Source organism: Leucopleurus acutus (genome assembly GCF_964270905.1).
Source record: "Leucopleurus acutus genome assembly, chromosome: 14".
NCBI lineage: Eukaryota > Metazoa > Chordata > Mammalia > Artiodactyla > Delphinidae > Leucopleurus > Leucopleurus acutus.
Genome location: NC_139156.1, coordinates 13,850,994 through 14,136,080, shown reverse-complemented (window position 1 = coordinate 14,136,080; position 285,087 = coordinate 13,850,994). Strand labels below are relative to the sequence as shown.

General features: G+C 46.8%; 6 protein-coding genes across 8 annotated transcripts in view; 3 read left to right on the top strand and 3 right to left on the bottom strand.

Annotated features, from left to right (window-relative positions):
* Window positions 1-8,340: 8,340 nt before the first annotated feature.
* Window positions 8,341-22,627, top strand: LOC309971531 (inactive pancreatic lipase-related protein 1; the record flags this gene model as incomplete). The annotated part of the gene is made up of 12 exons (XM_082854616.1): window positions 8,341-8,389; window positions 8,931-9,085; window positions 9,564-9,689; window positions 11,341-11,475; window positions 12,287-12,395; window positions 13,896-14,015; window positions 14,123-14,242; window positions 15,781-15,899; window positions 16,818-16,947; window positions 18,851-18,959; window positions 19,671-19,838; window positions 22,564-22,627. The coding sequence occupies 12 exons, from the start codon at window positions 8,341-8,343 to the stop codon at window positions 22,625-22,627; spliced, it is 1,404 nt and encodes a 467-aa protein (XP_082710742.1).
* A 10,174-nt stretch (window positions 22,628-32,801) lies between these two features.
* On the top strand, window positions 32,802-49,854 carry LOC309971530 (pancreatic lipase-related protein 2; the record flags this gene model as incomplete). The annotated part of the gene is made up of 12 exons (XM_082854615.1): window positions 32,802-32,850; window positions 35,391-35,545; window positions 36,910-37,035; window positions 38,825-38,959; window positions 39,696-39,807; window positions 41,246-41,365; window positions 42,698-42,817; window positions 44,817-44,935; window positions 45,377-45,506; window positions 47,719-47,830; window positions 48,715-48,882; window positions 49,791-49,854. The coding sequence occupies 12 exons, from the start codon at window positions 32,802-32,804 to the stop codon at window positions 49,852-49,854; spliced, it is 1,410 nt and encodes a 469-aa protein (XP_082710741.1).
* A 1,323-nt stretch (window positions 49,855-51,177) lies between these two features.
* SPMIP5 (sperm microtubule inner protein 5) lies at window positions 51,178-66,555 on the bottom strand (the record flags this gene model as incomplete). Its single annotated transcript, XM_082854443.1, is given in 6 exon segments — window positions 51,178-51,192; window positions 62,352-62,528; window positions 62,530-62,561; window positions 63,988-64,071; window positions 64,074-64,205; window positions 66,501-66,555. Coding segments are annotated over 6 exon segments (495 nt in total).
* A 6,396-nt stretch (window positions 66,556-72,951) lies between these two features.
* Window positions 72,952-214,691, bottom strand: HSPA12A (heat shock protein family A (Hsp70) member 12A; the record flags this gene model as incomplete). Of its 2 annotated transcripts, none has more annotated exons than XM_082854171.1 (12): window positions 72,952-73,589; window positions 74,514-74,617; window positions 75,311-75,569; window positions 76,499-76,603; window positions 77,195-77,281; window positions 80,885-81,056; window positions 88,875-88,991; window positions 94,760-94,864; window positions 97,036-97,222; window positions 100,794-100,921; window positions 102,491-102,576; window positions 214,604-214,691. In XM_082854171.1, the coding sequence occupies 12 exons, from the start codon at window positions 214,689-214,691 to the stop codon at window positions 72,952-72,954; spliced, it is 2,076 nt and encodes a 691-aa protein (XP_082710297.1). The 2 variants fall into 2 exon arrangements, with proteins under 2 accessions (XP_082710297.1, XP_082710298.1); XM_082854172.1 differs by lacking the exon at window positions 214,604-214,691 and adding an exon at window positions 137,206-137,248.
* Window positions 214,692-228,474: 13,783 nt separating this feature from the next.
* On the top strand, window positions 228,475-256,096 carry ENO4 (enolase 4; the record flags this gene model as incomplete). The annotated part of the gene is made up of 14 exons (XM_082854307.1): window positions 228,475-228,639; window positions 232,067-232,195; window positions 232,897-233,087; window positions 235,069-235,218; window positions 236,902-237,067; window positions 237,163-237,294; window positions 238,648-238,701; window positions 240,469-240,525; window positions 242,713-242,880; window positions 250,196-250,321; window positions 251,674-251,869; window positions 253,386-253,453; window positions 253,966-254,083; window positions 255,845-256,096. 14 exons carry the CDS (start codon window positions 228,475-228,477, stop codon window positions 255,973-255,975), a joined length of 1,851 nt encoding a protein of 616 aa, XP_082710433.1. The 3' UTR covers window positions 255,976-256,096.
* Window positions 256,097-258,481: 2,385 nt separating this feature from the next.
* Window positions 258,482-285,087, bottom strand: part of SHTN1 (shootin 1) — a 100,660-nt gene continuing 74,054 nt past the window's right edge. The window contains exons 14-17 of one of the 2 annotated variants that reach the window (XM_082854652.1): window positions 284,537-284,590; window positions 279,283-279,403; window positions 274,755-274,947; window positions 258,482-260,190 (exon numbers count right to left, since the gene is read on the bottom strand). In XM_082854652.1, the coding sequence (XP_082710778.1) occupies window positions 259,968-260,190; window positions 274,755-274,947; window positions 279,283-279,403; window positions 284,537-284,590 (591 nt within the window). In that variant the 3' untranslated portion in view covers window positions 258,482-259,967. Of the gene's footprint in view, window positions 260,191-274,754; window positions 274,948-279,282; window positions 279,404-281,417; window positions 282,184-284,536; window positions 284,591-285,087 lie in introns of those variants that run through there. The other variant, XM_082854653.1, reaches the window with a different exon arrangement.

The window sequence follows — 285,087 nt, the reverse complement described above, 5'->3', positions numbered from 1 at the left end:
TGGTGGTGGGCACACATGATAAGTACCCACCTTTGCCACTTTTTCCATCGTCTTTAATCGACATCTCAGGAGGACTGACACATAGGGAGTCTCCAGTTCTAATCTGAACTTTTCTCTTTCAAATCCTTGGCCATGTCTATTTCTGTGTCTGTGTCAGTTGGGCCCTCTGAGAATCAGACGCCAGGGAAATGTCTGTGATGGATGAAAGAGGAGAGAGCAGGAGTAGGCAGGAGAAACTTCAGACCTCAGTGCAGGTCTAACACCCATGAGAGGGGAAAGGAAGGAAAGATTGGGTGGGAAGAGCCCCAGCCCTCAGCAAATGTCTGAGAAAGTCTTGGCCAGGTCGATGGGGAGTCCCCAAGGGAAGGTGACCCTTGGCAGGAATCCTACTTCAGGCAGGAGTAGACGGGCTCTTGTACCCATGCCTTGCTCAGCCATGGGTTGAGGCAGCCGGCAGCAGCGTGGCCTCTGTGTGAGTGCCCCGCGGATCCAAGGGGCGGCAGCTGGGCTGCCAGTCATCTCTGGTCCTGCAGCAGGTTTTCCTGAAGGGATCTGAGCGGCACACGTCTGTGGCCACCACAGTGTCCCACCTTGTTCCTTTTTGGATTTCTCTGGAAATGACACCAGCTTGGTCATTTCCTCATTGGAATTGAATTAAATACATTACTTAATTCAACAAACATTTATGGAGCCCCCATTACTATATTCCAGACACTGCTGTTGGCACGAAGTATGTAAAATAAATAAAATACATTTCTCACCCTCCAGGAGATTGTAGTCTGATGAGGGAGCTGGACAAGGAAACAGTCATGAAACAGTGTCAGGAAGTATGAGTTACTATCCTGGGAGGAAAGAAGCGTGGGCATTTGATTTGGGGAGAGAGGTTGAGAGCAGGGGTAGGATGGAGAAAGGCTATATAAAGTAAGTAAAGGGAAAGAAAAGGGGGTTAAGCCTCCCAAAGGAGTGTAGGGGGCCAAGGGTAGGGTAGCCTGTGCCCCAGGTACCCATCCTATGAACAATTCTGACACTTTCTCTCTGTGGTTCAGATTGCGCAGCAGAGTCAATCCCCAGTAACACTTTTCCTCCTACTCTCCACTCCTCTTACTCGTGCTTCCTAGAGTCACTTCCCAGATAAACTCTCTGCACCCAAGCCCTTATCTCAGACTCTGTATTCAGGGGAGCCTAAAATAAGACCAGGGGTGAGCATTCCAATAGACGGGACAGTTTGTCCAAAAGTATAGTACCTGAGCATGGAGTGTTTGGCAAACTGCAGTGTGTTACATCTTGTAGACCATGTTCAGAGAGGGGAGTCATAGGAGATGGGACCAGATTGGGCTTGATTGACCATTTATTCCTCTGACAAGCACATGTTGAGCACCTAATGTGTGTAAGGCACTCTGCTAGGCACGAAGAACACACTGTGAGCAAAAGGGGGACCCAGTGCCTGCTTCTGAAGGTCCATGACCATCAGATGATGGAAGATTTTCTAAGTGATGAACAGAGACCCCCAAAGGGCTTTGAGAAGGGCAGTGACTTGACCCATGTTTGGGGTTTAAATCAATCCAACTGGTACTTGCATGGAATGCAAGTTCTGAACCATTTCTTGATCTAAATCCTCCTCTATTTGGCCCAGAACTTTCAGGTACTCTGGGATCCTGAAAGCTGGGGCTGTTCTGGAAATTCCCAGGCCCCCCTATAGAGGGTGCAGACTTTTGGGCCTAATTCTCCCCAGCTGGCACCAGGGTCTGTCTGCCCTGAGACTTTCACTTGTTAGCCAGCCCACAAGAGCGGGTGGAATCTACCAACGGCCCTCAAGGACTTTGGGAAGTCTGAGCTACACTCAGAACCTGAATTCACATCCCACAGACAGGGCATCTCTGATGAAAGAAAAAGAAAGAAGTCAATGGTTGACTGATGATAAGGCAAAGTTTTGCACCCCCCACTTCTGTTACTACAAACACAGGGAGACATTCAACCAGTTCAAGGGATATTTAGAGCTGTGGTTCAAACGAATGCAGGTGAGTGTCCAGGCTGTGAGAAAGACTTAGAAAACAGCTTTTTCAGGGCAAACACTTCTTTGGAATTAAGGGGCTGCTAGAACCCAGCTTGAGCCAACCTACTCCTCCCCTCAAATTTACAAGATCGTTCTCTTACAAGATGACAAGGTATCTATACATTGTGAACTTGAAATTGAAGGAGAAAACAAAGACAGAGCTGACTGGCTAGAGGAAGGCAGCTACTCGGCTCCATCTGGATGTGTGGACATGGCAGATAATGGCTGGCAACCTCATTCTTCACCTTTGTGACTTTCAAGGCGTCATACATCTTGAAGACAGGAGAGCTGTCTGGTGGAAATGAAGTCGCATTTTCAGAAGAGATCCACAGATTTGCAGGCACATGAGTCCTGCCTTAATTCCCTGAATCTGACCAGGATATAAGTTCATTCAACATATTTCAGTTGTTATTCTTATTTAAAAGCCTTGCCCAGGAATCTTTCCATCTAGTGTGGAGTGAATGAACTGGTCTAAGAGGATTTAAAGGAGAAGCAGCTCAGACCCCAGTGTTGCTAGGGGCTTTGTCCAATTAAATCCCTCAGGGCATTTAAACAAGAGCCAGTGCATTAGAGCACAGTGTATATTGACAGATGTGGGAGTTTTCTCACTGTCTTAGAAAAGAATAGACGCTCATCTGATTCTGTGTACCCAAGAATGGTGACAGTGAGTGCAACGAGAGCTGCTCTCTCTGAATCCCAGGCCTGGCTGAGCTGAGTTTCTGTATTGGTTAGCTGCTGCATAACAAATCATCACTAAACTCGGTGGCTTTAGACAGGTTTGCTCACAAATCTCCAGGTTAACTGGGTGTTTCTTCTGGTCTTGACTGGATTCACTCATGTGTCTGCAGTCAGAGTGGGTTGAATCAGAAGTGCAGCTTATCCTGTCTGGGTCTCTCACATACTTAGGGGTCGGCTGGATTTGAGCTGCTCCAAGATGTTGCTGCCATCACGTTTAATAGCCAAACCAAGTCACACAGCTAGCCCAGATTCAGGTGGTGGCGTAATAGACTCCAGTTATTGATGGAAGAAGCTGCAAGATCACATGGCAAAGGGCAGCTTCAGGAAGGGGAGGGGGTAAAGAACTGTGACCATTTTCACAATCCATCTGTCATCATCTAAACTGTTTCTCCACCCGGGGAAGCCTGGGGCTGGGGAAGGAACAGGTCAGGTGTCAGGAGGCTTTTCACAGCAAGGGGTCAACCCAGGCTCCAGACTCTGGCCTTCTTTTTTTTTTTTGTGGTACGCGGGCCTCTCACTGTTGTGGCCTCTCCCGTTGCAAAGCACAGGATCCGGACGCGCAGGCTCAGCGGCCATGGCTCACGGGCCCAGCCGCTCCGTGGCATGTGGGATCTTCCCGGACCGGGGCACGAACTCGTGTCCCCTGCAACGGCAGGCGGACTCTCAACCACCACGCCACCAGCGAAGCCCTCTGGCCTCCTTATACTGCCTTTTCCTCACTGCTGTCATCAGAAGTGAGGGTGCCCTTTTGGTTCACTTGCTTTTGATGTTTGTAGAAAACAAAGTGCTTCGATACAGCACACTTATTCTTGAACAACTAATGCTGATGAATACAGGGTTGCTTCTTCTTATCAACATAATGCAACAGTCCTGATCAGCTTTCCTGATCAGCAAATCCACTCCCCAGTGTTGCCAGTCACTCTTGATAACTCAAGAAGATCATCTCTTCATTATTTCAAATCCCCTGCCCACTGGCACTGAGCCACTAACTGTGCACTTTGGTACAAATTAAGTAGAGTCAGTTGATTTAGGATTGCTAAATTTACTACTACAGAACCATTTACTTCTTGCTGAAGGTGCCCAGCTCACAACTTCACCTCCATCTTTTGGTGCACATCCAGGCCTTCCTAATAGGACCCATATCCCATTGCTAATTAATTCAGGGACAGAGGGGCGGAGGGGATCTGAGGACGACCTGCCGAGGTCTCCAGAGTGGTTTCATTTCTTGGGTTTCCCTGGGTGTCACAGTTCAACAACTTCATGGATTCCATGAGATGCCCCAATATTCTCCCAACACATCTCTCCTTTTTTAAAAAATTTAACTATCCAGAATTGATTTCTGTTGCTTACAACAAAAGCCCCATAACCAACATACCTCTAAAAAGTTACTGTTTAAATAGTTAATCGTCTCTCCTTCACTGTTGTTTCACGGGTGGGGTGGAGAGAGCAGCCAGCATACACAAGGAGCAGAGACCACTGTCAGCACGTCCAATGTGCATATCTTCACTCCTGAAATTCCACTTGTAGGGATTTATCCTACAGACACACCATCCATCCAGAAGACAAATGTATAAGAATATGCAGGGGGCTTCCCTGGTGGCGCAGTGGTTGAGAGTCCGCCTGCTGATGCAGGGGACACGGGTTCGTGCCCCAGTCTGGAAAGATCCCACATGCCACGGAGCAGCTGGGCCCACGAGCCATGGCCGCTGAGCCTGCGCGTCCGGAGCCTGTGCTCCGCAACGGGAGAGGCCCCAACGGTGAGAGGCCCGCGTACTGCAAAAAAAAAAAAAAAAAAAAAAAAAAACAGAATATTCAGTAAGGCATCCTTTTTAATAGTAAAAGATTGGAAACAACCACATACTCATCAGTAGAGGACTGATAGTGAATATCCAAATATCAGAATACTGTGCAGCGGGTCAAAAGATTGGAACACATCTGTATGCACTGATAACAAATGGTTTTCAAGACATATAATTAATTTTCAAAATCAGTTTGCAAGTGCTTCCTTGGTGGCACAGTGGTTAAGAATCCACCTGCCAATGCAAGGGACACGGGTTCAATCCCTGGCCTGGGAAGATCCCACATGCCACGGAGCAACTAAGCCCATGTGCCACAACTACTGAGCCTGTACTCTAGAGCCCGTGAGCCACAACTACTGAGCCCACGTGCCACAACTACTGAAACCCCGTGCGCCTAGAGCCCCTGCTCCACCACAAGAGAAGTCACCTCAATGAGAAGCCCATGCACCGCAATGAAGAGTAGCCCCGCTCGTCGCAACTAGAGAAAGCCCGTGCACAGCAATGAAGACCCAACACAGCCAAAAATAAAATAATTAATTAATTTTTAAAAATCAGTTTGCAAAATAATGTATAGGATTTGTTAATCATTTATATTTTGTATGTTTTTAAATAAAATATAATATATATACTCATAGTGGATAGAATATCTTGGAAGGACACACAAGGAGCTGGTGAAGCATCATTTTTAACTTTGTATTGTATCAGATGTAGAGGGGCATATATTACCTATTTACAAACATGAGTGAAAAGAATTTTTTTTAAGAAAGAAAAACTAAGCCCTAAATGCCCATGCCTCTCCCCTTGAGTGTCTGGAGCCCACACTTGCTCTCACCACCCCACACGACTGGCTGTTGGAGATTAAACCTTCCTTTCCTGCCCAGAGGACGTCACATGAGCTCTGCTCACCTTAAGGCAGTTTCAACCATTGAACTGCTCTGCAGGGGTGAGCGTGGAACCCACAGATGAACTTGGCAGTGAGGTGAGCTGAGGGGGAAGTAGGCATGGGCGCCTGACCTTTGGGGAACCTGTGACAGATCATGTGATGATTGTTTCTCCTAAATCTAATCAGATGTTTATATTCTTGCTTCTCTGAAGAACAACATCTTTTCTCCTCCTTAGAACTGTGCCCTCTCACCACTCCCAGGACTGAAATCCACTCGGAGAATAAGGATAAAATGTCTATGAACTCTATTCATATGTACATTCTTTCTTTCATTAATTTATAACCACTTCAGTGTCAGGCAGTGTCAGTGTCAGAAGGCAGAGGGCACAGCAGTGGCCAAAGTAAATGAGGTCTGTGTCCACATGGAATTGCATTCTAGGTGGGAAAAGGAAGATTGCAAATAAATAGAAAAACAAGAGAGATAATTATAACTTGTGACAAAGTGATGAGAAGGAAACAAATAAGGTGCTAGGGATTGGGTGGGAGGCTGGCAGTGGAGGGGCTTCGAAGGTGGCCAGGGGTGGCGTCATTGAAAAGGTGACATTTAATCTAATAATTGAATGACAAGAAGGAGCCAACCCAATGGAGGTCTAAGGAAGAGAGTTTCAGGCCACCGGAATGGTAAGTGCAAAGGCCCTGAAGTAGGAAAGAACTTGGCATGTTTGATGGAGGCCTCTGTGGTCATGTGGGGAAGGTCAAGTGGACAGCAGGAAGAGAAGAGGTCCAGGAGGCAGACAGAGTCATCTGACATCTCCTATCAGCCAAATTACGTATTTTACCCACTGTTAGATTATCACAAATCTCGTCCTGCATCAGCACTGCAACATCAAAGGAAAGCATAAATGGCTTTGTCTTCTCCACGGTCTTTGTCAAGTGCTCCAGCACCTGCCTGGACCATATGAACAGACTTCCAAAGCTTGAATACCTCATCACTTAGGTCAACCAGATGGCTCAAGTCTGGAGAAGGGGGACATTTATTTTCTATTTCAACTTATTCTGTGTAAGTACTTCCCCTATTCTTCGCGGTGGATTGACACTCAACAAACCTTGTTGATAACTTGCTCAGAACAACTGATATTCAGCAGCTCCTTATTTCACTCTGGATTCAAATCCCATCTCATCACTCATTAGCTGTGTGACTTTATAGGCAACGAAAGACCTGTCCCTCTGTTTCCACATCTGTAAAGGGAGGCAAATAATGGTACCTACCTCCTGGGGTTGTTGTAAGACTTTAAATTAGGTAATACATGGAAAGTACTCTGACTGCACATACTAAGCCTCACTAACTGTTGTCTGCTCTTCCTTATGACTCTAGGGCAAGTCTTTTCCGTTTTCTTCATAGAAGGGCCCTCCAGCCTGGACCCCAGTGTCCTGATTATTCAGGAGCAGAGTGAACTTTGACACGGAGGCATATTTAACTTGGGGGCGGGGTAGGGCACCAATGGCATTTGCCACATGAAGGCTTATCTGCTTGTTGTGTGAACCAGACAAGCTGCTCACAGATGTTTGGGTCAGTGGGTAATTCATGACAGCCTCAGAGGGTAGAGTCTTGTAGGACAGGTGTGCAAACTTTGAATGGTCTGAGGAAACTCGACAGACATTACGTGGTCTGGTGACATGGGTTTTATGGGCTCCTGAACACAGCTATTCCAAATTATAGCAGGATAATATAATAATTGTTATTGTTTTAAACCCTTACATTTTGGGTTGGTTCATCCCATAGTAATAGGTAACTGGAACACTAGTTAGTGGGAGATTGTGGTCAGAGGCTATTATGGGGGCCGTTGACTCTGTCTTCAAAGCTAATGTGCTCAAGTATTACTAGACTGCCAGAGACAGAGATAGACAGACAGACAGACAAAAAGAAAGAGGAGGTTTTCTTAGACACTTCCTTTCACTATCAGCGATTTGCAAGGGCATTTCCAGCCATTCTAAGTGAGAAACACAGCCCTCCACGATTAGAGTTTGCTGCAGTGTCCTCAGCGGGACTTGTACTAGGTGATAAAATAAAAAATTGGAAAGTGGGGCCCACTCAGCTCATAGTTACAGGCACATGTACATAGGCGCAAAGTTAGAGACCTTTCACCTCCTTTTATTCAAGCATTCTTTCATCTTCCCAGACTTGTGGGAAGATTTGACCTCTATTATTAATCTTGTTTTGTGTATTTGTGCAGATTAAGCTATTAAGTGCACACAGTATGTTCTATAATCACCTGCTGTTTCCTCGAAGCAGTGTCCAATTGATAAGGCTCCCGTATAAGAAAACAGCCCGGGCACTTGATCCAGAGGGAAGGAAGGCCTAGAACATCCAACAGGGTAAGTCTCCCGCCAGCTGTGAAGGAGGGAGGTGGGGCAAAGAGCCTTGCATTCTTTTTTTTTTTTTTTTAAGATTCCTTTTTTTTTTAAAAAAAAAAAATGGTACAGTTACTTTTTAAAAATTTTGTTTATTTATTTATTTATTTACTTTTGGCTGTGTTGGGTCTTCGTTTCTGTGCGAGGGCTTTCTCTAGTTGTGGCAAGGGGGGGGGCCACTCTTCATCGCGGTGCGCGGGCCTCTCACTGTCGCGGCCTCTCCTGTTGCGGAGCACAGGCTCCAGACGCGCAGGCTCAGTAGTTGTGGCTCACGGGCCTAGCTGCTCTGTGTCATGTGGGATCCTCCCAGACCAGGGCTCGAACCCATGTCCCCTGCATTGGCAGGCAGACTCTCAACCACTGCGCCACCAGGGAAGCCCGAGCCTTGCACTCTGGAGTCTGCTCACTGCTCTGGTCATGCTTTTGGTGAGGCCAAATATCTGAATTTATTGTAGATGGTGAGCATCTGGACACTCACTCTTTTCCTGCTGGGAGCAGCCAGAGGTAGAGCACATCCCACCTGCCCTTGGGGGGGGCACAAACCCATCATCTCGGCACTGGCCGGAGAAAGCTCCAGCCATGGCAGGGCGTCCAGCGGCTGCAGACAGCTCCAAGTTTCCCCAGAGACACGGCTGGGGCTGCAGTTTGTGCGGGTCCGTCTCAGAGCATCTCCCCACCAACCTGCCTTCATGTCCAGGAGGCCTGAGGCCAGACTCTTCCAGATAAAGCATTAGACACCTGCCTGGGTTAACAAATTGACTTACCAGTGCCCATTATCACATTAGTCAAATAAAACTATCGGAAGATCTAGGCAGGGAACACAGGACTTTTAAGTTTTGACGGTGGTTCGAAGCAGAGAGGTCTCTGTGGGATTCAGTGAGACTGTTCCCTGATCAGAAGGTGGGCACGGGGGGAGGGGGGCAAGGAGAGAGTTGATGGGGCAGAGGCAAGTGTCTGCATGGTCTTCAGCCTGTCCCCAAGCAGGGGAGCAACCAGGCCAGCCTTGGGAGCTAACCCCTGAGCAGGGTCATCTTTTCTCTTCCAGGAAAGGAAGTTTGCTATGATTCCATTGGGTGCTTCTCTGACTCTGAGCCCTGGGCTGGGACCGCCATCAGGCCCCTGAAAGTTCTCCCCTGGAGCCCTGAGGACATCGGGACTCGCTTCCTGCTCTACACCAACGAGAACCCAAACAACTTTCAAGTGAGACCTCTGCCATTTTAACATTGTTGTAACTGGTGAGGGGCTGTGCCCACCGGGGGACCAGGAGTTCTTACCTCTGTACCCTCTGCCTCTACCCGATCCCGCCAGCTGCCCCCAGGCCTAGCCAGACCTGGACAGAGTAGGTCTCCGGTAAAAAAGCTGGCTTGAATGAGTGAACGGTTCACATTTGCCAGAACCTCTAGCTAGTTATGTGATTCTGGTGTTGGGCAAAGAGCTTATGGAAGAACATATGGAAGGTGTAAGACCATGAGCCACAGTCCAGACCCAGTAGAGGTAGTGATTCCTGACTTTGGAAGGTAGGGCAGGGAAAGAGAGGTCAGGGTAGGCTTCCTGAAAGAGGTGGCTTTTTGCTAAACTTTGAAAGGTTGTGCATTGGAACAGGCAGAGATGGGGAAGAAAGAGACAGGCTAAAGTGGCTGGGCTGCAAAAACACGGAACCCTTCTGTGTTTGTCACAGATTCTTATTCCCTCTGATCCATCAACGATTGAGGCATCCAATTTCCAAACAGACAGGAAGACCCGGTTCATCATCCACGGCTTCATAGGCAAGGGAGATGAGAGCTGGCTGGTGGACATGTGCAAGGTAGGGCCTGGCTCTAACCCCTGTGGCCTGCGCTGCGGGCAGCTGCCACTGCTTTCCACTAATGTCTCCACCTCCCTTTACGCAATCTCAATTAGCGAGCTCGGAACAGGAAATCCTGACGTATCGAGGTACCTTTATGCAATAAAAATGCCTCTTCACCAAAATAAAAATCCCCTTCCAAGTTTCTAGACTACATCTGTAGCCTGAAGCAATGGCATCTGCTGCGTGAACAAACACTTCTGTCCTCTCATTTCTGGTTAAACGAAGCCTAAATATTGTCTGCTTCCATTTCAGTGAGGCTACTTTGTGTTCCTATAAAAGCAGGATTATGTTCTTTTTGTTCAAGTCTTTCCCACTTCCCTGAGAGTCAGAGATGTGTGCTATGACCATTTATTTGAGATACGGAGAGCTTCGACTGACGGGGTGCCCCAAATGGCAGAATAGAAAATGCCAAACCCACTGTAACAGAGCATCTTTTGCTCAGAACGATAGACAACAGAATAACAAACACATGTTCACATACACACAAAAACACATGTGCAGAGGCACGCACACACAAATACACATGATATACCATCGTCCCTTCTTTTCTTGTGTTCACTGATTCAGTACGTTTTTCTGACACCTAAGAATTTACCCTAGCAGCCTGTCTTCCACCCTCCGACTTAAAATGTCAACAGGAAAAGTTACAAACCCTGAAAATTAAAATCATTCTGCATTTGACCTTGGTTGTACCAGCCATTTAACTCTTGGTATCGCTTCTGTCCCATCATTAATAAGTATCTTCTTGTATAAACTGTAAGATATAGTTTATATCCCAAATTCTCCAGGTTTGTAAGAGATTCCTCAGGGCTGCTTTAAAAATAAAAGTCCTGAGAAAACGGTTTTTGGTATCCGTGTGTGTGTGATCACACATATTAGCATCGTATATGTGAAAAGATTCTAGGTGGATTTTAAATTTATAGTACCATTTTAGACTCCAGCTGGTCATACGTCCTGCCCGGCAGAACTTCTAAGGATATATCAGTTCCTTTGACATCCAAGAAGAAGTTTCCCTTTCAGAATTCTTCAATATCTTTTAAATCAGTGCAGTTCTATTTTTAAAATATCTTTAGTGTGTTTCCTCCATGAAATACTGTGCTGTCCTGACTGTAAAAATAGTGACACTTCCCTCCCACCTTAAAACTTCGTAAATACCCAGCAGCCTGGGGTGAAGCAAGTCCAGCCTTTGCCAAGAGGCTGAAAGGACCCCTAGCAGTCAAATCCACAAGGTCATTTAGACCCTGGCTGCCGGAGAATGCGCTTGAGACCTTTGCTTTTTGAAATAGGATTCTTTGAATGATGCCCTGGTTTCAGCCACCTTATTGAATCAACCTGATTGAATCTGGTCGAAGAAAACCAGAGAGTGGTCAGCTTTTAATTAGTCTACGAACTAGAGAGGGAATCGATTTGCCTTTCTTGTAGCTTTTGCCCTGAGGGATAACTCCTATTGGCAACGGGATTCCTAACGAAGTCGAGTTCATCCCTGTGCCCCAGCTAGGAAGAGACAGAAGGACAGCCAGTGGTAACTCTCAGCGACCATTTCTGAGCTCTGGTTGGAAGCGGTTTCATGAGCCCCCACGATAACCCCCTGGTGTCTCTCCAACACCAGAACATGTTCAAGGTGGAGAAGGTGAACTGCATCTGCGTGGACTGGAAAAGAGGCTCCCAGACCACCTACACGCAGGCTGCCAACAACGCGCGTGTGGTGGGCGCCCAGGTGGCCCAGATGCTGGCCATGCTCAAGGTGAGTGGTGGCCGGGCTGCGAGGGGACACACGGCACCCACCGGTCTCTGCTGGGTAAAGACACAGCTGAGGGTTACATGTTTAAAGAGGAAATAGAAAGAATTGATATTTCTCTTGGAGTCTTACTTCTAAAACTCACCTCAGATCAAAACCTATGGTGTTTGTGCTCAAGGCGCTGTACACCTATAATAAATGAGTACTTCTGGGTGAACATCTCTGAGACCAACAGGTGTGAATACTTTGAATTTGTGTCATTTGTTTGTTCATCCAATATTTGGGGGCACATTGTCAGGAGCTCTGCTAGGGAATAAAGAGAAGGCCCTGGGGGAGCTTACAGGGACCACTGAGTGTGATCAGGGTTCTGATGTGGGGAGGGGGAAGGGTGGTTACAGGCTTTATAGGAGCGTGTGTGGGGGTCAGGGGGCAGCTAATCCAGTCTGGGGAGCGGGGGTCGGTGATTAAGGATGTCTCTCAGGAAGAGACGTCTAAGTTGAGAGCTAATGGCTGAGCTGTGTCGATGTGAACTGGACTGACTCGTGGTTGGGGAGACATGACAACAGGAAGAGGAGGCTAAACCAGACCCAGAGGTGAGAGACTACGACATATCTGAGGGCCCGAAAGTTCCACTAAGGGTCTAGCTAGAAAAGAGTCTAGAAAAACAGGTGTTGAGTCAGAAGAGCTCTGAGGCTTTCGTAAAGGGCTGGGCTTGATCTTACGGGCAGTGGTAGGTTTTCAGCAGAGGAGTACCGGCATTAGGTTTGCAAAAACCACAGCACAGAAATGTCCTGAAAAGACAATCTTCCCTCTCCAGTCGAGCTACAGTTACTTACCTTCCCAAGTCCACCTCATCGGCCACAGCCTGGGGGCCCACGTGGCAGGAGAGGCAGGGAGAAAGACTCCAGGCCTGGGCAGGATTACAGGTAAGACTTGAGGGCTGGGGCCCAAGGTTTGGTCCCCAGTAGCCCCAGAGCGTATACAAGACTGCAGCCTAGCTTGGAGCTGGGCCCAAAGAGTCCATCCAGATTAGAGTCTGCACAGAGCATTTTAGGAAGCCCCCCCCAGAAGCCTATCTTTGTGGCAGGGGAAGTGGTGTCTTTGTTCTCTTTACTTCCTCCGACTCTGTCCCCATCCATTTTCTGGTGATGTGGGTCTCTCAGCAGGACTGAACACCCAGGAAAATGCAGAGTAAGGCTAGCATGAACGTGAGCAAACATAATTAAGACAAGTCCATAATGTCATTCCTTTCCCCCTTCTCTGAAATCAAGGGCAGAATAGAACACAAAAATTTTGCTTCCACTGCCTTCGTTGGTAGAAGAAACCCAGACACCATCACACCAAAAGCATCCTTTTAACCCAAGCAAAGCCTTTAAATTATAACCACAAAGTATATCAATATAGTCATTATAATGCTAATATAATAATTATAGTAAGCATAGATTAAGTGCCTGCTTATCCCAAATACTGTGCAAAGTGCTTTACGTTTTCTCATTTAATCCTCAGAACTAAAGAAAAAGGCTGAGGGAAGCAAATGACTTGCCCAAGGTCACACAACTAATCAGTGGTAGGACTGACATTCAATCCCGGTTCTGCTGTCTTTTGGTTCAAGTCTCTACCTTTATAAGAACGTTCCCTTTTATTTTCAACAGACAATTATGTTCGTGCCTTTTCATCTGCTCTGATGAAAGCTTCAAAAACAATTGTTAAATCTAGGAGTCCTGTCAAGAAGGAAATATAGAGCACGTGCTTTTAATGAGAGCCCTGCATTATGAAAAGCTCATAGCTGTTCTAAACATTTCAGGCTTTGGAACGAAACAACAGAGATATAAGAGATATAATTCTAAATATTTACTTATACACCCATAATGATGTGCCAGGCACTGTGCTAAATGCTACATATATTATCTCATTTAATCTTATAGCTCTATTATTACCCCCTTTTATAAAAGGGGAAACTGAGGTGTAGAAGAAGTCAAGTGATTCATCCAAGGTCATGCAACTTGCTCAAACAATAGCCGAGTAGGGATTTGGAGCAAGGTACCCAAGTCCCAGAATTTGTTTTTTGAATTGTGATACCATACTATTTCGCCCCTTTTTCCTTCAAACTTGGGAAGAGAAAGAGAATGTTGAAGGAGAAAGATATACAAGTAAGTGGGAGAATCTGATGTGGAGAAAAACCCTTGCCTAAACAAAATCTAAATGTCTTTGCTCACCTGCCCTTCTCTATCCACTCCACTGGAATGTAATGAGCATGACTGAGATTCAATGTCTCCATATTCCATACCCCGGCCATGGCACTGCACAACTCCAGGGTATGGCATCCCTTGAGTTAGGTAGCGCACAGCCTGGGCAACTGTACAACCTCAATCCTGCTGGCACCTGTAGCCAGGCCTATTGTGTGCAACGCTGGCCATCTCTTTTAGGGTTGGATCCTGTAGAAGCAAGTTTCGAGGGTACTCCTGAAGAGGTCCGACTCGATCCCTCCGACGCTGACTTTGTTGATGTGATCCACACGGATGCAGCTCCCCTGATCCCATTCATGGGTGAGCCCCTCCACGTTCCAGCTGCAATCACGTGCGATTGTGAGAGCATGTGCTTTTAATGAGAGCCCTGCATTATGAAAAGCTCATTGCTGTTCTAAACATTTCAGGCTTTGGAACGAAACAACTGGTGGGTCACCTTGATTTCTTCCCAAACGGAGGAGAGGAAATGCCCGGATGCAAGAAGAATGCCCTGTCACAGATCGTGGACATAGATGGCATCTGGGCAGGTAAAGCCAGAGCAGAGTGGGGACATCACTTCCCTGGGGGAGCAACGCCACTCCCACAGCAAATCTTAACAACGAAAACACACTGCTCTTTGAAAATATACAACCCCCCCTTCTAGACCTTATTTCTTAAAAATATAGCCACGTATCATTTGTTATATCTCAGCTCTGCTGATTTACTTCTTTATACATTGTGTGGTGTCCTGGAGTGAACAAGCAACAAAGAATTACAAAACCATTGCTTAAAGCTGTAACTCCAACAATCAGTTGATAGCTACCTAATAAAGGAAGGAAATACCATAAAAGTAAATATCCTGAATCTAAGAGAATTTTTCTGCCAATTGTCCCTTGGGAGTCAGTGATATGGTTCAAGCTTATGTAACTGGCTTCCACTCCATAGACAACTCCATAGACAGAATTCCCAATCATGTCCACGGCAAATCCATTCACATGAGAGTCACCACTCCTCTATGTTGGGGAAAGAATAAGAAGCAATCACGGGTAAGGAAGGTTAGAGCAGAGACTGTGCTACTCAAGGTGGCCATTCTTTATCATTGATCAGCACACCTGGGATAAAGGGCATCTTTCAGATACAGCTCTGACTCTGTATCTAATAAGGTCAAAATGGCAACGAACAGGTGAGATTTTCAGCCAGACTCATCATTTGGCACCGCACACGTTTAACTCAAATAAGTGAAGACTTTTATTGAACGTGAGCGTAAAGGCTTGGCAAGTACGGACACCATCAAAGCAACTATTAAGGATGAGGACCTACCTGTGTGTCTTTCACAGCTTTAGGAGGCTTTGCACGGATAGAGTAGCCTAGACTCCCCATCAGTAACCAGTAACCAGTAACCAGTAGCCTAGACTCCCCATCAGTAACCCATCAGGCCAAGCAAGTTCAGGCCAGGTCTGGAATGCGTGCTGGGACATCTGCCCCTTGGCAGGAATTTATAGGAGTCAAGGAAGGTTCTAAGAAGGAACAAGACATGAGAGTGAAAGGCATGCTCACATAAAGCCACCTAAAGCTACTTGACCTTCCTTTTTATACACCTAAACATGGCATGACAGTGTCCTTGCCCGGGTTTGGTCATGCCTGGGACATGTCAAGTCACATCCGGTTGTGTCTTCGAGGACCTCCAGCCTGGTGCCTGGGACACAGAATGGAACAGAGGTTAGAGGCCTGGGCTCAAGCACCGGATGGGCTTGGGTTTAAATCCCAGCTCCACCACTTCCTAGCTGAAATCTGAAATCTGAGGCTGTAGCTTGTATGTCTTTCTGTAATTAGGGATGGTATGTTACCCGCCTCTGAGGAAAGGTGAAGCTTACAGGGACAATACATGTAAAGTGCTCAGAACATTGCCCGGCACACAGAAAGCAGCCTTTATATGTTAACTGTCATTTTGTGGCTGGATTTTGGACTAATCTTCAATTTCTGAAAATATGGTCCCACTTTGGAACCATCCCACTTGGAGAGAGAGGCAGAGAAGTTGTCATGGGGTCCTGACCCCCTGTGCAGACTTCCCTCTTTGCTTACCCAGGAACCCGGGACTTTGTGGCTTGCAATCACCTGAGAAGCTACAAGTATTACTCGGAGAGCATCCTCAATCCCGATGGCTTCGCTGCGTACCCCTGCGCTTCCTACAAGGACTTTGAGTCTGTAAGCTATTATGCCACCTTGAGTCCCAAGGTGGCGCTGTTGTCCTGCTGCGTTGGGATCTGCAGTACTCTCTCACCAGGGTCTGATCATCCCCTACCTGTTTTGCACCGCATGTCAGAGTTCACGGTCCTGTAGAGTGGAGGGGGAAAAAAGCCTTAGGCAGGAGGTAGCTAAAATTCTAGAAGAGTCATGTGGGAGCGGAAGATTCTGGGAAATCGGAGAGTAGAGCAGTCAATTCAATGATCTAGGAAGGCTTCCTGCAGGGGCGAAGTTAGAATCTGGCTGGAAAATCATAGAGTTTAGAAGGAGGGGAAAGTGTGCACGTTTCTGACAGGGGCGGAGCAAGTATGGAATGTGGGAGAGAAGAACCTACACGCCGGAGAGAAGGAAAGGTGGATGCTGGGGTTCTGCACGCTGGGCTGGGAGTTTGTGCCGTGTGCAGCCGGCAACAAGGAGAGAGATGCACGGAACGACACCCCAGAGCCTGCCTATGCGGGCTCACTAGAGCCGGTGTGAGCATCTATTCCCGACCCCACATTCAATGACATCGTGTTGATAGCCTGAAGTTGGCCACAGGCACAGCATATTTACACCACAGAAATCGATAAACTCTACAGGACTTTTTGTCCCAGAGTTGCCTGTTAGTCATTCACCAGCATACCACTCGATGGAAGGCATATTTGATCTAACCTGGGGCCCAGGCATCAATATTTTCTGAAGCTCCCCAAATAGTTCTCATGTGATGTGCATCAGGCTTGGGTACTACATCCTGGATGAAGTTAGTTTAGAGACCATCTATTCCAATCTCTTTCCAGTTATGAAAGAGGAAACTGAGACTATAGGAAAATTGCTCCCCAGACGTGTGGATCATAAAAAGACAAATTCACACCTTACAGCCGGATCCATCTTTCTCATTAGAACAAGTGCTTCCCCTGTCCAGACGAAGGGTGCCCGCAGATGGGCCACTATGCTGATAGATTTGCTGGCAAGACGCGTGAGGAGCAGCAGAAATTCTTCCTGAACACGGGAGATTCCAGCAAATTTGCTCGTAAGTTGCGCTGTGATTTCCCACCCAAGTAAAAGAGGTTTCCTTTCTGTTTTACATACAGGGGTGGCCTCTCACCTGAAATATTTGTGGGTACATTTCATCTTAGTAAAAGGACACATCCACCCAAACCACCCCATTTAAGACTCAACCAAGGATGTAGAAAGGGTCTGCTTTACTTTCATTTTATTTCTATGGCATGAAATGAGTGGACACAAACGGCATAATTAATGGGATAATAGCAATTTACCTGTCTCTGTGGCCATCTTCTCTGAATTTTCACCACCTCACAGTTCCTTGTCCTATGCATTTTAAAAGTTGTGTCATCCGCACCTGTTCTATCCATTCAAAATTTATTTGGTACCAACTCTTTGCTTATCTAGCCCACTTAAGAAGCCCAGTTCCAATCTCCTCAATTTCCAGCCTTCTGTCCATGTGTAGCTGCCCGTTGATGGCGGGTGCCTCTCTGGTGGAGGGTTGGAGGGGATCAGAAAGGGGTAATTCCTCTCAAAATTCTGCTGAGTGGGCTAGGACATAGGGTAGAGCCAGGCATGTTTCAGCCTCTTTGTGCCAACCTGCCTTATGACAGTTCCCTAAGATATTGTACTGTAAAAAAGAGACTGTGTTTATATAAATACATAAATATAATACAAGTCTCACATAGTTTTTTAAGTCAGGTTTATTGAGGTATAATTTATATACAGCCAAAATCACCCTTTGTAGTGTATAATTCTGAGTTTTGATAAATAAAAAGTCATGTAACCATCTCCAAAATCAAGATATAGAACATTTCCATCGCTGTTTACATATTTTTTAAAAAGGCGTTGGTTAATCAATCCTTCCTCTGAGGTAGTGATGCACAAAATACTTGCCAATATTTTAAAAGAACAAATTAAACATTCAAAACCATATATTCATTCCTCAACTAACATTTATGTATGGGCCACAGGCTATGCTAGATGTGGGGTGGTGCAGGGATGAACAAGACACCCTAGCATGAAATTTATAACCCGGCAGAGAAAACTGAAACTGAACAAGCAGCTACAGGTGTGTTGGCTCGACGGCTTGCTGCTGTGACACGGCAGGACAGCGGACCTGGCCCTGATCAGAGGAAGGGGCAGGGAAAACACCTCTGAGGATGTAAAGGACAAGTAGGGGTTAGGCAAAGGATGTGTCTGTGAGCTTACCTACATATGTGTGAATGTGTATGTGAGTATGTGGTGTGTATGTATGTGTGTGCATGTGTATATGTGTGTTTTTGTGTGTGTGTGTTTATGTGCGCATGAGTGTGTGGTCATGTGTGTATAGGTTCCTGTGTATGTGTGTGTGCTCCTGGGCGCCAAGGCAGCCCTTCAGGCGTAAATCTGGATGACCACTGTGTTGGAGACTGCCCAGGGCTCTGGAGAGGCAGAGGGAAGACACAGACCTTGCCCTTGAGGCTCCCAGGACTGCACCCCTGAACTACCTTTCCAAATGTGGGGACCAGCCCTTGTTCCTTCTCTTTCCACCTTCACTCATAGTACTGTCCTTCGAGAACAGAGCTGTCCAACAGAACTTTCTGCCATGATGGAAATGCTCTGTGTTGTCCAATGCAGTAATCAGTAGCCACATGTGGCAATTCAGCACTTAAAGGGTGGCTAGGGAAAGCGAGGAATTGATTTTTGTTTTATTTAATTTGGGTTTAAATTTAAGCAGCCACATGTGGCTAGTGACCCCTTTACTGGGCGGGCAAGTCTACAGGGGTCCACTGCCAGATACGTGTTTCTCCTTAAGGCCTAGTTTGAGTCGTAGGTTAACATGTAGAACTTCTACTTCGATGCCTCAGTGTTAGGGATGTGACAAGAACCTGAGATTTCTGTCAACTATTTTGTGCATGAATAAAAACTCTTTTCTATGTCCTGTGCAGGCTGGAGATACGGAGTTTCTATAACACTGTCTGGAAGAAGAGCCATTGGTCAAATCAAAGTCGCTTTGTTTGGAAATAAGGGAAACACTCACCAATACAATGTCTTCAAGTAAATTTCCTTTTTCGGTACCACCTCTCACTTGATACACACGGCCTTCACATCCGTGCACTGACATACTTGTCGTCTCTTTATCAATGGATTCTAAATTATTTACTTTATGTGCTGAAGTTAACTTCAGATTTTTGCTAACATGTGTTCTTTTCTCGATTATAAATCCAGGCATTTTATTCTTTCTCTCTCAATAGATCAGATTTTTTAAGATAAATCTAATGTTAGCCCAGATATCATGTTTTCTGATTAGCCTAGTCACACGTGTTTGTTGTGTTAAACTAGTGGATAACTTGTTATTGTACAAATAATTCTACCAGAAAAAAATAATATGAAGGAATTATATAGTTTTCTATAGGTAAGTTTTGAGGGTAAATTAACTTACGTTTGAGGAAATAATAGTTAAATAGTAGTTTAAGGGACTTCCCTGGTTGTCCAGTGGTTAAGACTCTGTACTTCTACTTCAGGGGGCCACGGGTTCGATCCCTGGTCAGGGAACCAAGATCCACATGCTGGATAAAAAATAAAATAAATAGTAGTTCGAGGCTGCTGGCATAGAGCTGACTTTTTCATTTCTCTAACCTTTATTTGAGAATTAATTTGGAAAAAAAATCATCTTGTTAATCTAGAGTAGAAAAGAGAGGCAGGGACTTATATGGTCATTAGAACTTGTTTCAGTGAATGGGAACGTTTCTATTTCTCTGTTTCCAGGGGGATTATCACACCAGGCTCCACCCACTCCAATGAGTTTGACGCGGATATTGACGTCGGAACAATTGAGAAAGTCAAGTTTCTTTGGAACAACAACGTGGTAAACCCAACCCTCCCCAAAGTGGGGGCAGCCAAGATCACCGTGCAGAAGGGAGAGGACAAGACGGAGTACGTGTCTTTGCGGCTTGTGCCTAAGGATGTTTGTAGAGACTTGCATTTGTCATGGAAACTCACCCCAGAAAGTCAGCTGAGGTTCAGCCGGTGTTCTCAGCACTCTCTGTGGCAGGCACAGATGATACCGCCCTGCCTTCCATGAAAACTAAGGAGGAAAAATAAGAAAGAGAAATAAGAAATAATTTCTGAAGGGTATAAAGTTATAAGTATCCGTTAGAGAGTGGCTACAAGTTAAAGAGGGGAAGATCAATGAAAGTTCAGGATAATAGAAGGAAAAGGAAATCAGTTTTAGCAAAAGATATAAAATTTGAGATGAGGCGAGAGGGCTGAGGTGGCAATACTTGCAGAATCCTCATCCTGACCCCTGGCATCCCTGGCTGTGGCATCTGCGGGGAGGTGGGGGTAATGACCAAAGCTCAGACCCCAAGTCTGGCCAGCAGGACACCCCCGTGCCGCTTGGCGAGAAGAAGATCCTGGGCTCTTGGTCACTGATTGAGGTTTGGAGGTTAGGTGGGGTCACTAAACTCAGGGCCCAGGGACTGTCACACCCCCGGGCAGGGGGCGGGCAGGGGGGTGGGTTGGCAGACCTCACAGCCATCTCATCAGCTGGATGACCCCTGTGGGGTCCACCCTGTCTCTGTGACGGGAGAACCGAGGGGCTGGCCCAGGCAGGGCGTCCGCGGAACAAGAAGGTCCTCTCACTGAAAATACAGTGTCGAGGAGGCCAGTGGGGAGCCCTATGCAGGCTGGGGGTGCAGCCGAGGCCTCCTCTCCGCCATCGGAGGACACTGGGACTCTAAGGTCAGTGGCCCAGGTCCCATTAGGAAGTGGACCTGTTTCCTGGATCCTGGGATGTGGCTAAAATCATGTCAGAAGAAGGTGGTCTCATTGGAATCTTTAAAATGAGAGGCATTCCCAAGGAGATGCCTTGTTCACAGGTGGATTCAAGAAAGGAAAAAAGTAGGAGACCAAATCACCCAGGGCGTTGCGCCCTCTAGGTGCCTCAGCTGTCACCTCAACCCTCCGCCGACCTGAGGGCAGCTTCCCTGCCCGCCGACTCTGGAGGGAATTGATCTAAGAGAAGCTAGATGGTGGACCTCAAAAATTTTAAATATAGGAAGATAGAGCGTCACAAACTATAATAGTTTGGGGAGTAAAAATACTGAATTCGTCAACTTATTCAAATATTTTGCTGTTAGGAAAACAGCTAATAAGTAACATTTAAAAAAAAAATAAGTGGGAGACTAAAGAAAATTAAGAGTTTGGTCCAACCTCCTCTCATATCCCCCTCAAATTTTTTTAGTCATCTCATTGGGGTTTCAAGTCCTACCTGCTGACAAGAATTCCTCCAGTGACATGGTATCAAAAGAAAAATGTAGTTCCGCCCCTTTATTTCTCTCTCCCCACACACCATCCTCCTTCCTTCCTCTCTGACTTTAGTAAGTACCAGGTATGCCTGGCGTACAGGAGGGGATGCAAAGACAGAGCCTGCTGAGGAGTTTACAGTATAGCTGTTGAGAAAAATGGACTTAGGGTTCATTGGAAAGGTCAAATGACAGACTAAGAACTCCCCGTGAGGGGCCCAAAGAGGGTGCTGGGGAGACGGGCAGAGGGACGGGGGGAGGTATGTGAGGGGCACAGGGAGGCCAGGCTGCTGAGGGCGGGGCTCCGGTGCAGAGGACAGGAATTCGATTGGCGGTTAGGGTTAGGGCTTCCAGGAAAGACAAATGAGGTACAAAGAGAAAGTGGGGAGGGGCCCGTGAAGGTGAGCAGAGAGGATGAAGCTTCAGAGCTCACAGGTGGTGAGAGAATCCCATGTTTCCTGGAAGAGCTGTAACCACAACCACTTACATCTGCATTGTTTTTAAATTAATTATAAAGCTTTTTTATATTTATTGTCATGAGATGCTACATTATTGGCTTGGGATTCTCACCAATCATGGGAGGGAGCTAAGCCCTCTTCTACACATAAAGGCTCCACTGCTGAGACTCGAGTAACCAGCCCCGTATCGTGGCTGGAAGGCAGCAGGGGGCAGCCCAACGGGAGAGCCAGGCCCCTGACTCCAGGTTTGGAAGACAAGGTCCAGAGAGGTTTGAAGTTGACCACAGAAAACGTAGGCCACAATGTCAGCTTGACCTGTGTTTGCATCTTGGTTCTTCTACGTATTAACTGAGAGCCCTCTGTGCCTCAGTTTCCTCTCCTGTGATGTAGGACTCTTAACGATACCTCCTCACACTTGTGTGGTGAGGACGAAGTGCGCACTGCGTGAGTGGATCAGCTAGCGTGGTTGCCGACAGCTAGCGAGAGCTCCGTCTACTGTAGCTGCTGTGTTTTCTTGAGCTGCTGTAGGCTGAATCGGGTCCCCAGAATGGCTGGGGCAAGAGTGAGCCCATCTGTAAACCCCTCTGCTGGGTTTATGGGGGGCCCGCATGGACTGTGGAGAAGGAGAGCCGTGAGAGGTCCAGTCGCTGCCCCAGGGTGCCCACAGTCCTGGCTGCCAGAGGACCCAGAGACCAGGGACCACTTCTGAGCGACCCCTGACCTTGTCCTGGGGTCCAGCCAGCCCCTCCCCCTGGAAGCCCCCAGGCAATCAGCCCTCCAGGAACTTTTTGAAGCTACCACCCTAGTGCAGCCCTCATCGTTTTGAATTGTAAATCAGCAATTACCTTTGCCAGGTAAGAACGCCCAGCACTTAAAAAGATTCCTTTCTCTCCACAGATACAGTTTCTGTAGCGAAGAAACCGTGAGAGAAGACGTCTTGCTCAGTCTCATGCCCTGTTAAACTCCGGGTGTGATGCAGCCGCCGTGTAACACTAATAAAATCCGTACATGCATCTATCTGCTCACAGCATCTGTCGCTGGTGTCAGCTGCCCCCAGTGGGACATTTGGGAATTGACTATTTTAAAATGCCCTGCCCATTTCCGTATATTGGGGTTTCCTGCCCTTGACCTACAGTTACCAACCCCGCTCCCCCCAGTTTCCCTGGTCCTCGTGCCCACTGTCTTCTCCTCACCCGAGGCGCGGCGACAGACAGCAACACTAGAGAGTGGAGCTAGGGCCCTGGCAGAGCCTTTAGCCCTGCCCCTCATCCTGCAGGTGAGGAAACAGGCGTGTGGGCTCGCTGTTGCAACACACGGAGCGGATGTGCCCCATCGGGGCTGAGGGTCAGGCCCCTGACTCTGGTTCCAGGGCCCCTCCCTGACTCTGCCATCACCTTGAGATCATGGAAGGCCGTGCTAGGATGTGGCCCCTTTGTGATGGTAAATTGTGTGGTGATGGGACCACCTGGGGGCTCTGGCCCTTGGTGAGGTTAGGGGGCTCCAGCACCCAGAGACTGTGGTGGGCACATTTGCAGAGCACAGACAGACTTCCCGCGCCCCCTGGCCCTGGGCCGGGGCTGCCTCAGAGCCCTCTCTCCACCTGCCGGGCAAGCATCATCCCAGGCAGGGCCGGGCGCTGAGCAGGGGTCCAGGGGGTGCCCAATGCAGGCCCGGCTGAGGGGGGACTTTTCTGTCTTTGGGGGGGCGGGGGGATTCAGCCAAGCCGACCTCACCGTGGCCCCGCCCACACAGGTGTTCCTACCTGGGGGTGGGGGAGTTTTCAAGGTGGCCCAGCCTGTCCTGTGATCATCCCCAGGGGGTTGTAGGGACCAGGAAGGGCCCTGCATCCCTTGAGTGTCTCCCCTCTTGGTCACCCACCCACCATGGCAGTTCCTAAGCCCCAGTGGCACGTCAAGCTATCACTGAGCTTCCAACCTGAGTGCGAGTGGGCTCCAGAGTGTTCCGTGAAAGCAGAGGGTGTGGCGAGGATTCCCCAAGCAACTGTAGTAAAGGCTTCACAGTCAAGGGCACAGGGTGGGCGCTCAGCAAACCGTGGTGATGGGGGGGCGCGGCGCACCGAGCAGGAGAGACCCAGCGCTGGCTGTGAACCTGCGCCCCGGGCAAGCAGCACATCCAATCAACGGAAGGGAGCTTCTGCAGACACTCCCAAACACCACCTCTTGTGCAGGCACTGGAATGAGAGGGAAGCCGACTTCCATTTGGCTCCCGGGAGCGTGCCCAGTGGTAGGGGGCCGGCACCTAAATAAACACCATCATGCTGCCCACTAGGGCAAAAAGCAAGGTATATGCCAGGACAGGGGGGCCCAGAAGAAGGAGGAGTAAGATGGGGAAGGCTCCGAAGAGCCGTGGGAACTAGGCCCAGGCTTGCAGGAAGACGACCCACTGAGACTGCAGGCTGGGAGGCCAGCAAGGAGGAGGAGGCCCCCACAGACATCCAGGCAAGAAGTGATGAGATGTATGAGGGTGGCGAGTGGAACCAGGTATAATGGGGGGGGGGGGGCGGGACTGGTCGGCCATGGTGAGAGGGTCCTTCCTTCTCAAGGACAGCCTGTCTCACCTGCTCCCCAGACTGACAGATACGGCCAATAACTTGGAGAAAAGGATTTTAAAACAAGGAGGAAGCTGAAAAAAGACTACAGACAGAAGAGACCAGTTGCTGAGGCTCCCCTAATCTGCTGGCCACACCATAAGCACACAGCAGAGGCTCTGCCCTGAGCCTCGGGTGACCTGGGTGACCTTGGGTTTGACAGCAGGTGCACCGGTAACCTGGGACAGGTAACCTGCTCCAGGGACAGGGAAGGCAGCTGATGGAGACCCGAGCCGGAGCAGGGCCAGACTCCTGCTGGCTCCTCCCGAGTCCCTTTCCTAGAATGGGCGTAAGTCCTTTAATCGGATATACAGCCTGAGAAAATTCCCAGGAGGGCAGAGAACAGCTGGCTCCACGATCACCACCATTGACCTCGTGTGTGTCGCAGGGGCCAGCGGTAAAGCCAGGTAAGAATCACGGGGCTGGAGATACACGAAACGTAGCCAGTGTTCAATTCATGAATCACTTGTTATTGCACACAAACAGCACACGACACAGCTTAGTCAGAGTCGGGAAAATAAGAAAGGTGGTAAATGAACACCCCAAGAAGAAGTAGGGAAGGAGGCATCTCGGCACGAGCGGAGGTCCTGGTCCTGCCACAGGCCTCCAGACAAGCATGAGTGGGAAGTCGCCCTCTGCTCTGACAGGGCCTCGGGCGCGACCACCTGCAACAGCTCAGCACCTTGGGATCCGGTCCTCCAGCAGAGAGCCTTCTAGTGGCTGGGCTCAGTGTCTCTTTTCAAGGAGTGGGTCAGGAGGTGTAACAGTTACACCCAGGGTACCTTGTCTCTATCAGTTGCTCCTTCAGTTCTAGTGACGTATGTTACCCATCAAATGTCTTACCTAAAGTACCACTCAGTGTATCACTCTAAGACACTCGCAGTCCTACAGCGGACGTTCCAAGACAGCTAATATGGAAGTTCACACTGGCCGCTGTGACTATTTTGAACTATTTATTTTGAACTATTTCAATAGCTTAAATCCTATACGTTTCACACAAGGTAAGTAGGAATCGTAGCACAGAAGAAATCACATCATAACACCCTGGCTACTTAACAGTGTGGCTGCAGAGCCTCCACTTCCTGTCCCCACACACCCTTGACTTAACGCACCGCCTGCGAGCTGGATGGGGAGATTAGGGCTCTCCGTGGTTACTCTGGAGGACACTTGCAGCGTCTATGTGGCCCCGGCAGATTGAAATCCAGATTTCAGCAGCTGCAGGGGGCCAGCTTGATTAGACTTTGTTCTTTTTTGTTTTTTAAATAACAGAGGTGGTGCATTTTTCAGAATGCATATGAATACGGCCTTTGGAGCAATGAAAATACACCCCATTCATAGTCAGTTTGTTAACATAAAGCTCAGGGGGACTTTCAGTCTGGTTGGAAGCAATAGGAAAAGGCACTGAGCCAGCAGTCAGGGCTCTAGTCAAGCCTGGTGACCTTGGGCAAGGGCTTTCCACCTCTCTGGGTCTCAGCTTTCTCATCTGTAAAATGGAACAGAAGGCTCCATCCTTAAGTCAGGGAGCTGTAAGATGAGGGAGGCTCCTTAGGGAGTATGGCCACAGTCTGACCCCAGACTCAAAGCTACCGGAAGGCAGCAGGCACGCAAAGCAGTGCTCGTTAGGATGGGCTTCAGACCCACCCAACTCAGGCCCTGCATGCTCACGCCAAGGTGCAGGAAGCTGGGCATCCAGGGGCTCACGGGACTAGTTGAGGCAGCTCCAGGAGTGCCAGGGTTGCACCAACCAGCCTGCAAACTAGAATCAACTGGGAGCTTAAAAAAAAGATGGAGTGGGGGGGCTTCCCTGGTGGCGCAGTGGTTGGGAGTCCGCCTGCTGATGCAGGAGACACGGGTTCGTGCCCCGGTCCGGGAAGATCCCACATGTCACGGAGCGGCTGGGCCCGTGAGCCATGGCCGCTGAGCCTGCGCGTCCGGAGCCTGTGCTCCGCAATGGGAGAGGCCACGATAGTGAGAGGCCCGTGTACCGCAAAAAAAAAAAAAAAAAAAAAGATGGGGGGGATCTTGTCCCAGGCCCCACCCTGACCAACTCAAGAACAATCCCATGTACAGGCCTTTTTTAAAAAGTCCTCGGGTACTTCTCCCCGTGCAGCTGGGTGAAGCTCCCTCAGGAAACAGTATTTCCTGAATCCTCTAAAGGCGAGTCTTCTCATCCCAGGCTTCCAAGTGAACTTATTCGTCATTCTCCAAGGGAATTTATTAATTTTGTGTTTTCACCTAGATGATAATCTATTTTTTTTCAGTCAGTTACAGAGACAAGGTTTTCTCTTTGTTGTGGTAATTTGCAGTAAGAGTTTTGTTTCCTAAATTGATGTGCAATGAAATGATGTTAATGGGAACGTCCGGGGGGCGGGTGAAAATTTTTAGTGAGGATGGTGTCCTTCTATTTACTCAGGTCTGAGAAACCTTGGAGAGTATGGTCTGGGACTGAAAATGTGGAAGACATGTCCAGTGTCACAGGCTTTGAGAGCAGAGAGTTGGCTTTGGGACCCGGAAAGGAAGAGCAAATGTGGCCAGAGAGGAGCAGGGAGGGGTGGGGGAGGAACGAGCCTCAGGGGTGGTAGCGGGGACCCCAGGGGGCTCCTCAGTGGGGAGATACAGCTGACATCCCTGGCAGCAGAACCCACAGGTGCAAAAGCTCAGGAGAGGAAAAGAACAGGTGTATTCCAGAACTGTGTGTCCTTCCATCTAAGCACTTGTAGGGTGGGAAGGCATCAGGGAAGAGCAGAAATGAAGCTGGGCGAGGCCACGTGGTGGCCGTGTTAATTTTCTCGGGCTGCCATAACAAAGTACCACATACGGCGTGGCTTAAACAATAGAAACTTATGATCTCACGATTTTGGAGGCTGGAGAGCCCAGGACCAAGCTGTCACAGTTCGGGTCCTTTCGGCAGCTGTGAGGGAGACCCTGTCCACGCCTCTCTCCTTTGGGTGGTTGCTGGTGATCTTTGCCATTTCTTGGCTTGTAGATATATCACCCAAATCTCTTCGTTCATGTTCACATGGCCTTCTCCCTCTGTGCATGTCTCTGTATCCAAAGTTCCCCTTTTTATCAGGATACCAGTCATACTGGATTAAGACCCACTCGAATGGCCTCATTTTACCTCTGTAGAAACCGTAACTCCGAAAGGTCATGTTCTAAAGTCCTAGGGTTTAGGACTCCATCATATCTTTTTGCAAAGAACCCAACCCAACCTATAACAGTGGCCAACCTCGCATGTCCAGCTTAGGAGCTTGGACTCCACTTAAACTGGATCCCTCTCTACCAGATACCCGCAAACTATTCTCTTTAGTTAAAGCCCAAATTACGTAGCCCTGGTACAAGCCCTCTTCAGTGTGCTGTTCCTTGTTAGCTTGTTCAATCAGTTGAAATTGTATTTCTTTTAGGCAATCAGTGTCTGTGCCCCAAGGGACCATCAGTTCCATGAGGGCAGGGCAGTAGGATACGCTGTTCCCTCCCTGTTACACCCTCAAGGCTGGAAGAGCAACCAGCACGCTCTGGCCGCATAAAAATGAACACGAAAAAGTGAACAGACACGTGAAACACGCATCTGAGGGTGTCAAGGAGCCACCCACAGGATCAGAGCTGGGAGGAAGCTCTGGGGGAGGCTGATGCGGTGCCCTAGAGAGACGTGATGCCAGCCCCTCGAGGGCGAGGGGAGGGAACAGATAAAAGAGGTGATGAAGGTAAGGAATGAACAGGTCTCAATAGGCCTCAGGGTGCAGTCGAAGGAGAACCCAAGCCACCCCCTCCCCCAGGCAGCGGCTGCGCCAGCTGGCAGGGCTCCCCAGGCTCTGACCCTGCCGCTTGCCTACATGTGGCCAGTGAATGACTTTTCCCACAGGTGCTGGCCTTCCCTTCCCTCCCAGGGCAGACAGCTGGCAGGACCTCAGAACCTCAGGCCCCCAGAGAGGAAGGAGGAACTGAGCTGCCCCTGCCACGGGCAGCCAGCTGGGAGGCGGCCTGGGGCCCTGCCTTGGGTCACCTGTCACAGAGACCAGGCAGGCTCGGGACTGCTTGAGAGCACCCAGTGGGTCTGCCCCCAGCCACTGGTGACTGTGGCAGGGGTGCCCAGCCCCGTGGGGTGAGCTTGGTGCAGGGACAGTGTTCCTAAATCCACCGAGATTCCCCCCATTTACAGGGCAGCAAACTGAGGCCTCCAGAAGGAGAGAGCAGCTGCACAGTAGGAGGTGGCGCCTCAAATCAAGGTTTCCTCCTCCATTCACCCCAACTAAGCCCCTTACTTTCAGGGCCTCTGTTGCCTTGGCTGTAGAATGGGAATAAAAAAGGCGCTCTAGGAGCTACGATTTGATGGCCGCTGTCTTCTCTCAAGACACCTTTTGAGCCAACACCACCTTTTCTCCTCTGATGTCCAGCTCTCTCACGCCCTCAGCGCCTCTTCCAGAGATTGCATCCCCGAGACGTGTGTGTTCAGCTTGTTTCTCATTATCTTAGGTATTGTCACCTCTTGGCTGACTCCTTATCCACTTTGAAAGAGGGGTTTAGATGCTGCGCTCCTTCAGGGTGACTCTTGCTTGAATTGAAAGGTGAGTCCTTTCTCTAGGTTGCAGTTTCCAAAATTTCCTGTGGGATCCCAGATTCGAAGACGACCTTAGAAGTACATCGCTTAAGTCACCCCTCATCTGATGCTTGGCTTCTGTCCATGTCTACTCAGTCACCATGTCATCCAAGTAAGGCAGGGTCATGCCCCACCAGCAATGGCCTATCCTACTTCCCAGTGATTCTAACCTTTAAAAGCTTTGCCTCATATTGAGCAAATTTGCCTCAGTGGGTCCCTTGAGGACAGGGGTGACCACGACCTGCCCTCGGCATTTAGAACAGAGCCTGGTGACCTGGAAATAACAAGAATCGCTTCTTGCCTAAATGAACTATAACCCTCCCCTTTCTTTCCAGCTCTGCCCTCCCAGGTGACTGTTGACCAGATGAAACACCACTGGCCACTCAGGTGAGAAGTTTTCCCAGATTCCTTGACCAGTCTGTAGCTGGAGCCAGGAGAGCATAGACAACGGGAACCACAGATTATCTGAAAGCGTCCTACTAAATTTTTGTCAAAAATGACAATCAGGGCTTCCCTGGTGGCGCAGTGGTTGAGAGTCCGCCTGCCGATGCAGGGGACACGGGTTCGTGCCCCGGTCTGGGAAGATCCCACATGCCGCGGAGCGGCTGGGCCCGTGAGCCACGGCCGCTGAGCCTGCGCGTCCGGAGCCTGTGCTCCGCAACAGGAGAGGCCACAGCAGTGAGAGGCCCGCGTACTGCAAAAAAAAAAAAAAAAAAAAAGACAAGTCACAGAAAGGCTTGGCTGCTATTACGATGGGTGGTGAAACCAGACAACTACACAGTCCAAACCCTTTCCTAACGAGGATGGAAATATCCTCATTAGGAACATAGAGTCAGGAAAGGGTGGTGCCCAAGGCCCAGCTAACCCACCAGATGGACCACAGGCCTCTGAACCACTGTGACCAACCTCTCTCAGGGGATGTCCAGTGGCTAGACGCACCTGCCGGGGCCCCAGTGACAAAAGATGGCCCAGTCCAAGGACTTATCCAAGGGACATTACAGAACTATGGACAGGGTTAAGGGAATCCACTAGGGGTACTAAATCACCAGGGATGTAGCAGCAGCTGGGAGCTCTAACTTCCCTGGAATCTGAAGCTTGGAGGGAGGAAGCTGTCGTGAGAGTCTGGAAGGAGCTGGGGCCAGGGGAGGAGCTGCTTGAGAGGGGCTGCAGCTGTCAGGAGAGAAGTGCAGCCATCCCGACCACAGCACAGAAGGGAGGGAGACTGGGGAAGAAATACCCCCACCTCTCCCTCCTCCCACCTCCTTCCCATTGACCCAACCCAACCAGAAAGCCGAGGGCAAGTAGTGCAGGGAGGCTGTCCATAGAGACAGCTTCCGGGGCACGGAGCAGGGAGGAGAAGGCAGCAGAGATCCGGATGTTATCCAGCTCACCATTAGCTTCCAATGCTTCATCCTTTCATCCAGCAAATGTTTAGCGATCACCTAGTACCTGTCAGGCGCTGTCCTAAGCTCTGGTGACACATAAATGATTCTATAGACCTTGACCCTGCCACCAAAGCAAGGTCTAAACAAATAATCCCTGAAATATAATTACCGGTTGGGATACATTCCGTCGAAGAAAAACTAAGGAACGTGATAAGAGATGTAAAGGTTTCTCCACGGGCACTGGAGAAGGCTTCTTTGAAGACGTCACGTTTAAGCTGAGCCCTGAGCGATAACTTCAGTTTAGGCAGGGAAAGACTGAGGGCAGTGTGTTCCAGGAAGAATAAACAGAGTATGCGAAGACTCCAAGATGGGCACTTTCAACAGACCACACACAGCCCGTGTGCCTGGAGTTCAATGAGTGAGACTCAAGGGGAGGGAGGGGAGAGAGGCATGGTCCAGGTAACGCTGCACCCTGGTGAGGAGTTTGTATGTTTTCCCAAGAGTGGTGGGCAGCCACCGGCCCCGTGTCATGGGTCCAGGGCTTCCATTCAGCCTCATACTGCCATTCCAGGCTCCTCAGTAGGGTTCTTGATAAGCATGAGTGTCAGGCCTTGGACTAACCTCCTTCCTTAGCTGCAGGACACCGCCAGGAGCTGTGGGGTGGCAACATTGGGCTTTGGGGTCATTGAGGTATAGGTGACCCCACTCAGGTTCATCATCACTTTACCAGTTCCACAAAGCTTGACTTTTCCTAAGCCCACTTGAGATAAGGAAGTTCATTCCTGGGCTTCCCTCAGCACCACCCTGCTCACCTCCAGCCTCAGAGTTCTCAGAAGGGAAGTTCACAAAAAAAAGGAGCCATTTTCTACACTTGAAACCCTCTGGAAATTGCCGGCAACCTTGTGGGATAGATTGAAGGGCAGGAGTAGAATACGGAGCAACTGGAACTCTCACCCAGCTGCCGACGGGAGTTCATGCAGGTGCAGTTGCTGTGGGAAAGTGTTTAGCAGCAGCTCCTAAAGTTAAGTAGGTTAAGTAGCCTCATTTTACCTCTGTAGAAACCGGAAATCCTACCTCTGGGGACAAACCTGAGAGAAACGAGTGCAAGTCTAACGAAAGACAGGTACTAGACTAGGAAGTTCCCAGCAGCATCGTCCATAACAGTCCCAAACTAGAAAGAACCCACGTGTCCACCAAGGCAGAATGGATACACCAACTATGATAGATTCACACAGAAATGTACCATAAAACACAGCGATAAAGAGGAACCAACTACTATACATGGAACAACATGGACGAATCTCAAAACCCTGTTGTGTGAAAGAAGCAAGACTCTAACCAGCACATACTGCATAATTCCACGTCTATGCAATCCCAGAAGAGACCAAACTAATCTATGGTGATAGAAGTCGGAGCATGGCTGTGCGGGTGGTGGTACAGGGATCATCAGAGATACTTCTGGCTGCTAGAAATGCTTTTCGATCTGGGGCGTATACACAGGAGCATACATTTGTCAAAACTCATTAAACTGTACTCAAGTTCTCAACTTAAGATGTATACACTTTGGAGCATCTAAATCATATGTCAATTTTAAAAACAGCTGGGCAGCACCTGGCTTTCACCCCTCAGCCCTGAAGGAAAGCAAACACTTCCATCTTTCTTATCCCCGGGTCATAAACTACATTGTTTCCCAACAAAGCTGTATCTGAACAGTGTTTATTTGACTCTTTTGAGTGCCTCCACCAGCAGGGTTTTTACAACTCTGTCCAGCATCTTTGGAAGGATGCTCTCCACCCACCTCACCCCCAAAGTAACCAAGGGCTGTCTTCATAAACAGATGCTTCCACTGAACGGATGCTTCGGACTGCCCACTCCTGCATGGCTCTGCCAGTGTCTGCAGGGCAATGAGATGAGTTCGGGCTTCCTGTTTCCAAGAGGGTTTTGAGTGGGTGGCACTACAGCTTGGAGTCTCCCTCTTATCACCTGGGGAACACGATCTTTTGGCAACTGTACCTGTAAATTCAGATTAACAGAGCCCTTTGCCATCCTATAAAGTCAGTTTCCCTTTCCTCAAATCTCACTTTATAAATAGCCCTGCTCCCCGGCTGAGCTGGCTTTATGTATTTATGATAACCTAGGTTCAAACCTGGCATGTACAGAGCCCTATCTATCCCCCACCCCCGTCCTTTTCTGAGGAATCCAAAGGATAAAGTCTGGTTATAAAAGGCCATGGCCAACCTGCTGGGCTGCAGGTGGAAGCTCTGGGGCCACACAGTAAGTCACAGACCCACGCGGGCAGGGAGCCGGGTAGGGGTAGGGCTGCCAGGGGGACGTGGCCCAGAACAGGGGAGCACAGCAGTGCAAAGACCCTGAGTGCAGGGTCCGAGAGAGGCGCTGCCCAACTCCCTGTGTGCAGGGAGGCCTCAGCCTCAGGGTCCCCACCTCGAGGGAGAGCCCCATGTGTGCTGAGGGCCGCCTGCCCTGTCCGCCAGCCTCGTGCCTGTGCATCTGGTGTCCGTGCGTGTCTCTGTCTTCATCCCCGAAGATGCTGCCGTCTTGGACCATCGGCCTTCTCCTGCTGGCCACAGTCAGAGGTGAGGATGCTGTCACCATCCCTTTGGTGACCGTGCCTGGGCTGGCCTTTGGGTAAGACAGACAGAGGCATCCTCATCACCTTCTCCCTAATTAATAGCATTATCATTATTGCATGAAACAGCAATCGCTACCAGTCGGGGAGTGATGACTCTGTGGTACAGACAGGGCACCGTGCTCAACAAGGATTATCCCAGCATTGTCCAGCTTGGTTCCCGTCCTCCTGCAAAGGCTCCAGTGGCTGGAGCAGGCGGCGGAGGTGGCAGGCAGCTCGGCCAGGTGGAGAGTGGGACGTTCTTGTCAGGCCCCCAATACCCTCAGTTCCTAGGCATAGACAAGTGCACGTCTGCAGACTAAAATCTTGTGGACGTGTCCCTCTGTGAACTCCCGTCCTGCCCGGCCTCCTGCCCAGAGGAGATGCAGACACCCACGTTCTACTTGTCCTGAAACCTCCCTTGTTACCAAAGCCCCCTTGAGCCCGAATCTGCTTATGCCCATCCCCCCACCTCCTCACGTGTACCTCGCAGGTGTACCTCGCAGGTGTACCTCACAGGTGCTCTCTTTCCCACACTGCCGGGTCTTCTCACCTCCTCTCCCATCAGTCAGAACCCCTCACTGCCTGGCTCGTGAGGGCCCCAAACCCTGCTGAGCACAGTCTCCCCAAGAACAGACGTGGTCTCCTCCAGTCCCTGCAAGGGTTTTCTTCTGCATCCGGACCCTTTCCCCTTGTCTCCTCAGCTTGCCCCCAGCCCCCTCTTGCCTTTCTGGAATTCCAGCCCAGCCTTGCCGCCAGACCCGGCCCCCGACAGAAGAGCCCGGGTGGGGTCTGGCTGCTCCTCAGGCCTTTCCAACCCCTCTTGGTCTCCTTCGCTGATCTGCTGCTTCCTCCTGCCCCAGACACGGGCGTTTCCAAAGGTCACTCCAGGTGCTCTCCTCATGTGTCTTTTCCTCAGGACTGCCCCCTTGTCCAGTCCCCAGCAGCACAGCCCCAGTCCTCCCAAGTTCCAGGCAGCTCCACCAGGGCCTCCCACCATGCCTCAAACTCACTTGTCCCCCACCAGGCTTGGACAGCACCCCCTCGCCCCATCTCCCCGCCTCTTCCTTAACTTCCTCTGCCATCAGGTCAGAAGGCCTCTCCCCTCTCCAGGCCCACAGCCCTGCCCCCAGGCTCCCCCACCTCTGAGCCACTTACTCTTGTCTCCCACCCCAGTCACCGGCTCAGCACCCCCAGCACCTCCCCACTACCCACCTAACACCCAGGTATCTTAACCTGGCATCGAAGCCCCTGCGCTTACCATCTGAAGTCAAGGTTGCTTTAGCCGCCTGTGGCCTTTCCTGTGGGACGGTTCCCTCTTCCCAGAATGAATTCAACGCTGTCATTATTCCTTCCCAGTTAGGTTTCCTCTCTTTCAGGGCCGGGTTTCGATCTGATTTGTCTCTATGGCTCCCCAGTTCCTACTTTTATTCCCAGTTAAGCTTCTAGGGTTCAAATCGTGGCTCCACCACTGGCTGTGGCCTTGGGTAGCTGACTTTTCGTCTCCGTGCCTTGGGCTCTTCTTCTGTCAAATAAAGGTAATATTCATTCCTTCCTCATGGGCTGTTTGGAGGCCAATACTGGTAAAACACTAGTGTGGTATCCGGCACATAGTAAACAACAAGTATTAACTATTACCAGTTTTTGAATGAATGACCAATAATTGGCTCCATCAATTGAGGAAGACTAAGAGAGAAAATCCATTGTAATCCTCTGTATTTGAAATTATGTCACCCCTGGTTATACTGGGGGTGACATAATTGTGAAAATATGTCATGGACTAGAGAAAGGACCCTCGGATTTAGATGGGGTTATTTAGGTCATCAACTGCATGTACTGAGCCCCTACTATACACAGTATGATGCAAAAATAAATTCTCCCTGTTCTTAAGACATTTACCTTTTCAAAGAACAACAGGGAAATCTGAAATGGCAGAGAATAATTTGGAAAAAACAAAGGTGCATAGAAGGATGACGTGAAGACATGTGGACTGGACAGATACCCAGGAATGCCTATTGTGTGCACGGCCTGTGCTGGATGTAAGAGAGACCTCAAGACTCATCGAATAGCATCTCTGTGCTACGACATTCGTAGACACTTGATATATACATGATGGTTGATGAGTGGATGTAAAGGGCCATCTGGGAGTTTCCTGCAAGAGGTAGTTTTAAGGCTGAAGGTTCCCAGGAATTCTCAGTGATTCCCCAACCTGCCTGATGAACAGGGGCACTTATTAAATATGCTGTTTCTCGGGCCCCACCCCAGACCCTCTGAATCAGAATCTCTGAGGGAGGGGCCTGGGAGTGTGAAGATGCTCATTCACCCTCAGCCCCCAGGTGGTTCTTATCACCACAGAAGTCTGAGGAACACTGACAGCAAAGATAAAGATGAGCATCGGCCTTCACCAGCCCTGAGCTGTACCCTGAAGAGTCCTCCCGAGTAGCTGAGATGACATTGCTCCTTCTCAGACCCTCACAAGTGTCCTGTTTGTTCCTCTTCCTGCCCCAGGAAAGGAGATCTGCTACAAACCTTTCGGCTGCTTTTCCGATGAAAAACCATGGACCAGCATCTTTCAGCGGCCTTTAAAGTTATTTCCCTGGTCTCCCAAGGACATTGACACCCACTTTCTTCTGTATACAAATGAGAATCCAAATAACTACCAAGTAAGAGGGGCATAGAATGACCGCATGGTGGGGGATTTGGGCGCCCACACTGGAGCCTTCACATGGTTGTCTGAGGAATAATTCACTGCCTTGGAACTTTTCACATGACGCTCCCTCACCAGTGTTAGACTTAGAGCCATCTTAGCTCTCGGGATCATAAATCCCTTCGAGTATCTGATGAAATCTATGGGCGCCCAACCCGGAAATGGACACATTCACACACTTGTGCACAGAACTGCAGGGCTTCCCAGGATTAGAACCCTGTTTGTGGAGGAAGGGGGTGTGAGCAGCTCTTATGGAGAAACCCAGACCTATGTATCCCTGAGAGGGTCTGGCTTCTTTCCAAACCAGGCAGTGGAGAGAGCGTAGCCCCTCAGAGGGTAGGGGTCGGGGGATGTAAATCCTTCCTCAGGAGCTAGAAGGGGAACAGGGGACATTTAATGACAAAGGAGAAACTTGGGGGCCCTTGGAGCGATCTTCAGTTCCCAGAAGGCCTGCCCGGTGGAGGCCAGCAGGCTTCCTCCAGGTGCTCAGAAGTGAACAGGAATAACTTGCTCAGAACTCAAGCAGCTCACAGCTCTGACCCCAAACCAAGTTTGAGAGAGCAGGGTGTCTGTCTGTAGGTCCCCGAGGTCACCTACTGTCGGATTCTAGGTGACAAACTACCCACCCAGAGTCCCCATTTAAAAAAATAATTTTTAAAAATAAAATATATTTTATGCAAAAAAAAAATCCTGAGAAGGGACTCATAGGCCTCCCCAGATGGCCAAAGAGGTCCTGGCACAGAAAAGCTGAGGAACCCCTGGGCCAGAAGCATCAGGCATGAGGGGAGATGCACCTCAACGGAGCAGGAAGGGTTAAATGCATAAAATAAAAAACACTGGATTAAAAAGGACACTAATTATACTGGAAAACAGTTATCAGAACATTTAAAAAGATAAATATGGGATATAGTAATATGTGTGCTGCCTTATTATCTCACTAAATAACAAGGTCTGGGGTTGGTCTAATAACGTCTGTAATTTTAAATAGTAATGCGTACAGGTGATATTTTTAAATATCTGTAACAACTGTAATATAAAATGAAAATATCTGCCACCTCTATTGGTGACAGTGTATTGCTAAGTCTGCTATGTTTGCTGCTCAATTTCACAATTAACAAAAATGCTACATTTCAGTATAGAAAAATCAATAAACCTGGACGTTCTGAATTCTATCCTCCAACCCTAAGTCAGGAACTCCTGTTCTAGCCTCATCCAACTTCGTGGGAGTTGAATCTGTCACCTTGGCTACGGGAATGGGCTCTAGTGGGTCTGTGGCTTGGAAAGGCCAACATTCAAATTCATCTTTTCTAATTTAACCAGCGGATCAATGTCACTGACCTTAGCACCATCGAGGCTTCAAACTTCCAGCTGGACCGCAAGACACGCTTCGTCATCCACGGCTTCCTAGACAAGGGGGAGGAGGACTGGATAATTGACCTGTGCAAGGTAGGCATTCACCCTCCTCACCTGGTGAGAGCAGCGCCCAGCACATGGAGGCAAACTCCGCATCCCCTGAGGCTGGGAAAGGATAACTTCCCAGGAGAGACGGGTCCATCCTAAAACCACTGAGGAAAACTCGGGTTCTCATGGGTACCCAATGTCAAGGTCTCCCAACCCACGAACCTCTAGTCAAACATCTCCTTATGAGGCTGAAAAGACCCAGAGTCCAATCAGAAAGCCCCAGAGGTGGAGACAACAGCAAATGACCTGGCGTTTGTCTCTGATGGTTTATATAAAACCCTTGTATGTCATAAAAAATACTTTACCCCCCGCAGCACTACTACCCAAAAGCATTTGCTGTGATGATGGAAATGCTCTATATCTGCACTACCTGGATCAGGAGCCACTGGCCACCTGTGCATACTGACCACTTGGCTTGTGGCCAGTGTGACCAAAGAACTGAATTTTAAATTTTATTTCATTTTAATTAACTGTAAAGAGCCACATGTGGCTCCTGGCCACAGTATTGGACAGTGCAGCGCTATAGTGATCATGAGTATTAGTAATGAATTCTTATTCATACCATCCATTTCCTGAGCACTTACTGTGAGTCTGGCATGGTGCTAATCATTCCACAGTCCTTGTCCCGTTTAACCCTCCCAGCCACGCTGTGAGGCAGGCACAGTTATGGTTCTCATTTTACAGATGAAGAAATTGAGGCAAAGAAAACTTCAGTACTTGCCCAAAGTTGAATCCAGAGGTGGAATGCGAAACGAGGTCTTCTGTCCACAAGACACAACAATCCCGTGTGTCTACAGCTTTGGCCTGTAGGAGGTGCCCATGGCACGGCTCTTAGAGGCTTAAGCTGTACTGGGATAAGACCTCGAGCAGCTTCTGCCGGAGCGCTCTTTGTTCCTCTTGGTCTGGGGTTTCACACGTGCCTCCTGAGTTCCAGAGGGAGGCTACGTGGACCTGGGTATTGGAGAGCCAAGGGTATGTGGTCCACCATGATGCCTTGACCCCCCAGCCAACCACTCCCAACTTCAAAATGCAGTCCAGGACCTCCCCAGATGAACAAAGGATATAGTGTAGCCCTTTCTGATGTTTCTTCCCTCCAGCCCCCAAGGGACCAGTATCTGTGCTTGGGTCACACTACATGATACAAAAGATGCATGTATCCGGGAGAGCTGTCTCCTACCTCGGTCTAAATTTCATCTTATTAAACTTGTCCCTCAATACTTTATATCTCCCATCAAAGCATTTTTGGGAACATAAAAGCGGCCTCTCTATCTAGTATAAGGGTCTGCAAACTTTCCTGTAGAAGAGCAGGTAATAAATATTGTAGCATTTGTGGGCCATATGGTTTCAGCTCATATGGCTTCTGTTGTAGCTATGAGGCAGAGGTGAACAATATGCAAACAAATGGGTGTGGCTGTTTGCAATAAAACTTCATAAAAGCAGTTAGCAAACTACTACCCGAGTGGATTTGGCACTCGGGTAGTAGTTTGCTAACCCCTGACCTCATAAGTCATCTTTCTGACCTGGTTGTGTCAATGACCATCTGTAAAACCTTAGACAAGTCACTCTGTTCCAGGCCTCAGTTTCCACATCTGCTAAGTGGGAGTAAGTATACCCAGTTCACAGCACTGTGGTGTGGTGTGGATCAGGACGAGTGTGAGGAATGTTAAAGTTCTGACACAAGCTAGATGCTTGACGGTTGTGAACGCCTATCTGTGGAGTGTGCAACCCGTGGCTGTTAATAATCTGGTTTCTCCCTCATGTTTGTCTTTCCCAGAAAATGTTTGAAGTGGAGAAGGTGAACTGCATGTGTGTGGACTGGAAGCGCGGGGCCAGGACAAGATACACCCAAGCTGTCCACAACACTCGGGTCGTGGGAGCGGAGATAGCTTACTTAATACAAGGGCTGTCGGTAAACCCCTGCCTGGGCCACATCCTGTGGGTAGGGGGCAGGGAGAGGGGCAGACCAGCACCCCGTGGCACCCAGGGGCAGCCTGGGGACCCATGGGTAGAGGCAGAGCCTGAAAGCCGGGAGCCCAAGAAGGGCCTTTGCTACATGAAGCTGCAAACTTCCTCCCTCCTGGGTTGTCCTGAAGATCCCTAGCTGTGGGGCCTGAGGCAGACTAACCTCTTCAGGCCTCAGTTTCCCCTTTTGAAATAAGCCTTCCTTGCAGGCTGTTCTGGGAATTGTAGAGCAGGCTGGGCTGCCCTGAAGTTCTCAGCCCAGATGAGTCTTCGCTCTCAGGGAAGGTCCCTTACGGCCTCCAGGAAGGTCGAGTCTGGAGACCCCCAGAGCCGGGCCCATTACCATGTTCTGCACTGGGCCAGCCCCTGCCGGGGACGAGGGGAGGGAGGTCCGCGGTGGGCTGCGTGTGGGAGCCGGCGGAGCACTGCCAGTCCCGGCCAGGGCGGCCTGCAGGTGATGCGCTGGCCGCTGGTCAGCACCGTTACCCCGCGCGCCAGCCGGACCCCGGGACCTGCAGACTGTGGCCAGCCAGGGGCCGGGTCGCGCTGTCCTAGGCGGCGGCCTGGAGCCGGGGGTCGTTCCTCCCGAGTTTCCAGCCTGGGTCCTGCCCCAATCCTCGCTCCCCGAGAGCCAGCGCGTCCCCACCCGGTGCTCTGGGCCCTGACGCTCCTTCCCTCCGCAGACCCAGCTGGGCTATGGCCCCGAGAACGTGCACCTCATCGGCCACAGCCTGGGCGCGCACACGGCCGCTGAGGCGGGCAGGAGGCTGGGGGGCCGCGTGGGCAGGATCACAGGTAGGGGCTCTGGGCCGGGGTTGGGGGCGGGCGCCGGCCCAGCCAGGGGAGCAGGCGGTGGAAGGAGAGACCCGCGCGCTTCCCACGGCCAAGGGAGCCCCTTCCGGTCCTCCTGGAACTGGTTTTAGGTGGTGCAGGGGACTTGAAAAATAATTGTTCATATATTTTCATGTGTACTAGAAAATACACGATTGTAAGCAAAAATACATTTATAAAAAAAGAAAAATATAACTAACACATTAAACTCATGACTTCAGGGTTATTATTGGTAGAGTATGGCAAAGTTTTTTAAAAAGTGAGCTGATTTTTGAAAAAAAATCAATTTATCAGTTCCACAAATATTTATTGAATGTCTTCCCTGTGCCGGGACAGGCAGAAAATGAAAGTGACTAGTTGAGACCTGCCATAGGAGGTGCTCAGTAAAGAATGAATGGAGGAAGGAAACACCAGGCAGAATGAATACACAGACATAGACACAGACAACCGTTTGGTGCACCACATCAGTATGTAACTTAGGCAAACTGTTCAAGTCAGCATTTAATGAATGCATCTGTTGCTCTGGGCACCAGGCTAGGCTTCGGGTGAAGGATAAAGGGTATTTTTCAGTTTGCAATGTCCTTTCTCTTAGATCTTTCCATGGGATTTTCACAGTAACCCTGCCAGGGGAGTTACTGTTGTTATCCCCACTTTCCAGGTGCAAGGAGGACAGGCTCCTGGCCTTGAGCAGCCAGCACTAGATGTAGGTCACCGAATCCTGAGTGCCCTGCTCCTTCCACCTTCTGCTTGTCTTTGAAGATGAACTGGGCACGGCTCCTGCCTCAGGAAATCCACAGTCTAGTGCAGAGACAGACAACTAAGTAGACAAATAAAAGTCAAAGCAGAATTAACGAATGCAGAAGAATCCTATGCAATGAGGAGGGAATGACCCAAGAAAGGAGAGGCTACACTTTCCATGAAGAGGTTGTGTTTGAGGGGCTCTTGGAGGGGAGAGAGATTAGGGGAGAGTGTGGGAGAGCGAGCAGCAGGCCGGGGGCCATGACCGCAGACGCGGGGGAATGGGCCGTGCAGGGCTCGGAGACTGTGGAGGAGCTGGGCCGGGCCCGGGAGCTCAGTCTTGGAGGGCCGTGGCCAAACAGAACGTGTGTGAGGGAAGAAAGGAAAAGGGAGACGAGGGGAGCAAGGGCACCATCCCCATCTTCCATGACGCCAGGCAGTGGGGATTTCTGGATGTCCTGTGACAGGCAACGACCCCACTGGCAGCCTTTCTGTCCCAGCCTCTCTCCCAAGCAGACCAGGACCTACAGACTCAATTCTCCAAACTATGACTGCTGGGGCGTGGGATCCTTTGCCCAGGAATCCCCATGGATTTTGTGCGTACAGGGTTTAGATCCTGGGTGGTCTTAGAGTGCGGCCTCCCTGTCCACCTCCCCCTTCTTAGGGCTGGACCCGGCACAGCCATGCTTCCAGGGCACGCCAGAGGAGGTTCGGCTGGACCCATCCGATGCCATGTTTGTGGATGTGATTCACACGGATTCTGCTCCCATAATCCCTTTCCTGGGTAAGTTCCTCACCCCACCTCTCAGGGACCAGGGCTGTAACTGATGAGAGCAGATCCAGGCATGTGCCCCCTGCCACCCTCCCCCACCTGCACACACATACCACAGAGTGGTATTCAAAATGGTTAACCAACCAGTCAAAACGGGTGTTTGGGCACCAACCAGTCAAAACGGGTGTCAGCCACAAACAAACAGCAAGTTCAGTGCCAGTGATGTCAGCCTGAGGCCCCACGTAGGACGAAAGGCTTCTATAACCTGTGGAAGGCTCCCTCAGTCTCCAGACTCTGCATCCTTCCCTAGTCTGTCAGTATCCAGAGTGGCATTTATTATTGATGTTCGACCTGTAATCTTTGCATTTTTTTCTTCTTTTGTCAAAGCTTTGATAAAGTTTGTTTTTTTGGAGATTAAATATAGCCCTTAATTGAATTCTTCTAAAATTAACATTCTTTTTTCAATATTTTCTTGTATAACCACTCATGAAATGTACCAATAAAAGGTATGGTTTTGATGATCCTATCACTTATGAAGTGTTTACCATGTGCTGCATTGAACATTTTGCATGCATTAGCTCATTAATCGTTGTAACAACTCTGAAAAGTGGGTATTGTTATTACCACTTCATAGCTGAGGAAACTGAGGCTCGACAAGGTAAAGTAATTGATCAAGTAATTGTCAAGATCACAGATGTGTAAGAAGAACCAGGATGTGATCACAGGTCTATGTGCTTCAAAATCCAAACCACCTAGCCATTATGCTGTGGTTCTCAATATAACAACAAAGTTTATGTGGTCTCAGTTAACACTATAATGTAGAAACCAAAATTTTAAAATGAATAAAGTAATAAAAAGTGCACCAGCCCTGCCCTGACATATGTCTTCTGGTGCATAATGGTATCAGGACACCAATGATGGTATCGTTGTTGTTCAGGGCCTCCTCCTTTCTTTCTTTTTTTTTTTTTTTTTTTTTTGTGGTACGCGGCCTCTCCCGTTGCGGAGCACAGGCTCCGGACGCGCAGGCTCAGCGGCCATGGCTCACAGGCCCAGCCGCTCCGCAGCATGTGGGATCTTCCCGGACCGGGGCACGAACCCATGTCCCCTGCATCGGCAGGCGGACTCTCAACCACTGCGCCACCAGGGAAGCCCTCTCCTCCTTTCTTGTCTTGCCAAGTGCTCATTTGAGAACTTCCGCAGAGCCAGAGACAGGGTGGCTGCACTGTGGGGAGAAGTTGCCAAGAAGGCTCTTGCTCCCATTGGAAGGAGCTGAACGCTCTTTGTGGCCAGCACCTGACTCTGGGACCACTTCCCTCCCACTCATCTCTGCTGCCAATGTTTCAGGTTTTGGAATGAGCCAAAAGGTGGGCCACCTGGATTTCTACCCAAATGGAGGAAGGGAAATGCCTGGATGTCAGAAAAATGCCTTGTCAACCATCATTGATATAAATGGAATATGGGAAGGTATGTAAATGAGGGAAGCAAGACAGCAGCTGCTCCACTTGGGGAGAAGGCAGGTGGTGTGGTCTGTGCCGGGCATTTTCACAGCAGTGACACGAGATAGTTACTCTGATTAGCCCCATTTTACAGACGAGGAAATGGGGTCAGAAAAGTGATAAAATTTGCCCAAGGCCACCTTATATTTAAGCCCAATTTCTGGCTGCAAAGCCCGACCCCATGCCCAGCCTGCGCCTTCTCCCCCTTAGCAGGATGCTGAGACATGGGCTGCACTGGCGCATCAGTTAGGACCCAGCTTTGCCTTTGGCCCCCATCCTTCCTTCAGTGCAGGCTCCTTGAAGATCTGCAGAGCATAAGCAAAGATTTGGAGGGTTTTGACTTTCTTGCCATTTGCTATTGTCGGGTGCTAGGGATGGAAAGGGACCGAGCTGGTAAGAAGACGATGGGGGGAAGGGGGAGGACGGACGTGCCCTGTGGGTTTGAGGGGCACGTGCATGGAGGCGGAGGCCTGGGGGTCTGGGGGACGAGCCTTGTACGTGTCTCCATTTATCTGAGAAAGCAGGCTCAGTACCCCTAATGTTAGGGGACCTAAAGTACCATCTCCATTAGCCGTCCCTTGTTCTGGCCCGGGGCTATTCCTGTTGCCCCTCCCCTGAGAACAGGCGTCACTCTCCTCCCTAAAAGTGGAGGCTTTGAGTCTGTGATCATCTCATCTTAGTCTTTATTTTTTCTGAGTGGGGAGTTCCCCGAGGCCAGGGGCCGTGGCCTGGGCGACCCGGACTCCTCAGGACCCTGCGCAGGGCCTGGCGCAAAGCAAGCTCTGTCCAGCTTGTTACCTTGAGCTGAGCGGCCTTCCGTGGCATTTTGATCTTGCATGTGCTTCATGTGAAAGAGCAGAGTCGATAAAACAATAGCCAACATCCCCCTCCTCTCTGCTCAGCACCGGGTAACTCGAGGGAGGGCTGCTTGGCTGGTCTGATTTCTGAAAGAACACCAGAGTCACAGCGAGGGCTGCCCCCTCTCCGATGGGACGCGCAGGGCACACATAATAGGAAGGAGCCCAGGTTTAATTAGAGAGGTGGTCGGTCGCTGGAACGTGCTCCTGTTGTGTGCGAGCCGAGTCACCCTGGCCGCTGAGGAGCAATTACATCCGCTTGCTTCTCTAACATGGAATCCCTGGTCAGCAATTTTGGATGAAAGAGACAGTTAACCTCGAAACAGGTCCTATTGTCTGGTAATGAGTGTTGGTGTGGGGTGCGCGGGACTGGGGGGCTACGGAGAGCTAATCCCCCAAGCACAAAGGGCAACATTCCTTTCCCCACGGGTGGCGGATGAAGCCCAGCAGACCCCCAAGCAGTGGTCCCCAGGTATGCCAGGGTCACTGTGGATCACTCCGTGGGAAGTTTGTACTTAGTAGCTGGAGACAGGAAAACACAATTTCCCAAACAAGAGGACTTTGGTTTAAAGAGAAAGACGGTGAAAGAGTAGCCAGAGGCCACGGTGACCTTGCTCTCCATTGCTTTTACCTTATGCCTGGAGGAGTAAGAAGGAAGAATTTCTCAGCCTGAGACCATAGACAGAAAAGCTTGGTTCACGCGCAAGGTGAAGTATGATATATCTCTAACCAACGCTCCCCGCTCCCCCAAGCCTTCGTTATTCATTTACGTTACATGCCTGGCCCCCGAGGATTAGACAGAGGTGCTTGTTAGACCTTCTCACTCCCTAACACTTGCCTAGCCCTGGGGGGGGCCACCCCAGAAAATGGACAGTGCCGGGGAGAGGAAAGTGACTCCAGCCAACCACCACTACTAAACAAGCCCCAGCTTTTCTACTTGCCCCGAAGTATGTCAAGGTCAATGACAGAAATTGTGAATTGTGACCAAGGGGTTCAGGGACACCATCACCCACCTATGAAATGCAGAGGTGATTCCTCGCTGGGTCTGAATGGTTCGGGCTTCAAAAGTGTAATGCCTCTTGTTAGCGCCCTTGGCCTTTGCCTTCTCAGGAACCCAAGACTTTGTGGCTTGCAATCACATAAGAAGCTACAAGTATTACTCAAGCAGTATCCTCAGCCCCGATGGCTTCCTAGGCTACCCTTGTGCGTCCTACAATGAGTTTCAGGAGGTAGGTCACACCAGGCGCCCAGGGAAGTTGGTGGTGATGGTGGTGTTGTCCCTTTGGCTTGGAACAGAGCAGAGATGTAACTCCACGGCTAATGAAAGGAGGCACTAGAAATGCTGAGGCTTACGGAGCCTTCCTCCCAGGAATAGGATGGGCAGGAGGGGGACAGCAGACCTGAACTGTGCTGGGCCTTCCCTAGATCCCCAACTTTTCATTCTGGAAAATTCCCAATGTGTGCAAGGATGCATGGGTAGATGGATGCGTGCCTGCATGGAGCAGTGGATGGGGGAGAAGGGGTAGAATGGATACATGAATGGAAGGAAGAATAGGTAGATGAGAAGATGGATGAGGGATGGATGGATGGATGGATAGACAGGAGGATGGAAAGGAAAATGGGTGAGTCAAAGGCCTACGACTCACAGACAGACTGTTTTCTTTCACTAGAATGGCTGTTTCCCTTGTCCTGCTGAAGGATGCCCCAAAATGGGGCACTATGCTGACCAATTTCAGGGGAAAACCAGTGCTGTGGGACAAACCTTTTTCCTGAACACAGGAAGCAGTGGTAACTTTACTCGTAAGTTTCCATTTTACTCATTTAAAAATGCTTGCAAATAATTTCAGAGTATCAGCCTTATTAGGACCCTTGGTAGCAATTGACAGAAACTCACCTCCAACCAGTTTAAGCTATAATGGAAAGGCAGTAAAATGGCATTTGTCTTGGATCTCAAGTTCACCCCTTTAACCAAAAATCCTGATCAATGGAATAAAGTACAGTGATTGGCCCAGGCTGGGTCACATGTCCACCCACCCCAGTGGCAGGAAGGATGGATCCATTAACAGAAGAGGGCAAGGCGGGGCAAAGTCCCTGTAAGTCAAGAAGTCACACACACTTGTGCACACACACAAGCACGCTGCATTTCTGTTGTTGTTTTGCCCAGCTTCTCATTAAAAGAGTACAAGATAGCGAAATGATCAAGATTCTTTTGTTAAAATTAATATCACACGGTAGCCGAATAGAAGAGCAATTATTTTTCAAGGGATTTTTACATTAAAAAAAAAATTTATATAGCACTTCACAAAACTCTTCACTTACAGTATTTCATGTGATCTTCACAATATTTATCATGAAAGATCACGGTTTGTCACTCTCTATAAAGTCTTATATGTATATTCCTTTGACCCGGTCATTCCACTTCTCAGAGTGTACCTTAGGAAAATACTTGCATGAGAAAGTGCTCAAGGGTGTTCACTGCAGCACTGTTTTTAATACCAGAAGATTGGAGAGAGAAACCTGGATACCCACCAATTGGTAAACCACCAAGTACTGTACAGAACCGCTAAAAAGAAGGCGATAGCTCTACGTGCTGAGGAGAGATCTCTAAGGCATATTTAGTGAAAAGGCAAGCGACAAAACAGCCTGCAACATGTCATGTATCAGTCAGGGTCCCAACAGGAGACAGAACTCATCCAAGTGGCTCAAATGGAGAGATTTTACTGAAGGGCCTCCTGTTAGAGGTGTGGGCAGGGTTAAAGGAACAAGCAAGATTTTCATGTTAAATTTTTACTTACCCATATTCATATTTTCCAAAATTTTATAATAAAATATTTTTCTTTGTAACAAGAAAAAAAAGGGCAAGGGTTGCCGAGGCCCCCGGAATCTGGTGGCTGTGCAGCTCTCAGAATACAGGGAAGGACGGAGTTTCTGACAGACTCATGGTTCTGGAGCGAGGTGGGGGCCAGGGAGATGACACCTGCACCTCTCTCCTCTGGCCTTCTGACCTCCTGCATACACCTCGTATTGGCTAAACCCAGCTAAAAGCCAGCAGCAAGGATCCTGGGGTGGGAGGCAAACATTCCGAAACACAGGGCAGGACGGAGAAAGGGAATCATTCTGGGGTGGGGATGGGTGGAGCGAATAGAGAATAACAGCACATACTATTTAAAGAAGGGAAAAGAAGCCCATATTCTTTTATATACACAGATGTGTGAGAGAAAGAGAAAGAGAAAGCTCTAGATCAGCCTACCTCAACCTCACACTACTGACATTTGGGGCTGGATAATTCATTGTTGTAGGCGTCTGTCCTGTGCATTGCAGTTTGTTTAACAGATCCTTGGTCTCTACCCACTAGATGCCAGTAGCTCTCCACACCCACCCCACCTCACCCCCAGTGTGACAACCAAAGAAGCCTCCAGACATTGCCAAATGTCCCCAGGGAGGCAAAATCTCCCCCTGATTGGGAACCACTGGACTTGATTAAGTATAGAGACCAAAGTGATGACATCAGGGAAGGACCTGGGATGCAGGGCAGGTAGATGGGGTGCTGATGAAGGTTCTTTCTTTTTTTAATTTATCTGGGTTGTTTTTCTATTGAGAATATGTCCGTTGCATGTGAAAACAGCAATAAACTAAAAGAGCAGTAGGTGTTTTATCCAAACATTATAGCCACAAGCATCTCCCTCTCCCTGTGGCCTTTCTGGGGATGGCCAGCGATGTGTACCCAGGGTACACAGGTGCAGTAACCAGTTGCCCTGCATTCATCAGGGCACATACATTGCTGTATCGACAAGAGATTGTGCTGAAATATAAGATTTACTTCCTCTGGAGTCCCTCACCCCCACTTAGAATCTGAATCCCAGGACCCCAAACCTCGTTTAAGGAAATCATTACTCACATTCACCCTTACCTCTCATCCGCGGGGGACGTAGAGCTTGGAACAAGGCTGCGTCCACGGGGTCATTCTTTTCAACAAGAGGAGTTATTCGAATGATTGTATTTCTTTCAACAGGTTGGAGATATAGGGTATCTGTCACATTGGCTGGAAAAAAGAAAGTGAGTGGGTACATCAGGATTGCTTTGTATGGAAGTAATGGAAACTCAAAACAATATGAAATTTTCAAGTAAGTTTGATAGTAAAGTGAAATGACCATACTTTCCATAATAGATTCTTCATACAAGATTGGGTATAAACTGCTTTATAAAGCTAGCCATCTATTATACAGAACCATTGAATCCTGGAATGTCAAACCTGGAAGGAAGGCTTAGCATCTGGTTCAATCACCCCATTTTACACATGAGAGGAGTGAGGCCCAGAGGGGGAACCGGCTATTTAAAATGAGACAAATGCTAACTCCTTTTGGATTGTCAGTCGTTGCTTCCTGACTTAGGTTTTAGGAAAATCAAATTCTCCTTAGGCCAGGCACGTTTGTATGGCAACTCCCTTCCCGGCAACACACACACAGGAAGCCTGAGGCCAGCTTCTCGTTGCTGTGGTAGCCGCAGCACCTACTTTTGCTGGACATATGAGATAGTTGGTAAATGTGTGTTGGATGAATGCATAACCGTGCTGTAAAATTAGATTCTGGATTTTGCACGAACTTTTACTTAATAATTTTCGTGTTAAGTTAAAATTCTTTGACAACATCCTGTGCTACATATGAGGGGCTAACAAATGACCTCGGCTGACCCACAGGCATCTTCTAACATAAGACGTTGCATTAATACAGTCCTGCTGTGAACTAATAGGGTTAATACACCACCCCAAATATTTAACTTCCCTCTAGGGACAAACTAAGACAGTGGAAGTCTAGAGTCTAGTATTTTTTAAGGGTCTGTTCTTCACAAATACATTTGTGTTTTAGCAGCCCCTGGATGTGCATGAAGTCATACAACCTATTTGCAGAAAACCAGAAACAGCAGCCGTTGTTTGAAGAAAAAATAAATTGCTGTCATCCTATGTATTTATATATCCAGCTGATATAACATTTTCTGTCTATGTTTTCAGAGGATCCCTCCGACCAGATGCAAGTCATATGCATGACATTGATGTGGACCTCAAAGTAGGAAAAGTCCAGAAGGTCAAGTTCCTCTGGAACAACAATGTGATAAATCTCTTCCGGCCCAAACTGGGGGCTTCCCGAATTACAGTGCAAAGTGGTGAAGACAGGGCTGAGTGAGTATCTTTCATTCCATCTAAGTTTTATTTTCTATATTTAGCTACCAATGTATTCACCAATCCATCCATGCGTCCAATCACCCACCTACCTACCCATCTAGGTATTTATCGACTCATCCATTCGTCCAGCCCTTTCTGCTCATCCACTTACCTATCCACTTATCCATCCAGCCATCTCTCCAGACCTGTCTCCTCACCCTTCTGGCTGTTCAGCCATCCATCCATTCATCTACCCAACTCTTGATCTCAACTCTCCATCTATCCACCCAATTTACTTTGAAAAATCAATCATTTTCCTTAAGCCAAATTCAACTTGACAGGAGCAAGGCCTCAGTGGTAAGGCATCGATTCAAAAACCAGGCAAATATGAAACTCTTTTACCTTAAGCAATAAGGAAGACACGTGCAGTACTTGTAGGAAATCTCTGAGTTAATTTCAGCTGGGGTGCAGGTATTAATGTAAATTGTTTTGTTTGGAGACTACGGCATGTGTTGGGATCTAGCTTATAGGGGCAGGCTCTTCTCATTCGGAGGGAATAGAATCTTACTCGGTAGGAGTTGGGAGAGTACCTAATTGTGTTTAAAATATGGAAACTCCTAACTGTGTTTAAAATATGATCCACCTTAAAAGGAGATCCTCATTGCTAAGCCCCAAACCCCCTAGACTTTGAAAATCTTTGGTCTGACCACTGATTCACTCTCAGCTCATTAAAAGCCCAAGGAGGGGAGGAGGTTCTTTGAGTGGATTTGCTGGGTGAGAGTCACTTGGACTCTGCCTGGTGTAGCAAAAAGCTTTTCAGTCAGAGAGGTCCGAATCCCAGCGAGTCGGCCAAAAGCCGTTTACTCATCTGAGGTCACGCTTCCACGAGCAAACGAGCCTCATGCTGGAAAGGTTTTCTTCCACAGGTATAATTTTTGCAGCAGCGACATGGTGCAAGAAGACGTTTTACAAACTCTGTACCCTTGTTAAAAATGTGGTGGCCTCAGAAGATCTAAATAGACATTTCTCCAAAGAAGATCTACAGACGGCCAACAAACACATGAAAGGATGCTCAACATCATAATCATTAGAGAAATGCAAATCAAAACTAAAATGAGGTATCACCACACACTGGTCAGAATGGCCATCATCAAAAAATCTACAAACAATAAATGCTGGAGAGGGTGTGGAGAAAAGGGAACCCTCTTGCACTGTTGGTGGGAATGTAAATTGATATAACCACTATGGAGAACAGTATGGAGGTTCCTTAAAAGACTAAAAATAGAACTACCATACGACCCAGCAATCCCACTACTGGGCATATACCCTGAGAAAACCATATATCAAAAAGAGTCATGTACCAAAATGTTCATTGCAACTCTATTTACAATAGCCAGGACATGGAAGCAACCTAAGTGTCCATCGACAGATGAATGGATAAAGAAGATGTGGCACATATATACAATGGAATATTACTCAGCCATAAAAAGGAACGAAACTGAGTTATTTGTAGTGAGGTGGATGGACCTAGAGACTGTCATACAGAGTGAAGTAAGTCAGAAAGAGAAAAACAAATACCGTATGCTAACACATATATATGGAATCTAAAAAAAAAGAAAAAAGAAAAAAAAATGGTTATGAAGAACCTAGGGGCAAGACGGGAATAAAGATGCAGACCTACTAGAGAATGGACTTGAGGATACGGGGAGGGGGAAGGGTAAGCTGGGACGAAGTGAGAGAGTGGCATGGACATATATACACTACCAAACGTAAAATAGATAGCCAGTGGGAAGCAGCCACATAGCACAGGGAGATCAGCTCGGTGCTTTGTGACCGCCTGGAGGGGTGGGATAAGGAGGGTGGGAGGGAAGGAGACGCAAGAGGGAAGAGATATGGGGACATATGTATATGTATAAGTGATTCGCTTTGTTATAAAGCAGAAAGTGACACACCCTTGTAAAGCAATTATACTCTAATAAAGATGTTAAAAAATAAAGGAGAAATGATAAAAAAATGTGGTGGCCTCTTTATCTTTATGATAATAAAATTTTTAATGGCCTTGTTTTGACGTTGAAGTATTAGTTTGATCTTGAGGTGTTAGTTTGACATTCTCTATGTTCTGGGGTCACATTTCAGAAAAGATTTGGGGGGCTGGAGCCACTTGGTCACAGGTAATGCCTAGAACATCCCACCGGTCCGCCTCTGCCACCATCTCTCTCAGGGCACTTGGTGTGGCCTGTCCTAATGTATTTTACATCCTTAGACAGTGAAATTCTGTCCTGTTTGAAAAGGTTGCTTCCACACGTTGCCCACTCAGCTTTCAGCATCCTGCGGGAGAGAGCAGACCCCATGTGAGAGCAGCCTGTGGCATGAGTGACAAGCTCTAAGCATTATTTAGGTGAAACCTGCCTGCGCCATGGAGGAAGGGCTTTAAAATAAGTTACTACAGGGCTTCCCCGGTGGCGCAGTGGTTGAGAGGCCGCCTGTCGACGCAGGGGACACGGGTTCGTGCCCCGGTCCGGGAAGATCCCACATGCCGCGGTGCGGCTAGGCCCGTGAGTCATGGCCGCTGAGCCTGCGCATCCGGAGCCTGTGCTCCGCAACGGGAGAGGCCACAACAGTGAGAGGCCCGCGTACCGCAAAAAAAAAAAAAAAGAAGTTACTACATGCACACGGCACAAAATGCAAACAGCGCAGAAGAGCGCTCATACACAGGGTACTTTCCTTCCAGCCTTGCCCTCGGGCCTCTCAGTTCCTCTTCCCAGAGACAACTTGAGTTTTTTCCAGAAACATTCTATGTATAAATATTCATGTACCCATCTCACACACCCCAGCCCCACCCCACCATTTTTTTTTTTCTCAAACAAATGGAAGCATACAATACGCGCCGTTCTCACCTTGCTTTTTTCACTAACAGTAATTTTGATATTATTCTCTAATGGTCCAGAAGGGGCTTCTTCATTCTTTGTGTGGCTTCACAGATTCCCCTGAGGGATGTGATGTGGTATGTTTGTCCCTGCTGATGGACATATAAAATTTTCCTCTTATGAATATTTATGCAACTACTATCCTTTTATGATATTCTAACATGAAACAAATTTGTCTAAGAAATGTTTAGGATGTTTATTTTGATCAGTATTGCCAAAGTACAGTCCAATTTACACTCCAACCAACAACGCGGGAGGTTGAATTGTAAATTCAAATTGCCGCTCTTGGGGGCCCAAAAATTCAAATATTGACAATTTCATATGGTTTGTTCTAACATGAGAGTGTTTTGCACCCTCACCAATGTGGTAAATTGTCAAACCTTTTGTCAATTAGGAGCTAAAAGTGCTTTTCCCTATGTTGTGATTTGTGTTTGTTTTGTTATGAATGAGAGTGAACGTCTTTTCAGTGTTTAATGGCCTTTTGTATTTCTTTTTCTGTGAATTGTCCAAATTGTGTGTCAATTTTAGGCATCTTTTTGATATAATTTTTACTTGAAAGAACTGTTTAATATTAAGAAAATTGCAATGTTCTGTCGTATGCAGATATTTTCCCCAACTTATCCCTCTCCCTGGGAGAAAACCAGAAAGCTAGTGGGAGGGCCTGGAGCAGGGCCTACACCCCGACCTGGGCCCCAGCTCATACAAAGATTCTGCAGATGCTGTAACCCCAGGGGCTGCCGGGAGGGCTCCACCCACCTCACCGCACACCTGGTCAGCGCTAGGTTTGGGCTTGCCTTCCTGAGCAGGATAGGGCCTGAGCCTGCGTGGTCTTCTTTCAAGGCCAATGAGCGGGTAGGAGTCTGTGCTGAGCTCTTGGGGGGCTCGGGGCCACAGCAGGCAGAGCTGCTGGGGCCTGTGCAGAGTGTGGCCCTTCCAGGCTGGCCTCCTGCCCACTCATGACCTCCCAATAGCTCCCAGCTGACCTGCTCACTCATTCCTGGGGCCCCAGTGAGTAAACAGGCTGGTGGGAAGCACAGGGAGGCACTTTCAGGGCCTAGGATGGCAGTGGAGGGCACACCTGTTGGGCAGAGTGGGAGTATCCATCCACTGCTCGATTCTGAGAATCCGGAAATGGCTTCACTGAGCAACTCTGTGAATGGCGTCATGGCCACAGGGACTGGGGCTTGCGGAGAACAGCAGGTGAGTCAGCCCCTGAGTTGCTGAGAATGAGGCCAGAAGGAGCCCACCCTTCCCTTTACAGGAATGCCTCAAATTCACAGCAGAACCAAAGTGCCTGAGCTCAATACTTCGGGGGTTTTCTTTCATTCTTCTTTTTTCTTTATGTTTTCTAAACTTTTTTTCTTGAAGCCCTATACAGCATGTAAAATCTCGACCTGGTGCAGTGAAATAGGTCCTTGTCTGAGACCTTCTAGACTTCCTAGATCTCCGTAAAACTAATATAAATTATAGAACAGAGGTTCTCGGCCTTGGCCCCAGCTGTCTCTTTCCCTGTACTACGTGGGCTGGCTTCTTCACTTCTCAACCTCAGCACACCTGGGAATAACAGTATCCCTCCCTCACAGGGCGGCTGTGATGATTAAATAAGACAAAGCATGCACAGCACTTAGTACAGTGCCAAGCACATGGTAAATAGCCGATAAAGGAGGCAGGAGGGGCAGGGAGGCCTGAGCTATTCTTTAAGAGTAACAGAGAACCAAGGACAGGACTGAAGACAAGAACAGCCTCCGAGAAGGTATTTGAAGTGGACCCAACAAAGGATTTGTATTCAGAGTGCATAAAGAAAAGGACAGCCACATAGAAAAGTGGACAAAATGATATGAGCAGGCAACACACAAAGAGACACCTGAATCATAAATGTTTGAGATTCATCTCACTAGTAATTGAGGCAATACAAATGAAATCCTGATTACCCAAAATACAACTTCATCAATGACAGAGAATGAGCGAGGGTCCATCTATATCATCATGAATAGACCTCCCAAAAGTCCTGTTGAAGAGAAAAGCAAGTGTCAGGAAGATGCCACTTAGATAGAGAGGTTACCATGTAAGTACATTTCTGTTCACAAAATACTGCTACTCACTGCAGATGTGGTACAAAATATCAAAAGAAGGACGTTTAAAATCCTCTAACAGTGGTGTTATATTTATTTTTCATTACAAAAGGATCTGGAGCAAATATGACAAAATGTTCGTCTTTGCTAATTCCAGGTGGTAGTTACAATGGTGTTGGTCAATGTTATTTCTTGGTAGTTTTGATCTTTTATCCAAATTTAGGAGAAAAAGGAGAGAGGGGGGTGGTTTACAATACCTTGGAGTTCGGGACCTGTGGTTAGTAGGAGGTGTCACTGGTGAAAGATTTCTAAGACCCCAAGATCGTCCCCATCTGTATTTGAATTCAAATCCTGATTTATCTGCCATTGTTCCCAAGACACACAGCAAGAGCCTCTCTCCTCTTACTCATGGGGACTTGTGTCTGTCACATCAAAACTCTCCATCTTCAGTCTCAGACAGTCTTGCCACTTGTCCTCAGTGTCTTGCTGTCATCCCTGTGTCAGTGGCACTACTGATGAGGACCAAACCCAGGGCCTGGCAGCATCTTGCTGCAGCCAGCCGAGACCACCCTTACGTAAACAGCTTTATTTCTTAGCATTTACCCACCCAGGCACACACCTCGTAATTCCACAGAGATCTTACTGAACCAAGATGTTAACAGCATCAAAGATGCAATACAAAGCTCTTCGTTAAGAACGGAGCATCTTCATCCTGTCTTCTCAGACTCCATAGGGGAAAAAATAATGTGAATACTTTACAAAGCTATTTCATAAAATGTTATGCTAAATGAACAACAAATTACTTTTTCTTTTACTAGCTTTTAATGCTAATAGTGCCGTTTATTCCTGACCTTCAGAAATATGAGATATTTTAAATGACAACTTATCTTGTTTGAAAACGCAAGCTACTTTAGACTGCATATTATTACTTATAAGCGTGTGCAAGCATCACTCATTTCAGCATCCCATTTGTGCCTAACTGATACATATTTCAGTTGACATTTATTGTTCCCCTGCTTAGATGTCAAATTCCTTAATGATGACTCTGACAAAGTTGTAAGCTCAGTATATATAATTTACATTTGCTACCATATAATCGGTGTTATCTATTAGAATGCTATTTGTGACAAATCACGTTCCAAATAAAAATTGAATTGATTTTTCTGTTACTTTAATAGTGTGCCGCTCACAGCAAGCCTTTGATTGAATCTTAAACACTTTAATGCTCTGTTTTTGTTTGAGGCAGATCAGAAATGGAGTCTGCCTGATTCACAAATCTAAAACGATTTGTAAAACAACAAAATCAAATTTCAAAAAGCATCTTTATTTTCAAGCCAAGGGAATAAATTTGGTAAAGCTATCATTACAGGGTACACAGCCTAACAACAAAAGCCTCACATGCACAGTTAATTTCTGTGCATCCATTTTCATCTAAATTAGATTTTAACTTTAATGCAGGGTATGAAAAGCCTCTACAGGCCTTTGTTTCTACCTTTTCTCTCAAGCAATTGCAGGCTTTCTCCCGGCTAATCTGAGCTTCGCATCACCCTGGTCACTCTCCCTCTTGGCAGTGGGTTTGAGCTACATTTTCAGTTTCCTGGGGTGCATGGGGGTTCTGTTCCCCAGATCCTCCCAAGGGGTCTCTCTCTCAAGAGGGCAATTGCTTGACCCATACTGCTTACAAAATAAATCACTTACAACTAGATCCTGGCTAGCATCAACCCCTTGGGTTAAGTTCTGGTTTAGAGCAAGGGTCAGTGACCTGGGCCCATGGGCCACCTGGATTTGTACAGACTTCCAGCTAAGAATGGTTTTCACGTTTAAATTTTTTTAAATTCAAAGAAATAATCCTTCGTGATACATGAAAATGATATGAAATTAAAATTTCAGTGTCTATAAATAAAGTTTTATTGGAATACAGCCACACATTCATTTATATATTGTCTATCACTGCTTTCCTGCTAAAACTGCAGAATTGAGTAGTTGCAACAGAGACCATATGGCCTAAAATATTGACTATCTGGGCCTTTACAGAAAAAGTGTTCAGCCCCCGGTTTAGAAGGAAGGGCTTTAGTGATTTATGTCCTGTTAAAAGGGTGAGCACCTTCAGGGTAAGAGGCTGAGGTGGCACTCAGACAAAATGCTGCATTCATGACAATAAACCTCACAGAAAGCTTTTTCAGACACTGGCTAAGAGATCCTCAAAATGTTCAAAAGTAGGTAAAATGAGGGAAAGGACAACCAAGGAAAACAAAACACCTCCAAACTTCACAAAGCTGAGGATGTGATAAATGTGCACACAAATCGTAAGTCAGAAATGTCCTTAGACAAATAGGTTTTTTGTTTTTTTTTTTTTGCGGTACGTGGGCTTCTCACTGCTGTGGCCTCTCCCGTTGCGGAGCACAGGCTCCAGACGCGCAGGCTCAGCGGCCATGGCTCACGGGCCCAGCCGCTCCGCGGCATGTGGGATCTTCCCGGACCGGGGCACGAACCCGTGTCCCCTGCATCGGCAGGCGGACTCTCAACCACTGCGCCACCAGGGAAGCCCAACAAATAGGTTTTAAAATACTTTAAGCACGCACCAAAATTGAGTTGAGTTTAAGCAAATAGGAGTGATTGGAGGTAAACCGAAGCTGGGGTCTGGGAGTGTGGAGGGCAGGGGGATGTCCCAGGCAGACAGAGAGGTCTGGGGAGAGCTGCCCTTGGTGTGACCTTCAGCAGAACACAAACCGGAAACAAGGCCTGAAGACCTTGGGGCTGAGTGGCCAGCTCCTCTGGGTCATGGAGTACCTAGTGCCTTTTCCTGATGGTTCCCTGGGCTGGTTAGGAAAGGTGGAGAACATGCTTCTTCTCGGCCTTTGGAGAAGTCAGACCCAGTTTGAGTCCAATTATTGACATGGTGCTCTTGTCGGGGATATATATGCCTTTGAAGGAGCCACCTGCATTGTTTTCTGGGAAAAATGGCCCTGAGTGAATTGTTTAACCTCTGTGTGATTCAGTTTCCTCATCTGTTAAATGAAAGTATTTATACTAAGTAATACTAATTAAATACGCTATTCCAGGTAAAGGACAGAGTCTGACATAAGCGAGCACATTAGCGGGGCTGCTGCTACAGATTTATTATTGGCCAATTACACCTGTTCTGCCTGCTTCGCAGGGTTAGGATCCCTGGAAGAAAAGTGCAGCAGTGAAAAGAACACTTCAGTAGGGGCCAGGAGCCCTGGTTCTGAACCCTTTTCTGTTGAGAACTCACTGTGTGGGCTCATCATGCTCCCACCCACAACCCATGTCAGCTCTAGCAATGTCCCCAAGACCCTTTACCCCAATGGTAATTGATAGTATTTACTGAGCACAGATTTACATGCCTAATGTCTTCTTAACTCATGAGACTGGGTTGGCTTTTCTGTTATTTCACCTTACAAAATAGAGATCTAAGGCTCAGAGAGATTAAGGAAAGTGCCCAGAGTCACACAGCCAGAAAAAAGCAGAATTGAGCTCTGAACTCAAGGAGTGTCTGACTCCTGGCCACACGTTTCACAGGTGCTCTGGAACAAGGTTAAAGCCGTAACTGAGATCCTGTTTAGAGCCACCAGTCACCACTCTGTGGGACAGGGACAGGGAACCAAGGCATCCCCTTCCATCATCCCACCTCTGGGGAAACTGTCAATTCTCCAATACAAAGAGAGAGAAGGGACCCCAAAGGAGCACTTTAACTGCCACAGAATTCAAACTATCCCCACAAAAGGCCCCATTGTCATAAGAAAACATACAAACTCACAACCTCCATTTCTTCAGCATTTCCAGATGGAGGGGATTTTTGTCTTATCAGGTAATAGAATTGTTTTTAGCAGCAAGAATGAGCTCATTACAGATGCAGCTTGTGCTAATAACGATAATTTGCTGTGCAGTAAAGTCACCTCTCTCCCTCCCCTGACAGACGACGCTCTAGAAATTACAGGTTAGGGAGAAACAGAAAGGATAAAGATTAAGGAAAAGAATTGCAATGCGGAATTGTTTCAACAAAAGGAGTTTGATATGCACATTGAACTTGATAATCTTAATCATGAAGTTATAGAAGAATTAGATACTATTAGACAATCTTTTAATTGCCTTTATTCGATTTTGTTAGTTCTGTTACTGGGTTGTTGTTTTGTGTTTTTGTTTTACCGCTCAAATCATTTTTTAAAGGTCAGTGCCAGGAATTAGCTAGTGACTTAAATATTGACAAGATTCGATCCCGCGAGTGAAATCAAGATGAAGGCAGTTGCAAGAAGTGATTTCGCTGCCAACATCCCCTAATTTCATGGGCAAAGACTTCAAAAACCCTGGGTCTAGAGCAGTAATCTGCAAACTCTGTGGGTGTGGGAGAGGGGAGCAGGCAGAACTGCTTCCTGTGTTCTTCATTTCTGAGGGGCCAGCAGAGATGCAGCAGCCTGGACCACACGGCCCTGGGCAGGTGAGGGATCTGTCTCCTGGTTTCCGTCCTGAGGCTGTGAGATCACTTTCCCAGGGTGTTAGGAAAGCTGGAAAAAATCCCACCTGTTCACTGAGCTTGGTCCTGGCCCTTTAAAGAGAATGAAGCTAACTGCTGTTGAGTCATGGCTTTGTTCTTTAAACATGCAATCTCTAAAAGAGATTTTTAATCACTTCAAATAAGGATCTTATCAATTCAAATAAGGAAAATAACATTTTTTCCCAATTATGAAAACAATACCTGTTGGCTGTGGAAAATTGAAAAAACCACAAGAAAGTAAAAAAGACCAATCGCACCATCATCTAAATAATCACTGTTAGTATTATGGGTTGGCTCCCTTTACCACTCCTCCCTTGTTTTTAAACAGAAAAACAGGATTATAGAGATGTGTGTGTGTGTCTGTGTGTGTGTGTGTGTGTGTACACATGGGTTTGCTGTTACTGTCCTGTCTCATGGTCTTGCTTTTCTCATGTACTGCATCAGAAATGTTTTTCCACAATAGCATTCCTCTATCACATTATCTTTTAATAACAGGATGCATTGTAATGCCACACCCCATTGGGTTTGGGGTGTTGTTTGGTATGACAACCACCCCTTACACACGCCTTTTGTTGTTTCCCAGGACAGGTTCCTTTCCATTTCTGTGCCCCAGACCCTCTGGCTGTCTGATGAACCTATGGACCTCTTCTCAGAACAATGTGTTTAAGGGCATAAAGTATAATACATGAGATTACAAAGGGAGCTAATTATATTGAAATACTATCAAAATACTAAAAAGAACAAATCTGTGAAATAGCCATATAAGTGTTTGCTTATACATATGTTGAAGAACAATGTTAGAGCGTAGACATAGTAGCTCCAATGACAACTGTGATTATAAAGTACTGATCAACATTAACATTATTTCAAGCTGTTTGCAACAAATGTCACATGATGTGAAAAGCTGGGATTTTTATTGGGTTAAGGTGACAGGTACAGCTGGGGTTTGTTGCCTACATTCATGAACAAAGGAAATATTATATTTCACTTGGAGGTTAGTGAAACAAACATGTAACTTCTTTTTTCTCATCCAAGATATGACTCCTGATTTCCACCCATGGAAACTTGGAGGTCCAGGGAGCCCAGGTGAAAATTCTCATCTTGGGAAAAACGCTCAGGTGTGGCTCAGTTCATCGTTCGGCCCAGCAGTTTTGAGTCTTTTGAGAACAATGGCCTCACTGCCCCAGGAGCTGCTTTTGATTTATTCTTCATGCCAGTGGCTGCAGAGTGAAGTCAGAGAGAGTGCCTGTCAGTGATAAAAGGTCAGCCAGTGTTACGCGTGGAATTGTGTCCCCCCCACTCTGACCCCGCAGAAGGATATATTGAAGGCCTAATCCCAGTACCTCAAAATGTGACTTATTTGGAACTAGGATGTTGCAGGTGTAACTGGTTAAGATGAGGTTATACTGCAGAAGGGTGAGCCCTAATCCAGTGTGACTGGTGTCCTTATTAGAAGACAGCCATGTGAAGACACAGAGACACAGCGAAGTCACATGATGACAGAGATTAGAATTATGCACCGAAGATTGCCAAGGATTGACAGCAAACTCCCAGGAGGTGGGGAAGAGGCAAGGGGTGACTCTCCCCTAAGGTTTCAGAGGGCACATGGCCCTGCTAACACCTTGAACGTGGACTTCTAGTTTCCAGAAGTATGAGACAATAAATTTCTGCTGTCTCATACCACCCAGTTTGGGGTACCATTACAGCGGCCCTAGGAAACCAGTACAGCTGGTGTGCCAGGGCTGTCCTGGGGACTGGGATTCTGAAACACCAGGGTTGGGGTGGGCATGGCCCTGTGCCAGTGTTGGGGACTGCCATGCCACAACCCAAGGTGGCTGATGGGGGCCGACTCATTAGACGGCCAGGCTAGGGCTTCAGTGAGCGCCCGATCCAGGTGTGCAATGTTACCTCAGCATCGGGAAGAGCTGGGCCCCACCCAGCAAGGTCAACATAACCTGGAAAACATCCACAGAAGCCTCAGCATGCTGAGAAGTGTATCCTCTTTACTCTCACGTGACAATAAACGGCCTCTATTGTGAATGACATGTTACCACCAACCGGTCGGGGTGCAGGTGGCAGTGAAAACGATGCTTATCTTATGAAATTTCCCTCCTGCCGGTTGGGGTGTGTGAGGGGCTCTCACGTGAGAATGGCGAGCTTCTGAGCCCCCCTTAATATGTGCCTCTCCTTGGGAGGCTCTCCACTTCTACCCTTCCACGCCCTTTACTGAAGAGAGTGGCTCTAGATAAAACCTCTCGTTGCATAAGACATTTGGCCTCTGAGCGCAGCCACACCTCACCGGAGGTCTGGGGCCCTCCATCAGGGCTCTTCCAAGGGCAGGACACCTAGCACCTGGAAGATAAACCAGCCCCACAAATTGCAGGCAGGTGGCCCAGCGAGGCAGAGGGGCTACTGCAAACATCCCAGTTCAGTGGTATTAAGTCCATTCACACTGTTGTGCAACGTCAGCACCACCCATCCCCGTTAACTCTTCTTCTCTTGTAAAACTGCACTTCTGTACCTATTAAGCAATAATCCCTGTTCTCCCCTCCCCTCAGTCCTGGCAATCACTGTTAATTTACTGTCTTTAATTTTGACTACTCTAAGTACCTCATATAAATTGAATCATATGTTATTTCTTTCTCTGTTAGACTTATTTCTCTCGGCATAATGTCCTTTAAGTTCATCTGTCTTGTAGGTTGTGTCAGAATTTCTTTTTTAAGACTGAATAATATTCCGTTGTACATATAGATGACATTTTGCTTATCCCTTCATCCTTAGATGGACACTTGGGTTACACTACTATGAATAATGCTGCTATAATTATGGGTGTACAAATATCTCTACAAGACCCTGCTTTCAATTCTTTCCAGAATATACTCAGAAGTGGAATTGCTGGGTGTATGGTCATTCTAATTTTAATTGTTTCAAGAGCCCACCATACTGTTTTCCATAGCAGCTGAACTATTGTACATTCCCATCTACAGTGTACGAGAGAATCTAAAGGCAACCCACAGAATGGGAGAAGATGTTTGCAAATTGTATATCTGATAAGGGATTAGTATCCAGAATATATAGAGAATTCCAAACACTTGACAACAAAAAAGCAAACAAACTGATTCAAAAATGAACAAAGGGCTTGAATAGACATTTATCCAAAGACATGTATAAATGGCAAATAAGCACATAAAAAGATGATCAACATCACTAATCATTAGGAAAATGCAAATCAAAATGATAAAGAGATACCACCTCACACCCATTAGAATGGCTAATATCAAAAAAAAAAAAGCAGAAAATAAAAAGCGTTAGCAAAGATGTGGAGAAATTGGAACCATCCCCTTTTTAAAACCAGCAGGAAGGAAGGAAAGTCCTCCCTTACCTGGAATAGAGAAATCCGGATACTTTGGCAGCAGCCTTTCATGCAGCAACATTTTTGGAGAAAGGGGTAGGAGGAGGTGCTGCAGGCCTAACTCAATCTATTCTAAAGTAAGAACAAAAGTCATAGAGCTATTCCTTTCATTAATAATAAAAATAAATATAATCTGTGCAGGTCCCGCATGGGCACGGCGTGTTTATTTCTGATCCTTACGATTTATCCTAAAGGATCATCATCTCCATTTTACAGAAGGGAAAACTGAGGCCACGAGAGCCCCCCGCTCCATGCAGTGCCCTACCATCTCCCTTCCTCAGCATGCTTGAGCCTTAGGTTGCTGCCTGGACAGGGGCCCCAGTTGGTTTTTACTGCCAGCCTCTCCCTGCAAACCAGCAAAGACCAGAAGCAAGGCTTCTGGAACTTGCTGGGCACAGGTTGGGAGCAGGACGTGGCTGCCTACTTGGCAAGTCCTGCAATTACAAACACAGCGCCTTCTGTAAAACAAAAGAGACACCAAAAAAAAAACCAGTCCTAGCGCTGGGCTGGGGGCATCTGGAAACCCCTGGCCTGAGATCTGCTCTTCCCCTCGTTCTTGTTACCTGAGTTACAAGCCAGACTTCCTCCTCATATGGTTTCAGGTGTGCTCTCTTGGCCTGCTCCATGACGTCCAGGAAGTCCCTGTAGCAGTTTCTGGCCATGACGGTGTACCGCGTGGCACAGCCTAATTCAGTGACCCTGGCTCTCGGCAGGTAGCCTGCCCAGCCGGGGATGGGGGCGCTCCTGAAGAGGTTTCTTTATGTATTTGCATTCTGTAAAAAAGATGCCATGCTTCCTGAGGGCTTTGAGAAGCCACACAGTGGGCGATGCTCCTAAGCTAGCTGGCATCCCAACAATCGCCCCAGGGGAAGCATTAGGCCCCTAGACGTGGTGAGGGCAGCTACCAATGGTTGGTTGATGCTGCGTGCCAGCACCTTGGTAGGGCTTTGCATAGGCTCTCATTTTATTCTCTTACAAACCATAAGAAGTCGGTGCCTTTATTACCTACACTTTGTGGAGAAGGACACTGAGACCTCAGAGAGGTTAAGAAAGTCTTGGCCAAGGTCACATAGCAAGGAAGGGATAGGGCCAGGATTCAAACCCAGGTCTCTCTGATTCCCAAGTTCTTGCTCTTAAACAGATCCCACTCTTTTCTCAGACTAAATACAAAAGAAAAAAGAAAAAAAGCTTCAGACAATGCTCTTTGACCATCTGAATAAGGGAATCAAGAGAAGCACGCAGGTCAGGAGAAAGCACAGCAGACTCGGCTCTAGCTGCCCGGCTGGCTGCCCTTTGGTAATTTCACATTTGTGAGATGTGAGACAACTGCCCTTCAGTTGCTGTAAGAATTGAATTAGGCCACTGAGTCCCAGAACCTAAAAGCTGGAAGGCACCCTAGGGAGTGTCTAGTCCATCCTTCCCTGCCTTGGATGAAGGAACTGTAGCCCAGAGAGGGGAAGCAACCTGCCCTAGGTCACATAGCAGATACTCATGGAGCTGGGCTAAATCCCAACTCTTAGGCAGATGTTCCTTGTAATGACTTGGAAATTTTTTAAAGCACGCCAAACATGTGAGTCAGCGTGTGTTCTCGAAAAGTCCCCAATTACAGTAATAATAATAAAGACAATCGGTCCATTACTTTTCTTATAGGCCTTTAGGCCTTAAAAATAGTCTAGGACAAATCATTGTTGTGATTATTCACATTATACAATCATACTGTCAGTTGTCTTTGTCACCGTCATTGTGACTGTTATTCAGTGTAAAACCCCTTCCCGCCCAGCCAGCACCTGAAGGAGCTCGGTTCAAACCAAGGTCTGACCTCAGACAAGGGACACTGCTCTAAAGTGGGAATAATAGTATCGACTTCAAAGGGTCATCGTGGGTGGTTAATGAAATAACAGTAGCCAGCACAGAGAAAGCAACTAAAAGCGGTACCTACTGAGACAACAGCGGCTCTCTGAACCTCTGTGATGATTGCCCAGGGAGCTTAGTACCTAGCATCCTCCTCCCCACCTGTCTCCCTCTCCCCCTGGAAATGTTTCTTTCCCCTTTTAAGAAACTGAGCCTCTCCATTTTGCATGGACGCCTGGGGACCTGGAACTGTGCTGGACCCAGTGCCCTCAGTGGCAGCTCAGCAAGACGGCCAGGCCCTGTGCTTGGGCCCAGGGTGAAGGGGGGCTGGTTTCTGGGAGCTGCTACCACGACTCAAGGGGCGGTACCGCCGGTAATACTGGTGCAGGGTCCACAGGGCCGTCTCCTCTGAGCAGACAGGCTTTAGTTCGGCGCAGTGGCCACTGTGCAGCGTAAGTCCTCCAGCTGGTCTTTACTCTGCTGTGTGTTCTCCTGGAAGATTTTCAGACAGTGGGACATGTTGTCCTCACTGGAGGTGCCCTGGCAGCTAAGGTAGGGCACGAAGCCTGCAAGAGCCGATCACGACCTTCAGCGAGGGATTCAGAACCTGCCCAAAGCCCCAGAATCTCAGCCCACCCCTTGCCGTTTCTTCCTTGGCCGACAACACTGCATTTTCCCAAAGGCCATTAATACAAGCCGCGCTGTTGTTTCCACTGCGGCCGGGCCCTCCCAAGGCCATGAAAAACTGACCTTAGAGCGGGGAGGGAAGGCCCTTTTCAACAAAGGCAATGACAGTAATATTCTTTGATAGCAAAGCCCCTGATGTCAGCCCAAATGGCAAACGGGGAAAGCATTTAATGGACCAAAATGTTAGTCAAAGGAGTAATTGAAATTATTCATCTTTTTAGAGAGAAAGCTTATTTTCTTTGACACTTCCCAAATGCAATTGGGGATCTTTTCTGTCAGACCACCGGGAAATTGCGGGCTTATTAAAAGCAGAGACCTATTACACAAAAAGGTAAATTCATTATCTGTTACACCCACCCCGAGCACAATTTTTCACCATTTCCCACAAAATAACATGTAATCATTACAATCAGTATGGGTAAAACACAACTATTTATTTAAACTGGATGCTGAATCCTAAGTACTATAATGCTGCCATAATAAGACCAGTTTTTAAAAGAACAAAGGGGGAAAAACTCGTTAAGACTTGGCTTTAAACTGTCAATAAATAAATAAGTAAATCCCATTATTGAAGCCCACCATTTTTGCCCTTGTCCCCAGGGCCAGAAAACCTGGCCCCAGGGTTGAGAGCAGCAACCCTCACCCTGTGCACCTGCAAGAAACCTCCTCTGGAAGAATCCAATTACTAAACTGCTCTTGACAGTGTTGGAAGTCTTCCACCCACTATCCAGTCTCCCCAGTTTTGGGACAATTAAAAGATACCCTCACATCATGGAGGAGATCGTAGACACCCAGGGGCCCTGTCACAGAGGTTTTTCTCCATCAGGGTCTACTTTGATCTGCATAGATTTTACCTGATATATGCACACACACACATAGGAATACAAGCTACCCTTACTGAGTCTTGCTAAGGGCCAAGATATTTTAAATAGGCTATGTGTGCTGGCTCCTTTAATCCTCACAACAGTCTTATGAGGAATCTATCCCTACCCCATGTAATGGGTTGAATTGATAGACCTATCCAAGTCCTAACCCCTGGTACCTGTGAATGTGAACTTATCTGGAAATAGGGTCTTTGCAGACGTAACTAAGGATTTGGAAATGAGATCATCATGGATTTAGGGTGGGCTCCAAATCCAGTGCCTGGTGTCCTCATAAGAAAAAGGAGAGGGAGATTTGAGACACACAGACACAGAGACACTGAGCAGAAGGCCACATGAAGAGCCATGTGAAGATGGGGACAGAGACCGGAGTGATGCTGCCGCAAACCAAGGACACCAGGGGCCATCAGAGAGAGCACGGCCCTGCCGACATCTTGATTTCAGACTCTGGGCCTCTGGAACTGTGAAAGAATAGACATCTGTTGTTTTACACAGCAGCCCTAGGAAACTAACACAACCATTTAATAGAACTTTCTACTTACCATAGAGAGGTAAGTAACTTACTTACAATCACATAGATAATGGCCAGGGAGAGATTGGAATCTCAGTTTATTAGAATCCAAAGCCTATTCTCTTAACCAACCAGTAGGACCAGGGTGAGGATGGGCAACCTTGGAATATTCTCCATGCCTCTCCCCACCGAGAATACCTATATGTGAGAGCAGAGGGCCTATGGGGACCACCAGGTTTGTTACCCACAGGGATGTGACTTAGTAAATTCTCGGAAGCCTGAGGAGGAAAAGCCTTTAGGTAGGGTGACCAGTTGTCCTGGTTTGCCAACAACTGAGGGGTTTCCTGGGATGCAGGACTTTTAGTGCTAAAACTGGGACCATTCCCGGCAAACCAAAAAAGTTGGTCACCATCCCTCTAGGGGACACAGGAAGAAATGGAACCATAAGGACAGCCCTAGTTCACGAGAACAGCACAACTTGGGAAGAAGGACAGAGCCTCAGCTTATGCATTGTGTCTATCCTGGTCCAAATGTATATAACAGACATTAATTAAGCGCTTCTTACATACCAGGCCATGTCCTGGGAGATCTGCCTAGATTATATCTCCCCACTTATCAGAACCCAGTTATCTGCCATCTTCAGCAATGAAACACTTTCAGCAAGTTTCTTAAAAGCTAAAGTGCCTGCACTGGTCCAATAAGCCGGTCGGACATGGACAGTGGGGCAAGGCAGGGACAGCAATCAGGACCATGGTCCCCCTGCAGGGCACATCACCACTTACCACTGTAGCCTGGTGTGATTGGAAGGTGTCTCATGAAGGTCTTAGAAGACCCCATGATTTTGCTGTCTGTTAATGAAGGGAAGTCCTTGCCTGGAGAACTCACTACGCATGTGCTAGAGCCCTTGGGCGTCAATAACCTTGCCCAGGGATTAGGACAGAGAGAAAGCACCACAATTCGCCAAGGATGCTGTTAAACATGCAATGTGCAGGACATAGCAAAGAATTAGAGTAAACTGTGGCTGGAAAGGATCAGAAGTTGCAAAGGCTGGCATGGAGTCCACGATGGGGCGGGTGGGGGGGGCGGGGGGCGGACCGAACGGGGCCAGTTTACGTGGATGCTGTCTCCCGAGCCAGACCCCTTCTCCCTTCTGGGATGGCCTGTGGTGCCCCCAAATGGACCAGGTCCTGCATCTGGCATCTGTTGATGCTTCCAAGTCCTACCCTACCCAGCCAGCTCCTCTCTCAAAAGTCATGCCCTTGTGGCCAGGACAAGTGGCCTCAGGGGTGGAGGGGAGGGCCTCAGGCAAGGTTTACTCAGCAGTGATGGAAAAATTTTAAACAGTTCAGACATTTGAAGAACACCTGCTACAACACGGCTGAAGACAGGATTGCATTCCTGTGAAACGCTAACGGCCGCCCTAAGGGTTAGTTCCTACCTGCGTCCCTATTTTACAGATGGAAAAATAAGGCACAGAGAAGTTAAGTAACTTGTCTGAAGGTCCCTGTGTCCAAGGAGGTGTGACCGAAAGACGTCTACACTCTGGGGGCAGGATTATGTTGCCCAGAAGTGTGCCGCGGGTGCGTGGCCGGCTGCGCAGCCGCAGACCCAGCCCAGAGGCCTGCCTGGAGGAGGCTGAAGGGAAGAGCGCGGAAAGGGGGTGTGCTGGGGGTGTGGCCGGGGAGCGGGTCAGAAAGCGCGCCCCGTCCTCACCTGCGCTGGCCTGGATCCTGGCCCTGCCGGACCTCCTGCCCTAGCCCGGCCTCCACCAGGGCTCCCGGCCTTTCTGAGCTCACCTCAACCGCGGGGGGGGGGGGGGGGGGGGCAGGGAGGGGATAGGGGCAGAGTCGGACCATCCCCCACCCCCCACCCCCGCCCCTCCCGGCTTCATCACCCTTTGGCCTCCTGGAGAAGTCCGGGCCCGGGAGCCAGAGGCGACTGGTGAACCCGAGTGAACTCGCTCAGCGTCGGTCTATGGGGTGAGATGCAGAGATTTGCCCGGAAAGTATTTTGCCTCCGAAGCTGTTCTCCGTTCCGAATACACGGTCTCACCCAGGCGAGGCCGCTCCGGGTTTGGAAATTGTGGGGAGGGGTACACGAAGGGATCCGGGTCAAAGCCGCCTTTTCTGCTGTAGACACTGGGGAGGCCTGCGCTGGGGGAGAGGATTGGCGGGAACAGGCCTTGGCAGGGGCGGGGGAAGCAGCCTGGGAGGGAAGCAGAGGCCTGTGTGCCAGACGGCTTCCCCTGGGCTTCTCACTCCCCTGTCCTCCTAGCCTCGTGTCTCTTACTAGGAGAATCTCCAGATGGCCAGGACAGGTAGCCGGGCAGAGAGGGACAAAGCACCAAAATGAAGGATGCTGGGAAGGTGGAGCCGTACTCCTAACCGTCCTCACTTTATGGGAGATGAGCCTTCATCCCAGTGGACTGAAACTGTCAACTACAAATTGACACTTGCCGTGGGCACTTGCCATCCACAAGGATTAATTCAGGAGCTGCTGAAGTTGCTGACTTTCAACACCCCCTGAAAGGAGTTCAGGGTGGAGAGCAGAAAAGAGGCCCTCTGTGCTCTGGGAAGAACTGGCCCAACAGGTCTTCGGAGAGTTAGATATTTTCAGGAGCCGATTTTATGAGCCTAATTCTTGCATCTCCTCGTATTTAGAAAAGCACTAAAATCCTTCATGGTGACGTCCGCTCCTCACGACTAGCAGAAACCTGCAAAAAATATGTGCCTGATTGCATGGACTCCCTCTTCACCAGAATCACATATATACTGACTCCCCCCCCGCCCCCGCACCTCTTCAGAGCAGTTTCTCAGAACTATCTGAAATGCTGTCTCCTGGGCTATAGCCCTCATTTTGTCCCAAGTGAAACTTAGCTCTCAACTCTCACATTGTGCACTTCTTTAAGTCGACAAAACCACGATGCCCACCGTGTGACCCAGATCCAGGGATTGAGTGGCCTTTACAGACAGCTAGTCCCAGCCACTCCCTACAGATGAGGAAACGGCAGCCACACTGCCTGCTGGCTCTACTTTGCAAAACACGTTTGTTTGACTGTACATCCTGGCCTTCCCGACCTCTCCTCATGGGAACTAAACTTCAGATGAAAGCTGGTGTAGCTACCCACTTAGGAAGAAGCCATTTATACCTCCCTCGAGGTCCTAGGGCCCGCCTCAGACTATCCAGAAACCTCTAGAGCCAACTCTGGAGGGTGACCCAGACATAGAGCCCGGAATAAACCCAAGGACCTAGATGCAGCGGCCAGCCAGTTGTGCCTGCTAGGACACCAGAGGACAAGGCATCAGTCCTTGGCCTTCTGCTTTTTTTTTTTTTAATGACCTTCATTTGGGTGCAGTGGAGTTGTCCGTTGTCACTGTGGCTTATCTGCCTTCTCTCTGGCAAGGCTGCTTTCTTTGGCTTCAAGGGAAAAGGGGTTCGTGGATGTCCATGGAGGCTTGGTTCCCAGTGAACAGAGGAGCCAGTCTTATTGGAATGAAAGTTAATAAAGCTTGCAACACCTAGGTAAAAGACCTGAAAATCAATTTCCATCTGAGATGGGGTAGAGGGGAAAGTCAGTAATGTATCTATAATTCCATTTACAAATTCAGAGTGCACAAAAGAAGTCTGGGCCACATGAGATCCAGAGTTTTGCTTTATTAGACATCTGTGAAGATAGTTTGCAGATACAGTCAGATTGTGAATTGCTGCCACGTTCTGTGAAGTTCGAATTTACAGTGAACAAGACCCCAGTGGCTGTTATTTCAGAATATATTTCCATATTCCAAGCCGATAAGAGATACGACGTTATGGCCAACAACTTTTATACTAGTCACCCACTTCAGCCATTTCCCAGCATAAATATGCAGCTTAATCACAGCTATTTCATCTCTACAATGTGTGATTCGATCTTCAGCTAATAATGCATTTTGACTCCTGTTTATATAGGTGCATGCGATTCTTTGCCACCCTGGCAATTAACCAGACCTGGACTCTAAAAGCTAAACTTGATCTAAATAACATTCTAGGGGTAGGGCAGGCTCTGTAATCTGGATTCATCTTAGCCATCGGTCTGCAGAAACGCTTGTATGTTTCCTCTTTCCTCTCTTGTCCATGTGACATTCTTGTCTTGACATTCAACATTTATTAATGCCTGCTGTGTACAGAAAGGCAAGTTACAAAGGAAACCCTTTGACAGTTCTGCTTCCAAGAAACTTGAACCTCAGATAATATGCCAGGGACAACTGAGTAATGCGTTAAGACAACGGGCCTTTTAGAAACTTTCTAAGATTAGAAAATGTGTCCACATGTACCTATCCAGTGTTCTTACTCTAGAATATTTCTGTGGGGGGGAAGGGGAGAAGGGGTGGATTTGAGGATTCCCTCTAAGAAGTCTGACTATCAGGGCTGCATCTCTGGAGCAGAAGAAAATCCAGTAAAATCATCACCCCCTCTCCATCATCTTTCTGCCAACATTGCAAATTTCAACCATTTCATTTAAGAGAAATAGACAAGGAGACATCCTTAATGCAAGATGGGAAAGGCCTTACATTAGCCAAGAAAAGGACTTGACTCTATTACTCACACTTACACTTAATCCAGTAGAAAAGCTGGATTTGGGTACCACCTGACTCCTCCCTTTGATGCTGGTGTCCTGAAAACATCACACTTTGCCTTCAGAGTGACTGCTTCGCCCCACAAGGAGACACTGACAACCCTGCAGGGACACAGAGTTTTCGGAGGTTTTTCTGCACAGTCACATGGCTTACAGAACCAGAACGTTCAGCTCTCAAAGACAGTTCAGGAGAATCGATACATTATTATGCACCTTTAAATATAAACTGTGAACCTTTGGGAAGGATGTGTGTGTAGAAAGGTCTGATGGAGCTGTCAATCCAGCCGGTCTATTTCATAGAGGATTCTGACCCTAGGCACCTCTGTCTGTTGCTCAGTCTGCGCACACAGTCCATTGCTTAGCATCAGTACAAATCAATGTCTAGTAAGCACAATTAAGAAATGAAACCATGGAAACTTAAAGGCAGCAATGTCATCAACAAAATTCAAAGAGCATTTTCCCCTTTTTTTTTTAACAAGAGCACATTGTAGAAATCAAGATTCTGTACAATTTTCTAATATTATATGTACATAAAATTATATTACTTATAACTGAATGGAAAAGTCTTGTTTGTAGAGTATGGCTGGCAACACCAAAGAAAGACCCATAACATTTAGCTTTTGAAGCCGAGCAGGCAGCAAGAGAACCCTAGAGCCACAGTTGTGTCTCGATGCGAAACCCCGCTGCTAAGTATGTGACTAGCATCCTCTAGTTCTGGGTTTGTTAGTGTTTCACGTTCTAGTAGGGAATTCTGCAGCAAGCGATGGGAAAAAGAAGACACTTAGCATGAAGTTGGAAATGCTACTTAAAATCTGCATATGATAATGGGTTTGTGAATCCAAGTTGCATTCAGAGTTAGTGGCTGAGTCATCCACCCTCCCCTCATTCATTATGCATGCCTCTGGTGATTTAAAATCGAGTTAACTCCAGCAGGTGGAAAAGACAGCTTTGAACAGATCACATGGGCTGAGTCAGGTTCTTGATGCTTTTCCTCAGTTGGCTCCTGAGTGTTGAAGACTGGCTTTGCAAGTGGGGAAGGATGGAGAGCGGACACACACACCAGTTGGTTCCTCAGCCCCATTCTTAGGCTGCCTTTCTTCCAATCTTTTTCCTCCCCAGGCCCTTCCTGTGAAGGTTAAAAGCGCCCTCCCCAAGCCAGCTGGAGCTCCAGCCCCACTCACAAGAGGGCAACGTGTGGGATTGTGGTTCTTCACTTGTGGACTCACTCCCTAAGGGAACCCAACTGGAAGCTGCAGGCTCTGGTCTGGGCCCCAGCTTTCCAAAACCCTAAAGTTAGGAGTTTTCAAATTCCAACTGAACCACAGCCCCCTGTGGCATTTACTAAAAATTGCAGATTCTGTTTCCCCTCTCCAAGACTTGAGTTCATAAAAGGGACAGAATCCAGGAACCTGTATTTCAGAAGCACCCAGGCAGTTCTTGCGCGGGAGAGCCACAGATCTGCTTTGAAAAAACCCAGCTTCATTCACTAAGTACAGATCTCTGAATGCCTTTAGATAGAATCTTCAGTTCTAGTTTTAAAACTGAAGATTTTAAATGACACATTTCGTTAAACAGATTCTCTGCCCAGGTATCACCAATGTATTCTTTTCAAAATGTGGAAATAAATGGCCAAATCTCTTAGGGAGATGAGGGCAAGCAGGGAGGAGGGAGTTAGTTTAAGATACGTGTGCCTGTCAAGGGGAGGGGCTGTTCCGGACTCCCGGGCTTGGTGATGTGAACAAGGCAACCTGCAACTTCATTTTCTCACACAGAATCCTACGAAGGTTAACGCAGATTACTTATGAATTCAGAAATCAGGATTTGGCCTTTGGGGAGTTCTATCACAGCATATAATTTGGGATATGTCACTAGCTCAATATCCATTTCCCTCCAAGCAAATTTTTACCTGCTGAAAAGTCGAGGTGTCAGCTCTCCCACTCACAAATCCTAGTGGATTAGCTGAAGCTACAGTTATTCTTCACTAACCCTTTCTGGAATTTAAATTATGAGAACCTAAAATAGCGCCCAGTGTAGGCAGTCTTCTCCCACCAGCTAAAAACCCTCCAAGTTCCCAGTGAATCATCACTTTTAATCACACCATGATGAAAAGAAATTAACTGCAGATGGATGGCATTTTATAAGCGACTGCCATCCAAAACATGTAAAAAAGAAAAGTCTCAAGAGAGATGAAGAATCTCCTCCTGGCTCAAAGATCTTATTTCAAATCTGGAAGGATCGCGACAGGGCATCCTAAGTTCTCCATAAGGGAGATCTCTTCGACCCAAGCCCAATCACTGCTGCAGAAATGTACTGATTCCCTTGTGGGGCGGCGGGGGGTGGGGGTGGGGGTTTCACCACTTCGTACCTATGAACACTAGCTGCTTTTCTGGGATCCTCAAATTCCTTATTTCCCCACCTCCATCTTCACTGCCAACAGTTTTTCTGACTCCAGTGTGCCCTCAAAAATCCCTAATTATTTCTAGCCCTGGCTGTTCTCCTCTTCCCTGCTGAAATTCAGACGGGTGATGGCTAGGGTCAAGGGCAGGGAAAGAACAGTCAGGGTTGAGGTCAGCAGATGCAGGTGAGCTGAGCCCAAGGGGACAGGCGGAGGGGAGGGCCAGTTAGTAATTTAAGAAGTCGATCCCAACCTTGACGCTCTTGGAGGTGGCTACATCCACGGCCGTGGCCTTGATCTCAGTGTCCCCGAACTGCATGAGCGTCTGGATCTCCCTGCGGGTGGGCACGGCAGTGCCGCTGGCCCCCGTGAGATCGAGGCGCAGCGTGCCGCACTTCTTCACCCCGGGGTCGGTGATGAAGCTCACGTTGTCGAGCTCAGAGCTATAGATGTTGATGACAATGACCAGCTGGGAGGGCTTGGCCGGGGTGTAGCTGCGCTTGACCAGCTCGCCCAGGGCCACGGACTGGTCAGCGGAGATGAACTTGTCGAAGACGTCAGTGCACCAGCGAGTGCCGTCCTTCACCAGCAGCTTCTCGGGCGGGTGCTTGCCCTCCACGTAGCGGTTCAGCACCCCAACCCCGTAGGTGAGCGGGGACCGGCGCACCTTGATGACAGTGGGGTCCAGGCCGAAGAGGACGGCGCCCTTGAGGATGGTGAGGCCCACGTCCTGGGGGATGATGATACGGCACTGGTCGCCGAAGGCAGCCTGCACCGCCTGCTGCAGGAGGGGCGCCTCGGCGAAGCCGCCCACCAGGAAGAGGAACTTGACCGTGGACACTTCCGGCTTCTGAAACAGGTCCCCTGAAAGGGAAGAGTAATGGACAGAGACCTGTCACCAAAAGCCAGGGGGGGATTGGGCGGCCTGAGAATGGACAAAGCCGCTTGGGCCAGCTGGAGGACAGGCTTAGTCTGACCTTGTTGAACGGAATGTTTTTGTAGAGCCAATCTTTTAAAGAAAGGAGGGGTTTGTACATCAATATGTTCAGGAATAAAAACCAAAGCTACTGCTAAGTAGAAACCTATTTTAACAGCTAGACAGTGATAAGTTTACGTAGTTCTTTGTTACACATAAATGAATACCCCTTGCCCTCTCCAAACCTGCGGTTCTGTTAAGCCAGGCTGTTATCAATATTATTCTTTGGTTTTCATAAAATTCCCATCCCACCCCTAGGAGTTCTGACTGTGTAGGTGCAGGGTGCGAAGTGTGTGGAGGGCCTGGACACTGAAAGAGGCCCCTGGTGAGCCTACTGTGTGTCCCTGGGCGAGGGCCCCTGAGGGAGCAGGTTAAGTGCACGGCCAGATTCCGTTTGCTCTCTTGTGGGAGACCTTTCTTTGGTTTACACAACAGTTCCTCCTCCCTAGCAGAGGTTGTGATTTCTAATTTGTTATGATACAGCAAAGACCGTCCATTCCCTAAGGCCTGTCACTCGATGATAATATTGCTTTAGATCTCCCGCCTCTCTGACTTTTGAAGCCAAATGGAAGCCCAAGTGAGAACAGGCTCTGGGCTGCTTTGCAGTACCTGAGGTGAGGGATCCACAGCCAGTGCCCAGCAATCGCCCTCATGCATGCCCAGGCCCTGCCCACTCCTGCCGGGGCCCTGGCCTGCGGCTCCAAGACCCAGACCCCCTGCCATCCTGACTTCACATACACTGGTTGGTGACATTGGAAACATCAGTCCCCATCCTTGGCCACTGAGTGGCCGAGCCCTGGCTGATCACTTACGGAGATGCTCAATGATGCTATCGATGGTCGGCTTAAAAAGGGCATTCATGGCATCTGGACTCATCCTCAGCATCCCCTGCGAGGACCACTTCACAAAGTCCACACTGTGGAGGCACGGCAGAGAGAGAACGAGCGGTGAGTGTATAAAGGATACCCGGGCTAACCTGCATAGTCACGGGCCCTGGTAGAATGGTTGTCACATCCGAGGGGGCTGAAGGGGGCTTGAAAGTCCAAAGAACCCTTAGAAATACACTAAACCACCAGGACCTAGACTCTTAGAAACTTCAAAGCTAAGGCATAACCTCTTTTGTTTCTCTTTGCTTTTGCCTGTGGCCAACATTCCCCCGAGACAGTGGAAGCCAAAGTCTAGTGCAGAAGGCAGGGTGATAAATAATTCAACAAATATTTACCGAGCACCTACTACCTATGCATCAGGTTCTGTTGTAGACACTGGGGATAAAGCAGGGCCCCAAACAGACAAACTTCCCTGATTTCATACAGCTTATCTTTTTAGCGTGTAATCATAGCTGACACAGAGGTAGTATTTTCCAGGTCTCAGGCATTCTGCTAAGCATATATGAATACATTTCATCCTCACAACAACCCTTTGAGGTAAGTGGAATTATCATGCCCATTTTCCAGGTGAAAAAACCAAGGAACAAAAAAGTTGAGTCACTTGCCCAAGGTCACACAGCAAGTGTGTCGGATTGGAACTCAGAGTCCACACCACCTTCCTCCTCCCCGTGAACACATTCTACCCCCCAGACTGTCCCGAGCCAAACATGAGCCCAGCTCACTTGCTCTTCCTCAAGGCGTGCTCCACGCTGTGCCCACGGAACTTCTTGTAGTAGTCAATGAAGGAGAAGGGCAGGGTGATATTCAGAGGGTTAGTTCGGTCCGGGGCAGCTGCCCTTTTGCGAGACTCAAATGCAATCATTAAGTCAACCCAGGCCGCAGGACGCTTGATTTTGAATTGCTCGATAAAATCCTCTCCGAATATTTTACACAAAAGCTTTTCAAATTCATAATCTACTCCTAAAGATCCGTAGGGTCCACCTGAGTCAAGGACACAAAGGGTGACCACTGTTAAAGACGGCCAGAAATGGAAGCCGGCGTCTGAGAAGCAGCTGCCCTGGGTTCCGGGCTCTGCTCAACGACAGCAGCACAGCCTTGGACCCACTTAGCCAGCAGACCGCAGCTATGCGTTTTTACTTACACTTTAAAACCCTTAGGTTCTTCTCATTCCACGTGGAGAAACTTTCCTACAGAAATCACTCGTCAACAATCTGTTTAAAATCAATTACATTTTAAATAAAATCAATACATTTAACTAACTAGGGGCATCATGGTCTTCCCACCCAAGAAATCCAAGGACAGTGTCTGGAAAACCAGCAGACCTCACTCAGTCCCTGTGATCTACTAATTACTCATCCCCACCCCACCAAGAAGAAGAGAATGTTCTTTGGTTTGATGATCTTGAATCAAGACCAGGCATCGTGGGACCTCCCTAGAAAGCTTAACCAAATCACAGGTGACGATCGTGGCCAGGACCTGAAACAGGCTCACTTTATGCCCAAACCCAAGTTATGGTGGTTTGTGTTTTAAAGGCCATTTAACTGCAATTTTTTTTTTTTTTTTTTTTGCAGTACACGGGCCTCTCACTGTTGTGGCCTCTCCCGCCGCACGCACAGGCTCAGCGGCCATGGCTCACGGGCCCAGCCGCTCCGCGGCATGTGGGATCCTCCCGGACCGGGGCACGAACCCGTGTCCCCTGCCTCGGCAGGCGGACTCTCAACCACCGCACCACCAGGGAAGCCCCATTTAACTGCATTTTGCTCTCTGGTCTCATGCATCCGTATCCTCTACTGCCTGTAATTCCACATGCTGATGGCACTGAAAGAATGAGATACTGAGAGAAATCTGAAATGGGTAAAACAGCTCAGGTATGAGAAAATTAGCCATTTTTCTCATTTTCTCAGGCTTACCTGTTGCTTTGTACAGTTCTTTAAGGTGTCCCTCCGGTAACCGTATCTGGTGGACTGTCAGATCTACGGTGCCACCGCCACTGTCCACTACCACATACTTGTCACCTGGTACAAAAACAGCCAACCTTTATACAGACCACTTGTCCATCACGTCCTGGAACAAGCTGGCAGGATGACTTGGTGCACCCAGCTAAGCACCATCAACACTCATTAGTACAATAGTTTTGCTAATTAGCCACACAGTGAGTTATTCATGACTAAAGAGATGAGATAGTGTCTGCCCAGAAGTGCCGGTTAGCATGGATGATGAACCCAGATGAGTGAACCTTTAGGACTAAAGCATTCAGGTCATGCGCTGCTGCATACCTGACACGTGTGGACCACTTCCTGCCAAGTTAATAGCACCATCAAATGACCTGCTGTTTAGCACAAGACTCACTCTGGAACTGGTGAGTTCCAATTCCTACTTTTCTTCTGAAGAACCTATATGGTTTTAGAACATGCAAAATTACAGCTCCAAAAAGAGCTGTCCCTGGGTGAGTGGTCTGTAAAACCAACTGATCTGGAACATTTTCCAAAAGTACAAAAGGAACAAATAGAAATGCATTTTTGCCAGCAGCCCCCGCCCCGCCACCCCCCCCCCCCCCCACACACACACACAATCCAGCAGAGGCAAAGGACGTTTAAGGATGCTACCTTCCTCCAGCTCGGACCAGATTTCTCCTATGACATTCTCCACCAAAAAGGTTCGACTCTGCCGATTACGTCGTGTGTGTTCCTTAGCTAGTGGCCAACAGAAAGAAAATAACGACGGGTAAGAAAACATGAAAAAGCTGGCAGTCAGTGGAGGTAAAAGAGCCTGGGAGGTTTAGGAACAGAACATTTGGCGATACTTGATCAAAACGATTACATAAATGCAACACAGGGAATGACAGAGTCAGCTCTTCCAGAGCAAGGAGCTATTTCCACCAGCCTTCATCTATTCATCTGCCTGGCAGCTCTGGCCAATGCCCTGCTGAAAAGCTCACCCTGATGAGATTCCCTTCCTCCAGGGACACTTTCAGGGGAATGCGCATAAAATAGGCCAATTTCCTGGCTTTGCTGCCCCAGTGAGGAGGCTGTCTGCCAAGCAGCCTTCAGTGCGCTTGGTTAAATAATTTCACATCAAGCAGCTTTGTCTGATACAAGGAATGCGGGGTATGTTTTCCTAATCTGGATCCTGGATAAACGGCCAGGAGCCCTTTCCAGACCCCGTTGAAGTCGACATGCTCTTCAGCCACAAGGTGGCGCTTCAGCCGCAAGGTGGCACGGCTGAACCTAGAAAAGTCGGCGCTGCCTTCTTCCTGCACACCGCGGAACAACCTGGGGGTGGCTCGGGGTACTCAGTGGCTGTGACTCGCATGGGTATTTCTTGCTCCGCAGGCCTCCTGATAGCCCCGTGAGGCGGACAGGCACAAATCATATCGCCCTGTGTTCAGACGAGGAAACCAGGTCAGGGAGGTCAAGGGACTTGCAGTTCCCACGACTCTGTCTTGCAGCCTGAAATTAACCCTCAGGCCACGGACCCTCTCTGCCTTTGAGATTTAACAATTCAGAGTGAAGTCTGAAAGAGCAGAATATGAATGTTAGAGGTGAGAAAGGTGCTGGGAGAGGGAGCCTGGGAAGCAGCAGCGCACAGGCACGATGGGAATCTGGGCAAATCACTTAACGTCTCTCACAGGCAGAGCAGGGACCAGCCGTCTGATTTATCCTCAGCACCCACTGTGACACCAGGCACACAGCAAGTGATAAGGAAGGCAAAGCACCAAGTGTGAGACTGGGAACCCAACAAATGATCACTACAATGAACAGTTTAGAGCAATCCTGGCTTTACAGACGAAGGCTCTGTCCACCACTCTGCTGTCCCATCCCACAAGTGTCCTCCCGACCAATTTTTTTAGTCTCTAAGCCCTACAAATCCATCTGTTGCTGGTTATCCAATAAAGAACCCTTGACCCTCCAGCCTCCTTCAGCAAGGAGCACAGTGTTTGCAAAACATCTTCTCTGGGGATTAGAATGGCAAACATCGGGCCAGCCTTAAGTTCCTCAGGTTCTGGTTTACAGCAGAGAGGCCGCCACCCCCCCACACCCCCCACCACCCCCACCCCCCCCCCACCCCCCCGATTAAAGAGTTCCCGCGGGCCTGGGAGGGATCTCCAAACTCAGGGCTTCTCTGCTGTTCCCAACACCGGCTCCAGATGAACTTATATTGCACACCTTGTAGTGGGCACTGGTTTTCTAAAACAATCTAGATGACTAAGGAAATGGCATTCATAATAAACGGCCTAGTGAGGCTAATAAAACATGTTCTAAGCTTCAAAAAATTATCTCATTTTTCGGGCAAATTAAGCCCAAGATTGAGAAAAATGTAGCCTTTTCTAATCTCGTTAAGTCTTTTTGGAGTAAAATAATACCGACAGCAAACCCTGCAGTGCTGGAGGCAGAGTGCCAGCTCTGGTCTCCTCAGTGCTGACCACTGGGAGTCCATCAGGGAGGAGCATCGGAGGGCAGAAAACAGCCAGGGGGTCTCAGGGTATTAATGCCACCCTGGGTATCCCGGATTAAGTGCTCTGCCGGGCCTCGGCACATAGCAAGCACCCCGTCCTTCTGGGAGACAGGTTCCCACCGTAAAGCAACGCTGACATAGAACCCCTGTCTCACTGCCCCTCTGAGGGATGGTGGCCAACAATTTGAGGATTTCAAAAACCAAAGACAGCCCTCTGAGCACAGGAAACAACAGTAAATCCCACAAGGCACAGGACACAGACACAGCAGTGTGAAGGTAGGTAGGATATGGTAAAGAAAGGGAACCAAAAACTGCGCTCTTGGGGAAGGCAAGCGTTCAAAACAATCCCCCCCTCAAATGTGAACGTTATACTTAAGAAGCGTCAATGCCGTGTTGAATTAGCTAATTCTGACATGAGCTGCTGTTTGTGAACAATTGCGAAAGAACCAGCATATGAAATATAGAGCCCAGTCAGTCACTCCTCTTTTTTCCAGTTACAACAATGAAGAAGGAAATGTAAATAACGAGATCATCCTGAGTATTTGAAACAGGAATGCACTGGATTTAGTTAGCGGTGAGGCCAGCCTTGGCACGATGGGGAGGCCAAGCATTGTGAGAAAAAGGCAAATCAAGCCCTCACACTGAGGGGAAGCCCGTGTCCATTCATTCTGGGTGAATCAGGTCCAGGGTGTGAACACGCGGCCCAGCAGGCTGAGGCAGCAGCCTGGGGACAAGCGAACTTCCTGCCACTGTCTCGGGGCTGAGGCTCACAGACGCCTCCACCCTGGGTTCAAAATGAAGAGCAGCGGCTGCCGGGGCAGAGTCACCCTGTGAAGAGGAAGAGAGGCCTGCCTGGGCAGGAATGTGTGCCTGCGAAGCGTGAGCCTGGGCCCCAGCACCCTGGGCAGCGCAGAGACAGGCGTTAGGAAGAGGACCAAGAGAAGCTTGGGACCAACTGGTGACCGTCCTCACTGATGGCATCCCTCTCCTCCTGGGCCTGGGCCTTGCAGGGCAGGATGGAGACGGGCTTGGGCGATGGGGGGTTTTCTGTCCTCGGAGCCCTCACCCGGGCACAGAGCTCAGAGCCGGGGCGCACAGCGCCACCTCCCCAGCTCCCATCAGCTTCCATGCTCACTCACGTGGCTGTGAGTGATCCAGGGTGTCTGCAGACTCCGTGGTCCTGGACAGACCGACGGAACCCTGCATTCCAGGGAAAACAGTCCTGAGGCACAAGATTGTGAGCAACTTGCATACAGTAAACATTAGAGAGAAGAAGGCCCTTAAAATGCCCATCCCGGGTCTCCATGGGCGATGCTCCTTCCCACAGCTAAACGAGCATCAGCCCCTCAGGACACGCCCGCCCTTTCCATCTCTAGCTTCAACTCTCGCCAGGTTTATAGTTAAGACACATAATGAGCTCATCACACACGAAGCGCCCCAATGAGTGAGTCAGCAATAAATCAACAATCTTAACGGAGGAATTAATAACAAGCAAGTGGGATTAGATTAAGAATCAGTTAATAGAGAGGAGAGAGTAAACGCCCAGTAAAATGCAAGGCCGAGAGCCGCTCTCAGGCCACCCTTGGGTTCTTGGAGAGAAGTGCCCTCCCCTAAGGCAGCTGGGTGGGTGACGAACTAGGGTAACCACTGCTGAGTTTATGGGGGTCCTTGGAGGGGCCAGGTAGGGGGCTGAGCACAGAGGTACTTAAGGGCCAACCTCCTTCAGAAGCATCTTGATTTCTCACGACTGCACTGAGTGCCTTTAAAACTCCAAGGCACAGAAACATGCAGGGGGCTGGAGGGAAGACAGCAGGGAGGGGGAGAGAGAGAGCAGGAGGTACCCTGTGCAAACCCAGCTCCTACTGTGTCACTGGCGCTGTACCCATTGACCGCGGCCTTGCTGCTCAGCTCGATCATCTGGTGCAACCGCAGCTTCCGGCAGTAGATGGAGGCCGCCTCGGGCTCCAAGGCAATGATGAGCTGCTCTGAGTTCTCGGGGGAAGCCAGGCCTGCCTGGAAGACAGAAGGCAAGGCTGGGACCCAGGCTCCCTGGCCAGGACCCCTCCAAGGACACCCACGCCTTGGGCTGACACCCCGCAAGGAAGCGACACTCACAAGCTGCTTGTTTGGGAAATTCCCTCCACAGGCCTTTCCAGAGCCTAAAATCGGGGGTGATCGGGTGCTGGTCCCCAAGCCAGGTACCCAAACGTCACAGAGTGGGGAACGAAAATGTACAAGCGCCCTTGGGAAATTCCAGGCTCTGTGAGCCTCAGGGCCTCCTGCATTTGGGGCCTGCTTGGCCCAGAACTGAGAAGCACAAAGGGGCAAAGGACCGAAAACTTTGAAAACCCCCACAGGATGGAAGGCCGATGGTCTGTTTCCGGTTCCAGGACTAAATGGTCTGACCGGATCGTAGCAAACCCTGATCTTTGGTGGCCTAGGAAACAGAAAGGCCATCACTGGGCCTCAGCTATGCAAGCGTCTGATTCTGTCGTGTGGGAATCTGACCTGTTATCTCCAGAGCACCAGGAAGGTTCCAGGAGAAAGCCCCCTGTGGAATCCCACAGAGTCCCCATTTCCTAGAGCGCAGGGGGAAAGGCCACTGACAGTTATCTTATTCAAAGCCTCTACCCCTTTCACAGCAGAAATGCTTCTGCCCCATGACACCTGGCTTGGTCCAGTCACAGCCCCTCCAGGCTTCACGAAGGGCAGCCAGGAGGCTCCGGGACCAGCATCTGAGGGTGCTCAGAGACACGGCCCGGGTTGGCCTCTCACGGCCTTGACCTGGAGCACGAGATCTAGCTTGCTTGTTGAAGCGCCCAAGCTCACGGCTTTCCGTGGTCGCCAGCACAATAGGAAATAAAAACTAGCTCCTTCGATCAGCACTGTGTTTGCTGACTTTGCTGCCGTTTCCGAGGAAACCCGGGATGCACCCTCACGTGGCACCCCTTTGGAGAAGGCTCCCAGGTGTCCCCAGGCCCCTGGGGGGTTAGTGGACTCATCTCGTCAACCAGGGACAAAGGTCTGCCTAATGTCACACACGTACAATGACCCGGTGGGGAAGAGCTGGCCTAGAGTCACGGGCGTGCGCGGAAGGAGCTTAGGAGGGTCAATTACTGGGCAAGGAGGGGAGGGGAGCTCAGGTTAGAAATTAGAAATGCCTTTCGTCCAAGCCCTTCACTCTATGAAGAAGGAAACCAAGGCTCGGAGAGGTAGGGCAACCAACTGTCCCGGTTTCCTGGGGCATAGGCCTTTCAGTGCTAAAACCGGGCCAGTCTTAGGCTCCAGGGTATCCCAGCGAAGTGGCAGAGCAGCCCAGGCCCAGGTCTTGAGCCTTGCAGACCAGCTCTTTAATTGGTTCTCAGCTCTCCTGCTCTTAGTAATTCCAGGTACTGGGGTAGGGCCCAGGCCTCTGTACTTTGACAAAACCCGCGGGCGCCCCTAATACTCCTGAACTGGTTTGAAGGTACGCTCTCTACTCATTTACTCCGCGACAGTACTGCCTAGACCTGCTGTCATTCATTGTCACTAATAACCACACCCCAAACGAACCAGTTAATTACGTCTTAATGAGATACCATCAGCCAGCAGGTGACTGAAAATCTCCACTCTGCCGAAACCATGAATGCCTCACAAGGGCAGAACCCGTCTGGACCGAACCGAAACCATGAATGCCTCACAAGGGCAGAACCCGTCTGGACCGAATTACAAAAACAGATGGAACCGCACACGCCTACGCCCTCCGCCAGGAACCCGCCTCCTTCCTGCCTTGTACCCTTGGCTAAGGCCGACCACATGGGCAGCATCTGTGCCCATCAGCAGGGTCCCCAGGTCAAAGAGGCCAGGTCTGCCCTTAGCTTACACGGGTCAATAGGTTAGTGACACAGATGCGCGACAAGATTTCCCCATCCAAGGGAATGAAGGTGCCCCTCCCCCAGCCTCACTTTCTCATAGTGTCTCCTCAGACACCCTCAGCACAAAGGCAGACAAAGGTTAAGATGCCTGATGAAATAGGACATGGGTTACACGTGTCAGGTGCCACCAGGAACAGTGAAACCTCTGAACCTTTATCCCCAGGATCCCAGAAGAGGAAATCCAAAGTGACACCAGGAAGAGCCCCGTCTATAGAACAGCGCTCGTGGACTGGTTCTTCTATCCTCATGGGTTTGTACGTAAAGCCAAGGCCCTCCTAGAACAGAAGCTCATAGGCCCAGCTCCCACAACATGGGCTGAGGGATAAGGAGACGCGTTACAAAGCAACAGTGGGCCCTGGATGTACAAGTTCAGGGTGGAGGATAAACTTGGAGGAGGTTAGGGCGGGCAGAGCAGAGTGGTGCCCGGGACTCGGTGTGGAGGAACGGCACGGGCTCTGCCCACTCAAAAGGCACATTCCTGTCATTGTGTCCCACTGGGATGTCAACCAGCCAGGCAGCTCCCATGTGGCTGGTAAGAGCAACAGGGGCCTGGGCCCAGCGGGAATGGGGACGGCAGGGGACAAAGGAGAGCAGAAAATAGACGCCCTTATTCCCCTCCATGCCTACCCAGAAATTCTGAGCAGGGTCTCTAACTTATATGTGAAATATCTATGTGGAAAATCACATCAAGAGGTCCAGAGGAGTGAAGAGCCTGGAGGAAAATGTTACATTTTACTCCAGGCTCTTCACTCAAGGGCATCCGAGGGTACCTGGTGTGTGACTGAGACCACCCCACACACACACACCGGATGCTCCCACATCCTGAAGATGTGAAAGACAATCAGGCTACCTGAATCTGCCCCAAACAGCGTGGGCTGCACCCCTCGGGGGGCCTTTCACCTGTCCCTCCCCAGCTGGGCTGGCCTCAGCTCCACAGCCAAAGCTTTGACCCATTTCCATGGGGAGTTCCCCACAGTACCCTGCTCAGGATGCAGACAGAAGCAAAGGTGAAGAGGACCCCAAACCAGAGGAGAGGGGAAAGGCAAGGTCAGTGGGGGCCCCGGCAGTGCCTGGGAGACCCAGGACAAAGTAACCACACTCCTTTGCTTAAGTCAGCCCCCCCGTCCACTCCCCAGTGAGAGTGAGGGGCCGTGTCCCTACCAGCAAACTCTCATGGACGTCACAGCGGAGAGGGGAGGGGGAGGCAAAGGGAGGCAGCTGCCTCTGCACAGATTCCCAGTCACCAGGAGGCTTCCCAGAGCTGCTGGTGGGCTCCAAGAGAAGGAGGAAATGCGAACGTCTCTGCCACACTCTCAGAAACCCAGATGTCTTTATCTCTGAGAGAAGGATCCAGTGCCCTGAAATGTAAGCTTTGTTTCCACATGAAAACACTTGCCGTCCTTCTCAGCAGAAGCCCTCTGGCCTGGCAGCTGGCAGGAGACCTGGGGGTCTTTTCCTGGGATCAGGCCAGGGTCAACCGGGGCAGGAGAGCTCTCTCTCCGCTTTCAATAATTCTGCCTCTGGAGCTGGTATCTCAAGGCCACTGTTCCGTTTCAACGTGAGCTCTCCCTCTGCTCGGCCCCCGGCCCAGCACTTGGCATATTCTGCCCCCGACTATAGATCCATGGGGACCTGTCTAGCCTCTCCTGCAAGATGGTACATCTTCTAAGGGCAGCAGTCAGGTCTTCTTGCCCCGGAGCACACAGTAGGTGCTCAGAGAGCAGCTGCCGCAGGAACGAATCACCCATCCCTCCAGCCAGCCTTTATTCTGCAATTTCCGGCCCTCCTCAGGAGAGCATTGCAAACACGACCTGAGGATTCTGCAATCAGAAAGCATCTGAACAAGGAGGTTGCTACCCCATTTGACTTCACGAATCTGGGCCAGCAAGAACTCCATCGTGGTAGTTTGTAGCGCTCTGCTTCCTGGTCACAAGCTCCACCTGAAAGGAGCGTGTGGGTGAGAAGACCGCACTCCAGGGAGGCCGAGGACGTGGGCAGTGACCACCTCGACCACCGCTCCTTGGCCCTGCAGTCAGCCAGGCAAATCCGCCAGGGGCTGTGTCCACGGCTGAGAAAAACGGCCGGACCAGCGGAGTACTCAGCTGGCCTGGTGTCAGACCGCAAAGAGCTGCAGCTGCGCGGCTTCTGAGTGTCATGGGCTTGGCTTTCTTTCCTGACGTGATTACTTTTCACTGCAGTTTGTTCAGAAAGGGAGGCAAATGCAAGCTGCAACTCCGTGTTAGAGGAGATCAGCGTACGTGGGGGAACATCACTGATTTAACAGGTTTCTGGAACCCACCAGAGTTACACATTTTAGGCAAAATGCCTCTAGAAATACACTGGACTACCTCCTATGCATGTGCTCAGGACGCAGTGGAACTATCTCCTCATTCTGGGTCTTTTCTGAGGGCCTCAGAAGAGGCATCAGCCGTTCTTTCTGCCACCATCTTTTCGCTGAATGTTTTTAAAGGGTCTAAAGCTGTCCCGAGGCTGTGGATTATAAAAGATGGAGACTTAACCCACTTTCTCAACAATCACTTGACATAAGAGGAGTTTTGGAAGTTTCACAGATGAAACTGTGCCCATGTCAAGTGCTGGGCAGCCCTCACTGGCAGTGACTCTCAGTCCTCCAAGTGCAGGCCCCAGGCCCACCCCCTGCAGGCCTGCTCCTCCACGGGAGATGCTGCCCAGAGATTCATCTCCTGGCTCTGGTCCAGGCCTCTTCCCCCTCCCCCAGGCCGGTGGAGGATGACCTTCAGTCTCCATGTGACCGTGCCATGAACTTGGGCTCGGGAGGCCTCCCATGAGCCCGGAAGGAGGGGCTCCACTTGCCACAGGCAAGCGGGGTGGACAGACGAGTTTCCCAGCTGCTCTGACGGAGAACCATCCCACCTCCTTCCTCATCCTTCCTGTTCATCTGTCAGAAGCCAGGCCGACAGGCAGCAGCACATCAGGTGGAAGGGCTGGTGGGCACTCTCAGATTTCAGAAGCTGGGCGGGCCAAGAACTGTGTTTTTTGCTCAGGTTCTGTATTTACCAGAGAAACAGAGCCAGTAGGATGTATGCATATGCAGAAAGAGCTTTATTATAAGGAATTGGCTTACGTGATTATGGAGACTGTCAAATCCCAAGACCTCAGCCGGCAAGCTGGACAGCCAGGAGGGCCGATGGTATAATTCCCTTGCCGGCAGGCTCAAGACGCAGGGGGAGGCGATATTTCATTTGGAGTCCAAAGGCAGGGGGAACACAATGCTCCAGTCTGAAGGCAGGCAGGCAGGCAGACAGGAGGAATTCCCTCTCATTTTATCTAGGAAGGTTCAGCCTTTTGTTCTAGTCAGGCCTTCCACTGATTGAATGAGACCCACCCACCTCAGGGAGGGCAATCTGCTCTATTTAATTGATCTAAATGTTCATCTCATCCTAAAACACACTCACAGCAACACTCAGAATGATGTCTGACCAAATATCTGGGTATCCCTAGGCCCAGTCAGGTTGACACATAAGCGTAACCATCACAGGTATGCATCTTTCTTACTCTGCATAATAGATGGGAGGTGAGGAGGGAGAGTTGGAGAGATGCTAATTTTGGAGAGTAGCAAGCTCTATTTCCATCTTGTCATGAAGACTCTCCCAGAAGACAGGCTGAAGAGGGTGCCCCTGATATGCCACCTGCCCCTTGGCAGAAGTACAAATGGCTTCAACGAACCACCTGGATGCAAGGGATTTGAGAGCAGGGCTCCTGTCCTACGACTCGAGCGCCCACCACAGTTCTGGCACAGGAGGCCCCTGGCACAGGCTGTTCAATGAATAAATGAACGAGTGAACAAAGAATGAATGAATGGTCCCTGCCATCTGAAAATCCATCCAGTGACTGTAAACTGAACACAAATATCAAATCAGAGCTACAAAGGGCCCAAAATTAAGCTGCACAGACACTGTCCTGGACAAACATTACCCGGCATGGAGGACATGCCGATCCACAGGGTGTCTCTGGGCCTCAGGAAGCAAATTCCCCCATCCCCTCCATCTATGCTGGCCACCTGGGCCCTGCCCAGGAGCTGCTGGCCCTCCTACTGCCTGAGGTGCCAAAGCCTAGAGGACACCACACCCCCCTCAGCCTGGTTTCCCCCTTGGCCTCCCCAGTGTAAGGGGCCTCTCCCCACACTGGCCCCACCCTCTCAGAGAGACAGTCCTTGAAGAGCCGGCCCAGGGCTCCATGAGCCCCGACAAATCTACATGTCACCGCACCTCTTTCTTTTTCAGGCTAAAACTAAGAACTGTCCCCTTTCCGGGTCACGTGTTTGTTGCTGAAGTCTTCCCATGGGCTGGAAAATGAAAGTCAGAACCATGATGCTTGAGCATCCTTCCTGGGAAAACTCAGGATCCCAGGCTGTGTCTTAGCAGACAGCCATGTCCCGGTGTCCCATCTTTGGGTCTCTGGACACTGCCTGAAGGCTGACACCAAGGAAAAGCTCCCTGATGCCCAGGGCTCCCATGGACAGTGAAACTGCATTTGTGTCTCTTCCTTTTTAAAGAAGTTGCCTCTTTCTGGAACTTCCACCTTCTCCCTTCATCCGTATAAAAACAAATCTATTTTTGGCACACACAAAGACTGAGCCAGATTCTCACGCTGAACAGAGGAAGGGGAGAGCAGAGGAGCCAGCCTGGGGCAGGGAAGGGAAGGAAGGGAATGGGAGAGCACGGGGGAGGGCGGGGGCGGAACACTGCCCTTCCTTGAACTCTACCTGCAGCCTGGAGTAAAGCCTCAAGCGTCCAGGACAATTCATGACGCCAAGGTGCCTGGGGCCATTTGACTGTGTGCAGAGATCAGCGTTGATCAGATGGGCGTTTTGAAAGGGAAGGTTTGTATTTATACATGTGGCCACAGACAACATCAAAGGTGTGTCTCCAGGGAACGGTGGCTCTCCTGAGAGATGTGGCAGGGGACAAGGGGACATCTACGACCTTTGTGATCTTCCCCAGCCCACTCAGGCTGGAGGCTCTGAAAACTGATTCTCAGCACAGACTTGACCCAGGCCCCAGGGTCGGCTTTCATTTATCAACCCCAGGGACTACGTACAACAGGGGCCAGCTCTGTCCCCGGGACGGGAACAGCAGGTCAGGACGGCCTCTGCCACTCTTGCCATGAAGTCAGACACTCATGGGAGCCCCGTCGTGGCACAGGTTGTCCGCAAACAACGTGAGGGCTGGAGGCCACGGGGGTTTTGGCACCAGGGGTGCCCCCTGCACCCACGAGGGATGGGCTGGCCATCGACACTGGGATGTTCTGGCTCCATGGCGCCATGTTGACTGGCTCGCTCCCTAACTGTACCACTGCCCTCACCCCGCTGTGGGCGTCCTCCACCAGGCAGGTCCAGCAGCCCCCTCCCCTGTCTGGGGCGCCCGTACATGCCGTGCTCCTGTGTCGCTCCTAAGATGAACTGTGCAGAGGACAACCGTACTCCCTTTATTTCCCAGCCGCATAGGTGCAGCTTTCCGCCTCCACCAGGCTGATGGGTCTGGTCCATGGCCATTGGCCTTGTCTTTATTTCTTCCTTGTTCAAATATTCTTGTTCCCCAAGCCTTTTCCTTGAGGGTCTCACTTCCATTTGCCCACAGAGAAATACCTCTGAACCTCAATTTGCAATCCTAGCCCCAAGGAACCTACAGGGGCAACAAGACCTGGAAATGAATAAAGTCAGAAGGAAAACTGAGCCCAGCCTCTCCCCTTGTCCGTCTGACCCCAGCTGCTCCCCGAGGAGGAAGCTGAGGAATGGGAAGGCTCCTGGCCCCCCACCTGTGGGAGACCCCTCGCTGCCTCCCCAAGGAGGCCTGTGAATGCTGGGGGACCCTGGAGTGGAGTGACAGCCACCGCCAGGTGTATCTTGGGCCCTGCCTGCCCCCAGCCCCGTACTTACCTGGTAGGCAGCTTGTCTCATGAACTGCTTGGCGGGCTGTTTCCAGATGGCAGGCACTGTGATAACCCATCTGACATCAGAGTTCTCGAACTCTGAACCTGTCTGATCGCTCAGCTCCTAAAGCCAAGGAAAATGCAGCAGGTCAGGTGGACAGAGCTGGTCCTCCTGTGGCTTTGCTGAAAATCCTGGCTTCCTGGCCGTGAACTCTCGGGGCATCTATTCCGCGGCCCCCCCGAACTTATCAGCGTCAGGAACAAGAGTCTGTTTTCCGAATATACAGCAAACAGGGAGCTCCCAGCTCCTTCCACTCCCTGGATGTGGCTGCAGGTGGGAGATGGGCAGATCTGAGGCCTCTGGCCACTTCCTAGTCATGTGACTTAGGGCAAGTGACAACCTCTCAGGCCTCAGCTTCCTTATCTGTACAGTAGGGATAATAGTAAGCTCATACAGTTATTGGGAGGATTGATAATTTCCCGAGAGCTTCACTTCCTGGCAGCTTGCTCCAGTGTCAACCTTGTTAAGCCCTTTCCATAGCTCAACCGCCATTAATCCACTTGAGAATCCTGTTAGGAAGAGATTAGCACTGCCCCTCTTCTACAGGTGGCAAACTAAGGCCTGGATACGTTCGGTATCTTTGTGATGATTGCCCAGCTAGAAAGTAGCAGAGCCAAAGTTTGGACCCAGACGCAGGTCTATCTTGACTTGAAAGGCCAAGGTCTTAACTAAATTGTTACTTTTGGTCTCGTATCTGATCAGTGCCTGGCCCACAGGAATGCTTGACGACTGGTAGCATTTGTCAGCAGAGTTGTGTCACTGTCACCCACCTTACTGCAGGCCCAGCACATTAGTGGAGTTTTCCTGGTAGGATGGTAAGGGTAGGAACAACATGACCTAAGCAAGAACCGTGCTGCCCTTGACTTTCAGTTAATGTAAAACCTATCTACAAAACAGAAACAGACTCACAGACATAGAGCTCAGACTTGTGGTTGCCAAGGGTGGAGGGATGGGGAGGTAGGGGAGGGAGAGGGATGGACTGGGAGTTTGGGGTTGGTAAATGCAAACTATTACATTTAGAATGGATAAGCAACAAGGTCCCACTGTATATGCAATCTCCTGGGATAAACCATAAAGGAAAAGAATATTAAAAAAAAAAGAATGTCTATATGTGTATAGCTGAGTCACTTTGCTGTACAGCAGAGATGGGCACAACATTGTAAATCAACTCTTCTTCAAAAAAAAGAAAATCAGTGGGACCCATGTGGATAAACAGGACGGGTGGAAGCATCAGAGGTTTCCACCAGGCCCAGGTAGACAAAATATGTCTCTAGAATAGTTCTACGACTCAGTATTCCCACCCGTAGAATGGGAAGAATAACACTAACCCACAGCGTTACTGGCAAGATTAAATGAGAACACACAGGGAACATCCGGCCCAGAGAAGACCTCTGATTGATGCTTGTCCCCCCCCTTCTCCTCCCCTTCCTGTTGCCACATTCACCAGACAAATCTGAAATCAAACCTAAACACACACTGATGTGCTTCTGCATCAAAGTCCGCTCTGGGGACATGTTTCAGAAGATTAATAGGCTGGCGGGTTTTTTCCTAATGGGTATCTCATTTTCTCTATTGTTTCACATAGTTATCTTGGGGCTGACCCACCTTCTCACTGAACTAACTTCCTCTTTGATCGGTAAGTTTTTTTTCCCTTTTAAAAAAAACTTTTCATTTTTCATTGTGAGAAAATACACGTAACATAAAATTCACCATCTTAACCATTTTTAAGTGTGTGGTTCAGTACATTCACTGAACTTTTTTTTAATAAACATGTTTTTAAAAACATCTCTGCTTTAGACCAACATGAAACAACCTTTTTTGTTTTAAATTGAGGCATAACTGATTTACAATGTTGTGTAAATTGCTGGTGTACAGCAAAGCGATTCAGATAGATAGATATATATATGAATGAATATATATATAGATATATATGAATGAATATATATATGAACATATATATATATGTTCTTTTTCAGATTCTTTTCCATTATAGGTTATTACGAGATATCAAATATAGTTCCCTGTGCTATACAGTAGGTCCTTGTTGTTTACCTAGTTTATATATAGTACTGTCAAACTCCTAATTTAAATCCCAAACTCCTAATTTATCCCTCCCCACCCCTTTCCCCTTTGGTAACCATAAGATCGTTTTCTATGTCTGTGGGTCTATTCCTATTTTATATATAAGTTCATTTGTATCATTTTTTTAGATTCCACATATAAATGACATATGATATTTATCTTTCTCTGTCTGACTTACTTCACTTAGTGTGATAATCTCTAGGTCCATCCATGTTGCTCCAAATGACCTTATTCCATTCTTTTTAATGGCTAATATTCCATTGTATATGTGTACCACATCTTCTTTATCCATTCATCTGTCGATGGACATTTCGGTTACGTCCACGTCTTTGCTATTGTAAATAGTGCTGCTATGAACACTGGGGTGCATGTATCTTTTTGAATTTGCATGTATCTTTTCATCTTTTCTGGATATTTGTCCAGGAGTGGGATTGCTGGTGAAAGAGCCATTTTTTGTTCGTGTTTATTTTTGTTTTTTTAATCATGTTTTATTTCCTTGCAGGTCTGCACTGGGCTTTAAAAGCAGGTGAGCATGTGATGGGTTGGGAGGGATTCTAAGTGTGGTGCCTATAACCACCCAGGCTATTTTAAACTCTTTAAACAGGAAAAGGCTCAAAGATGAATGATGGGCTTCCCTGGCTGTACGGAAAGTTGTCTGATGAGCTGTTTGTTTGCCAACGGGTGGAGATCAGCTTGGAAGGGAAGGAACCTGGCACTGACTGAACATCTCACGTCAGGCACTTTCACTGACTGTCCCTCGTGAATAGTGAGACTGCTCCAGGGACGTGATTTCTGAGATATTCTACTTGAGCTTATTCTGGTCCAACATGCAATAGTCCCCCTCTGCACTGAACCCACCTGCCCCTCAAACACCAGCCAGCCTCTTATGCAGGGCCTAATTCCTATACACCTCCTCAAACAGCTCTTCTGCATGGAATTTCTTTACAACGTGTTCCCTGCTCAGAGAAGGTTCCAGAAGCTTCTGGCTGAGCCGACAGGTCCACAACCACCCACCTACCCACGCCCGTGCCTGACCTCTGCCCCCTCCACCTCCTCCCTCCCTTGAGAGATGGGCTGTTCACGCCTTTCTTCTTGGCCAACTTGAAACACACTCCAGTGTCGTAGACTTTCTCAAGTTCTACATCTTCCCTGAGTCCCCACGGCTGCTCCGCTTATTCCGGAGACCCCCACCTCCCTCTGCGCCTTCATCTTTCTCCAGGAGCTGAGCCCATCCCTCTGAGATCCTTCTCTTCAGGCCGACAGAGGTCCACCTCCTCTCCTGCTTCGCCGTCTCCTGGACCAATGGCGGCTTCCCTTCCGCAGGTCCCCGCCGGCCTTACTGCTCCTGCCTCTGGCTGGTCACCACCTTCTTCCTGAAGCGAACCCAGCCCATCTCCCTCCCACTTCCTTCCTTAGAATCCTCTCCCCACCCCTTTTCATAGAAGAATTTTTTCCCAGGAACCACTCCCTCCCTCCACCCCACCACCTTTATCTCCCTGGTTTTCATGTTCCTCAAATGACCCCGCAGTTGGAGTCTCAGCCTCGCCCTCAGCCCTCGGACAGACCTGCTTTAGGATCTGAGTGAGGTGCTAACATATCGCTCTCCTCCACCTGCAGGCCCTCGGGACCACGTGGTCTCCCCTCCTCTAACGCTATCCTGTGGCCATGGCAACCCATGTGAGAAATCCTCTGAGGGCTCCCCACGACCCAGGAAGAATTCCTTCGCCTGGCCCTTGAGGCTTCACAGATCTCCGTCGGAGCTTGCTGTTCCCTCTCTCTCTGCAGCCTCGCCCTTTGCCTGCTCCAAGCTGCCTGCTTCCCACAGCGGTTTGCTATGTTTTCTTTCCCCTGAGCTGTGCCTGGGCCGTTCCTCCGGTGCAAAACACCTGCCCTTCCAGCTGCTGCCTGTCAGAGGCCCGCAATCCCTCTCCTCCGGGGAGGATTCCCTGCTGCTGCCCTTGGGCAGAACCTCTGCCTTCACCGAACACTCAACACCCACGGTTACCCCCTCATGACACCCACCCATCGACTGTATGCACTGGGTTTCTTTCCACGTGGCCAGAACTTGCATAGCACCTGGCTCACAAAAAGTACTCAAAACAAGAGGTACCTGAATGGATGAAAGCAGTGTTACGACCTCACCTCTTTGTCTCCCTCTAGCCCTATTTCTAGAATTCTATTCTACTCTATTTCTAGAATTCACTAAATTTCTTCTAGCGATCACATAATACCAAATGCTTCTGAAGTTCCCAATTCTTTTTGGATAGAGTTTAATACATGAGGCTCTTGAATCATCTGATCTACACCCGCTCATCGCCATGCTATGCGAGGGGACGCCGAGTGGATGGCTCTATTCCATTTGGAAATTAGCCATTTTCTTAATTCTGGGCCATCACTGAACAAACCTTTGCAAGGGCCAACCAAGGGGGCTTATTCACCTGGTCAGCTTCTTCCATGGGGTCTGGGGTGGGGGGCATGGAGGAGAGGGGGGACAGCAGCAACTATTTACCAAGTAAATAGTTGCTGAGTCCCCAGGGAGGCAGTTAACGTCGAATATTTCGCTTACTATCAAACGACCCACGAGGCACAGTTATCTGACCCCCTTTTCATGTTAGGAACGTGGGTATCAGAGAGAACGAGCACCTCGCCCAAGATCGCACAGCTGCTGCATGTCTCCCGCCTTTCTTTCTCTTGTTTGTTTTACTGAGGTATAATTCACATACCACAAAATTCACCTTTTTAAGGTGCACAGTTTGGGACTTCCCCAGTGGTGCAGTAGACACGGGTTCACGGCCAATGCAGGGGACGTGGGTTCGATCCCTGGTCCAGGAAGATGCCACGTGCTGCAGAGCAACCAAGCCCGTGCGCCGAAACTACCGAGCCTGCGCTCTAGAGCCCACAAGCCACAACTACTGAAGCCCTTGTGCCACAACTACTGAAACCCACGGGCCTAGAGCCCATGCTCCGCAACAAGAGAAGCCACTGCAATGAGAAGCCCACACACCGCAACGAAGAGTAGCCCCCGCTCGCCGCAACTAGAGAAAGCCCGCGCGGCCAAAAAAGTAAAATAAAATAAAGTGCACAATTCAGTGGGTTTTAGTATATTCACAAGGTTGCGCAACCATCCCCGCTGTCTAACTTCATCACCCCCCAAAAGTAACCCATACCCCCCGGGAGTCACTCCTCTGCCACTCCCCCAGCCTCTAGCAACCACTAGTCTACTTGCTGTCTCTGTGGATTTGCCTCTTCTGATCATTTCCTACAAATGGAATCATGTGTGGCCTTTTGTATCTGGCTTCTTTCACTTAGCATAATGTTAGCATAATGTCTTCAAGGTCCATCCATGCCAGAGCAGGTGTCAGTGCTTCACTCCTTTTTAAGGCTGAATAATATTGCAGCGTATGGGTGAATCCCATTTAGTTAACCATTCATCCACTGATGGACATTTGGGTTGTTTCTGCTTTTTGGTTATTATGAATAGTGCTGCTAGAAACATTCATGGACAAGTTTTTGTGTGAATATATGTTTTCATTTCTCTTGGTACATACCTAGGATTGGAACTGCTAGGCAGATGGTCACTCCGTGTTTAACCTTTTGAGGAACTGCCAGGCTGTTCTCCACAGCAGCTGCACCATTTTCCCTTCCCACCAGCAGTGCACAAGGGCACATTCTCTGCCCTGAGGCTGTCCCTGCTCCCCTAGCTGGCAGGTGCCCCCCTGCCCCCAGCACAGGCTCTGGCATGTACCCACCTTCAGCGCCTGTTCCTTAAAGTACCGCAGGGCATAAGCAAAGATTTCAAGAGCTTTGATTTTCTTGCCATTTGCTGCCGTCAGGTCTGTATCCATGGTGAGGTCCTAGAGCCGGGACAGGAATGAAATAGTAAAAAGAAGGAGAGACATGCCTTCTGGCTTTAAGCACTGTCACTTGGAGACCTGGGGAACCCAGTGAACCATGTCTGTGTTTCCTGGTGTTTGAGGGGCAGATTAGGACGGCACGTCCCCCAGGACAGGGCTGGCAGCAATGTCCCCTTACTGTGTAGGGGGCCCTGGCTGCTCCCCTCAGGCCCCACCTCCACTGCTCCCTTCTTCCCTCCTTCCCTCCCTCCTTCTTTTCCTCTCTCCCCTGGATCCTCTGGGGGCAGAGGTTTCGGGGCAGCGACAAGAGCCCAGGAAGAAAAAAAAAAAGGCAGCAGACGCCACTCCCGATGCAATTTACATACTATTTCCACATGACACACATGGTCACCCTTGGGAGCCCCCTTAATGGAAGCCTAGATAATCATACCAAATCACTGACGTGCACGGTGCTAAACAGACACGAAGCTTTCACTTCCCGATGAGCTGCCAACCAAGTCACAAAAATAGAAGGGCTCCTATTTTAAGGACTGTGCGGTCTAATCCACTGGGAGCCCAGCATCACTGCCTTCCTTCCTCTGCCAGAAGCTACAGCAGTTGCTGAGTGCAGTCGTTGGGCGTAAGATGCTCCGTGAGATGCCGGATGGACTGCGGTCATTAAAAAATGATGAAAATAGTCCCCAGAGGGTGGGAATGGGCAGAGAGGGGAGCAAAAATCAGGAGAAAACCCCCAAGTCTCCTGGAACCAGAAGACGCATTGCCACCAGGGAAAAAAATCAGTGCGGTCTCGGGATCGATCCAGGCTGGCTAATTAGTCTTTGCCTTTGGAGTGTGAAGGGGTATCAAGCAGCTAAACCGGCCCTGTGGGGCCTGCCCATCATCCTGACCCCTCTACACATGCTCACTCCTCCTACATCTGGGGCTCAGCAAAGACACCCCAGCTTTGGGGTGGTGGCCCCCAGGCAGCTTCCAGGCATCAGGAAGCCACAGGCTTGGAATTGAAAAATTCAAATTGAAAAAATTCCTGGGCTTCCACCTGCAGGAGATTCCTATTGGGCACTGCTGAATCCTATCAGGTGAAACAAGAAGGGTGCATTTTGAGGCGAAGTCAGTGTGCTTCAGAGAGAGACACACACACGGGTGAGCACCGAGCCCTGGAAGGCAGGGTGCTGGCTGCAGCGTTTCCCAGTAACATTTGTTTTGTCATCTGCAAACACTTAACAAGCAGACATATGAAAGCAATAAATAATAGACGCTAGCAATTGACTTTAACTAAGGACCGACCGGCATGGTTCTGAGAGCTTTGTGTATTTTGATTCCTTTAATCCTTACAACATCCCCGTAAGAAAAGCACTGTCCAAGTCTCCATTTCACAGATAAGGTAAAGCAAGGCAAGGAGAGTCTAAGTGACTTGGATTAAGTATCTCAAAGGTGTCAGAGGTGGGATTTAAACCCAGGCCATCTGGCCTCATGGTCTGTGGTCTTAAACACTATCACCATCCTGCATGTCTAAGTACTGAGAGTTAAGGAAAATTTAAGGGATAAAATGCTTAAATTGAAAAAATTCTATCCTATGGCTCAACATTTCGATGAAGCTTGGGGGAGGGTGCTAATCAACTTGGCCACCTTACAAAACCCTGCCAAGTTGGAAGCAGAACTACTTCAGGCATTGGGCCTCCAATTATTGGGCCCTTGATCTCCTGAGCTACCTCCTTCCCCACAGAGAAGGTTAATGAGTCATTGTTGCTGGTTGTTACTTCCAAACCGGTTAGTTATAACCACTACCCTGAGCCCCCAAAATGCTCCCTCGTCCCCGAGTCCTTCCTTCAGGATTCCTTGATCTCCCAACAATCCTGCAGGTGAAGGGGGATCTCCTGGCACAGCAGGGGTCTCCCAGCCCCCTATGCCTGTGCTCCATCCAGGCAGTGTCTGACTGGTCAATTTCCGAAGCAAACAAGTTGCTAAATATTCTGAATATCTCCCTGCCCGTGTGTACGTCAGAAAGTGCTGTGTGTTCCACAGAAGTGTCATGTGCTCCACTTCTAAACTCGAGGTGAATGGACATTCATTTCTGCTTGGGAGAAACCTGAGGGCCCCCAAGGTCTGGAAAGGCTGGAGGAACCTCGGCTCTCGAATGTGGAGGACGTGGGGCCAGGGAGAGGCTGGCTCACCCCAGTGGTGTGCAGCTTCATCTTGAACTTCTCCAGGTACAGCCACTGCTTGGCCTCGTTGGGATCCAGGTCGTGGTAGAAGTCCCTGGCGGCATACCCGAAACTGTGGAACTTCCTCTCCGGAGTCAACAAGATGGTGGTCGGAGTCTTCTGGTTGGACACCCCAGGGTCGCCTCCTTCCCATCGCCTGCCACCAAGGAAAGGCAGAGGTCATGGGCCTTCTTGCATAATCCCAATGCAGGCGGCACTGGTGTGAGCACCTACTACTGTGTGCGTGACCGTTACAGATGTGAGTGCCCATGGTGGCTGCCAAAGGCGCCCTCTGGTTTAGCTGGGTGAGTAGTGACTAGAGACACAACCTCAGCCAATAAGAAAAACGAAAGGGACAAGTACCAGGTTCTTGCTAAGTAACAAAGTCTGCTTCATCCTTTCAGCGTTTACTGAGCATCTACTGTGTGCCAGCTGCTAGCGACACAGAGATGAAACATTTATGTCTCTGCCTTCAAATAACTCACAACCTAGTAGGTAATGGGTTTTTTTGTTTTGTTTTTTGGCTTGGGTTTTGGTTCTTTAATTTGCAAGCACTCGATAGCAGATGGATAGCTGGTTTGCATCCTCTTTGAAACAGGCAGGGTATAAACAAACACATAAATACCTGCCTCATCAGATGGAAATGAGGGGCCCAGGGAAATGTCCCAGACGGGTCAGAGGAGACAGAGGTGCCAGAGCTGGGGTCTTGGAAAGAATGCAGGGCTCAGGAGAGACCTGATGTTGAAGGAGGGAAGGACACTGCAGGCTGCTCTGAGGTGGGCAAGCTAAGTGACTGTGTATGTTGGAGAAAGCGTGTAAATGAGAAGGGTGCTTGTGTACATGTGTGAAAAATGAGACTGGGAAGGTGGTAGGAACCAGGCTGAAGAGAACCCTGAGGAGTGAGAGATTTAATCAGTGAGTAATAGGGAACCCCTGAAGGTTTCAGAGCAGAGGCAGGACAGAAATCAGAGCTACTGTTGACTGCAGCGAACTGGACCAAAGGGCGGGAGACGGGAAGCCAGGTGGCTGAGAGGAGACTCAGGCCTCGAGGTGAGGGAGCTCACACGGGGGTGGAGAGCCCTGGGAAGAGAGAGAGGGGACGAGGGGGGAGGAGCCGTCCAGCGGAGAACCGAGCCAAATGGCCTCGGTGGTGAGCAGGTGCGAGGAGCCCGGAGGTTTCAAGCATGGGAACCTGGAGGAGACAGCGCCCCTCACAGATGCCAGCAGCCCCGGCCAAGAAGGAGGCAGGAGGAAACGTGGAGAGCTTCATCTGCACGTTCCGGCATTGAACTCCCAGGAGGGGCTTGAAGATACAAGCCTGGGGTTCAGAAAGAGATCCAGGCAGGAAACAGACCTGGGCACCCCCATACTGGGGGGACAGTCACAGCAACAAGGTGGGTGAGAATGCTGACGGGAACCGTGAGGAGGGAAGGAACCCTATCCTGCACATCTATAGGCTGAAGAGGACCCAGAAGTGGGGAGGGGTGGATACAGACAGACAGGCGGGCAGATGCGACGGGATTACGTCCTGGAACTGACGGATGGGTGTCATGGAGCAATCAGAGGGTAGGCTGAGCCCCAGCAAAGCTTCCTTCCTTCTCGCAGACAGAAGGAAGGAGAAAAGTAAAGAGTGGATGCTTCTCCCTCCTTCGGGGCCATGGCAGAGAAGCCCCGGCTGTCAAGAGGCTCCACGAGGAGACTCCACCCGGTCCTGGCTCAGCAGCTGGCTCTGGTCCTGCCACTAAGCACATGACCCCTACGAGCAGCCCCCGATGGAGACACATGCCCGAGAGGAAGCGCACCTCTCTCCCTGGCCTGCCCTCCTGGGGAGGTGGCTGTACTCCTGGATGGGCTCTCACCTGCCCCTGGCATCACAGTCCAGATGGAGCGCCAACCTCCACCTAGGTTTGCCACACAGATGAGGCTGGAGTCATCCCTGGCCGGTTTCCCAGTCAAGCCCCATGAGGATGCAGGCTTCTACCCAGGGAGCCAAAGTCCCCGTGGTGACCCCACCGAGACGCACGGGCGAGCAGCAGCTCAGCTAGACACTGGCGCCTGGGCCAGAGGCGCGCTCCACACAACCTTTCGGGAATGGATTTTCCATTACCGTTAACACTGACATTTTCAGTAGGTAATGGACTTCCTGAGGTTTTGCCCTTCAAATTTTTAATCCTTCATTCCTATTTAAATGCGAAAACTTACACTTTCTCATTCATAACTCTGTCAGTCTGGATCATGTTAATATGTTCTGACTGAACTAAAATTCAGGTAGAACCTCCCTCCAAAAATCTCTACGATGACTACGATAATGTCCCTGGAGACCCTGCATCTGTGGGTGTTTTGTGAGAATTCCTCCCCAGCAAGTTCAAAGTTATTTTTGCTCTTTTTTTTTTCTTCAGTTTTCATTGTATGACTATCCCTTTGAAATAACATTTCTTAAAACAACTAGAAGCTGATAAATGTTGACTTTAGCTTTTAATACAGAGCTCTTTTCTTTCCGAGGTTCCCACCTCGGGAGATGGCAGAGCGGACCCGCACAGCATCTGTCCCACGAACCCGAGGCAGAATCTCGGTGGTGACTGAACACCGAAGGCTCTGCTGCAATCGGGGTTCTCTACTAGAAATGGCTTTTTGTTATTTCCTGATGAGACGACACCCACGGGTCTCTGAAGCATCTTAGGACACCCAGTTTTCCAGAGGAAAGGCAGGGCCTAAATCAAGAGTGGGGTAGCGATCACTTTTATCATGACTTATGTTTTAAACAGCACTCTCTATAAAAAATGCGTAAGATCTTATTCTGGGAGTGATAACTAAATTCCACAATGACCAGCTGAAGGAATTGCAAAGCCCATCACAATGTATCTTCAGAGCCATCCTTGGATTTGGAAAATCAGGGTGATAAATCCCTGGTTCCCAAAGCTTTGAGTGGCCAGAGACTGCAAGAAGGCGTGAGTCAGTCTTGGGGAGCAGGCACTGGTGCCAGGACAGACCAGGGTCCTCGCAGACAGCTGATCACACGTGGATGGGGTAGACACCAGGGCTGCTGTGTGCATGAGTGGGGGGGGGGGCGGGGCGGGGGGAGTGGCCCAGGAGACCCAGGGCAGCTTCAGGGTGAAGTTGGCTGAAATTCACCCCACTCTGCTTTTTCTCAGGTGCTTCCCACTTCTGATTACTGTCATCTCAGGACTTCCCTTGAAAGAGCCAGCACCTTCCCTGCTTACATCTTACTACCTGCTAAGTGCTTGATGGGAAATCTCGTTACTTTTGCACACACACGCTGTCAAGCAGGTACTGCCATTATCCCCATTTCACAGATGAGGAAACAGAGCTTTAGAAGGTTCAGCAATTACCTGAGGTCACACAGTGGTGAGTGGAGGCCTGGATCTCCTCCATCACCAGCACCTTAAAAGTCAGCACCTCTTGCCCAGGCTGTACGCTAGAATCACCTGGTTTCAAACATACTGTCCAGGTCCTTCCCCAAACCAAGTCAGAATTAAAGCAACACATTGACAGACCAGGAACCTGGAGCCCAGAGATCAGAAGTGGCTTGCCCCAAGTGGCATGGTGAGTTTGGGCCAAGCGGGGCCAGAATCCAGGACCCGCCAACTACGTACCATTCACCTGCTCACTGTACTAATCCCTCTCCCCTCCCCCAAGGCCCTCCCCCAAGTCTCCATAGTTACAGCGCCCGGCGCCAGCACCTGCCCCTCCCTGCCCACAGCACTCACCGCATTACATGGATGCACTCTGGCTCCTTGGTGAAGCTGTAGGCATAGCCGCTGGATGTGGTCCCGAAGTCGACAGCCACCACCACGAGAAACGTCTGCTGCTCAGAGACGTTTGGGTCGGCATCGTTCTGCGGATAACCGAGCGGGGTACAGGGAGTGGGTGGGGCAGTCAAGCCAGGCTTTCAGAAGGGCTCCACCCTGCCCTGCTGTGTGCCCACTGTAGACAGAAGCATATTGCACATTCTGGTTCAAGGCTGCCACGTGGTGAGTCCTGGGGAGAGGGCAGGCTTTCTCAGCCCCTACCTGACCGACTCAAGGAGAAATGGAGGTGTCTCCTGAACAAGGGCCAGGCCACCGGGGAGGGTCCCTGCCTACACTTGCCCAACACTCCCTTTATCAACTGTGCACAAACGTGGCTAATTACGGAAACTCCTCCATCTGGGCTGGAACCCCAGTGGTTCCCTGAGTGACACCCCCCTCTGCCCCCCATTGCCCTCCCCCAGTCCCTGCACAGATCTCCAGACCCTGCTCAGCTGTGCCCTGTGCACCTGCCAGGTGACCCTTCCACCTGCCCGGGCGTGTCATGCATGGATGTGGGGCTCAGCATACCAGGGACCCTGCCTGGTCCTGCCATAGACCTCATATGACCCTGCTGAGTCCTGTCCCCTTGGGGCCTCGAGCCTTTCCTCATCTGTCAGGTGAGTTGGTCAGGCCATTACAGACTTCCAAAAAATCCTTTAAGCAAATGTAGACTTTTTTTTTTTTTTTAACATCCACAGAACTTCAAATTATACCAATAATTTTTGGATTTGCAGAGTACTGGTTAGGGCAGGGGGTGAGAACCCCACATGTCTGGCCTTTCATCACACTGCCCCCCCATCCCGTTCAGCTTATCCTGAAGCTTTTACAGGGAACCCTCGGGGTACAGAGTTTGAAAACCACGGGACCCAGCTGTTAGGTGACCAAGCCTCTCAGTTTTCCCAAGCCTGAGGGAGTTCCAGGATACAGGACTCTGTGTGGAAACCAGGATGGTTCCAGGAAAACCAAGACAAGCTGGCGTCCCTGCCTAGCGATGGCTCTGAAGTTCTTCTCAGCAGGGTCTGCTTTGAGGCTCCGAGCAGCTTGTACAAAGCCGCCCTTTCCTCCGGGTACGTCTCTCTGGTTGGCTACATGTAAATCCCTGGAACGGCTGCCCCACAGTATCCACCTTTGCAGTGAGGGGCAGGGTGGGAGCAAACGCCCAGCCTCCAGCCCCCCGCGCTGCCCAGGTCCTCTCTCTTGGGCAAGCTGGCGCAGAAGCCATTACAGCCACAGCTTTTGGTCACGGCGGTTAACTACAGTGGAAAAGCCACTGCATTTCACTGACTCACCCGCCAGCCCAAAGTGGCTGCTTCCTCCCAAGAGGATGCCTCGCAGTCTCTGAGCCCTGAATCTTTAAAGAGCTGCTCCCACCCTGCCTGCTCATGTTACCCACACCCAGGCCAATGGCTCCAGAAGCACCGTCCACACCGTGGAAAGCCTTTGCTGACCCACAGTGGCGAAGGGGCTGGGTAAGGCTCACGGGGCTGGTACTAGGACAACTTAATCTCCACCCACGAACGTGAGAAGCCGCTCAGAAGCCCATCACGTGAGAGGCTCCTCTGAAAGCAAAGTAATCAGCACACGTACCCCCCTCCCCATACACACACATTTCTTACCACAGTGTGGGAAGGGGACAGAGGTGTTATTCCTGTGTCCCCCAGACTCCGGGCTGGAGATGAATATGCAGATGTAGGGGCCATTTCTGAAAGGAAAGACAAGTGCGCTCCTTAGAGGTGGTGTGGACTGAGCCGGAGAGCAGCAATGCGGGCGGGGTGGCTTTGCTCCTGCAGGGACTGTTGCCCCTGGAAAGCCAGCTAACGTGGGGCGAGGCTGAACTCCAGCCAGAAAGGTAGGGTGTCTGATCTGTCCACCCCCGTATTTGATATTTAAAACTTGACCAAATGAGACGCTCCTTTTCTCACAGTGACCACCAGGACTCTCGCTATGTGCCAACCAACTCCCACTTAGCAGAGAGGCTGCCCGGTCCCCAAATCGCCTTGGCACCTGGCTCATGCCCTCTGCAGAGCTGGTCCTCAGCCCAGGCACCGGTATGGACCAGAGGAGCCTGTAGCCCCCTGAGATGATGTGCAAATTTTTCATGCATTTTCTTGGAAGGGCATCCACAGCTGTCAGGTTCCCAAAGGAGTATGGGACCCCACCCCAAAGATTAGCAACCCTAATCGTAAGAATAGAGGACAGGAGTGCGACTTCCAGAAAGAATTCCCTTGCCTTGTGGATGCATCACCTCCTCCCTCCCTCTGGCATGAGGCCCTGCCAGAACAAGGGGAACTCATCTCTCTTCAGTGATGCTGAAGGGTTTTGACATTCAATTAAAAAAAACAAAACAAAAAACATAGCAGAAAGACAGGTAGATTAGCATTCCTGGGTCCCCCAGTCGGGGCCCTGCAGCAGACACGAGATCAAATCAGAGAAGAGCCAACAGCCAGGCAGCATGAATAGCATTTTGTCGATTCCCCTACTGCTCTTGCAATTACTCAGGCACAGACATTTGTTCTGAAACCTTGCCAGAGCCCCGTGGCTCTCTCTCAGGGATGAGCACCCAAGGAGAAGTCGCCCTGTCCCTGGTCAGTGCTGGAAGCTCCACCCACTCTCCCTGCCCGCTGCCCAGGACCGGCAGGGCCTGCAGGGCAGCGGAACAAGCACTGCAGGCTCCCCCCGCAGAGGTGCTGGCCAGACGCTGGTCACCAACAAATCCCAGGTACCATCCAGTACGTTCTGCAAATACTGCTCCATTCAGTATATAGACTAATACCTGACGGGGAAAAAAACGGGTAATGTGCTACAACACCACCTGTAGTCAAGGAAACCCAGAGGGTATGAGGTATCTGAGAAAGACCTGTCTGCTTCCAGGGAAGCACTAGGAGTGGCTCCGTCTGCCTCTGCTTGCCAAATCACTTTGGTTAATCCCACGCGCTTACTGATTGTTTTTTTTTTTCCTGCTTAGTGAGAACTCGAACAGCATCGTTACAGTGGGCGCCAAATGGGTTGAGGGAATAAAATGAATCATGAAAGAGTGAATATGAAGCTTCCAATCTGCACAGCCACCTCCCCAATCTGCAGGCGTATGCTCCCTCTCCTCCTAATAAGGCGTAGTTCCAACCTCTGGGAGAAAGGTTCAGAAGCAAGTAAGTACAGAGGCCACGAATCAACTGGTGGGGCAAAGGACTTAAACAGACATTTCTCCAAAGAGCATACACTAATGGTCGATAAGCACGTGAAAGATGCTTAACTCATTAGTCATTAGGGAAATGCACTCATTAGTCATTAGGGAAATCAAAACCACAGTGAGATACTGCTTCACACCCACTAGGATGGCTCTAATTGAAAAGAAAAAAAGGAAATAACAAATGGTGGCAAGGATGTGAAGAGATTGGACCCGCTGTACATATCTTGTGGGAATGCAAAATGATACAGCTGCTGTGATAAGCAGCCTGGTAGTTCCTCAAAAAGTCAAATATAGACTTACCATAGACTCAATTCCACTCCTAGGAATTCCACTCCTAAGTAACTACCCGAAAGAATTGAAAACAGGGACGCTTGTATGTACGTGTTCACTGCAGCATTATTCACAAAAACCAAAAAGTGAAAATAACCCAAGTACCCATCAACAGGCAAATGGATAAACAAAATGTGGTATATCCATTCAATGGAATATTATTCAGCTGTAAAAAGGAATGAAATTCTTACACATGATACACCATGGATGAACCTAGAAAACATTATGCTAAGTGAAATAAGCTGGACACAAAAGGACAAATACCATATGATGTTTAGAAGAGGCAAATTCATAGAGACAGACAGTAGATTAGAAGTAGCCAGGGGCTAGAGGGAGGAATGGGGAGTACAGAATTTCCATTTGGGGTGATGAAAAATTTTGGAAAAAGTAGTGACGGTTGCACAACATTGTGAATGTAATTAATGCCACTGATTTGCACACTTAAAAATGGTTAAAATGGCAAATTTTATGTTATATATACTTTACCACAATAAAAAAATTTTATTAAAAAAAACTTGCTTGGGGCTTCCCTGGTGGCGCAGTGGTTGAGAGTCCGCCTGCCGATGCAGGGGACACGGGTTCATGCCCCAGTCCGGGAAGATCCCATGTGCCACGGAACGGCTGGGCCCGTGAGCCACCCTCTCTCCACCCACTACCTGCAAGGCCTGCAGCCATGTGTCCACATTTGCACAGAAGGTTTTGGAAGACACCGAATGTCTAATTGCCCAGAAAATCTGGTGCCGGCAATTAGCAAACAAGCTATTTATCTGCAGACAAACCATCCACCCCGCTGTCTGCTTGGTTCTAATTATCCCATCACTCAGCCCTTCTCAGAGCATGTCCTGCTGACTTGTAAAATAGCATGTGTTGGGCCACACACTGAACACATGCCTTGGGCCCCCAGAGGACTCCAGGGAATTTGAAGACAAGAACCAAGGATGTTTTTTGGTTCTCCCTGTACCTCCCTCCCACCCTGCCTCTGGTTCAGTACGAAATAAATCATTTGACTTGCTGATCACTCAGCCAGGCCTAGAGGCAATTGAACTTCATGGATTTTCTCCATTAGAAATTAAAATGCAGCTACGTTGTGCGATGATTTAAAACTGATTTGCACAGAAGGTATGGAGGAGTAACATTTTTATAGACATTTGCATATCATGCACACCCACATCTATAGCTCTCCAGATCCCAAATCAAAGGTAATTCACCAGTTAATGGGCGCTGACCCTCCACAGAAATATAAAGAGCCTGCAGTGATAACTTTGTTATCAAGCTAATATTTCTCTATTTAACTATTTAAAGATGTCAAAAAGGTGCTCAAAAATTTTTAGGGAAAAGAATATGGAAAAGCCTACTTTAGCCCCTGCAGGATGTGAGAAGTTTCTGGTGTGCTAATAATCCCAACCAATCTTGAGAGCTTTCATTCAATAGGTAAGTGATTAAGAATAAACACAGCAGGGTCAACAGAATATTACCTATTGGTCTATGGATATCTGACAGATCTAAGCTAACAGACAAGAGGAGAGAGTTGGTACACGGAATGTCTATATGTACAAGGTACATGCTGTGTGTCCTGGCTACCAGTTAAACCTAGGCGATTATCCACAGTAAGAAACACCAACTGTCATTCACTGTGACCCTGTTTAAGTTTCTCTGTAAAGCCAATATAATAACATCTGCCCCATGACTGCTCCCACCTACGTGACATTCCAGTTCAGTACACAGGGTGTCCTGGGCACATGAGGAGCAGAAGAGAAAGGCAAAGCTAAAAGCCCAAGAAGAAGAGAGATTTTTAGAGTCCAGGCTGGGAAGAGAGAAAGGAAGCTGATGAAAAGAAAAGGGATACTCACCTGCGGAGGTAAGGAGAGAAGACTGGTGAAAGAGATGAAAGGAAAATGCTCTACCAGGAGTGTAGTCAAGGGCAGAGCCGACGGATCAGGGAGCTTTAAGAAATACCTACTCCGCCGCCGTTCCCACAAGATTGAACAGACACTCAAAGCATCTTCCCATTTCAAGCACTAAGTTACTCTGAAATGCAGTAACGCAGAGGGATTTGATGATTTCACATCACAGAATCAGAAAAACAAGGAACACTTCAAGAATGCAAACTATCAACCAGAGAATCAAGCTGAGGAGGAAGAGACCAGAAGCTTCCTAGAAAACCAACGGAAAATCATCTTCAGGTCTTCTTTGTCATTCGTTTTAGATGATTTACCATTACTTATGTCTTATATACTTACTGTATATAAGTAAGTAATCTTTACTATATATAAGTATATAATCTTTCTTAGTTTAGTAAATATAGAAATAGATACAGGTGTTCCTAGGTTCACTCTTAACCTGGGACTCAGCCCGCAAAGCATTCTTCAACCAAGTCATTTAAAAAATAATTTTTGCAGCAAAGAGGGATATATAAATAAATGAAAATATTTATGCAGCCAAGTAGAGGAGATGAACAAGTAAAAATAGGACTCAACCAACAAGTCTCCTGCCACAGGGTTTTTTAGACCCCAAAGCAGAGAGCAGAGGAGAAACTAGTTGAACTTGTGAGGTTAATACTCATCACCTGCCTTAACAGTGTAATAATTAAAATACAGGCTTCGTCAGGGTTCCTGCTATAAAACGTGAGACTTGTAAAATCCAGACACATTCTCATTTGCTCCTGGCTCTCATGGCTTTAACCAAAGCAGACACTCCTAAAATAAAAGGTAGTTTTAACAAGAGAACCTCAGAGACAGCCATAATTCATGACCTTGCTCGTTGCCTTCCTCTGCTGGAGACGTTAGTCAGCAAAGAGCCGTGAGCAGAATCGTGGACTTTCTGAGATATATAGCAACTCGATCCTGCTCCATAAATACAACATTTTAAAAGATGAAGACGGAACCATTGGGCTGACTTTATTTTACAAGGCTCCAGGCTCATGGGAAATGACAGGTGGTCTCAAACAATGGAGACTCCCCAGCTTTTTCAAATAGGCCTCCTTGCTAGCTTTCAGATTTATGTTCTATCAAACAAATGCTCAATTCCAAAAGGATTTTTAAGGTCCGGTCCTTATGATTTTTAAAATGCAGTGTATATGTTCATTTCTTTTCTCCTGCTAGCCATGAGATAATAGGCTATTTGCTGACAGTTGCCTAAAATCAGGCCATTTGAAAAAAGCTCTCCCTTTCTCTCTCCTTATATGCCCTCCCTGTAGCGTCATCTTTGAACATTGATCAGCTCAAGGTCATGTGTAGGTTACTGGCAAATATCTTTTAAGAAGGAAAATTTAAAATTCTTATTACCCTATAACAGGCTGCATGGCTAGCTGAACTAATGCATTATTACCGTAAACTGAACTTCCATTTCAGTAAATAATTTATGGGGTTTTTTGCTCAATCACCATGGTTGATGTCCAAAGTAAATGGAAATTTTATTGGTGTGAACTGAGAGAACCTCCTGACTTCAAAGAACACTGAGTGTAAAAGAGCTGCTCTCCAAATGCTAAATGACAATTATGGAAATGAGCATTTATTGTGGCAGAAACCACAGCATCGTGCACCAGGGGGCTGCGTCAGGCCCATCCCGACACTGGACGGCAACTTCCAGTTACCGTCCCCATCACTAAACGGATTAGGAGATAAGATACCCCAGTGAGAGAGAACTGGGGCATCGGAGTTTCCCCGGAGACAGTGAGATCCCCGAGCTCCTGCAACCTCAGTCCATGTGTGGTGGCAGTTCACAATTTCTCTCTTCACCATAGGTTCACAGGAACATGCATGTTCAGGCAGCTGCTGGGGGAGGTGAGGAAATGCTTTCTAGACCAACAGGTCTTCCTACTAATTTTCATGAATTATATTCAGGAACCACACAGCCTCTGCCCACTGGGACCCAGCATTTGAAGGGGCTCCACCAGATCACCCCATACACAGGATTAAGATACTTTTGTCCACCCAACTTCTCTTTCACAGACTCTGGGCTCATCTGGGCAAGGCCATGCCTTATTTCATCTTTGATTCCTCAGCTCCTGATTTGTCACAGGCACTCAGTAAATGTAGGGTGGATGGATGGATGGATGGATAGGTGGTTGGGTGGGTAGATGGATGGATGGATGGGTGGATGGATGGAGAGCTGGTTGGGTGGGTAGATGGATGGATGGATGGGTGGATGGATGGATGGATGGTGGATGGGTGGATAGCTGGTTGGGTGGGTAGATGGATGGATGGATGGTGGATGGGTGGATGGATGGATGGATGGGTGGGTGGATGGATGGATGGATGGATGGATGGGTGGATGGATGGATGGATGGATGGATGGATGGATGGATGGATAGCTGGTTGGGTGGGTAGATGGATGGACGGATGGGTGGATGGGTGGATGGATGGGTGGATGGGTGGGTGGATGTTTCTAACATGTGCCCAAAAGTGGACTCAGTGACTATCCATAGACTTGGAGGGCCACTGAGGTCTTTCCCAACTGAGGCATCAACCCCCGAGTCAGGATATTAGTAACACATTTCCTGAGTTACCTCCAACAACGTGGGATCAGCTCTCAAATCACCCCCAGACCTGCCTCTCTCCTCAAATGTCCCTTTTGGTTGGTGCAACCACCATAGCTCCCAGAAGGGAGACTTCCTAGGCTTCTCCCTCCCCTCTCATTGCACTCCCAAGCCCTGTCATTCCTACTTCTTAGCATCTCTCACAGTCACCCTCTGCAGCCTCACCACCACAACCTTGGTCCAGACCCTGCTGACCTTTATCAGGGCTCCCACACAGCCTCTTAGTCTCCCCGCTCTGAGTCGCCCCATCCAAGTCACGCTCCTCCGCAGTCAGAGCCATCCAGTCAAAACTGAGGTCTGCTCACGTTACTCGACCAGGCCAGGGCCTTCTATTCCCATCCCCCACTGGATAAACCTAGCGCACAGCTAGCATCCAGGCCTTTAAAAGTCCACCCTGCCTCCCTCTGCAGCCTCATCTCTCACCATCGCCCCCATCCCTGGCTCCACCCAATCCTTTCACAGGCCCTGGAACATCTGTGCTCAATCCAGCCTCCAGACCCCTGCACACACTGTTCCCCTGCCTGGAGTGCACCCCACTTCCACACCCTCCTCCGGGGAACTCCACCTCCGAAAGTCAGTCCCCTCTGTTTGAGGGAGAAAAGCCTTCTCTACTCTCTCGGTACAGAGGAGAGAGGAACTTCTTCATCAGTGTCTGGGGACTGACTGGCAAAACCCAGACTTGCGGAAATGCTAAGGACAGCAGCCAGGTTTCATCAAGAAATAAATTACAGGGCTTCCCTGGTGGCGCAGAGGTTGAGAGTCCGCCCGCCGATGCAGGGGACATGGGTTCGTGCCTGGGAAGACCCCATATGCCGCGGAGCGGCTGGGCCCGTGAGCCATGTCCGCTGAACCTGCGCGTCCACAACCTGTTTTCCACACCGGGAGAGGCCACAGCGGTGAGAGGCCCGCGTACCGCAAAAAACAAAAAAAAGAAAGAAATTACAAGGAAAATACAGGGGAAAGAAGGAGGGGAAACTATAGATTAAAGGGTCTCTCGAACTTTGATCAGAATCACCTTGGAGTGCTTATTAAAACAAATGTGCTGACCCCACCCCCAAAGTTTCTACTCCAGTAGGTCTGGGAATGCTGGGTATCTGCATTTCTAATGAGTTACCAGGCCACCTGGGTCAGCCCCAGACAAAGGCTATACCTTAAAAAGACACGTAAAATACAAAGTAACTCCAGTCATTGCAACACTTGGATCTTTATTGGACCGTGATTCAAATGAACAAAAAAATTGATGCCATTTATGAGACAACTGGAAATGTAAACACTGACCAGATATTGATAATATGAAGAAATTATTGTTAGTGGTGTAATTAAGTAACTTTTAAGAGTTGTTATCCTTTAGAGATACATTCTGAAATATTAGCAGATGAAACAATATGATATCTGGGATTTTCATCAAAATAATATGGGATATTAATCCTTTGTCATTGCTTCATTTGCAAATATTTTCTCCCATTCTGAGGGTGGTCTTTTCGTCTTGTTTATAGTTTCCTTTGCTGTACAAAAGCTTTTAAGTTTCATTAGGTCCCATTTGTTTATTTTTATTTCCATTTCTCTAGGAGGTGGGTCAAAAAGGATCTTGCTGTGATTTATGTCATAGACTGTTCTGCCTATGTTTTCCTCTAAGAGTTTTACAGTGTCTGGCCTTACATTTAGGTCTTTAATCCATTTTGAGTTTATTTTTGTGTACGGTGTTAGGGATACAGCCACTATAGAGAAGGGTATGGAGGTTCCTTAAAAAACTAAAAATAGAACTACCATATGACTCAGCAATCCCGCTACTGGGCATATACCCTGAGAAAACCATAATTCAAAAAGAGTCATGTACCACAGTGTTCACTAGAGCACTGTTTACAATAGCCAGGACATGGAAGCAACCTAAGTGTCCACTGACAGATGAATGGATAAAGAAGATGTGGCACATACATACAATGGAATATTACTCAGCCATAAAAAGAAACGAAATTGAGTTATTTGTAGTGAGGTGGATGGACCTGGAGTCTGTCTTACAGAGTGAAGTAAGTCAGAAAGAGAAAAACAAATACCATATGCTAACACATATATGTGGAATCTAAAAAAAAAAAAAAATGATTCTGAAAAACCTAGGGGCAGGACAGGAATAAAGACACTGACGTAGAGAATGGACTTGAGGACACAGGGAAGGGAAAGGGTAAACTGGGATGAAGTGAGAGAGTGGCATGGACATATATACACTACCAAATGTAAAATAGACAGCTAGTGGGAAGCAGCTGCACAGCATGGGGAGATCAGCTTGGTGCTTTGTGTCCCCCTAGACGGGTGGGATAGGGAGGGTGGGAGGGAGATGCAACGGGGAGGGGATATGGGGATATATGTATACATAGAGCTGATTCACTTTGTTAGACAGCAGAAACTAACACACTATTGTAAAGCAACTATACTCCAAAAAAGATGTTAATAATAATAATAATAATATGGGAGGGGAGGGACAGAGATTAAATGATATTGGCCACAAGTTGATAATGACTGAAACTGGTGACTGATTCATCGGGGCTCAATACATTATTTGCCCTACTTTTTATATGCTTTGAACTTTCCATGATAAAAGAGTTGGTGTTTTCATGTACCAGTTTCATGTCCATCTCCCTCTTGTCAGGAGGGCAAGAGGATATTTTTCGCGTGCTGTGTATCAATCAGAGCACCTGGCCCATCCATGGTAGGTAGGTGCTCCAGACATTTGTCAAGCGAATGAACACGCTAGTAAGAATATATATTCATTTAAACCGATACACGAGGACTCTGAAGGCCTGGGCAGGTTTCAGACCTGGGTCACCGGTGGGTGAGGGGTATAGGTTCAGCTGGCTTCTCTGGAGGTGAGACTGTTGGGACAGCTCTTGAACGAGTCTGAGTTTCAGCAGAACCCACCTGGCCCCCTTGCAGGCAGCAAAGCAGGTGTCTGACCACCAGCTGAGTGGCTCTAACTCTGAGGCGGGCTCCAGCAGCCCAGCCTCAGATATGAGGCCCTCCTAGACTTTGAAACCACCTCTGTAAACCCAGGGCCTCAGAGGAGGCAGGGGGCTGTCCCCCACCCACTGCTGGATCCCTCCATGTTCTGAGAAATGGGGAGATGCCCCTGCAGACAGGCAGGGTTTCTCTAAAGACCAGGACACACCCTTTTTGCTGTGTTCAGACTCGCTGGGCTCCCAACTCCATGTGGAAGGGATGAGAAGCCTCAGTGAAGGCCTTGGCATCTCCTCACCCCCCTGAAGAATGGCCAGCTGCAGTGCCAATGTCAGCTGTCACCCTGGGACCCTTTGTACTGAAAGAACAAACGCTGAGGCCTCCAGAAAGGGAGGTGTCCTGAGGGGACCGGGCTGCAGGCGCAGCACCCTCCATGCTCAGGCAGGGCAGCCAGCTTGGGCTGCAGGGTCGAGGGCCATGTCTCCCCAGAACTGGGGCAGCTTGAGAACAGGAGCAAAGCTGAAGTCGGCTCCTTGGCTGCAGTTCTTAAAGGAAAGTAAGGAAAGCAAAATGGCTTCTGATGATGGAGAACATGGCGTGGCAGGTGGAGAAAGCGGAGGTCTGGACACCGGCTTGTGAGCCTGGAGAAACTACCTCACCCCTCTCTGGCGCATCTTCTCCCTCCATGAAGTGGGAATTTGGATTCTGAGGGCCTCAATCACTGTGTTGCAATGAGAAAAAGAGGTAAACCCTCAGAAATATGTAACAGTCCGGGATAAAAGGATCCAGGAAAAGGAGTAAGTCTGTGAATAAAGGTGATGAATTTGTTGTGGAACGTATTTCATTGACGTAACTGTGGAAAACACAAACGAAGGTATTCAGGCAATTGGAAATGCCTATGCATTCCAGGGAGAAACGTCTTATTCTAAATTCAAGTTCTTCCATTAAAGCTCATGCTTTGTGTCAATATTACCAAACTATTTACATGTGATTGTTATTTAGTGTATCTGTTCAATAAATATTGGTTTAAACATTAAAAAAAAAAATCACGAAATATGTAACGGCCCTCACCCATCATTTGCTGAATTCCTTCATGGGGTCAGATATTTATGTTTTTTTTTAGTTTAGGCTCTTTTGCAAGTTTATTAAACTCAAATTATTAATTTGAAATTGTTAGAAATGTACAAACTCAGAAATCTATTAGGAAAGCTATCATGGTCGGCATGCACTGAATGCGAATTTCATGCCACGCTAAGAGCTTTACAGGTGTGGCTTGAGAAAGCCTGCGGTTAGGGGCTGGAGGTACTGGCATTCTTCCACTGGATGGGTGAGAAACATAACGCCTAGAAGGTTAAGAAAGAAGCCCACATTTTTAGGATGTGGCCCGGCTGGATTCGGAGCTCGCCACCTCTGAGCCTGTGCCCCACACGGTACCCAACACCAGGTCCCGCGCAGGTATTGTTTCTCTTGAAAGATGAAACTACGAGAGAGGTGTTAGTGTTAACTTAAATCCCCGTTTCACAGATGGGCAAATAGTGCGGGGGAGGTCAGGAGATCACAGTCACAGGGCACCCCCAAGCCCCAGCGGCTGTCTCTGCCTCCGGGCTCAGAAGACGGCATGGCTCACCCTTCCTTTGGCTCCGAAGCCGCACAGTGTTCTCCATTTCAAATGCCATAATTCTTCAAATCCAAATATCAGCGTGGGGAGGAGCCATGATAACACAGAGGTTCAGAGTCAGGAAAGCCTGGCCTCAAATCCTAGCATGGCCTCTTCCCAGAGGCAGGCCCTGGGGTGAGCTACTTAGCCTCTTCCAGCCTGTTTTCCCACCCCTCCTGGAAAATGGGGGGGAGGGGATCATGACGATGGGGATACATTTCATAGGATCACTGTAAAATAATGCATGAATAAATGAAACAATATCTATAAAACCTGGTGCACGGCGAGCACCTGATAAATTACAGATGACATTTATCATTGTCACCACGGTCATCATCACCACATCGGTCCACCTGCTGTTGAGAGAAAGCACCCACGTGCTTACACCAGGGGACAGAGCTCCCACTTACGCACAAGGGCGGCAAATGCATTTTCTTTACATTATGCTTCTCTGGGCTTCTTAATCAAGGATAAAAAGTCTCACCAGACAGAAACTTGGCCAATGGGACCCTCAGGAAAACTCAGTGATGGGAAACACAAGGGCCTTGCTGCCGTGGGTGAGGGAGACTGTCTGGCCCTGACTTCCCGCTCAGGCCACCTGCTCGCCTCAGGGGCACTTTCAGAATAACCACGGAGACCCTGGGAAGCCACGTGACCCTCCGCGCCAGGCAATAAACTCAGGCTTTCCCGTCCTCTGCGATGAAGCACATTTTCGAACTGACCGGGTAAATGAAGAATCAGTCTCCCACCAAGGAAAAGATTCCACCTGCCTAGGCACCTGGAAGGCCAGGGTTTAGACTTCCCCAATTTCTATCGTGAACAGCCTTGGGATGGCTCAGCCCACAGAGGCCACAGCACAGCTCGTGCTGACGGTACTGACACTAAAGCCAGGGGCAATGGCATTCCAGCCTGTTGGTCTCCCCCGGAGCGGGATCTTTCCCCTCCCAAACACTCATCATCTGTCCCTAGGGAGGGGAGAGGGAGAAGCAGAACAGGAGATAAGGGATGGGGAGACAGACAGCTGGTTCACCCCCTTCAGCTGAACCCTCCTGATGAGAGAAAGCTGTACCACCTCCAGGCAGGAAGGGTGGCCCTTAGCCCGCTTGTACCCCAAGCCAGAACCAGAGCACAAACCTCCCGTACTCTGCCGGTGCCTGAGAGCTGAGGCTCGTGCACGTTACAGATCCCTCCGAGGAGTGTCTTAATGGAAGAAATGTCCCAAAACAGCAGCGCATTTGTGCAATGCACAAAGGCACCGCCTTGAGGGACATCACCCAAGCAGGACTGCACCCACCCTTAGGTATGGGTGCCGTTTTCTTACCCCAAAGGTGCCCTTCCAAGTCATGAACTAAAGGGCTATATCACCTAGAGTGAGCACCTTTTTCCAATTTTTGCACCCAGAGAAGATCTGTTTCTAATTCATCTAAAAGCACCACAAAAGGCAACCATAGCACTTAATAATCTAAAAGAAGGAAGGAAATGCCTGGAAAGGTACTGAGTTCCCCATCACTGGAGGAGTTCGAGTTGAGGCCAGGCAATCACTTAGCTGTAGAAGAGCAACAGTGGGTCAGAAAAAAGGAGATGGGACTCAGGAGGAGTGGAAACCAGGCTGTACGGATTGAGGCATTCGACCAAGATTCACTGAGCACTGCCTGCCGGGAGCTGTAGAAGCCGTGCAGCACTGTGGTTAAGCGCAGGGGTGTTGGGCCTGGGGAGGCTGTTTCAAATCCCAGCTCAGTTATTTATTGATCTTGGTGGATACTGCGGCATCCACCCCCAATCCATTGCTCCCTTCTTAACCAAACCCTATTTTACATGACTAGGGGAAGGGGTGACCCTGCCCCAGATCCAGGGTAGATCCTGAGTAGTCTGAACCAATCATGGCAACCCCCTTCCCCTTCCAATGATGGACATGGGAATGGCTTTGTGACCCACAGCTCTGGCTGATGGGACATGAAGGGAAGTCTGCCGGAGGCTCCTGGGAAAGAAACATCCTGACTCTCAAGGGAGCCCATGAGGCCAACACCTGTGGCTGCCATCCTGCCGCCAGCCCAAGATGCAGTCAGCATGGAAAGAACCTCCATCCATCCTTCAGTGGGTCCATGAGCTAATACCTGATAATACCTAATACCTAATACCTGCCTTGGATAATACCTAATACCTAATACCTGCCTTGGAGCCTGCCAGACCTCTGGACTTCCCATTCATGGTCATAACTAATTTCCTTTTTCTAGAAACAAGATAAAGTCAGTTTTTCCATGCTTTGCAGCTAAAAACTGATGCAAAGCTGTGCAATCTTGAACAAGTTACTAAGCTTCTTTGTGGTTCAATTTTCCTTCTGTATTAAACAGAGATGATAACTCTTACTTCCTGAGATTAATGAGGATTCAATAAGAATAATGCAAGCAAAGGTCTTAACAAGTGTAGCTATTATTCCTCACAGTGTCTCATTTTATCTTTACAAACAACCCAATGAGGTAGGAAATAGGTAGATATTAGCCCCATTTAACAGCAGAGGAAACCAAGGCAGAGAGAGGTTAAGCATTTCCCTAAAATCTCACAGCTAGTAAGTGCCTGTCTCTAATGCCCAAGTCCCTTCCCTCTACCACATTCCAGCCCTGAGGTTCCAGGGGCCCTGAGCCTGGCCTGAGCCTGTACCATGGAAAACTTGCAGCAAAGAGCAGTGAAAAATCAGATCTCTGGAGGGAGGGGGGATAGGGAGGGACTACCAATGGATATGAGTTTCTTTTGAGGGTGATGAAAATGCTCTGGAATTTGATAGCGGGGATGGTTGCACAACCTCATGAATATATTAAAAACCACTGAATTGTAGACTTTAAAATGCTGTGTTTTATGATATGTGAATTGTATCTCAAGAAAAAAAAAATCAAAGAGCTGCAGGAAACCACACTGTAAGGACAACTGTCTCCTAGCCCACCGCCAGGATGGCTGCCGACGACAGCTAGGCCGGGGGCAACAGCTGGCACGGGCCTGTCCCCAGACACCCTGCTCTTTAGCAACACAAGAACGTGGGCACAGAGCAGCGTCAGTGCCTCAGGTCACCAGCTGTGTCTTCACTTTTCCTCTAGATGCTCTGAAGCCGGCTGGCCAGGGCTAAGGGACCAGGAGACTCCCAAGGGCCAGGCGTCCTGACAGCGAGCTACAGACAGGGGGCTTGTCGGTGCTTCTCCCCGGGTAAGTAGTTTCAAGGGATTCTGGAATAAATGTCAGGAGAAGGTGCCGGATAACCTGTAGCCACACTAGCCCTCAGCAGGAGTCACGGCCTCATCTTAGCAGGAGGGCAAACTACATCAGCATTAAAACGTTCTTCTGTTAATTATTTGCAAGTGCCCGCTGCCTGAGCCTGGGTCCTAGGCCAGGAGGTGCTCAGGAACCTGCCTGAGAAATTCCTGCTCCCAAAATACAAAGGAAAAGAGAAGAGAAATGCCACAAGGGGCTCAAAAGAGCCCCTGGGGAGGTCAAGCATGGCCCATCCACTGCAGCCTGAAGGGAGGCTTCCAAGGGGGCGACCAAATGCCCTCCAGCACAGGCAGCCTGACACCTGTACACAGACCATTCCCCACACACTAGGCGAAGGCTTCATGTCAGCTGGAAGGAAAGAAAGTCCATTGAGAGACTTTTAAGACTGAGTTTAAACTCCCTAGTTCTTACTCTTTTTAATCAAAACCTTCACTGATGGACTGACCTTCTTACAAAAATGTAATTAGTAAACTGGGTTAAGATATTGATTAACTTTAGACTTTGCTAAATTAAGTATACATGGCAAAATTTCAAGAGTAACTACTCTTGAAAGGAGTTGAAATCGAATATCTAACTTCCAAGCAGTAACAGGAGATAAAAACAAAGCAAACTAGTGGACAATTCCCCCAGGACTGAATCTGCTCAAAGCCTTTGCCAAAAGAATATAAAGACCACGTTAAGGTACTTTCCTGAGAATGGTGCTTATTTCCTCAGGCTACCCCACAGAGCAGGGGGAAAAACCCTAAGCCACCAGAACCCAGAGGCTCCCCCAGAGCACCCCATGGCCCACCTAAGGCCAAGCAGCTGTGATGAGGCCCGCAGAGCCTCCCCACCGATACACCAGACCCAGCTCCTGTCCCAGAGCGAGCAGAGGCTGAGCACCGAACTCTGATCCGTTTTTTAATCTGCACTTCAAGCAAGTCAACTACAATGAAAACCAAACCAAACCCAACCCTTGGGGTGAATCACGACAGCAGGGTAAGAGCAAACAGACCGCAAACCCCTGCCAATCCCCTGCAATCCCCGTATCTCCCATCCCTACCACGCAGAAAAGCAAATGCGAGTCCTTCCAAATCTTCTGAGCGGAGGTGGGGAAGGCAAGCCTCAGAACCATATGAACCGCAGGAAATAAAGTGCATATTATGTTTAGGGCCCACAAGGAGGCCACGCAGACGGCCCCAGATGCCAGACAATTCAGACGCAGCACGGGTGCCCACACCCCCTGGTGCGCGCGTCAGATTCGTGCATGAGTATTCAGGACACGTGACCTCCCAGGACCCCTGGTTCCAGCCCCTGCAGGGCCCAGATAAGCAAGAACCGAGGTCCAAGGAATAGGACTTTGCCCCCTAGCCGCTACCTGTGGATGGCCAGTTGCCCAACCTCGGGCTTAGGAAGCCGTCTGGGCCTCCATAAGCTCAGGGCGGTGTTCCTCCGGCTTTCCATTGCTGCTGCGCCGCGGGCCTGTCCCTCCTGGCACCCGGGCCTGCCCACTGCGCTAAGTCTAACTGTGCACACGAGGGCTTCGGGCCTCATGGTTCTCCTTAACAGCTCCGTCTGCAACTCAATTAGTCAGGGGCCATCTCCGCTTCAGAGCAGAACGCTCCAGATGCAGAGTGACCAGCCTGCCACCCCCAGGCACAGCCCCACCCACTGAGCCGGGAATGTGTGAGCACAGGGCAGTGACCTCCAGGAGGGGCCCACGGGAATGCCTCAGGCTGGGAAAGTGGCAGCTGGTCACAGGGACGCCCACCTGGGCCCGCACTCCCCCCCTCGTCTCCCTGCCCCTCTCTCTCCACATACCTAGTCTGGGAAGGTCCCAAAGGTTTGGACACAAGTCTGGGGACAGTCTGCATTAGTGAACAAGAAGACTTCCGGAAGCTAAATGTGTAGCAGGGAAGCAGGCAGGGGCCACAGGGCATCACTTCAGCATTTCCTGGGAAGTCCGTCAGCGGAGTGGACGAGGGTCCCATCCCCCACCCCCCGTGTGCCTGCCCACACCCTCCTCTGCCCCATCCCCATTGGGCTCCATTAGTCTTGTCTAGTGGGTATCCATCACATGGGTATGTAATTTATGAGAATCCGACTATGAGTTCTCAGGCCACTACAGAGCAAGTGACTTCAATTTAAATACTGTAATTAAGAACACCGGGAAATTCTATCTTGCCCATGAACTCTTTATTAGACACCATGGTGAGTGCCATGGGGGACTGAGGTGGGTGGGCAGCCCCAGGGTGATGCTGTTTGGCCTTTCGAAGGGCAAGTTTGCTGAGTGGACAAGATGGGGAGGGAACCCCAGGCGGAGGGCAGAGCATGAGCAAAGACAGAGAGAACAGTGTGGAGAGCTACCCAGAGGCCTTGCACCCTCCCTCCCGGCTGCCCCTGGCTCACATCACATCACAGCCACCAATTTCATCAGGTTACTCCCAGCCTCAAGCACCTGCTGTGGCTCTCCCCTGCCCTTCATATCAGATCTAACGCTTTAACCAATCAGACAGCTCCATTAGCACCCTCACCACTGCCGCCCCATCATGACTGCCCCCAGACAACCCCCTGCACCAGCTGGGCTGTGTTCTCTGCCATCTGGGAAGCCATTCGCCATCCCCCAGGCCCTCTCGTGCACCGGTCTGCAGGGAGAAAAGGCCCCACTCACCTTCCCGTGGGGGGAGCTGACCCTCGTGGCTGCCCTCCCACCAGGCACAGCCTTGAACTACTCTTCCAGGAGTGGGGAATGGGGCCAAGGACACAGAGTTAGCTGGGCTGGAGGAGGACACCTGGTTCCACCCGCACCAGCTCTGCCACAGACAGGACTCTGTCCTGGGCCTCAGTCTCCACAGCTGCAACCTGGGCTAACGACTGCTCCCCCTCACAGGGCTGCGTGGAGACGGCAAGGGAAGACCTATGAGAAAATGACTGCCCCGAACTGGGTGCGGAGCACGTACTCAGGAAGCACAGGCCCACCCACCGTTCTGAGGCCCAGAGCGCACACCTGCTGACTGAGGTTTTCCATCGGAGGGCCACTTACTCCCCTGCCCTGGACCAGAGGAGGCCCCCTACCACCACGTGTGCGTCCCAGAAACCACTGTGGGCAAGAAGGGTGGCCATCAGCCTCCGGTGCCCAAGGCCAGCCAGGCTGACCCGTGCTCGTGCTTCACAGCCCTAGCATTTCTGCTTGAGCTGAGCATCCCCACCCTGTGACTCAGCGACTCCACCACCAGGATTCTACCCAAGAGAAATACGTACGTGCCCCCAAAAGGATCTGTTCCAGAATGTTCACAGCAGTTTTTTTCATAATCGCCAAAAACTGGAAACAATCCAAACATCCATCCACAGGAGAACGGATGAACAAAGTACGGTCATACGATGGCCATATAATGAAATACGACTCAGCAATAAAAAGGGAGCAAAATCCTCTACACCCAACAACATGAACAATCCTCAAAAGCACTGTGTTGAATACAAGACCCTGGTCATGAAAGAGCAGATGCTCTAAGGTTCCATTCATATGAAGTCCAAGAACATCTCAGGTGAAACGTATCAGAACAATGGTTACCTCACAGGGTGGGTAGATAGAGACCAGGATGGGGCACAGGGAACTTTCTGGAATGATGAAAATGTCCTGTATCTTGCCTAGTGTGGTGGTTACACAGCGTATCAGCATCCTATTACTGCTGTAATAAATTATCACAAACTCAATGACTTAAGACCAGACAGTTCTGGAAGTCAGAAGTCTGACACGGGTCTCACCGGGCTAAAAATCAAGGTGTCGACCGGGCTGCGTTCCTTCTGGAGGCTCCAGGGGAAAATCCACTTCCTTGCCTTTTCCAGCTTCTAGGGGACACCTGCACTCCTTGGCTTGTGTGCCCTCCCCGCATCTTCAAGGCCAGCAGCAGAGTGCCTCCGAATCTCTGACTCTGGCCCTCCTGCCTCCCATTGTCCCTCTGCCCTTATAAGGACCCTTGGGGTTACCCTGAGCTCACCCCGATAATCCAGGATAATCTCTCCATCTCAAATCCCTTAATGCAGTCACTTCTACAAAGTCCCTTTGGCCATGCAAGGTAACATATGTGAATGTTCCAGGAGAGTAGGACACGGACATCTTGAAGGACCATTATTGGTCCTTCAAGTATATGGATTTTACATACGTAAAATCCACGAGCTACGCACTTAACATGTGTACGCTTTACTGTATGTGAATTCTACCAATTATAACAGTAAAGAGCAAACAAGAAGGGCACCTATAACCTGGGCTGTAGATGTCTCGTCCCGGGCATGGCGCTGCAGGTACCATCTCACTTAATCCTCATACCCACCCTGCACCATCAACTGCTTTCTGGCAACGGAGGCGTGAGGAGAGAGAAAACCTCGCCTGCAGCTGGCAGGAGGCAAAGCCAGCTTGAATCCAAGCTCTGCCTGCCCCCCAAGTCACCGAACACCCCTGCTACGGGAGAGGCCCTTTGATGCCCCATTGTTATTGCCATGTGAGTACTAGAACTTTCCCCTAACTCGGTTCTGAGAAAAACAGTGGGATGAGAAAAGAAAACTCAAGGTAGGGACAGGGTGGTGGAGGCTGTGCACTGGAGACCCCCTGCCCTGTCCAGAGGGGTGACCGTGCTTTGGTTCCACCCAACAGAGGAATCAGAAATCCAGATTTTTAGGTGAAATCTCTCATCCATTTTAATTATAGGCAGAGTTCAAATGGATGAGCAAACCTTTGTCCACAGGCCTCCGGCCAGCCACCTTGCGCACCCCTCCCACCTGCCCCAGCCGCAGCCTCGCCCCTCAGAACCCCGCTCTGCTCTCTGCAGGCCACGGGCACCTGCGGGGAAACCGACAGAAGGACACAAAGCTGCTCTGGTGAGAAGGAACCTGACCGCTCCTAAAGGGAGCCCACGAGGCAGCTGTAATGAGGCTTCCTGCCTGCTGGGAACGCACACTCCAGCGGGGACCAGAGGCCCCGTTCCTGAGATCCCTGCTGCTCCCACCACTAAGGGACCTGCAAAAAGAAGGTCTGGAGCTTCCAGGCAAATTTGCCATTTGCCCACCTGAGGGCCCCTGACCGCACCTTGATAGCTGGGGCCCAGGCCACCTGTGTCCAGGTTCAAGCAGAGCTCTGCTGAGCCATCCACAGCTGGGAGCCCAGGCACCTCAGGCAGCACCCGCCGTGAGCTCTAGGAGGAGACAGCTCGGTTACTTTTGCAGTCCCCCCGCCTCTCGTGCCCGCGCAGAGCCCTGCACCTGGGCAGTGCCCAGCCCACCCTGCTCCCTGGATGGTTGGTGGTGTAAGGGGTCTTGTGGCGTGGCTTTCTTGCCAAGGGGGCAAAGCATGTGAGGGAGTGTTACAGAAATTATCCAGGACAAGGATTTTTGAAGAACACAAAAATCTAAACTCGAAAGCCATCAGGCCACCTCCCCACTCTCTCCCCGTGGGGCCTTAACCAAGAACCACCACCTTTCGAGCCTCTGTGTCCTTGTCTATAAAAGGAGGATAACACCCCCTTCCCCAGGCACTGGGTTTTATGAAAGCGCATCTATCGGTTCTGTCTCACCTGGCCTGGTAAGTCTGGAAGGCTGGACACCCAGCGGTCAACAGGGGCTGCTCTGAGGGGTGTGGCCCTGGCTGTTTCCCCCTTTCTTCCTTTGGATTATACTTTCCGTGATGAACATGGAGCACTTTTGTCATGAGAACCAGCGTTACCTTGGTTTTTACCCAGTCCCTGCCCAGGACACGGCGAGGACAGAGGAGACTGGGCAGGGTGGGGGGAGCAGGGTGTGAAGCTGGCCTTCACCCAGCAGCGCCTGCAGCCTCGCCGCTACTGCTCAGCCGCGGTACTGGTCCTGCCCGAGGTCCCTGCCTGCTCCTCTGCTTCCCGCACCAGGACCCCCAGCCTCCACCAGCTCCCAGAGATCGCCCGGCTCCCGCACCCTGGGGCCACGCTCTGTCTGGCAAACCTCCCCAGCGACCCTGTGGAGGAGGCTGTACCTCTCAGCTGCATCCTAGACATGAGGAGACAGAAGCTCGGGAAGGCTTCTGGTCCTGCCCAAGACCTCACAAGGAGTACGCTGCAGAGCTGAGACGCGCACCCGGGACTTGAGCTGGTCCCACCATACCACCCTCCAGCGCTCAGCTCAGGGACCCACCTGGAAGGAGCTCTTGAACTGCCTTGACCTCTTGGCCTCCTCCAGGCCCAGGAGAGGAGCCCTACTTAGTGGGTTTGCTCTGGCTCTAACACTCGACCCTCCAAACGTCCCCAGCTGTCCCCTGCCTGAAGTGGGCCATTCTTGGTGCTGAGACAGAAATCTTGCCACCCTGCGGGGGGGGGGGGGGGGGGGGGCTTTCTGCTTGGGTCGCAGACCTCACCCTGAGCTCCTAGGTCCTGGCTCCACCGCAGGGCTCCAGCCCCTCCAACCCGCGCTGCCCTCAGCTTTACTCATGCACCTCCTGGTAGGAGTCCTGCTGTTCGGTCCCCAAATCTGGGAACAAGCCTGGAGCTGGCACTGTGCATCGGACGGCCACAGGGCCCCCCCATGGGCTCTGAGCCCTGAGGGTTCAGCTGGGGGTCGGGGGAGGCATGAGGGGGGTCACCTTGAATTGTAAGCATCTTCACAGATGGAAACCAATTGACAAATTCTTCTCTGAGGGTGAGGCAAAACCAGTGTGAGCACGGGGAGAAGAGTGGGAAGGGAGGCGCTTCGCTGGCAGAAGGAGGTGGGAGGGGCCTCTATCTTGCGACTGAAATCCCTGACTACTTCTTAATGAGTCACAGGCTGCGCAGGGCCACCCCTCTGCCACGGTCATTGCATTTTCGCCTTCTGTTTGTGTTTGCAGCTCATTTCAACCTCACTGCTAGTATTTCAGTAACAAGTGACCCCGCCCTCCCCCGCTCCCCCCGCACTAAGATTTTTGAGGGGCAATGTTAACAGGACCCCAGCTGCATTCTTCAGCATGCTTTATTCTATCTTAAGGCCTTACTCTACAGGAATACATGTCCGTTTCATAATACATATAACTACATAACTATAGATATATTGCAGTGTATATACTATATATTATATATATAATATAGCTCACTGAGGAAGTCTGTTTTTTCCATAGAACTATTCATTCAACATACAAGGTTTAGATCAAAAAATAAGTAGGACAAAGTGAATTCTGACATTCCTACTGCGCCCTGATAAACCCCATCCCGCGGGCTCATCTTCCTTCCTGAGAACCTCAGGCTCTGCCCTCGGCATGTAGCACTTGGGGATCTCACTGGTGAATGTGCAGGGAAGGCCCAAGGAATGCAGCATTGGGGAGAAATCAACGCCCGCAACTAGCCAAGTCCTTGTGGTTCATGTTTGAATGGACCATACGAGCTCCAAGGGAAGACCTATGAGAAGCTTCCACAGTCTCTGTCTCTCTCTTCCTCTGTCTGTCTCTTTCCTTCCCTTTCCTCCACCTCTGTTGCTTCCTCTCCCTATCGCTCCATACCTGCATGCACACACGTACTCACGTGTGCACACATGCACGCACACACACACTCCCAGCAGCCTGTCCTGAGACGGGTCTGGAAGGACCCAGCGAGCCCAGCAGAATCAGGTCTTTGCTGGGTCTTTGGCACCACTGCTCACCACTCCCCTTCGGACTAGACAATCCCCTTTCTTCCAAGTCCCCTCCAGGGCCCAAGCTGGGTGCTGCCACCCCAATGTCCCTATCCTCAGCCTCCCCCATCCTCAGTATCGCAACCCAGACAAGCAGAGTCTTCACTTGCCTTGAGGGACAGCAGGACCCTACTTGGCCACTAGGTCACTGTGTGTTCTTCAGGTGACTGCCACATTCTAGGATTCTGTTTCTTTATCAGGAAAATGAAGAGGTTGGCTCATAGGTGCTGAAAGCCCAATTGGACCTTCCAGCTTTAACCATTTCTCACTCTGATCATCAAAGTCACACCAAGTGCTGATGGTTGATAAAGACTCAAATCTGCACAGCAACTCTGCCCCCAGATCTCCACCAATTCCGGTTCCATGATGCCTCAATGTACCAAGCAACAAAATCCCCTCTATGTGGGCCTAATAAAGTGTCATAAAGTTTTTATTTTGCCAAGGACAGACATTAAAACTGTGTTATTAAACCTATTATCTGCTATTTTATTTAATTCATAAAAGAACAGAAAATAGGACTGCACTAGTTATCTACTGCTATTAAGAAAAAAACTGGGCTTCCCTGGTGGCGCAGCTGTTGAGAGTCTGCCTGCCGATGCAGGGGACACGGGTTCGTGCCCCGGTCCGGGAAGATCCCACATGCCGCGGAGCGGCTGGGCCCGTGAGCCATGGCCGCTGAGCCTGCGCGTCCGGAGCCTGTGCTCCGCAACGGGAGAGGCCACAACAGTGAGAGGCCCGCGTACCGCAAAAAAAAGAAAAAAAGAAAAAATCTGTCTCCTACAGGTAGTTATGGTGCTAGTAACCCGAATAAGTCATTTGCAGGAGATGGTTCCTAGGTGAGGGCTGTACATACAGGTATTTCCCTGAAAATCTTCACATTCAGCAAAATCCTATTAAAAATAACAGGATTCATGGGGAAAATAGGGTTGTTGCATAGCAGTCAACACCTACAGAACCCTGCACCTGAGCCTTTCCAAAACCAGTAACGGCTTGAGTGATATCCTGGTCCAGCGGCTACCGGGCCCTGGACCCAAGACCACACAGTGACTAAGTCACTGGCTCCTGTTCCTCCTTTGAGATGAAGGACCTCAGGGGCACTCACTTCCTACAGAGACCGATCTCATCAAAATGAAAAGCCCCATCCGGAATGTCACCTGCACCACTGCTTCCTTACCGGGGCAACGCCTTCCAGCTCCTTCAGCTGCCCTCTGAGCTTTCCCATACAGCTTAAGGGGATGGAAAGATAAAAAATGGCCACAACTGGCACTAAAGGAAGGTGAATCTACACATTTCCCGTTTTCTTCTTAATTCTTATTGATCTTTAATCATGAGAAAGGCCATCCTGATCTACCAAAACAAAAGCACACAGGGAACATTTGCCACTGAGCCAACACAGCTTCCACGTATACCCGCATCGGTCCCCCATTCATCAATCACGGAAACGCATGTTGTAACAAACAAACAAATAATTTCAGGTGTAAGATAATGGGAAGTGGCTTTGAAGAAAATTCAACTGTGAGTAACATCTCACAGTTTACAAAGGGCTGATTTCTAGACAACTGGCGTGCACTCACAGAACGTCTTAAAAAGTAAGAAAATCCAGCCTACAAGTTGTTTGAAAACCTACCACAAGTTTTTAAGGTTTGTACTTGTATCATGTGAGTCAAGCTGACTCAGATTAAAAATAGCCCCAAATGTTTTGCAGCACCTCCCATAAAGAGGTGGAGTCTATTGCTCCACCCCTTGCCTCTGGCCAGCCTGGTGAATTGCTTTGAGGACGAGAATGACTTCTCAGGAAGGTCTCAAGGCCTTGCAGCCTTCCCCCTCCTCCTCTTGCTGCCCTGAGACCACCACGTGCAGGAGCCCGGGCTAGCCTCCTTGAGGATGAAAGACCACATGGAGAAAGAACCCAGCTGCCAGCCAGCACCAACCCCCAGGCCCATGAGTGAGGCCATCTGGGCTCTCCAGCCCAGCTGAGTCATCAGACCACTGCAGTCACATTAGCGACCCCAGGCAAAGCCAGTGAAAGACCTACCCAGTAAGACATGCCAATAGGATCAGGAGCAAATACAATGGCTATTGTTTTAAACCATTAAATCCTGGGATAGTTTCTCACATAGCAGAAGCAGATATAATGTGATATTTTATAGACCGTTCACTAATTCTTTATTAATTTAATAGTTTCCCCCACTTCGGAGCCAATAAACCTTTGATTCAGGTCTCAATGATCCCATAGGCCCCTAAGAAGGATCTAATCCAGCCCCAAAGTGGCAGTGTCTCCAGAGACCCTACCAGGATTGATTAAAAGCCGAGGGCTGACCAACAGCCCAAACTCTACGAAGGCATCATGCGGCAGGTTCGAGAGGAACCCGACAGATGTAAAACACAGAGGAGAGCAGTTCCCAACATTCACACTGCTCCTGGGGGGGGGAGCTGAAGACTCTGTAACCAACGCACCTAAATCTTTCTGACTGTGGTAGGCTGAAAACCGCGCCGCCCACCCCAAATGTGCCTGTGTTCGAACGCCTGGAACCCATGAATATATGAAAAAAGGATTTTGCAGATGTGATTAAATTAAGGATCTTGAAAGAGGGAGATTATCCTGGATTATCCGGGTGGGCCTAATAAGAGATCCTTATACAAGGGTCCTTAAAAGAGGAGGTAGGAGGGGCAGAGTCAGGGGAAGATGTGACAATGGAAGCAGAGATTGGAGTGATGCACTTTGAAGACGGAAGAAGGGGCCGAGAGCCAAGGAATGCAGGTGACCTCTAGAGGCTGGAAAATGCGAGGAGGCGTGTTCTCCCCTAGAGCCTCCAGAAGGAACACAGCTCTGCCAGCACCTTGACTTTAGACCGATGAGACCCAGTTTGGAATTACTTCCAACCTCCGAACTGTAAGATAATACATTTGTGTTGTTTTATGCCACTGAGTTTGTGATCATTTTTACAACAGCAGTAGGAAACTAATACACTGGAGAATTCCTCCTGACTACAAGAACGTAACTTGGAACTTTTATCCGTATAACAAAAACAGCTAATAATAACAGCTAACGTTAATTTAGTGTCTACTTTGTGGCTCTGTTCTAAGTGCTTTTCTTGTACAAACTCATTTAATCCTCACAAAAACCATATGAAGAAGACTATTACAATCCATATTTTACAGATGAGAAAAGATGAGTCTTTAAGAGGTCAAGTAACTCGCTAGGGCCACAGAACAGGTAAATGACACAGCCCACAGCTGAGCCCAGGCAGTCTGACTCCAGACCCCACATTTAACCATTACATCTCCCAAATCAAACCAACAATGATAATAATCAATTACAGCCATTTACTGAGCCCCGTCTAGGTACCAGGCTCATGCCCAGCCCTGGACATACTGTCCCTCACTTAATAGTCACAACACCCCAGTGAAGCAGGATTATTATTCATCCTTATTTACAGCAGAAGAAACTGAGGCACAGCAATGTTACACCCAGATGTTAAACACATCTGAACCTAGAAGCGTCAGAAGCAAAAGCTCGAGTTTAACCACATACCCTCCTGCCTCCTTCATCCCACTTGAGGCCCAGATGGCTGAGAAGAGGACAGAGATAAGTAGCACGACCACATAATCTATCTTCCAAATTGAGATACTCAGAAAGTGAACGGAGTCACTATTAATGCTTTCACTGGGGCAAGAGGCATTGAGCAGAACTGTCCCGGCAAACCCAGACACACGGCCACCCTAAAGATAAGTGGACTAAAATCAAGGTGCATACTCTGCAGGTCACGGTTCCCCAGAAGGGGCGCTGTGGAGCAGCTGTTGGCCCCTCCTGACATCTACAGCTGCCAGGTCACCGTCAAGGCTGGAAAAGGAGGGTGGTCCTGGCAGAGCTCAGAGCAGAATCTGCAAAGCTCCAGATCTGGGGTGTCATCACGGCGGGCCAAGTCTTTCCAATGGTGGTCTGGAAGTCCACTGAGGGCAGAGGTTGGGCAGCCCTGGATAGAGCCCAGGTATGCAAAGAGACCTTGAACCCCACTGGTGCCCAAGTCAGAAATCCATCGTGGAGCTCAGAGGCTCGGCAAAGGGCTAAGTGAGAGCCAAGCAGGGTCAGCATCCTGAGACACCAGCTCTCCTCTAAAGACCTGGGTCTGAACAAGACAAGGTTGCCCACTCTCACCACTATTATTCAACATAGTTTTGGAAGTTTTAGCCACAGCAATCAGAGAAGAAAAAGAAATAAGAGGAATCCAAATCAGAAAAGAAGAAGTAAAACTGTCACTGTTTGCAGATGACATGATACTATATAGAGAGAATCCTAAAGATGCCACCAGAAAACTACTAGAGCTAATCAATGAATTTGGTAAAGTAGCAGGATACAAAATCAATGCACAGAAATCTCTTGCATTCCTATACACTAATGATGAAAAATCTGAAAGAGAAATTAAGGAAACACTCCCATCTACCACTGCAACAACAAGAATAAAATACCTAGGAATAAACCTACCTAAGGAGACAAGACCTGTATGCAGAAAACTGTAAGACACTGATGAAAGAAATTAAAGATGATACAAACAGATGGAGAGATATACCATGTTCTTGGATTGAAAGAATCAACAATGTGAAAATGACTGTACTACCCAAAGCAATCTACAGATTCAATGCAATCCCTATCAAACTACCAATGGCACTTTTCACAGAACTACAACAAAAAATTTCACAATTTGTATGGACACACAAAAGACCCCGAATAGCCATAGCAATCTTGAGAAAGAAAAATGGAGCTGGAGAAATCAGGCTCCCGGACTTCAGACTATACTACAAAGCTACAGTAATCAAGACAGTATGGTACTGGCACAAAAACAGAAATATAGATCAATGGAACAGGATAGAAAGCCCAGAGATAAATTCACACACATATGGTCACCTTATCTTTGATAAAGGAGGCAAGAATATACAATGAAAACAGCCTCTTCAATAAGTGGTGCTGGGAAAACTGGACAGCTACATGTAAAAGAATGAAATTAGAACACTCACTAACACTATACACAAAAATAAACTCAAAATGGATTAAAGACCTAAATGTAAGGCCAGACACTATAAAACTCTTAGAGGAAAACACAGGCAGAACACTCCATGACATAAATCACAGCAAGATCCTTTTTGACCCACCTCCTAGAGAAATGGAAATAAAAACAAAAATAAACAAATAGAACCTAATGAAACTTAAAAGCTTTTGCACAGCAAAGGAAAGCATAAAGAAGACAAAAAGACAACCCTCAGAATGGGAGAAAATATTTGCAAATGAAGCAACTGACAGAGGATTAATCTCCAAAATATACAAGCAGCTCAATATCAAAAAACAAACAACCAAATCCAAAAATGGGCAGAAGAGACCTAAATAGACATTTCTCCAAAGAAGATATACAGATTGCCAACAAACACATGAAAGGATGCTCAACATCACTAATCATTAGAGAAATGCAAATCAAAACTACAATGACGTATCACTTCGCACCAGTCAGAATGGTCATCATCAAAAAATCTACAAACAATAAATCCTGGAGAGGGTTTGGAGAAAAGGGAACCCTCCTGCACTGTTGGTGGGAATGTAAATTGATATAGCCACTATGGAGAACAGTATGGAGGGTCCTTAAAAAACTAGAAATAGAACTACCATATGACCCAGCAAGCCCACTACTGGCCATATACCCTGAGAAAACCATAATTCAAAAAGAGTCATGTACCACAACGTTCATGGCAGCTCTATTTACAATAGCCAGGACATGGAAGCAACCTAAGTGTCTGTCAACAGATGAATGGATAAAGAAGATGTGGCATATATATACAATGGAATATTACTCAGCCATAAAAAGAAATGAAATTGAGTTATTTGTAGTGAGGTGGATGGACCTAGAGACTGTCATACAGAGTGAAGTAAGTCAGAAAGAGAAAAACAAATACCGTATGCTAACACATATATATGGAATGTAAAAAAAAAAATGGTAGTGAAGAACCTAAGGGCAGGACAGGAATAAAGATGCAGACATACAGAGTGGACCTGAGGACACAGGGAGGGGGAAGGGTAAGCTGGGACGAAGTGAGAGAGTGGCATGGACATATACACACTACCAAATGTAAAATAGATAGCTAGTGGGAAGCAGCTGCATAGCACAGGGAGATCAGCTTGGTGCTTTGTGTCCACCTAGAGGGGTGGGATAGGGAGGGTGGGAGGGAGAAGCAAGAGGGAAGAGATATGGGGATATATGTTTACGTATAGCTGACTCACTTTGTTATACAGCAGAAACTAACACACCATCGTAAAGCAATTATACTCCAATAAAGATGTTAAATAAATAAATTAATTAAATAAAGACCTGGGCCTGCTGGACAAGAACCCGGCGCCTGAGGTTCAGGTTGTGTCTGCCCCTTCCCAGCAGTGGGATCTCGCCCAGCCCTTCTTTCCTCTGAGCCTCCTGGACGAAATGCAGCCTCTGAAAACTGCCCTATCTCCATCCATAGGATTCATAATAATAAACAATAATAGTGGACAACAGCAAGTACTCACCATGAGCCAGGAAGTGTACTCAGCACTTAGCAGGGGTTATGGGAGGAAATAAAATCCACTCTGGGATGGGTACATAGGCTATTCCCACTTTACAGATGAGGAAACTGAGGTGGGGGGGGAGTAAGTAAATTGCCCAGAATCCCACTGCTGATAAGTAGTGAAGCTAGGATTGGAATCCAAGCTGACTGCCCCTGTAAAATCCCATTGGAACATTCTCTCTTCCCCACCTGGCCAACCCAGAGCGGCACACTCCAGTTAGTGCAGGGATCCCCAGAGGGAGGGTCCCATTCCCCTGGTGGACCAGGGACCAGGCAGTCACGTTTCACACTAATTCTCGACCAATTATAAGACTCATAGATGGGCTTTGCAAATATATCCTCAGGCCCCATTTCCCTGATGGGTCTAATTCCAGAAAATCTGGGAATGAGAATTTTAATGACCTCCCCCCAGGTGATTCCTAAAGCTTTTCCCTTCCTGTTCAAGACCCTCTTGAGCCTGATTCCATGAAAGAGTCTGCTGCTCCCATGTCCTTGACCTCCTCTAAAACTCTCTAGTCTCCCTCTGTACCCAGAGCGCAGCCTCAGCAGAAAACCTTCTGCAGGCAGCAGGATCTGTCTAAAGTACTAACTTCATGTGGGTTCCATGCATTTGGGCTATGGTTACCTTCTGTTTGTGGAAATGATACAGGTTTTCTATTTATGGAAGTGATATAAATAAGACTCTTAAAATAAGTGCATTAAAGAAAAACAGTAGGTCAATTTTTTAAATAATACATTATAGTCTGGGTGGTCGGTACAAAAAAGGGGAACCTCAAGTAGCTAAAGACAGACGGAGAAGCAGTTCCCTGCGGATAAGAGGTGCCTGAGGAGGCTCTCCTGACAGCCCTGAGCTCTGTGCTAGCACCAGCCCCAAGAGCTAGGTCACCCGGGGGAATGCATTTAATTCCACTCAGTCTCAGTTTCCCCTTGTGTAAAATCAGCCACTTCGTGGAGTACTTGTGAAGATTTAATGAGATGAGACAGGTGAAGTATTTAACACAGGGCTGGTGCTCAGACAGTCCAGCACCAGGGAGTGGACCGTGTCTGCTCCCTCCCCTCCACTCCCACGTGCTAAGGTCCCAAGTCTGAAATGCAGACATGTGAAAACTCAGTGATTCTCAAACTTGCCCACTCCCCCAAAGAGGTCCTGATATAATAGTTCTGGGATGAGGCCTGGGCACCAGGAATTTTAAAACATTCTCCAAATGCTTCTAACAGGCAGCCAGGATTAAGAACCACTGTGGTAACTAACCCCAGGGAATGTCCAGTGGCCAAAAAGTGTGGCTCCTAGGGCTTCCCTGGTGGCGCAGTGGTTGGGAGTCCACCTGCCGATGCAGGGGACATGGATTCATGTCCCGGTCCAGGAAGATCCCACATGCCGCAAAGTGGCTGGGCCCGTGAGCCATGGCCGCTGAGCCTGCGCGTCTGGAGCCTGTGCTCCGCAACGGCAGAGGCCACAACAGTGAGAGGCCCGCGTACCGCAAAAAAACAAAAACAACAACAAAAAAAGTGTGGCTCCTGACACCACCCACTCCAGGACCATTTCTGGATGACAGCTGCCCTCATTCTTGCTTCCCACCAGTGGACTCTGCAAAGGTGGGGAAAGGTGTTCAAAAGCATTCAAAACAGTTTCCTGCCCATCCGTTATCTTCACTGTTCCCACAACAGACCCAGCAGGCATCATGCACCCCTTTCACAGACCAGGCAAGGAAACCTTAGGTGGAGTTGACCCGCAGTCTTTGGGCTCCAAAGCCACTTTGCTCCTCCATCCCTCTGCACCTCTAGTGCACATCTGGACCAAGAGCAGGACTGGGAGTCATTTGCAATAAACATAACACAGCAGGGATTTGCAGAGCCCGCTGCGGGGGCCCGGGTGGGAGGCGATCGCTCCCTGCCACATGCTGCTTATTCATTAAACCGCTGGTTCCTCCCTGCCATTCTAATTATGCGCAGCGATAATAAAGAAGCTTTCTCTCTCACCAAAGAGGCTTATTTATGCGAAGAGAGCACTTCACCCCCACAAGATTGAGTCGTCACTCAAAGCCTTGTTGGAATCAAAGTCGCATCTCTTCAGCGATTGACTGAACCCCACCCACCTCCTCCTCCAGCTTCCGCCCACTCCTGAGCATCGGCGTTTCTAGAAGCGCCACTTCCCTGTGGAGTGGGCAGGATGTGGATGCCATTCCCCACTGCTGTACTCCCTCACAGTTTGCTGACTGAGATTCACTCAACACACAGTAGGACAATTATTGAGCACCTACTATGTGCCTCCCTAAGAGTATGGAAATGCAAGACACAGTCCCTGCCCCTGTTGGGAGAAAAGTGAGTGAGAGAAAGAGCACAATCTTTTAAGCTCCATGACCAATTCATACCCCATCTCCAGCATTCATTGGCTGGGTGAAGAGATTCATTGGCTGGGAAAAGTTACAAAATTTCTCAAAGGCCTCAACTGCCACATCAGCAAAATGGGGTAATAATAACACCAACCTCATGGGGCTGTTGGGGGAGTCAGTGGGATATTCCCATAGGAAACTGGAATGAACGCTAGTTGGGATTAGCCATGGTTAGCACCAAAGGCTTTGCCCCACACAGGCAGGATCTCATCCAGATGGAGGAGTCCAGGAAGGCTTCCTGAGAAGTGATACCTGAGCTGAGTTTTGAAGGATGAGCAGGAGTTTGCTAGAGAAAGTGAGGATGTTCCAGACAGGGGGAACTGCCTGAGGGCCACAGAAGATGACAGGGCTCTGGGAAACGGAGGAGACGGAAAACGCAGGAGACACGCACAGGGGTGCATCACGGTGACAGGCGACAGAGCTGCAAGGCAGGTGTGGACATGCAAGTAGATCCCATGGCCACCGCCCTAACTAGTGATACCCAGAGCATCACTTTGACTTTTTCCTGGCTCCTTTGGGAGCCACAACCAGTACCCTTCCACGCCCATCCGGAGTTCAGTGGCCACAGGAAAGTGGGGCAGCCACGCTCTATTAGCCATGCACTCATTCATGCAGATGCTCAACACAACTCCCGGAGGGCCCAGCACATGCTGCGAGACCACCTCCTAACCCTCACTCAGCCCGTTTCCAGATGTGCCACGCTGGCCTGGCAGCTTTCTCCTCAGTGAAACAGGGGTGAAAGTGCCCGTTCCTAGAGTCATTCATCCAATAACAAATGTGACCAGGGCTAAGTGAGATAATTCAGTATTCTCAGATTTCAATACCAACTAAGTCCTCAATAAACGTCACAATTTAAAATGTTTATTTTTTATTACAATTATCTGCCAGGATGGTAAGAATCCCATCTCCAAAGCCCAAAGCACTGCTTCCGGAGGTACCCCCAACCCAGGCAAAACCCCTGCCTGCTGTGCCTCTCCTTACCCTCCCCCAACCCTGGAGCAAATGACCTGGTTTCCACTGCCCACACCTAGCCCTGACTCTGGTCACCACAGGAGCTAGTCCAGACTGAACCACGCCAGCCCCCCAGTTGACCTCATCCTTCTAGGGCTCCACATGTCAACCAACTCAGGCGTTGGTGGGAGCAAGCCTGAGGGTCATCTCAGCCTTTTTGGTCCAAAGCTCCAGGGGTTAAAGGGTGGACCTTCTGATTTTATAAAGTAACTAATTTAAATGTTCTATTAACGAAATTTGCAAACACATACAAAGCAAATGGAATAGTAACGAACCGTCAGGTACCCGCCACCCAGCTTCAACGACCACCAACCTGCCATTCTTGTTTCACAGGCACGTCCCCCTCTTGATTTACTGGGAAAAGTTTTATAGCTTTGTGGCCATCCCTTCTAGCATACCCCACCACCCGGGGTTCCCACTGCTCACAAGTCCCAACACATTTTGATGCCTCCGGCACCGAGAGAATCCTTGAAGAACAATCATTTTTATGTCCCTAACAGAATGGTAATCACTGGCCCACGGGGCTGTGCAGGATGGTGGTGAAGGGCTGGAGCCCTGGAATCAGGACAGCCTGCTCTGTGTCCCAAGTCCATGTGCCTAGGTCCAAATCAATACTCACTAGATATGTGACCTTGGATAGGTCATTCAACCTATGTTTAGATTTCCTACCCAGTAAAAGGGCAATGCTGGTACCAGGTTTCTTGTGTGGCTTTAAAAAATAAAATAATGCATGTTCATTGCCCAGCACAGAATATGCAATGAGGAAACCTTAGAAATAGATGTGTTAGGTGGTGGGTGAGCAGGCTCGGCTCCTATGAGATACTATTAATATCTCTCATTTTATAGATGAAGGGATGGAGGACAGAGAGAAGCAGTGAGCTGCCAGGGACAGCCTGCTCTGTGTCCCAAGTCCATGTGCCTGGAATTGTCACAGCATGCCTGGAACCACAGATCACTGGAAGTGAAGAAACACTCTAGAATAGATGCAGGCAGCAGTGGCAGGTAGCCCAGCACACCCCGCATGTCTCCCCATTCTGGATGGGGAGCTCTCTCAGCCTGAGAAGAGACAACTACACAGTGCCCCTGTGAGTGTGTGCAGGGTAGGGGTGCTGAATTCCATTTTTCTAGACAAAGCGGGGGAGGAGGCTGGTACACATCGTTGCTCACTCTTCTGATTTGACAAATCCTATGGCCAACCTTGCACTGGATATAGCCACCCACTGTTCTAACGTAAGAGGCAAGAAACTGCTTCACTAACTTAAGCTTTAGCAATCCTTAGCAGTTCTGATGTCCCTCCCTATCATCCTACTTTTTTTTTTTTCCAATTTAAAGGGTGGGGAAAAGATAAATCAATCCAGTTGCTGAGTGATGTTCAGACAAAGACAGCCTCCAGCCCACTGCCCGTGTTTGCCAGCTGAGGAAGGGCAGGGGAGGGGGGCAAGTACGAGATGCTGTATTTAGGCCCCGCCTGGATTCTCCACGTCCCTTCCAGGAATGAGCCTTGTCAGGATCTCCCCCTCCCCCCAGCACTCCCCCACCACTGCAGTGCCGTGTCGGGAGGCACCTCCCAGATCCGCAGGAACAATGGGCTGGGGAGGGGGCAGGTGCGACTCCGAGCTCATCAGAGGGCGAGGGGACGCGGCCACAGACAGCAAGACTGTGAGTACACTTCTCGTGGTGGTTGTGCTGCCACCTGAATCAGTTTCCCCAGCTCCGGTGGGGTCCCCGCAGAGCCGAGCGCTCCTTTCCTGGATGAATTTCCCTTACGCCCTAGGCATTTTAATTTCGTCCCCGCTAGGAGGCTTGCCTTGTCGCTCCGGAGGAAGCCCCCGGGCCACGCTCCCCTCCAGCAGCTGCTACTGCCAAGGCCCTGCTGGTCAGGGACGCGCGGCATCCTTCGTGCGCCCAACTTTCCCCACTTGGGACCCACAATCCTGGCCAGCCTGTCCCCTCTGCTGGCGAAAGCCATGATTTATAGCCCTGGGATCCAAGAGCTGCCCCTCCTCTTTCCCCCACTCCCAGGTCCAGTCTCGCTCCTTACCCTCCCTCCCCCCACTTTCTGAGCCTGAACCACGCTTCCCAAAGAAAGCGGCCCTGGCACATTTGCTAAATGAGAGCGTCTGTCCCCTGCACTGGGCGCCGTCTCCTCCCCCCAAGCCCGGGCGAGAAGGGATAGAGGAGCCCCCGCCGCTTCCCTCCTCCTCAGCCCAGAGAATCCCCGGGGGTGGGCGGGGATGTAGAGTGAGATGCAGTTCGGGGAGCTACAGCCGCCACTCCGGGTGCATCTGTCCGGGTGAGAGAACAGGTCCAAATCTCTGACTCCCCCTGGTACCCACCCCCGCCTCGCTGAGTCACGAAAATGAGCCGCTGGGGACACCGGGTCACCCCGAGGCCGGCCGTTTAAATGGCCAGCGTGGGCGTCCCCGCATAGCACGCAGGGGACGGACATGGGGGAGGGTCCTCACCCAGACGTGCATTGGGCCCCCGCCGGAGGCGACATCCCGCGGCGGGGACAGTGGGGTGTCCGGGCAGGGGCTGCGGTCCTCGCCGCAGTGTCCGCATCCCAGCTGGGAGCGGAGCACGTGACCAGCGGGCCACCCTTGGCCCCCTGGACTCCCGGCCCCGCCGCGGTGCTGACCCCGGCCCTGCCTGCTAGGGAAGGATGGAGTGGGGGCGCCTACTTTTCCGTGGCCCGCGAGGGGACTGCGGGGCGCCGAGCGCGCCTCATCCCTTCCTCCGCCCGCCCCGCCGCAGCCGCAGGACCCGCACCCTGCGCTCACCTCGGGGCCCAGTGTCGCTGCCGCCGGCCTCCTTGTCCGCCATGGTAGCGCAGCCCCCGCCCGCGAGAGGAGCCTCCGGCGCAGCGCCCGTGGCCGTGCAGGTCCCTGTCCGTGTTCTCCGCGGGCGCTCGGGCCGGGTCTGAGCCGCCGGGTAGCAGGAGCACTGTTCTGACGCGGCCGCCGCCGCAGCTCGGGCTCCTCCCCGTGCTCCTCCAGGGCCCGCCCCGCGCCCCGCCCCGCCCAGCCGGCCCGCTTGGGAAGGAAGGCGCGGCGTCCGGCCCAGCCGGAGAGCCCCGGGTCCTCCCGCCCGGACCCGCCGCGCTTAGCCGGGCCCCTCCTCTCCAGGGCTCACCCCCGAGGCGGCCGCACCCCGGGTGGTGGCGCGGCCCGGGCCCGGTGGCTCGCCAGCCGGCCGGAAGCAGGCGCGCACAGGGCGCTCGGATGGGCGAGCGGCGGGGACTGGATTTCAGGCCCCCCGGTCCCGCTACGCGCCAGACCTTTGGAACGGCCGGGGGCTGAAGCCCTACAGCAAGCACCGCACACGCACCCCACTCTCCAGAGGACGCCCGCTCCAGTTTATTTCTCTCCCCTAGGGTCCCAGAGGAGCGGTCAAGGACCCGCGCAAAGGCGGAACCCGGCGCGGCCAGCGCTCAGGCCGCAGACCGACGACCTGCGCCGGGGCGATGCTGTGGGCACCGACGCGGGCGTCCGCCTCCAGGCCGCCTGCCGGACTCCATGGCAACTCGGGACCCGGGAGGCGCTTGCTGCGGAGGCTGCGTGGAGCCTTCCATATATGGGCTCCCACCCGGGCCCTCCTTACAAGTCTGAGAATAACGACGTTAATAATTCAGGGCTTGGGAGGTCAGTGATTCATTCTCCCTGTCCTCTGGCTCCACCACACACGTGCCATGGGCACCTGTTCTGTCCTGGCCAGGTGGCTTCTGAGTCCGCTGTGCAAAGAGGCAACCAGGGCCGTGATAACATTCTAATGATCACAGTCACTGGATCCTTCCCTTGTGCCTGACACTATGCTAAGAGCTTAAGAGCCTTATCTCACTTTCTCCGAATAACTCTTAGAGTTGGGGACCAGAGGTCCCCATTTTGCAGATAAGAAAACTGAGGTTTGAGGGTGTTAAGTGATGATTCCAAGAACACACACAGCAAGTAAGTGCCCAGGCTGGAATCCCCACCTAGGTCAAAACCACCAGCTTTCCCTCTGCCTTGAGATGGGCCACAACTCCAAAAGGGCATTTAGGGGAGGTGTAATCGTGCAGCCCGTTTATGGAAGAGGGGATGGGCAGAGGGCTACAGGGAGAGCCCAGAGACTGGGGTCTGCTCAGAGGGTAATGGTCTGGGTGATGAGTTAAAAGGATGAACTTGTCGTCTATCTGCCTGCATTAAAAATCCCAAATGTACAGTCTCTGACTGTGTGTGAGACCACGGGCAAGTTATTTAACCTCTCCGAGGCTTAATATTTTCATCTGTGAAATGGGTACGACAGGAGAACCCACTTCCTAAGACTGAAGAGGACTAGATGAGATGATGCGTGTAATATGTTTCACTTGGGGTCTGGCGTGTGATATGCAGTCCAACAAGTATTAGATATTATTAAGTCATAAGCTTTTTAAAAAGTGGACAATGGCCAGTTGGGTGGGGCAGCGGGCAGTAGGGGCATATGGAAGGGGGGCTTCCAGAGTAGAGAACAGTGTCTTCCTGCAGAGCACCCTCTCCTTACCAAGGTGGCTTGCTTGCTCGGAGGCAGACCCAGGAGATGGTCTGGAGGCCAAACACAGGCAAGAGGAAGGGCTGAGGCAGCTGTCCAGGTGACAACCTGGATGAGCAGGCTCAGGATGAAGAGTAGAAGGGCCGCCACTGGCCCCGCATCAACCCGAGAGCTGCCTTCCCGGTTCAGCTCATATGTCTCCATTGAGTGAAGATGGCCGGGCTGAGGCTCCCTGGAGTGGAATATGAGAGGGCAGGGACGGCCACCAGCACTCTCTCCACTGAGCATCAGTGTCACATGGACGCATGCTTAGGCAGTGATGCCAGAAAGAGCTTTCTGTTAAACATGGTTCTGATGGAGTCTCTCTTGTGCTCAAAACCATGCTGGGCTTCCCTCATCTATGGGAAAAAGCCCTGACTCTTTCAGAGAGACATGCAACACGTTTCACAATACTAGTGAGCCCAGCCTTCCTCTTCTGTAGTCTCTTTCCCAAGAAGCCTTTCCTCCACCAGCCTTCCTCGGCCATGGTCACAAGCTGCCTCTATCTCCACGTTTGGCAGCCCCTTCACTTCCCTCCTCCTCCTGCCCACATCCAGACATCCTTCAAGGGCCCAGTCCAAAGCCATCAGCCCAAGGACACCTAGGACACTGCCCCGCACCCCCAGGCTCCCACGGTATTCTACATACTCACACATCTCTCTTTTTCTCCTCCCTCTACACTGTCTGCCGCCCAGTACTCAGGAGGCTCCACCGTCTATCTGCAGGGAAGCCCACCTCTACACCCAGGGCTGGACTTTCCTCCAGGGCTCCAGACCTACTGAAGGTCTCCCCAGGGTGCTTCCCAAGCCCTTCCCACTCAACCAAGGCCTGGCTCATCCTCTCCTGCCCTCCCTCCTGGGTGCCTGGTCTCAGTAAAGGCAGTGCCACCCTCCAGTCGCCAAGCCACACACCTGGGCATCAGTTTTCAATGCTCTCTCTGCATCCATCCAAATTTATTCAATCTCCAAGTCAAGTGTTGCCCAGTTGATCTCTCTGTCTTCACGGCCACCTCCTGGTCCAGGCCCCATCAGCTCTCACTGCCTGTGGGTCTGCAGGGTCCCCTCACTGGTCGGACCTCTGGTTCCTGTCCTGCCCCCTCAGTCCGTTCTTTGGGAATCCAGTCTGCCCTGCCCACCTCTCCAGCTCCATCTCTCCCCTACGACTTCTTTCAATCCCTCCCGCCCACCCCTGTCTCTCTTATGCTGGGATTTCAAACACCTTAAAATGCATTTGAGGTTTGGACCACTCCTCCCCTCATCCTGCTACCGCCAGCAACCTGGAGAACTCAGCATGGGTCTCCCCAGTCCAGGAAGCCTTCCCTGCACTCCCATTCTGGCCTGGGTGCCCCTCCTCAGTGTCCTTATGGCACCCTGTCCCCACCCATCAGGGTCCTGACCCCCGGTGTCAAGACCTCGGCCTTGGCAGCCTGTCAGAACCAGCAGGAAGCCCACAGCCCTCGCCCTCCTACCACCTGCTATGGAAAGGCCTTGGGCACCATCTTCCCTCTCCCCTGACCCCCAGCTGTAGTGACAGGAGAGCATGTGAGGCAGATGAGCAATGACATGCAGGCCCTGCCGTGGGCAGAGAGCAGACAGCTCCGATTTTCAGGGAGCATGAAAGGCGAGGCACACTCTGCCTTGGGTTTGCCCTCGTGGCGTTAATAATCATCACAGGAGTTAAGAATCGCCCTGGTGAGCACATGCTCAGCAAGCCAGGTGCTGGGATGGTCTACACGCACTGTCTCACCGAATTGTCGCAGTAGCCCTTGCTGTTTTACGGGAGAGGACATGGAAGCACACAGAGGTTGAGGCACCTGCTTGGCTTCCTCAGGCTATTAGTAGCAGAGCTGGGATTCAGGGACAGGCCCATCTCTTGTCACTGGACATCAGGAAGGGCTCCCTCCATCCTCCTTTGATGCCCATGGTCTCTTCCCTAACAGCTGCCACAACCCTTCTGCTGCTACCAGATCCTACATGAACTGGCCTCCTGACGCCTCTTGACTCTCACTCCTTCAGCTCTCCCCTCCCTCAAGCACAGGTCACCCATCTGAGCCTGCCAAACTGGCCCCACCTCAGGGCCGCTGCTCTCGTTGGTCACAGTCCCCAAGAGCATCACGGGCCTTGCCCCTCCCTCCCAGTGCCTAGGAAGGCACTGGCACCTTCCCAGACCATTCCATCTGAGGCCACTGCCTCTCCCCACTAGGAGTTAAGCTCCATGAGTATAGGATCTCGGACTCTGGTGCTCACCTCTCTATCCCAGTGACCAGAACAGTGCCTGGCACATGGCAGGCACTCAATAAATGCTTGATGGTGGATGGACTGACTCAGTCAGTGAAACCAAAACACAACAGGCTTTGCCCAGCAAGAAGGACAAAGCCCGCTATCGGGATGTTACCATGACTCCAGGGGCTCTCTCAGCCGTTTCAGGGCAAGTCAGGTCCAGATTTGTGGGAGGTCACTCGGCAGCAAGTCTCCTCCAGCTCCCCTCCAAACCTCCTCCCCGCAGTGCTCCCTGTGGGTGTCCCACAGCACCCGCCATACAATTTCTTCTCCACCCTCGGCCACGGCGGCAGTGAGGATGCCCCGCCCCACCAGTACCAATTTCAGATCTCAGCTGGACACTTGAGTCCCCAAAAGAGGCCCAGGCCAGAACCAAGTCACCACCTTCCAGTCCCCTCATGCTGGTCACTCCAGCCACATGGGTCTGTCCTCAGGTTCCCCAAAAGCCCACACCTCCACTGGGAGCCCATTCTCCGCTCATCTTGCCAGGTAAACCTCTCGCCTCCCCCAGGTCTCAGCTTAGACGGCACTTCTTCCAGGAAACCCTCCAAGACAGCATGAGGCCCTCCTCTGTCCTCTGTACCTGACTCCCCAAGCGTCCCTGTCCTAGCACTTATCACAACTTAGGGGTCAGTGTTATTGTTAACCCACTGTATAGATGACAATACCAAGGCCCACCTAGTTAAGAAGCCGCAGAGCTGACACTAGAACTCTGAGATGAGAACTTGGGTTGTTCTCGGGTTGTTCCAACTTTAGGCTGCCCATCTCCCCCTCCAGCTGCAGCTCCCCAAGGGGAGGTGGGCCACGGCCACATTTGTAGCTCCCAGACTCTGGCATGGTACCTGAACAGACAGTTAAATGTAAACGAAAGCAGCTTCCTCAGCTTCAGGCCCTCACCTTTCTCATCCTCTCCAGGATCCTCTTCACCCAGCAGTCCACAGACACCTCCCGCCAACAGCCTCCCTCTTTGTTCTTTGGTCCAAACAAAGACGTACCCTCCCGCCTCCAATATCAATTCATGCAAATGGAAGCCCAAGCCCAGAGGCCCACCCAGCTAACTACTCCACCAGGCAGCCAGGATACCCTGTCACCTGCACCCACCGCCCACCGTGAAAAGGGCTCAACACACTGGACAGGTGGGGAGTGGGTGGCCGAGGGCAGTGGCTGAGTCCTCCAGCCCCAGCTCAGACGAAACTGCAGAACATTTGCTGATGGATCTACCGCTGAGGGCGCTGGTCCTGTGGACTCATCGGGACATGAGACAGGGGAAGTATAACCGAAGGAAGCAGAGTGGAAAAGAGCACGGGTCAGGGGGTCAGCCGGACCAGGGTCCACATCTGGACTGAGCCCCTCCCCGCCCCCTTCAGGTGACCTGGGGACACACCTCCCTTGGTCTGTTTCTTCATCTATAAAAGGGGTTGATAATCATAGGTAGGATAATTATGGGAGATAATATACGTAAAGCACTCAGCACAGGGCCAGGCTATATATGCCACAGTACCTAGGACTTCTTATTGTTTAATTTGTAAATCTGGACCACAAAAATGCCTCCTCCTGTGTATCATGAGCTATAGAATGTATCTAAGCAAAATTTTCTTGGCTGATAAACACACACAGAAGATACAGGGGTGAGAGGCTTTTTTTTTTTTAATGTTTATCCCCCCCCAAAATTTTTTTTAAGTTTGAGAAACACTGATACTCATCCAAATCTGAGCTTTTATGTAGGAAGTTTCCAGTAAAAGCTGCTTTGGACTTTATGATATGGCACCAGAATTTTATCTATGAACTAAATATCATAAAAGTGACTCCTTTATAGCAAGACCAAGATTCAGATGAGCTAAGGCAACATAAAAATGTATGGGGAGGGGCTTCCCTGGGGGCGCAGTGGTTGAGAGTCCGCCTGCCGATGCAGGGGACGCGGGTTCGTGTCCTGGTCCGGGAAGATCCCACACGCCACGGAGCGGCTGGGCCCGTGAGCCATGGCCGCTGAGCTTGCGCGTCCGGAGCCTGTGCTCCACAACGGGAGAGGCCACAACAGTGAGAGGCCCGCATACCGCAAAAATGAAAAAAAATGTATGGGGAAAGCCTGGGCATGTGTCAGGTCCTTGACCTCTGACTTTTAGTACATTTTAAAAATCCAACCTCAAAGCCGAATCACGGTGTACAGTTTATACATCCTTTTCCCTTGAATTTCCATCCCATCTGGTGTGAATCAGCCTCTCCATTAACATTGCAAAACACACTCCACATATACAACATGGGCTGCTGCCTGACTCCTCCACTGGAAAAATTCAAGGGCCAGAGAAAATTATTTCTCAAGATATTACAATCACTACGACCTGCAGTGTAAACGTTGGAAATGCCTGCTCAGGTAATGAAGAGTTATGCAAATCTTTTTGATAAATATTTTAAACAGCAGAAGAAACATCTGTGGTTACTCGCTCAGCAACATTCTCAGAACTGCTCAAACCCTGGCCCTGCAAGCTCCTGGTTCATAATAAAATGGAACATTCTGGAAGTCACATCTCAAGGGGGACATTGCAAAGTGAAACAGGCTCAGAGAAGGAAAATTGAAATGATGGTATGGCCAGGGGAGGTTTCACAAGAGCTGCAACGAAAGATAGACTATTACAGCCAAAGGTTTTCGTGTTACAGAGAAAAGCTACTTCTTTCCTCTTCTCTAGCTCATAGCCCAGTGCCCAGCTCACAGTAGGTGCACAATAAATATTTGTTGAAGAAATGAATGAATGGTGAAATACATCAGTGATGGAGTGGAAACTGGGGCGATGCTAAATCTCTTGTTCAAAGTCGCATGATTGGTGACAGAGCTGGGGCCAGACTCCAGCCCCCTGACTCCCAGCTCAGCTCCACCACAAGCCCACCCCACACACGTCCCCCTCTGCAAAAGGCCCAGCAGGAGATGGCTCCTTCTGTGACTGGCTGGTGATGACTGACCGGGACTCTGGTAGAGGCACTGAGGCCATTTCCAGCTCTGTGGAAGTGAGCCCGGTAGATGACGATGTCCATGTCTTGGTGCCTTGACCCCCGGGATCCCTCCTCTCTAGCTTTCTAGAATTCTATAACGGGCACGGAGCACTCTTCATAATGCAAAGATAAATCTGAGCGGATCCAGCCAGGTCCAGCCACCTGCAGCCTCAAACGCCAAGAAGAGCCCTTGAAAACTCGAATCTCTCCCTAATCGTGGTGCTGCCTGGTCACCCACACTCCTACAGCTGCCTATCTAGATTGTTCTACCCCATCCCAGGGTCATATGCACTAGATAGAGGCAGGCTGGTGCGCCCTCTCGGTCTGCACTGCTGTGCGTTTACTTCCTGGTGGCAGACTCATCGTCACGGTGTTTGCCTGGAAAAGAGGCATAGGCAGCTCTGGGCTGAAAGGAAAGGAGATCCATCTTTAGGTCACCAAGTTCCTGAGCTCAGCCTGGTGGGATCTTATTTCTGGGCCTCAGTTTCCTCACCTGTAAAGTGGGGAGGTTACATTAAGGTGCTTTTTAAGTCTTTCCTAAGAGCCCATGAAAAGATGTCCTTCAGTTCTGAAAGCTGTAGACCTTCATTTACTCCTTCTACAGATATTTACTGAGGCTTTACTACGTACTGGGCACTGTTCAAAACAGCCAAAGTTTATACTCTTGGCCAGCAAGTCTCTATCTTGATTTGGGGAAAGGGTGTCACAAACCCTCTTGGGAAACAGAGCTGTGACTCTCCTCCCCAGGACCGTGCACAGATTTGTACTCACCACCCCCACCCCCACCCCCACCCCATACAGCTCCAGGGTCTCAGCACCCTGCAGCCCAGCCGAGGACTCTTCGATGTCAGATTAACAGCCAAACTCCAAAGCCTCTGCTGCTTGGCAATGAAACAAAATGGTGGTTTTTCTGCGGGCGGGGTGGGTGGAGGAGGCCGTGTCATGACGCAGCTTGTGATGGCGAGGGCTCTGGCATCAGACAGGCCTGGGTGACCCTGGTCAGGCTATACACCTTCTCACAGGCTCCACCTCTCCCTGTACAACGTGGATACTGATGGCATCAACCTCACACGGTGGGAAGATCATTGGAGACAGCGCAAGTGGAGCGCTCAGCGTCTGACCCAGAGCCAGCACCCCCCAGGCAGCAGCTGGGCCTGACACAGCCGAGCCATTGCACCAGGCCTGGCCCTTCTACCGGCACCTGCATCCAGTCCAGCCTCAGATTGGCTCATCCTCACTCCCTTTATTAGAAAATTCCAGATCCATATGCTTGAGATGGATTTCCAATCTGGACAAAGCTCCAGGCCGTGTGGGAAGAAAGCACAGGCATCTTGACCTAAGTGAGGAGATGGAGAACTGTGGGGTCTTTGAGGACTTCGTGGATTCAGGAAAAAGAAACAGCCTGTGGCTATAAACTCTCTTAAGTCTTGTCTTCTTCTCCACATCTCTCTTTGATTTTTACTTTCCCTACAGCCTGTGGCTATAAACTCTCTTAAGTCCTGTCTTCTTCTCCACATCTCTCTTTGATTTTTACTTTCCCTTGGCCTTTTCCCTCATTAACAAATGAGCGACGAGCATCACGCCTCTGCCCGGCCAGCATCATCATGCCGGCACAGACCACCTCTTTCATCTCTTATCAGCTTCAGTCCCCTGAGCCCTCCAGCCACTACTCTCGCGTCCCCTTCAGTCCAGCTTCTGAAGCCGCCTGAGGGATGGCTGGAACGTTTGTGGAGATCCACCTTTCCTCTGGCCATAACCCCTCCGAAGACTTCCCAGCGGAATGAGGATCAAACCCGTACCTGCTTCCCAGGCCTATGAGGCCCTGCAGATGTAGCCTCGTCCACCCTGCCAGCCTTATAACCCGGTCACACCCCTGTTCCCTTCTCCGACTCCTGGGCCTCTGCTAGCCCATATGACATATTTGCAACAATTAGAACAAGGGGTCCTGTTCTTAAGACACTTCACTTCCAACTGCTGGAAAACCAGCCAAATATGCTTGGTCGAAATAACATACTCGTTCCATGTGCCAGAAAATGGAAGTAAAAAACTATGCAGATGCACAACGTCTAGGATGCCTCCCAGGGTTGATCAGTTCACAACCTGTCCATACTTCTATGGGCCTGTAGCAGGCCCAGCTCTTCCTGCCTCACCCTCTGCTGACCTCTGCCCCCACCTCCACCCCTGCTTTATATCATCTGACTGGCTCACCTTAAAGGTCAACTCCTCGGAGAACCCTCCCTGGCCTCACCTGCTGTTCCCTGTCTTAGCATGCCGCCCCATTTCTCCGTGGCGCACACATACTTTCAAGTCATTTTGCTTATTTACTTATTGTGAGCCTCCCCGCTAGGCTATAATCTCCACGTGGGCAGTAGTAATAATGAACATTTATTAAGCACTTGCTGTGCGCTAGACACTGCTGGACACTTTACTGCTATTGCCCCATTCAAACTTCCGCAATGCGGAAGAGGAAACGATATTATCATTGTCCCCATTTTACAGACAAGGAAACTGAGGCCCACCATGGATACCCAGGGAGTAAGCAGCAGAGTCAGAATTTGCACCTGGGCAGGCTGAGCTCAGTAGAGTGCCTGGGTCTATCCTGCATCCCGTGGAGAGTTGCGCAGGACTGTGTCCCCACACCTAGCCTGGCACCTGGCACCTAGCAGGGCCTCAAGAAACATGTTGAATGAATGAACAAGTCATCGAATCTGGAAGGCAGAATTATAGTTTAAAAAGCACCCTCACATCTCACTTGAATCATAAAGTACTCGCAGGGAGGCATCACTATTCTCAACATTTTTAGGATGAAAAAATGGAAGGCCTGGTGAGATCATGAGTAACCCTGGCTGAGATCATAATTTTAAGGGGCTGCTTTAAGCCATTCGTTTATTTTTGTGTTTTATTTTAAAATTGCATGTATATTTTGCACTGTATTCAGTGATACACCTGCATTTGTTTTCTAAACAAAACTAACATCTCAAATTTATATTACTTGTTTTTAAAATGTCTTATTGCGGAAAATTTCAGGCATCAACACAAGTAGAGAGAATGATATAATGAGCCCCCAGGTACCTATCATCCAAATTACTTGATTTTCAAAAACTAACTCTCCCAGGAAGAATTCACAGTATCCGTCATTTACACGTTTTGTGTAAATATGCTCATTTAATGTTCTCAGCCCTCCCTCTAAGAAGTACAAATTAGTATCAGCGTATATTTACAGATGGGAACATTAAGGGTAGGGAGGTCAAGTCAATTGCTGGAAGTCTTGGAGCTAGAAGAGGCAGAGCCAGGAGTCACCCAGAGCCTGCCAGCTACTTGGCAGTAAAGTACACGCTCTTAAACAAGTCAAGCCAAGGAAATGGGCCCACGCCCTCTTCCTTTTATATCTAAAGTTCGCATTAAAGTCGCACCGTTTCCAAAAGCATCCCACTCCTAATCAGCTAAGACACCTTGCCATCCATTCATTCTCCAGTTCCATCAGACACGTGCCAGACCCCTCACTGTGCTGAGACACAAAGTCTAGCCAGACATGGACCCAGACCTCTAGGAGCTCCTAGTCTCAGTGGAAAGGAGAGAAACAGACAGGCATAACCAAAATGCAAGCAGACCCTGACCAGTACCCAGGCATGCAAAATGTATAAGATATATGCTCTGGGCCTCACCCACCCTCTCTCTCCTCCATCAGGAAGCAAGGCCCTGGAGGGCAGGGGCCAGGGAGCAGAGTGGTTAAGGGGTGTGGATTTGGGAGTTGGATTATACTTGGGTTTGAATTCCAGCTCCATCCTTTCCTAGCTGTGTGGGCTTGGGTAAGTCATCCATCGTCTCTGAATAACTTGTGAAAGAGGATTGATAAAACCACATATTCTAGAGCCATTGGAGCATTACATTAGATAATACTTAACCCGGTTTCTTCAACAAAGGAAGCTTCCCATCAACGTTGGCCATTACAATTGGCTGTTACTCACAACCAGTTCCCAGTAATGAGTCCCAGCTTGCCTGAGTGAGGCAACTTTGTAAAAGAGTGTACACTTTTCCCAGTAGGATGCTTTTCTTAATCGCCCTCCCCTCAGAAAATCTGTAAATTTGGAAAATAAAACAAAATAACTTCTTAGCCTTCTTACTCAGCTGGCCAAGGTTTTCGGCCACTTGTGAGAAGAACAATCTGCTGGTCAGTGGAGCAAGGACAAAGATGCCCTGATGTTTCCCAGACCCGTGCTGGCACACACCCATCATTCTACAAGCAAACCTGTGGCCAGCAGGGGCCAAAGATCAGGCTCAGGCCATCCTGGGTCCCATCCAGCCTCTCTCCAGGACTTCCTCCCAGGTTCATAAGGCCCAAGAAGATCCCAGAAGGACACCAGGGATCCTGGGACACACAGAAGGCACTTTGCCTTCAGAGGTTATCACTGTGTCGGTAGTGGGACAAGCAGCAGACCTGGCCTCAGGATCCCTGGCTCCAAGAACCAGGTGCTGCACGTATTTGCTGTGTGGCTTTGGGCAGGTCACCAAGCTCTCTGATGCCCAGTCTCCTCATTTGTACAACACAGATAAAATTCACACTTATTGCTCCTGCCTCATCATGCCTCTTGCACTGTTGGTGGGAATGTAAATTGATACAGCCACTATGGAGAACAGTATGGAGGGTCCTTAAAAAACTAAAAATAGAACTACCATATGACCCAGCAATCCCACTACTGGGCATATACCCTGAGAAAACCATAATTCAAAAGGAGTCATGTACCACAATGTTCATTGCAGCTCTATTTACAATAGCCAGGACATAGAAGCAACCTAAGTGTCCATCAACAGATGAATGGATAAAGAAGATGTGGCGCATATATGCAATGGAATATTACTCAGCTATAAAGAGAAACAAAACTGAGTTATTTGTAGTGAGGCAGATGGACCTAGCGTCTGTCATACAGAGTAAAGTAAGTCAGAAAGATAAAAACAAATACCCTATGCTAACGCGCATATATGGAATCTAAAGAAATGGTACTGATTAATCTAGTGCAAGGGCAGGAATAAAGATGCAGACATAGAGAACGGACTTGAGGACACAGTGGGGGAAGGGTAAGCTGGGACAAAGTGAGAGAGTGGCATGGACATATCTACACTACCAAATGTAAAATAGCTAGCTAGTGGGAAGCAGCTGCATAGCACAGGGAGATCAGCTCAGTGCTTTGTGACCACCTAGAGGGGTGGGTTAGGGAGGTGAGAGGGAGACGCAAGAGGGAGGGGATATGGGGATATATGTATACATATAGCTGATTCACTTTGCAATACAGCAGAAACTAACACAACATTGTAAAGCAAATTATACTCCAGTAAAGATATATATATAGATATAGATATATACAAAGGTTGTCATTTTCTTCATTTCTTATTTTGTCTTGTGTCTGATAAACTTCTAAGGTTGGAGCAAGAGAAGAAACTAAAGAAAAAAATCAAAGTATTGAACTTAAAAAATTGTTTCTGTTTTTCAGAAACAAAGCAAATTGAGGATAAGAAGAAAAAAAGATGAGGAAATTGTTGGCATTACACGTGATCTAACAGGCAAGTGAATGTATATGATTATCAAAGTCTAAGAACTAAATATGCCAAGGTCACAAAGAAATATTCCCAAGAAGAAAGCAAACAGTTAAACAAGCACATGAAAAATTATCAGTCTCATCGTAATTTATACATGTGTGTACACAGTTAAACACTTATTAAACATGGGGTAAATTATAAAACAGTGAACCAATAATATATATATATATCTGATGATGATGAGACTGTGTTAATATCTATACTTTCATACATACATAAAAAGTATCATCATACACTAAGTAGTTTCACACTTTGGAAAATCATATGGTAACATTAAAAACACTTCTATCAATTAATCTTCATAGGAATGTATTCTACGTCAAAAGAAAATAACTATGTTTATTCATGTATTTTTTTTAAGTGGAGTATAATTGCTTTCCAATGTTGTGTTGGTTTCTGCTGTACAATGAAGTGAATCAGCTCTATGTATACATATATCCCCTCCCTCTTGGACCTCCCTCCACCCTCATCCCACCCATCTAGGTCCTCACAGAGCACCGAGCTGAGCTCCCTGTGAATTGGGAGATTAGGATTGATATATATATATATATATATATATATATATATATATATATATATATATATATACACACTACTATGTGTAAAATAGATAGCTAGTGGGAACCTGCTGTATCCATGTAGTTTTAAGTTTATTTCATGCAAGGAGCACAATTGAATAAAATTACAACTGTAAGTATGAAGGTGTAACAACATGGGGAAATGTCACAATATAATATTAAGTGAAAAAGAGCAGAAAACGTATATAGGCATGATGATCAGAACCGCTAAAATGACGCCCGCATGGGGACAGATCCTGGCATGCAGCAAAACCAAGCACTTGTACTAAGTGGACGGATAGTGAGGGAGGCTTTGGCCCTTTCCAGATTTCCTTTAAGGCTTTATCATTTTTTTCTATCTCCCTGTTTCTCCAAACTTTGCCCTGAGACCGGCCCTCACGTCCTGGGAGGGGCGAGGAGCCGTGTCCTGCCTCCATCACCGCCCCAACTCTCGCCATTTGATTTGGTTCCTAAATTGTGTTGCTGTTTCTTGAGACTGCAGTTCTCAAAACAAGCTGGTCAGAGGGTGTGTGAGCTCAGACAACAAACAAGCTTCAGCAAATACTTCATTAGAGCCAACACATTCAACCTTGCGTTGGGGCCAAGGAATTTCACATTTGGACACGAAATGTCAGTCCCTACAAAAGGCCCTCTGAGGCTCCGGGAGTGAGCTCAGAACGCTGCCCTTCCCCACGCTTGCTGGCCACGGCACTGGAGCTCCCCAGGCAAGGGCCATGCAGGGTGGGGCTCACTCTACCCCCTTAGCGGCCTGTGGCCACCTCTCAGCCCTTTCTGGGTCATGTGCCCCATTGGGAATTTGCCAAATGTTCAGACTTTGCAAATCGTTTTGAGGTGTTCACAGATCTATATGGTGGGACTTGATTCATTCAGCATTCACTCATTTGTGCACTAAAACAGGCATATATTGAGGACCTATTATGTACCAGGCCATGAGGATCAATACAACAGTGGGAAAACCTGGTCCCTGCCCTGGAGGAGATCACCGTGTCTGGAAGTAGACAGAGAACAAGAAAATACAATTTCCAATGAATTTAGGTTAGGATATTCTGGGTATAAATTTATGCTAATATCAAAAGCTAATATTTACTGAATGCTTATGCGATGCCAGGCTTGGTTCTAGACCCTCCCCGTTACTATTATTGTGGGTTACGTGGGTTATTGTGGGTCACGTGGGTCATTGTGGGTCACGTGGGTCATTGTGGGTTATGTTTAATTCACTTACTCTCCCAACAACTCCAGAGGAAGATACTAGTATTAACCTATTACGGATGAGGAAACTGAGGCACAAGAAAAATGCAATAACTTGTTCCAGGCTGGTCAGCAAAGAAGTTTCAGATCTGGGACCCCCACCAGTGCTCAGGCTGGTAACCGAGCGGCCCCTGTCACAGTGTGACTCACTCAGGGACATAAGGGGCTGATCAGTAAATGGAAGGAGGCCAGCAGGACTCCTTGGGCGCCCCCTGTGAACAGATGCCTTGGTGGGCTGCATTATGTCTTGTTCCTGAGCTGGGTTCATAGCAGGAGCCTCCCTGGGAGGATCAGCCCTCACACGGGCCAACCCTTCTGGGTTCTGAGTGATGGGAAAGGATCAGGCCCCAGACAGGGAATTGCTCACTTAGGGCCATGCTGAGTGCACCTGTGTGGACAGCCAGGCTCCTCTCCCCGGGCCTCCTGACCTCCCTCCAAACACCCCTTCCCTTCAGCAGCAAAGGGTGACTCCAGAGTTAGACTCAGCAAGTCCACATGCACTGGATGAGACCACACAAATACAGAGTCACATTAAGAGACAACATCTTTTTAGGCTGAAACCAGGAAGGAAGAAAGGCAGTTCATAGAGGTCACAGTTAAAAACATAGGCCTGAGCTCGACATCTTGCTGTGTCACTTTGGCACTTCTGGGTACCTCAGATTCTACATCTGTAAAATGGGGATAATAACTGTACCTGCTTTATAGGAATGTTATCAAGATTGAATGAGTTAGGACATGTGCACAGAAAAAGGGGCTGGCACATACACCCCAGTTTTCTCATTTGTAAAACAGGGATGCTAATAGCATCGCATAGGGTCTTTTCTATGATTACATAAAATAAGAAAATAGTACCTGTGAAAGTGTTTCCAATTCTGTTAAATGCCACCAAGTGCAAGGGATCAAAAATTCCCAATATCTGCTAGAAACATTTGCTTATTTATTCAACACATAATAACTAAATAAATGATACTAAATTATAAGTGTGTGTAATCTTCCCCTCTCCCTGCTTCTAACAGAATGCTTCTGTGTACATGCTTGGTGTTGGCTTTCTATGATATTAATGGAGGTAAAGTATAAAACACACACACACACACACACACACACACACACACACACACACAAAACTTGAGAAGCCAGAGATAAGCTGATATATGTGGGAAAGAGAATTATAACTCTCACAGAGTTAGAAAAGAAAAGAAGAGGGAAAGAAAACAGCCCTAATCTAAAAGGTGAAGGTGGAAGAAAAAAAAAACAGAACAGGGGCTTCCCTGGTGGCGCAGTGGTTAAGAATCCACCTGCCAATGCAGGGGACACGGGTTCGAGCCCTGGTCCTGGAAGATCCACATGCCGCAGAGCAACTAAGCCTGTGCGCCACAACTCCTGAGCCCGCATGCTGCAACTGCTGAAGTCCGTGTGCCTGGAGCCCGTGCTCTGCAACAAGAGAAGCCACCGCAGTGAGAAGCCCGCACACCGCAACGAAGAGTAGCTCCTGCTCGCCACAACTAGAGAAAGCCCGTGCACAGCAACGAAGACCCAATGCAGCCAAAAATAAAAATTAAAAAAATAAAAAAGGACAGACACTAAGAAGGAAGTTTGCAAACCTGGAAAGAGAGGAGAGAGATGTTGGAGGTGACTGCCATGGATATGAGAAAATAAGAGTGCAGGGAGGCAGGGAAATATTAACTGAGCTTCTCTACACACCAGGCACTGTGCTAGGCTCCGAATTCACAAGCTCTAGTCCTCACAGAGCCTGAGACATAGCATAAGCAACTGGCCCGCGCCCTGCCCCACTCTCTCATCCTGGGGGTTGCCAGTCCCCACAGACGCCGACAGTCACTCCTCTTCAGCCCCGAGGGCACCTCTCAGGTCAGGCCCTTGCCATCTCTCCCTGGATTATTTTGTCAATGGGCTCCCTGCCTCTAGCCGCAATCCCTCCCCTACAATCCATTTTCTACACTGCTGCCAAAATGTGTTTTTTTTTTCCCAAAATGCAAATCTGATCACGACTTGCCCCTATTTTAAATCTTTAAATCTTGACTTCCTCCTCACCCCTTACAGGAAAAAGCAGTAATGCCCAGGCTCTCATGCAAGTGACCTGAGTCTGGCCTAACCCATGACCCCTCCCTCCCCTATATCCTCTGCATCTCATAGCCTCACATTTTCACACTGTCTGAAAAACCCACTAGAGTCCTCTTTTTCACCTCTTGCTCTTTCAAACTCAGCCGAGCCTCCCTCCTCTTCTCTGGGTATCGCTCACCAGGCCCCCACCTCGGACGAAGCTAACCTTCCCTTTCTAGGGCATTTCTCTCTTTTCTCGGCAGTGATCTGTATACATCTGCCCCTGATACTCAACCGCCACCAACTTAGGGACAGCAATGCATCATGGTCACCTCTAGCACAGTGCCAGGCATGCGGTAGATGCACAAGGAAGTTTTGTTGCTGATGGTGACAGAGATGACAGGGGACAGAAAGATACATCCTGCTGCTGGGAGGGTGTGGCACTACCAACTCAGCAATTCAACTGGAATTATGCGTGGTGGAAACTTGCTGCTTTTGAACGGATCTATTTTTTTCTAACTCATGGCACATGTGGACCAAGAGAAATCAATGACCTTTCAGCTAATAAAATGTTCTCAAATGACACAGTGAACCATGATCATGTTCAAACAATAACAACAAAATAACAGTAAACATAAATAAGAAAATTAAAATCTAGAACACACCGCCCAGAGGTAACCACTGCTGACATTCCTACAGTGGACTCTTCAGAACTCTTTCCCATGCATGTGTTACATGGGTCTGTGCAGTGTAATATGATCCAGGCTTTCCATGCCCAAAGGGCTCCAGCCTCCCAGAACCTCGTGGAACTTCCCCCAGTTGGTTGGGGCCAAGAGACCTTCCATTTGGGGCTTTGGCCCTGGGCAAAGACATAGCTGGCCCCAGTCCCAACTTGGGGCCATCACCAGGCAGACACAAAAAGGGCATTTTTCTTTCTCTCGTGTACAGAGTGTGCTCCGGACTGGGAGTTTTTCTGGGTTATGAGATTCAACTCAATTGGAAAAGATCATCTGAGGTTTCCCAAGAAAGTCGGATATAAAGACAGCATAGACTGAAGTTTTATTTTTGTCCAAAATGATTATGAATTATGAAAGCTGAGGGAACAGTTGGCTTTTGTGGGAAAAGAAGGAGTATGGGTAAGATCTGTAAACTGATAGAACCATTGAAATGACCCTGAAAGGACCATTGAGTTATGGGAGGGACTCAGCAATGAGTCTCTCTCACTTCCCTGTATCCTCCGGTGGGGCGTTCACATAAGGAAGTCTGTGACTGAGGGATATGGGTGAGTTAATGTTAGGATTTGCCCAATGCCAGGGCTGAGTCCCATAGGACCAACTGGAGGTCCTCTGTTATGGCTGCCAAGGAAATGATAACACACTTTGGGGAAAATCCATCTGTTGGTACTACCCTATGGAAGCCTTAACTACATAGGGATTTATACTTGGACCCAGTAATCTCACATCTAGGAATCTACCTGCACATATGAAACAACAAGGCAAAAATTGGGATTATTTGCAATTGCAAAATACTGGAAACAACACAAACGATCTTCATAGATTAGTTGAATAGAAACTACGGTAATCCATTTAAGGAAATTCTATGTATCCATAGAAATGAATGAAGAAAATCCCTATGAATTCACGTGGAGCAATTTCCAGCATATATAGTATTAAGTAAAACAAGCAAAATACCCAAAAAAATGTATTTTATATTTTGCATAAGAAAAGTGGAAATATACATATATATGTATGCTTAGTTTTGCAAAAATAAATAGAGAAGCAATAAACTAGAAGCTAATAAACATGGAGAGGGGACAAGGTGAAGGAGATGGAGATGGCAGAGAGACAGCTATGAATTTACCTTTTTCGATATGATTTAACTTGGAGTGTTTTATATATCCAAAATCAAAATTAAATCTAAAGTATTTTTAAAATCAAACTCTAAATTTGCCATAAAGAGAAACAAGCAAGTCTTCCTGCGCATCATATGAGCGGCAGGCATGAAATAACTAGACAGAGAAAATCATTAATTCAAGTAATTTTGGACAGAGCATTCTGACTGTTTATCGTTACATGACATTTTCTAATGACAAAAAGGACTGCAAAGACATATTGAACTTAATGTAACAGGTTTGTCGTTGGTAGAGATACTGGTGGTATACTTCTGAAACTATTTTTCTGTGTGTGTCTATTGAAGGATAGAGCAAATGAGTAAATATTAGATGTTGTTGGAGACCAGGGTTTTAACTGTGGAGAGGGAAGATACAACTATAGAACGGGGTAAGGTGAAGAAAAACTTGTTATTAGATTTGAATTAAATATATCAGTGCATATTCACAGTTTTAAAGAATATATAGTTCTTGGTTCCATTCACTAAAAAAGCCTAGAAGCAAGGACACCCTAGTAGCAATGAGCCCCCTAGAGCCCAGATATTGTTTTCTAAATATCATACCCCACTAAAAGGAACCTGGGCTCCTTGGAGATATAGCTAATTCTAGGACTGAGATGGAATAAATACAAGTTAAGCCTGAAACACCTTGCTTTGGCGGCAAGTAAACACATGCTCTAAGACCAAAGAGGTATGTCAAGAGTACACAGGAGCCAATATGAAGGAGTTCCCACTAGCCAAATCTGAGACAGTATGAGCAAAAAAAAAGCAATAATGATGATAATTTATTAAATACATCAAATTTAAAAATTAGACCTGAGTCCATAATATTAAAAAACAAAAAATTAATATTAAAAACAAAACAAAAGATGTTTACTGAAAGAGAAAAGAAGGAGGAAGGAAGATTTTAATGGTATTTATTGTATTATTCTTGTGGTTTATCTGCAGGGTTTAGAATTTTCAAGATTAGAAGTTGAAGGGATCATTGCCAAAAAATACTGCAGTTATATGAGGTGATGGGTGTGTTAACTAACCTTATTATAATAATTATTTCACATAAATGTATCAAATCATGTTGCACACCTTAAACGTACACGATGTTATATGTCAATTATATCACAATAAATCTGGGGGGAAATAAAATATTCAAATTTTTTAAAAGTTGAAGGGGAAAAAAAACATGCGTGAAGGGAAGGACATACCAGTAAGATGCTAAGAAATGGGTCAGGAGACCCCAGTAGCCAGTTGTTCCCAAAGGGGTGATAGCGCCCCCTAGAGAGGGCTTACAAAGTAAAGTCTCCCTGTTCCCCACAGTCAATGTTCCTCAGTTGTTTCAGAGACGGTCAGTCTCTGTATAGACAAGCACGTACACATGTATTTTCTCCATTCCGGTGGGAATACACTGTACACTGTTCTGTGCCTTTGTTTTTTCTCCCTGCAACACGGTACTTGGACTTTGTTCCATGGCCCATAGAACTTCTGTGTTCCTTTCTGCAGCCGTTTGTCATTCCATTGCCTGAATGGACCGTTAATTCACACAACCAGGTCCTATATGATGGGCATTCGCTCCCTCTCACGGTTCGGCTGGGTCCATCTCCCCTTTTCCACCCTTCCCTCCTTACCTCCTTGCCCCTTTGCTTGTCCACACCCAGCACTGGGGTTGATCACTAATGTCAGCCCTGAAACTGTAAGGTGACCAACTTGTTCTGGTTTGCCTGGGACTGTCCTGGTTTAAAAACTGAAAGTCTTGCACCCCAGGAACTCCCCCTGTGCTGGGCAGCCCAGGGTAGTTGGTCACTCTACCTGGGAGCAAAGTGTCTAGTGGCCTCAGCAGGAGGCAAACTGTGGTCCTGAGTAGAATTCACCTAACCCTCTCCAGAAAGGTCCTCCAGACACCTCTGCCCAGGCCCCAGAATCTAAAGACCTGTGAGAAAGGAACGCTTCCCGCCCGTCTGCATCTTCAGACAAGGCTGCCCCACCCCTGAGTCCCTCACCTGGACTGCTCGACCCCTCTCAGAGGCACTCACACGAAAGTCCAAAGCTCCCCCAGTGGTTTGAATGCCTGGAAATGGCATAACAAACGAACCCAGATTATTATTTCTTCCCCGTGATTCAATCAGCTTGGCCTGGCTCGGGGGAATCCCCTTGTTTTAATCATGTTTCTCTTCAAAATTCGCTCTTGCTAGGAGCAAGGGATGCCATTCATGTATCTTTGGTTCAAATCGTCTCTCACCTATTCTTTCCTCGTAATTTAATAAGCTACTAATTTTATTGAGAGACTACCTTTAAATGATATGCCAGCGACTTAAAAAGGAAAAGCAAACATTGGGGTCCCCAGGGAAATGCTGTATTTGCATCCGCAAGTCATCCCCAGAAAGATCCAACAGGCTGACAGCCAACCGTGTCCTGGTTGGGGAGTGAAGAGCAGCAGTGCCCCTAGGGACCCCTGCTGTCTGCCTCAGATCTGTGACCGGGAGGTGGGCTGTGGCGGCCAATGAGGGGCTGCTGGCCTCCAGGGCTGGGGGTGAGGCCCCGGCTGGTTCTAGCAGGTCCTAATGAATCTGCTCCACAAGGTCTCATCTGCTGATTGACCTTGAGGGAAAACTGGCCCAGGAGACACAGGCCCTGGAAGGAGGCAGCAAGAGACAAGCGGAGGACGGGGGCCTGGGACCCGCTGGGCCACATAGGCCGGAAGGGGCGAGACGGCGGCATGGGAGAAGGCTGATGCTCTGACCCCTCAGCCCTGGCGCAGGCTCTGTGCCAGCCCCCTTTCCTCACCAGTGATGGCAGGACTCTGTCCCCAAGGCAGGGCAGACAGGAGCAGGCACTGCTCCTCCTGCCACTCTTCACACCCTAGGGCTCTGTGACAGCCTGGGCTCAAGTCTGTTAAGGAAGTTTTGTTTTGTTTTGTTTTGTTTTGCGGTACGCGGGCCTCTCACTGTTGTGGCCTCTCCCGTTGCGGAGCACAGGCTCCGGACGCGCAGGCTCAGCGGCCATGGCTCACGGGACCAGCTGCTCCGCGGCATGTGGGATCCTCCCGGACCGGGGCACGAACCCGTGTCCCCTGCATCGGCAGGCGGACTCTCAACCACTGCGCCACCAGGGGAGCCCTGTTAAGGAAGTTTTGCTTGGCCAGCTCAGGGTTACTCCTCTGCCCTGGGACAGCCTCTACTTGGCCCCATATTCCTTAATCACCCCCTTTCAACAGAGGGTGACTAACTCTTCTAATCTCTTCTAACCCCGACTTCTGACACGCAGGGCTACACAAGCAGCCCTCGGACACAGTTTGGCAATTCCTCAAAAAGTTAAACCTGGAATTATCAAATGACCCAGCAGGCCCACTCCTAGATGTACGTTGAAAACCTATCTTCACATAATTACTAGCCCAGGAATGTTCATAGCAGCACTGCTCACAATAGCCACGAGGTGGAAACAACTCAAAACTCCATCAGCTGATGAATGGATAAATAAGATGTAGTTTATCTGTACCATGGAATGTTATTCAGCAATAAAAGGGAATGAAGTGCTGACAAGAGCTACAGCGTGGACGAACCTTATGCTAAGTGAAAGAAGCCAGACACCAAAGGATAAATATTGCACGATTCCATTTATATGAAATGCCCAGAGTAGGCAAATCCACAGGACAGAATGCAGATTAATGACTGCAAGGGGCTGGGGGAGGGGGCATAGGAGTGGCTGCTAATATTAACAGATACGAGGTTTCTCTTTTGGACGATGGAAAGAAATGTTCTGAAATTAGATAGTGGTGACAAATGCACAACACAGTGAAAATACTGAAACCCCGCTGAACTGTATACTTTCAGTTGGTGAACTTTATGTTTTGTGAATTATGTCTCAATTTTTTTTTAAAGAAAGCAGTCTGCAGGAGTCACCCTTTGACCCCGGCACTGTTCTATATTCCCGGCAAGCTTGTTCCTCTAAAGGGTCTTTAAAGTCCCTACGCTGCCCTCTGCTTCCCACAGGCAGGCTCTCCTCTGCCCTGGCCCAACTTACAGACGTTGCCCGGTTCTTCCCTGCCCCACATACCCCTGCTGCTGGCGAGCAGACAAATTTGGGGAGAATGAGGGGGTGACATCCAGGACAGCATACTGAGACACAAATCAGACCATTCGACATCTCTGTCCCTGGAAGTCCCCTGGCCCAGCTACCAGCAGGGTCTCCCCTCTGACCAGTCATCACTCCGGCCTCCCCCTTCCTCCAGCCACCAACCTTCCTGGAGGGCAGACCCTCCATGCTAGACCGTTTGCAACAAAGCCCAAGGCGTGGCCTCACGGGTCACTTCTTCTGAAAGATCTTTCCTTTCCTCTCTGCTATGGCATTGCCCTCAGTCCTCTGCTCCAGCCCAGGAAATGGAGACTTCGAGAAAGTCAAGTCTCCCAGCTACCAAGAAGGGGTGTGTGTCCCCGACATAGACCCTTGAGGTCTCCTACTGTGGGGGCTGGGGCTTAAGGGCGCCAAAGCACCAGGAACTTGCCCTCGGGAGCCATGTTTCCATCTGGCTGTTCCTTTTACTCAGAATGATGCTGCGGGTAAGCTCTGTCCAGCCCCGCCCCTCCGCCCCCCCCCCCCCCCGGGCTTCTTCCCTAATTTTCTTGGCTCAGGGCATCTTTGCGATCAATCCGCCCATCTAAACCCAGGACTCAGAAGCAATCCATGGCTCTGAAACATGCTAATTAGGTTTAGGCAAGAGAGCTCAATAAATTGGAGCGAAACAGCTATTGATTCAGCTATCAGCTCTCCCGGAGACGCACAAAGCAGGGCTCCAAAGACAGCAGGAGGAGAAACAAAGAAATCACCTAAGAAGCCCATTTACTCCCCAGAGGTTCAGTTTTCATAGCAAATTTTTTGAAGAAAATGCCAGGTGGGGGAAGACGTCTTAACAAGTGCAAGCTGAGGAGGCCTCAGCTCCTTTGCTTAAAATTCCTTCTGTCTCAGGTACAGTCCCGACAGGGCCAGCTCTCTGGGAGAAAGATACAGGAGACGGTGGCCGCGGAGCCGTGAGGTCATTCAGGCCATGCCTCAGAGAGGAACTGAGCTCAGACCTCCTCCCCACCTCATGCAGAGAGAGGTGAACAGCAGGGAGGAGCCGCTGCTTTTAGTGAGTGTGGCCTCACGCCAGGCACTGGACGTGCCATGTCCCAGTCAGTCCTCGGAAGAGCCTGATGAAAGAGGTGTGGTGTGATCCCCACTTTGTGGAGGAGGAGACTGAGGCTCAGAGAGGTCAGTGACTAGTCCGTGGTCACACAGCTGCCAAAAAACGGAGACCCCCCCCATTGACTCTCACATGCTTATCAAGACTCTGGCCTATGTGGGCCCCTGTGAACCCTCCTGGTGAAGTTCAAAGCACATCCTCAGATGAAAGGCTTTCTGCAGAACCGTCAACACAGGCAGCAGGTGCAGACAGGGGAGGTCCTGTCCAGAGGCCACCCTGTGTGCCCCTGTGGACAGCACCTGGATGAACCAATCACAGGCCCTCCTGGGGTTTGTGAATTGGTGAAGGAGGCAGAATGGCTCAAAGTGGCTCAAAGCCACGAGGCACACGGGTGGGGGAGCGAGGTGATACCAGGCAGGGGAAGGAGGTGAGCCGGTGACTGGGGCCAGGTGGGAGGGGGCAGGGGGCAGAGGGAGACGCTGAGACCCCACGTGGCCCACCCCAGAGCCACGGCGGGAATGTCGGGGGGTCCCATCTTCCTCGAGGCCCCCCTGGCTGGCTGGGTGTCACCAGGTTTCTCCCCCTTCCCCTCCCTCGGCGTCCCCACCTCGCAGCAGCCCTCTGGTTTGGAGATCAAGGAGCATTTCTCCCGGAAGCTGCCCCACCCACCAGCCTTCTTTGAATTTTCTTAAAACATAAATGCGCCAGCGGCCTGAAAGCCTTTTCTAAGGACGTGCAGGAATCTCTCTGGGTGAGGTTTTTATTTTTAAAGGGAAGAACTCCCTCTCTTTGCACGGGCTCTGTGTGGGCTGGGAGAGGGAACAGTGGAAAGCAGGCTGGCGCCTTCTCAAACAGGTCAAGGGGCCTGTTTGCCGACCCCGGGGCTCCTGGAAAGGGGGGTGCAAGGGAGAGTGGCAGAAGGACGCGGAGGCGGTCCAGGCTCAGGACAGCCCAGAGATGTCTGTTCCTACAGGTCAAAGGCCACGGATTTTGTCCCCACAGAGGACCTGGCTGGGCTGCCCCACTGACATACTCTCAGCAGGGGCGTATTCATGGAGCAAATAAGACTAGAAGCTCATTTGAGGGCCTGCGCGGCCAAGCAGGGGAGGTAGGATGGACAGGAGCCCTGATGGCCATTCGGGACAGAGGCCAAGACCGGAAACCTGGGGGTAAGCCCTGCAGTGAGGTCAGTGCCAGGCCTGGCGGGGTCCAACATCCTCTGGGAGCTAAAACGAGAACTGATGGGATTTTAAGCTGTGCAAGAACCCAGGGCAGAGTGTGGTCTGAATCATTTCCAGAGCCTGGACACACGGGCCACAGAGGGCATTTCCAGGAGGAGTGAATCCGCAGGGATGGGATTGCAACTGTGAAATCCCATCCCGGGGAAGCCCAGCCTGCCCGCGAGTTTGACAGGGGCTCTGGGAAGGGAGGAGAGGAAGCAGGCCTGCAGTTTCTCTCTGCGGTGGATGAGGGCCTCCCCCAGTCAGGGGAGCTTGTCTCAGGCTCCGGGCCCCAGGTCAGGAGGACGATGATGGTGAAGGGATGCTGCCCCTGGGATCCCGGGGACCAGAAACACAGAGCTGGCAGGCCCATAGGGGTGATGGGGTGGTGGTCCCCTCAGGTCCATGCTGACGCCAGCACTCGTCCAGGCAGCTGCTCAAGGGCTGCACCCCTCGCTCCTACCCTAGCCACGGCTGCACCTAACCACCCCCCACCTGCAGCTCCAGCTGCTTCCTTTGCAGAGCCAAGTCCCAGCAAGGCAACAGCAGGCCCACCTGGGCCCGGGCATTTCCCCCACCTCCCCCCGAGGCCCAGGACGAACTTCTGGCCTGATGTGAGGCCCCAAGAAGGCGCAGACGTTCGTGCAGCTGAGCAGCAGCAGTGGTACAAAAGCACGCCTCGCACACGAAGAGCGAACAGAGTTCCACTTCTCAAAACCTCAGCTCCGGGGGGCTTCCCTGGTGGCGCAGTGGTTGAGAGTCCGCCTGCCGATGCAGGGGACACGGGTTCGTGCCCCGGTCCGGGAAAATCCCACGTGCCTAGGAACGGCTGGGTCCATGAGCCATGGCCGCTGAGCCTGCGTGTCCGGAGCCTGTGCTCCGCAGCGGGAGAGGCCACAACAGTGAGAGGCCTGTGTACCGCAAAAAAAAAAAAAAACCTCAGCTCTGGAAGGGACCACCAGGCAACGCTAGCCCAGCAGGTGGGTGAAGGGCAGGAGGCCTGGGCGCTGTGCCTTGCCCTGAGCCAGGCTGGTGAGGGAGAATGGCTTTCCCTGCGCCCAGTGGGTTCCGAGAAGGGAGCAGAGGGAAGCCGGCCACGGTGCCGGGCCACCTCCCTCTGTCACCTCTAAACCTTACTTACAATGAGTAAACCAAAGAACCAACTGTGACCCACCTCTCTATGCCCCCACCAAGTCCTCAGGGGATGCTTTCAGCCAACAGTCGCCAATTACAGCCTGAGAAAGCCGTTCTCACTGAGCAACTCCAGGAAGGAATTCAACTCCGCTAGCGATTATTAAGCTCTATCGGGGCCCAGGCCCCGGTCAAGAGCAAACCTGCACAACAGGCCACCCTCAGGAATTCGCAGCGCAAGGCATGACGGTCACTATCACGGTGAAGGGGCGGAGGGCTGAGAGCCGGCAAATCCAACTACACATTACGACTCTTCCACCGTTCAGCCCAGTGACCTGGGGCAGATCACTTACTCTCTACGATTGAGTGTCACTAGCTGTGAAGTGGTGGTGAGGCAGCGGGGGCAGGTAACACTTGCCACAGAGAATGCTTTCAGGATCCCAGAAGTTACTGGTCCAAGACCACCGTGTCAGTGGTTCTCAAAATGTGGTCCCCGGACCAGCGGCATAAACGTTACTTGGGAACTTACTAGAAATGCAAGTTCTCTGGCTTCACTGCAGACCTACTGAACCAGAAACTCTGGGGGCGGCTCAGCCATTGGGCTCTAACAGGCTCTTGCCGCAGCCTGAGACCCCCTGGGACAGGAACACCAATGGTTCCTCACTACCTTCTGGTTAGGAAGTAGGTGTCTGTGGCCCAGCTATGACTCTTATCAGGAAATACTAGAGAACAGAAATATTAAGAAGGAGGTCTTCTGCGTGTCCTCAGCCCCTGCCACCAGAAAAACCCTGGACCACCATCCAGTAAGCTCCTTCCCCAGGGCTGGAGTCTCGCTCGCGCAGCGCTGGCCTGATTCCACGGGGCAGACCACTTGGGCCCTGAGCTCCTCCTTCTCTGGACCCCCGGCTCCTGCAGGACCCACTTCTCCTGCCTCATGGCCTCCTGCTTGGAGGCACTGCCCAAGACCCAGGTCCCGCTGCTGCCCCGTCATTCCCGCCTCCCTCTCCCAGGGGTCTCGGGTCACCCCGGCCCCTCAGCTGGCTTTCCACCACTGGCCCCTCCAGGCTCCTTCCTCTTGACAGTTTCTTATCACCCACCAGCCACTCTGCCCACCCACCCTGCTTCTTTGGGGGACCCCAGCATTCCCTGCCCCCTCCTTCCCATCTTGGGCCTGAATGAGCGCTGATTCACCCTTCATTAGTGTCTTCCAGAAAGCCTGGCACGGTCCCCCCGAGGGGCTGGACCAGAAGCCAGTCACAGCAATGGCTGCCATCAACAGTGTACTCATCACGGCCAAGGATGCGCAAGTCCTTCACATCAGCATCTCCATGACCTTCAAACCTGCAAAGGGGCCTTACGACCCTATTTCACAGATGAGTGAACTGAGGCTTAGAAGGGAACTGACGTGCTCAGGGTCACACGGGGTCACACAGCCAGCAAGAGGGAGGCCTGGGGTTTGAACTCCCGCCAGTCTAACTCTGGGAGGGAGTCTCTAAGGTTAGAACTAACCAGTATATCTTCCAGAAATGGGAAATCTAACATTGACCGTGAAGTTATTTCCTGTCTGTTCTGTATTAGTTCACTCCAGCCCAGACCTTCAGGACAAGTCTGCTCCCCCAGGTAGCCTCTTGACCCTGGACTCTCAGAGTGCCTGATGAGAGACGGCCTTCTCTCCCCACCGCAGGCCTCCTCAGGGATCCTCAGGCTGGGGTGAGCCCTTACTTCCCTCAGTGCTTGGGATGGAGCTGGGCCATTTCCTTTGATTGTTAGGGAAAGGCTGAGCCCAGAAGGCCTTGAGCCCAGAAGGCCGATGCCCTGAGGGACAGCAGGGGCTCAGAAGAGGTTTCAGTCCCTTCCCAGCCCCTCACTGAGCTAACAGCCTGGCCTTCCTGCATCCTGGTGGCCTCTCTGTGGGTGGCCTCTTGTGGAGGGCGGAGCTGCACTGCACGGGGGCTCCTGGGCCCGTGGCTGTGCCTTTACTGTGGTCCCCGCAGGGGACTGGAACAGAGGCAGGCCTGGGACACACCCCTTGTGCGCTGACTCCACCAAGGGCTGCACGGGGCAGCTGAGTGCCGTAGAGGGCGTGAACGTGGCCTTAGGGTAGTGCGGGGAGGGGCTTCGGGTGCACCTGCTGTCCTTTGGGTCCTCTCTGGCCTCCAGTTAGGTGTCCCATCCCACTCGTCTCCGCCGACTTGGCCTTCGAGTGCCCCCAGCACCCACTGCTGCTAAGCTGGGGCTCTGCCACTGCTCGCAGGTCCCTGCTCACGGCCCACCTCGCCCCTCCCACCTCTGCTTGTCTGCCGTCATCCTGTCAGCACCTCTGTCCCTCAGGAGACACCCGAACTCCCGGGCCTTCTGTAGGAGACACGCTGGTCTCACTGTGCACATCTGGGGCACTACCTCGGGTTCATCTACTTAGATGTGTCTCCTCACCTCTGGGTTCTCTCAGAGCCCCTGTGTCTCACCCCCCACCCGCCGGCCACATCCTCATGCTGCTCTTACCACCAGACCTCTCCCGGGCAGGGCGGAATACTTTCTCCTTTCCCTTCTGTCTTCTGGGAACTTTGCTTCCATCGAATGGTGAATTCCTTCTAGTTACGGCTTATGGTAAAACTCTGTGATCAAAGTCAGAGGTACTGTCGCTTCATATTTAGAGCGAAGCTTTGGAATTTAGAAAACCTTTTTATGTCTTAACAAAGCCCAGCTTTCAAGACTATTATTGTTTTGCCAAGGAAGCAAAACAAAATAAAAAGTCAAATTTGATCGTCAAAGCTGAGCAATGAATTTATTACTCTAGCAGAAACCTACCCGTTCCCTGAAGCACTTCAACGCATTAATTCAATGGATGCCACAGAGCATCAGGATTTAAGGGCAATTAAAAATACGTCCGTTTTAGTTCTTAGAATTATCTCCATATACGATGCTTAAAACTCTACAGACTGGTACAACATGGAAGGTAATCTCATTAGTTAGAATTATAAACAATATTTAGGAATATATATATATATATATAAATAAACAGATATCTTTAAGTGCAATGCAAGTATAACAATTCAGGGATGCAATGCATCATATAAATTGCTTAATGACTGTAATAGGAACCTGGACTGGGTTCAAGAATGGGAGATATGGACAACTTGGACTAGTTTCAAGTTTGCTTCCAATTTGATTTACTCCTGAAGCAATGCAAGGGATAAACAGGACCCAAGAACGCCTCTGAGTGGACCATCACTCCTCGCATCCCTTTGCGTTGCCCTCCGACAGCCCAGTAGTGGGAGCCGCAGACCAGGCTGGAGGAACCGGGGGCGCAGACCTGCAGACAAGCTCCTTTCACTCTGGTCATCACTACCCGGTTGTTAAAGCCCTGCTGGGCGCCACTGCGCACTCTCTGCACTTCTGAGCCTGCACTGCAGCCTTTTCCATTTATGCTGCATGAGAACTCTCTAGGGGCAGTTCCGGACAGTTCTGCTGCCCTGGCAAGTGGCCAAAATAATCTGTATAATAATAAAAGGAGTAACTTGAAATCATTGATTTTAGAATAATTCTTGCCTTTCTTTTCCAAACTCTCCATGTGGCAAACGCTGGAAGGCGTCCTCAGGTGGATAGAGCCGTGGTGCCGTGGCCTGCCCCTCCCCCCTGCCCCTCCCCATCACCCTCCTCTCCCTCTAATCTCTCCACCCTCACACCCTTCCAGGGAGCCCACGGCTCAGCTTCCATGGGCCCAGACGTGATGGAGGCATTTGCAGTAGGAGGGGGCACGCCCAGAAGTGTCTGGTAAACGTTTAACAGCCGGCTCTCTCAAGGCTGATTTGTGCAGCGTGTGCAGATTCCTGTGCTGTAAACACTCCGCCATGGCCGATTTAGCCACCAACATGATGTCACCGAACGCAGAGTTGGGAAGAGATGTGCCATTATATAGTACTTGCATCACACAGAACAGATGCAAGGGACGTAGGGGGAGCTGGGACGAAGAGAGAGAGCGGCGTGGACATATGCACACTACCAAACGCGAAATAGATGGCTAGTGGGAAGGAGCCGCATAGCACAGGAGGATCACCTCCGTGCTGCGTGACCACCTAGAGGGGTGGGGGAGCTGTGACAAAGCGGGAGAGAGGCATGGACATATGCACACTACCAAACGTAAGGTAGATAGCCAGTGGGAAGCAGCCGCATAGCACAGGGAGATCAGCTCGGTGCTCTGTGACCACCTAGAGGGGTGGGATAGGGAGGGAGGGAGGGAGGGAGACGCGAGAGGGAGGGGATATGGGAACATATGTATATGTATAGCTGATTCACTTTGTTATACAGCAGAAACTAACACACCATTGTAAAGCAATTCTACTCCAATAAAGATGTTAAAAATAAATAAACAAAATAAAATAAATTAAAAAGAAAATAACCTCAGCACATAGATGATAGTAACATAATTCTAAAGGGCTGAGATTTGGCACTAGTTTTGGTGTGTATAGAGTTTATTCAACTGTAATATCCTATCACTTAATTTTTAGTAATAGCTGTGTTTCACGACTGACTCATAAAATGCCTGATAATTTAACAATCAGCTCTCAGGAGCTGCTACAAACCGGCTCCAACACCTCACCGGGCTGCCTCTCAGGGGCCACAGCTGATTGGAAAAGGGAAGGGCATGGCCCTGAGAGGAGACACAATATGGTTACTTGACATTTCCAAACCATATAGCCTTAAATATGCCCCTAATTTCGCTAACTCAGAGTAGGTTTTCCCCTCACAAATGCACTTAATCTTGCGCAAGGCAGCTAATTCACAAAAGGATGACTGGGCATTGATGGACTAGTCTCACTAAAGCCTCAAGGTGGCGCTCTAACAGCAGACCTTAGAAGGCACAGAGAAGGAGCTAGTTCTTCAAAGCAGGCCCAGCGCCCTCCAGAAACCAGCCACAAGGAGCTGCACTCTGAAGCTTTGTGCTGTCCTGTCAACACATGGATGAGAGATTCTCCTGTCTTGCCCATAATTCCCATAACGCAAGCCGGGCTTCACCCAAAACTCCGCAGCAGAGTGGAAGGGTCCCTCTGCTCTTGGGTCACAATGGTGTCAAATGCTGATGCCGAATGCTGCTGTAGGTCAGTTCACTCCTTTCAAGTTAGGCCACAAAACACCCTTGTTAAAATTCCCAAACCCTCTCCCGTGGTTCGTGGTTTCAGAGCCATCCCAGCGCCTTTAGCAGCGGCTGCTTCTCTGAGCAACTTCGCCGTGGCCAAGTCATAGATGAACTCCAGGGGGCTGACGCACAGCTGTCAGTGCTAACAGTCAGCACACCTTGGGTCTGCGGTACACCTACCTGGGTGCCCAAAGCAAGCTTGAGAATATGCGGGCGGGAGAGACACCCTGTTCCCCGAGGACATGGACAGGGGCTAGCCTGCCCTCATGGAGCTTAGTCTACTGAGAGGAGCTGGACCACTAATCGGTGGGCAAGGCAGGGCCCAGAGCAAGAAGAAAGCACCAACTGGTTCTCACCCAAAGGGCAGGGACCTACGTCATCCGCAGGTCTGTGCAGCCCGGAGCACCCAGGAAGAGCAGGAATTCCTCGCATGTCTGCAAAGCTATCACTTCGTCTCCCCCCGCATTCCCACACACTTAGCTTGTCTGAGAACATGAGGTTTAGCAGTTGCCCACTGGGAGGACGGTCTTCACCCCAGAGTCCCATTTTCAACCTTCCCTGTTTCATGGACCCTTTGGTTATCTGGGGAAACCCACGGGTCCTTCCTCAGTATACTGTTTTTAAATGCATAAAATAAATCACATAGGATTACAAAGGAACCTAATTATTTGTCAGTAGGATTATCAAAAGACTTTTAAAAATTGTGATGTAATTAGTAATTAGTACATGTGCTTCCTCATTAACACATTAACTACCGAAGACCTAGTAGATGTTTATAACAACTACCATCTCAAAGTAGATCTTTCAAAATATCTACCAAAAAAAGTAATGTGATGTAAAAATATCTGTGATGGCCTTCCCTGGTGGCACAGTGGTTAAGAATCTGCCTGCCAATGCAGGGACATGGGTTCGAGCCCTGGTCCGGGAAGATCCCACATGCCGCAGAGCAACTAAGCCCGTGAGCCACAACTACTGAGCCCACATGCCACAACTACTGAAGCCCGTGCGCTTAGATCCCGTGCTCTGCAACAAGAGAAGCCACCGCAATGAGAAGCCTGTGCACCGCAACGAAGAGCAGCCCCCGCTCACTGCAACTAGAGAAAGCCCGCGCGCAGCAACGAAGACCCAACGCAGCCAATAATAATAATAATAATAAATTTAAAATATCTGTGATTTTTATGAGTGAAAGCCACAGGCATTGCTAGCACTGTTTGGTTTGTTGCCTACGCTAAATTTCAGCTAGAAGTTAGTGAAAATAAGAACATAATTTTTTTTTTCCATCCCAATTCCCTGACCCCTTGACTGCTAGTCTCGTTAAGATCTCCTGCTCTGGGCTGCCCCGTGGCCCACTCTCTCCACTACCCAATCAGTGCCTCTGTGTCCCCATCAATTATTATTATTATTATGAAGGCCCCTCAGTCAGCCTTGAGCGATTTCACATGCACACATGCAGATGCTCTCCTCACTCTGTAGTTTATACTTCCTGGGAAGAAGATGCTTGTCACTATGAAATGTCTCAATAAAGGTTGATGGGGCAGCAGCAAGGAACCCTGTGGCCGGGGGCCAAGGTGAGGCCAAGGGGACAGGCCCTCCTGCGTCCACTGCTTCGTCCTCAGGAAGTCCCTTCCTCAGCCTTTCCGTGGCTATTGTTTAATCGTTGCTAAAAGGATCAAATTCAAAGCACTCAGCCTCTCTCCCGTCTTCCCCTAGCACCGCATCCAGGTTTTAATCAATCTCCCAGCTGTCAGCCGTACCAGTCGCCCCAGGGGCTTCCCCGGGCTCTGCCTCTCCAGGGGCTGCTCACAGGTCCTTGGGTCCAATTGTCAAATCCGACTCAACACAGAAAGCATTTCTTAAACAAGACTCAAAACAGGCAAACCATAAAAAAATTTCAACACGTCGCTATGTTAAAATTAAGAACAGAACGTTCATCAAAAGACACCATAGAGAAAGAGAAGGCAGGTCGCAGACTGGGAGGTGATATTCATTTCACCTATAACTGACGAAGGGCTGGTATCCAGGATGAATAAAATGCCTACAAATCAATTTTAAAGAGACAAGGCATTAAAAAAAAAATGGGGAAAAACAGTGACCAGGCACTACATGACCAGGCACTACACAGATGAGGCCACACGAAGGGCAAAGAGACATTTGCAGAGATGCTCAAGCCCAGCCGTGACCTGTAAATGCAAAGCGAGGCCCTAATGAGATGCCAGGTGGTACCCGGACATCTTTCCTGTTTACTTATTGGTTTATCCTCTTCCTCCTCCTATAGGAGTGTAAGCGCCACTCCAGCAATAACTTCATCTGCTCGTTCACGCCTTTGTGCCCAGCAGGTGCTCAGTAAAGGTTTGTTGAATGAACGGATGAATGAATGGATGAATGTCTGAGGGATATGTCTGGGGAGGCTGCCGTGCTTGTGGTTGACCCCTCTGACACTGTCCACCCAGCGCCCCTTTAGCAGGAATTGCCCCTCGCTCCGCCTGGCTCTCCCTGGGGTCACCGTGTCCTTAAAGCAGGGCCTGTGCCTCTTGTCCTGTTGACTGGCTGAGGAGTGAGTCCCTGACTGAGCTGGGCCAATGCATCCCTTCCTGGGATCTTTGAATTGAAATGAGATAAACAGACGACAACAGGGATGGACTCTCGCGGGGGGGGGGGGGGCGGGGGCTGAATCTGAAACACCGCAAAGGGTCAGGGGGGAAGGCGTGGCTCCCAGAACAGGGACCCAGGGAGGCCAGGGCCCTGGTGCCGTCCTGTCCGGGGTGTCACGGAGCCCCTATGCCCTAATTATGTGTCCCGCCTCCCCTTACACTGACTCGAGAAAAGTTTCTGTTACTCACATCAGGACTGTCCCGGCCAGTCCAGGACCACTAGCCAGTACAAGGCCACAGACGCTGAAGTCCACAGCGGACATTTCCTGGCCTTTGGGAGACGTGTTGTGTCCCGAAAGCCCTCATCTCGCCCGTCTCCAGGCTGGCTTTGGGGCTTGATTTCTCCATGTCCACTGTCAGACTCCTTTCCTCCCCCATCCTGCCCCTCCCATCATCAGGATGTTCAAAGCCTGGGATGAGGCGACGGGGGTGACTTCCAGAACGAGGACAGGGACCGATGCCCTGTCAGGGTCCTGCTGTGGGAGGAACGAGGACGGCCCGGGGCCGAACCGCCTGCAGAGATGGTGGGTACAGACACATGGAGAAGCAGCCCTGCCTCCCCTGCCCTGGGCTTCAGGACTGCTGCCCCTCCCCCAGATCCCGCCCACCTCTCTGCGGGTCCTTCTCAGGCTCCCCTCAACGCAGGCATCGGCAGGGGCCACCTTCACACCCCGCTTGCCCCCAGCCTGCGAGATGCACACTTGGCCTCTGATGTCCACTCCATCCTGCTCTCTCTCTCCCTCACTTCCCCCCTCCCCCCTCCTCCCCCCCACAAATGTCCACCTGCCCACGGAGGACTGTCCTCCCCAGAAATGGTCCCAGCCCCCCCAGCGCCGCCCCCCCAGACTAAGCCAGGTGTACACGTGACCCCACCCGACCCCACCCTGCTGCGCCCCCTGCCCTACAGCCCTAATACCCCAGAATCAGCCTTTCCCTCCCCCTCTCCTCCCCTCCCCCTCCCCCTCCCCCTTCCCCAATGACCACCGCGTCCAGCCGGAACCCCCACAGAGCCAATGTCTACAGCACATCCTCCCCCGTCCAAGTCCACTGCCCAGCCGTGACACCTTTCCTGATCTAACTCCTGTCTCTCCAGCCTCACCTCTCCCCAGCCTCTCCCCTGAACCCTGAGCCCCAGAGTACTGGCAGCTCCCTGAGGTCTCAACAGATGACGAGCACCCTTGGTGCCTCCCCATCCCCACTGCCAGCTACTGCTCATCCCTGAGGCTCAGCTCAGGATCTGCCCCCAGGAGGTCCCAACTGTGCTCCCAGCTGAGTTACCTGCACCCCACTCTGCATCCCTATCCCCAAAGCCCCCGTCACACGGCACAGCCCGCTGAGGGCAGGCATGCCTGGAATCCCTGCAGAGATCCATGAAGGTCCCCTCACAGGGTCCCCCGGCACGCCTCACATGGAGGACCGGATTTTTTCTTCTGGGGAACAGTGGGGATTCTGGAGCAGAGACTTGTAGCAGCTGGAGCACAAGGTCATGTCCAGGTTTGGCTTCAGGGATAACACGCAAGGCCTCGGCTCAGTGTGGGAGACTGGGAAAGGGCTGGGAAGAACAGTTCTGGGCCTGGGCCTTAACCTGGGGCTGCGGAGGAGCCCCAGGGGGCCCGTGACCACTTGAATTGTGGCCAACAGACGTGCACATTTTTTTTGGATAGAAGATCCAGTGCTTTTGTCAGAATCTCAAAGGGTCTGAGATCTAAGAAAGGTCTAAATCACTGTTCTCAAAGAAAAATGTTCATTCTCATTTATAATTAAAGAAATGTACGTTTAAATCAATTAGATGTTTTTCACCTATCATAGTGGCTTTCATCCCTACCTGCCCGTTAAAATCTCCTGGGGAAATTCTGTGCCAGTGCCCAGTCCCCTTCCCCGCCACGGCTCCCCCAACCCTATACAAACACAAAACTGTCCGATTCTGTTTTAATCGGTCTGGGATATAGGATATGGGATATGGTGCAGGCATCGGCATTTTGAGAAAGCTCCCCCGGTAATTCTGACCTCGGTCAAGACTGAGAACCAGTGACCTGTCACATTGACCAAGGGCACTCATGCAGGGATTGTATCTCGTGCACTGTGTGGGAGTGGTTCAAAAGGTCTTTGGAGAGCAATGTGGCGATGAATGTGAACTCTAAAAGTGCCTGCACCCTCTGAGCAGCCCGTTGCACTTTTAAGAATTGAGTCTATGGTAGATATTGCACCTGTGCTTAAAGCTGTCCATACGAAACAGTCACTTCCAGCTGCTCCGAACTAAGGATTGGAAAGAGCCCAAATGTCCCCTAAGAGGAATAGTTACATCAAGGATGGTGCATCCACACGATAGAATACTCTGTAGCCAGAATAAAGCACCTGCAGCGCTGTAGGAACTGATGTGGAAGGATTTCCACCATCGCGGTTAAGTGCAAACCAAAAGCCAAGCGGAGGGTGTGGTTTGTGAACACGTCCATTCACATCCACATTCGCATATGCACCCAGGATCTCCGGGAGGACATATACTGCTAAAACCTCTTAGCAGTTACTGCCTTAGGGGAGAAAACCGGGAAGCTAGGATGCACGGAGGGGACACTTGGTTTTCATCCACTTCCCCTCTTGTATTGTTTGAATTTTTGTCATGAATATGTGTCGCTTCTTCAAAAATAATTAAGAAGGTGAAAGGGAGAAGGGAGGAGAAGGAGGGAAGAGAAGAGGCAGCTACTTGGCAAGGGGATTAAGACGCAGAGGGCGCTGGGCAGAATGTGGGTGGGTGCTTTGGAGCTCCCAGCTCCAAAGCAGCTTCCGCGTTGCGGTGCGGGCGTGGGGCTGGGATGGAGGGGGGGCTAAATTCCCCTAGCTCAAGTCAGGCCCTGGAGGCAGACGTCAGCTGGCCACAGTGGATGTGGGGTTCAGTGACCTGGATGGAGCGGCCAGAAGGGCTGTGGGGATGTAGAGAACAATCGTATGGACATCACGGGGGTGGGGGTGGGGAGGGGCGGGGGGGGGTGATGGGGAGATTGGGATTGACATATACTGGGAGATTGGGACTGACATATATACACTAATATGTATAAAATAGATAACTAATAAGAACCTGCTGTATAAAAAGTAAATAAATTTAATTTAATTTAAAAAAATTTTTTAAAAATAAACAAGGTCTGTGGGGACGGCTGCCAGGCCGATCCCCCCCTCGTGCCACCTCCACGCAACCGCGTTAAAGGAAAATTGTGTGTCATGGAGCAAACTGGAAGTCACCGGACATACATCTCATCTCTGCTCTGGTTACAGAGATGACATTCTGCAAAATTCTAGACCCTGGGGAACAGCGGGAAGCAGCCATGCGCACAATGTGCTGCAAACACCGCCCTCTTGTGGTGCAGCCGATGAACTGCGCTCAGGTCCACAACCGCGCTGCTAATGTGTTCCCAACCGGAGAAGGAAAAAGTACAATTTATTTCTTAAGTGAAAAGAAGTACTCAATGAGAAAAGTACAGATCCAAACAAAAAAACAACCTCATGTTTTAAGTGTAGTGCATGAACCAGCTCCCAGTGAACTCTTCTCCAAATATAAACTAGCTTCCTGCCCCCAGAATATATATTCAAATCTACATGGTAATAATACTGAAAAGCATTGAGAGGAAACACATGCAATCATTAGGTTGTGATCAATAACTCCTGTTAGCATTTTAGTGAGCAGTGAGCATCCCTCCACACTCTCTATAAATATATACACACAGAGAGATATCCAAATTTACATCAATGGGACCGTGCAACACATGCTATTTTGTAGCCTGATTTTTTTCTCTCCACAATACATTGTGGACATCTGCACAATAAATACATGCTACATCACCATTTTTTATGTTTTAAATTGTACAAGTTGTGAAAATATACCCAGAGAGTAACACAAATAAAATATATACATATTAATCCATTAATAACAGATGGATTGGGTCAATTATGGTATATGCATCCAGTGGAATACTATGCAGCTATTAATCTAATGTACTGATGTGGCTATATGTCTAAGATAGTTCATGTAATGAAGTAAAATTACATTGCAACATAATATTTATAGACTTCTTTTGAATATTTACAAAACTGTTATAGAATAGTTACAGAACTATTTTAGCTTAAAAGAATACATATAGATATCTGTATCTATACCTATTGAGATTTTATTTATATATATATATACACACACACACACACCCCTGTATCTGAAGAGGAAATGTTGCTTGAAGCATACAACAAAAACTCTCTTAGGAAATATGATTGGGAAGACAAAGGAGCTGTGAATTTTTTATCTCTCATTTTGTCTCTTCTGTATTGTATGATTTTAAAATATATTATCATCTTGATGATATTACTCTGAAGCCTGAATACACCATGACTTATTTAAATAATCCCCTATTGATGGACATCCAGGTTGTTCACAACTTTCCTACTAGGAACCACCCTGCACGTGAGTTACTTATTGTGCACTTGTCTGATTATCCCTCTGGATCAGTTCCCGGGCGTGGAATTGCCTGGTCAGGTTTTAAACAGCGCTATCCCTGATATTCACTATCAACATATCACAGAGTGAATTTATGTGACTGCACTCTGCCTGACTGGGTTCTTGAAGTGCCTAATGCCTGTCTCAGGGGAGAGGGCATAGGCTCTGACCATGCTTTGTGTCTCTGGAGGCTCTATGGGTCAGGTTCACTGGATCTTTTATGCTCAGATGTCCCTCTTAATGTCTTGACTCCATTTATTGCACACCTCCACACCTTCTGTCATCCTTGTTCCCCTCTTCCCACAGCTGCCAGGGTAAGCCTTTCCTATCAGACCCTGCTCAACCCGCCAGGGCTTCACGTCACACTGGAAATCAACCAGGGTCTTTTCCATGGCCCCCGAGGGGCCCCTGCACCACATGGCCCTGTGACCTTTCCAACCTCATGTCTTCCTCCTCCTGTCCTTACTCAGTGTGCTCAGGCCACACTGGCCGGCTTGCTATTCCTGACACTCTAAGCACACAGCAGCCCCAGGGCCTGTGCTCTTGCTATTCTCTCTGCCTGGAATATCCATCCTGTAAATACCTTCCAGCCTCTCCTTCAATTCATTCATATCTCAGCTCAAATGTTATTTTGTCTTCCTGAGAGAAGCCTTCCCAACCACCATGGCTTTTTTTTTTTTTTAACAACTTTATTGGAGTAGAATTGCTTTACAATGGTGTGTTAGTTTCTGCTTTGTAACAAAGTGAACCAGCTATATGTATACATATATCCCCATATCTCCTCCCTCTTGCGTCTCCCTCCCTCCCACCCTCCCTATCCCACTCCTCTAGGCGGTCACAAAGCACCGAGCTGATCTCCCCGTGCAATGCGGCTGCTTCCCACTAGCTATCTACCTTACGTTTGGTAGTGTATATATGTCCATGCTACTCTCTCACTTCGTCCCAGCTTCCCCTTCCCCTTCCCCTTCCCCGTGTCCTCAAGTCCATTCTCTACGTCTGCGTCTTTATTCCCAACCATCCTGTCTTAAAAGGCACCTCTCCCTTCCCAGACACTTCCTCCTTAGCCATTTCTGTTTTTTTCATCCTAGCCCTGAGACCGTATTCAACATCTACATGTTCATTTGCCTTTGGTTTGTTCCTCCCTCACTCAGTTACAAGCTCCGTGAGAGCAGGAAGCTGCCTTGCTGCGTCCCCAGCATCCAGGACAGCGCCTGGCACATGTAGCTTCAGTAAGGACGCGTCCCTTGAACGAATGAGAAGCTGGTAACACATGGAAAAGCGAAGCTTGACTAGCCTAGAGATGCCATTTCTCTCAGCTGCTCCAGAATGAGGTCAGGTGTGTTTAAATCATCTTTTCCATCTCTGGGGAGCTTGATCAGGAAAATCTGACAGAACCTCTTCAGTGCAACCATTTGGGAGAGAAATGGCAAATGGGTTATTATTCAGGAAAAATACTTTGCCTCCAAACTGGAGCAGCACATCTACCCCACGTACTTGCTCCTTCAGAGAAAAATAGAAAGGTTAATATTGCCCCGTCACAGGAAAGGAGCCAATTAGCGAGACTGTGATTCAGAAGAAGAATAGAGGTTAATTGCTTGGAGTCCACATGTCTCAAATGCCTAATGCTATATCATTATTTGTTAGCTACATATTATTCATTTCATACACTTAAGTATTCCACCTTATTACTAATTAGTAATTCCTTATCCTTAAATTTTACCCAATTCAGGCTGTCATCATAGGGCTCCCCGTTTGCCCCAAGATGTAACAAAATTGTGGAGGAAAGGTTGGCACCTCCTATTCTTTCCCTGCCACCTCCCACCCCCACCAGGGTCCCCCAGGTTCACCTCTCCTCTTTCCCCACCCACTGGATCTCCTGTCTCAGCTTCCCTCAGACCCCAGGCGTTCCTCTGCATCTTCCACGTCCCGGGCACTGTTGGGCAAAAGATGTAAATTCTCCCTGTTCGGGTGACTTTTTCCTTCGGAAAGGCCCACAACTTGGCACCTTGGAAATGTTAACTGATCAGTATTTCCTGGGACTGTAATAATAATAGCAACAACCATGATGGCTGTAAATGCCTTTTGAACATTTTTATGTCGCAGGCAAGGTGCCGATGAATTTTACATGCGTGATTTTAATCCACATGAAGCGATGGACATCCATGTACAGGCATGTACATTAGGGTCGTCTAAGCAAATGAACAGACCAGCCCAACCCAGCTTCAGTTCTGCAACTACTCAGCCTGGGAGAGCTTGTGAGAAAGTCGTCTTCTCTTTCAGTTTTCTCTTCTGTCACGTGGGCTGTCTGAGGCCGCCCTCTCCTGTTCACTGTCCTGTCTGAAGAGGTTCCCAAGTGCCAAGAAAGCCTTCAGAGCACCCTCTCCCTTTTGGCTGGTGTTTCTGGGATTGCAACCATGCTCTTCCCATCTCCTTGTCATAGAGACATGGCTGAGAACATACAGGATGAAAAACACGCCAGAGTCCCAGCCTTAACCCGAACTTGCTGGGTGGCAAAAATGCTGCCATAGGAAATGACATCATTTTCGGGGTTGTCCCTGGAAGCAGAGCTGCCTGATGAGGCATGTGATATGGGTGCCCTTCGTGAGGTAAAGATGCTTCTGACCAAATGAGCTGTCCCTCTTTTTCTGAAATGAACAGTCCTGGACTATAAACCAATCATGTTTACTAAAAGGCAAGCAGGGAACATGTGCAAGAAACAAGAAAGGCCATACAGATTTGGAAAAGAACCAAATAGAATTTCTAGAACTGAAAATTATTAAAGTTAGAACATATTGGATAAGAGAACCCATAGTTAGAAATAGATCTGAAGAAGCTATCCATCCAGAAGACAGACCTGAAGAAATTATCCATCGAAGGACAAGAAATGGGGAAACAGGAAAGGAGATTAAGAGACAAAGAGTACAGGGTGAGAAGTTCTATAAGGAAAAGAGAGTGTGGCAGTGGCAGCATAAGAAGAAATAAGGGCTGAGAACCTTCCAGCACTGATAACACTGCCAACCCCTGGGTTCAAAAAGCCCAATAAATCCAAAGCAAGAAAAACTCAAACAAATCCATGTCCTGACACATCACAGTGAAACTGCTGAACACCAAAGACAAAAGGCAGACCTTAAATGTGGTCAGAAGGGAAAGGCAGAAGGTTTTCAACAGAACAACAGACCGACAACTGACTCCTTATCAGCAAGAATGGAAGTTAGGAGAATGGAATGACACATTCCATGCTGGGAGAAAAATAACTGTCAACCTAGAATTCTGTACCCACTGAAAATATATTTCAAGAATAAGGTGAAATATAGACATTTTCAAACCAACGAAAAACCAAGAGAATGTGCCACCAGTAAAACTCAGTAAAGAAAATTCTAGAGGATGGATTTCAGGCAGAAGAAAAGTGATTCCAGTTTGAAGATCTCAGATGTAAGAAGGAATAACATGCATAGAAATTTAAACAAACATTGACTATATAACACAACAATGAGAATGTCTTGTGAAGTTAAAGAAAACAAAACAGAATTAAAAGACACTACAACAGTAGCGTGCAAATGCAAGAGGAGAGGGAGGATGAAATCAAAGCATCCTGAGCTCTTTGTATGGCGTGGAAGGAAGGTAAAGGTATTCATTATCTTCAAATTCCGATAAATTAGTGGGCACATTGTAATTTCTAGGGTAACCCCTAACCTAACAGAAACAGAATATAACTTCCAACCTAATAGAGGGGGAAAGTGAAATGAGAAAAAATAATCTGCAAGATAACAAGAAAAAGAGAGGAAAAGGAAAAAACAGTATAAAATGAGACGGTAGGTACAAATCTTAACGTCTAATGATTACAATAAATGTAAAGGGACCAGTGCTCCTGGTATAGAGATTACAAAATAAGAATTTTCAGGGCTTCCCTGGTGGTGCAGTGGTTAAGATTCCGCCTGCCAATGCAGGGGACACAGGTTCGAGCCCTGGCCTCGGAAGATCCCACATGCTGTGGAGCAGCTAAGCCCATGAGCCACAACTACTGAGCCTGCACTCTAGAGCCCACAAGCCACAACTACTGAGCCCGTGTGCCACAACTACTGAAGCCCGTGCGCCTAGAGCCCATTCTCTGCAGCAAGAGAAGCCACTGCGATGAAAAGCCCGCACACTGCAGTGAAGAGTAGCCCCCGCTCGCCACAACTAGAGAAAGCCCACGTGCAGCAATGAAGACCTCAATGCAGCCAAAAAATAAATAAATAAATGTATTAAAAAATAAAATAAGATTTTTCAAAATTTAACCATTTGCTGTTTATAAGAATCACAACAGAACTTAAGGATATAGAAAGCTGGGAAGTAAAAGAGTGGGAGAAGATATACAAGGTGAACAAATATTAAGAGGAATGACTATCTATTTGGGCCATAAAGCAAATCCTAAAAAATTACAAAGGATTGAAAACACACAAGTCATGTCTCTTCACAATTCTAACCTCAATTCATAACTCTGATCACAATTCGTAAACCAGAAATCAATAGGAAAAAGATAGTTATTTTTTTAAGTCCACATTCGGAATTAAGAAACACACTTTTAAGTTTAAAAAATGACAATCAGAATTAAGAAAATATTTAAAAATTGAACAATAAAGAAAATACTCCATATCAAAAAACTTATGGGATATAGCTAGAGCAGTAGAGAAATTTATAGCCTTAATTGCTCATATATTTTAAAAATCAAAGAGAAGAAAGGCTGAAGACTAATGAACTAAGCATCCATTTTAGAAGTTGGATAAAGAAAAGCAAAATAAACCCAATCATTCCTAAAGCAGGTCTCTAAGGAGTACAGTCCACTCTCAAATCCAAAAGTGCAAAATGGCCTTCTTTCACCCTGGAGGGTTCCCTCCCACCTCCTTGGGATCCCTTCCTCTAAGGTTATTTCCCCGAACACGCTAGGCTTTCTGCTGGTGGCACAGAAGATGACTTTTGATGGTATTCAGGCACATAGTTATTTCAATTATGTTTTTAAACAGTTTCCTCCTACTTAAGAACATGTAATGTCGCTTTCCATTTATAGTAGGAAAATGAGGTTTCTTTTAAAATATATATTTATTTAGTAAGAGGATAAAATTCAAAGGAAAATATTAAATAAATAATAGAATAGGGTTATTTACCAAAAAAAAAAAAAATCTCATCTCCAATATGGGAAAAATAACAGTCCCATTTTACCTCATTGTGTTGAGGGTTAAATAAGTTATACACAGTATAATATAATAGTTCATGAATTAATATATCACTTGTAAAGCTTCCTAACAGTCGCTGGTACTTAATAAGAACTCAGTAAAGTTAGTTATCGTAATAATATTTAGAGTAATTATTACTTGAATGATGAGAATTTGAGAAACACTAATCCGATAAGGCTCCTTAGACCAGTGACAAATTCTGCTGGGCAAATAGAAAGCGGAGAAGGCAGCGGCCCTGCCCCCTCCCACGCCTTCTGTCCCCTTAGGGCTCCTGGCTCCACGCTGGCCCCGGCCAGGCTTTAGACCTGCTCCTGCCTCACCATCCCCAGGAGAACCAAGTTGGCCCGGACGCCCACATTCACACCACGGGGCCCAGGGTAAGGCTGATGGGACTCAGGATGTTACTGATTCTCCAAAACCTTTGTTTAAAAGGGCGAAAGCCTTTACCACGGAAAGAGAAACGTTCAGCTGTGGCCTTGCAGCATCCCAGCTGAGGAGCAGGACAGAGAGATGGGGGCGAGCCTTCCAGTCTCGGGGCATCTCCTAGAGGTGACACCTTCAGCCCAGGTGGGGTGGGGAACAGGGTCCCAGAGCCGAAGGTAATTGGCCTTTATGATTTGACAATAGTGGTATCTTTGGGTGTTTGAGGGCTTTTCGCGCCAGGAAGACTTCCAAATTGTCCTTTTCAAACTCTAACTGTATCGTTTCCCCTCCGTCTTCAAAGATGATTCGCAGAGATACTTGGAGGCTTCTGCACTGCAATGATTTTATTTTCCCTGAACGACTGTTCCTGCTCCGTGGGGCTTATTCTTGAGGTCTTGGAAGGAAACCCCACAGAAGCGACAGCCACCAGGGCGGCAGGTATGATGTTTCCTGTTTGCTTACGCGGGAGCGGGCTGACAGCACTGACTCTCTGTGGCCACCAGGGGACGCTCCAGCTTTCTCGTTGGAGCCCAGGACCCGGCTGCCTGGCGTTCCTCGCTATTCCGTAAGCAGAGAGGCCTGTGGGACACTAATAAACACATGGGAAGTGTCTGTGAAAATCCCATCTGCCTCTACTTCTTGGCTGTGCATAGAGCTGCCAGCGCCTCGCTGAGGGCTGCTTCTTCGTTGGGGCCCCTTAGGTGGTGGCCTTGACCCCAGGGTCTCACAGTCTGATCCGGGTGGGGGTGGGTAGCGGAAGGATCCATGGAGCAGAAGTGAGACACGTGGGTCGCTTGTCAAACCAAACATGTGCTAGGAACGCCGCACTTGTGTTTTGTGTAGATGTTCAGTGTCACAGGGACACATGCACCACGTCACCCAGTGGAGGCGCTAAGGAGGGAAATCTTCACCTCCCTTGAAGGGCTGGACCTGGAGAACGCTTCCCAGAGGACCAGAGGGGACGGCTGGCTTTAGCCAGAAGCCCAGGCAGAAGGACACTCCCAGCAGAGGGCACAGTTTAGGCAGACACAGCGTTGGCAACTTTGAGCAGTTCTGACGTTTCTGGAGGGAGGAGGACAGAGGCAGGGGCCAACTCAGCAGTGCCTTCTAAGCGGCTCAAGACCCTGGCTCTCATGCTGTGCTGGGGGGCCTTCCCGGGCTTTCTGCAGGGGAATGACATGATCAGGCCACTCGTCTGCAGGGTGGAGGGTGGACGGGCGTGGCAGGGAGGTGAGGGAAGAGGGAGGAAGCCCAGTTAGGAGGCCTCTGCAATGATCTAAAAGCTCCGCTAATGTTACATGGCACCAGGGTGACCATCCATCCTGGTCTCCACAGAACTGAGGGGGTTCCCAGGACTCCACACTTCCAGTTTTAAGACCCAGAAAGTCCTGGGTAAACTGGGACACGTTGGTCACCCTATTAGCCACTAACCAGCCGTGTCCCTCCCTTAACCACTCATAACCTTACTCTTGTCATTTGTGATCACAGTTGAGACTGGCAAATTTCAGATGAGTTTTACTAACACAGCACTGTCTTTAAACAAAATCTCACACAGAAACTCAGTATAGGAAACACTCGAAGGCGGAGCCACTTAGGTTGAAGTGCAGGATGAGGTGGGAGGGGGTGAGGGACCAGCCTGCCCTTTCCCTCCGGGCCCTGACTCACCTCCGCAAAGCACAGCCTCGGTCTCCCGGGCTGACACTGACCTCCATGTCAGAGGGTCCTCCTCTCCCAGCTTTATGACTCCACATTCATGCGCTGAACTGAAAACCCAGCTGAACTCAAATCAGTGTTTTGATTCAAATGCAGGCTATACTGAAGACTAAAATTTACACCTACTCTAAAATTGGTCAATCTCTTTGAACTGGCATGAAATCCATATTGTTTCCCTAGTTATTGTCTTGGAATAAAATCCAGTCTGCCCATGAACTGACTTTCACCCAAATGCCCACTCACTGCTGGCACTCACTGGGCCTCATGCTGCCTTTGTGGGCCTGACTGCCCCCTGGTCAGGGGGGCACAGCTTGATCGGAGGCCATCACCTCCCTCCCAAGCTCTGTCTTCTCCCCTACCCTCACCCTACTCCCTGGTGTATCTAGGACGTCTCACTATCCCAGGTCTGAAGGCATCTGTCACTCCTAGCCACGGACTGGACTGGGTTTGCCGTGACCCTCAGCCCAGGCCCTTGGCCACCTCTGAACCTTGATGGGCCTTCATTCCCGACACAGCTCCCGGCAGGGTCGGCCACCTCCTCTGCTCACCTCCCAACCTGTTCAGGGCCATCCCCCGAAAGCTGGAGCTTCTGTTGCCTCATCTATTAGGCAGCATCTCTGGGCCCCGTTGGTACATTGAACATTGCATTTGGAAGCAGGAGATGTGAGTTCAGATTCTAGCTTCCCATGTAGTGCTGGATGACCTGAGGAAACACACACACACACACACACACACACACACACACACCACAGGGTCTCTCCTCTGTTCTTACAAGGCCCGACTGAACAGAAAGGGGTCTAGAAACTTCTTATAGAGAATGTCAAACCTCTTAGCTTCCAGAAATCTCAGAATGCAGTGCCCTGCCCCCCAGAGGTGGCCCTGCTGAGCCCACCCCTGCACAGTGATGATCTCTGTGCTTCTCTGTCTCTAGTCTAGACTTCAAACTCCATGAGGGTGAGAACTGACCTCTTCCCTCTGCCTCCAAGTGCTAAACATGGAGTAAGTGCTCAGCTCCTGTTAAATGAATGACTCGATTCCTCTCATTCAGAAATAGGTAGTGAGAATTTATTATGGGCCGGGCACTGGTCCGGGTGCCAGAAACACATCACTGAACAGACAAAAATCTCTCCCTACATAGCGCTTATATATCTCATGGGCAAATGGATAAGCGGGTGGCTCTTTGTGCTGTGATTTTGTTTGGTTTGCTTTTTTCCATGGTGTCCGTTAGGGAAACTGCTTGCTCCTACACTAATTCCACATCTCCTTCCTAATACCCACAGTGCGAGAAGATGAAAAATAGGATCTCACTTTTCCCAGAAAATGAAAGCAAGGCAGCTGATAGCCATGGGCAACTGGGTTTATGCTAACAGAGGGCTCCAGGGTAGAGCTATGAATGGCTCTGTCTCAGTAGTAGCCAAGCGCATTCCCCCAGCAACAAGTTGGTTTTGAAGGGAAACAAAAGCTTTCTGGGGAGGCCCCAGCACTCCCACCCACTCACCCCCAGCTCTGACAGCTGACGACGCCCAACCCAGCCTGCTCCATCAGGGGACTGCTCGCAGAGACTCAAGGGGGTGTCACCCAGTTACAGGCCACCATCACAAAAGGGCTAGACTGGGCAAGTTCTACAATCCTCTCCACCTCCTAAGATCCCTCTGTGTCCCGAGAGCAGGGGTCTTGGCTCGGCGTGAAACCCTGGTGCTCACTCATGGGAACTGAATCAGTTTTTAGGCGAGAGGGAGTTATGAACTTCCCGGCACTGCCCAGCTTTGCAACAATCCCTCCTGCGCCCACTGGGTGCCCCAGAGCCTTTCTCATTCTTTTTCTCACGTGAATGCCGGTCAAGAAACTCAAAGATGCCTTGCACACCACCTCCAGGACTGATTCCTGAGCTGGAGGTGACAGGGTAATTTACAGAGGTAATTTACACGGCGCACAGCACCTCACCCCACCCTCCAGGCTGCCCTGGGTTAAGTGATGTCCATCACCTAATAGGTCACACATCTGCACCGTCACTTTCTCCATTCAAATAGAAGCCCTCATGAAGACCCCCTATGGATGCATAAAACCAGAGTCCATCAAAATATGCAGCCTTGAAACTTCTCATTCCACTCCTAATGCACCAGAGCTGCAATGGGGTGGGGCGGGGGGCGCACGTGGGGGACAAGACAGAGCAGAGGTGCTTCAAAAGTCACATTTCCTTGCCCGGGACACTGGCCACCTATAATTTGCTCTGACACTCAGTCTTTTTATCTGTTTCAGAGAGATATGAATCAGAGTTAAACTCTACCAAATAAACAAGCTATGTTTTAAAGTTCTGTAAAACCTACAATTTCAGAAAGGCTTGATGTGGTTGACACTAAATTGATTTCAACATGTCCCAATTCCGGTCTAATGTTGGGTTCCTTTCATCAGGAACAAACCTACTCAATAATGGCTTGATTCTAAGTGAATGGACTCAGTATAAATACATAGGAAGCACAAGCACTCATATTAATTTTCTTCCTTTATTAAATAAAATGAGATGGCGTGTTTCACTTCTCAAAAATTAATTTTCCATAAAGTTTTCATACACACCCATCAAACGTTTTCAGAGCTGAATAATCACGTTGCAAACTGAAAACCCACTTTGAGGTCTTCATTGTGACACACAACAGAACCCTGGTATTTGCCAAGGTCAGGAGGTTGTCCTGGGTGTTACAGCCCCTGTCCCAAGGGTACTCGAGGGGAAGCTGGGAAAGGTGAATTCCTAGCCTCTGGTCACCTCCCACTGAAAACTGGTCAGCCTGCTCGCACTGGATCTGCATTCAAACATTCCCACCATCATAGTAACTCAGAAGAACATAGCAACCACAAAAATAAATTGCACAGAGGAAAAAGGTTTATTTCTTATAAACAAACCTAATATGTATTCAGTTTAAAACATCTGTGGCAAATCTATACATGTGATAAAATCTCATAGAACTATTCACCAAAAGAAAAAAAGGTGATGTAAAAACTGGTGAAATCCAAACAAGTCTTAGTTAACAGTATTGTACTGACGTCAGTTTCCTGGTTTTGATAACTAACTACTGTGGATATGGAAGAGGTTATCTTTGGGGGAAACTGGATGAAGGATACACTGGTCATACCAATTTTGTGTCCAAAAAAAAAAAAACATGTACAACCAGTGGTGGTACTACATTTGCCATTTCTATATGAGTCTAAAATTGTTTCAAAACTAAAAGCTTTTAAAAAATATGTGGGCTGGGTAGAGTGGAACAGACACATTTAGCCACATTGGGGAGGGTGTAAACTGGCACAGTCTTTCAGGAGAAGAATCTGGCAGATTCCATCAAAATGTACAATGTACTAACCCAGAAATTCCACTTCTAGGAATCCAGCTTACAAAACGACTTGCACATGTTAATATAGAACCTTCTTTGCAGCACTGCTGTTAAAAAAAAAAAAAGGAAACAAACCTACATTTCCACGAGTAGGGAAAAAAGTCAAAGTGGAATGCCCATGCCATGGAATACTGCGCAAGCATAAAACGAAGAAGGCAACTCAACACAGAGATATGTGCAGCGCACTGCTAAGTACAAAATGTGGCTGCAAAATAATACGGATATGGATAGGAAGACACTGTTTACCTAAAAGCTTATTTATGTGTGCACACTTCATGTGGTTGTACAAGCATGGAAAATGTCTGAAATGACACACCCTAAGCAGCTCATAGTGATCGCTTCTGGGATGGAAAATTCTTAGTAGGGGTGGCAAGAGTCACCTTCACTTTGTTTGAAATACATTACAGTAAAAACGTGTTGCTTTTAGAATTGGAAGAACAGTAATAGAAACATAAAAGAAAGAAAGAAAATGGAGGCAAATTGGGAGGCCAGTGGATGAGTACAAAGGCCTGACATGGGAATCCAGGAAAGGCTGACTCAAAAAGCCACAAGGGCTTCCCTGGTGGCGCAGTGGTTGAGAGTCCGCCTGCCGATGCAGGGGACGCGGGTTCGTGCCCCGGTCTGGGAAGATCCCACATGCCGCGGAGCGGCTGGGCCGGTGAGCCATGGCCGCTGAGCCTGTGCTCCGCAACGGGAGAGGCCACAGCAGTGAGAGGCCCGCATACCGCAAAAAAAAAAAAAAAAAAAAAAGCCACAACAAGGTGGTGGCTTAGCCTGAGTGGCTGCCTCCATCACCAATCACGGGCCCCTCCCGTGGGAGAATCGAACATCCCGTCTGCAGCCACCGATGTGCAGAGTCTTCCCATGGAAGGAATATCCTTCCCTGTTCCACCGTGAGGCTTGGACACGTGACTTGCTTCAGCAATGGAATGTGAGCAGATGAAACATCTGCAAGGTCCGAGCAGGAGTTTTAAGTCATTGTGTGGTTCCACCAGCTCTGTGGCTCTCTTCCCTTTGTGTGTCCCTGACAGCAGCTGCTTCTTCAGTCTGGTTCCCAGAATGAAGAAGAGACACATGGAGCAGAGCTAGAGGCAACTCCAATCACCACGAAACGGAGCTGAGAAATAAACCGTCGTGCAGTAAGCTGCTGTGATGTGGGGATGCTTATTACACAGCCTTACCTCATGAAAGCTAATTTATGAGCTAGAGGCACCAAAAAAAAAGTGAGGGGACGGATAAAGAGTTGGTATTTATTGAGGGCATATTATGTGAAGAACCTATACCTGAGGTAAGGGGCATAGGGGTGAGTACAGAGACTGTGGGATCAGAACATGCCACCCCAACATGTGCCTCTGGGGTATAAGGATTATTTTGAGTTGGAGGCAAATGAAAATCAACAGATGCAGAAAGATGCCTTTATCTGACTAAGAGCAGAAACTTCCAGAAAATGGGGACTGCCATAAATCCCTTCTCCTGGGGAAGTTTTATGACCATGGAGAAAAAGGAAAGTCAGCTCTGAAATGGACCTGCACAAACACACTGGACTCCATCAGCTGCCCTTGGAAACCTAAAACCCCTTTCCTTTGTCTCGTCACTTCTCTACAAACGTATTGTTCTTTGCAAAGGTGCTACGTAAGCCCAAGTTCTAATCACCCTTTTGAGTTACTCCTCCCAAGGTTTCCCCCTAGTGAGGTGCTGCACACATAAACTGCTTTTTCTCTTGTTAATCTTTTTGTTGGTCTAATTTAAGAGGGCCCCAGTCAGAGAACCTAGGAGGGTAGAAGGAAAAGGTTTTTTTCCTTCCCTACAATATCGTCTACTTGGGAAGACAATGCTCACACATGCCAAGATCCACTTACACTCGCTCAGAGTTTACGGGGCAATGCAGTGCAGTGAGGAAAGCCTGCAACTGGGGATGGGAGGAGGCCCACCAGGGAAGGAGGAAGATGCCACAGTCTCAGGTACACCTTCCTGTGTCAGCATCTGACGCCCACACACACTAACAGGGCTGAATGAGGGCATTCTAATAAAGCACAAAAGCCATCAGCAACAGTTTAATCACCCTCCCCTTTAAACCAACGGTTCCAAGAAAATACCCACCACCTGGAGATCCTGTGTGGTGCCTTGTATTGCTGGGTTACGTACTCTCAGAGAACGGGAGGGCCGTTCTGTGACGATACGTTTTGTGTCGACTGGAAATGATCTGAGCCTGAACTGTATTTCCAGAAACCAGCAGTTACCCCTTTGAACAAAGCACATCCTTGTGCAAAAGGAATTCTCTTAAAGGAGACAAAGGGATGTGAGCTAGAAGGAGGGTATAAAGACCACGTTCTCCCCTCGCCTCTTCTTTCGCTGGGTTACCATGGCCCAATCCTCTGCTTCATACGAATAGGTCACTTGTAATGTTCTTCTCCAAATCTGGACATTTCTGTTTAAAATCCTGCCCCCTCCCCTTTTCGAAAACGACACAAGTAAGCCACGAATAGGTTCCCTTGTTAAAAGATTCAAGCCCATAAGTACATAGAGCAAATGTGAAAGTCCCTTGACCACACACCTCTGCCCTCTCCCCAGCAACTGACACACTCTTGAAACCTCCTGGCTGTGCACTCCCTCCCACAGAGAGAGACACATGCATTCGCACATCCTTTGTTTCCTTCCCTCCCCGATTTCCTCCTTTCCTTCCTCTTTCCCCCAGAAATGGGAAGCATGCGTCTTTCTTTTCAACCAGGTATGATTCTTATTTTCTCCTCTAAGCAATTTCTAGGACTGGCTTCCTGAAGATTTCAATTTGTTAGCTTGTCTGTTTGTTGTTTGTGGCTACTAATGGCTGCTAAACTCACAAAACGCCCCGTGTGTTGAGTTCTGTCAGGGATACCAGGGGTAAGGAGGACTGAGGCTTGGGTTTGCCAGGAAGTTATTCCAGTCGGCCTGGGGCAGAGGTACCACCAGACTCTTCCATCCTGGGAGTTGAGGGATTGGGCCTTGGGGGAGCAAAGCTTAGGGTGTCTGTATGTCCTGAGTTTCCAGAAGGGGCTGGAGAGCCTACATCCTGCAGGGGATTTGTCCTCCCTGAGTCCCTGGGATCCCCAGTCTACTGTACTGTGGTCTCACTATCCTCACTGCCGCCGCCCCACCCACCCACCCAGAACTCCCTATTCCCCTCCCTGCACCGCCAGGCCCGCCCACCCCTGCCCAGGTCACAGCAAGAGCCCCTCAGCCAGGCATCAGGCGCGTTTGTGGGAAGAAATGTTCCCGAGTGTTCCTATGCACCTAAATCAAGTGTATGTGTAGGTGTTCTGTGTTTTTACAAACTCTCCTCCTTGGTTGTTATAAGATTAAAACAATTTTCTCCCTCAGTAAATGCTTCCCTTCAAAACCACTGGCAGCACTAATTCACCAGCCCCTTTGTGACTTCTATTTTCTTGGGCCTGGGAGGAAATCATGATTGCGGGGCCTGTTTCCTTCTAAGAGGCCAGGGCTGAGCGAGTGATGGATGGGAAGAAGTAATGTTTCAGTGACATCTCTGATCAACGTTTTATTTATTTTGAAGTTCAAAAAAGATAGGTGAGCATCGTAGTTCTTTCGGGAAGGCAGGGATAGCAGGTTTGGAGGTAAATTACTCTCTTATCCTCAGTAAATTTAATGGACACTTTTATTAAAACTGCAGGGAATTTTAAGGTAGTTCTATTCCTATTTTAAAACTATAGTTGAGGATTTGTTTTTAATGCCTGGATCGTTTTTGCTGCTGAGAAATCTAAACATTTTAGAGACGGGCCGCATTTTATTTTCCTTAACAGTGATGGGGAATTCACGCACACCTGAGGACACAGAAACATTACTTAAAATCACAACGGATTTCAAGGAAAAACGTACACAAAAGGAGAAAATGAAAAAGCTGGCCTGGCTGATGTCAGGGGGTGGACACCAACTTGGGTTTGTCCTTGAAAAAAAAATTCACCTGTCACTGATCAACGGTGCCAGTTCGCCAGTGTGTGATTGAAAAAGCATTCCTGCTGACTGTAAAGGGCTCCGTTCACGTGACTGTTTACATAATTACACAGCGAAACATTGCAATCTTTTGGATTTAATACATGTTTTAACAAGCCCTTCAACTAAGTTGTAGCCTTCTATAATCAAATCAAGTCTTTTCAATTAAAACACTATTAGAAAAGGTGTCATGGAATCACTGTTACACTTTACCGCATGAAAAGATTCAAGAATCGCTGGGCTGGAAATCTCAGCTAAGTTATTAAAGACGCCTGAGCTTAAAGGCCACGTCAGCCCACCAGGGAGGGCGCCCCTGAGGGGCTTGGGTCCTGCACGAGGGACGCAGATCCTCAGCCTCAGGCCATTTCTTTGTGATCAACTGACAGATGGCAGTGGCCTAGAGAGCTTGAAGGTGTCTGTGGCTCTGAGCTTGACCCCAGGTGCACCATCAAGCGTATCATGGGCCAGGAGTGGTGGGCACAGGGTCACCAGAGAGATCCCCACCTCCCCCTGGCATTAGTTACAGCATCATGGGATTCTAGAGGTAGAAACTATTTTAGGCATCGCTTAATCTCACTGCTTCGTTTTAGAGATGTAATCCGGGGGCTCACAGAAGATACAGACGGCCCTCAGTACCCTCGGGTTCCACATCTGCAGATTCAACCAACCATATTTTTCCAATATGGAAAATATTTGGAGAAAAAATTCCAGAAAATTCCAAAAAAGCAAAACTTGACTTTGCCACACAATGGCAGCTACTTACATAGCATCAACATTGTATTTACAACTATTTACATAGCATTTACATTGTATCAGGTATTAGAAGTAATCTAGAGATAATTTAAAGCATGCAGGAGCATGTACTTAGGTTATATGCAAATACTACACCATTTTATATGCGGGACGCGAGCATCTGCACGGCTTGGTATCCTTGGGGGGTCCTGGAACCAATTCCCCCACGGATCCTAAGGGATGAACGCTCATGACCCGCCGAAGGCCATCATGTTAGTCATTCTGTGAAACAAAGTAAAATTGTGCATCCCCACAACTACCCCGAACTGGAGAACCATATCTAGTTAGAGCAGATGCGCAAAGGACCACTAGCGCACAGAGCTAAAGGGTGGCCTTCAGGAGAGATGGTTCACCTCCATCCCGACAACTCAGTAACAAAAGTCAATGTGGGGCTTCCCTGGTGGCGCAGTGGTTGAGAGTCCGCCTGCCGATGCAGGGGACGCGGGTTCGTGCCCCGGTCTGGGAAGATCCCACATGCCGCGGAGCGGCTGGGCCCGTGAGCCATGGCCGCTGAGCCTGCGCGTCCGGAGCCTGTGCTCCGCAATGGGAGAGGCCACAACAGTGTGAGGCCCGCGTACCACAAAAACCAACCAAACAAACAAAAAAAAACATCAAGTTAATTAAGGTGAACATGCCATATGTGTGCTGCCAAGGCCTTGATTAATATGGTCTGTGGAAGTAGTGACACTTCTGTGTCCTCGTACAGCACATCCTACAGCCTAGTAGGTCAAGGGTGACCACAATTTCTTTATAACATAGGGGTGGTGGGTGTGACTGTGCCACCTTGCCCTGAAGAAAGTGAGGCTCACAGAGGTAAACTCAATTTATGACGGTTATGATACAAGTTTGGAGCAGAGCAAGGATCACAGTGTAGCCTTAAGCCTCGTTTCCAGCTCTTTCCTAGACTAAGTTGTAGGCCTGGGGTGGCAGATCTGTGGTTCTCAGGCTGCCAATGCATCCCTAGTCACTGCCATGGCAGACATCACTAATCAATCACGACACTCTTTCAGACTGAGTCCAGACCTGTCCTGAGATCCTTCCCAGCACAGCTCTCTGGGAGGCCCTACAGTCCATTAGAACTGGTGGGCAAGGCTGCCCTTCCTGCTACAGTCTAATAGGCTTGCCCATACCTCGGGCCTTGCTGCAGCTGGGGGAAGAGCAGCAGCCAGGAAATTAAAGAGAATTTTTAGGAAATTTAGAGGCAAGCTGGGCAATGTAACTTCCTGCTCTGCTGATCACTCCCCAGAAACCTTCACTAAATATCTACATAACTGCCATTCTTTTGAGGTCTGATGTGTGTGTGTGTGGATGTAACAAGGTATGAGGCTGATTTCCAAGCTGTGCACTATAATGACCCCATCAGCACATGAGAGGCACGAGCGAGGCCCTTCTGTCAAGAGACCTGTGGGACCTCAACACAGCGTTTCCCTAAGCCTGCTTATTTCCAGAACCTCTTTTTTCGCAGCTCGACTGGCCAGTGTGGACACCCTGTTCCACAGAACAGCTCCTAGTGTGATTATGATGAGATCTGCAGTTGCCCTGCCATCCTTATTCTAACCGTGATTTAAGAAGCCCTCCTTCGGAAGGCACGCGGCCTCTCCAGTCCGGGCAGCTCTTGACTTTGGCGTGTCTGATGCTCTGCTGCCCGCTCCCTTGTGCAGTATTGCTTTGTGGACTCTCCCACCCCTCCCCCTTCCCTGCCGCTGCACAGGGTTAGAGAACAGCGGTGCTCCCACCAGGCAACAGTTGAGTGGTGTTCCCCCTGCAGTTTATGGGGAGTGGGGACAGTTATTTGGGGGCGGGGGTGGGGGGGTGGTAGATACCAGCCCAAACTGCCACTCCAGCTCTTCACAATTGCAGTTAACTGGGTTCCATTATGCCCCTTCACACACAGAGGGAAGCACCGTGCGCCCCTCAGTATGGCAAAAGCACCAGAGTCAGGCACGCCTGGATTCAAAGCCAGATCTGCCTCTTTCTAGCTTGAGTTTGGTCAACTTTCTAAACTTCTTTAAGGCTCGGTTTCCTTGGTTATAAAAATTGGGATGAAATTAGCATTTGTGCTCTCAGCCCAAGATGAGGATTAAGTGGAAGAGTCCAGTAGAGTGACTAGCCCATTACCTGACACATAATAAGTGATCACGATGGTGATGGTGATGATGATCATGTTGTTTTTAACACACCAGCAACGCAAAGACGGCCTCGCTTCTGGGATTCAGGGGTCTGGTTCAAGTGGTTGCTGGGCTGAGGCCAGACCAGCTTTTGCTCTCCGGCGCCCCTGCAGGCCTGCCCTTGCTACTGCGTCTGCCCTGGAGGACCCCACTCCCAGGGTTAAGAGGATTAGTAAGGAGGGGTGGGAAGACACTTGCCCTGGCGGATGCTTTCTCCTGAGCATAAACAGAACTGGAAGAGCCTGGAAATGGGAGACCTTCAGAGAGTCAGTGGGCAGCCGCCTAAAACCCGTCACGGCAGGACGGGTCTAATCGCAGAGGGGTAGGGATGCGGGTTGGTTGGTGTAAGGCTGCGTGGACGAAGAGACGTGGAGAGCAACCCAAAACAACCCGGGGCCGAGTGGCTGGGGGAACTCGGAAGGACGTGAACTCTGATCGGTGCTTAGCACTTAGCAAACAAAACCTCCAGCCAGACCAAGGCAAACCTGCATGTCATGAGATGTTTCTTCTAGCGTCACAACGGGTTTCTGCTTCTGTTTTGTTTTCCCCCTGGTTTGGACTCTCACTTTCCTCCTTAGCTGTGAATCTCTCGTTTTACCCTCCGAGGTGGGGATTAAATGCTGAGCCAGCGGGAAGCACTCTTGAAACCTCCCGGCTGCAGCAACCGCTGCATTTCGAGCATCGTTCCCAGGGACCCGCTTGGCCGCTTGCCCTGGTCAGCCGGCACCTCCATTTAACTGACCTTTTGCCATTATAAAGGCCATCGGTAGGTGTTAATCCCTCCTGATTTAGAAAGGGTTTTTTTCCTTTCCTTTCTTTCCACCACCTCCCTTCCCCTTTTATGTTTGAAAGTAATGTTTCAAAACATCTCTTGCATTTATCTATACTGTTTTTATAAACACAGCACTTTTATATTCATTATTTCAATTTGATAAAATCAAAGATGGGTGCCTCAGGGGACCTGCGGATAGTCAAACCCAGTGGTTCTCAAAGTGGGGCCCCCTGGCCGGCATCAACGTTACATTAGAAATGCAAAATTTCTCCAGACCTCCTGAGATTCTGTGGGTGACTCTAGTAATCTGTTTTTACGGGCATTCCAGATGCTTCTGAGGCATGCTCAAGTTTGAGAACCACTGCACTAATCGCATTTCCTCTACAGCTGCTCCCCACTTAATAGATTAGAAAACTGAGACCCACAGTAATATAGTCAAGGTCAGTCACTCATTCATTCAACAAGTATTCGACACTGCTAGGGGTTAGGGATACATAATGAAAAAGACAAAAGTGGCCCTGCCTCCGTGGAATTGACTTTCTACAAAGAAAAAACTATGAAGATCATCACAGATTGTGGTTAGTGCCATGAGAGAAGCAAACATGGGGATAAGACTGAGATTAACTGGGGAAGAGCTACGCAGGATGAGGTGTTCAGGGAAGACTTCCTGGAGGAAGTGATGTTTGAGCTGGCTCTAAAGGATGAGCAGGAGCTGGCCATGGCAACAGAAGGAGGCGGCAATGGCTTGTGCAACAAACTTGGAGTGAGAAAGCACTTGGCCTCTTGTAGCAACAGAAACCCAGGTGTGGTTAGAGCTTTGTGAGTGAGCAGGGGAGCGGTTGAAGCAGGATGAGAGACAGAGAGAGAGAGAGAGAGAGAAAGTTGTGGGGGAGAGGGATGCTGAGGCAATGCGGGCCCTCAGGAGCCTAAAGAGTCAGGCTAGGGCTCCTGGCCCTCAGGCCACCTCCACAGGGCTCCTCCTGGTCTCTGCCCTCAGACTCCACCTGCCAGAAGGGATCTAAAGCCAGAATCACCTAGTCCAACCTCAGCTCGGACCCTCCAGGGCTAGGGAGCTCACGCCCTCCCTCACACCTGAAGCAAGGGAGCTGGTCCAGCTCTGGAAAGCTCTAACTGATCTTTCTATATATTGAGCTCAACTCTGATTCCTCTTTCCTTTAGATATTTTAAAAAGTGATCAAGGGAATTCCCTGGTGGTCCAGTGGTTAAGACTCGGCACTTTCACTGTGCCGCCAAAAAAAAAAAAACAGTGATCTGCCTCACCCCCTCCACTGCTCATCTCCTCTTTGTCCAGGCTAAATATCTTCACGTCTATTATGAGGCGGTGTGGCAACTCTGGAATTAAACCGCCTGCACTCAAGTCTGGCTCTGCCACTTAAGCATAACCTCGGGGCCTCAGTTTCCTCATATGTGAAATGGGCATAATAGTAATAACCTTTACTGCATAGGCTCATTGTGATGTTTAAATGGCAAAGGCATTCGGTGAGGGCTGGCCACTAGTGTAGCTCCTCACGGGGTCTGCTTTCCATACACGCAACCCCCTGCCGTCTCTCCCTAGATGGGTGCCATTGATCACCCCTGCTGTTGGATGGTCACCCCTTCTGCGGCATCACCCCTCTGTGTTCAAGCCAGGCCAGAATGCAATGGGACTGTTCCCTCCCAATCTGACCATTTGCTCTCTGGAATAAACCAGAGTCTGAGTGGGAGAGAGGCTTGTCACCATACTCATGGGGAAAGCGGCCCTTTTCCCTTTGACTGTACTACACCTGTGACAAAGCACACTTTGTATATTTGTCTCTAGCCTAAGTAAAAGAATAGGACGCTCACAACCATCAGGAAAATGATTGTATCCCCCAAGATCAAGAACAGAAGGGCGCAGCTTCTGCTTCTGTGCACGAGAGTGGCTTGTGGCAGACCATCTCTCCTACTGAAACCAGCAAGGAAGGCTGAAATCAAATACAAAACCCCTCTCTATGAAGGCATTAGAGAGCTGTTGAGACAACCAGGACTTAAGCAGGCAAAAATCTCAGAAAGGGGGGAACTGGCTGGTAAGGTGGCCTGACATCCTGCTGTCACTTTTTGCGGCAGGGAATTTGTTTAATCCTGGACATGAAGCAAGAGGCCGAGGGTCCAATGAAGGGCCCAGGCAGTGGACTGCTACAAGGAGGCAGAGAAACAAGTGGAGCCTCAGGAAGCCTCCTGGGAATGGAAGGATTAAAAAAGCAGGGATTTGTGGGGGCCTGTGTTTCTTCTGAAGAGGAAGGACAGTTAAATTAGCCCAACACACTTCTCACTTTCCCCTGTAAGACACTTGCCAAGTTCTGAAACTGACAGAGGAAACTGGAAAGCTGAGCAGGAAGCTTTGAAATGCCAAGTGGAGTTTCCGACAGCCTTGAGATGCTAAAACAATGAAGATTAAAGTCAGATGGGGCAGAAGCTTGTAAGGAATAGTCTCACCTTTTCAATAAACTACGAAAAACCCTAAATTCTTTTAACACGCTCTTGCAATTATGCAGTTTGTTGATGCAGTCGCCTTTTGAACCCAAGTACAGGACTTTGAATGTATCCCTCATTTTAATTATTAGCAGTTTCAGCTCTTTTTGGACTTTTGGGACCTCTGTGAACCCGGCAGCCAATGAATCAGCCATCCTCGCCCAACTCCGAGTCACCCGTAAATCTGGCCAGAGTAATGGATTTCCTCTGTGTCAGACCCAAAATACAATAATAAAATAAACAAGCAATTAAACGAAGACCCTGGGAGGGAACTGGGAGACTAGCACCTTGCTTCACACGAGCTGAGTCGATTGTCCAAAATAACGTTGGCAGGGTCAGAATCTGCCATTTCCCTTTGGACTGTTGCCTCCCGACATCGCTCTAAAGCCGCCAGTTGCAAATTCTAACTTTTTAATGTGTTCTGCCTGCCGCTCACCGCCTCCTGAGGGTGATGCTCAAAACCAGAAAGCTTGGGCTTCCCTGGTGGCACAGTGGTTGAGAATCTGCCTGCTAATGCAGGGGACATGGGTTCGAGCCCTGGTCTGGGAGGATCCCACATGCCGCAGAGCAACTGGGCCCGTGAGCCACAACTGCTGAGCCTGCGCATCTGGAGCCTGTGCTCCGCAACAAGAGAGGCCGCAACAGTGGGAGGCCCGCGCACCACAATGAAGAGTGGCCCCCGCTCGCCACAACTAGAGAAAGCCCTCATACAGAAAAGAAGACCCAACACAGCAAAAATAAATAATAAATAAATTAATAAACTCCTACCCCCAACATCTTCTTAAAAAAAAAAAACAAAAAAAACCCCAGAAAGCTTGTTTGTGGTTGGAAGGACTGCATTCCTAAGCGGTGCATCTATCGGACAAGATGGCTATCTCCATAGGATTCTGTTTCTGCTCTATCTCTTGGCTTCTCCACTCCCCCACGGTGAAGGAGTTGGGCTAAATTTATATTAACAAACATTTATTGAGCATTTACTGTGTGCCAGGCACGGTGCTGAGCTCTTTAACTGTATCGTCTCAGTCAAGCCTCTTAAATATCCTCTTGGGTGGATATTGTTTCTTCATTTTAGGAAAGAGGAAACAGAGGCTTAGAGAAGTTCAGTGACTTACACACTGGTGATGACATGTCCAAAACTTGACTGCATGGCCCTCATGCTTAACACAACTAGTTTACCCTGCCTAGGTGATGCCTGAAGCCCCTTCCAGCTCCAAGCATCTTTTCCTTCCGAAAACGTTTGTATCATCTGGTGCCCAACAGAGGAATGACTGACTGTAAGACTGACTGTAAAATCCCGAAACCGTTGTTCTCCCTGTTCAGCTGGCATCTCCAGAGGCAGAAGACGCCTGGCCTGTGTCAGGCTCCTGCCTTAGCAGCACACGGCTGACGTTATATGGAGTGATCCGAAGCGTAAAAGTACCATCTTCCTCACACGAGACAACTCTGATGTCTAATTCAAGTGGCCTGTGCAGCCGTGGGCTCCGGGAAAATCTGCCACTCACAGTAACTTTTTTTTTTTTAATGGAGGGTTTCCCTTCTTTTCAGGGTGATACAAGTCTTTCTAATGAGAAATACCAAGCTTAAAGTTGCCTCAAATCTTCAACAGCGTTTTTGCTCCATGGCTTAAAAGACTCCTGATGCTGGAGCTTTCAAAATGCTTCCAACTACCCATTTGCTCAGCCCCTTTATTGTGACTGGGTTTCTTTTTCTGATGGGGAAAGCCATCCTTTGGCTGTTTTAAAGCAATTCCCAAATGGGTCAATGAAGAGGGGGGAAAGATCCGGTCACCTGAAGAAAACAGAATTTAAATACTATTTCAGCCATTCAAGTCATGACATCCATGTGGAACATCTTTTCACCCATATATAGGTATCAACTATACTGCTGAACGTTGGAAATGAAATCTATAGTTTGCCAGAATCATCTGGACTATTGCGAACTCTAAACTATATTCCAGTGGCAGGCAGGAGTAACTAATTATTGGAGGCCATTCCCTTCCCCCACCATCCAGATTTATTTCATATTTAATTTTTTTTTTAAGAATTAACAAGGGAGAAACGCCATCTGCCATTTTTGCCTAGGGATCTGGAATTGAAACTTTCACTGCTAATGGCTTGTGATTTTCCCCAGCTCTCCAGAAGCTTCAGAGATCTAATTTTTTCTAACAAAGGCTTCATCTGCAGTGAATGAACCCTGGCTACGAAGTCAGCTTGCTTAAAACAATGGAGTTACGCAGACAATAGGAAAGAAGGGGCTGGCTTAGTGCGCTGAGTGCTAACCCCACACAGCCATCTGCGGTGATCTGAGTCCAGCCACCCCTTGACACCGTCAAGTTCAGGAATAGGCTGGTCTTCTATTCATTCACTCCTTCTGTGGCTCTGGCAGATGAAATCCAATGCGGGGGGTGGGGAGGGGGTATGGCATCCTCATATCTACACATAACAATTCTCTGTTTAAGATTTCTCTGTGCTCCACACTCCTAAGAATGTCAGGCTGCCAAGAGAATGAAGAGAAGGGTAGAATCAAAACCGTTGTTGAAATATTTCAGGCTCATTTTCTTCTCCCTCTGCACCGCCCCACCCCCCAAGAAAAACAAACAAACAAACAAAAACCTCTGCCTCAAAAGTGTGAGCCATTCAAGATAATCTGCAGAATATGAAGATGGTGCAAGATCATCTCACTGTTTTCCCTGCAGGAGTTGAAAGCAGTAGCATCAGTTTGGCTGCCCAGGTCAGACACTTGGCGGTCATCCTGGATTTCACACCACATCCAATCAGGCACCGATTCCTATTGACCAGACCTCTGCAATGACACTCTCGTCACCAGCTGCTTCTTCCCCTCCAGCGTCCCTGCCCTGGGCCCAGTCCTCACTGCCTCTCACCTGGGCTACTGCATCAGCCCCATCTGGCCTCCTGCCCCTCCCCTCGCCATGCACTGCCATGGGTTTCTCCAAATCGGAACAAACCTGATCACTTCGGTCCTCTTAAGAGCTTGGCTGGTTCTCCCTGAGCTACAGGATAAAGTCTCGACTCCTTGCTCTGGCAGATGACCCCATCCCGGTCGGGAACCTGTGAGCTTTACTGCCCCTCTTGGCCCCTTGAGGACCGTGTCTCAGCCCTTTGAGGTAGACCAGGGTCTGGGCCAAGGCGAGGCCCACTCCTCAGGGGAAGCCCAGCTCATCCACGGGTTCTTTACTCTGCTCAGCTGCTCGACGCCAACTGTAACGTCAGTGACACCGGGAAGGGGGACACAGACACATCTCCAAACACTGCCCCCATCAAAGGGGATGCCGCAGCCTGTCCTCACAACATATAGTGGCCTGATGTCCCAGAGGGAAAACTGCAACTGTCAGAGACGGGAAATGTTAGAGCAGGGAGCGTGGCAGTACGTGATCTGTAAATCACAGTTCTGTTCCATCAGTGAGTGTGAAAATTAAAATTTGTCTTGATAAGATAGAAACTAAAAACAACAACAACAAAAATGGATGGTAAATGATGGAGAGATAACCACACCATGTCCCGGTGTACCTCATAGAGGGATGGACAGTCACACCTGCCGACAGCCCTCCTGGGTCTGTACCTTGCCCCGGTCTGTTAACCCTTTGCAGCCCTCGCTGCCTGGGGGCTCTCACCTCCAGTCTCTCTGGGCCTCTCCAGAGTTCACAGCTCTCTGGGACGGATCCACAGAAAGGACCGCACTGACTCAGGGACTCCTGACCTATCCTCTTCTTCACAGACCGCTCCACCGTGGGCAGGCCAAATCCTGCATCCCATGAGTCTATATTCCACCCACAGTGGTTATTCACTGGTTCCAAACTCACTTGCATTTTCCCAGCTCCAAGATTCTGCTTTCGCCATCCTTTCCACCCCCAAATGTCCATCAACCATCTGGGGACCCTCCAAACTCCTCTTACATATGTGGCTCCATTTCTTCCTGGATCCACCGACCTCCCGTCCCCAGCACACAGGGCAGAACTGAGCCCCATCACATGTTACCCAGGGTGGGTTGGAATGATCCAGAGAACAGTGACAATACGGGGGAAATCATTACATTAAATAATACGTGTATTGGAAATGTACCTCCTGAGGGAATTTGCATGTGATCAAACATGTTTAGAAATGATTAATATGTGTTGAAGCGGTAGAAGGAGGTTATAGGTTGTACTGGATCAGTTGCATTAAAATTAAACAAATATGTCTTCATTAGCAAAATGCAGAAAACCAATACAGTTTCTGAATTTGGACAAACATCTTAGTCAGGAAGACACTTGTCAACACAGGAATATCAAAGAAGAAGAGTCATTTTGCCATTTTAGGGACCACGACAGAGATGGGAGGCCCAGGGTGGAGTTGGAGACTAGTGCAGAGGACAGTCGCTGTGATCACCTGAGGAGGGACGCAGGTTGTGCCCGGCCTGGGAGATGACTCAGGAGTGGTACTTGCCTGTCGTTTCCACCGCTGCTGTGGCCACAAAGACCGCGAATACGCGTCAGCGCTCGTCAGCCATGGCCAACGAGCACAGCTCGCCGCAGCCGACTCCCCTCCTCCAGGGAAGACCCTCGTCATCCGACCCCCAGGGACCGTGCTTTTTCCTCTTCCTTCGCTGGCACGGCATCTCAGACTTTTCTGTTTCTTGTTTCTCTTCTGCCCGAGGCTTCGGTCCGCAGACATCTCTTTTCCATCCACGCTCTCTCACTGAGGGAGTCTCTTCCAGTTTCTTGGCTTTAAACAGCATCGATGTGCTGATGACTCCCACACCGACATTTCCAGCACGAGCCCCCCCACCTCACTTGCACGTGCAATGGGTGACTCTGACAAACAGGCCCCCTCACCTCCCCCTCCTCCAGCCGTCTGCACCTTAGTAACCGGTGACTTCGTGCTTCCAGTTGCTTGAGCCAAAAATGCCGGCATCATTCCTACTCGTCTCTTTTACATCCCACATCCAGTTGCCAGAATCCCTGGAGACTCCCACTCCAACCCCTGCCTGCTTCTCACCATCTCCACCTGTTGCCCTAATCCAAACCAGCACTGTCTCCCATCTGTACCTCACAAGAGCTTCCTAACTGGTCTCTCTGCCTACCTCAATCCCCATCAAAGTCTGTTCTCAACACAGCCATTGGGATCCTTTAAAAATATAAGTTAGATCATGCCACTCTGCCGCTCAAGACCCTCACTTCCTGTCTCAGAGGACAAGCTGGAATCCTTGACCGTGGCCTACATAGCCCTCCCTGGCCTCATCTCCCAGCTATGTGGCCTCCTTGCTGGCCCTCTAACATGCAAGGCAACACCTACCTCAGGACCTTTGCACTAGCTGTTCCTCTGCCCAGGATGCTCTTGCCCCAGATAGCCACATGGCTTGATCACTTACCTTCCTCAGGTTGCTGCTCAGATGTCCCCTTCTCAGTGAGGCATCCCTGGACTCCCTATTTTCAGTTCTAACCCCATCACTCCCTATCCCCCATTCAGCTTTAGTTTTCCTCTGTACCATTTATCATTTGACATATTTGATAAGATTTTTATACACACACACACACACACGAATGTAAGTTTATCATTTATCATTTGACATATTTGATAAAATTTTTATACACACACACACACACACACACGAATGTAAGTTCCACAAGGACAGGAATTCGTATGTTTTATTCACTGCTGTATTCTCATGTCTAGAACAGATGCTAAATAAATATTTGTTGGCTGCTTTGTGACTGACTGCACATTGGTTCACCTGTGTCACTTGCCATCTTGACTGCATGGGAAGAAGCCTGGGGCCTCAGGGGGGCAGGATGGCAAGTCACATCCTACCACAGTACCCACTGTGGGACGTGACGGCGCTGGATTGACCTGTCCACATTTTCTGTGCCTCTCACATCTCAGGATCCCCAGAGCCTACCATAGGGCCTAGAAAAAATGTGAGTAAATACTTGTTGAATTAATGAAATCCAGATAATTCAGGCCAAAGAGGAACCTGAATCAAACGAGATAATAAGAAACCACAGATGTGTGTTAAAAGCCCCCTTTTCACGTTCTGCCCATCCTCTGGGGTTCGCTCGGGCAACTGCATCACCTTGTGCATAGCAGCAGTACTTCACTGCAGGTACAGGAAGTCATACACCTAAGTCTACCTGATGACATGGAGTTTCTGAGCTTCTGCCCACATTCACACGTGCTCCCATCACTGTCCACACGTGAACTTTCTCCATCATGAGTGGAGGGGGCTTGGGATAAGTCATCATACACCTTAGATTCTAGTCTTCCCTCCACACTTACCAGCCTTAAGTACGACTTTAATCTCTGTGATTCTCTGTTTCTTCATCTGAAGTTAATTCTCTTACAATAAAAGAATAACTGGCTTGTGAGTTTGGTAGAAAAGATTCAGGGATGGCTGTTAAAGGAGATTTATGGTTTAGGAACATGTAGAAAGCAAAGATCACTAGGACCCACAGTGGACTCACAGAGGAAAAGTGGTCAGATAAAATTGTTTCCTTCTTTGACAGGATCATTGGACTGGTAGAAATGAAGTACACCAAGGATTTAAGAATTCAGTAGGGCATTTGATAAATTCAGTGGGGTTGACATATGGATTGGATGCAAGGACTATTGAGCTGAGTGCAAGGACTATTAGGTGGCTTGGGGACTGGCTGGATATTGTTTTTCAGAGATTGAAATTTGATGATCCCAGAGAGAGGTTCTGAGCTCAGGACCTCAAGCCTCTGCCCTCAGCAAAGTCCTGTTGAGCTTCTGTAACACTGGAAAGAATGAAAACAAAGAGGGTATGTCCACTACATTTGGGCATAGGCTGGGAGACAAAGATATCATGACCAGGATCAGAATCACACCCAAATCAACCTCACTCATAGACCAGAGGCAATGCACTGAATCTAAGAATTCGAAATGGAAAGGGTAATGTGCTACCTTTGGCTCCCAGAGCTACCTGCCCAGGTATGGAAGGAGGGAAGCACGGTACAGTGGCAGAAGACTTGAAAACGTATAAAGGGTTTTTGTTGACATAAGTCATTTGTCATCATAGGTGATTTACTGTGCCTTCACCCTAATCCCCCTTTCCCCCTTCCCACAAAAAGCTAACTTTGTCTTGGGTTACAGTCATGGAATTGTATCTACAAGGGTAAGGTGGGCATCCCACTGTATTCAGTGCTAGTCTGATGGTTTTAAGAACCACATTGTAAAAGGGATGTGAAATGAGCCATCCAAATGTGAAAAGTTAAAAATTTCCTTTATAATAGCATCAAAAACAATGAAATATTTAGGATTAAACTTAATAGGAGAAGTATAAAACTTATCTATTGAAAACTACAAAACATTGTTGAAAGAAATTAAGGGAGACCTAAATAAATGGAAAGATATTCCATGTTCATGGATCAGAAAACTTAATACTGTTAACATGGCAGTACTCCCCCAAACTGGTCTCTGGTTTCAACACAAGTTCTTGAAAAACCTCAGTTGGCTTCTCTGAAGAAACTGACAAGCTGATTCTAAATTCACATGGAAATCCAAGGGATCCGGAATAGCCAAAACAATTTTGAAAAATAAGAGCAAAGTTGGAAGACTCACACTCTGTAATTTCAAAACTCACCACAGAACTTCAATAGTCAGTCGTGTGGTACTAGAGAAGGACAGACATAGAGATCAACGGAATAGACTTGAGAGTTCAGAAATAAACCCTCACGTGTGTAGTCAATTGATTTTTGACAGGGGTGCTAAGACAATTTAGTGGGGGAAAGGAGAGTCTTTTCAATAAATGGTACTGGGACAACTGAATATCAAACAAAACAATGAAGAAGGACCCCTGCATCATACCATATACAAAAATGAATTCAAAATGCATGGAAGACCTAAGTGTAAGTGCTAAAACTGTAAAACTCTCACTAAAAGACATAAAAGTTACGAGAAAAAAAACATAGATATAAATCTTTGGGACCTTAGATTAGGCAATGGTTTCTTACACATGACATCAAAAGCGCAAGCAAAAAGAAGGAAAAAAGGATAAAGTGGACTTAACCAAAATTTAGAACTTTTATGCTTCAAAGGATACCATCAAGAAAGTGTAAAGATAACCCACAGAATGGGAGAAAATATTTGCAAATCATATACCTGATAAGGAAGTTGTATCTAGAATATATAAAGACCACTTACAAATCAATAATAAAAAGATAACCCAATTTAAAAATGGGCAAACGATATGAATGGACATTTCTCCAAAGAAAGTTTAAAGATGGCCAATAAGCACATGAGAAGATGCTAACATCTTCTGAAAAGCAAATCAAACTACAATGAGGTATCACTTCGCGCTCAGGAGGATGACTATAATCAAAGAGACAGATTAACAGCTGTTGGCCAGAATGTAGAGGAATAAGAAGCTTCATACACTGCTAGTTGAGATGCAGAATGGCACAGTGGCTTTGGAAAACAGTCTGGCAGTGTCTCAAAAAGTTAAATATAGGGTTACCATGACCCAGACATTCCACTCCAAGGTATATACTCAAGAGAAGTCAAAACATGCATCCACACAAAAACTTGTATGTGAACGTTCACATCAGCATTATTCGTAATAACCAATAAGCGGAAACAACCCAAATGTCCATCGATTGACTAATGAATAAACAAAACGCGACACATCCATACAATGCGATATTACTGAGCAATAAAAAGAAGTGAAGTACTGGTACCTACAACACAGATGAACCTTAAAAACACTGTGCTACATACATACACTGGAATATTACTCAGCCATAAAAAGAAACGAAATTGAGCTATTTGTAATGAGGTGGATACACCTAGAGTCTGTCATACAGAGTGAAGTAAGTCAGAAAGAAAAAGACAAATACCGTATGCTAACACATATATATGGAATTTAAGAAAAAAAAACGTCATGAAGAACCTAGGGGTAAGACAGGAATAAAGACACAGACCTACTAGAGAATGGACTTGAGGATATGGGGAGGGGGAAAGGTAAGCTGTGACAGGGCGAGAGAGAGTCATGGACATATACACACTAACAAACGTAAGGTAGATAGCTAGTGGGAAGCAGCTGCATAGCACAGGGAGATCAGCTTGGTGCTTTGTGACCGCCTGGAGGGGTGGGATAGGGAGGGTGGGAGGGAGGGAGACGCAAGAGGGAAGAGATATGGGAACATATGTGTATGTATAACTGGTTCACTTTGTTATAAAGCAGAAACTAACATGCCATTGTAAAGCAATTATACTCCAATAAGGATGTAAAAAAACAAACAAACAAAAAAAACCCACTGTGCTAAATGAAAAAAGCAGTTACAAAATGCCACCTCCTGTATGATTCCATTTACATGAAGTATGCAGGAGAAGCACTTAGTATCAGAGAACAATTAGCGTTTCCCAGGGCAGGGGTTGGGGTGGGGGGAATGGAGACTGACTGCTACAGGAAAGGGAGTTTCCTTTGGGGGTGATAAAAATGATCTAAAATTGATCTGGTGACGGTTGCACAACTCCGTGATACACTAAAAGTTATCGAATTGTACAATTTAAATGAGTGAATTGTATGGTATGTGAATTATAGCTCAACAGAATTGTTATTAAACGGGGAGCATATCAACAAACTGGATCTCAGAATGGCAAAGGGCTGTAAAATCGCATTCTAAGAAGCAAAGCTGAAGAGACTGGGGGCAAAACAGAAGAAGTTATCTTCAAATATTTAAGGGCTCAAGATGGAAAGGGAATTAGATGCTCTGTGTGGTTCCTAAGCAGACTCTGCACCTCCTTCTGGACTGCTCACTGCCCCCCCATCACACCCCCAATATCTCCTACACGTTTTCGTGTCTCAGCTTAATTGTCACCTCCCAGGGACGTTCCCCCAACTCCCCTTCCCCGTCATCTTTGCTGTGCACTCCCACTCGTAATGACATATTTATTTAATTACTGGGTTACAGTCTGAGGACCTCACTGAATTACCAGCTCCATGAAGGGAGCCTACAGGCTTCCCGTTCACCATTGTCTCCCTAGAATTTATCACCGTGCCTGGCGTATAGGAGGCACTTAACACGTATTTGTTAAATGAATAAATGAACAAGAAACATAACTGTCAGAGACTACAAACAGTCTACAGAAGAACTTTCTGAGAGTCAGAGCTGCCAACAGATTTGATGAGCTGCCCTGGGTGCCCTTGTGCCTCTCTTCACGGGAACTGTTCAAGCATGTGGGAGACAGAGGCGTCAGGGAACAGATAAATGCACCAAAGAGATGGTCACATGGGATTTCTTTCTCTGCTGTTTGAAAATCTCATATACAGTTCATGTGCTCTGGAAAAATCCTGAAAGGCAGATAACAAAAGTAATTAAATCAAATCAATCAAAGCACCCATTATCTCTCCACCACGCCGCAGCCACAGGTAACAGAGCGCAGCCTTCCGGGCGGTGGCAACACAGCACTTCATTATGTGGACAAACGCTACTTCAGTTAGTGAGGGATTCTGAACATCTCATAACCTTTCACCATAGCTCACACTTATTGGATGCTTAATTGGCGCCAGCCACTCTGCTAACAACTTCATGGGCATCTGATTCTCTTAAAACCCACTGAGGTGAATACTTAATATTATTCACAGTTCATGTCACAGATGGAGAAACTGGGGTGCAGAGAATCACATAAGTTTCTCAAGATCACAGACTAGCAAATGGCAGAGCCAGTTCAGATCCCTGAAACCCGGCTCCAGAAGGATTCCACTGATGTCTGTTGGACAATCACTGAATGAATGAATGAGTGCGCCGCTGCCCACATAAGGGAGAGCTGAGCTTCTCTTAACCAGCTGCTTGGTTCTTATCTCAAAAATGCTCTAAATCTTGTGTCACTCATCTCTTTATGGGTCACCCTATCCTAAGGCTAAAAATGGGGTCACTTAGCATAAAGAGCATTTCTTTGGCTCCAACTCCCACCTGCTATTGGAGGAGTCGTCCTCCAGGGGACCCTCAAATACCTCCTTGAATGGGCCTCTGTGCTGCTTCCCATCATCCAGGCTTCTGTCACCCACGGAGCCACTGCAGGGCCCTCTCTGGGCCACTCCGGCCGCCCGCCCCCCACACTGGCTGAAGCTGACCGGCTCCCGCAGCTGCTGCAACGTTGCTGCATCCACTTCCAAGGTGCAGTGCCACCTCCTGCTGGGACGGGTGCCGCCGGTGCTGGTGCCACCGCCACCGCCAGTGCTGGTGCCACTGCCACCGCGAAAGTGCCACCAACACTGCCAGCGCCGGGCTCACCGCCGCTGCTGCCGCTGCCATCAGGTTGCTGGAGCCACGGCCTGTGTCATCACCGCGGGGCGCTGGCCGGCTCCCACCACTCTCAGAGGGGGAGGCACGTGCGGGAGCGGGGGGGCTTCCGTCGTTGCCTGCTCAAGCCCCAGTCTACAGGCAGATGAGGGACAGACTGAGGGACAGGACATCACGACATACTCAAAATGACCCTCTCCTCCGAGGAAGCGTCACTCTGCACTACCTTGGGGTTTCCTGGGAGATGACGGGTTCCTCAGGCAAACAGGTTCCCGGAGAACGCAACTCATATTCCCGACATCTCTACATCCCACGGGGAGACGGTGAAGGCCAAGCTCGAGCTGCTTCCCACTCACCCTCTCTTCCCCTCCACTACAAGGAGGCCGAGACACACGTTTGTGACTCATCTTTCAAAATCCACAAGACCGCATGGTATGCACTTGTGAACTCACCTGACCCTTGACTTCACCCTGGTTCCCTTCCAGGCCTGTTTCTCAGATGTATCATTCTTATTATTGTATTACATGTATGTCTGAAAGTCCCTTTTGGAATAAGACAGAAGAGATTACAAACGTAAAGGAAATCAAATGAAGAGCATACATACACACGTTTTAAAAGGAAAGTCCATTTCTACATTTGGTGTGCTCCAATGGGGATTTCTTTCTGAATACTTCAAATAAGCAGAAATTGTTGACCAAATGACTTGGCAGCTCCAGGTGAAAAGCAGGGCTCTCGCAGGACGCCTTACTGAACATGAATTACAGAATGACTGTTCGCTCCTTATCCTTTGTAGACAGACGCTAAGAACACTGCTGGGCACGGCCGATCCTGGGCAAAGGTGGCCTTCAGGGTCCCCAACCTTCCTGACCCTCCATCACCTTTAGCCCAGAATTCCTTCCTTAAAAGGGCACCTAGGACATATACACACTAACAAACGTAGTAAGGTAGATAGCTAGTGGGAAGCAGCCGCATGGCACAGGGATATTGGCTCGGTGCTTTGTGACAGCCTGGAGGGGTGGGATAGGGAGGGCGGGAGGGAGGGAGACGCAAGAGGGAAGACATATGGGAACATATGTATATGTATAACTGATTCACTTTGTTATACAGCAGAAACTAACACACCATTGTAAAGCAATTATACCCCAATAAAGATGTTTAAAAAAAAGAAAAGAAAAGAAAAGAAAAGGGTACCTAGGCTCTCGCTAAGCACTGGTTAGGCCACGATAGACAATTCACGTTAAGGTTTTAATCCCCAAACTCCATGCTTTGCAGTCAGAGGGGTCATATAACCTCAAAGGCAGGACCACGCGCATAATTTACAAGGCCCAGCACAAAATGAAAATGAGGGCCCTAACTCAAGTTATCAAGAATTTCAAGTGGGATAGGGAGGGTGGGAGGGAGGCTCAAGAGGGAGGGGTATGGAGATATATGTATACATATAGCTGATTCACTTTGTTATACAGCAGAAACGAATACACCATTGTAAAGCAATTATATTCCAATAAAGATATAAAAAAAAGAAAAAGAATTTCAAGATGGCGACAGCAGAGCATTAAGCCAGGCACAGGGCCCCACGCAACAGAGGTCGGACACTCGGCCCTGCCCAGGAAATGTAGGGCGTATCAAGGGCACCGGAAGGCATGATTTAGGAAATTGTTTTTATATATAAACACAAATGCCTATTTCTTAATGGAGAAACACTAAAAATGGGCAAATATAAAAAAATAAGAAAACTTCAGAGACACTCCATTCTTGCAGAAGCACCAGTTGATTCAGCTCTGCAATTTGGACTACTGTGGTGAAAAAGCACAAGAAACAATTTTTACCATGTTTCCATCCAAATCTGCATACCTGTCAGTGTTTTACCTTTTAAGAGACAAGTTTGGAAGGGGTAGTAAGAACAGCAGTGCCACGGCAAAGCAGGAAAGGGTCAGATGGCCACCAGCCTAAACAGTTCTCAAAGGCAAAGGATGGGTGTGGTCTGGCCAGGCTGAGAGGAAGGGTTCTAGTATGGGTGGGGGAGGGCAGAGGAGCGCAGAGAGAGAGAGATGCAAGGGGCAGGACGGGTAGTGGCAGGAAGGTCAACAGGACGCGGACAGGGGGAGGGCTCACCCAGGGCCATTGAATGACTCCAGGAAAATCTATAGGAACCTGACAGCTTGTAAAGTTTGAGAGTCTGATTTTAAAACAGGGATTTCATGCTCATGAAGGTAAGATAGACGTGACGCACTCGGTGTCAACTGGCACTTGTCTATAAAGGACACGTGAAAGTTTTCCCTCTATAAGCAATAGCGTGAGACAGAACCCAAAGGGTAAAGGAGAGTTTTTTGCCCTTGAATCGGCTGTTATTGAACCTTCACCCAACTCCCCAGATCTCAGAGGTGCCTCGCAGCTCTAGCAAAGCTTTCTGGTCTTGTGCTGAGGCCGTTCCCCATGCTGGGTCGTTAGTCAGTCTTGCCCTACACATGACACACAGCACCTCCAGGATGGGAGGGTGCACTGGGCGCTTGAGGCACAGAACGAAACCCACGCTCACCATCACTAACGAGCTCAGGCTCAAGAGGACTGAATGGTGAGGAAAGACGTTTGGACAAAGCAGGACGTGTCACCTCCGCACCTGAGATGATGCAGAGGGAAAAACCCCAAACTGCTCCCTACCCAGCCTCCTTCTCCTCTATGGACCATCCTCCTTAGATGCAGTGACACCCAGCACAGAGCTGTGAGAGCTTCGAGCTCTGTCTCTCGGACTATCCAGGCCAAGGTACAAGCTGTCTCATCCAGGCTACCAGGAAACTAGATGAACAGAGACTCCAAACTCACGGTTCAAAGTCAGAGACTGTGATGCACGTACGTTCCTCCAGACCCCAACCGACTCTCTCCCGGCTCCCTTACTCTCTTTATATACATATATATGTCTGTTCATTTACGTATCTATACCTACATATTCATATATGTATATATGTGTAAATAACTGTATCTGTACGTATATAAAATATGTATATGTGCGCATGCACATACGTATGTGAAATATGCATATATATAAAGAGAGTAAGAGAGGTGGGGGGAGAGAGAGAGAATACACATATGTATAACATACACAAATATGTAGTACAATTCAATTCCATTCAATTTTATTAAATTCAACCAACATTCAGAGTCTCTGCCATGCACCGACCCTACGCTAGGCCCTGGAACACAGAGTGATATAAGAGTGTCACCAACCTCCAGGGCCTCACCATCTAGAAAGGAAAAAAACTGAAACCACGTGCCCGGATCTATCGGCATCGTGGCTACTTATAACGGGGCACAGCGTGGGCTGGTGGTTCTAGATGGAGGGAGGTTAGTACATGTGCTCCAGTCACGCTGGCTGGGCTCAGGTCCTGCTCCACTGCTTTCAAGCTGTGTGACCTTAAACATGCACCTTGTGGGTTCTCATCAGTAAAGTGAGTACGTACAGTAGCAAAAGCATTTACACTTAACTGGCAAACAGAAGGCCCTCAGTAAAAGGGAACTTGTACTATTATTATTATGGAGAAGAATGTGAGATTCTCTCTTTTTTTTTTAACTACTTTATTCTCATTTTGCACTGTAGTTTTCATTTGAACTAATGGTGGAATATAATTTCAAACTCGCCAATTAAGAGTAGTTCGGTCTCTATCATGCATCAGTTATAAACTGGCACAACAATGCCACATAACAAACTATCTCAAAACCTCAGCGGCACACACCATTGAGCATTTATTTCTCACACATCTGTATCGGAAGAATGTGAGATTCTGAAGGGGGACACAAAAGAGAAAAAGGTCAATCTAACATGGGGGGCATCAGGAGAAGCTTGGTGGAGGAGGTGGCACAATGAGTAGGTATTTGTCAGGAAAACAATAGGGAGAAAAGGCATTCTAAGGATAGAGAAGAATTTGTTCAAAGGCCCTGAGGCATGAAACATCCTGAAATGTCTAGAGAACTGCCAGCAGGTCAGCACAACCAGAGTAAGGGTTTAAGGTCAAAGAGAAGGGCCACTTAAACAATGGGAAAACAAAATCAGACCTGCCTTTCAGAAAAGTTTAGGTAATGTCTAGCTGAACACAATTCCTCCTTTCCAGGGTCACCATTGTGATGATCAGTTATCACGTATACAACTGGGGTATATTAATGCCAGCGGACTTGTAATTCACACGTTCTTTCCTCTGTTCATAAGTGCTCAGAAGTTTTTTGTTTATTTGTTTGTTTCAGTTTTAGTAACTAATTGGCTTATTTTTCCAGGCTGGTTTAGCTGCTGCAGAAGGTTTTCTTTACCACTAACATCTTACAGAATGACTTTTAAATGCTCATCTTCCCAACCACAAGGAGAGCCTTAAGTGGCCACTTCTTAGCATTCGTAAGAGCCAGACAGCAATCACTCGCCCTCAAAGCACACATCCAGCAGCGGCAGCTTTGCGGATCAGGACTTGAGACAGAGGCACATGTAGGAGGCAGAGCCCAGACAGGGGTTAGTACTGCGACTAGAGGCAGAGCCATATCCCAGGAGAAAAGCAGTACAAGTAAACAAAGGAGGTCGCTGAAGGAGAGGGAAAAAAGCATGTGCTGTGGCATGAGATGGACGGGCGAAAACGCAAAGTGGGTCTTTTAAGGGAATTTAGTGACAAAGGAGGTCCCTGGAGGGAAAGCGTGAGACAGGCAACTAAACTGTTTGAAAATGTCTAGATTCATTTGCTCACTCATCATTCATGAGGTCAGCCTATTAGTCGATTCTATTAATTCTCTTTGTTCAAATATGTCCCGGGTATTGAGAAAATAACTTGACACCACAGAACAGCGCATGGCCTCCAACCATGAAGAACCTGGGACAGTGCGGAGAGAACTCACTGCCATCCGGCTCCTGATACACACCAGGTGTCGCCCTAGGTGTGCTTATGTACTCTGTCTCATTTAACTTCACAACACTCCTTTGGTAAAACCAACAGACAGTCTCTATTTCTGTCCCCAATTTTCATTGTCCCACGTTAGAGAAAACAGAGGCAGCGGGTGGAAGAGGCATCACTGCGTGAAGAAAGGAAGCTGAAAACTTAGCTTCAGACACCCATCACCTGAGTCTCCCTCCTCCTTCTCAGAACTGTAAGCTTGGGGTTTGGTCTTAAATTTTCATAAAACAAACATCGCTTTTTTCAGTTCACTTTTTTTCCCTTTAACACAGCACTGCCCCCCAAAGCCCATGTATTAATCCAGTCATTCTTTGTCCACCGCCCCATAACAGCCTCAGTCAGTGTGTGTGTGTGTGTCTGTGTGTGTGAGAGTGTGTGTGAGAGTGTGTGTGTGTGCATGCGTGCGTGCATGCTCCAGTGCTGGTAGGTTCAGTTCAGGCACAAATCAATCGGCAGTGCTGCCATCCCCGCAGGATCTGCCAGGGTGTCAAATCCAAATTCTAGGCACAGATGTCCTATCACTGCCACAGGACTGCCTCTTTGTGTCATAGTTGCTGTAGCCTGGGGCGCCTGGGTCATCTGAGCACCAGCGGTATTTTGCTTGTTTTAAGTTGTTAAAAAAAAAAGGGAGACACAGCACAAAAAATAAGATAATCATATCACCCCATCATGCTGCACTCCAACTTAGCATGATTTCATGGTCAACTGAGAAATTCAAAGAGTGCTATAGAAACAATAAGAGTAAGCATGAGAAATAGAAGGATCTCTATCAATCACTCTTTGTTTCTCAGATGATTTTTCTCCTGAAAAATCAAACAATAAATTATTTATTGAGCACCTACTATGTGTCAGGTACTCTATATCCAATGGAACATGTTAGGATTTCTTTTCCCTATTGCCTTTTCTTCGATCAGAGATTTAAGGCGTTGATCAGGATGCTTCAGCTGTTTTCTCCTCAAGCAATTTTATTATTATGAATGTCTTCAGGAGTTTAATGATTTGTGGCTATGCATCTTTTTTGCTTTCTCCCTACTATTGTTTTTCACTTAAAACTTTTCTTTCCCTACCCTCTGATTTTTAGGGAGAAAAAAAAAATCTAGCATCTGGGGTCTGAGACCACTTGAAAAGTCTGGGCCAGGGATTCCTAATGACCTCCCAGAGATAACCCAAATTGCTGATTTAGCAAAGCCCATTCTTGACCTTGACATAAGACAAGACAGGCAAAGGGGAAGGACTTGGGAGGGAGCCCTGAAAGAAAAAGGATCACAGAATCCCTCAGATCTCGCCAGGCCCCCTCCCCCATTCAGCAAACACCTGGCTGAGTTGGAAAACATGACCGGCCCAACCTTCCTATTGGCACCAATTGAAGCTGTCAGCTCTCGGCTTGTCACCAGTTGCACTGGGAGGCCCTGGGCAGCCACAAGAGCCCTAATTAGGCAGAAATGACACTTCTACAACTGACCTGCCAGGACCTTTGGCAAACCATTTAACATCATTAGTTAACATTTTTTAAAAGTGTGAATGTAAATGAACAGCCAGTGGCTTTCAATGGAGTTTGTCGGTGGCATCTCCCCCCTCCCTGCTCCCTCTTTCTCTTGTTACATGAATAGTCCGCTTGTTTTCTCCAGAATTGGAGGGAGGCGCTGGGGAAGAAGGAAGAAGAGGACCAGTCCTCTGAGAGGAGAGACATGTTAAAGCATAAACAAGCTCGGCGGAGGGGCGAGACCGTCTCCTCCAGATGCAGGCCCCCAGGGCCAGCGTGCGCCCAGCAGGTTAGACGGGTGCCAGGTCCCGCTCTATGAGCCGTCCTTGTGAGCGTGGACGGCGACCTTCCTGGGCTTTGGGTAGGTGGGAAATGACTTCATGACTTAAGTGCCTCTGCAATCGTCTTTCTCCCGCACCTCTTCCCACTTGTTGGAATTCTGAGCAAGCAATTCTGAACACGCGGCGGTTTAGCAAATACCTTACGCGCGCACAAATCTAAGCGTACCTAGTCCCTCTCTAAAAGGATGTCGTTCTAGGGGTGACTGCTTCCGACGCCGGTTCGATACTTACACAAATTAGTTCATTTCCTACCTGAAGCGGTTATTTCCCACCTTGAATCACACTTCACTTTGCTCTTTGCTGTACACCCACAGAATCCGTACACGCCAACACTGTCCATCTGTAGGAGGGGGAAAGAGTTACACTGTGAAAATGGCACTCTCTGTGCTTCCGTGCCGCTCGCAAGCCCTGTGCTCAGCGCGGTAGGCAGTCTGAAAGGCAGCACCAGGCAGAAGGGAAGCGAAGGTTTAGGGGGACGGCGGAGGCGCTGGTCCCTGCGGGCCTTTGACTTACCACCTAGTCCTTGTGGGGCCCTGGGCAAGGTGCTTTGCCCTGAGTCTCAGATGTTTTCATCTGTAAGACAGAGATAACGCCTTACTGCTTCAAGCGAGAAAAAAAAAAAAAAATGGACATATCATGAGAACTGGGAAGTGGTGTGTAAAGGTAAGGCGCCGCCAAAACCGAGGGGCTATGCCAGGCTCTCGTCTATCATCTATCTTGGAGATTTGACGTTGCGAATCTGTCCTCTTGACTCCCAAGGCACGCTCCACAAAGCCACAGCACCACCAGCACATCCCGGGTCCCTCCCTGCCCCCCCCCCACCTCCACTCCGGCGGCTGCAAGTACTACACAGAAAAGTGCATGGGTGCAAAATAAATTCAGTTATAATAGCCATTTAGGCTCTCTGCTGGATCCATAAACAGTACGAGAGGGGAAGCACGTCTTGTCCCTGTCTGAATTTCCAGGAGCCCTGAGGACAGTGGTGGGTACGCAGAAGATGCACAATAACTGTTTACTGAGTTGAAATGCAGTGCCGTTTCCAGACCTGTGCTTACAGCAGCCGGAATGCGTGTGCTTTAGGAAAGCAGCACAAGATCCTAAGTGTGCAGAGCTTTACTTGTCCCTGAATTAAAGACGAGTAAAATCAAGCGGGCAGCGTCTGGTGGAGAATGCCTGTAAGTAGTCATGGGAGAGAAGCAAAAGTACACAATCTTAGTTTGGGGCAGAAAGAGAGAGAAAATACGGGGAAATGTCCTTAATAACAGTAAATGGGAAAGGGAGAGAGCAGCTCATCGTGATGGAGCATTTAATGCTTTTAAGCTAAATACCTCAGCATATTAAGCAAATAGAGAAAAGCCAGCTAAAAGATGTCAGCAAATTGAACCGACCGGCGCTCAGAAAGCCGGTAGGAGGTGTCTGGTGGTGACCCCTTTTCCCATCACGTGCCTGCTCCGCGCCCGGTAGTTTAGTGTTGCTTCTCCTCTCCAGCTGCGGAGTTTATTGAAAAGCTCTTGCTCCCTGCCTGGTTTTGGCACATTTTCTGCAGGTGCCTCCTACTGCGGCCACAATGGGCTGCTAGGGAGGTTTAGACCTGTCAACAGCGACAGAAGAGGGGGCGGCGGCGGTGGAGGGAGCACAGCCATTGTCTTAAAGGGCCAGCGACATTCTGCGCCGCCGCGGAGCCCGCAGCACCGGCACCTGCTAATGAGATGAATCCTTTCTCCCGCTCTCTCTTTCTCTCTCTAATGATTTAACTTGATCGCTTTGGTTCCTTTCTGGAAGGGAAATTGCTCCATTGATCATATAAAGTAATTGCCTGTAAAACATTGCTCTGCAACAACTACTACTTCCCTGGCTGAAAATGTCACGGCAATTGAAAAGCTCTTAGCCCAGTTCAAGAATGAGGTTGCTCAAGAGAACCGTCTTTGCGTACGTCCGCAAGCACTTGCGTGTTCCGAAAGTTACGAGTTTTTGGTGTGATGAGTGGATTTTTACGACAGAGAATTTCCCTTCCTGTAGCGTAGGAATTCTTGCATAAGACTGTGGGAAACTACCCAAACTAAACTAAAAACAGCCTCAACCCGAAAATTAGATATATTCGTTCAGGCAAGCTTATTTTCTCCATCACCCATGGCTTTCTTTTCCCAGAAGCCATGACTTCCGGAGGGACGCCCATGAGGGTCACGTTGATTGAGGAGAGCGTCACTCCCTAGTTCCCATCACATAAGAAGACAGTATCTCTGTCTAGCAGGTAGCAGGGGCCTTGGATTTGGAAAGAGGAATCAATGTTCTAATTGTTTAAGATTTGCTGATTTTTTCAGACCTGTCACTTGGCGGCAGCAGTGACACACTGTGGGAATGGGGACGGGGGCCACACACTTAAGGAGTTTTCATAAATGTTAGTCATCACCATGCCAACGTGAGGGAGTAACTCACCTGGGGAAAAATTACTTTGTCTTAAGCATGAACCTGCCAGCCAAATAAACAGCCGTTAGTGATGGTTTTCCTTTTCTTCTGACAGTGAAAGCCTAAGTTTGTATCTGAATAAGAGAGAGAGGGAGTTTTGTTTTTTTCAATTTAATTGATGGGAAAGCACCACTTGCTAAATGAGATGCTGCCTGCCGCATTACTAATTCGGGAACGAAGCCTCAGGGGAATCACCTTCCAACAGGATGAGCCATGAATATGTTTTGTAGCCAATGAAGTAAGGGCAGAGACATGCTTGTTATTGTACTTTTTTCCAAAAGGCAAAAACATCTGCCTGCTTTCTTGACAAACAAGAGTATAGCGAACTCAGATATTAAAAGGCCATTTAAAACTATACCTCTGAAGAAGGCCACAGAACTTTCTACATCTAAACCCCCTGAAAGGTCGTGGTACAAGTTTCATAGCTATAAACAGGTACAACACATTTTTTTTCCTTGGAATTTAGGAATTTTGGATTTTAGATTTTTAAATCTTTTAATGTTGTCAGAATATGCATGATATTCATTTAGGGCAATTACACATATTACACCAAAATACACTGTATATAATAAAAGGTGTTTTTCCTTTATCTACCCATATGGTGAAGAAAATTTTTAAATTCTTTAAGTTTAAACCCATTAAATAAGTTGATTCCTGGATAAGAAAGAAGAATTACGTTCACAGTCTTTCACCAGCAACTGGAATTTATTTCTTCTATGTGCTTATTTTAAGGGAAGTTCTTTTTTGGGGGGGAGGGTCTGTAAAATGAGGGGGTAGAACTGAATGACCCCTAAAGTTCTGCCTGGCTCTATGATTTCCTTGTCTATAAAAATGATCCCTATCATGGCAAACAGAGAGATGAACGGTAAATACGGCCGCACAGTTGTTTCTAGCAGCTTTGCCTGTTAGATAGGCGGTCAAGACAGAGTAAAAGTGGGTTAAGTAAGCCCCTGAGGCCAAGACTAGGAGCGCCTGAACCATCGAGGCCAGACCCCCCAGACCCCCTCGTAAAACGCTGTGCAGCAGCAGGACCGCGCTGGGAAGGTGGCGGTGGCGGCGGGGGGTTGGGGGGGGGGAGCGGGAGGCTGGCCCGCCTGCGGCTGGTGCCCAGGCCCAGTGTCCTCCTCCTGAACTCCCAGAGTGACAGTATGCGTGGACAGTGTTAACACCGTTTCACCATATTTCTGGAGGAAGAAGAAAATGTGAAGAGGAAGAAAACAAACCAAAGGAGCACATCGTCAGAGAATGAGTGTCAAATCTGGCCGAAGCCAGGACTAGTTTCACTTTTACATCCTCCTCTTTTCGTTTTTTTGCACACGATGCAAGAGGTCTGAAAAGAATTCCAAAGTTCAGAGACAACAAAACGGGGCTGCACATCCTATTCCTCATGTAGGCCTTCGTAGCACATTTTAAACCACCTGACTTTCCAAGGTAGAACTTAACCTTGGGTTATGTGTCTTTGAACTTCATAATAAATAGGGTTTGTCAAGGTGTTGGGCGTGCGTTTAAAAAAAAAAGATGCATTTTAAAATGCTGCATCATTCCTATGTCTATGCACATCTATTTGATGAAAGGTGCACGTAGTGATGAGAATTACACCCTGGGCTAATATTTGATTGTTCTGAAGGGTAAGAGCTAACATTGTTCAGAATCAGATTCTCTAAATTTACTTATACAGTGAGAGCCACGGGCATCTGGACCTGAACCCTTTATTTACTCAGTGTTTACATTTGTTACAGGACACGGATCTCATCCACTAAAAGCTAACACACAGAAATGTTAAGATCCTTTATACTTAAATAAAAAGTTAACACCAGGCAGATGGCTAACAGTACCTATTGAAATGCTTACATTCCATATGTAAGGTGTGCTTGCTTTCCATTTAGAAAAGGATGTCAATTTGAAACTTGCTTTATAGCTCCTGAATTAATATAGAACCACCAGCTAAGGGAAGAAAAAGATTTTACTATTTTATTCTTTGGTACAAGGCATGGGATCGTCTAAATGAACACTTCAGCTGCAGCTTGTTTTGACTAAGTCAGACATTACAGAAGCTATAAGACATTACAAACACAGACTTCACTCCCCTCCTCCATGAAAAGCTTGAGTCTACTTTTTTCACGCCCTATAAAGTCCTTAGAATTACATGCTGCAAAGTTTCCTTTCTTTCAAAAGTCAGAAAGCACTAAGTGTTCCCCGACTGTTTTTTTCCAGTTTGTTTGATACAGGATCACAGCCCCTTTCCTCCAATCATATCCTTTCAGAGTTATAGTTTATTTTAAAATATCCAACAACAGAAATAGACACACGTTAGTAATCAACACAAGTATGACTGACCCACAGGACTAGTTGTAGCATGCCTACCATTAAAAAAAAAAAAAACTAAAATTTTACCTACACATTTTGTCAAAACCTGATGAGACAGGATGGCATGAAGTGTATAGTCCTAAAGTCTAAATTTGGAGAGGAAGGTGAGTCTCTCATAAACATAAAAATGATACAGGGTGATTCAGATGTGGCAGCTGAGCCTTTACCCCAGAGGGTACAGGTGGGTGTGTGATGTTCTCTGATCCACTAGCCAGGGTCTGGTCTTGTGTCAAGTAGGGTAGTGCTTTTTATCTTAGCATTAGGGCTTGGAAAAGGGTGTGAAAAATTCAAGGCATCCCCTAGTGAGTCAGAATCGAACCCAGGCAACATATACAGGGGAAGGTGAAAACGGTCATTGCCTTAGTTTAGGAAAAAACACATATGGTGATTCCTTCTGTTCTCATAGAACAAATAATACTTGGAGATAAAAAGTCTATTGCAAATATAAATTAAAAGAGAGCTTATAATTTTGAATTCTTCATTTTGATTGCATTTTTGGCTTTTGTAGATTTGTAATTATCTCAAAAAAAGACAACTAATTTTCCAACAATAGGTTTATGGGACACGTACAGAAATACAAATTGAACTTCTGTATATTTATATTTTTCTTGCAATGGTCTTAATTAAGAATTCAAAATGGCTCTATTTTTCAGTAAAGGAACAAATGATACACAGGACAAGATTCATTCTAAAGCTCATAAATTGATACACATTTTACTTATTTCAAATATCATACTTTAAAAGTTATATTTTTGTTCTTACGCTGCAAACTCTTTGATTCTTATCCTACAAAAGACAGTCTTTGAGTTTGTATTCTCAAAATCGGCGCAGAAACTTTATTTTTCCCTTATATCCTCTCAGTTTGGCTATAAAGAAACGAAAGCATTGATGATCAGGTAACCAAAGTTCAGGTCAGATCCACAAGTTAATAAAAATTCCAATAAGTGCTGGCATGGAATAATTTTACATCGAAAAGAAATCTGGTACTAGTTCTCTCAAACAGGGACTCCACTTTTAACACTTTAGAGGTAGAAAAATTCTTTAGAAGGTACAGACATCTACAGTTAACCAAGAGGGCTCTTCTCTATGAAATTCCCTGCCTCGTGAGTTCACTTCACAATCTTCTCCATTTTCAAATTCCTGTATAGGTTATACAAATATTGGGCCATGAACTTTGGGAAAGATGGTTCCTTAGAACAGCTCAGGGATATTTTAAATCACTCTGTTGGTCATAAATCAACTCATTTTTACAACAGTCTAACGGTAGCTATTGAACAAGTGCAGCTTCTTCCGGGAGCCGAGCCAGTTCTGACAAGGGTAGTGGGAGAGAGTGGACCCCGGATCACTCACGATGCTGCCTTTGGCCGCATCTCTGCACACAAAAAGAAATGGAGACCAGAGGGCACCTGGATACTTCTATGCCAAACCTCACTTTTGCCTCAATTATTTATTTCAAATAAAAGTACCTTCACATAAAATTATCCTAATACACATCAACTCTATATTTCTGTCCGAGCACTACTGTGTTAGATTCTCTTGCACGTTTCTTTTCCTTCCTGTCCCCAATTGTAGCATTTAAAATATAGTTACGCTGACTATAGCTAGAGCCGAAGGTAGGCATCATTAATAACGTATTAAAATTCTTTCCATTTTAGAAATAATATTTTAGTTTTTCACCTTACTATGTCTCTCCTTCAAGTATTAATGGAAACATTATTTGCTTTTCTGAAAAACCAATTCTGATCATTACTATTTTCCTTCTATGATATCCACCTAAGGTATTGAATGCACAATCACAAAATGTAATAATTGTATTATTTAATTAAAAACAGGATCCATTACCCCTTGCTAATATACAACACAATTCCGTGTATTGTTTTAAACTGTACAGGAATTTAATCTAACACATTAGATCCACATTAAAGATTCATTCGCAAGTGTCACCTTAAATTATTTTGTAAGTACATAGTGATTCAATGATAACAAATTTATATATGACTGTCATATATGAAAGAGATGCAGTAAAATCAATATTGAGGAAATTGCCTAAAATTATTCACTAAAAACTCATGGAAATTTACTCCCCCAAATCACAATTCTTCAAGAAGTAATTCTCATCTGCATCTATGCCAGTATTTTTTTAAAATAGTCAAACAATTAACTTCTCAAACAGGACAAAAAAGGCAAATCAAGGAAGAAAAAGAGAAAACAAGAACAACAAACAATCCTACACTTTGCCAATAACCAATGTAAAGAGTCAAATCCTAAATTTTTAACAACTGAATTTTTTAAATCTCCCAAATAATTTTTCAAAGGTTTAACAATACCATGAGATTCATGACCAGGCCTGCAGAAATCATCAGTTATGAAGGCATAGACAGTCTTTTGATTTTGCTAATAAGAAATAGATAATTCCTCTTAAGCAGATTAAAGTACATTTTCTAGGAAGTAAAATCCCCTTCAATTAGGTTCTTAGGCTTAATTACAAAAGTCAAACGATTTATTAGCTCTCACTCAAGTGCAGCAACAAAACACGTAGGCCCACAGCTCTCAGGGACCAGGAAACAAACCAAATCAATATTTGCACCAGTAACAAGAGAAAATATTTTTAGCCATAATTTTATAAAATATCTAACCGGTCCTCTTAGCTGGGACTCCTCTCTTCTTTGCTGCCCCCTATGTGGAAAATACATTTAACTTTCTTTATTCACAATAAATGCAATTACTACATTTATTTTACTACTTTTATATTAAGAAAAGTACAAATTAGAAAACCTGGCCTTTGTCGGATATTTTATATGTATTCATTTTGCCTTATGAACCGCATAATTATGTCACAGAAATACTCTTAAGTTGTAACTATTTCTATAAAGTTAAAAAGTATCTATTTTAAAATGGCAAAATACCTTGCTTAAAGAATTTCTTTTGCCTGATTTTTTTTCCTTTTCACTGTCTGAACTCACTGGACTCATTGCCCTACTTCCAGTTTCATTCTGCCTATATATAAATCGTGTGTCTACACCCTGAAAAATACCAATTAAACTACCAGCAGCAACATCTCCAACAGCATCTGTTGGTCCTCAGTGTCAAAGCCCTCTGAACAAATGACCGAAGGCTGAATCTAACACAGCCATTGACAGAATGCCAGTTTTGAACACTCACTTTACAACTATGACTTCAGCTTCCTGCTGCATTTAGGAAGCAAGAGAGAAATAACAGGTCAACTTTATAATTTTGTGCAAATGGTAAACGTTTAAAGGTCACTAATATTGTTTTAAAGGGGGGGTTCCCCTTATCATTTAATTCAATTCCATCTGAATTCCTGTACAAAGCTAAATGAAGGTTTTCAGACAAATACCGCCAAACTGCTACATTTTCCTTCTCCTTAATTTACTTGGTAATAACGACATCATTAATAATGACTGTGCCTGTGTGGTGGGCACAGCGGGAAGAAGTTCACATGGATTTTTAAATTTAATTCATAGTGGGCTTCCCTGGTGGCGCAGTGGTTGAGAGTCCGCCTGCCGATGCAGGGGACGCGGGTTCGTACCCCGGTTCGGAAAGATCCCACACGCCGCGGAGCGGCTGGGCCCGCGAGCCATGGCCGCTGAGCCTGCGCGTCCGGAGCCTGTGCTCCGCAACGGGAGAGGCCACAACAGTGAGAGGCCCGCGTGCCGCAAAAAAAAAAAAAAAAATTAATTCATAGCAATCCTATGGAATTGAAAATACTAGTCAATGGGGAAATGGGCTCAGAGAGGTTAAGTAACTTGTACAAGGTCACACAGCTGGGAACTGGAAGAGCCAGGACTTGAACCCATGGGGTGGGATTCCAAGACCCAATACTTCTAGGCTTTCTTGGCAGGTAGCATCCATTATCAAACCATTCCTGGGTGAAGCCATAGTCATTCTCTTTATGACATGATCCATGAAGAAATCTTTTAGAGCAGTGGTTCTCAACCTTGGCTGCACATTAATATCACATATTCAAAAAATACCCATGCTTGGGTCCCACCCCCCGAGATTCCATTTTAATAGGCCTGGAGTAGGGCCCAGGCATCAGCATTTTTCAATAATACTACAGCAGTGAATAAAATAGGTAATCCTTCTCTTTGTGGTGCTTAAATTCTAATGTGCTTAGATTCTAGTAGAATCTAGTAGAATCCCCAGGTGATTCTAATGTACAGCCCTGACTGAGAATCAATGATCGAGAGATTAACACAATGTACCCAGGCTCCTCTCTCTAAGCTCTCAACGTGAGCAACTCAACTGGCTTCTTAGTGAGGATGGGCAAGCGTCTAGCAAAAGCTGACATGAGGCAGCAGAATCTGACTGAGTTCTAGACTTGGGAGGCGGCGGAGCACAGTGGGAAATGCGTGGGCATTGGAGTCAGCCAGACCTGGGTTCAAATTCCATCTCTACTATTTATTAACGGTGTAACCTTGGGCCAGTCACTTACCTTTTGTGACTGTTTTGCAGATTCAATGGGGTGATACAAGGAGAGACCCAGGCATATAAAAGGGCTCCATCAATGGTAGTTACTGCTGTGGGTTTTTGTTGTTGTTAGTACTACAGTGGAAATGACTATTGACCGGGGGGGGGGGGGCATTAGTAATGAAAAAATCAAATTAGGAAAAACATTTTTTAATTAGTCAAATCATTCCTACTTTTATTACCTAGCATTTAATTTACAGCTATTTATGTTGCAATTAGCTTGGCAATCATATTTCTCATTCATGACAACTGCGTGAGGAAGGGTAACTATTACTCCCATTTTTTAGATGAGGAAAAGGCAACATTTCCATCTATTCTGTCTCCAGTTTCTATGATTAAAGGCACCTGCAATCATGTTCATTAGTTCCCTATGAAAAATGATATTCAACACAGATGGCAAATGCAGGAAAGAATTAACAAGCACTTGATAGCAACCCCAAAATAACATCTAAATAATCACTTCTGAACATTAAAGTCATGGCGAACAAGTTCCAATTTTTATAAAGGTGTTGGAAAGGATTAAGGAAAAATGAACAAATACGTTTTTATTTATCCTCATTCATTTAGGAAATGTCTGACATAGCTTAGAAGTTCTTTTTGAAATGCAGACTGAAAAATGGTTAATTTCCTCTATGAAGGATCTTCAATTAGCAGATAGGAATAGACTAACATGTCCTGATATTTTATCTTGAATCAGAGCTACAAAGTAGGAGAGATCTGAGATGGAGAGCCAGTTCAGGGCTTCTCAGAAGCCCATAGACGCGGGCAAGTGGCCTACAATTCCGAACATACACCAAACACACCCAGGACACTGAAGAATGGCTTGCCTTAAATGTATTTTTGTCACATGTACAGAATTCCCATGAATGAAATACAAATGCCTCTAGAGGGACCACTGAATTCAGTCACTATATATAACAACTATTACATGGGCTGTGGTGGAGGAGGGCAGTGTCTCAATCTTTTGTTGTTGTTTAAAAGGAGTTTTCATAATGAAAAAGGCTGGGAAACCTTTTTCCTAATACTGATCTAGCCCAACCCTCTCATTTTATCCATGAGGTCCCAGAAGATCTTGGGGACAGCTGGGACTCCAATCTAAGTTTTCTAATTCCCAGACAAATGGTCCTTGTCCCACACCATACATCCCTTCCCACGCAGCAACCCCATTCTCTTTCTAAAGGAGGAGAGTACAGTCCTACCATCTCTCCCTGGATATGTTCCAGAATTTTCTATATCTCCTGAGCCTTTCCTTCCCTTCATTTCCCTCCCCTCATCAGCTCCCAGTTTACACCTTTAGGGTGAGTAGCATTCAGTCCCTTTCAAGCTCTGACACTCTGTAAGTACCCGTGGACAGTTAGTCTCAATATGAAATGGAAATATAGTCACCAATGTACTGAAACAAGGAGTGTGTTAAGTATATAAAATATGCATACGCATAAATGTATTTTACATCCCAAACCCTAGTACTTCTAATGTCTATGGAAAAGAAGAAAATTGGAATATTCATGAATAATAATTTTACTTACTCTGGATCTGTCAACACCAATAGGCCATTAAACCCCTAGCACACCAACTTTTCAAAATGCTTTCACGTCTATTATTATTTCAGCTTATTGTCCCAATGGTTCACTAGGATGTAAGTGCTACTGAAGTGCCAATAGAACTTAAGTGCCACAAAGAGAAGAGATGTTATATCCATTTTATCCACTGCTTTTCCCCCAGGGCCTAGAACAGTGCCTGAAGCATGGTAAGCATTCAATAAATATTGGTTGATTGAGTGAATGACAGAAGTAAACAGGGAGGGTAGGTTTATTTATTTATTTAGCCTTCATTAAGTTTTATTTTTATTTGAGGAGACGGAATGATCCATAAGGGCAGAACTGAGTTCCTAAAAATCTCTTTTCAGTCTTCAATTCTCCTATAACATTTGACTTAATATCCTTCCCTCAAATATTTTTTCCCTCAAATATTTTTAATGTAATTCTTCAAAGTTATATAAGTAATACACTCATTTCAGGAAAATCAGATACCACTAATATATAAAAAGAAGAAAATAAAAGATCCCATCACCTAAGGATGACACAATTAACATGCAAATGTATATCTTTTTAGACTTTATTCCATGCATGTGTACACACACAGACACACACATCTGAGAAAGTCCCCAAACTCTCTGCCCTAGATTCCGGGCTGTGGATTTTTTTCTTTTTTCTCTAAGTCCTTTTTGTTTGTCCCGCTGTGTCCTAAATAAATTTGTTCCCCAATACTTAGGTCCTGAGTTTAAGAGGATTGGTTTCCCTTTTCCCTCCAGAGGATTCATCTAGTCTTATTCAACTTTAAATTCTTTGTGGATGTCTTATATCTGTGTCTTCAGTCCTCCCATTCCTCTGGGATACCTCAAGCTTCACACATCTACAACCAAATGTACCACATTTCCTCCATCAAAACCAGATCACTCTCTCACTTACTGCATTTCTGTTAACTGAGACAGAATTCTACGAGTTATCCTCTAGGGCGTCACCTTTGGTTCCCCCACCCCACATCCAATCACTCAAAGTGATTTTCATCCTTCCATCCTGTCTCGTCCTTCTCTTCCCATTGCTACCATCACTGTTTAGGCTCTTACATCTATATTATCTTCTACCTGAGTCTCCTGCTTTTTGCATAACCAAACAACCACCAAGCCTACCTACTGCTGCCAGTTAGCCTCCTCCAACACTCAGGAGGCTTCCATCTTGCCTATCCTATATTCAGAAGTTCGGGGGTGCTCCCCACTCTTACAGAATGGTATTCCAGTTCCTTCACAATCTCACCTCAGACTACTTTTCCATCCTTATTTCTCATTGTTCCTGAAAATAAAGGCTTTGCTCAAACCAGCCTGGGGTACTCATTATTCACAAAATATCCGACTGTGAGTTAAGTGTTTATTATGTGTAAAGTCCATCCATTCATTCAACAAACATTTACGGAATATCTATTCTGTCAGGTAATGTACTGATGCTGGGGACGCGACGGTGAACAAGACAGATCAAGTCCCTGTCCTTAAGGAATTTAGAGGCCAGTGGGTTACAGAGGGGAGACTGAGACATGATGGTCCCAGCCCAGGATGCTTAATTTTCCATTAAAGCGTCAAATGAATCAAGACATCCTTAAACGCTGAATTTTGTGGCTGCAGTTGCAAATGGGAAAGGAGTTCAGAAGGAAGGAAAGGCTAGCCACAGTGTGAGCTGGAGTGTGGACCGTGGCTTCTTTGAAGATATGGGAGTCAACAGGCATTAAAGGATGGAAAGGATGGACGTGTGAGAGAAGGGGGTGCCTTCCATCTAAAGGGATATGAGGAAAGTCATGTGGTGGGATGGAAACAGCAGCAACAGCGCTGACTTATCCTGAATAAACGTTCATTCAACACCTATTCAGCAGAGCACAAGCTCTGTCCCTGCAGCGAGGGAGAGGATGACTCAGACCCGGCTCCTAGCATGCAGGGATTTCCATCTAGCAAGGATAAGGTAGATCCATGATGATCCATCACACCCCAGGAAGTTCCATTGCTCCATTAGAGAACTGGAAAAAACACCGAGGGAGTTCAGAAGCAGGTGCATGTCTGGGTTCTTAGAGCACTATTTACAGAATCACATTATTTGTATGCATCTGCCTGCCTCTATCGAAAATAACTATCTTATTTCAAAGTGTTTTCTCACTCACTTTCTCATTTTACTCTGACTTGTGAAGTAGGCAGAGTAGTTAAGATTGTTTTCCAGATGAGCAAAAGTGCAACATGAACGTTTTAAATGGTCTGCCTTAGGTCACGAACACCACCAGGCAAGAGTGGAACAAGAACCACCCTGTCCATCTCAGCCCTTTCCTGCAGCAGAAGTATCTAGAGCAGAGGGTGCGCATTAAGAAGTTGTATAATTGCACGAGACACCTAGCAAGTGTAATAAAGCCAAACAGGCAGTTTGGATTTAAAAGGGCAGGATGCAGGCGGCCTCTGAAGGTTCTGAAGAGAGAACAGGACCCAATGACAGTCCTCCATTCCTGCTTCTCCTCCTCAAGTCTGTCTGTAACACCCCACCCTAGGCCTGTCCTTAAGGTTCATCCCAAATTTTTTCTGCCCACACTGTTTTTTTCCCTCTACGGAAAAATTTCACCCCACTAGTCCCACTCATCTCCCAGGGGAGGGCGCGTGGCCGTTCTCTCCTGGACCTCGCAGTACGCCCAGCCAGCACACCGCTCTGCTCAGGGCTGGTAAGTATCTGCGGAATCACTGAATTCCTGGGTCCTCCACAGCTTAGTAAGGGTACCCAGAGTTCTTCCAACCCTCCCCCCGAGAGTGGGCCGGCAAAGGCCGCCGCCCGGAGGAGCTCCCCGACCGCGAGGAACGAGGGGGTGGTTGGGGAAAGCCCGATGGCCTGAGTCCCAGGGCCACCGGGAACCGGCGCCACCCGAGGTTCGAGTCCCCAGCTGGAAGCCGGGGCTAACCCTCTCACGCCTCCGCAAAAAGCGCTTCATGAGAGCGTTAACTATTCTTCCATCTGAAAACCTTCGGGGAAGGAGTGGAAAACGACGCCAGGAGGGAGCCGGTCTCAAGAGTCAATGAACCCAACCCCGTGGGCCAAACCCTCAGGGAGAGGGAGGAGGGAGGAGGACGAAGTAGCCATTCGCTACTCCGGCTGCGGGAAGAACGTGAGGCTGGAAGCATCGCGAGATCTGGAGTCGGGATCTCGCTGCGTTGCCTAGCGACTGGGAGGACGCTCGCGGGCCCCCCAGCTAACCCCCGCTGTAGGCTTAAATCTCCTACCATGGGGGAAGAAGGCGGCGGCCGCAGCTGTGGGACCACTAGGGAGCTGCAGAAGCTGAAGCAGCAGGCGATGGAGTACTACCGGGAGAACGACGTTCCGCGCAGGCTGGAAGAGCTGCTCAACTCCACCTTCTACCTCCAGCCTGCCGATGTCTACGGGCACCTGGTAGGGACCTGGGACAAGAACCCTCTCCTCTCCAGCCCCTCTCCCCACGCCCCGCGCTGCGGCAACGCCGTGCGCCTGCGCCACAGAATCGCGCACGCGCGCCGCCGCCGCGGGGTCGGGGGCTGTAGTTGCGCGGAGCCGCGACCCTGAAGGGAAGAAGCAGGGCGGAAGTCTGGGTGAAGGAATCTCGAGAAAGTGGTGGACTGGAAGCTGCTAGAGGAATGAGGACTCTAGGCGACAGCTCAGGACCTGGCAGTCATCCTCGCTACCTCTGGGCGGGCCTGCCACGGTTGCCAGTTGACTTTTTAATCACAGACCTTAATACCTCGTAGCTCAGTTTACCAACCTTCAGCGGCCTCCTTTTGACCACGGGACGAACACCTCGGTATTCGCTACAGCTTAGCCTCAGCCTACCCCGGGGCCTCATACTCAGCAGGCTCCCATCGTTGCCAAGTTTCAGTCGATTTCAAATGTCCGCTCCTTGACTTGTGCGCCCTTCCCGTCCTGGATGCCCGTCCCACCTGACCAGCTCGCACCTAGACTTAAAATTTAGATCAGAGTCTTGCCCACTTTGCCCAGACTAATCGTCCTTCAGCGTCCTTGTAGCGTCCCCTGCATGTACTGAAATCCTCCCTGGGCAGCTTGTGAGCTCCTGTGGAGAGCGGCGGCCTTTTCATATACCCCTCCTAAGCCCTGTGCCCAGCGCACCATCTGGCACACATCTTAGCCTTAAGCAGTGGGCAGTTGAAACAAAGGCAAGCGTTTTCTCACTTCCAGATCCATAAGTACTAACCAACACCCACCTTCTGGAAGGCATCATGGTTGGGACTGGTAGGAATTTGCACTATGGTGAGGCAATATGCCAACACCAAGCAGAGTATTTAAATGCTGTGAAGAAGCATGAAGTGTTTACAGGGTTCAAAACCACATCTTGTAGATGCAGTTAATATAGGGGATGTTCTACGAATGTTTATTTTTCTCGGTCCTGGCCTATACATCAAACTGGAGGAGGGGCAAGGGGGGAGGTGTTTATCGATGCACCTTGTGCTATGTGCTTTATGTGATATCACTTCATCCTTAGGACCACGGTGAGGTAAACGTTATGATTCCTGTTTACAAATAAAGAACTGTGGCCCAGTGAATTTAAATGATTTTCCCAAGGGACACGGTGAATGACAGTGAGAAATCAAACCCGGTCTGTTTCCCTAGTACCTAGTAGAGTGCGTAGTACATAGTGGACAGTCAAGAACTATTTGTGGGATGAATGAGTGAATGCAACTCCCAATTCCATTATCTTTCCACTGTCTCTTGCTAGAGGAATTCTTGAAAGTTAACGACTGACTCATTTTACAAAGACACCAAGCCCTTGTCTCACCGCTACCTAGTGCAAAAGGTAAGACTGGAAACTTGGACTCTTGTCCCCAGTGGAATGCTCTTCCCAGCCTATTAGGTAGCCAGGTCTTTGGTTTGCACAGCTCTCTGGGAGTTTATACTTCAGTTAGGGACAAAAGCCACCGATACATAAGATAACTGGAGTAACAGGGTGATATAGGATTGTGTGCTAGACTGAGGAATAGATCACTGTGTGCCTGTTATAGGAATTCAGGGGTGGGGAAGATCCCTGTGGACTGTAGCATCTGAGAGTTTTGGCTTGGGCTTTGAAGGATGTTCAGGAATTGGATTGGCATAAAGGCAACCTCCTTTTTGTCTTCCCAGGCCCTGACCTGGTTTGGGCCATCCTTATTCTCACCTAGTCTCCCCCTCTATCAAGTCCCTCCCCAACAGTGCTGCCAGAGCAATGTTCCTAATCCCAAATCTGACCATCATTCTTTTGCCCAGAAACTTCCTGTGGTTCCCCCTTGCATGCTGAGTAAGATCAAACACGTTACAGTGTGTGACTCACAGTACTCGCCCGGCTACCTCGGTAACAGGCTCAACTCCCCTGCCCCTCCCCCACCACTCCTCCGCACAGGCGCACTGACTTCCCCCTACAGCGTGAAGTTTCCCAATTTCCTCCCCTTCACTTATCCTATTCCCTCTACCTGAAGTTCCTGCCCTCAGTTTCTCCCTCTTGTCTGCCTGTTGAAATACTACACAACCTCCGGTGTCCAGCTCAAATGCCATTTCTTCTATGCTTCTCTTACATATCAGAGGAATTCAGGGATGGGAAAGATCCCTGTGGGCAACAGCAATACTACTATTGCATAAAACTTATAATTGAGAGTTTGAGAATTTAATGACGTAGTGTATACAAATGTGCCCAAGGTTTGTGTCTGACATTTATGAATTTATACAAGATTTAATTTATGGAATCCTAAATATGCCAGGCATTGTGGTATGTGATACAGTGATAAACAAGACAAAGTCACTCCTTCAAGGTACATTCTAAGCATTTTTTAAAAGTTAGTTCCATTCTCCTCCTAACACAATATGCGGTACATTGTAGGTGCTCATTGCTTGTTGAACTGAACTCACAAAGTATAAGCTAGATCGTATTTTTCTTCTCCCGATTCTATCTGACTTCATTTAGGTACTTACTCTGTAATATACAAACCATCATCCTTCAAATGCATGGACAGCGTGAAAGTTGGCTTTGGCTTTAGTTCTGCTGCCGCCTTGGTGCTGGCGCACTGCTGATGGGCATGAATGACCTGTTATGTAGGTTGAGGTCACTGGATTTTGAAGTGAAAGATAAGAGGCCTGGTCTGCTAAATGCAAATGAAGAGTGAATACTGTCTGGTGATAAAGGGGGTGAGAAGGGTGGGCCTTCACTCGCCCCTCTTCCTTCTAGCCCAGCTTCCGCCCCTCTGCGTAGGGACACCGTACTGAATCCTTTTACTCAGGCTCCTTGAGTGGACTTTCTCCCTCAGCTTCATTCTCTTTCTTCCGTCTCTTTCTTGGATCACTTCCAAATGACTTCTGCTCTTCCACATCAATGAAACTGCTGTTACTGAGGTTCCAACAATCCTCTCTGAACATGTAGTTCTACGCAGGATCTGATGGTAAGTGAAATACAGCCTCTGCATAAGTCTTCACCATTAAAATATCCGGTGCCTTGTCGGGAGGAATGAAAATAGACCCACTTAAGGTTTTTTAGGTTTGAATGCATCACAGTGTTCTAGAGACCAATTGACTTCGGTATTTGGACAGAAGGATAGGTTAGGGCCCACTAAAGAGTGACACGAGACCTTTAAATAAAGACATGTTGGCGAGTTTCTGCTGAGAGTTCAAAAAGCAAACTGCCCCACGTACCAGAGGCTAAATCCAAATCTCTGAACGTTCCCGCAGAGCTGCTAGACTAATCCCAGAACGAGGGGGGCATTCAAGGAGACGTTTAGTAGAAACTAGAGTAAATGTGAATGACCTTTTAAAGATAAATTAGATGTGGTATTGTGATTTTTGTGTTTTTTTTGTGTGTGTGTTGAAGGCAAACTGCTTTTCTAAACTTGCAAAGCCTCCCACCATATGCAAAGTCGTGGGGAAAAATGTGCTTGATGGACTGGGGCTTCCAACACTACAAGTGGAAATATTCTGCACCATTCAAAATTTTCCCAAGGTAGGAGGCAGCTTAAATGTGTTCTTCACTATGTCCTGGCTCCACTGCATTTATGAGCATGTATTGTCTAAATTATGGAAAATTAACGTTTTGAAATTCAGTATGTGTGAAATACACGCACCATTTGTAGGTAATTATGAAAACAAAGCATGAATCATACAGTCTTCCATGATGGTTTATTAGGTTATGTGGACTACTGGTACAGACATGACTTGCTAACCTGAAGATGATCCAAGATGGAGAAAGGAAATGGGGCAAAAATAGTTTTAAAAACTCTGACATTATTAATGTCATGAGTTCTATAAATCTGCAGATAGGGTTATAGATTCATGTATTTATGTATAGATTTACAGATATATAGACCGATCTACAGAAAGAAAATTTCATTTTCGTAAATGAAAATAATTATGATTAAATTTGTCTCCTTTTCGCTATTTTTTAGAGAGGTAGTGATAAAAATGAAGTTCAATGTAGGGTTTTTAGAAGGGTATTTTAACAAGTTAATAATTTTAAACGTTCCTTCAAGTTGGGTTCCATCGTGTTTCAGTAGCTATAAAAATATCTCAAAGAAAATTATAGATTCTCATTTTCTCTTTGAAATTGGTGATAAAATATCATGTACCTTAAAAGCTAGATACATTAAATTTCCTATTTCCTGTGAAAGGTAGGGAAAATGTAGAACACGTTTATATTGTTTTCAGAATATATGTTCTGTGGTGATCTCAACTCACTTCGAAGTCCATGAGAACGCTTTACCCGAGCTAGCTGAAGCAGAGGAATTAGAAAGGTCAGATGCCGTCAGCACTGCGGTGCGGTGGGTCAACGAAACCATCACTGAGGAGCTTCAGGGCTTAGCTCCTTCCAACCAGGCTGAGGTGGATCAGGTGCTCAGGTAAATTTCGCACTTTGAAATGTAAGTGTCCGGTATAACTATGTACCTCTTCTCTTTCCATTTCACCTGCCAATGAAATGGGTCTGTCATATCTATAGGGTACGATCAGGAAGTCAATTAAGAAGCATATGCTAAAGCAGCAAAATTTAGCATAAAATGTCGTTTTTCTTCTGAAAACCCTGTTATTAAAATTTTACTTTGTAAGGCTACATAAGGCCTTTTGGCCTCTTTTATGCATAGAGCTTTCCTAGGATTCAGTGAAAAGTTTCTCAGGAAAAGGATTAAGAATCCGGACGTCCTCCTTTCCCCCTCCCCACCTCCTCACATGCCCCCCTCGTCCTTGAGCCTCTCTTATCCTTTTATATAGCCCAGTGGGCGATGCTTATGTTCTGACCTCCAGACACAACCAAATCTTCCAGATTTTGCCCATAGGTTGACTCTAAAATGTGAAAACCAAGGAACTGTTTACTAGGGCTATGTGAGCACTGTTCAGTGCCTAACCAAGTGTGGCTTAGTTACTTTTCCTTTTGTGTGGGTCCAACGCCACAACCCTCTTGGCCAAAGAAGGTCAACTGGATTCTCTTTCTCTAAGCTTCAACACTTGCTTAATTGTGCATAACTTCACATTTTAGTTTGCCTCAGAGTTGGATCATGACCTTATAAAAAACTTGTTTGAATAGTTTTAGGTTGCCTTACAGTTTTTGAATGCTATTCCACTTAGTCCTTTGTGTGTGTGTGTTATTTGCTATTTTTTTTTAGGTAATCTTCTTTTTTAATTTTTGAATTTTTTTTTTATATAGCAGGTTCTTATTAGTTATCTGTTTTATACATATTAATGTATACATGTCAATCCCAATCTCCCAATTCATCACACCACCCGCCCCGCCACTTTCCCCCCTTGGTGTTCCATACATTTGTTCTCTACATCTGTGTCTCTATTTCTGCCCTGCAAACCGGTTCATCTGTACCATTCTTCCAGGGTGTTATTTGCTATTAACACATCCTTCTTTTTTCCCAAGCTCTCAGTCATACCTTCTATTCTGTTACATTCCTTTTTTTCCTGGAGTTTTCCCTCCCAAATCTTCCATCTTGACTGGTTCCTCTTTAGGCCTACTAAAGAGATGCCATAAGACATCCCTTCATTGTTCTCCTGTTTCCTGGATCCCATGTCGTCCTCTTTCTTTAATTACCGGATTCCAACCTTTAAAAGTAAGGATGAGAAAATGGTATTTGGGATGTAAATTTTTTGAGTTCTTACATGTGTGGAAATGTCAGTACTTTCCCTTTGTGGTTTACAGTTTAGCTGAGTATAGAGTTCTCATTTGAAATCAATTTCTCTCAGCACTTCAAAGGCACTGCCCCATTGGCATCTGACGCAAATCTGATTCCCATGTCTTTTTTTTTTTTGGCCTGTTATTGTTGTTTTCTCTGTGGAAGGTTTTAGCCTCTGTTTATTCCGGGGAGCTGATATTTTTCATAGATGCACCTAAGCTGGATTTCCCAACAGTTTTCTTAATTGTTCATTTTAAGCACCCACCTCAAAAAGAAAAGAAAAAAAGTAAAGAAAAGAAAGAAAGAAAAGGAAGTCCTGCACATAGTGCTATATATTTTACTGTCTGTTCTTGCCTCATTTTTAATCTGATGGTCATTTATTCAAAAAGAAAATCCAATAGCCCTTAATCAAATTATATCTTCAAATTTTACATTAAAAAATAACAAACAGGGCTCAGATAATTTTAAAAATGAGCACCTAAAATCTTTAAACATTTATTTCCAGGCCAAAATGATTTGCAGTTCTTGAACATAGTTTTATAACAGCATCATTTTTTAGTCTTGGAAATTGAAGCTGATTTGTTCTAAAGTAGCTTAAAAAGCAGAGTTAACTACTGAAACATTTTGGGGTCAGCACTAAAACATGACCAAAATTACTAGTGATATTTCTCAAAATCTCATTGTAAAGTTGTACTTTCTTACCATTAAGGACATTCTTTGAAAGTAAAGTACAAGAAGATAAGGAGAGAAAAGAATTGGAAAAGAGCCTGGAAGACTCCACAGTGCCTACACCTTCACCTCTAACACCACCACTGCCTCCTCCACCTCCAGCCAAAAAAAAAGGGCAAAAGCAAGGTCGGTGGCTTATCATCCTGCAGAACCATTAGTAACAAATGTGGAGGAAGAAAGGCTGAAACTTGGACTGCCTTTCCAAGTTCAAATCTCTCTGCTGCAGACCTAGGTTGGAGTCCCACCAGGTACCATCCATCCTCCACGCCACTTCCTTGCTTAAAGCTACTATGTGAGGTGGGCACGGTTTTCCCTCACCCCACCCTCCATTTTTATTTGTAAGATAAAAATATTTCTTACCCAGAGGTGAACACTTAGTAAACAGAGTGCACTGAACAGTGGCAATGCCCAAGGCAGGGAAGGGGAGGGTGGCCTGGAGACCTTTAACTGCTCCTCAGAATTCCCATTAGCTCCTCAGAAAGCCACTCCCTATTTTAAAGATTAATGATACCCTTTGATATGGAGAACCAACATTTCCTCAGTCATAGGTAATATAGTAATGAAACTTATTTTTGGAAGACCTTGCTATTTTAAGACAAATAATCTTAAATTTATCGTGGCCCTTTGTTCCATGCCTTCCAACATATGGCTAACCTCAGCTCCTCCAGTATATTAATTCTGGAGCTGGTGCTAGAGCTGTTGTAACAGTGATTAGTGTGTCTGTCCAACTACAACATGCTCCTGGAGGACATGAGTCACGCCTCATCCAATTTAGCACTGCCAGCGCCTAGCACAATGCCGGGAACAAACTAAACGCCAGGTAAGTGTGGGTTCCATTAAATAAGAAAGCGCAAGAAGCACGGACCAAAGAGATCGTGAAGCCAAGGCCTCTTATTTCATAGATTTAGATACTGAGGACCAGAGAGGGGAGGAGAGTTGCCCAAGGCAGAAGAATCCTGTTAGACCAATCTTCTCCTGGAGGATGGGGATGACCACTACTGAATCATAGGCAGAGACTGCCAATAGGTGTTCATTTGGTGGTTTCTTTTGACTGATAGAACTCGGAACATAAGAAGGGAAGAAGTAGGAGGGGACAGTAATTTGCTAAACATTTAATATGTGCTGGGTGCTCACACATCTTATTCCACTTGTTTTACCTACCTGACTCAGGTCAGTAGCTGTGGGGAAGGAGAGGACAGGAGGAAGACTAGAGATTAATTATGGACATTGTGGTACCTGATCAGACAGGGTGGCTGAGAATATGTGAGAGTGAAAGATGGGTGAGGATTCTGGGTGGATGGTTAGATCTGGAAGGAAGTCCTCATAGAAAAGGGCATCCGTTTGGGGTGGGCAAGCAAGATACGTAGTTAGATATTCACATGAGATATTCAACACGAAGCTGCGTATGCAAGAGCGATGGTGGAACATAGGAAAACAGGATTTGGAATTCAAAGACCGTCCAAATCCTCTCTCTATTCTCTTTCTGTTAGGTATTGGGCAAGTCTTTGAACCTAAGCCCCCGTTTAGGTGAGATAACAATATCTGCCCCACAAGACTGTTGAAGGATTTAATACTGAATGTTCTAAAATTTCTTACGCAAAATCCATGGCTAAGGATTATTTGAGCATTAGGGTCAGACAGAAACTTCTCAGGGGTTGAAGTGGTGAATATTTTCTTGCCAGCCTCAGCTTTCAACCCTTCTTTATGCTGGGCCTTCACATCTATAAGTAAAGCATTAAAATATATATATAGTTTTATCATAGTCAAACTTTCTAGAAAGCAATCTTTTATCAATATTTTTTTCTTCAGGGAGGAAGGATACTCTTACAGAAAAACCAATTATACCCCCAGAACCTGTTGAACCCATACTCTGTGGCAGCATGGCCATAGGAGCTGTGTCACTGGCTGTTGCCAAAACCAGTGCCGTGCTGGGCAGTAATCCTCTATACTTAAATATTGCACTGCTGAAGCACCACCAGGTTAGTGCCCATTACATTCCTTTACAAGGACCCATGAGTATCTCGAGATGAATGAACCATGTTGCTCACTTCCCCTTGCTTTCCCCCTTTTTCAGGAGCAGCCGGCAAAGCTAACTATACCTCTCCTGATGGTATCTCTGGTCAGCTGTGGGAAGTCATCACCTGGCAAGCTGAATTTAATGAAAGAAGTGATTGGTATACCCCATCCTGGACTAACAGCTAAACAAGTACCTTACATTATCTCAAACTACCTTTTCTTAAAAAAAAAAAAAACCTTCATCATCAATGAGTTTTTAGTGTATGTTCCTAAGGCTTATGACACCAAGGGAAAAGGAATTAAATATAAAATGAGAAAAAAAAATTAGGAAATTAGGGAAGTGGGACAAAAACAAGACCTCAAATGCAAGAGAACCAAATTTAGACCACCTTGGATCTCCAGCTCATCACAACAGTGACTCATGCTCGTGGCTCACAGAGAAGCCACGGGCAAGTGATTTTGCAGGCCTTGATAGTGCTGGAAGGATATTCTTTGGGGCAACTGAGATTTTTTAATTTACTAGTCTATGCACTATGGCTGCGACGAGAGGAAGGTGGCACTTTCATAGCAGCCCTTCTGTTAAGTAGGAACTGCAGGGCCTAGCAGATTGCCCGGCACATAAGAGAGGTTTAGTGCATGTTTATGGAACATAGAATGAAGGAATCCTAAGTGGCATCTTTACTACTCAGAGGTTTGTCAGTGTCTCATTGTTCTTCAGTGGCATGAATGAGTCAATACGCCTTTTTAAATCTTCATGAATTATTCTACCAATTAGGCATTCGGGAGAACTAAACATTCGTGTCCTATAGTGGATGTTTACAGGAAAAGTACGGGAAGCTCCATCCCCTCTGGTAGTCTATTGACTGATATTTTATCGAAGCTAGTGACAATCATTTGTTTAAATCTCAAGATAATTTCTTTATGATAAAGAATCCTTTTTTAAGGAGAATAGTCATTACCCACTTCTATCAATTTTGGAAGACTAGGATTGATATCTGGCTCACCATCTGTCAGATCACGTTCAGATCCTGGCGCCAGGATCTTTCCTTCAGTTAATATCTGCTGTTTAGGTACCAGAGCATTTGGCCTGCCATTCTTCATCTGTCTCCATATGCAGATCCCACCATCATCAGAATACATTTTTCTACTTTCTAAGTGACAGTGGATTTATACTAATTCAAACACTATCATGCAGAATCCCTTGATGACCTGTGACATATATGGCAAGAAGGTTGGTCAGGAGACCATGAAAGAGAATGAAGTTAACTTGATCCAACCAACCGAACCAATCAGTTCTGAACAATGAAGAGAGGATAATGAGGAAGAAAAACCTCTCATTCATTTTCAACCAAATAAAGATTGAGGGTTGAAGATTAACATTTGATCTTCTGATTTTGTAGGCCATATGTAATTCACTAACCAGGATGCCATTATCAGGGACCCTACAGATTTTCTAAGTTAGAAATAGCCATGTGTGGTATAAGTTTTTATGTTTAAAATTCTAGACTGCAGTTGTGGAAGATCATGGTTATTCTACTTACAGGGTGTGGACATGCTTCTGGAAATTCAGAAACACATTAACCAAGCAATTGAAATGGTATGTAAAGAGAATCTATGGAATCTAATAACTGATGCTTATATACCTTCTAGTAACCAAATTATAGTTCATTATGCAACAAAATCAATATTGTTGTTACAGATATGAAAGCATATTAATTTTCTTTGGGTTTCCCATATGAGCCAAGCTTATACATTCCCTCATTGCCTATGGGTCCAGTTTCTAATGGAACTTAACAATCTTCTTTTGATTTCTGAGGCAGCTGGCCCTATGCTAAGATCATCCCTTTGGATTTGCAAAGAAAGAAAGGATCTGGTCCCTAGGATTAGCGAGAGGCAGTTTGGTATAATGGTTAAGGCGCAGTCACTTGTGCCTGCTTAGAATCCTGGTGTTGGGCAAACAAGCACCCTTGGCTGAGCAGCCCTTGAGGGGGAAAGTCACAGAGGCAGGATGAGGGGCAACTGTATGAGTCAGTGGGTTGTTCCGTCATATTCTAGCTGGGGTAATGCACAATGATGTGGCAGGGCTGAGGGACCCAATCCTTGTCTTTTATTTTAGAATAATACTGCATTTATAGAGAAGTTGCAGAGATAGTGCAGAGAGTTCCCAACTACCCCTCACCCAGTTTCCCCCAAGGTTAACAGGTTACATTACCATAGCGTATTGGTCAAAACTAAGAAATCAACATGCTACATTACTAATAAGTAAACTTCAGACTTTTGTGAATTTCACTGGTTTTTCCACTAATGTCCTTCCTCTGTTCCAGGATCCAATCCAGGACCCAATATTTATTTAGTGTGAGGCTTTTAAGCTACATGATTAGGAAGCACTAGCTCCTTCCCCAGCAGGATGGGGGCTGAGATATAATCTCAGTACGACATAAAGGAACTTTGGCTCCAGTGCTATCTTGCCAGCACAGAATATGTGATGGGGGAGGGTGGTGGGGGCCCAAGCCCTACAGTTGATCAGAATTGCTTTAAGCACCAGCCTGGAGCCAGTTGTCGGGGTGCTTTTCAGGAAGACAACTGTTTTATGGGTGAAAAGATAGTGAAAAGATGCAGGATAGCTTCTGTATTTGCATATACTGGAGTGTGTGTGTGAACCATGTTGCTTCTTGACAAACATGCCCCAGCTTATACAGCCAATGAATGCCGGGCATTAAAGTGCATCCTTTAACAGGTTAAATCCTTGTTACAGCATGCCACCAATACCCCAAACTATGGAAGCTTCTCTTTGGTAATTATCTTTGCTTTTAATGTCAGATGACATTACACACACCAGATTCACCAGATTTAATGACCATGGGCTGCTTCCAAAAGTCAAACCCATCCTGCCAGAGAAAGTGTTTGTACTGTGAGAATATTTAAAACAATATGTCGGGCCTTTAAAAGCAAATGCCACAGTGTGGTTATTCCTTAAAGACAAGGAGGGGACTTAACATCCTCCTGTAAAAAAAGAGTTCCTGCACACAGCAGGAGTCAGGACATGATGAGTGAATAATTACTTATATAAGTAGAAATGCATGAACATGTATATCCATACCTCATACATGTGACTGGAGGCAGAATGTAAGGATGAACTAAAGGGAACATGTGCCTGATTTTGAGAAACAGTTTGAGGTTTATGAAATTAAAGTGTGGCTGGCATCATCCCTGTGTGTGTGTGTGTGTGTGTGTGTGTGTGTGTTGTGTGTGTGACTGGCTCAGCCCCAGAGCAGTGGGCAGGCCAGAGGACCTGCAGCTCTGCTTGCTGCCACAGACGTGTCTGAAAATCCCGAGTGATATGTCTTTATCTTCTGTCTCTCAGTCCCCTCCTCCAAAACCAGAGACAAGAAAAAGTCAAAATGGAGGCAAAAGAGGTCAAGTAAGTAAATGTATTTGTTTACCATGCTTCTGTATGACAGTTCATTTCTATATTCCCTGCCCCTTTCCCTCTCCCAGTCATTTTGCTCCAGGACTGGTCTAACAAAAAATGGAAATCACACGGTGATACTGCTTCAAGGGGACTAAACCAGGCAACCCCCAGAGCTGGAATATAATTCTGCCCCCACCTCTCTGGCAACAGGCTGCCAGGCCATCACTGCTTGCAGTTGTCTGGCCAAGTGAAATCTCAGAGGGCTTGGAGAGGCTCTTATGACTAATAGGATTACATGGGAAACCCTCTAGGTGAAGTGCTGGGGAAGATGAATCTCTCTGAATACTAGCTCAAAGGCATATAGGATGTTTTGGCTTTTAATTTTAATACTACCAAAGAAAGAAAGAAAAGGCACAAAAAGATAGCAATTCCTTCATCTGGTCCCCCAAAAGCACTGAGGCACCATTTCAGATGAACCATTGCCAGAGCTCAGATTTTGCCAGGAGGGTCAGGCAAACAAGCCTGGTGAAAATGGGCTGCAGACCTCAGCCAGCTGCACTTGATCAGTCCATCACTTTGGTGACTGTGGTCGCTCTGACAGATACACCTGTTATATGCCTGACTTTCAGCAATATAGTTAGAACAACCAACAAGAACCCCGAAGATAATGCAAATGGATGAGGGTTGCTCACATGTGTGATATTTGCTCTGATAACCCTGCAATCACTACCTGGATGTCAGGGACTTCAGGGTCCGTTGAAGTCATCAGCAAGAAGGACTAGTAAAGGAAGGAGAGGACTTGGTGGAGATAAAAAGTTAAGTTCCTCTTTAAACTTGGGAGAGAGAAGAGAAATGTGTGAACAGATACAGCAGTAAGTAAAATCCTTGACAGGTGTGTATACTAGAACTGGACCTTGCAAGAGAGGCAGGGGCTGGTGAACAAGTAGCAAATCTCAGCTCTGTTCCCTTCATTCCAGCAGGTTGTCTGATGTATTCTGAGAAACTTAGACCAAGATCAGCCCTTCCTGAGATCAGCTTTACTACTCCCCCCACCTCCCCACCATTAGAAACAGGATAGATGATAGATTCTAGAGAGGCAGCCATACCAGAATTAGAGGCATGGACTACTAGAGGCTCAACTACCTGGATTAAAATCTGTTCCAAGTTACTCAACTCTCTCTTAAATAGGGATAATAATGGTACCTGCTTCATGGGATTGATGTAAGGAGTAAATGTATTTACTTTATGTAAAGTGTTTAGAATGGTACCTGGCATTTAGTAAGCACCAAATAAGTGATGCTTTCATAGTTTTGAAGACTCCGTAATGAAACTCCTTAACTGACACACAAAAATTTCCCCAACTATTCCTTTGCCAAATAAAAGGTTCCTCTCACTGACATTAAAAATGTTGGATGGTTCTTATACTTAACGAGTACTATCATCAGTAAAAATAGGATATTTATACCTACTTTCATGTTTGCTCTTGAGACTGGTATACACACACACACACACACACACACACACACACACACCCCTTAGTGATACTGCTTCAACTTACGTTAAAATTGCATAGTGACAATTTATGATGAGGGCACGTCAAGGCTGACCTTGCAATCGAAGCCTATGGCTGCCTTTCCCCTGAGCTCATTTGGGTCCTCAAATCTTCTTCCACTGCAATGCATCCTCAGTGCTACATCCTTTTAGCTGAAGTCTTCAATCCCTTTTAAAATAAAACTTTTCCTGAAGGAGAGTTAAATTTTTAAGTTTTAACACTTATAATCTTCTAAAGGAAAATGGAACATAGGAAAGAGCAGGTTTGGAGGAAGAAGGGACAGGCAGGACAGACATTTACAGGGACAGCCTGTAGAGTCACCAACCTGGTGGTTATGGCTCAGGTGAGCCTGTGTACAATGATAGAGCCAATAAAGAGATAATAACATGGGCAACTAAAGAGAGCAAAGTGTATTCCTAGGTCAAACTTGAAAACCGTGGGAGTAAGAAAATTATTCCCAGGTACTGCAGGACAATCATCTGCCCGAAAATATGCAGAGATGAGTGGGAACTAGGGGCAGGATTAATCGAGAATCAGAGGACCCCGTGTTTGGAGAGCTGTGTCTGTTACAAATTGCCAGCCACTGGAAGCCCCAAGAACCTTAATGTGCTCTATTTACGTGCATGATTTTCTTGATCCTGAAGCAGCAGATCACCGGCAAGATGTCCCATCTTGGCTGTTTAACCATTAATTATGACACCATAGAGCAGCCACTGCTCCTAATACAAGGAATCTGTGCGAACCTGGGGCTAGAAATGGGAACGAATCTCCACCTAGCCATCAACTGTGCTGCACATGAACTGATGGACTATGTAAGTTTCCACTCCAGAACATTTACTTTTTGTTGCAGTCTCATTGTTTTTAAATTAGAACTCAAAAGAAGAGCCTATCTGTACGTATTTCCAAAGAAATCCTACTTTTTAAGTTAGTACCATGGGAGGGGTCCAAATATACTGGAGTTGAGAAAGGTAAGTTAACTAATGACCAGACAATAACATAACCATATAACTTTAAAAATTAACAGAAATGTCACCATAATTATATATAGAAATTCTGTAATAAAAATGTCTAAAATGGATTGCTTACATTGAAATCATGAGAACTATTAAAAATAATTTAACAAACTGGTATGTTCTGCAGAGTACATTCATTTGGTTGGTGAATGCTGAATTGGTCAAGCATAAAAAGTGGCTCAGTTGTAACTATGACTTGATAAGCCCTTCTAGACATGTGGTTCTTCGAGTTTCTGCTGGTGATTCACTTTTTTTTTTTGAATTTTATTTTATTTATTTTTTTATACAGCAGGTTCTTATCAGTTACCTATTTTGTACATATTAGTGTATACATGTCAATCCCAATCTCCTAATTCATCACACCACCACCACCCCGCCATTTTCCCCCCTTGGTGTCCATACATTTCTTCTCGACATCTGTGTCTCTATTTCCGCCTTGCAAACTGGTTCATCTGTACCATTTTTCTAGATTCCACATATATGTGTTAATATACGATATTTGTTTTTCTCTTTCTGACTTACTTCACTCAGTATGACAGACTCTAGGTCCATCCACATCTCTACAAATGACCCAATTTCGTTGCTTTTTATGGCTGAGTAATATTCCATTGTATATATTTACCACATCTTCTTTATCCATTCACCTGTCGATGGGCATTTAGGTTGCTTCCGTGACCTGGCTATTGTAAATAGTGCTGAAGTGAACATTGGGGTGCATGTGTCTTTTTTTTTTTTGCGGTACGCGGGCCTCTCACTGCTGTGGCCTCTCCCGTTGCGGAGCACAGGCTCTGGACGCGCAGGCTCAGCGGCCGTGGCTCACGGGCCCAGCCGCTCTGTGGCATGTGGGATCTTCCCGGACCGGGGCACAAACCCGTGTCCCCTGTATCGGCAGGCGGACTCTCAACCACTGCGCCAACAGGGAAGCCCTGCATGTGTCTTTTTGAATTATGGTTTTCTCTGGGTATATGCCCAGTAGTGGGATTGCTGGATCATATGGTAATTCTATTTTTAGTTTTTTAAGGAACCTCCATACTGTTCTCCATAGTGGCTGTACCAATTTACATTCCCACCAATAATGCAAGAGGGTTCCCTTTTCTCCACACCTTCTCCAGCATTTGTTGTTTGTAGATTTTCTGATGATGCCCATTCTAACTGGTGTGAGGTGATACCTCATTGTAGTTTTGATTTGCATTCTCTAATAATTAGTGATGTTGACCAGCTTTTCATGTGATTCTTGGCCATCTGTATGTCTTCTTTGGAGAAATGTCTATTTAGCTTTTCTGCCCATTTTGGATTGGGTTGTTTGTTTTTTTAATATTGAGCTGCATGAGGTGTTTATATATTTTGGAGATTAATCCTTTGTCTGTTGATTTGTTTGCAAATATTTTCTCCCATTCTGAGGGTTGTCTTTTCGTCGTGTTTGTAGTTTCCTTTTCTTTGCAAAAGCTTTTAAGTTTCATTAGGTCCCATTTGTTTATTTTTGGTTTTATTTCCATTTCTCTAGGAGGTGGCTCAAAGATCTTGCTGGGCTTCCCTGGTGGCACAGTGGTTGAGAGTCCGCCTGCCGATGCAGGGGACACGGGTTTGTGCCCCAGTCCGGGAAGATCCCACATGTCACAGAGCGGCTGGGCCCGTGAGCCATGGCCACTGAGCCTGCGCATCTGGAGCCTGTGCTCCGCAACGGAGAGGCCACAACAGTGAGAGGCCCGCATTAAAAAAAAAAAAAAAAAAGATCTTGCTGTGATTTATGTCAAAGAGTGTTCTTCCTATGTTTTCCTCTGAGAGTTTTATAGTGTCCAGCCTTACATTTAGGTTTCTAATCCATTTTGAGTTTATTTTTGTGTATGGTGTTAGGGAGTGTTCTAATTTCATTCTTTTGCATGTAGCTGTCCAGTTGCCCCAGCACCACTTATTGAAGAGACTGTCTTTTCTCCATTGTATATCCTTTCCTCCTTTGTCATAGATTAGTTGACCATAGGTGCGTGGGTTTATCTCTGGGCTTTCTATCCTGTTCCATTGATCTCTATTTCTATTTTTGTGCCAGTATCATGCTGTCTTGATTACTGTAGCTTTGTAGTATAGTTTGAAGTCAGGGAGTCTGATTCCTCCAGCTCTGTTTTTTTTCCCTCAAAACTGCTTTGGCTATTCAGGGTCTTTTGTGTCTCCATACAGATTTTAAGATTTTTTTGTTCTAGTTCTGTAAAAAATGACATTGGTAATTTGATAGGGATTGCATTGAATCTGTAGATTGCTTTGGGTAGTATAGTCATTTTCACAATATTGCTTCTTCCAATCCAACAACATGGTATATCTCTCCATCTGTTTGTTTGTATCATCTTTAATATCCTTCATCAGTGTGTTATAGTTTTCTGCATACAGGTCTTTTGTTTCCCTAGGAAGGTTTATTCCTAGGTATTTTATTCTTTTTGTTGCAATGGAAAATGGGAGTGTTTCCTTAATTTCTCTTTCAGATTTTTCATCAGTGTATAGGAATGCAAGAGATTTCTGTGCATTAATTTTGTATCCTGCAACTTTACCAAATTCATTGATTAGCTCTAGTAGTTTTCTGGTGGCCTCTTTACGATTCTCTATGTATAGTATCATGTCATCTGCAAACAGTGACAGTTTTACTTCTTCTTTTCCAATGTGTATTCCTTTTATTTCTTTTTCTTCTCTGATTGCCGTGGCTAGGACTTCCAAAGCTATGTTGAATAATAGTGGTGAGAGTGGACATCCTTATCTCATTCCTGATCTTAGAGGAAATGCTTTCAGTTTTTCACCATTGAGAATGATGTTTGCTGTGGGTTTGTCATACATGGCCTTTATTATGTTGAGGTAAGTTCCCTCTGTGCCCACTTTCTGGAGAGTTTTTATCATAAATGGGTGTTGAATTTTGTCGAAAGCTTTTTCTGCATCTATTGAGATGATCATATGGTTTTTATTCTTCAATTTGTTAATATGGTGTATCACATTGATTGATTTGCGTATATTGAAGAATCCTTGCATCCCTGGGATAAATTCCACTTGATCATGGTGTATGATCCTTTTAATGTGTTGTTGGATTCTGTTTGCTAGTATTTTGTTGAGGATTTTTGCATCTATATTCATCAGTGATATTGATCTGTAATTTTCTTTTTTTGTAGTATCTTTGTCTGGTTTTGGTATCAGGGTGATGGTGGCCTCATAGAATGAGTTTGAGAGTGTTCCTTACTCTGCAATTTTTGGGAAGAGTTTGAGAAGAATGGGTGTTAGTTCTTCTCTAAATGTTTGATAGAATTCAACTGTGAAGCCATCTGGTCCTGGACTTTTGTTTGTTGCAAGATTTTTAATCACAGTTTCAATTTCATTACTTGTGATTGGTCTGTTCATATTTTCTGTTTCTTCCTGGTTCAGTCTTGGAAGGTTATACCTTTCTAAGAATTCATCCATTTCTTCCAGGTTGTCCATTTTGTTGGCATAGAGTTGCTTGCAGTAGTCTCTTAGGATGCTTTGTATTTCTGCGGTTTCTGTTGTAACTTCTCCTTTTTCACTTCTAATTTTATTGATTTGAGTCCTCTTCCTTTTTTTCTTGATAAGTCTGGCTAATGGTTTATCAATTTTGTTTATCTTCTTAAAGAACCAGCTTTTAGTTTTATTGATCTTTGCTATTGTTTTCTTTGTTTCTATTTCATTTATTTCTGCTCTGATCTTTATGATTTCTTTCCTTCTGCTAACTTTGGGTTTTGTTTGTTCTTCTTTCTCTAGTTCCCTCAGGTGTAAGGTTAGATTGTTTATTTGAGATTTTTGTTGTTTCTTGAGGTAGGCTTGTATTGCTATAAACTTCCCTCTTAGAACTGCTTTTGCTGCATCCCATAGGTTTTGGATCGTCGTGTTTTCATTGTCATTTGTGTCTAGGTACTTTTTGATTTCCTCTTTGATTTCTTCAGTGATCTCTTGGTTATTTAGTAACGTACTGTTTAGCCTCCATGTGTTTGTGTTTTTTACATTTTTTTCCCTGTAACTGATTTCTAATCTCATAGCATTGTGGTCAAAAAAGATGCTTGATATGATTTTAGTTTTCTTAAATTTACTGAGGCTTGATTTGTGACCCAAGATGTGATCTATCCTGGAGAATGTGCTATGCGCACTTGAGAAGAAAATGTTATCTGCATTTTTTGGATGGAATGTCCTAAAAATATCAAGGAAATCTATCTGGTCTATTGTGTCATTTAAAGCTTGTTTCCTTATTAATTTTCTGTTTGGATGATCTGTCCATTGGTGTAAGTGAGGTGTTAAAGTCCCCCACAATTATTGTGTTTCTGTTGATTTCCTCTTTTATAGCTGTTAGCAGTTGCCTTATGTATTGAGGTGCTCCTATGTTGGGTGCATCTATAGTTATAATTGTTATATCTTCTTCTTGGATTGATCCCTTGATCATTATGTAGTGTCCTTCCTTGTCTCTTGTAACATTCTTTATTTTAAAGTCTATTTTATCTGATATGAGTATTGCTACTCCAGCTTTCTTTTGATTTCTATTTGCATGGAATATCTTTTTCCATCCCCTCACTTTCAGTCTGTATGTGTCCCTAGGTCTGAAGTGGGTCTCTTGTAGACAGCATATAGATGGGTCTTGTTTTTGTATACATTCAGCAAACCTGTGTCTTTTGGTTGGAAAATTTAATCCATTCACGTTTAAGGTAATTATTTATATGTATGTTCCTATCACCATTTTCTTAATTGGTTTGGGTTTGTTTTTGTAGGTCCTTTTCTTCTCTTGTGTTTCCCACTTAGAGAAGTTCCTTTAGCATTTGTTGTAGAGCTGGCTTGGTGGTGCTGAATTCTCTTAGCGTTTGCTTGTCTGTAAAGCTTTTGATTTCTCCATTGAATCTGAATGAGATGCTTGCCAGGTAGAGTAATCTTGGTTGTAGGTTCTTCCCTTTCATCACTTTAAGTATATCATGCCAGTCCCTTCTGGCTTGTAGAGTTTCTGCTGAGAAATCAGCTGTTAACCTGATGGGAGTTCCCTTGTATGTTATTTTTCATTTTTCTCTTGTTGCTTTCAGTAATTTTTCTTTGTCTTTAATTTTTGCCAATTTGATTACTATGTGTCTCGGCATGTTTCTCCTTGGGTTTATCCTGCCTGGGACTCTCTGTTCTTCCTGGACTTGGGTGGCTATTTCCTTTCCCATGTTAGGGAAGTTTTCAACTATAATCTCTTCAAATATTTTCTCAGGTCTCTTCTCTCTCTTCTCCTTCTGGGACCCCTATAACGTGAATGGTGTTTAATGTTGTCCCAGAGGTCTCTTAGGGTGTCTTCATTTCTTTTCATTCTTTTTTCTTTATTCTGTTCTGCAGCAGTGAATTCCACCATTCTGTCTTCCAGGTCACTTATCCGTTCTTCTGCCTCAGTTATTCTGCTATTGATTCCTTCTAGTGTATTTTTCATTTCAGTTATTGTAGTGTTCATCTCTGTTTGTTCTTTAATTCTTCTAGGTCTTTGTTAAACATTTCTTGCATCCTCTCGATCTTTGCCTCCATTCTTTTTCTGAGGTCCTGGATCATCTTCACTATCATTATTCTGAATTCTTTTTCTGGAAAGCATATCTCCACTTCATTTAGTTGTTTTTCAGGGGTTTTATCTTGTTCCTTCATCTGGTACATAGCCCTCTGCCTTTTCATCTTGTCTATGTTTCTGTGAATGTGGTTTTTGTTCCACAGGCTGCAGGATTATAGTTCTTCTTGCTTCTGCTGTCTGCCCTCTCTCAAATTTTAAATATAAAAGTATTTCTAAGTTATTGAAGTTTTTGGAGAATAATTAATAATAGTAATTAATGTCAAATTCAGGGCACATGACCAAATACGATTCCACTTTAATTTGTGATTCTTTTAACTTCAAAGGAAATCTTGAATAGTATATAAGAAAACTAAGTTTCAGCTGACTTTTAAAAGTTTTTACTTTCCTAAAGAAACTAAGCGCATAAAGGAATATTTAATGTAATTTCGTATTCTTCACATAATCATTGGTTCCTAGGCATACCAGTAAGAGAAATAATTGCATGTTTTCATCAGCAACGTATACCAAGAACTATGAAAATACTGACTGCTAGTGTTAACTAGAATGGGTATTTATTGCTTATATTCAGTAAAATGCTTTAGCTTGATATCAGATAATTCTTACAGTGTTAGTTCAAAATCATTATCACCTCCTCTCTGACAAGATAGGATTGCATATGTTTTGCAGTATAGAAACTGAGAGTTCTTGCTGCTATATTTTACGTGAAAAGACGCATAGAATCTTTTCAATGATGGACTTATTAGGAGCCTGCTTAATTCCAATGGAATCCATTCTATTAGCAGCAACAGGAAGGCATTAATAAATCAAAGAGCCATTCTGGTCCATTCCACCTCCCTCCCAGTACCTAAGTATCCCAGGTGCCATCCCTGGATACAGACTTGGACTGGACATAAGGGTGCTGTGTTTACAGAGACTACACTAGATCCTCCAGCTTTGTTTACTCCTATGCTTAATGACTCGGGGGTGTTCTAGACTTCAAATGAATGGGTTGCACTAGAACTCCACTTTCAAAACAATATTGTTACTACTAGAACTTGCATGCTTGCCTTCATGTAAACCTCTTTACATTTCATATTGGTTGTTAGTATCTCAAAAGCTTAGCCCCGCTTTCAAATTTTAGAATATTTACAGTAAACAAGCTATTCATTCACTGTGAGCTGAAGGATGGTATTTCTAGTGAGTAGGCAGGTCTGCATTGCTATTCTGTTTATGAATTTATGTTATTGCCCATCTATCCAAGCAGTATCTGGCACCACGTTACAAAACTTAAATAAGAAATTACTCCCCTCCTACTCTTTACTCGTTTTTTTTGTGCAGAAGGCTTCATCTGAAGTCAGTGGGAAATCTATGGGGCATCCAGAGGAATGCTGACTTGATTTTCCCAGGTTGACATTTAACATATATTTAAAGTAAAATGCATAGATTTCTCAGGTGAATGTGGCCTGGAAATAATCTGTTTGCAGTCTTTTATATAAAATGAATGAAAATGAATTTGAATCACATCTTTAATGTTTGCAGAATTCATCATTTATCCTTTAATATCTTCCTTATACTTATCAGAGTAAAGGAAAGTATGAAGTGATGATGGGAACCTACAAAAATGCAGCTGAGATGGTTGACCTGTATGTGGAGCTGATCAACAAGTTCCCTTCAATTATTGCCTTAATTGATCCTTTCAGGAAGGAGGTAACAGGATTCAACTTGAATTTTATAATAAAACAGAATAAAATATTTCTTTTGGATCTGTAGATTTGAAATGTGTTGTAATTTGGGCTGGGGCTGAGTTGCTTTATTTTGGCATTTTTGAGAAAAGGCACTTACTAAGCAAATGAATAGCAGAAACACACAGGAGTGTGCCTGTCTATGGAATGAAACAAGTATCTCCCAGCACTTCAGGAATACCTGGGTATTTACGAGCAGCCTAACTGATGGCAGGCGAGCCCAATGTGCTAGCGGGTGTTTCAATAGGTTAATCACATATCATTTCCAAGTGCTCATGGAAACAGGACTTCAACTAGGCCAAATGTTTTTTAAACCTAAATCCAGTTACTATGCATGCACAGAAATTACAAAACCATATTTTTAAAAGGTGTGAGATATTGAGGTTTCTGATTTATTCACACTAATGCACCTAATGCATTTTTTCACACTAATGCAGGGTTGTTTATGTGCCATAGAACTCTCTCTTCCTAACCCACTTAAACTTCAAAACTTACATTCTTGATTTTATGAATTTGAGAACCATTAGATATAGTGAGCTGGTACCCTCTTTGAGACAACTCACCTATTTAAATTTGAGGGACAAAGAGAATGCTGGATCTTACTGGAGCCCCAGGCTCTCTCAGTCCCATCTTTCCTTTCACAGACTGTGCTACACCCCAGCACTTGTGGAAGATGCTGAGCCTAGTTCTTTAATCTTGCCAGACCTATCTTCTGCTTCTTGTCCCAAGGCTCTGGCCACAGCTCTTTTTAATGCGATAAGATGTACCTGCATGGTCTGTTCTAATGGGACAGGTTGAAATCTGGTACAATGGCTGGGAAGACTGTATATTACTATTTAAATAATGAGCATTTCATTTCATTTGGTGGTCTCACCAATAAAAAATAAGGGTGTTGGGAATGAGGGTCTACATCCCCGCAGGCTCATTTCCTTCAGTTTCCTTTTTACCAGAAATAACACTAAAATCTCCTAACCAGCCAGTCTTCAGCAGCATCATGGATAACACAGTGGGTAGGAAGAGCCTGTGCTTGAACGACATAATTAATGTGGAGAATAGCATTTAATGTGTATTAACATTTTATTCACTAGATCTTCAAGCTCAAATTTAATCACTCTAAGTTTCTGTTCCATGAAGCTTGTTAATTTGTGTGGCTGTGGTATGGGCAACATGAAGCCGCAGATGCAAACAAACCAAGCTCCCCACCCCTGTTTTGTGTGTCTCAGAAAGGTGTGTAACTGATTACGTGCTGTATGATTCCTGTCGTTTTGTGATGATGTCCCCTACGTTGTAATGATCAGTTCTTAAATATTTACCCAGGACTCTGAACAGTGGGACAGCACCTACAATGCTCTTGGCTCCAAGTGTTACATAATTGCAGGCACCGCATCCAAAAGCATCTCTAAACTTCTAGAGGATGGGAACGTCGGCATCCTCAGATGCAGCGGGCTGATCGTAAAACACACAAATCAAACTACGATGTCCGACTTGGTGGAAATGACCAATCTTATTGACAGTGAGTAAAAGTATAGCTCTGAAAGACTCATAATGAACTTAAATATGCAGTATATCAGTTAATGAAAAGCATGGAATAAATCTTGGAAGAAAAATACACCCCAACCATTTGTGAGTGATTCGGTACTGGAAAACAAAACGCAGCTTACTACTGATTCACTTCATAATGTTCCAGTAACAGCCCCGCCCGGGGGCCCTCCCCTTCAGGGAGGGCTAATGCAAACAGGTGGCTGAGGCCACAGCCCTCTCAGCTTCACAAGACACCACAGTGATTTTTTTTTCAATCACTAGCCCACAATGGCTTTTTTTCAACTCCTCAAAAGTTTCAAACTTTTTACAGCCTTGAGGTCTTTGAACATGCTGTTCCTTCGGCCTAAAATGCTTTGCCCTGTACCATTTAGTTGGCTAACTATTCCTTCAGGTCTTTTTGCCTTAAATGAAACCTCTTCAGGTCTACATGCCTTCCCTGACTTCCCCCACCCCTCACTGGTTGCTCTGAACCTTTCTTATCCTATATTTTCAATTATAGTACTGTTCACAATTACTTGTAGGCTATTTAACGTCTGGTATCCTCCACTAGACTGTAAACTCCCAGGAGTTCATGGGAGTTTTGTTCACTTATGCACAGGGCCTGAAACATGCATATCGTGAGTGGGTCTCAGGAACTAGGCAGCAGGCTGGTCTCAGACCTGGAGCAGGACTCAGAGCGAGCCTGGCAGCCAAGGGCCTGGGCTGGTGCCAGAGGATGGAATGAAATGCCTGTAGTCCCTTAGCATGCAGGCTGCCCTGGTCTACGGCCCAGACAGGGTGGCGTGCAGGTGGTGGATGGAATGCCCCAAGGCCTGGTCTTTCCTCCTGGGCCTACCTCTCAAGCAGCCATTCTGTCATCCACTCCAGATAGCTGCTGTAACTCCTGCCTGTAAGACACAACTCTGTCACCATAAGAAGAACTTTGGCTTTGCAGTCTTGTAGACTGTGCAAATTTTAAGGGGTTTTGAGATCTTCAAGTGATTGATTAAATACTATCAGCACTGCTTTCCTAATAAGTTAACATTCCGAACGACAGATTCCTTTGAATAAAATTTTACATGAATTGTGAAATCCATTATTTCGGCATATGATGGCCTTGCACTTACTGTATATTTTGACTCAAAGATGCACATTGAACATGATTGACCTTAAATTGTGTCTTACAGCTTAGAAATGCATCAGTCTAATTTGAGCATTTTCCCTCTACAGTGGTAATAATGGTGCCTCTTACAATTTATGGTATGTTAAATTTGATGAAACATGGCATTCATTTAATATTTATCATCTAAACTACTGCAAAGGGGTAAACAAATAAAATCAGGGTAGTAAAAATGCAAACGTTTGGGTTAGAATTCTCAGGTGGTCAAATAATTGACTCTTCGCAGTTTTAAATCTCTGGCAAATTTTAAATTTTGATCCCAGAGGCTCATATATTTGATGATTGTTTCCATACGATCTAAAACTGAAAAGAATTCCTCTGCTCATAGGTAAGAAGCACATCGCTGTCTTTGGAAGTGCAGAAGGAGAGTCGTCTGATGACAGCCTTGTCGATTTGGTAAGTGCTGAAAACCGGTCAATTGCAGAATTGCCAAGACACTGCTTTTATCCCGAATTGGTATTTCAGAGAAAGGCGGTCTGTGGCAGAGAAAGTCATGTAACCTTTTATGAAACAGACTTGCTCCCTCCCAGAGAGCTAATCTTTGAACTTTTAAAAAGAAGAAAAATTGAAGTCCTGGTAAAATGATGAGCACACTTAAATGGCTGGGGTGTGCACGTGCAATCTTACCTCCTAAAATGAAGTAAGCAAGGCCAGAATGCTCTTAGATAAAAATCAGCATGCTTACATGACTAGTAGAGCATCTGATGTACAGTCACACTCTCTCTCTACCTTTGACACTTTCAGCTTACAAGCAGGCCACTTTACTCATGTAACAAAATGAGAAATTAATTTAATGAGAGCAAAAACAAAACAGCACACAGGGGCAGTGTCCTTTCTCCCTAAAGAACTGTTTTTAGTTTAGCAAAATATGACTCCATTTAAAATAAGCTGTTCCCTCACCTCTTTAGGCCGTTGGACTTGGTGTCCGGTTTATCAAGTTGGGAGGTCTTTCTCGTGGCGAACGGGTGACTAAGTACAATCGCCTCTTTACTATAGAGGAAGAACTTGTCCAGAATGGAACACTGGGTATGTGCTGCTTTCTTGCTTAGTTTCACTTAGCCATGAATAAGAGAACAAAGATTGGGAGATGGGGGAATAGAAGTCTCTCGGCAGGAGGGCAGGGAAATCCAAAGACTATAAATAAGTGCTGACAAAACTAGGATGGCATTTGCCACGTGTATTGTTTTCTTAATGGATTATCTATTTACCTGAATGTTTAAAACTCTAGCCCTAATCTTGATGAATAGGCTGTGTGATGCTTTTCAATAGACTTAATTGATTGGAATTTCCAAGCCTACCTTTTGTTATGGTCCAAATTATACTTAAGGTTTTTCTGCACAGCCCAGGAAAGTTAAAGGTGGATGTTTTCCTGGTGGTTCTTGGCAACAACTCGTTTTACTCAAGTAAATAGCATGTTAATTTAATGTACCTTGGAAAGGCTATGGTCTCAAGAGAGATGAACCAATCATTTACGACATCAAACTTTGTAAATCTGCATGGGTAGAAGCACCTTATGTACTGGCTAATTGGAGAGCAACACCCCAAATATACATTTTTACTCTATATATTACTGACTGTGATAGCCAAAACAAAGCATGCAAAGACATTTAAAGAGACCAATAGTTGTCTCTGAAATTCTAAAACTATTTTGTATTTTAAAATAGAATTGATATACTGCAAAAAAGTATGTTAATTAAGCAGTGCTGACATACTTGTATACCATAAATGAAACTATTAAATGAGATAGATGTATTATAGAATGTATTGTGGAACATACCGATTATTGAATATGAAAGCAAGGAAGTACTATTTTGTGACTAATAGGAATTTCTTTAAAAGCGACCAAGAGAAATAGTAATTATTAATTTGTCACGTTTAACATAGGTAATGACCTTGTTTCCTAGAAAACAAAGATATAATTGGGAGACTATTTCTAAGTCATGCGAGGGCAGTCAAAATTTACTTTGTATTGTTTAGTGTGTAACAGTCAAAAGTTACTTTGTATTGTTTAGTAGGTAACATGAAGGCTTGTTTTTTCAAATAGGTAAAATTATACTGTTCCTACATATCAGTCTGATTTTTTGTCATCCTGACTTGTGGAAGCTTTAGGTTCCTTCAGTGACCTATCACATTTCCAGCCAGACTTCACCACAAGGGAAACAGCTGCTTCAGGGCATCAAAAAGGACTCTAGTGACTGGAGGCCCAGCCCCTCCCTGGTGACAGTGCCAGCCCCTGAGCATTCCGGAATGGATTAACAGATTAATGAGGATTTCGCTGACATTGGCAGTGGTCAATAAATATGAAGGGGACCAAAAAACTGGAAAACCAAATCACTGCACTGAGAGATTGAGTAGGAAATCTTGTCAAAAGCTCAGTCATTAAAACACTCTCCCTGCCCAGAACACATGGAACCTGACTGGAATAGTCTTAAGTCCTCAGTGGTTTACCTTGGAATAGTTAGTTGGCAATGGTCTGTCTCACGCAGAGTACCAGCCTTTCCTCTAGTTCATCTTCCTCTTATCCTTTGCTGCTCAGCCTCTGCCCAAAGTCTGCTGTAAACCAAATGTTCCAGAATGTTGTCTAAGGGTACACTGCAAACTCAAGTGTATTGCAGTTAATGTATAAACAACGACATGCCCACTTTAAGGTGGTTCTACAATCCTTCCTAATGGTGATGTGACACCTCTGGACAGTTCTAAAGATGATCTCCTTTAAATCATGTAACAAAGAACGTCAAAATTGGCACCACTGGATTAGACAGTAAAATTTATTGTTGTTTTTAATAGGTTTCAATGAAGAACACACATTTTTCTACTTGAATGAGGAAGCCGAAAAGGCTGCCATGGCTGGTGAGCTTCCTGAGCCCCCGGAGCCCATCTTCGCCACAGAAGTTGTGGAGGAATCAGCCAAAACATGAGTGTCTTCCAGACGGGCTGCACACGCCCCAGCTGACAGACACACCACTGTATTATTAGACTGGGAGCTCTCAAGTGTGTCTTCATTTTGGTTTTGCTCTAAAACTTCACTAACTTGTGTGCTTTTTCTTCTTTTAATTTCACTGTTTGGTGAAATACAGAGATAGTATTTTGTCCGGAATTACACCTGTGAACCTTGTCTTCTGGCCATCACGTTCCTACGGGGATCTTGTTTGTATACGAGCTCTCCTGTCCATTTTGGGGGGTCATGACCTAGTAAAAGAGTACAATATTTTTGCCACCAACTCCACACTCAGTTCAAATACCTCATACTTTACAAGTCAGAACATTTCTGAAAAAAATCTTTCACACTAGGAGCTCTCTCTGCCAGGAAGGTGTACATCTTCTGTTTCATGGATTTTTTAAGAGCGAATAGCTTCCTCTCACTTTCCTACCCTTAATTCCCTTTTCTTTGATTCCCATCTTTTTCTAAATTTTAGTTGTTCATCTATCATTTATATCTTTGGGGGTCTCCTCAGATCCTTTTTGGAACAAGAATGAGCATAAGTGAGTAAACACATCAATGAATGAATATTCTTAAAGCAATTAAATGCCCAATCATTTTTACTACAGTATCTAGTAGGTGACTAAAAATGATGCAACATATAGATTGGCTGAATTGTCTCTTGTGAAAGCCAGTATCAGGGTTATAGCAGAGGATGACCAGAAATAAACATATTCAAACACATACCTATAGATATAATATCCAACTGCTTTATATGATTTAGATTCTCTGTTCAAACTGTTACCTTTTGTCTTTCCCCCAAATTATATAAATTGCTATGTACTGACCTGTGGGAGAGTTGGCTAAGTTTAGATTTCTGATATATTCCATAAGTTTTTACTAAGCATACTGAGGACCTCTCCTTTTGAAGAGTACTAAGAGGGGAAGGTAATGGCCTTACGGCAGAGCCAAGGCCTTACTCTAAAAGCAGTGATTTAAAATAGGTTCAGTTGCAGATTCTCTCAGAGCACAGGGCAGGAGAACTGGTTGGTATCACTCTAAGTTGGGAGAACTGTGTCACAGTTTGTTGTTGCTACTGCCTTTCCCGATGCTTAGCAATAAACAACGGATGAGTGTTCAGATAGCCTCTGCACATGTACACACACACACACACACAGATGAAATATGGGAGATCGTATGAGAGTATGCCCTGGAAATGTGACAAAAATTATAATTAAATGAATGAAACTAGAGAAAAAAGGTAGAACCAAGTTAATAACTGAATAACTACATTAAACTAACCAAAGAGGTGATTTATTACCTCACCAAGTCAACACTTTAATTTCAGCGCTGAGCACAGCCTACTCACCGTTTCCTTACTTGAGGATTGGGGTCACCAATGGATGTGCAGCATTTCAAGTTTTTGAAAGTGATAAGCATTGTTTCTATTTATATATTTTCTCTCTCTCTCTACATATATGTTAAAGGATATAAATAAATATAAAACATATATATATCATCATACCCTATATTAAAAAATGGCAGTGGGACTGGGAAATGTTAGTGCTCCGAAGAAACTTCAAACCAAATCCAATCCTTAAGTAAGGGCTGCCTGATGATCTTCCTAAGGTCAGCGATGATAAGAGACAGTTATCCATTCTCCACAACTTATTGCCATATAAACTGAACCTGTTCCACGACGAAAGTGATTAAACATGTATAGTGTGCGTTTATAAAAATCATCCGAACTTTGTTTTTAAGATTCTGTGATACAGACTATACACTATACCTAACATACAACCTAAAAATGGTCTGAAAGATTAACAATAATCTCTACCTGTACTACTCCATTTCTAACAAACATTTACTGTTAACAAAACAGGTGAGGAAGGAGGAATTCCTGGCGAGTAGCCAGAGCCAAAACACACATCTTGTTTTCCTCAACAGGCCAATCAAGGCGGGTGGTTACAGCCCTGCTAATTCCCTCCACAGGACTGATCAACGGCTGAAACCACTGTAGGTGAGGAGTTTATGTGAGACTACCTCAGATACAAAAGGATGCTAGAATTAATTTTAGCAAATTAATTTTAAATGCTTTGTGATGTTGGTGAAGAAATAAGCAGCTCAGAAAAGGCAAGAACACTTTCAAAATACTGCACCAGTGACTAAATGTTGCTTGGTCCAGCTAACACAGTTCACAAATGGTTAACTCCTTACCCTGGAAAGGGTGTGTGATTAAATATGGAATGACAAGTGTACATATTTTTATATTCCTAAATATGTGTAAGACACATGCCAGCAGACTGGTAACAGACACAGGAATGCAGAAAGCAGGAAGAAACAAAGAATAGAATTCCTCAAAATAAACCATTTTGTGGATTATTAAAAATTACTAAAGTTATAAAGTCTTACACAATTTTCATATTAAAGAATGTCAAGTTTGGGGAACTAAACCAAAAATGTCAATAACCACAATTGACCTTTAATAGGAAACTGTTGGTGCTTTTTAATAAGTGTGGTGAGGAGAGTTCAAATCACAGCATAACAGAACTTGTTTAAGTGAATTAATGCAGTTTGTAGTTAGTATATCATATAGCAGTATTATTCAATTAGGGGAAATCACAGTTGAAAAACATTACATTTTAATTCCCTATGAGTAAACTGATAAGTAACTGTAAAATCATCACTGGAAAAACATGGAAACAATCAAGCATAACGAGCCTACAGAAAGATAATTATCTCCAAATTTAGGAAGTACATTTACCTGCCTATTCACCTTTTCAAGCCTATGTTTAGCATACGTGCAAAATAAAATACAACTACTGCAATTATTACTATCATTTTCTTTTGCCCTTAGGTGAGAAACACCTGACAGCTTCATGCTGAGCTATGCTAACAAAACGAAACCTTTCACTTTCTTTAATAGTAAAATTACCATTACTGAATCACTGTCATAAAAAATGCACTCAAGTACATTACCACTTATTTTAAACAAACACCAGTTTTGAAACAATCAACTTTGAAAAGCTGCATAAGTGCTTTTTTTAATCCCTGATTACATTTGTATTACTCACTGTGGTAGACTGAAACATTGTATTTTTAGAGACTACCACCTAATTTCTTTAAAGAGAACAACAGACCTGTGTAATGTAGAACAGCAGTGAAGCAAGACAATTGTATGCCTGTCACCCATCTTCACTGTACATAAGAACTGTGATAAAATATGGTCCTTGTGCCACATGAGTCCATGAGAAAACAATTAACTCACAGCACAGAGCACGCGGCTTATCAAGATAATACTCTATTAATTCAGGGTTTGGACTTTCACCTCAGTTCTGCCTTCTGGCCACTAGAGCCTTCCCCCCAAAGTCCTTGGGAGGCTGTGGACACAATCAATAGTATGTGTTTTGCATCCCCCAGTTAATAATGTGTGTAATTAACACTGGGTATGGGACTACTAGTTTGACATCAGCTCCTGAATTTTAAGCTTATCTCAGTATATCCTAGAAAGCAATTTGTATGCCACAGTGCCTAACCATTTCCATGCTACTGAAGTTTCTCCATCAAAAAAGGATCAGACCCAAAACAGAAGCTTCTTTGGGGGCTTTTAAAATCACCTTAAGCTAGTCACTTCTGTTTATCCAATTACACACAAGTGCTGCAAACTTTCATCATTACATTTGATTAGTGGTATGCACATTACCTAAAAAGATGACATGAATTTTTTGTAAACTTCTAAAAGAAGTCACACTTAATACAGTAACTAGAAAAAAATCTTATCCCTATAAAGATTTAAAAAACTACAAAGAATGTGTACTTTGCTAAATAGCTTACTTATAAGTGAACTTACAAAAGTGACATCAAAAAAGAACCTATACTCTGAATATAGTGACAAGAACAGAATGTCTATAGCCCTTGCCAATACACCAAAACTAAATCATGTGCTTGTTGAAAAGGACTTCTGAACATATCCGCCTTCTGGTTTATGGATCAGCAGTTGGAGCTGTCTGTATCTCTTATTTTTTCAACACTGTCTTCTTTGTCTTCTGGTTTAATTTCACCTTCATCATCCTTGTGTTGAGCTGGATCTTTTTCAGCGACCTGGTCTTTGGTTTGGGGTTCATATGTGGAAACAGGATCTAAAACTACAACTGGTTCAGCTTGTTTTTCACTGCCAATGTATTGTTTCCTGCATCCAGTGTTACTGGGAGGCCTAGGGGATGAACAGTTAAACAAAAAAATTAAAAGCAGAGAGAGAAAACATTTATCTTTCAGATTCCTGGATTCAGATGAGCAAAAACCCCAAAACGTTCTAAGTCTAATCAACATGCAAAAAGTGGTCTTTGAGGTGCCAGCCATTACAAAAAAAAAAAAGCTATTAGATTACATATTAGGAGCACAAGGCCAGAAGACGGAAAAAGAGCAATTAACTGCATAAATGTTAAAAAGCCAAATGCACCTACCTGCTTAATTGCATGCTCTTCTCACAGAAGCACAAAGCTCACGGATACTCTGTGCCACCTCCCCACTGCCTGCCGCCCCCAGACTCCTGTCCCACCCCCACTTAGCTGGAAGGAGCGAGTTAACCCCTCCCTTGTGTGCCGGGGTACATGTGATTGCAGATTAGTTCTAAGACTGCAGCAAGGAGGGAAATAAACCACTCCCATCCCTGATGGGCAGCTGAGAGATATGCCAGCTGCTGCCATTACTGGCAAGAACAACTCTGGTCAGACCTGTGGAGGTATGAGGGAAGGAACAAAAGCAGATGGGAGAATCCAGAGAAGAAGTTGAAATGCTAAGTTACCATACACTTTTTCTAAAAAAGGAGAATCATGTTTGAGAAATTTCTTATTGAATTTCAAATGCAGTTTCTTTTTCCACTGAGGTTCCCTTTCTTCTCTTCTAAGAAGCTACTGCTTCTCAAGCTAAATGGGCAACAATTTCCTTGTGGAAACAGATGTCCTGAAACACTCTTCTCTTTTCACGTGTCAGGAAATTAGGCTGTGGGCACCTAGTCCTCTCAGAAGTCAGGTCAGAAGCCACCACCTGAAGGTACTGGACTGCTGACCTGATGCCTGGAGGTTGAAGGGTGTGTAGTAGGCAGGGCAGAGGCTATTCAGACTTATCTGGTCTTCTTGGCAAATGCTGGGATACTAACCATGACCCAGCACGCCACTGTCCCACTTCCACCTCTGGATGTCAGGATGTGTACTGGTGAACTGTTGGCCAGGGTCTGCCCATTGCTCTACCAGCCCCTCACCAGGACTTGATTTCTACTAGTCCCTGACCCCTAGCTCAGATCTGCTGGTTAGACACTCTCTTACCACCTAATACTTGTCCCTTGTTGGATTTACCACAGTTATAATTAAATACTGGCAACCAGCTGTTTAATGTCTCTCTCTTCAAATAAAATGTAAACATCCATGAGGTGGACTGTTCAGCTTTGTTCACAGATCTATGCCAGCATCCAGCGCAGATCCATTTGTGGAGTAAACAAATGAGCAAATACTAATGAACTACTGTGTGTGAAAGGCTCAGAATGAATGTGCAGAAACCAAGGCTTTGGTGTGAGTAGGTCTGAAGGTCTCTCTTATACAACAGAAGTAACAGAACAAATGATCAACTATTGAGACAAAGTGGCCTGCACGATCCAGCCACAGGTACCAAAACTCAAACCCAGTGACCTCAGTTTCATCACCTGGTACTATGAGATCTGTCCAAATGTCTGAAAACCACTCCATAGGGCTATCCAGTTCTACCATGTGACTTGATCATCATTCATAAGTGACTAGCACATAACTGTCTTCTTTGGAGGCCGTAAAAGCAAAGAGATGACCTGAGAGGAAAGCTATACTGTAGTGAGGACAGATTCCTTTATTTTTGCCTGGATTTGTCAACACCCTTGTCATTAGAAAACACCATGACACTGCCCATCTACCTTGGCCCATCCACTTCTCAAGATATCTGTTACTGTGCGTTGGGAATCAATATGGGATGTAGTTGGTATCTGGCTTGACTTTCTCTGACCCAGGCAACACCTGGAAGGCTCAGTCCATTAGGGTATGGTCAGAGAAGCAAAACCCCCATGAATGGCATAAAGGATTCATTATAGGCATTAGACCTCAGGCAATGGAGCGAGTGAGTTAGTTAGGCAGTCTACGTGAGTCTGTTGCCTCTGTGTATTATGCTGGGCCTGAAATCAGCAGGTCTTGCAGCTGAAAAGGAACTTGGGTGAAAAGTGGCAAGAAGCTGAGGACAAACCAGAGCAGCACCTGTCTTTCACAGTCACCAATCCCGATGATGCAGATGAGCTGCAGGATAAACTGGAGCCCTTCCACATGGAATTTGCACATGCACCTGGCCTAAGATTTGGGGAAGCTGGAAGGGAGATGTGGGGAGCTGGAGAAACTGTGGGCCAGCTGTGCCACATGCCAACTAGGTGACAACGCACATGAATTGTAAAAGAGCCTGCCCTACGCAGACTTTTGGGAGCATTAAAAAAAAAAAAAAGACTATTATGTCACTCCCACTTTCTAAATCTCGTGCAAATTTCTCCTGTAGACAACCCTAACCTGGAAACAAATGGGAAAGGGAATTTTCGGAAATGAAGTTCCAAGTTCTGGCCTAGCTAAAGTTGTTACAGTCAAAGCCACACAAAGTCTGCTGGTCAAGTCCCCAGTGTGGTTCCACTACCCTGGGTCTAAGCCTCATTGTATAGAAGCCAGCCAGTCTGCTCTACGCATGCAAAGGAAGTATCCATCTCATTCTAGGTGAGCAACTTCCATCAACCCATACTGACCTTCATCACTTTTGTAGAACTACCATGGAAGTTCTCATGCCCATGTGTGTCTGCAGATGAAGGGGTGGTAAACACATCCTAAAATGCTTTCTTCATCAGCTGGAGGCTGAAAACTTCGAGGGAGCTCTCAGGGCTCCACAACAGCAACAAATGATGTTGACTGAACTGAAAACTCAGAAACTTTGTATTGCCAGGCTGAAACTGTCCTGGAATTGTCTCAGTCCAGAGAACTGTTCTTTCCTGAAGTAGGCTTCTTAATAATAGATTAATCTATTATTAAGTCACCTGTACACTCCAATTTGAGAACACCTTTATTATCACTGAACTTGGCACAGTGGAAAATTATGTGTTGAGAATCAGAGTAACTACTTTCTTGAAGATAATGACCACTGACTTGGAATCCCAATGGCTTAAGGCTAAAAGGGACTATGGCAATCATCTAGTCCAACTAGTCCTTTTACAGATGAGGAAAATGAGGTTTGGAGAGAGGGAAAGCCTGACCTAAAATTATACAGCTTATCAGTGGCAGAGCCAGGACAAGAATCAGAAGCTCCTATCTTCCTGTTCCTGATTTTTCCACAACATCACACAGCTATTTACCAAAGGCATCTTCCAAAAACACGATAATGATGCCACAGGCTAATTCTGGCATGTTTACTGATTCTTTCTGAATCCCTGTTTTCAGCTTCATCTTTCAGAACTATAAATATAAAATCCATCCCTTCAAGCTACCCCTCGTTTTTTGTTGGTTTTTTTTTTTCCTTTGTGACTTAAAGCTAGCTCTTCCTGGTTTGACATCATTAAGTCCATTCCTGGTTCCCATGGGGAGCTGCCCAGGGCTCCTTCTGGAATGAAGGGCCTTCCTCCTAGGCTTCATTTCTAACTCCATTCCCATCTCATGGGAAGAGCCAGAAAGCTCCATCAGTGATGTTGCCAAGAACCCAGGCTCTTGCTCTAGGCAGCCATAGTGGCAGGTTCTACAAGGTTAAATCTGAAGCTTCTCCCCCAAGGTGAAAATCCCAGCTGCTCAAATGCAACAATCCAATGGGAATTGCCGTATACTATTGTTCCATTCAATTTTTCTTCTTTAATTCTTCATCTAAGAGCAATGACCACAAATAAGGAATTAAAATTCAGTATTCATAAAACGTACGGCAGACCTTCTCCTGTATGCTGCAAAATCTCCAAGTAAAACTTAAATTTTATAGGTGACATAAAGACTAAAATCATGGAATGTTCAGTCTGAGAGGGATTACTGACATGAACTAGTCCAGCCTTTTCATTTGTCAGGTGAAGACACCAAACAAGAGTGAGTTACATGATTTGTCCAAGGGCACACAATTTGTTAACAGCAGATACAGGATTAAAATTGTGGACTCTTGACTTCCTGTCCAGTACTTTTTTTTCTTACCACAACATACTGCTTGTGATTTTTAACCCAATCAAATAGATATTTTCATGGGTCATTTTAAATCATTTGTTAAGTGCTATTTCAAGACAAAAAGAAAAACCCAAAAGCAAAATAAAAGCTAGGAGACAATATATCAATCTATACCACTCTGTGAAGCCTGATGCCCAAGTACAACTTGGTTGCTCTTTTACAAAGCAGTTACTTCTCCCCCACCTGCAAGAGGGCCAGAGGTAGGGCTGGGGCAGGTGAGGCCACCTGCTGACTCCAACTGGTACTGGTACCAGAAGAATCAGAACAGCTGCAAACGGTATTGCCAAAGTTGAACTTTATAGTAAAGGGACTCAGTGACTTATCAGACTGTGTTACAGGAGATGAAAATGCAGCATTCGAATTTTTAAAAAGCACATCATGGTTTGCATTCAATGAAATTCCTTTCAAAATCGACTTTCCACATTCCAATTATATTCAGCAACATTCGAGCTAACATTTCAGCTGCAATTCAAATTAACTAATGCCCAAAAGAGTCCTAATAGACATGGTTCTGAGCTCAACTGAATACAATCAAAGCTCACGAAATGAAGGGGGAAAATGCTTATTTCATGCAAATTCTGCATATCACTCAAGCTTAATTCTACTGATAATATAAAGGTGGGACATTTTGAACATTACAGTGAACGAAACTTTTAAGCAGTGAGAGTTATTTTATAAAATGCTACCTCTGAAAAGCTGACTGCCAAACAGTGTAAAAATGGTTTGAGGCATAAATGTCAAGTTCATTTCTATTTCACTTCTGAGGTAACTATCTTTCAAATCGCAACAGCTGGACTATTTAACACAATCTGGTGAATCAAAGTATAGTTCTTCTCTGGTCTCCCAGTGGGACGCCTGCATTAGTCTGTGGCAGCCATCCAACAGATGACGCACAGCCGGATGGTCTGAACTCTGTTTCATTTACAATAAAAATGGATAAAGCTACAATCATATTTACCACCTTCAAGGACAGAAAACGGCAAGATTTAAATTTGTCTTTATAAAGTAGTTTCCTGGGAAAACTCCAAAGAGGAAGTCAGTTTTATATCCTCCCTTGTGTAAAAATAAGAAGTCTTACTTTTTTTTCCCCCCAAGCCCTTTATACAGTTACTACAGCAGTGAACAGTAGTGGCATTACAACAGAGGTAGTTTTTATTGTTTCTCTCAGACATCCTATTTTTCAGGATATTTTAACACACTTATCCAAAACTTAACCAAAATAAAATTTCAGACATAAGATGAAACTTTCTATATTATTGCTAATTCTAATACTTTTAAATATAATGAAGGTAGAAAAAACGAAGCTAATTTCTTTTGGCTTTGTGTACCTTTTGAAACTGCGTTTTAGTGCAAAGAATAAATTAGTTTGCCAATTTGGGTCAGCTTCTATTTGAGGGAAAAATAGATAGCATTTAAATTATGAAAAATAATATTGGTAAACAACAGAATACCGCCATGGTTGAAAATCTGACATCAGCTTCTAGATGCTAATTTGCCATAAGATTAACAAGAATTCCTTTTTAACAGAGGTAACAATGGCTGGGCAAAGACCTCTGTGTCCACACTGAGCCATAGTTTCTTTGGTGGAAAAACTGCAGCACAGCCATCTCAGTGCACGGGTTATATCTCAGACCACAGTGCACGTTACGAAGCCTTGTCCCAGTTCTTTTATTCTTCTAGCGTAAGCTGGACTGTGCACATTTACAGATTCCAAAATACACTGGCCCAGGGAGGCTCAGGAAACTGGACCATTCTCGCCAGCAAAATCAATGATAAAGCATGAACTACGACTGATTTTAGCACAGGCAAAGATTCTTAAATGTGTATGATACTTTTTTTGGCTACTTTTTAAGCTTTCTGTAATTTTGTACAACTTTAAGTCACCATGGAAAATCCATTGAGATCTCAGCTATGAAATGTGAATATTATTTAAAAGAGATATTTTAAGGAACATAAAGGCTTCCACAAGAGACACCATATATAAATAACACTGGCTCCTCAAGAAAGCTGCCATGCACAGAATGTTTGCATTTTCATTCTTAATTTTCAGAGCAATGTTTTTTAAATTTTAAAAGATTTTCTTTAGATTTACTATATTATATACTTTAAACTCTCTTTTAAGACAGGAAGTCATGAAGCATTCAGTGTGTTACTTTTCATACAGTTATATGACAAAATATATTTTAAATGAAAAGCATTTATCAGGTTTCAGAAATTAAGTCAATTTATCCTCAGATCTGAAATTGCATTTAAGTTTTAGCCAGACTTCTATTTGAATAAATTTTAAGTCTCCACTACTCCACTATATAAAAATAAAAGGAAACAAAAATACTGCAGACTACTGAAAGATGTTTTAAAAAAATGACAAAGCACCAAAAGCAATATGGTTCTCCATGGAGAAATGATATATTTTATGCTAAGTCTCTTAAAATCATAGGTGTTTGCAACTGGAGGCAAATGTTAGAAGGCAATTAATTCTTTGAGAGAATTGACAATTACTCAGCAGCATTTTAACAATTATTTTGAGATTTACGCAACAGAACTTTAACACTAGGTGTAATATAGCCTCAACAATTAATGTGGAAGAAGCTGCTGTCTGTAAGGCAACTCAGAACACCTGTAAGACAAAACTGACAGGCGGATCTTCTGGGCAGCCCACAGGAAAACTCCTTTGGAGGGGGGAGGAAAAAGAGACTGAGTGAGGAGATCTCAACTTCCAGAACATTCAGTTCTTCTGCTAATTTTGTTGTTAAAACTTAATTGTCCATGTACAGGAACACATGGAGAACCTTTGTAGTAGTGCTTTGCTGAGCAGAGCTGTTTCCTGCAGTGTCAGTACACAATTCAGCCGTACTAAGATTACAGTTGAGAGCACAGCAAATCCTTTAATTGTATAAGAGCATCAGATTAAGCAGTAACTTCCATGCAGTTCATTTGCTAGCTAGTAGTCTCTTCTCAGAAACAAATGTTTGCTAAGTACAGGGAAGGTGCCCTCCTTTCTCGCACCATGCATGCAAATACACATATGCACACATACACAAAAGGAGAGAAAAGAGGAGAGGAGGAGGGGAGGAAATGGTAGAGTTGGGAGTAACAGGAAGAAAACCTATTCTTTCCACCACAAGCACTAAAAACTTCTCTATTTTCCATCTGAACAAAATGTTGACCCAAATCCCTCTAAAGTAAGTGAAGAATCTCAATTTCTATTTGGTAACATATTTCAAAAGCTCAGATTCTCCAGCTGCAATGCAAAAGAGCAATACTTTTCAATTTCATTTACAAAAATTAATCTTACAAGAATTAATCTGTGCGGGGCCACAGGTCACACGTATTTAGAGACACCACAGACCTAGAAATTAAATGCAAATTAAAATAAAAATGGCTGCACTGGAAACGGTCATTTTTCTACTGAAATTGAAGTCCTGTAATTGCTACATAGGTTTTTGGTTTTTAAATTCTTCTAGGGCACAATGTGACCCGTTTTGACCTCCCAAACAAAAAAGGCAAGCTAGCCGCCTGTCTGATGGTTGAAAAGGAAATTTTAAAGAGCTTGATAAAGCTTAGAGTTTTGGGGAGCTCTGGGGTTGAAGAGGGGCATGATGAATTAGAGAAGTGTTAACTGGAAGGGTCTCTGGCAATTGTGGCTTAAAAGCATCTTTGAGAATGACCAAGAGATGAGGACACAGCTATGAAATCACTGCAAATCACACCAGTTACAATGGAAACTGGGTTCTCCCCTTTGAAGCAAGGTTCTAGAGATGTAACTAGGTGAAATGACAAATCATCCTTGAGGTTGACTCCCTTGTTTAACTGTAACTGTCAGGCGGATATTCACCTTTCTGAAAGTAATTAATAGAAAAAGTGAGCACAGATGAATAAAGCTCAATACAGACAAGTAAGGCCACTTCTAGATGAGACTGTTCAGAGACAAAAAAGCAAGACTGTGAGAACACAAGATACTCTTGGGTCTCTGCCTGATTGTGATGTAGAACTCTTGTAAGATCTGCTTGTCTCTTTCTCCATACTGCAGGCCCATTTGTCCTGCCTTTCTTTAAAACAGAGATGTTCTAAAATATGATGACAATGGACACTACACCACAAACTCAAAGGAGCTAACCAGTAATTGACCAAAGGTGGAGCTGACTCACAGAGGTGCAGCATAAAGTGGATGCAACAGTGAAATTTATTTGGGGCTGTAGAATGTATGTTTTAAAACAACTGTATTCACAGTGATTCATCTTTATATTGTCATATTATCATTTAGTAAAACACCTTTCTAATCCAGTGATTCAAGTCAGGTATTTTCAAGGTATTTGACTTCTGGGAATGAACTAATCTTCAGCATGTTTGAAATGTAAATAAATAAAAAATGTGTACATGAAACTTATGCCAAAGATTAAAGGAGCTTAGGCTGGTATTCTAATATGGTAATTTCCAAAAGTTTATTTGTGAAGCATGCCCCTTTATTGGCCATTTGACATGAAAAACACTAAAACAATTTCTTTCCAAATCTCTTTTAAGTCTTCTTGCTAATTCAGATTGGCTCTCCTTTTCAGAATTCTTTGCTTTACTGGGTAACATTTTCTTCCCTTGGCAAAAGATATATTAATTGCTTAGTTTAGCCTTAGGAAGAGGAAAGAAAAAGGAAGAGATGACACTATCTGTGAGTATGTAGGGTCAGAGGAGCAGGATGTGAATAGGGCAAATGGAGCAATTTAGCTACAGAATCATTGCTTCCTACAGAAGAAACCTTAGAGTCATTTTCTTCCCTTCCATTCCTACAGCTCTTAATACACTCAACGCAGTATGCTATAGCTCAAAAGCATGGGCTCTGAAGTTAGAATGAAGAAGGTTCAAATGAAATCTGACCCAATTATCGATTAGGAACAGAATTTGGGGCAAATTGTTTATGTCACTAAACCTCAGCACCTTTGGAAGAATTAAAACAACACATAAAAGTACTGGCTTCATAAATGTTAGTGAAACGATAGTAACAACAACAAAACATCACCAAAGCAAATTCCAAATTGGAAACTGGCTCGTTACTCATAGCCTCCATCTATAATCAACATAGACATCCTGCTTATAGCGATGTAAGTGCATTTCCTCTCTGATGAACGCTATTATAATATGGATATATATTAATATATATCGATAAAGAGTAACAGAAAATTTTAAAAATAAAGAGGCGAAACATATACAATGGAAGGTTGTAGGCTTTTACCCCCAAATGTTTTCCCAATTCACTTCACTTACATCACTCGAGATCATCAGATCTCCCCACTGTGGATAACAGAGCTAACGTGTCTCAGGTACCTCACACAGGATTAAAATGGAAGACAACTCTACCCATAGCTAGGAATTATACTTGCATTTTCTTACTTATTGCTCAACTTACGTTCGCTTCTGAAATACTGACTTCCTAGTTACCCTTTAAATCAACGCCCCAGAATGTGTAAATGTGGAACTTGTCAACCTAACTGGAGTTCAAGAAGCAAGCTTTGTCTTGACTGTATTGTATTGCATGGTACTTTTCTGTACACACGGCTGGGAGACATGTCATGGGTCTGTGTCACATTTTAAAAAATGCATCTGCAATGGCGGCAAACTGATGGCTATTTCCAAAAACTGAATGAACTAGCAAAAGCCAAAGTCATTTGGAAACATATGTTGAACATATAGTAGTGGTTAAAATGGGCCATATCATTTTTTGACCAAGATAAAAACTGACACTAATTCTCTTACACAACCCGCCAAGTGGCTCTAAAGCACTCTTTACTTCTCACCCACTTTTTCCACCCCAGAATAAATGGATAGGAAAGACTGTCCAATTTATTTCCTCTGTGGTCAGGTATCTCTAATCCAAATAGGTCTAAAAGCATTTGGAGCAATAGTGACAGGGTTGGAATGAGTATCCTGACCCCTAAGAATATAACCCTGAAGGATAACAATCATTTCAATCTGGATTTGTAAGTTCCTAAGATGTAGTTTGAAAATTAAAATTTTTCAAAAAATTATTTTATATTTCTAGGTTTGTGTTTTACTGTAAATCTATACTGAGAGACACGTTGGGGGTAAAAACTATGTGCTTAACTCTTGTTCTTTATCTTAACTGTGAACATCTTTATCAAGCAACCACATTTGGGAGGAATTATTGGGATTCTAGAGCTGAAAGAGACTCTGGAGAGTGCCTCATCTACTTGCCTCAATTTTAGATAAGAAAAACAGTACAACAAAAAGTGAAAAAACAAAAACAAAACACAGAGGTTACATAATTTTCCCAAGGAAACCTGGCCCAGTCAATAAGCCAGGTGTTCAGTACCTAAGCTTTCAACCCTAACTTTTGTCCTTGATAATCCAGTAATGCCCCAGCATTATAATTTTATATTAAGATAGAAAAAGAATTTATTGAAATATTTTTCATAAATTATTTAATTTACGTGACAACCCTACAAGGTAGGTATCATTACCCTCATCTTCCACGTGATTAAATAACTTGCCTGAGGTCATAAAGATAATAAATAGCAAACCCAAGATCCGAACCCGAGGTCTCACTGTAGAGCTGGAGTTCTGGAAATAATTCAGTGCTGCTCGCCACCCTGTGCATATGTGGAAAGACACTGATTTAGAAAACGGATCATGCTGTGTTTCCTTGTTACTCCTCGTCCAGTCTACAGGCTTTTACTGGTGAAAATACAAATCATTCTTGGCTTTTTTGACCCTGTGCAACACTCAGTTAGCCTATTTCCAGTTAGCCTATTTACTGTAGCTGTCTGAAAGTAATGGAATCGTTATCTTTTAAAAATTCTATAATTTGGAATTTTCCCTATTTTACATTGACCATCCCAGCCATTGATTAGCTTGAATCAATGAGTCTTACTCTATTTTAACACTGTCAGAATATTTTGGATCAGAAGGGAAGAGCATGAAAGCAAAAATAAGGCTTATACTCTCCATTCGCTTGGTCAGCTCTTTACCTCTCATGGCATAAAGGGAGATTATGAGCATAATTCCTGTTTGAGTAACAACTAATCGGAATTAATGAAATTCAAATTCACTGTTAGATTTAAGATATTATTACTAGATAGTATGTATTCATTAGAAATAATTGAGGACACAAATATTTCTAAAGCTATTATTGAAAGATAAATAGAAACAATTAGGCTTCTCCAAGTCCTGATTATCTTTTTCTTTCTTTTTCTTCTTTTTGCTTAAAAAAAAACCCTGCTTGCTCAGACTGGTGACAAGAATGTTAATTTTAATTAATCCTTGCAATTAAGTATTAAAGGTGTCTCTTGCTGTCTCATAAGTTCCTAAGAAATAAATCCATATATCTCTCTGGCTCTACAATTTACCAGATAGAAGTTACTCAGTAATTTGGAACATACACATATGTTGATTTTAGGAATTAAAAGGAAAATAAACTTTCTGGGAATAGCCTGATGCTATTTAATTTTCTGGGTAAGTGAAGATCTTATGCAGAAAACATCTATGTTTCTTCCTTCACTTTAAAAGTTTTCTTAGTAGGTTAGCAAACTTTCCTGTCCACCTGAGGCAGTGAGCACAGCCGAATCTTTCTTTTACAACTGGGTATTCTGTTGTCTCTGATAACTTTATCTTGTATAGGTTCAAAGATGCAGAAGATATGCAAAACTGAATGTAAATGACTCCTAGGCATTTAAAAAATGTTTAAAAACCCAAATAAGCAACCAAATAAACCAAAATATCTAATACTTATGTACACATATATGTGTATATGTGTGACTGCTGAATAATGGGGGAATGCTGGTTAACTGAGTATTCTAATTAATTGATATTCTGCTGTTTTATTGATACTAAAAATGTATTTATTCATTCATTCATTTATTCAGCAAGTATTTCCTGAGAGCCTACCATAAGGCAGGAGTTTTTCCAGGTGTTTGAGATACACCAGTGACAAAAAAATGTCCTACCCTCATGGAGTTTACATTCTAGGAGGGGAAGAGAGAAAATAAGCATATATATAATAAATAAAGTATGTAATACGTTAGAAGATAACTGTTATGGGGGAAAATGGAGTAGGGTAAGGGAGAATCAGAGTTTAAGGGAGTTGAGTTACAATTTTAAATAGGGTGGTCAGGGTAGGTAGGCCTCACTGAAAAGATGACATCTGAGCACAGAAATGACAGAGGTGAGATAGTGCAGCTACTGGGGGAAGGGCATCTGAGGCAAAGGGGATAGCAAAAGCAAAGAGCTGGGGTGGAATGATTCTAGGCCAGAGACCAAAGTGGAGGGTGGAAGGGAGCGTAAGAATGGCAGGGACTCTGTGTGTGTGTGTGTGTGTGTGTGTGTGTGTGTGTGTGTGTTCGCAATAATGTAATGCATTAGAGCCTACTGTGATTGATATCCTCCCTTGACCTTGATTCCCTGTCAAGAGCCGATAATACCACTCACCTGAAAAACACTACGGTGGTGTCGCCACAGATCAAAATAAGGGTGCCATTACCAGAGAGCAAAGGCACTTTTTAAAAGCAAAGGGAACATTTGCACTTTTTAACTGCTGATCTCACTTCAAAGTGACAAATCAGGTCTATGAGGTAAGACAATGTGGTTGCCTCTACCTTATGGCTAGTATAACAGAATGAACCTGCTAGCCAAAGCCAGCCAGAAACAGCCTGAAAATAACCCTTCTCATTCCTGGTAGCTAAACCTCTTTCAGGGAATCCTGAGAAATCCCATGAGTTTTTACTTTTAAAGCTTACATATGACTACATTAAGTTCTTTTACTCAGTAAAAAGCTAGGTTTAAACATAAATGAATGAAGCACGTCTGGGAAGTGAATAATTACCATGTACATACACAAGACACTTGGATTCATTTGGATAGTCTAATTGTACTTAAGAAACACGTTTTTCAGAAAGGCACTCTTCTTTGGTAAATGACTGTCAATATGAAAATGCATGGCGTTAGTTATTTCAGCTAAAGCATGTCAAGAACTGAATAATCAAGCATTAGATTACAAAGTTTAAAAGTTAATACAGCAGCACAGACTATTTGTATTAGTGCTTTAAGTAGATAAATAGAAACGTGTCTCTTAAACAGTCATTGAACAAGCAAGATGAGAAATAAATTGAGCTTCACATAGGCCTTTATGGCATCTAACAACTGTGTCTGTCAACAAATGGATCCTTTTCACTGTCAATTCAGCACACATTTTGCAGACCTTGGGTCTGCAATTATTTCATTTCCTTTCTTGGAAATGTAATTTCCACTTACTTCTGGAGAATAAAAGGCAGACAAAAGAAGGAAGGAGTTGCAGTATTTTCTGATTAAGATTATCTGTGTAAAATGGTAAAGGAAAAAAAAATCTATACACACACACTATAGCATTTCTCAGAAACTAAGTTGTCTCAGCCAAATTGCTTTTGTGTCTGGATACTGGTTCAAATGCAGCCAGACTGTTGGTGTCAAATTAGGTGCTAAACAAATTTAATAGGACAGACGAAGAATGAATATAGATCATTTTTCTGTTAGAACTGTTCAAATGACTCCAGTCAAAAGAAAGAAAACACATTACTGCAGGAGAAAATGTACTTTTTAAACACAATGAAATTAGATAAAACTGTAAATCAGCAAAGAAGGTCATTCATTCCAAAAGAGGGGAAAAAAGTTAATAGTACCAATAAGAGAAACGCAAGACTGGAAGAAAATACCAGTTGGCAAAAATAGATCTAAACTGAATCGCAACTTCATTTGTCCAGGCTTTACCTTTTAAACTAAGACAGGTACAGCTACAAAAAAGGGTTCTTTCTCCCCTGACAGAACGGAAAATCAAAGGTTTAATTAACCATGATTACAATATTTGCTGATCTGATTTGTCTCACCTCTTCCTTTTCTTTATGTGACAAACCAGCTGACATCCTGGCAAGAGAACTAAAGCAAAACTAGACTAATTTCAAAAAGAGCTTGCCATTGTTATAAAACAAACTGATCCTCCACCAGATCTGTCTGAAACACATTCAATAGCAGGATTAATTCTTTGTCAATCAAAGTGCCACTTTCAAGCCATATATAGGTAACTCTTTACATAGCGTGTTTTCAGTCTCAGAATAGAGCAATATTAAGGCACATCTTTGAGAATTAGAAAATAAGGCTGTAAAAACATACCCTTCAAAGTAAGTTTGAAGATCTAGTATCTTCTTTGGCTGCTCATGAACCATTAAGAGGGATGATCTAAGTATTTAATCTTGAAAGAATGATTAAGTGTTTTCTGATGCTGAATAAGGATCATCCAAGTCAATTCTTTGTGTAGAAGAAGAATCTGATTTTACCAAACCAGCTTAGGGATGGAATTCTCTTTATACATGTCTGCTTTGCATCAGAATAAGACCTCTAAGCTAGGAGCCTGGAATCAAAAGTTGGCTCATCAAACAGAGGAAGAAGAGTATTTATTGGCTAACCAAATTGAAATCTCTATCTAAGGAGAAACAAAGTAACACACAAATTAGTCATCACAGATTCTTCTACACACTACTTAGTAAAGAGCATCATTACTTACTGAAATGTAACCTTGGAACTTGTGCATCCTTCCAATTTACACGACCCTTCACCTGGCTCAGGTGTTGGGGGGGACGGGCTGTTGAATTCTGCCTCCAGAGTTTTCTTGTTCAAGGCTGTTTTTGTTACACTGGATACAGAACCCAACACTGGCATGGATTTGGACTCTGAGGTGGCTAATATTCCAGTTGGACCTTAAAACCAAACACATACCTCAAGTTTAATAATTCTGTTCGATGCTTATTAATATGGTACTGAAAAACAGATGAGCTGAAAATCCCTCAGGAAGTGAAAAGGCCAAGTTTTGTTAAAATTTCAAGAGCATGCTGGAAAATGCTCCTATTAGAAATCTGCTCTGCTTTGGTGGTACTCCTGCTTTTCAGGACCACGCTGAGAAATTGTGTACAGACCTTTAACAAACTCTAAAACCCCAGGCCATGGTTTCCTCAACTGACCAGAGTCCTTTAGTAATACTGGAACTGTGAAGTCTTTACTTCTCACAGAGCATGGCTTTCTGACAGCTCTACTTGAATCATTTGGCCTCTCAAGAGTTAATTCTTTCCAAAACTCAGCTCTGATTTTAAACAGAAAATGGAATGATGTCAAAAAGCTCTTTTTAAAAGGCTCATGAAGGCTTCCTGAGCCTTAAATAGCTTTTATGAACATTTTCATTTTAATGTGATTGAGAAGTAAGTGGGTTTATTTCCTCTTAAAATACAGACACAGGATTATAAAAATTAAGTGGCAAAGAGTTTGGCTGTTTACCTTTTGGACTTTTCTGCTCTTTGGATAGGATCAGAAAACTATAATAGGGCTTGTTACTACAATTATTGGCATATCAGTCTAAAACTTCTATGCATTGAAGCTAAGCTCCATCATTACTTTTTTTTCTATCTTCAGTTAGGAAGATACTATCCTAGACAGTTTTTTCAAAGCAAGACTCTAGTATGTCTTTCTTAAAACTTCAGAAGGAATCCTTTTAAAACGAAGCAATTTATGAAATGTCACGAATGTACAAATAAAATTAGAACGTCTAAAAAAATAAGCTAGAGAACAACCCTGAAAGGTGAGGCTAAAAAAAAAAGCAAAACTTGGGCTTCCCTGGTGGCGCAGTGGTTGAGGGTCCGCCTGCCGATGCAGGGGACACGGGTTCGTGCCCCGGTCCGGGAAGATCCCGCATGCCGCGGAGCGGCTGGGCCCGTGAGCCATGGCGGCTGAGCCTGCGCGTCCGAAGCCTGCGCGTCCGGAGCCTGTGCTCTGGGGCGGGAGGGGTCGCGGCAGTGAGAGGCCCACATACCGCAAAAAAAAAAAAAAAAAAGAAAAACTTGGGACTCTCTATATCCTTAAGAAATGTCAGATCATCTCCTAAAATGGAAAGGACTGGTGGGTACAATCCAAAATGCTAGCTAATCCTTGATTATTAATATTAGGCTTTGGAATTTTATTCTTACATTTGTATATGAATGTGTCTGATGCAGTATAACAAACATATGAACTCCAAAAATGACGTTATAATTTGAAAAACCTATCTAAGAGGGGCTGGGAAATTGTGCAGCCATTCTGTTACTGCAGCTCCTCTAGACTTACTCCACGTGGGAGACACAGATCCTCCCTGGTCTGGTAGAAAGCCTCAGCTCACAAAGCATCAGTGTCTGCCTTTCTCATTTATTTCTTCTGTACCGTCTGAGCAGACAAATTTGTGACATTATAGAATATTCTGGTTCAAAAGGCCCTTCCCTCCTGCCTGTGACAAGCCTCACGCTGCATGGGGATGTGGGGGTAAAGAGAAAAGGGCAGAAAGATCAAGAAAGTTCATTCCTCAAAGTATAAATATGAAGCTGAACGTAAGATGTGCTTCAGAGCAGCTCTGCTCAGCCCTTGGGTAACTGTTGACTGCAATACTATAGATAGCTTTAAACAATCTGTCCTTGTAGAAAAGCAAGATCTGTTTCTGAATACACACCAACGCCTGCTGCTGTTCTGCAACTGAAGCCAATTCAAAAGGAGGGAGAGTGGGTGAGCTGAGCCAGAGCTGTTATTTTTCTTACATACAAAAAGAAATAAAGAAAAATGCCTAATGTTTAAGATGATGATGATGATGAACACTATTATTATTGCATCCTATTTAAGCAGTCCAATGTTTTCCAAGAGGCACTTGCTGCTCTTAGAAATGTCAGTTTTGTAGCCCACAGTCTAGGTAAATCAAGGAAATACCAGTTAGCCCCGTAAGAAAAATTCTAAAGAAAAAGGTGTTTCTGTGGCCCCTGAGGGAGATACTAACTTGGGATATGAGTTCTGCCAACCTCAGGCTGCCTCTGCCTCAATTATGATGCTTCCTTTCTCCACTTTGTAATCTCACCTTTAGCCTTTCCATAACCCTTTGTGCGCAGAAGAAAAAAATCTCAGAGATTCAAATGCACCTGAGGAACAAACCTATCAAACTTCTCTCTGTAATTTGCTCCCACTATGCAGTTGTGCTACTTTAGCATCTTATTTGCCCCCTGGAATTTTCATTTTCTCATTCCATGCCCTTTATAAAAAGATTACATAGTAAATACCTCTGCCAGTTTGATGCTTGCAAAACATTTGAACCATGTAAAAAAAATAAGTTATTTCTTTTACTAGATGATAGAGTTTGTAAGTTTGTGTCCTCTCTATCCCCCCACACACCCTTTTTTTTTTTTTTTGGCTTTGGCTACTAGGGAGCTCAAAAGAAAATTTCTGCTCACTTACAAGTCACTCCCTTCAGTATGTTTCCTCTCCATCCTGCCAATTACACAGTTCTTATTTCTCTATCCAAATATTAATGATTCTATTGAATATGTATCTCTTATTCTAACTTCCCTCAAATGATACCTTGAATATTTGTATACTGGTGGAATATAATCAGTAAAATGAAAGAGTCTCACCATGTCCATAAAATGTGTTCCTACCTTTCTCCACACTTTGAAATACTCAAATCTTCATATTGACTAAAATAAAAATGTTTCCTCATTTCTCCCATGGAAAACTAACTCTGAAATAGTGAGTGCTGCAAGTTTGACTAAGTGAGTGAAGAAAGAATGTTTCTGGAGGAACAAAAAGGTCAGTGGCAAAATACAAAATGTAAATGACAGAGCACAAAAATGGCATTCGCAAAGTCCTAAAAATTAATGAAAACTACATGAATACTTTCAGGATGAAATGCTGGAAAAGTCACAGCACTAACTCACAAGTGAATAACAATTCATTATGGAGGCTGGTAAATTCTTGTAAAGCGAACATAAGGGGGAAAAAAGTCTCTTATGGCATCCCTTAGTTTTCCTGAGAGTTGGTTATTTGGGCGTGGGGTGGTGGTAATTCTTACAGGATACTAACAGCAGAATTTCTAGAACAAACTGAATGGCTAATTTTTTTTTTTTAAAGAAGGGCACAAAGTCTTCATCTTTTTATAAAAACGGTTTGGCTGATATTATGCTGCTTCTGGTTCAAGGAACCAATTTACTCCATTGAGTAAATCCCTACATGAAAGCTAGAGCTTGATTATCAAAAACCCAAATCCTTAATATTCTAGCAATTTAAACTTGATAGACATGACAACAATGCAAATTTAAACTGTTACAATAGACTAATTGGAGTTGATTGAACAGAGTCTAAAAGATTCAGTACATTAGCTGTGGTTGCTATTAGTTTTAGTTTAGGGGAGTTTTTCAAAAGCAGCCTCCTGGCAACAAGGGGAAAACCTCATAAAGGTTTCTGCTAATTCCCATGATCAAGCTTATGGAAAAAAAACTGAAGACATACAAAGTGAGTTCTGAAACACACTTTGAAGTCTAATACACGCATATCATGATACCAATGCAAACTGTGATCTCAAGATGCTCAGATGGTCATTTATAGTTGATGACAGAGCTGGACTTTCTCATTCACTTGATTCACAGGCAGGGACAATAAACTAAATGGATATGAAAAATAAAGACGATTTCTTTGCATTTGTAACTGATTTGTAATTACGACTATTATTACTAACTATTGTGCTCTTTGTTCCAGGCACAGTGCTAAGCAATTTTTATATATTGAAATATACTGACTTAATCCTTAGAATAATCCTATGAGGTGGTGCTTTTATTATCCTCATTTTATAGATGAAGAAATTGAGGCACAGAGAGGTTAAGTAATTTGCTTAAAGGGCAAGCAGTAAACTGCAAAGCTAGGATTCAAACTCATGCCTTCTGGTTCCGGAGCCTTTACTCAATGCTACATTGTTGCCAAAGTCCATCCCGGATGTCTTTACCAAAGGGCATCTTGCCTTAAGCAAACAAGATCCATAAAAGCCTGATTCCCTACAAATAAATAAACATACCAATAAATAAAAATACATAAGCACTCTTATGAGATACCCATTAAGTACCTTTGCCATCCAATACTTCTCATTCACATAAAAAAATTTAATAATAATTTTTAAAAGATCATTTTATGTTAAAGAGACACTTAAAGGAAGATGCTTCAGAGAGGAAGAGTAGAACCGTGGAAAATTCAAACCAGCTTACTACTGCTATCTGCTTCTGTTGTCAACTTTCTGCGACGCAAAATCCTTTCTAACTCAGTTTCACTGTTTTCAATGTGAAGGGATTTTAAGCTTCTTGAACTAGTGGATTTGTTAAGTGTCCCCTAAAGTGAAAACAAAACAAAAACAAAAACAAAAAGGTTAATGTCTTAATACAATACACAAAAGAATATAAAAGTCAAACCACCAAAACATTACCAGAATTTGAATGGAATTAGGAACTAAAATGAATTTGCTATATATGTATTTTTAATGTGCATATCTTTAACACACAGTGTTGGATCATTTAAGAAGATGCTACTGATGATGTAAGATGTTAGCTTTCGTAGCAAAAGAACAGCACAAGAATACCTCTTGATGGGCTAACTATATGAAATTCAGTGGTGGGAAGGTACTTGCACATTGATGATTAAGATTCTGATGTGTGTTGGTCGACCACGCGGAGAAGAAAACAGATATACTGAACTCACCTTAGAAGGTTATCTTGACATGGCAGCCATGAGTTACTGACCCAAATCCTTGCGGCACTGAAAAATGTGGCCGATTCTTCAGAGAGAATGACCCTGGCCGCACACCTGGTGACAAGGCGTGCTGCCGAAGGAAGCACATAACGCTCTCCGGCGGCCTAACCCAGGAGGTGCTACGCTGAGCACACCTCGCTTCTCTGTGAAAGAGCAAACGCTACAGTCTACAGGGAGGCAAGGAAGGGCCGGCGCCGTAATCCCACACTCCTGAACAGAGGAGGCAGTGAATGAATGGATTACTCAGCACCCGGAAGACACTGAAGGAAACAAGAGATGCCATAAAGCTGTGCTCCTGCTGAAAGGCGTACTGACTTTCAAGAGGACAGAGGAAGACCCAGGCAGTGCTCCCCTGCCCTGGCTCCTCCAGGAAGTATGTTATGGAGGGAGAGCTACGGTCTTCTATCTCCATTACCAGCCAAGTGTTTGTACAGAACACTGGGTGACACACTTCTTTGTAGATTTAAGGGGTAAGGATTTAGCACCCCACCATTACAAGTGGTCCATTTTCTTTTCTAAGAAATGCCCCCTATTTCTTTGAAAGAGCCCTCCTCAGCTGTGCCGCAGGCTTAGGGGGGAATAAAAACCCAGCTGAACCACAATCTTTTCATCAGAGAAAATCAGAACCTCAAGTCAGGTATAACTTGCCAGACTTCAGGCCAGAGTCGGAAGGCAGGCTTTGTCCACCCAGGCTAACAAGTAGGCCAGCCTTTGTCACTTCAGCTCACTATGGGCTTGCCTGAACGCTGCTCCCTGCCCCTGCCAACTCCCTGAACGATTCTAAGAATCCTACTAGCTAAAATGGTAACTCATGTTTCTTCTTTAACCTATAAAACAAAAAAAGTAGCTTGTAAAATTAGGTAGTTACAAATCTCACATGATATAGGTTATTATGTTGGTTCGGTTAGAAAGGTGTTTTTCTCCCTAACTGCACAAAGTTATAGAAAAGCAGTCTGTTGCTGGAAAAACTGACCAACAAGATTAGGAGATTATATTCCTCTGCTGTCAGCTAGCTAACCAAAACTGATGTGTAAAATTCTTAAGGCTCATATTTTAATCAGGCATCTGATACTTTCCCCCTGGAAGAACCTCTTTCTACTTTGGATTTATTGCAAAAATTCATAACATACATTAAAGGAAAATCATATTACATGTAACACTGTAATAGCTTATTTTATAATTTAAAAAATTAGATGATTTCTTTATTTAACAGTTAACAATGCAGATCTGTACCCACTCATCAAAGAGTTATATAGTAAGGTAGGATTAACACTGATAAGGTAACGAAAACAGAACTAAAACCAATTCAGATAAATTTTTTTTAATGCATTAGAAAAACTATTCCCAAATCATTTGTGTTTATAATTTTTAAAAAGTTCTATCATTTGTAAACAGAAAAACTTATGGCCCTTACTAAAATCACTCAAACTACCAGACTGTTTGAACATCAAGGACATTCTGTGTGATTTTCCCAATGGCTAGAGTTAATTCAAGAAAAAGATATGTGTCTGTGTATGTGTGTATGTACATGTACATACACATATACCTTCCAAGGATATCTTTTATTGAAGAATTTACCTTTCACAAGAGTCTCTATTTTTGTTTGGATAACCGCATTACTTCCCCAAACTCCTGACTGTGGTGAGCTATCCTCTCATCGCACCTGATACTGAAGGAATTCATTTTCCAAGTTCTAATCCTTGAATTCCCAATTTTTTTCTCCATTCACTGACCAAGGCGGTTGACTAGGTTAGTATAGGAGCAAACTTTAAATATGGAGGCAATTATGGAGGAAAGGTTTCTGTATGGATCTCAACCGACGTGATAAAGGAGCTCAGCTAATGAAGTACCAAGACTGTCTTAATTATCTACTTATATTATAATCCTAAAATTAGAGAAATCACAAATCACCACGTGGTACATACAATTCCTTCACTTCACAGAAAAGAGAATCCTATAAATCAGTGATCCTCAGCGTTTTGGGCCAGGTCCCACAGTAAGTCAGTGATAGGGCTGGACCTTGAACTTAACTTTTCTAATTTCTATTTCTACTCCAAACCGCTTTCATCATTTAACAGTCTTAATCTCCATGTTAGATAAATGTTCATAATACCAACAACTCTAATTGTCAGGGAACAAAATTAACTATTCAACAATTCCTGGGTAATTTGAAAAGCTGAAGATGTTCAAAAAAGACCTAAAAGTGAATTTTTAAAAAGTTGTTCTTGTCTCTTTGATTTAGAGGCAACTGAACTTGAGAAGAGACTTTCTGATTAATTTCTGTTGATTTATTCTTTGGAAATGCCCGTTTCCACTTAGAGTGGCTTTTAAATGGCTGGTGTGGCTCAAGAGGTTTGCGAAACCTAAAAAAAAAGAAACCCTTGTGTGACTATGAGAAATAGCTATATATTTTTTATCCACAAAATACACAACTTTAAAAATTAAGTGTAAATAGACTTGGAAGAATAAGTTCAGTCAACATTGAGACTTTAAAAATTGGCTTGAAAAGTGTACAACTCCCCCAAACACGAGATGTGTTTTCTACCCATGTGCTAAGTTTCAGCAGTAGGCTTACAACTCAGGTCACTTTCATTGCAGTAAAAACACCCCCAGACTGAGTTCATTCCCGGTTTCTGTTTTGCAGTAGAACTGAACACAGAGCTTCTTGGTTTCTTGGCATCTCTTGGTACAGGTGCTCACTTTCCACTTCAGTACACAATCTGTAGACTTTTTATGTTCTTTTCATGTTTGTTTCTCACATGCCACAACTGTGAGGTTCATGTCATGTACTTTGCTGGGTACTAAATTCTGATAATACTAATAGTCTGAACTCCAGCAAGAAGCACCAATAGAGCCCCATCTGATAGGGGCTTCCTTTCTCTCCTAAAAGAAGTATGGTTTATTGGCCCCAAGTGACTGGGAGTTACAAGTGATCCATCATCCCTCAAGGGAAACGTGTGTGGTAGTAGTGGAAAGTTGCCATTTGGCACAGAAGAGTAGGGGAGAGCATCGTGAGTTCCACTTTAAAAAAATTTAATGCAAAGAATAACAGCTATTAGTGATACACATTAATGCCATGTAAAGTAGAGAAATCTAATGATAAATCCAGGACAAAAGAGGATGAGGGCAATTTGAAGAAAAGAAAGATGTTTTGACAATTTTTATAATTTGTTAAGTTATTCCACAAAAATCTGTTCACAAATTTCTCTCCTTGAAGTGGCACAAAACTATAGTGAGTATGATTGTATAGTGAACATGATCTTTAAAAGCAATGCTGTGATTTTCAGTAAACTTGCTACCAACCAGCATTATCAGCAAGTGGGGTAACCTGGGTAATCAAATATCATATGTATCTCATGTAGATGTCTGATTTTTCAAATAAACCTGACTTAAAAAACAGTGAAGTTTACTCTTTCACTGAGGATCAGAACTATGACCCTAGAACCTCCAAATGCCCCTGGGGGCATTTTCATGAACAAAAATTAGCATTACAATGTAGAGACAACAAAAAGGACTGTCATAGGGCATTCTCCTTAACAGAACACTGGATAACAAAATTTTCTCACCAAAGAATCCATGAGATAATAACTACATACTTTTTCCATGGTTTTAATACTTTATTCTGTAGGTAGACCACTACTGTTAGCCAGTGCTACATACCTCTCTTTAGTATTAATTCCACTCACCTAAAAACTACAGCAAACTAATTAAGCCATTCCGAGTTAAGTCTACTGTTTCATGCTTGATGAAAATAATTTTGTTTACCACAATTATGTGGATGTCTGCATGCAATGCATAATTAGCACAGTAACAACGAACATGGGAATATTAGCTCTACCTCCGCCCCCATGTTTGTTGACTTACTGTGCATAATAACTGGTATTGAGACTGTAACAAGATCTGAGAATAAAGCTCTTAGTATCCAAAACATTTTCTAAGTGAGGCATTTGTCTCCGACAGAAACTGTCAGACAGGGCAGTACTCATTTATTTTGTTGGCAAAATCTCATACTTTGGAAAGAAGAAATATGACTAGAGATGGGCATTAAGCATGTTCTCTAACGGATGTGAATTACTTTTAGAAAATGAAATTCGTAACATAAAGAAAGGAACTTCTATTATCCAAATTTATCATGACTTTTCAAAACTGTGAGAAAAGCAGACTATGACTCTGATGCTAAAATATTTGGGGAGAATCTCTGATTTATATTTAGGTGCCAAGAATTCCACTTTCATGCCCCAAAGTTAAGCACTATCCATGTGAGAGACTACTATACAATATACTATTATCTACTACCTTTATCGTAGATTTACTTATAAATAAATCTACTGTAATCTATGTATAGATTTACTTATAACATTATTTACTATATTTATATTTATAATATATCTACTACATAAGCATGTACTGATCCTCACATCTGGCCAGACACTTTATCTTCAAGTTGTAATACAAGTATTGGAGAACAAGAACAGGAAACAATGATTTGCGGGAAAGTGTACCCATTCTTTTAGAATAGAAACAGCAAAGTACTGACACATTATTAACACACCCAATGGAGGAGTCCACAGCACAGTCAAGTAAACTATCAAAAGTAATGAGGCTTACTGTAAATGGAAATCAAATATATCAAAACCAATTATTCATAACAGTAGATTTTTAAAATATTCTTCCATTTTCCCATTAACTAAATAATAAACTGAGATCTATTCTTACCAGTATTCCTTTTAGTTCATTCACTGCACTTTCAGAGCCTTTTGAAGATTCTGGCTACAATTGTAAAAAAGAAGAAAAATGACTGAGTAATTCAGTTTTAAGATACCCAACAAAGACTTTTACATGGCAAAGAGTTGGTGGCTTATATTGACTACATTTTTTAAATTAGGTTTATGTCTTACGGTTAGTAAAAAATATTAGACATGCTAATGCTCCCAAGGAGCAGTTAAATAGAAAATTAGGTAAGAGCCAAGCTACCATCTTCTACACATCATTTTGTTACCTACTATCATCATATGTAGAAAAGATCTGGTAAACATTAAATTTCAAAGATTTAATTCCAAATTATTCAGAACATTTTACAATAAACTCTTCTTCACTCTCATTGCTGGACTTGAGCCAGCAAACGAGGACTAGGAAGGCAGGAGTGCAGAGCAGAAAGCAAGCAACAGGGCAGAGCACCTCTCAGCTCCGTCAGCTCCAGGCCAAGGCCAGCTTACAGAGGACTGGCACGTCTAGTTTCATGAATTTCACAACCGGGATCACAGGGG